The sequence below is a fragment of the Mobula birostris genome, chromosome 19, assembly GCF_030028105.1.
Source record: "Mobula birostris isolate sMobBir1 chromosome 19, sMobBir1.hap1, whole genome shotgun sequence".
NCBI lineage: Eukaryota > Metazoa > Chordata > Chondrichthyes > Myliobatiformes > Myliobatidae > Mobula > Mobula birostris.
Genome location: NC_092388.1, coordinates 46,951,274 through 47,156,188, shown reverse-complemented (window position 1 = coordinate 47,156,188; position 204,915 = coordinate 46,951,274). Strand labels below are relative to the sequence as shown.

Genomic DNA, 204,915 nt, shown 5'->3' with positions numbered 1-204,915 from the left:
CCCTCCCCACCACCTTACCAGACTGTGATGCAACCAGTCAGAATGCTCTCCACAGTACATCTGTAGAAATTTTTGAGTGTTTTAGGTGACGTACCAAATCTCCCCCAGCTCCTAATGAAATATAGCCACTGCCTTGTCTTCTTTATAGCTGCATCAATATGTTGGGTCTAGGTTAGGTCCTCAGAGATCTTGACACCCAGGAACTTGAAACTGCTCACTCTCTCCATTTCTGATCCCTCTATGAGGATTGGTGTGTGTTCCCTCATCTTACCCTTTCTGAAGTCCATAATCAGCTCTTTGATATGTCTCCGAGTTCTAGTTTTGTCATTGCCAGTTATTATTTCTGGGTGAAATTTTGCCAATCACTAAACTAGTCCAGCACTTCCAGTAGGTTAATTGGTAACATGGTGTAATTGGGCAGCCTGGACTTTTTGGGCCTGTTACCATTTCGTGTCTCTAAATATAAACCTTTAAAAAATGAATACAAAGGCAACATATTTTATTTTAAGGATCATTATGCTAATAATGAAACAGCTTCAATTGTAGAAATGTCGAAGTCCCAAGAGATGCTCAGACTGGCAAAGAGTGCTTATTATAGAACGTAGTTGATAATGTAATAGGCGCCTCTGCAGTTTTACCACAGGTAACTCAACAATATTTATAGGGACGATTTGGGCTAGGAGTTGCAGTCCCCTCAGCGACAGTGGAACCATCAGTGCGAATGGTCAGAGATGCTGAGACCTTATGCACAGAGGAAGCTTACAGACACAAAGTTCTACCTGGTCTGTTCAGGCTGAAGTTCCAATGGTTCAGAGGACACTTTAATTCTTAAGGAATGAGGGATGAATTTTGAGAGCCAAAGGCATCCCACTGCTTTCTTGCATTCTGCCACCTGTGCACACTTTCCTCACTCCAGCCGTGGCATGACCAGAACAAGAGTGTAGAATACCATTATCCTGCTCCATGGTCTGTATCAGTCAAGTTCCCACTTCAGTTACTACCCAGTAGGCATGAAGGCTTCACGTTTGTTCATTCTATAACCTTAGCCAACAGGAGGAAATGCTCGTGCCTGAGGAACACCTCTCGGGAAACCAGGAGTATGAAGAACAGGAGTCTCAAATATCATCTGGACAAGTAGAAGGGACAAGGAAATTCAAAGGGTGAGTTACCTTCCCAATCGTACGATCTGGATTAGCATACTCAGTGCAGGAGGAAGGGAATGTCATGCCCTTACAAAAGGAATCTGGTGATCACCCGGCAATCAGTGGAATTGGAATTGGTTTATTATTGTCACATGCACTGAGATACAGTGAAAAGTTAGTCTTGCATACTGTTCCTACAGATCAGATAATTACAGATACAACAAAGTAAAACAATAACAATGCAGAATAAAGTGTAACAACTACAGAGAAAGTGCTGTGCAGGTAAACAATAAAATGTAAGGTTTGAATAATGTAGACAGTGAGGTCAAGAATCCATCTTCTCACACTAGGGAGCCATTTAAGAGTCCTATTACAGCAGGGTTCAAGTGGTCCATAAACCTATTGATACCTGCTTTTGGGTTTTTGTATCTTCTCTCCAAATGGATGAGGGGAAAGACAGAATATCTAGGGTGGGTGGAGTCTTTAATTATGCAGGCTTCTTTACTGATGCAGCAAGAAGTTTAGACAGAGTCCATGGAGGGCAGGTTGGTTTTCATGATGTACAGAGCTGTGTCCGCAACTCTCTACAGTTTCTTGTGGTCACGTGCAGACCAGTTGCCATAAAAAGCCAGGCAGGATGCATTCTGTGGTGCATCAGTAAAGGGTGCTGTGCTTGGGAGTGTTGAGAGCATCAAGTTCCTAGTGGTAAACTTCACCAATTGCCTGTCCTGGTCCACGGGCCGAGAAAGCACATGCAAAGGATGTGTAAACTCTTTACAGAGGAGGCTGGGATTGAACTCCAAACCCCAATGCCCTGAGCAGTAATAGCTTCATGCTAACTGCTATGCTTCTGTGGAGCATACGGCAGAATGTATCACCGGAACCTCTTGAGGGACTGAATTTAAGAGCAGGGAGGTTATGCTGCAACTGTATAGGGTACTAGTGGGGCCGCATCTGGAGTACTGTCCGCAGTTCTCGTCCCCTTACCTGAGGAAGGATGTACTGGCTTTGGAGGCAGTGCAGAGGAGGTTACAGAGATGAGGGGGTTAGACTATGAGGAGAGATTGAGTCACCTGGGACTGTACTTGCTGGAATTCAGGAGGATGAGAGGCTATCTTATAGAAACATATAAAATTATGACAGGGATAGATAAGATAGAGGCAGGAAAGTTGTTTCCACTGGTAGGTAAGACTAGAACTAAGGAACATAGCCTCAAGGTTCGGGGAAGTATATTTAGGATGGAGATGAGGAGGAGCTGCTTTTCCCAGAGGTTGGTAAATCTGTGGAATTCTCTGCCTGATGAAGTAGTTCAAGCTACCTCAGTAAGTATATTTAAGACAGGTTGGATAAATTTTTCCATTGTAAGGGAATTAAGGGTTGTGAGAAAAAGGCAGGTAGGTGGAGATGAGTCCAGTTCAGCCATGATCTCATTGAATGGCGGAGCAGGCTCGACGGGCCAGATGGCCGACTCCTGCTCCTATTTCTTATGTTCTTGAAGAGAATAATAAGCTTAAGCAGAGTCAGTATGTGTTAAAACTCTTAAGAACATGACTAGTAGAGTAGTGCAACCACTCAAGTTGAGTTTGGTGTGTTCCTAAGGGGTTGTCCATTGGTGGATCTGCAGGTGGCTGTAGAGGCTGATCGAAGGTCCACATATTCTGGTGAGGTGTAGGCACCATGGAACTTAATCTGGGATGTTAGGGTGGATTCCCTTAATGGAGAATGCCTGTGTGTGTCTTTGTTTAATGTAGGGAGGCTGATGCATGGGTAGCCACCAGACATGTATATGGATTTTCAGAAGGCTTTTGATAAGATCCCACACAGGATATGGTTTAATGTATTTAGACCACGTAGATTTGGTGGTAATGTACTGTCATGGATGGAGAATTGTATATGGAACAGAAAACAAATGGTGGAAATTAATGGGTCTTTCTCAAGTTGGTAAGTTTATCTTGTGAGGCACATGGGGATCAGTTTTTGCTCCAGATTTTAATATTTGCAGACTTTCATATCTGCATAGGAATTGGTGCTTAGGCTCCTGCTATTCCACATTTGCAAATTTTCAATGTTTGCCTTTAATACAAACTATGTGGGATTGTGAGTAGGGAGGAGGGTTTAGAGGCTGCAGTGGGAAAGAGACTGGACATGTGAGTGGTGAGTAATAGAGAAATCCAGTATAATATGGGAAAATATGAAATTATCCACATCAGTTAAACAAAACAGAAAAGAGGAGCTTTTTTAAATGGTGAGAAATTGGGTAATATTTATGACAAAGGGACTTTGTATACAATGTAATTTGCAAATACAACATTTGATTAGAAAGGCAAATCCTGTCAAAGGGTTTCAGCCCAAAACATTGACTGTTTACTCTTTTCCATAGATGCTGCCTGGCCTGCTGAGTTCCTCCAGCATTTTGTGTGTGTTGCTTGGATTTCCAGCATCTGCTGGCCTGTATTACAAGAGGACATGGATACAGGATATTCAACTGCAGTTGTCGTGGTTTCTTGAAAATAAAGCAAGACCACTAAGAGACTGAGTATGGGAGTTGACACTGTATGACTCGCTCCCAAATAACTGAGTTCCAAGTCAAAAAACATACTTCCAATCCTTAATTACAAAACCAGCAAAGACAAATGATCTTACAGTGGTATTAGAAATAAAGGAAATACCAAAATGATGAAATAAACGCATATTGGATGCTAGGTAATTCACAATAGTTTCCACCATCTAAGCCAGCCACTGAAGCACTGTAGCTACTCACAATCTTCTCTTGACCCATGGTGCATGAGAATGAGTGTCTTTTTTCCTGTGAGTTTCAGCTTGTTCATTAGGCCCACTGTACAGACACCCTTGATTTAGGAAAGCATAAGTAACCACTTCAACATACGCAAAATGGTGGAGGAACTCAGCAGGTCAGGCAGCATCTATGAAGATGAATAGATAGTTGATGTTTTGGGCCGAGACCCTCCTGAAAGTGGGTCTCAGCCCGAAATGTCAACCGCCTATTTACTTTTATAGATGCTGCCTAACCTGCTGAGTTCCTTCTGTATTTTTTGTGTGTGTTAATTTGGATCTCCAGCATCTGCAGACTTTGTCATGTTTATAAGTAACCACTGTCTTGTTACCCTTCTTAGACTTCACTTGTACTGGAATTATGGGAAATTTACAATGATGATTACCAGCCCCTGTAAGACCATTAGATACCAGGGCACTACTCACTGCTGTGGCCTGGATTCTGAAATTTGAGAACCTGCTCTTGTTTCTTAGTCAGAAGAGGAAGCAATTGAACAACGCGTTTGCTCAGTCTGACTTGGATGAAGAACAACAAGGGTACTCCTAGGAGAGAGAGAGGGATTGAAAGGGCCAAAGAGCAGCTGAGGTTGTCTCTCGGTGGAAGGTTGAAACGGAGATCATTAGGTTTTGCTAAAAATAAGAGATTTCCAGATGAATTCTCAAGTTTGCAAAGGGGAGAAACTGTGAAAAGGAACAGTCATATTTTCAAGCTCAATCCAGTACTTGAAGATGGCTTCTGGAGAGCTGGTGATCAGCTTAGTTGGGCAGCCTTGCCTGAGGAGTCAAAACATCCTGTTATACTAGCAAAGGATCTTCATATCTCAGACCTCATTCTGAGGCATGTACATCAAGAGGTGGGACATGCTGGCCGTAACCACGTTATCCAGGTTGCGCCAAAAATACCAGATTCCCAGCACTAGTATAACTATAAGAAGAATCCTGTCTAAGTGTGTTGTTTGTCAGTGGTTGCATGCAGCTCCAGGATGCCAGCACATGACAGATCTATCTCTGGACAAGGTCTCTCATGATTAATCTGTTTACACGTATAGGAGTGGACTGCTTTTGATTTTGAGAGGTGAAGAGCAGGAGTACAATGTAGAGGTGTGGGGTCATATTTGCCTGTCCAGCCATACAAATTGTTCAAATTGAAGTAGCATCTCCTTTAGACACAGATTCCTTTGTTACTGCACTTCAACACTTTATAGCAAGATGAGGACAGGTCCATAAACTGCTCTCTGACAATGTGACAAACATGCAAGGCGTGAGTTACGAGAAGCCATTGAGAAGTAGAGTCGTTCATGGACCAGTGATGTCCTTCTTCAGAAAGGAGTTAAGTGGATTTTAAGTGTGGTCTAAAAGATGTGCACCTTCAGCGTGCAGCCCCAAGGACGACCCGATACCTCGCTGTTGTTGCCGACTGAAGCATTGCAGGAGATTGAGACATTGAGACAGCCGTGTGCGTTGCTGACGAAATAAGCAACGCTGCAGATTGGAACATTGAAAGAGCAAGCTCCTGGTCTCCCCTCTTGCTGTGGCAGGAGCAATACCTCTCTCTCCCTCATTATTGAGAGAGAGAAAGCCTGTGGGATGTCAAAGTGTTGGGATAGACTGTTTTTTTTGTGGCCCAAGGTAGAAGGAGACGAGTTATACAGCTCCCCTTACATGCACATGCAGGTAAACTCTTTGAGTGATTATGCAGAAAGTTTGAAGTTAATAACTCATCTCCTTCTACCTTAGGCCACGAACTTATCAATCACCCATCTGTGGACACTTTCTGGAGGTCCAAGATCCATATGCTCCACAAAATAATCTGCAGATGCTGGAGTCAAAGCAATACTCACAACACGCTGGAGGAGCTCAGCAGGTCGGGCAGCATCCGTGGAAATGATCTGTCGACATTTCGGGCCGGAACCCTTTGTCAGGACTGTAGGGGGAAGGGGCAGAGGCCCTATAAAGAAGATGGGGGGAGGGTGGGAAGTAGAAGGCTGGTAGGTTCCAGGTGAAAAACCAGTAAGGGGAAAGATAAAGGGGCGGGGGAAGGGAGGCAGGGAAGTGATAGGCAGGAAAGGTGAAGAAGGAATAGGGAAAAACACAATGGTTAGTAGAAGGAGGCGGAACCAAGAGGGAGGTGGTAGGCAGCTGGGGGAGAGGGCAGACTGACATAGGGATAGGGGAAGCGGGGGGAGGAGGGAATTACCGGAAGTTGGAGAATTCAATGTTCATACCAAGGGGCCGGAGACTACCTAGACGGTATATGAGGTGTTGCTCCTCCAACCTGAGTTTAGCCTCATCATGGCAGTAGAGGAGGCCATGTATGGACATATCTGAATGGTAGTGGGAAGCAGAGTTGAAGTGGGTGGCTACTGGGAGATCCTGCCTGTTGTGGCGGACGGAGTGGAGGTGCTCGACGAAGCGGTCCCCCAATCTGCGTCGGGTTTCACCGATGTAGAGGAGGCCGTACCGGGAGCACCGGATGCAATAGATGACCGCAACAGACTCACAAGTGAAGTGTTGCCTCACCTGGAAGTGCTGTTTGGGGCCCTGAATGGTGGCAAGAGAGGAGGTGTAGGGACAGGTGTAGCACTTGCGCTTACAGGGATCAGTGCCGGGTGGGAGATCCGTGGGGAGGGACGTGTGGACCAGGGAGTCGCGGAGGGACAGATCCCTGCGGAAAGCAGAGAGGGGTGGAGAGGGAAAGATGTGATTAGTGGTGGGGTCCTGTTGAAGGTGGTGGAAGTTGCGGAGGATAATGTGTTGGATCCGGAGGCTGGTGGGGTGGTAGGTGAGGACAAGGGGAACTCTGTCCCTGTTGTGGTTGCGGGAGGATGGGGTGAGGGCCGAAGGGCAGGGAATGGAGGAGATGCGGGTGAGGGCATCATTGATGACAGCAGAAGGGAAATCATGATCCTTAAAGAAAGAGAACATTTGCGATGTCCTGGAACGGAAAACCTCATCCTCAGAGCAGATGCGGCAGAGACAGAGGAACTGGGAATAGGGAATGGCATTTTTGCATGTGGCGGGGTGGGAAGAGGTATAGTTGAGGTAGTTATTTGAGTCAGTGGGCTTGTAGAAGATGTCAGTGGACACCTGAGACGGAGACCGAGAGATCGAGAAAGGGGAGAGAAGTGTCCGAGATAGACCAAGTGAATTTGCCGGCTGGGTGGAAGTTAGAAGTAAAGTCGATGAAATTGATGAGCTCAGCATGGGTGCAGGAAGCAGCACCAATGTAGTCGTCAATGTAGCGAAGGAAAAGTTGGGGAGAAGTACCAGAATAGGTTTGGAGCACAGACTGTTCCACATAACCAACGAAGAGGCAGGCATAGCTAGGGCCCATGCGAGTTCCCATAACTACACCCTTGGTCTGAAGAAAGTGGGAAGAGCCAAAAGAGAAGTTATTGAGTGTGAGAACCAGTTCCGCCAACCGGAGGAGGGTAGTGGTGGTGAGGAACTGGTGAGGTCTATTATCCAGAAAGTAGTGGAGGGCTTTGAGGCCTTCTTGATGGGGAATGGAGGTGTATAGGGATTGGACATCCATAGTGAAAATGAGGTGGTGGGACCGGGAAACTGGAAGTTATTGAAGAGGTGGAGGGCATGGGATGTATCCCGGATGTAGGTGGGGAGATACTGAACTATGGGTTATAAAATGGAGTCGGTAGGCAGATACTAGTTCGGTGGGACAGGAGCAGGCAGAAACTACGGGGTGTGGGAATTATGAGTTTGGTGGCTGAGGATGGAAGGTCTCCGGAGTTGATAAGGGCAGTGATGCTACGGGAGACAATGGTTTGATGTTTTTTGGTGGGGTCCTGTTCCAGGGGTAAGTAGGAGGAGGTGTCAGAGAGCTGCCATTTGGCCTCAGTGAGGTAGACACCCATAGTTCAGTATCTCCCCACCTACATCCGGGATACATCCCATGCCCTCCAACTCTTCAATAACTTCCAGTTTCCCGGTCCCAACCGCTTCATTTTCACTATGGATGTCCAATCCCTATACACCTCCATTCCCCATCAAGAAGGCCTCAAAACCCTCCACTACTTTCTGGATAATAGACCTCACCAGTTCCCCACCACCACTACCCTCCTCCGGTTGGCGGAACTGGTTCTCACACTCAATAACTTCTCTTCTGGCTCTTCCCACTTTCTTCAGACCAAGGGTGTAGATATGGGACCTCGCATGGGCCTTAGCTATGCCTGCCTCTTTGTTGGTTATGTGGAACAGTCTGTGCTCCAAACCTATTCTGGTACTGCTCCCCAACTTTTCCTTCAGCACATTGACGACTACATTGGTGCTGCTTCCTGCAGCCATGCTGAGCTCGTCAATTTCATCAACTTTACTTCTAACTTCCACCCAGCCCTCAAATTCACTTGGTCTATCTTGGACACTTCTCTCCCCTTTCTCGATCTCTCGGTCTCCATCTCTGGAGACAACCTGTCCACTGACATCTTCTACAAGCCCACTGACTCTCATAACTACCTCAACTATACCTCTTCCCACCCCGCCACATGCAAAAATGCCATTCCCTATTCCCAGTTCCTCCGTCTCTGCCGCATCTGCTCCGAGGATGAGGTTTTCCATTCCAGGACATCTCAAATGTCCTCTTTCTTTAAGGATCATGATTTGCCTTCTGCTGTTATCAATGATGCCCTCACCCGCATCTCCTCCATTTCCCGCACTTCGGCCCTCACCCCATCCTCCCACCACCACAACAGGTACAGGGTTCCCCTTGTCCTCACCTACCACCCCACCAGCCTCTGGATCCAACACATTATCCTCCGCAGCTTCCACCACCTTCAACAGGACCCCACCACTAAGCACATCTTTCCCTCTCCACCCCTCTTCGCCTTCCACAGGGATGGGTCTCTCCACGACTCCCTGGTCCACACGTCCCTCCCCACGGGTCTCCCAACTGGCATTTATCCCTGTAAGTGCAAGTGCTACACCTGTCCCTACACCTCCTCTCTCGCCACCATTCAGGGCCCCAAACAGTACTTCCAAGTGAGGCAACAATTCACTTGTGAGTCTGTTGGGGTCATCTATTGCATCCGGTGCTCCCAGTGCGGCCTCCTCTACATCGGTGAAACCCGACGCAGATTGGGGGACCACTTCGTCGAGCACCTCCGCTCCGTCCGCCAAAACAGGCAGGATCTCCCAGTTGCCACCCACTTCAACTCTGCTTCACATTCCCATTCGGATATGTCCATACATGGCCTCCTCTACTGCCATGATGAGGCTAAACTCAGGTTGGAGAAGCAACACCTCATATACCGTCTAGGTAGTCTCCAGCCCCTTGGTATGAACATAGAATTCTCCAACTTCCGGTAATTCCCTCCCCCTCCCTGCCCCTATCCCTATGTCACTCTGCCCCCTCCCCCAGCTGCCTACCACCTCCCTCTTGGTTCCACCTCCTTCATTGTATTTTCCTCTATTCCTTCTTCACCTTTCCTGCCTATCACTTCCCTGCCTCCCTTCCCCCACCCCTTTATCTTTCCCCTTACTGGTTTTTCACCTGGAACCTACCAGCCTTCTCCTTCCCACCCTCCCTCCATCTTCTTTATAGGGCCTCTGCCCCTTCCCCCTACAGTCCTGACAAAGGGTTCCGGCCCGAAACGTCGACTCATCTTTTCCACGGATGCTGCCCGACCTGCTGAGCTCCTCCAGCGTGTTGTGAGTATTCGTATGCTCCACGACCACTGGACTAAGTGTGTAAATGTAGGAGGGGACTATGTTGAAAAGTAAATGTGCTAGATTGTCTAAAATTGACTCTTTCTACCTTAGGCCACGAACTTATCAATCACCCCTTGTACAGTCTTTCCCTCAACCTATACTGATGTCATTTTGTTATTTACATTTTTACTTACACATTGTTTACCTGTACTGCATTTCATTGTAGTCAGTGTCACAATGACAACCTTGCACTGAACATCAGTAAGACAAAGAATTGGTTGTGGATTTCAGAAAGGGAAATACACCAATGCATGTCGAGGGATCAGTAGTTTCAAGTTCACAGGTGTCAACATCTCTGAAGATCTATCCTGGGCCCAACATGTTGATGTAATTACAAAAAAAAAGGTATGACATTAAGAGTTTTGAAGAGACTTGGTATTTCACCAAACACTCACGCAAATTTCTACCGAGGTACCATGGAGAGCATTCTAAGTGGTTGCATAACTACCTGGTATGGAGAGGCCAATGCATAAGTTCAGAAAAAGCTGCAGAAAGTTGTAAAGTTAGACATTTCTATCATGAGCACTAACCTCCCCAGCATTGAGGACATCGGAATGGTAGCGTAGTGGTTATCACAATGCTATACAATATCAGTGTCCCAGGTTCAATTCCTGCGGCTGCCTGTAAAAAGTTTGTACGTCCTCCCTGTGGACACGTGGGTTTCCTCCAGGTGCTCTGGTTTCCTCCCAGGGTCCAAAGAAGTACCAGCTGATTGGTTAAGTGATCATTGTAAATTGTCCTGTGATTAGGCTAGGGTTAAATTGGGGGTTGCTAGGCAGCGCAACTCGAAGGCCTGGAAAGGCCAACTCCATGCTCTATCTCAATAGATAAAATAAATATACATCTTCAAATGGCGATGATTCAAAAAGGCGGCATCCATCATTAATGACCCCTCACTCCCCACCCAGGACATATCCTTTTCACATTGCAACCAATCAAGGAGGAGATACAGGAGCCTGAAGACACACACTCAACTATTCAGGAACGGCTTCTTCCCCTCTGCCGTCAGAAAACTGAATGGACAATGAACCCATATACATTACCTCACATATATTTTCTTTTTTTTTTGGCTCTTTTTGCAATATATTTTTTTTCATGGGGTGTCAGGAAGGGGTAGCACCTCTGGTGGGGGAACATGTCGCGTCCTTTTCAGGGTGGTTAGTCCACCTTTGGTCCCCACCTGGCACTCAGCTCTCACCTGTGGCTCCTCACAGCTGTTTGCATGTGACAGCGGCCACACCCCGGGCAACGGCTTCAACAAGCCGGCTAAACCAGGTGAGGGTAGCCGACGGGTCTCAAACCCTCGGTGAGATAGGGAGTTGTCTATCCCAACATGTGAAGACAGACTCCAGCGGATTGAGCGGATGAGACCAATGGAAGGTCTAACGGTCAAGAAGGTGGTCTCTGCAAGTGTTGTGGAACGTGTAGAGCAGGACAAGACACAGAAGACGTCCTGGTCATCCACTGCGCCTAGTCCCATCTCCAGCCATCTCGACTCTGTCTTGCCTTTGGATACAGATGGGAATTGGGAAGAGAGAGTGAGGCTGACGCTGCACAACTCTCCCTCACATAAATCCAAATCACGCGCTAGTCTCGACACCATCAAATGGTGTCAAGGTCCTCATCGATGTCAACGATGGTCAAACATTTATTTGATAATATAAATTATATATATAATTTATAGTTTTTATTATGTATTGCAATGTACTTCTGCTGCAAAAACTACAAATTTCACGACATAAAGCTTCTGAACTCCCTGCTGCATCACACCCGAAGGTTCGCCTGGTTAATCTGTTCAGTACCTTACAATAATTAATTTATGCATTTTAATTAGTTTATGTGTAATTATTTTGTCGCTTTTATCCCTACTTTCCTAAATTACTCTGTGTTATATGTGTGCTATGCGTACTACTGTGCTTTACACCCTACTTCAGAGAAACGTCTCATTTGACAGTATACATGTATATAGTTAAATGACAATAGACTTGACGACATTCTCGACATAAGCCTGAAATATGAAACCTGATTCTCTGTCGCTGTTGCACTTTATTCTGCATTGTTATTACTTTACTTTGTTCTACCTGAATGCACTGTGTAATGATCGGATCTGTATGAACAGTTTGCAAGACAAGCTTTTCACTGTATTTCAGTATGTGTGAATAATTGCCAATTTAAATTCAAATTACGTTTGCTTATTGTGTGGTGCAAAGCTATGTATAAATTATGTTAATATTAGTTTATGTAATTTATGTTTGTGGTATTTGTGTTCTGCACTGCTGTTGTAAGAAGTTAATTTCTATGGCATTCACAGCATGCATTTGTATGCACATGACAATAAACTTGACCTTCCAAGCCCGGCTCCTCGATCGCGCCTGCGTACATTGAAGAGGCTTGATTTCCGGGATAGATTGCTTTGCTTGTTCCTGTGTTGTTAGGGACTCCTTCTTTTGGAATTCCACCCGGCACATTCGAAACTTCCCGCAACTGGTTGACTTAGAAGTCTCCCGGAAGCAGCAATTGAAATCGCTTTAACAGACGTCCTTTATTGTTTTGGCAAAGTTATTTTAAGACATCCACGCACTTCATCCTCTCCTGCCGGTGTTTTCTTCCGGGAGAGGAGGCTCAGTCATCGCTCTGGTGTTTCTGCATCCTTGGATTTAATTGCAGGAAAAAGTCATTAGGGACTCTGGTTGTTTTGAAGGCCGCGAGGGAGTTTCAAATAAGGAACTGACGCATGGAGGTCTGCGGAGCGCTTCGGTCGTTCCTGCACGCCTTCCGAGAGCGAGCTGGGTTCACCCTTAAAAGCACGCCGGCTAAATTACGATGTTTTAAACACGGCTTCATCCGTAAGATGTCAAAGCATTGTGGAGGAAATATTTCTGCACTTCATATTTGTGTTCTGGGGAACCAACCCCAGCTATTCCTACCTGAATTAAGCAGGCACTGTGAGTTTTTTCGACAGACGCGTACATTTAATTAAACTTAGTTGTTTTGTAGGGCTATTTTCGTTGCAGTATGATTTACAGCTCTAGTAAACATTGGCGTGATTTTTAACTGACTGCTCAAGTGCTACTTTGAAACTAAATTTTGTTCCATTATAATAAACTGTAAATTAGTTTCTGATTTTTGTGGGTTTAATATACTGGACAGGAGTTCATTGGCCGCAATGTGTATGTGTGATTGTCAGGGGAAAGTAATTTGCTTCCACCCTCCTTACCTGTAGTCCCTCATCGCTGACAGTCTGTGACATCTGCTGAAAGTGATTTTTTAGGCATACAGTATGAAATGACTGTTTCAGAAATTCCAGAGATTTAACGTTAAATCAAACTCTGTGATCCCTAATGCAGTTTAAACTTAAGTCAATAACTTGTATTTGTGGAGAGTCTTAAATTAAACAAAATGTCCTAAATTATTTTGGTTTTTGGAATTAATTGATGGCGACAAAAATCAAGGACATTTTAAAACTCGGAGAAAAGAAGCAAGCTAGTCAGATTTAACTCTGAGCACAGTGTTTGGTGAGAGAGATTTCAAAGTATTCATCAGTACTAACAGATTAAACAGGGATGGAGGGGCAAGGAGAGTTTATTGTGATTCTCCACTGGAATACCACTTTCCCAACTTTTCTCAGTATTCCACGGTGACGTTACCTAACAAGGAATTTTGAATGTGTTTTCTTTTTAGTGACAGCTTGATGAAAAACCCTGAGCAATTCTGGCTTAATTTATCCATGGTCTCATTTATTGAATGACTTTCTCCTATTTGTAAATCTTTACAGAAGTAACTTGTGCACACGAGACACTGCAGATGCTGGGATGTGAAACAACACAGAATGCTGGAGGATGAAGGGACTTGACCAGAAACATCAACTGTCCACTTCCCTTCATAGATGCTGCCTGACTTGCTGAGTTCCTCCAGCATTTTGTGTGTAATTTTGGCAACTTGTGCTTTATTTCTAAATGCATTCAGTGATTGCAGTTCATATTACTTGCAGGGAATTACTTTAATGTAGTTTTATAGACAGAAGGTAAAGAATATGTTTACACATTGTCTTTTGTGATCTGCAGATATTTCATAAAAGTTCATGGCCAAAGAAGTACAGCTGAGATAGGAATGAATTTTGTAAAGTAAGGAAAGAGGAGAGTCAATTTGTAAATGGTATACAAAGGTCAATAATAATGAAGGACAATACAAGTGTTACTCAATCAATTTATTTATTCATAGCAACCAGCATGAGAGCAGTTGCATGTTTATGTTGAAAGCAAACCTTGCTAATATTTTCAACTTTAAAGTTTCTTCAGTGAATGGACAACATAGTCTCAGCAAGGACTCATCACAAACTACCCTTGGCAGCGTGGTTCCTGTATTTTCTGTAGTAAGTAGTTCTTAAAAATACTTCTAAAGTTTGAAGAAAAAGTGTGAGCCTCACATTAAAAATGTAACTGCCTTTCAGGTGAAATATGAGAGCACAGGAAACATAAGTTTCTTTGGTAAGTTGGTTTTAATTACTTTATGTAATAACTTCAAGCATCTACAGTCTCGTGTCTCTCCTTGTAATGTTGATTCCATTTGGGATTCCAGTCATGGAATTACTTTCTTTTGCCTGCCTCACCATCATCATTTCTTCTTCATGTAATACACCTATTGTCATCTTGTCAACGGGGAGCTTGTTGCACCAGCAGCGACTTGCAGTCATGTAGATTTTGAATGGCTGATGATGCTTACCGTGTTTTATAAACAAAAAAATATTGTTGGATAAATATCTACACCAAACCAAAGAAATAAATATCAGTGTGGGCAGAGTGTGGCAGGAGTAGTGAAAATCTTGAGCAGATGTGGGATTTAAGGAGGTGAAATGTTTCAGAGAGAGGATTTCTGAGCATATGGCAAAGTTTCCAAAAGTGAGAGTAAACAAATATAAAGAGTTTCTCGTAATTCCTCGTGTTAAAGAGTTGTATTATTGATGATCATTATAGCTATTAATTTTGAGTATGGTTGAGAATTGCTACTGCTTAAGTTGCTGTGGATAACAGTCTCAAACTTATGACACTATGTTCATAATATACTTATCGCTGCAGAGCGAAAGAAGACGGAATTATACCAGGAATTGGGACTTCAAGCTCGAGATTTAAGATTCCAGCATTCGACAAGTATTAATATTAGGAATAATTGCATTATCCTCAGGATGGAGGTAAGACGGCTTCTTAATCAGGAAGATAAAAACAAAATTAACATTTTAGGTCAGAACATTCAGAACCTGCTGTGTGTTTCCAGAATTTGCTGGTTTTGTTTCAGGTTTTCAGCATCTACAGTTTTTTTTAAAAATATATTTTCATTTACATTTTATATAGTGACTTTCACCACTTTAAGGCATCTTACTGAGGTAACTGAATTGCCTTTAAAGTGCACTAATTTTAGGAATTGGAGGAAGAAGCAAAACCCATAAAGAGAAATGTCATAATGATCAGATCAACTGTTTAATGATGTTGGTTGACAATTAAATGTTGGACAGGATATCACGGAGTTCTTCTTTCAATGACCCTACAAGTCCTTTGAACTCATCTAAATGAATGCTTGAGCTCTGAGTTAAACATCTCATCTGATAGACTGAGTGAAATTTGTAATGATACTTTGAGCTCAGAAATAATGCTTCATATTAATATAGTTATGGTAACAGTCTATCAGAGTTCAAAGTAAATTTATTATCAAACTACATACAGTACTGTGCAAAAGACTTAAGCACATACTTATAGCTAGACTGCCAAAGACTTTTGCGGAGTACTGTAAATGGCAATGAGATTTGCTCCCTCATGAGCGCAATGCCATTTATGCTTTGCTGAAAGGGAGTATTCTGGAGTAATATGAATATAGCAGATATTAAATCAAGCAAAAACCAGTCTTCACTTCTTAATTTAAATTATAAACAGTAAATTGAAGTTAAAGAACTTTTCAAAAGTCATAGCACTAATATAGCTAGGGTGTCATACACAACCCTGAGATATGTTTTCTTGTGAGCGTACACAGTAAATCCAAGAAAGTCAATAGAATCCTTGAAAGACCGCACCCAACAGGATGGACGAACAACCAATATGCAAAAGACAACAAGCCGTACAATACAAAAGATAAAAAATAATAATATATAAATAAGCAATATCGAGAGCATGAGATGAAGAGTCTTTGAAAGGGAGTCCAGAGATACTGGGAACAGTTCAGTGATGGAGTGAGTGAAGTTATCCCTTCTGGTTCAAGAGCCTGATGGTTGAGAGGTAATAACTGTTTCTGAACCTGGTGATGTGGGTCCTGAGGCTCCTGTACCATCTTCCTGCTGGGATAAGTGAGAAGAGAGAATGGCCTGGGAGGTGGGAGTCTTTGATAATGGAAGCTGTCTTCCTGCAACAGCACTCTGTGTTGATCAAGTCAAGTCACTTTTTATTGTCATTTCGACCATAACTGCTGGTACAGTACACAGTAAAAATGAGACAACGTTTTTCAGGACCATGGCGCTACATGAACAACACAAAAACTACACTGAACTATGTAAAACAACGGAAGAACTACACTAGAATACAGACCCACCCAGGACTGCATAAAGTGCACAAAACAGTGCAGGCATTACAATAAGTAATACACAAGTCAATAGGCACAGTAGAGGGCAGTAGGTTGGTGTCCGTCCAGGCTCCGGGTATTAAGGAGTCTGATGGCTCGGGGAAAGAAACTGTTACATAGTCTGGTCATAAGAGCCTGAATGCTTTGGTGCTTTTAGCCAGATGGCAGGAGGGAGAAGAGTTTGTATGAGGGGTGTGTGAACTCAATGGTGGGGAGGGTTTTACTCATGATGGACTGTACTGTATCCACTACTTTTTGTAGGATTATCCATTCAAGGGCATTGCTATTTCCATACCAGGCTGTGATGCAACCAGTCAATATACTCTCCACCACACATCTATATAAGTTTGTCACAATTTTAGATGACATACCAAATCTTAGCAAACTTCCAATGAAGTAGAGACACTATCGTGTTTCCTTTGTAATGGTGCCTAGGTACTGGGCCCTAGACAGATCCTCTGAAATTACAACACTAAGGAATTTAAAGTTGTCAACCCTCTCCACCTCTGATCCCCTGATGAGGACTGGGTCATGGACCTTTGGTTTCTTCCTCCTGAACTCAATAATCATCTCTTTGGTCTTGCTGACATTCATTGAGATGCCAGATTTTCAGTCTCCCTCATATAAGATATAGGAGCAGAATTAGGCCATTTTGGCCCATCGAGTCTGCTTTGCCATTTCATCATGGCTGATCCAATTTTCCTCTCAGCCCCATTCTCCTCCCTGTATCACTTCATGCCCTGACCAATCAATAATCTATCAACCTCCACCTTGAGTATACATAAAGACTTGACCTCCACAGCTGCCTGTGGCAAAAAATTCCACAGATTCACCACTCTCCAGCTGAAGAAATTCCTCCTCATCTCTGTTCTAAAAGATGCCACTCTATTCTGAGGCTGTGTCCCTTGGTCTTAGACTCTCCTGCCATAAGAAACATTCTCTCCACATTCACTCTATCAAGGCCTTTCACCATTCAATAGTTTTCATTGAGGTCACCATCATTCTTCTGAATTCCAGTGAATACAGGCCCAGAGCCATCAAACGCTCTTCATACGATAAGCCTTTCAATCCTGGAATCATTTTTGTGAACCTCCTTTGAACCCTCTCCAGTTTCCACACATCCTTTCTAAGACAAGGGGCCTAAAACTGCTCTCAATACTCCGTGAGGCCTCACCAGTGCTTTATAAAGTTTCAACATTACATCCTTGCTTTTATATTCTAGTCCTCTTGAAATGAATGCTAACATCCCATTTGCCTTCTTCACCATAGACTCAACCTGCAAATTACCCTTTAGGGAATCCTGCACAAGGACTCCCAAGTCCCTTTGTGCCTCATTTTTTGTATTTTCTTTCCATTTAGAAAATAATCAACCCTTTCATTTCTTCTTCCAAAGACCATACACTTCCTGACACTATATTGCATCTGCCATTTTTTTGCCCATTCTCCTAATCTGTCCAAGTCCATCTGTAGCCTCTCTACTTTCTCAAAACTACTTGCCCCTCCACCTATCTTCATATCATCTGTAGACTTTGCAACAAAGCCATCAGTTCCATCACCCAAATCATTGACATATAATGTAAGTAGAATCAGTCCCAAGTCAGACCCCTGTGGAACACCACCAGTCATTGGCAGCCAACCAGAAAAGGTTCCCCTTATTCGCACTGTTTGCCTCCTGTCAATTGCTTTATCCATGCTAGAATCTTTCCTGTAATACCATGAGGTAACTTGTTAAGCAGCCTCATGTGTGGCACCTTGTCAAAGGCCTTCTGAAAATCCAAGCACACAACATCAGCCAATTCGCCTTTGACTAACCTGCTTGTTATTTCTTCAAAATGCTGATTCATTACCAAATTTGATTCAGCCAATGACAGATGTGTCATTAGCGATCTTAAATATAGCATTGGAGCTGTGCTTAGCCTCATAGGTATAAATACAAAGTGAGGTGAGCAGGGGACTAAGCACACAGCCTTATGCACCTGTGCTTGTGGAGAAGATGTTGTTACCAGCCCAAACTGACTGGGGTCTGCAAGTCAGGAGCCAATTGCACAAGGAGGTATTGAGGCCTAGGTCTTGAAGCTTGTTGATTAGTCTTGAAGGAATGATAATATTGAATCCCAAGCAGTAGTAGATAAAGAACATCCAGATGTGTGCATCTTTGCTGTCCAGATGTTCCAGGGTTGAGTGATGAGCCAGTGAAATGGCATCTGCTGTGGACCTGTTGTGATGGTAGGCAAATTAGAGTGGATCCAAGTTGCAGGAGCTGGTATGTTTCATCACTAAACTCTCAAACACTTCATCACAGTGGGTGTAAATGCTACTAGACAACAGTCATTGAGGCAGGTTGCCACTTTCTTCTTGAGCACCGGTATAATTGAAGCCTTCACGAAGCAGCTGGGTACCTCAGACTGCCAAAGTGAGAGTTTAAAGGTAACAGTGAACACTCCAGCCAGTTGATCAGCACAGGTGTTTAGTACTCGGCCAGGTACCCCATCTCGGCCAGATGCTTTCCATGTGTTCACCCTCCTGAAGGATACTCTCATTTCGGCCTCGGAGTCATGGGGGCTGTGGGAGGCCACCCCTCAGCCTCCTGCTGCCAACTCTTTGTTGTCCTTACCTCTGACGCTATGCTCTTTAACCTCTGACTTTATGCAGGTAAGAAAAGGACAGCCAAGTGATCTGATTTCCCGAAATGCAGTCCAGACATGGAACATTAGGTTTTCCTAATTGTAGCATAGCAGTGTTGAGACCCCTAGTGCTGCAGGCTACATGCTGATGAAAATTGGCAGAGATTACTTCAAACAAGTCTGATTGAAGACTCCAACTGTGATTTCAAATGTGTCGGGGTGGACTGCTTCTTGTTTGGTGATGGCGGCGTTCAATAACTTGAGTGCCTGATTAATATCTAATTAATTAACCTTTTGGTGGTATCTCAACTACGGTCAGGATCACAGAGAACTCTCTTGGTAAGTAGAAGTATCAGCACTTAATCGTTAGATGTTCCAGGTCAAGGGAACAATAATGTGATAAGACCAAAACCGTTGTGTCCAAGCACCACAGGGAGTTTATTATGAAATACAGAAGCCTAACTTTTGCCTTCTCAGAATCAGCAGTTTGGTCCATCCTATGTAGCGAGAAGCCCTTGGGTCTGATCGCCCCATCCGATGTGTTTGGAATGAGCCATGTCTCCATGAAACACAGAACGCAGCAATTCCTCATTTCCGTCTGATACAGCAATCTTGCCCTTAGGGCCTCAATCTTGCTCTCCAGTGACTAGACATTCACTAACAAGATGCTGGGTAGAGGAACTTACATTTCTTGGTGTTTCAGTCCGGGTTGGAGTCCTCCCCTCCTCCCTCTCTTCCAGTTATGGCAATGTACCTTTGTCCATTTAAAGGTTGTCATACCTGCATGCTTGGGAGTTAAGTCTATTCAGTCCTTAAGAAGGTTGTGAAATCACTAGTTTATTAAGATCGTTCAAAAGTATGTCACTTTACAGGCTGTAGATTGCAGTGAGAGTAAATCAGAAGAGGTATATTTAGATGTTTTGTAAGCAGCTCACAACATGTCACTGTGGTTCACCGGTGCCATCTTAGCATGAAGATTCAAACTCTGAGTTTCCCAGTAAATGACAATAGAAAACTGCAGATACTGGAAAACATCACCAAAAAACCAAAAATGCCAGAAACACTGAGCAGGAAAAGTAGTATCAGAGGGAAGAAAAACAGCTAATGCTTTAGGGTAAAGCCTCTTTGTCAGGTTTCTCATACAAGTTCTCCACCTGAAATGTTAATTCTTTTTCTTTCCACTAATGATCTCTGACCTGCTGAGGCGGTTTCCTACTTTTATGATTTTTTGACCAATATTTCCCACTTTTTAACCAAAATGCTTCAATGATCTTGTCTTGTTGGCAATGTCATGAGATGTTTTTTCCCCTTTTGTCAGATCCTAAAAGCTGTAATAACTCCAGAATATCTTCTTATCCTGGATGATCATCAATCCGATCTAGAGCATTGGCTTTTGAAGGACTTGACATCGCAATTGGCTGGAGATGGACAACTAGCCACGTATTCTTTGCCTTTTGAATTCCGGGCCATAGAGGCAATACTTCAGCATCGGGTTAGTATCAGAGGAATTATTCATATTGCTGAAAAATATGTTTATCAATGGGATTGATATGCTAGTCTATGAAAGAAGTCACACAGGGGGAAACTATAAATGTTTCAGAAAGCAGAGTGCTTAATCACACGAAGTGTTCTATTGCATCAACTTTAATGAATTTTTTTGTTCCCCGTAATTTGTGGAAATTTGAGCAGTATGTTGGCATTGATAGAGGATTGGGCTAATTAACAGAAAACAGAGAATCAAAATAAATGGATCATTTTTCAGATTGGTCAGCAAACTGTAACTGGTGGAGTGCCATAAGAATTAATGCTAGGTCTTTAACAGTTTACAATCTTTACTATTGACTCGGGCCAAAGGAACTGACTGCATTGTATATGCAATTACAGACAGTACAAAGATAGGTGGGGAGGTAAATTCTGAGGAGGACATATTGCAATATAGATAGGTTAGGCAAATGGGGGAAAATGTGAAGTTGTGTACAAGGGACATACAATAGAAAATGTTGGTTAAATGGAGAGACACAATAGAAATTTATTGTACAGAGCAATCTGGGTGTCCTACATTATGCGGTAAGAAAGCACGGAGGTACAGCAGGTAATTAGGAAGGCAAACTGAAAGTTTTTATTGAAAGTGGATTAGTGTACTGCCCTCTGTGTGTGTGAAGTAGGAAGCACACAATTCAGCAGTAAACCAAACTCTACTCAATTGAACACGGGAGCCAGGATATAGAGTCCAAGCTTCAGATGCTTTATTGGACAGCACTCACACATATAACTGAGCAGAGTAAAACTGAGAGAGGCCAGACTGAATGCAACTTCTGATTAAATCACACATTCATAAGAAATTAGGAATATTTGAAGCTAGACTTGCATGTAAATTGGTCTATACAAACATTATACTCAACCTGAGTAAACTAAGTTTTAAAGTATGCAAGAAGATATCATTAAGCATTTCTTAAATTACCAATGCTGGTCAAACACTATACAATAATCAGGAATAAACTCAATAATATTAACACAAAATATTGCTCAGATAGTGTTCTCCTTTAAGAAATATAATAATACTTGCAGTTGATGATTTTGATAGTGTAAACAAAAGAAAGACAACACAGGGTTGTATATATGTACTTCAGTCTGACTGAAAAATTCCACCAAAAACAAAATGGTTGCCCCCCGATTCCCCCAACATGCTCCAACTGAATTTCAAATTTAAAGCCGTCAACGCTACCAAAATAAAAATTAGTAGGGCTATATTTCAATATAAAAGCCAGAACAGTTAAGGTTAAAAAGTTAGGAAGCCTTGTTGCAATTGTAAATTAATTGAAAGTTTTAGTGGTCTTGCTTTAAGAAGAGATGTACTTACACTAGAGGCAATTAGGAAAGGTTCACCAGGGTGAATTTGAGGTGAATATGTTGAGGAAATGTTGGCAGTTTGAGTCCATACAAATTGGAATTTAGAAGAAGAGATGATTGTATTGAAGCATTTGACATTCTGCAAGAGGTTAGAAGACAGATACAAAGATAATACTTCCTTGTGAAGAAAATCTAAAGCTAGTAGGCAAAATTTCAGGTGTACAAGATAATGAGATAATGAGAGGCATTGATCATGTGGATAGTCAGAGGCTTTTTCCCAGGGTTGAAATGGCTAGCACGAAAGGGCATAGTTTTAAGGTGCTTGGAAGTAGGTACAGAGGAGATGTCAGGGGTAAGTTTTTTACGCAGAGTGGTGAGGGCGTGAAAATGGGCTGCCAGCGGCGGTGGTGGAGGCGGAAACGATAGAGTCTTTTAAGAGACTCCTGGATGGATACATGGAGCTTAGAAAAATAGAGGGCTATAGGTAACCCTAGGTAGTTCTAAGGTAAGGACATGTTCCGCACAGCTTTGTGAGCCGAAGGGCCTGTATTGTGCTGTAGGTTTTCTATGTTTCTAATAAAGGGTCATCTGTTGAAGACTGATAGAGTCATAGAGAGCACTACAATACAGAACACTTCTGCCCACCTACTCCATGACAAACTATTATTCTTCATAGTCCCATCGACCTCTGCTGGACCATAAACCTCAATATCCCACTCATCCATGCATTTACCCAAACATCTCTTAAATGCTGAAATTGAACCCACATCCACTACTTCTGCTGGCAGCTCGTTCCACCCTCTGAGTGAAGTTTCCCCCTCATTTTGGCCTTAAGCATTTCAGTCTCACCTTTCACCTATGACCTCTTAGTTCTTGGCTCACTCAACCCAAGTGGAAAGAAGCCTGCTAGTTATACCCCTCATAATTTTGTATGCTTCTATCAAATCTCCCCTTATTCTCCTATGCTTCAAGAAATAGTCCTAATCTGTTCAACCTTTCTCTAACCGAGGTCCTCAAGTCCCAGCAACATCCTTGTAAATTTTCACTGCATTCTTTCAGTTTTATTGACATCTTTCTTGTAAATGGGTGAGACTGAAATGCTCCAAAGTAGGTCTCACCAATGTCTTATACAACTTCAACCGAACATCCGAACTCAATACATTGACTTATAAAGGCCAATGGGTTTTTAAAAAACTCTCTTTACGACTCTATCTACCTGTGACGCTACTTTCAGGGAATTGTGGATCTGTATTCCCTGATCCCTCTATTCTACCGCTCTCTTCAGTAGCCTATCATTCTCCTGCAAGTCCTACCATAGCTGGTCCATCCAGAGTGCAACACTTCACACTTGTTTGCATTAAGTTCTGGTCTCGGCCCGAAACATCAACTATACTCTTTTCTGTAGATGCTGCCTGGCCTGCTGAGTTCCTCCAGCATTTTGTGTGTGTTGCTTGAATTTCCTTCATCTGCAGATTTTCTCTTGTTGTGATTAAATTCTATCTACCCCTTTTTTTTTTCCGACTGGTAAAGATCCAACTGCAAGCTTTGATAGTTTTTCTTGCTATCCACTACACTCCGAATCAGGGTGTCATCTGCAAATTTGCTGATCCAGTTTACCACATTATCATCCAGATCATTGGTATAGATGACAAAAAACAAAGGCCCCAGCACCGATCCCTGCAGTACACAACTAGTCACAGGCCTCCAGTCAAAGAGGCAACACTCTACTACCACTGTCTGGCTTCTGGTCTCAGCCTGAAACGTCGACTGTACCTCTTCCTAGAGATGCTGCCTGGCCTGCTGCGTTCACCAGCAACTTTGATGTGTGTTGCTTGAATTTCCAGCATCTGCAGAATTCCTGTTGTTTGTGTCTAATCCTATTTACTACCTCATTTTGAATAACAACGACTTAACCTTCTTGACCTGCTTCCCATGTGGGACTTTGTCAAATGCCTTGTTAAAGTCCATGTAGACATCATCCACTGCCTTTCTTTCATCAATTTCAAATTCAAAGTACATTTATTACCAAAGAATGTATAAATTATGCAACCTTGAGATTTGCTTGCTCACAGGTAGCCACAAAGCAAGAAACCCAAAAGAACCCAAATAAAGAAAAATCACAAATAAAAAGAGAAATAAAAGATCAACACCCCATACACAGGAGAGAAAACAAAACGAATCATGCAAACCATTGAAGTGACTAACAACAATCTTTCTTTTTCTATCTTTTTATTAATTTCAAAATATAGAAACAAAGCATAGCAATAATACAGATAATATGAGATGTATTGTTACATTTAAAAAAAGAGTAATTGCAAAACCAAATAGTGGACATTACCAAAACTCCCATACATGTAGAACTGATCACGGATAATATAAAGCAAAAAAAAAGAAAGAAAGAAAAAGAGAAAAAAAAACCCATCCCAAAAGAAAAAAAACTTAACTAAACTAAAAGACTTGGGCAAAACTAACAACTTAAAAATGGAAAAGAAGAAAACCTCAGCGTCGACGATTCCATTCCCCTCCAACAACAGTACAGAGAAATAAAACAAGTTTGGAAATGGTCAAATTACATCAAATGAAAATGCTGAATAAATGGCCTCCAAATTTTTTCAAACAATAGAAGGGTCATAAACTGCACTTCTAATTTTCTCCAGATTCAGACACACCATAGTTTGTGAAAACCAATGAAATACTGTAGGAGGGTTGATCTCTTTCCAATTCAACAAAATGGACCTTCTAGCTATTAAAGTAAGAAATGCAATCATCCTTCGTGATGAAGAGGTTAAATTATTTGAGTCTATCATTGGTAGTCCAAAGATAGCAGTAATTGGATGAGGTTGTAAGTCTATATTTAGGACCGTTGAAATAATATCAAAAATATCTTTCCAATATTTCTCCAACAAGGGACATGACCAAAACTTGTGAGTTAGAGAAGCAATCTCAGACTGGTATCTGTCACATATTGGATTAATATAAGAGTAATAACGAGATAGTTTATCTTTGGACATATGAGCCCTGTGAACTACTTTAAACTGTATCAACCTATGCTTAGCACATACAGAGGATGAATTCACCAACTGAAGAATTTTTTCCCATTTTTCAGTCGGTATATTAATCTCAAGTTCTCTTTCCCAGTCAGCTTTAATTTTATTAGAGGCATCAGGACATAAATTCATAATTATATTATATACAATTGCTATTACACCTTTCTGAGAAAGATTTAAGTCTAAGATTTTTTCCAAAGTGTCCATTGGATATGGGTGTGGAAAATTAGGAGAGACAGTAATTAAAAAGTTTCTAATCTGTAAATATCTAAAAAAGTGAGATCTGGGTAAGTTATATTTATTAGAGAGTTGATCAAAAGACATAAAACAGTTATCCAAGAATAAATCGCGAAAAGATATTATACCTTTGGTTTTCCAATCAAAGTAAGCTTGATCCATCATGGAAGGTTGAAAAAGAAAATTTGATATAATGGGACTTGCTAGAATGAATTGATTAAACCCAAAAAATCTTCGGAATTGAAACCATATACGTAAAGTATGTTTAATTATTGGGTTATTCATTTGTTTATATGATTTAAAAGAAGTAAAAGGAAGTAAAGTTCCTAAAACCGAACCCAAGGAAAACCCTTGTAATGAATTAGATTCAAGATTTACCCAATGAGGGTTTAAAGATGCGTCCAAATCTTGTAGCCAAAATTTTAAATATCGAATATTAATTGCCCAATAATAGAATCTAAAATTTGGGAGGGCAAGTCCCCCCTCCTTCTTGGATTTCTGTAAATATCTTTTACCTAACCTAGGATTTTTATTCTGCCAAATATATGAGGAAATTTTTGAATCTACGTTATCAAAAAAAGATTTTGGGATAAAAATTGGAACCGATTGAAATATATACAAAAATTTAGGCAAAATGATCATCTTAATAGCATTAATCCGACCAATCAAAGACAAAGAGATTGGGGACCATTTGGTAAATAAAAGTTTAATCTGATCAATTAAAGGTAAGAAATTAGCTTTAAATAAATCTTTATATTTTTTGGTAATTGTTATCCCTAAGTATATAAATGAATCAGTAACCAATTTAAATGGTAAACGTCCATAAATAGGTACATTCTTATTTAAAGGGAATACTTCACTCTTACTAAGATTCAATTTGTAACCAGAAAAGTTACTAAATTGAGCTAACAGATCTAAGATAGCAGGAATTGACTTCTCCGGGTTAGAGATATATAACAACAAATCATCTGCATATAATGATAGTTTATGTATTTCATTTCCACGGGTAATACCAACAATATTTGGCGAGTCACGGATAGCAATTGCTAAAGGTTCAAGAGCAATATTAAATAGTAAAGGACTAAGAGGGCAACCTTGCCTAGTACCGCGAAAAAGACGAAAAAAAGATCTATAATTATTTGTACAGACCGAGGCTACCGGGGAGTAATATAACAATTTAATCCAAGATATAAATGTCAAATTAAAATTAAATTTCTCAAGAACATTAAATAAATAAGGCCATTCAACTCTGTCAAAGGCTTTCTCAGCATCTAATGAGATAATACATTCCGGGGTAGTAAGTGAGGGGGTGTAAACAATATTCATTAACCTCCTAATATTAAAAGATGAATAGCGATTTTTAATAAATCCGGTTTGAGCCATGGAAATAATTTGAGGTAACACCTTCTCCAGTCTAGCAGCTAGAATTTTTGAAAAAATTTTTGAATCTACGTTCAGAAGAGATATCGGTCTGTAGGATGCACAATCCGTAGGATCCTTATTCTTTTTAAGAATTAAGGAAATAGAGGCTTCATAAAACGATTGTGGTAATTTACCTAAACTAATTGCTTCCTTAAATATTCTAGACAACTTAGAAGAAAGAATGGAGGAAAAAAATTTTTTAAATTCCACTGTAAACCCATCGGGACCGGGTGCTTTACCGGAATTTAATGATGAGATTGCAGTTATTATTTCTTCCTCTGAAATGGAAGTTTCTAATGATAGGCAATCTTCGGGAGATAGTTTCAGAAAACTCAATTTACTTAAAAAATCATGCATGAAATTAGAATCATGAGGGAAATCAGAATGATATAAAGAGGTATAAAATTCTTGAAAGGTTTGGTTTATCCCAACATGATCAACTGTGAAAGTATCATCCTGTTTGCGGATCTTAGTAATTTGACGTTTAACCGAATCAAATTTCAATTGGTTAGCCAGTAATTTACCCGATTTATCACTATGAATATAAAAATCACTTCTAATTCTCATTAATTGATTTTCGATCAAGGATGTTAATAATAAGCTATGTTCCAATTGGAGTTCAACTCTGTGTTTGTACAGCTCCTTGCTAGGAGAAATAGCATATTTTTTATCAACTTCTTTAATTTTATCAACCAGTAAAAGTATTTCATTGTTAATCCGTCTTTTCAAACCGGCCGAATAGGAAATAATCTGACCACGGATATAAGCTTTAAAGGCGTCCCAAACAGTTCCATTGGAAACTTCATCCGTAGTATTAGTTGAAAAGAAGAAATCAATCTGCTCCTTTATAAATTTGACAAAGTCCTGATCTTGAAGCAAAATAGGGTTAAATCGCCATTGTCTGGTAGTACAAAAGGTATCCATTAACTTGATGGAAAGTTTCAATGGAGCATGATCTGAAATAGCAATAATGTCATAATTACAATCAACTACATATGGAATCAAACGAGAGTCAATCAGGAAATAATCAATTCGGGAAAAAGAACGGTGAACATGTGAAAAAAAGGGGAATTCCTTATCATTTGGATGTAGAAATCTCCAAATTTCTGAAATCCCAGCATCCAACATAAAAGAGTTGGTAATAGTAGCCGACTTATTCGGTAAAGCCGGACTACTTGTGGATCTATCCAACATGGGATTCAAACATAGATTAAAATCACCGCCCATTATCAACATATACTCGTTTAAATTAGGAAGGGAAGTAAGTAAATGTTTAAAGAATTCAGGATAATCCACATTCGGAGCGTAAACATTAACCATAGCGACCTTTTTATTAAAAAGTACCCCCGTAATTAACAGAAATCTGCCATTAGGATCTGAAATGATGTCTTGATGAATGAATGTAATTGAGGGATCAATAAAAATTGAAACGCCTTTAATTTTGGCTTGAGCATTTGAGTGGTATTGTTGATCTTTCCAAAACTTAAAGAAGCGTTGACTGTCCTCTTTCCTTACATGAGTCTCTTGAGCAAAGATAATATGAGCATTCAGTCTTTGGAATATTTTGAAAATCTTTTTCTGTTTTATTGGATGGTTTAAACCATTTGTATTCCAAGAGACAAAATTAATAGAATGAGCCATAACTAAAAATTAACCCTTTGGTGAGTAAGGGGTTAACCATGTGAGCTCATGAAATCGGAAGAGGAATACATGATTAGAGAGGAACCGGAAATCTCGACACTGGAGACATCTTTGTAGTTCTGAATCAGCCCAATAGAAAAAATTAAAAAAGAAAAAGACAACCCCCTCCCCCAACCCCAAGTAGAAACCCGAACTGAGCCAAAGGAGGCTGAAGAAAGCGCTAACTAATACTAACTTTAACCCCATTTCTGTAGGGGGCAACTCCAAAAATATATGTTAGATAAGTGACCTCCCAAAGACTAATATGTGAAAAATAAACAGTATTGTAAATTAGTCTCCATAGTAAAAATTACTAAAATATATAAAATAAAAGAAACCAGTATCAGTGCATATAATTAGTTAATTATAAACGAGTAAAAAAAATGCTTCCAAAATAAGAAAAATGGATTATGGGAAGAAGAAGCATAAGAACATGGCGTCCCGAAAAAAAAACAAAAATTATAGAAAAAGAAAGACAAGTCGCCATTTTAATTATGCGAAAATCAAAAATAGGAAGCATATAACTACAAATGACCGTCGGATCGGATCATTAGTAATAACAAAAAAGGATAGATTAAAACAAAAGGTTAACTAAGGGAAAGTGATGTTATTCACAGAAGATAAATATTCCATATAAATTCTAGAGTAATCACTATAGTAATAACCAAAGAACAAAAATCTTAAACTTATAAAAAACCTTCATCGCACGGTAGTAGAAGGTTTATTTTGAAGAAAAAAAAACAGAGAGAAAAAAAATTGGTGCTGAAAGCACCAAACACAGGCTAAGAGAGGGTGTCTGTATCAGATGGGAAATTATCATCCAAAAAGCTCCGAACGGCAGTTGTAGAGTGGAAAACACAACGATTTCCATCAGGAAGAGAGATTCTGAGACGTGCAGGATACAGTAGTGCCAGTTTGAGGTTTTTTTGATAGCATTCCGACATTAAAGGTTTAAAAGTCAGTCGTTCCTTCATCACTTCAGGACTGTAGTCTTGAACTATCCTGAAGGAATGCTGACGATACTTTATCATCCCTTGTCGACGAGCGATCTGGAGAAGTTGTACTTTAACATTAACATAATGGAAACGAAGAATAACTGGTCTGGGTTTGGAAACAGCCGCTGCCGACTTTACCCACGGTATACGATGGGCGCGATCGAGTAATGGAGGATCGTTGGGAAAAACTGAACCGAACGAATCCTTTAAAAGTTGAGCAAAGAATATTACAGGATCTCCAACCTCAACATCCTCGGGTAGGCCAATTAAACGTAAATTTTGTCTTCTCGATCGATTCTCAAGATCAATAACTTTGGATTTAAGTTGTTGGAGCTGTTTAGTAGTCGAAGCTAGATTCTTCTCTAAGATCTCAACTTTTGTATCCGTCTTCTGAGATTTAGTATCCAGCTCAGAAATTTTTGCATCGTGTTTTTGAACATCAGCATTCAGGAATTTCAAAGATTCCGTGATTGATTTTAAATCTTCATTAAGGCTTTGACGATGTTGTTCAAATTGAGCAGTTAAACTTTCAGATAATTTTATCTGATGCTGCTCAAACATTTCCTCCAAACACTTCACCATAACTTCGTAAGTTAATTCCGTTGGTTTAGAGTCACCTTTCTTCTTTCCTCCGTTCCCATCAGCGTCTTTCCCATCTTTGGTTTTAGATCTTGTACTCATTTCTTTAAGCTCAAAAGTTGCGATTGACAAAAGGAAGTCAATTAATCGATAATTCAGAGAGATAAAGTAAGTCTTCTGGTGTACTTAAAGTTGATTAGATCAAGGAGATCATAGGTTAAAAAGGATAACGGGAATGGAGCGAAGCCAGAGAGACGACCTCACTCCATGAGCGCTCCCTGCAGAATCCGACTAACAACAATCTGAACCAAAATTGTGTCCTCAGATCTGAACCCCGGGGTAGGCCCAAACTTTCCTGTTAATCTCTTTAAAAATCTCCAAGGAATGGTTGGACACAACCTACCATGCACAAAGCCACGATGACTGTCCCTAATCAGTCCCTGTCTATCCCAATACCTAAATATCGAACTCCTTAGAAAAACTTCCAATAACTTATCTACTACTGATGTCAGGCTTACTGGCCTAGAATTTCCCAGCTTATTCTTTGAGCCTGTCTTAAACAATGGAACAATATTAGCTCTCCTCCACTCCCCTGGCACCTCGCCCATGGCAAGGGGCATTATAAATACCTCTGCTAGGGCCTCTGCAATTTCTGCACTAGCCCCCCACAAGGTCCAAGGGATCACTTTGTCAAGCCCTGGGGATTTATTCACCCTAATTCACCACAAATCAGCAAATACCTCCTCCTCTATAGCCTATATACAGTTCATGACCTCACCACCGTTTTGCCTCACATCTATAGACTATATCCATCTCCTGAGTAAATACAGATACAAAAAAAATCATTTTAAGATCTCTCCCATCTCTTTCAGTTTCATGCATAGATAACCACACTGATCTTCAAGAGATCCAATTTGTCCCTTGCTATCCCTTTGATCTTAACGTAGCTGTAGAAGCCCTCAGGATTCTCCTTCACATACTATGCTAGTGCAGCCCTCTGCCTTTTCTTTTAAGCTCTCCTGATTTTCCTCACAAGTGTTAACTTGCATTTCTTATACTCTTCAAGTACCTGATTTGGTCATTATTGTCTATACTTAACTCCTACTTAACCAGGGCCTCAATATCTCTCAAACACCAAGGTTCCCTAAACCTCTTAGTCTTGCCTTTTATTCTAACAGGGACAGGCAAACCCTGTGTCTCAGAGTTTCACTTCTGAAGGCCTCCAACTTACCAAGAACACCTTTGCCAGTGAACAACCTATCCCAATCTATACTTGCAAGGCCTTTTCTCATACCATAAAAACTGGTCTTTCTCCAATTTAGAATCTCAGTTTAGATGAGGAAGAATTCCTTTTGAAGGCCACAAATCTTTGTGATTATGTACCCTAGGGGGCAGTGGAGACTGATTTGTTATATTCCGGGCAGGCTTTCAATCTGAGGGGAGCTATGAGTTATGAAAATCAGGCAAGAAAGTAGGATATCCTAGATTGTGACCTTGTTGAATGGTAGAGTAAGCAAATTCTCCAACGCTACCAACATATTTACCCAGATTCCATGAGATTCAGTTCCAAAATCTTCCTGTTGATTGCCCACAATTGTAAAATTTAACTTGATCATGTGATAGTTTTCTGTAGAGCTAACAAGGAAATCAAGTAATTCCTAGAACACCCAGTACTCATTACCATTACACCTTAGCCATTGGAAATATTTTATCATGCCTTTGCATTTGCTTTTGACAAAACTGCAGAAGATTTGCTTGTGGTGATATGAAACTGTCTACAGTCAAAAATTATCAAGCTTCAGCTGGCTGACCTACAGTGTTTAATGTCATGCTAATGCATTTTCCTCACTTCCAATGTAATCTCTCTCTTAATTAATTAGATCTATTAGTGCTAATTCAAATGCTGTGTTTAATTTAATCAAATACACTTTTGCCTTGTGGTGAAAGGGTTTCATTTCAGACTTCCAGATGGCTTGTAAATAGAGTAATATTTTGGATTAAAATTTAAAAATGTTTATTTTTTCTCTACTACACTGACTGAGAATGCTTAGGGATAGCATGACCTACTTGTGGTCATGTTCAGAGTTACAACATAATTCGGGTCCGCTGGTTACAAAGTCCCATGGATCTTCCTAGTTATAAATTTTCCTTATTGAAAAATTTCCTCTTGCCCTTTTTCAATCCAAAGATAACTACCTTTCATTTAACTACATTAGTATACATTTTGCTCTGTTTTGCTGAAAATATGTATGTGTATGATATCCATATTCCTCAACATTTTGTGCCATATTTGGCTTACTAAAGTCTTATGGTAAGTACATGATCGAATGTTGGATATTTATCAGGTAGTATGTGTCCATTTTACTTAAAGATGAACTTTGTGTATTATCCAGATTAATGCTCTGCAAGCAAGTCTAAATGAGTTGCAGCCTCAGATATTAGAGACATTAGAAGCTCTGGTCAATCCCAAACAGATGTCAGTTGATCGAAGCAAGCTTCACATTTTACTTCAAGGCAACAAAAAGTAAGAGTAAACCAATGGCTAAACAGAAACATTGACGTTTATAGCGCCGCAGTTAGCGCAGTCACTTTACAGCACCAGTGATCACCGATCAGGGTTTGAGTCTCGTCGCTGTCAGTAAGGGGTTTGTGCATTCCCGCTGTGGCTGCGTAGGTTTCCTCCGGGTGCTCTGGTTTCCTCCCACATTCCAAAGATATACAGTGAGGCATGGGCATGTTATGTTGCACCGGAAGTGTGGCAACACTTGCAGGCTGCCCTCAACACAGACCTTAGAGTGCGTTGGTCATTGACGCAATACAACACACTTCACTGTGTGCTTTGATGTACATGTTCCAGATAAAGCTGATGTTTAGCACAGAATGTGGCCATTTGACCCATCGTGTCCAAGAACACCAAAAGTGGACTGCTCAGTATGACCAAACTCTCATCTTTGTAGATGACAACTCTTAAAAAGCTTAATCCATGAACTACCTAAAAGTGAAGGTTTCTGCATCCATTGTCCTTTAAATTATTGAGTCCCGGACCTTTGTGTTTCACTGAGTAAAAAGATTTCCTCCCTCGCCCTCCTCCTTATCCTTCTACCAACCAACTTCCATGCCATCTTGTTTTGTCCTCTCTGTCAGGAAAGCTTAGTCCTCTCTGATTACCCTGACCAGGCCTCTCATAATTTTACAGACCTTAGTTAACCCTTCCTTTGGTCTTTGTTGTAAAGAAAATGGCTTCACTCTAAACAGTTGCATTCATGGTTATAATTCTATGGACCTGGCAGCATCTTCATAAGTCCCTCCTACTCTCTCTTGCTATTGCATTTATCCTCAAGTATGCTCAACAGCACTGTACACAGTACTCGAGCTATGGACTAACTAATGTTTTGTGTGTCCTAGCGTAACCTTTCTGTTCTTGTTAACTGTGCCTCAGTCACTAAAGGCAAACATCCCAAATGCACTCTGAACACCTTCTCAACCAGTACTACTTTAATATGTCCTGGTTTGGGTTTCTCCTAAACTCTGCACAGAACCAAACAACATAGCTAGAAGAGCTGTTGCTTCATCGTACCGGAGAGTCAGGTTCAACCCTGTCCTCAGATGCTTTCTATGACACTTGCATACCTTCCCAGTGACTACACGGTGTCCTGCTTACCACAGGCATGCGAATAGTCAGTCAGATTCACTACTATAAACTGTCCCTGGTATGCACTTGAGTTAAACTGCAAGGGTGAAAAAAAAACATTATGGGAGTCATATGTAGGCCTCCAAATAGTAGCCAAGATGTAGGGTTGAGATTGCAAAGAGAGCTGGAAAGTGCATGTAATAAGGATAATGTCCCAATTGTAATGGGGGACTTCAATATGCCAGGGGATTGGGAAAATCAGGTTGGTGTCGGTTCACAAGAGAGGGAATTTGTTGAATGCCTACAAGACGGCTTTTTAGAGCAGCTTGTGCTTGAACCAACTCGGGGAAAAGCTATCTTAGATTGGGTGTTATGTAATAACCCAAATATTATTAGGGAGCTCAATGTAAAGGAACCCTTAGGAGGCAGTGATCATAATATTAATTGTGGGGTCCCCTCTCTCTACAAAGGAGAAGATATTTACAGCTGACAAAGTACTTTAAAACACACTTCAAGGGTCTCAGTCCAAAATGTCAACTGTACTCTTTTCCATAGATGCTGCCTGGCCCACTGAGTTCCTCCAGCATTTTGTGTGTGTTGCTTGGATTTCCAACATCTGCAGATTTTCTCTTATTTGTGACTGAATTAAAACACAGTTTATTTATTTTCAGTGATACATGTTTAAATTTATACATCCTTAAAACATTTAAAACTCAGAGAATTTCTACCTTAAACATTCCCAAATTCTCAGAGGGTTTCTATCATAAACATTTCCCAACTCAAACCCAAATTGAACAACCTTGCATTACATCTAGACCAGTAATAAAGCAGGTGCAGTGACTAGCATCTGCTCTTACGTACAGAGCTTGTTTGCAAGGCTGTGTTTTTAACTTCAAGCTGATTACTGCTTGCCATTTACATGTTAAGAACTGAAGACTGACTTCCATTTATGACCAGAAACTAGACAAACTGTTAGCTGGAGATGTACTACAGTCGTTTCTTCTTACGAGTGGCAAATGCTATGTTCAGAAAGTGGGCATAGCAAAAAAATAAAAAGTGAATATCCATCACACCTATACAAATTCAATATCCTTCCATTTCCTGTGCTTTCACAGCTCTATCTAAAAGCCCCTTACATATTATATTTGCCTCCACCATCACTACAGGCAATCTCTACTCTATGTATTTTTTAAAAATTGTTTCACATATTTTCTTTGAACTTAACCCCTCTCACCTTAAATGCATGTCCTTTGGCATTAGAGATTTCAATCCTGGGGAAATAGTTACAGGCCGTCTATTCTACCTATGCCTCTCATAATCTTGGCAACACGCACAACACGCTGGAGGAACTCAGCAGATCGGGCAGCATCCGTGGAAACGGACAGTCAACGTTTCGGGCCAAAACCCTTCGTCAGTCCTGATGAAGGGTCTCGGCCCAAAACATTGACTGTCCGTTTCCACGGATGCTGCCCAACCTGCTGAGTTCCTCCAGCGTGTTGCTTTGACCCCGGCATCTGCACAGTATTTTGTGTTTACCTCTCATAATCTTGTACACCTCTATCAGATTTACACTCAGCCTCCACCGTTAGAGACAACATCTCAAGTTTGTCCAACCTCTCCTTATAGCACATTTCCTTTAATTCAGGCAGCATCTTGGTAAATCTCTTCTGCACCCTGCCCAAAGCCTCAAAATATTTCCTTCGATGCAATGGTCAGAACTGAAAGCAGTACTTAAGATGCAGCCTAACTTTGAGTTTTTTAAAGCTGCACATAACTTACCGACCCTTGAACTCAATTTATTGATTACTGATAAAGACAAAAATGCCATTTACTGCCTTAAATATTCATTAACCCGTAAAGGAACTTTCAGAGAGCTGTGAACTTGGAACCGAGAACCCTTTGCTCATCAACACTGTGAAGGGTCTTGCTATTAATAGTGTTCTATCTCCTTACGTTTGATCACCCAAAGAGCATACTTCAAAATGGCTGGGTTAAACTCCATCTGCCATTTCTCTGCCCATATCTGCAACTGATCTATATCTTCCTTTGTTCTTTGCCAATCTTTTATGCTATCCACAACTCTGCCAATCTATGTACCATCTGCAAGGTCACTTTATATATCACAAAGAACAGAAGTGCCAATACAGAACCCTGTTGGTTATTGGTGGTGTAACACCACTAGTCATAGACTTCCAGCTAGAATAAGTCCCATCGACCACTACCCAGTTTTCTTAACAGTGAAAATTATTTTATAAATGTATTGTCATTGGAAGTGTATCAACAGCTGACCTTGTATTTCAGACTAAGTTGCAATTAATTAATGCATGCATGAAATTTACAGACTGATAAATATATTAACTTAGATCTGGGGTGAACATTACATGAAAGCTCAAGCTCATGGAATTTCCAGGTGCCATCTCCAACCCTTCTCTGTTGTAATGTGGATCTACGTTATGTCATCATGCAGCATGGAACTGGGCAATTCAGCCTACCAAGCCTGTGCCCATCATCAAAGCCCCCATTTATATAAGTCATATTTTGTCCTCCCCACATCCCCATCAACCCCACTAGTTTCTACCATTCTTCCCACATTGACCTACGGTGTCCTATAGCAGCCCGCCCATCATTGGGATATGGGAGGAAATCAAAATGTGCAGAGGAAGCCCATGTGGTTACAGGGAGAATAAGAAAAGGAGGTCAAGGTTGACCCTTGGAACTGCAAAGTGCTAGATCTGCTGTGGTGCTTGGTCTGAGCCAACTGAACTGGAAATAAAGGTTAAAGACTGTTCTTATCTACAATTATCATCCCTGATAGTGAGTAGAAGTACAGCATTTACATAAATAAAATAAATTGTGATGTACACATAATAAAAGTTGCTAGAAAATATGTGCAAACTGTTAGTTCATAGTTTGTGATGCATTTGTATAAGTAATTTTCATATTTTCTATTTCAAAGCTTGTCTGGCTTGGAAACGGATATCAAGGTCTTCAAGGAGGCATTACTAGAGATTCTAGATGAAGAGAAGTTGCTAAAAGAACTTTGTCTCTCCAGATGGAGTGAGAATCATGTCTTGTATGTGTAGAGCTTTGCTTATTTTTTAACCATGTTCCCAGTCTCTTGTATAAATAAGCCTACATTATTCATTTATGTGGGCACGTGGCCAAGTGGTTAAGGCGTTCGTCTAGTGATCTGAAGGTCGCTAGTTCGAGCCCCAGCTGTGGCAGCGTGTTTGTGTCCGTGAGCAAGGCACTTAACCACACATTGCTCTAGTGTCTGTGCGAGGAGTGGCGCTCCACACAGACTTCCAATTTGCGTCTGTAAGGCATGAAAATGCCCGACGCAGGCCCCTCATGGTCTGAGTCGACGTTCCCTCCCTCCCCATTCATTCAACAGTGAAGCAAGCGTAGACATCAGTTTTATTTTGCTGTGAGGTAAAAACAGAAAATCCTTTGCTCTAAACCCAAGCAACAAGCCATACAATATGTGGAATTGCAAAAGAGCTTCTGCTTAAGAAGGTAGATTTTCTAAACTGCTAATCTCTACAGGAATAGGTTTGGAAATATTTGGATTTGTGGCCAGGGTAGGGTTCCACTATGGTTCACATCAGAATTATTACTAGCAGGCAGGAGAGCTAAACAATACGGCAACTCAGTCTAGTTCCTGCTGTCCAGGTTAATATGTTTAATAAGAACTGAGTGGTTTAGCAGCATCCATAGAAAGAGCAGTAGAGATCAAGTTTTCTTTTAATTTGCAGAGAGGATAGGGATGGAGAGAACATAAAAGAATCTGCCGTCAGATAAACATTAATTTTAATCTTGTGTCTTAAGTTACCAGCATTTATTTATTTATTTTTATTCATTCCCCTCATCTGGTAATTGAGGTCTTTTTGTTTTCTATTTGCAATGCCTATGGACACAGGCTTCGTTATTCACTTATCTTAAACAACTTCTTTCCATCAACACCACCATGTCGCGTCCATTCTCTGCTGGTCTCCACTCAACCACAGATCTTCCATTTTGTTTTCTTCACCCCCAGAGCCTCTTCTCTCAACCTGGCAACTTACACCAGCTTTCTAACTTTTCCTAAATTTACTGAAGGTTCATCATCAGCCTGAAATGTTAACTCTTTCTCTCTCCACAAATGATGCCTGACCTGCTGAATGTTTCCAGCATTTTCTGTTTTTTATTTCAGAATTCCAGTATCTTTTTTTTCTTTCACTTAATAGTTCGATGGTGTATTGAAATCATTCTTGCTTTGGCACAGGGATGTAATTAAACCTTTTGTTTACTAAACCTCGGTTCGTTTTGAAATTTTTCATACTTTTAGTGACATCCAAGTGACAGGTCAGGAGCAGCTCCTACAACAATTAAAGCAATTTGAAGTTGTCACTACCTTGAGTTTGGAGTTGTGACAAATGAAACCAAGCTTAAACTTGGAGTTTATCGTATTGTAGGCATGTGTGATTACCCCATGCAGTCTGAAACCATTACCATACTTGAGTTAATTCAAAACCCAAGATTCGGATACAAAACTTGGCAAATAATCTTATAAATAACTCCGCTACAATAGCGATACTTATCTTTGAGAAAATGATTACTGCAAAGTGTTTCGAGAGGTTTGCATTAAGCAACATGTCTGAAAATATTTATACTACTATCTGAAAGCTACTTTGTTTAAAGATTTATCTCGTGGATGTGATCATAGAAAGTTTGCAATGCTTTTGAATCAAGGACTTGTGTTAAACTGGTAATTCCTTGGTTTGCAGTGACCAAGGTAGTACGGGAATTGATCTCACAGAAGAGATGGAACTCCTTCTTGAAAATTACTACCGACAGGCGGAAGACCTAGCCAATACCACACGGGAGCTGAAGGTGTTAATAGATGATTCTGAAAGCATCATTTTTATCAACTTGGACAGGTTGGTTAATATTAGCAACCCTCCCCTAATTCTGTTTTGCAAGATTATTGGTATCCTACCAATTTTAGAGTCATATTGTCATACAGCACATTTTGCCCTCTTTGTCCATGCGACCTGTCGTACCTACCCAGTTCTATTTACCTGCAGTGGGTCCAAAGCCTTCTATGCCGTGGCAATTTAAGCACCTTGCCTCTGAGATTGGGTGGCGGGGTAGAGATTCGACTTTACCAAAGTAGCTGTAAGGTTCTCCTTTCCCACCCCACCCCACCCACTAGCCTGCAGCTCACCCTTGGGCAAGCTGTAGCATCTGCTTAACCCTCCCCCCCCCCCCCCCAATCAGGGTCACATGAAGCCACAGGAGCAGGTGGTGGATGGTCGTATGAGCAGCCAGTACATATTACAAGTACTGGTTATACGACCACTAACGCCAGGCAGACAATCTCTGAAGGGTATTGATAGTGGCTGGAGTCACCCATCTTGTAAGATGCTGCCCAGTTCAGGGCAATGGCAAACCGCTTCTGTCGAAAACATTTGCCGAGAACAATCATGGTCATGGGAAGACCACGATCGCCTATGTCATACGACATGGCACATAATGAATGGACTTCTGAAATGTCCTGAAAGCATCTGCTGCATCCAGCACTTCTTTGGCCATGAGTTCCAGAGCCCAACTATGCTCTGTATGAAAGCAATACCCCTCAAATCTCCGCAAGTCCTATCTTAAACCAACGCCTTCTTGTCATACATACCCCATGTCATGTGAAGGTGAGTATCACCTGTCTACCCTATCTATGCCCCTCATGTTTTTTTATAAACCTCAGCCTTCTTTGCCCTGGGGAAACACACCCACACTATGCAATCCTTATAATCAAAATGCTCGAGTGCTGACAACAATCTGGCCAGTCTCTCTGCACCCTCTCCCCTACGATCCCATTCTTCCTACAAGATGGTGAACAGAATACTGCAGGTGTGATTTCACCAATGTTTTATAAAGCTGTAAAATGATGTTCCAGCTCTACCATGGCACATGATGGCAAGCAAACTGTATGCTTTCTTCAACACCTTATCCATCAGTACTGTCACTTTCAGTGATCTATGGACGTACCCCTATCTATGAGTCCCTAGGTTCATCAGGAATAAATTCCCTTTGATATTGCTCCACCCAACTTTCCAGATGATTTATATCCTGTAGCCCTGGACAACTTCCTCACGATTTAACGGCACACCAATCTTCATATCATCTGCAAGCTTATTATCCCTCCTACATTCATCCCCAAGCAGTCGATGTACATTACAAACATCACAGGGCCCAGCACCAATCCTTTGTTAACACCACTGGTCACAGACAGCTAATCAGGAAAAGAGCACATCACAGGAACCAGCCTCCACTCTGTTGACTCTGTCAATACAGGTACTTCTCACTGCCTCAGTGAGGCAGCCAGCATAATCAAAGGCCCAACCCACACCAGACATTCTCTCTTCTCCCCTCTCCCATCAGGCAGAAGATACAAAAGCCTGAAAACTCATACCACCAGAATAAAGGACAGCTTCTATCCCTCTGTTAGAGTAGACCTCTTGTAGAATAAGATTCTTGGCCTCACTATTTACAGTACCTCATTATGATCTTGCTTGTTAACTGGCACTGAACTTTCTCAATAGATTTTACTCTCTATTCTACATTGTTATTGTTTTCCCTTATTGTAGCTCAGTGTGTTGTGTAACGATTTGATCTGTATAAACAATATGGAAGATGAGCTTTTCACTGTATCTTGGTACATGTGACAATAATACACCAATACCGAGCAGCCCTCCATCCCCACCTCTCACTGGTATTACTAAACTAATTTGCTATCCTAAATACTATTTCACATAGAACATTTGTGAGTAGGAGTTTGCAAATAAAGTAAAGGATTTGGATGAAATTTTCCAAAAGTAACTTTAAGTGAAATTTAATGGCTAGAGTGTTGTCAATTGCGTGCTTATGTGATTTTAAATTGAAAATTTAAACATAATAAAAGGCTTTTGCTCTGTTTACATATCTGTGTTACAGAATAACTAAAATAAGAATTCATCAAAACTTTATGGAAACATAGTGGGTCAGTAACTATAATATTGAGTTAGTATATCTACCAAAAGTAGCTGATTGTTGCACTGAACTTCAAAGTTAAAAGTGAATTTATTTTCAAAGTATGTATATGTCACCATATACTACCTGAGATTCATTTTCTTGTGGACATACTCAGCAAATCTGTAGAATAGTAATTTTAACAGAATCAATGAATTACTGCCTAACTAGGGACTTGCAGAAGACAACAGTGCAAAAAGAAGAAACAATATATTAATTAATAAATAAACAATAAATATCAAGAACGTGAGATGAAGAGTCCTTGAAATTGAATCCATTGGTTGTGGGAACATTTCAATGATGGGCAGGTGATGTGAAGTTAACCTCTCCAGCCCTTTTTCTTTTCTTTTCAAATCTTTTTATTATTTTTCAAAATAAACACGAGTACATCGAAGTAAACAACACTTACAATGTCTCAAGAAAAAAAACTTTATATAAAGATTGAAAAAATTTTGTGATGTAAAAAAAACCCCTACTAAGCAAGAAAAGTGGGGAAAAATAAAAATCCCATTAGGGGTTCAACCCCAGAGCCATGCGTCATATATAAAGCTTCTAAAGATAAACATCAAACCGCCAGCAAAAAAAATGTACCAAAAAAATTTACAATTAGATCGTGGAGAATCCATCAGTTAACTCAAATGATAATAATGAGCAAATGAACCCCATCTTTTCTCAAAATCAAACATAGGTTCAAAGGTTCGACTTCTAATTTTCTCCAAACTAAGACATTGCTTCACTTGAGAGGACCATTGTGACAAAGTGGGAGCCGTTGTATCCTTCCACTTCAACAAAATGGCCCTCCTAGCTATCAATCTCCAGCCCTTTTTAACCTCTGTTATACCCCACTCTCCTTGGATACTGGTGATATTTTTGCATCTCTTCAGCTTTCCTCACCAGCACTGCTTTTGCCATCAGTTATATGAATCATGAAATAAGGTAGTTCTGATGCTCATTTCCAGCCCTCTTCTTGGAGCAAACACTTGGTCAATGCCATCTCTCAAACCCTCCCACCTGGTCATGTCTGCCCCCACACCTCTCCCTCTCCTTCACCTCACACCAGTCCTCGTGTCTCCTTTTCAGCTCTCGTTTTCCCTCCTTCCACTTCTGCAAAGTTCTTGGGTTACAGATGTTGGTTTTAAAACAAAAAAAAATTACGCATGTTTATGATCAGTTCTTAACTTGAGTGGTAATGTATTGCTTTCTTAAAGCATAAAGCTTGGTTTCAAATTTTTGAATAGCTGAATTGAAAAACCTGTTTAAAAAAAAGACTGACAACAACCTGATGCCACTGTGTGTGTTTTACTGTAGAGCTTGCTCCTGTCGGAATCAGTGGGTGTGCACTATTAATTTTGGTTTTCCGCAGCCATCGTAATGTGATGATGCGCTTGAACCTCCAGCTGACAATGGGAACATTTTCAGTTTCTCTTTTTGGAATTGTTGGAGTTGCCTTTGGCATGAATTTGGAATCCTCCTTTGAAGAGGTGAGACTGATTTGATGACATCACCAATAAACAGGAATGGGCGGCTGTGGAGAGTCACAATGTTACCACCCAGCCAGGTTAATTTTCATTCAGTGTGACATTGCCGACAGATCAGAGAATTGGGTGTAATATGGGCATTCTTTCCTCCCTGTAATCACGTCTGAGAATTTGTAGTGGATTTGTAGGACTAACTCTGAAGAGGAAGATGCTGCTTTTACTTCTGCCTTACAAATATTTAATAAATCTTAGTTTCTAGCCTGGTCAGTCTGCATTTTAAGTTCATTCTGGGAACAATTGTCTCTATTATAAATAAAAGCAAAAAATGCTAGAAACACAGCAAGTCAGGCAGCACTTGTAGAAAGCAAGAGCAGGATTTAATGAAGACACAAGAGACTGCAAATGCTTTCATCAGAGCAATTTTCTATTGTACACTTTCAGGACCCCAGGTTCTTCTGGTTGATAACAGGAATAATGTTTCTAGGGAGCGGATTAATGTGGCGACGCCTTCTATCGTTTCTGGGCCAGCACCTGGAGCCTCCAGCACCCCCATCGGTATGCCTCAGTTCTATCGTTTCATTCCAGGAGGAGATCTTTCAGCTCACTGTCAGCGTTCCATCAGTTTGGGAGCCAGCCATTCTACCAGACCCCACTTTCTCAAAAACTACAAATTCCATAAGACCAAAGATACAGGAGCAGATTCAAGCTATTTGGCTTTCAGGTCTGCTCCACCATTCTATCATAGCTGATTTATCATCTCTCTCAACCCCATTCTCCTGTCTTCTCCCCATAACATTTGATGCCCTTACTAATTAAGAAGCTATCAACCTCTGTTGTAAATATACCCGGAGACCGTATAGCCATATGTGGCAACGAGCTCCACAGACTTGCCAGCCTCTAGCTAAAGAAATTCCTCTTCATCTCTGGTCTAATGGGATGTTCCCTCTATTCTGAGGCTGTGCACTCTAGTCCTAGTTCTAAAGCAATTCTTTGCTTGAAAGTGCAGCATAAGTGTGTTTTCCTATTGAAATTCACTATTGAATCAGTCTCTAGCATTCCCTTCACCTGGTGTATTTCAATATGTCAATTGTACAGAAACTGCTAAACAGAATGTTAATGCCTGGTGCAATCATTTTTGCAAAAGTATAATTGAAGTGAGAGCATTCAAATGTACCTGCATTCTCGGGTAATCAATAAGTTGCAGTGTCAAAAATTGTAACTTCCTACTTTGGGAGTGTTTTTGATATTTATTGTTGGGTATGGAACCACTAACAAGATCAGCATTTATTGGCCAGCCTTAGCTGCCAATGAGAATGGGGCAAGTTACGTTAGTGAGCCACTGGAGATCACGTGATGCTAGTAGTGCACTACGTATTGAAATCTACATCAGCAGTTTTCGATGATGGTCTCATTTGATGTATCTAAGTCAACTACATTTTCATTTTGTTATTTCCAGCCTAAGATTTATTTAGATATGATTACGTTCTCTGATGTGGATGTTATAACACTGAGAATTTGCACATCTTCATGTTATAACGGAGTACTTTCAAGTCGTCGGCATCAGGTTAAGGTGCTTTTTTACATGTCCCCAAGGATCAGTGAAAACCCCAGCCCTTCCTTACAGAAATAGAGTAGACTGCTATTCTCATTGACACTGTTCTGGGCAGCTTTACCCACAGTTCTGGGTGTCTAAATTATGGATTGTCCTTCTCCAAATTAAATTGAGGATATGTCAACAATATATTTTTATACTTTATACTTTATTGTCACCAAACAATTGGTACTGGAACGTACAATCATCACAGCGATATTTGATTCTGCGCTTCACGCTCCCTGGAGTACAAATTGATAGTAAATATTAAAAATTTAAATTATAAATCATAAATAGAAAATGGAAAAGGGAAAGTGAGGTAGTGCAAAAAAACCGAGAGGCAGGTCCGTATATTTGGAGGGTACAGCCCAGATCCGGGTCAGGATCCGTTCAGCAGTCTTATCACAGTTGGAAAGAAGCTGTTCCCAAATCTGGCAGTACTAGTCTTCAAGCTCCTGAGCCTTCTCCCGGAGGGAAGAGGGACGAAAAGTGTGTTAGCTGGTTGGGTCGTGTCCTTGATTATAATAATTATCTACCCAGTGACTATGGGGTGTCCAGGGAGGGGTAGCTCCTCTGGTGAAGGAGGTTGCCATGTCCATTTGGAACAGTTCACTCGCCTTTGGTCCCCACCAGATACTCAGCTCCCACCTGTGGCTCCAAGTAGCTGTTTGCATGTAACAGCAGCCACACCCCAGTAAAGCACTCAACAGGCGGGTTGAACCGGGTGAGTACAGCCGGTGGCCTCATACCTGGTGAGGTAGGGACATGCCTATACTAGCATGCAGAGCTCCAGTGGACTGGAGGGATGGGATTGACAGTGAGAGCCAACAGCCAGGAAGGCGGTATTACAATATTTCATGGAGAGCGGAGGCCATGGCGAGGGATAGAGATCGTCTTGGCTATCCAGTGCAACCCCAGCCTGTAACGCTTCTTCATACCACTTGTCCTGTACATATGAGGTCGAGAGTGGAGCTGCCCCAGTGCAATGGCTTCCTGTTTAGAAACTTGTACAGGTTTCCTGCCACTGTTGGACATGATGGACAACTACCAATAATGCACCAAGCCACTAGTTCCCATGGTGTATAAAGGTTTGATTATTTAACTACACATTACTAATTTAATTGTGACCACCTTAGGTTTTGTGCCTTTGTAAGCAAATGAAAAAGGTGGATTTAAACTGCCCGCTTATCAACTAATCAGAAGCCACCTTTGTTGTTCTAGATGCCGTCTATCTTGAAAAGATCGCAACTGCTGGGTGGTAAAGCTGACATGAGGCATGGTTCAAAATTATAGACGTCAAGTCAACACATCGATGATGAACTCTGGAAGCTAAGTCCGGTAGAACCAGACTAGAGGCGTAATCCAGCACAACTCGTGAATAGCAGTTCAACTTAGTAAATAAGTTATGTTCATATTGCGGATTGAACTACCAATATTCTGAGTTAATACATACATGTCAACAGTGTGAAAAATTTCCAGCCTGTCTCCATCATCATATTACATTGGAGTTTAGAAGTCTTTGAATGTTGGAGGCATGAGAGACAAAACAATTAATTACACAAAAGCAATAGTAATGCATTGTCTACATATGGTTGGCTTAATGCTTCCTGTAGCCATGCATTCCACTAATTATGGATAAAACTATGTCGACATTCTTATTTATTATATCACGATAACTTGTGGCAGTGGACTTTGGAACCTCTTAGCTAAGAGTACAGATAGATGATTTGCACTCTAGTATTACAAAAAAAATAGTGGAGTTGTCAATTGTTGGCTTTAGGAAATATTATCATTCCCAGTCCCACACCTTAATTTAATTTATTCCATTCCACTAAGAAAATAATAGTTTCCATTTATCATTTGGCTCTGTAGCATAAGGGATTAGGAAGTTGATGCTAGTGGATTTGGGTAAACCCACTGCATTTAATAGAGTTTTAAATCTTGAAGAATGACTAAACAAACTGCAAACCAGTGCAAGAAAATGTTTTCATGCCACTCTGTAGAAGAACACAGGCCACATAAACAATACTCGGTCAGTAATGGAAATGTTTACAAATTCATAAAGTATGGATTAATGAACCACTTTTGAGGTTTTGTGTCATTTTGGGTAGACGGGGCCATGCCATCTCAAGGCCGTGCATTAATGCAACACAGAAGGAGGCCTTTCAGATCATTGTTTCTGTGATAGCGTATCAGCAGTTATTTCTGTTATCTCTTTTCCTGCAGCCAGACTTCTCTATCAAGTACTTATCCAATTCCCTTTCAAAGGTTAATGCTAAATCAACTTCCCTCACACATTTAGGCAGCTGATTTCAGGCCAGAGTATATTTATGCTGGGGCAGAGGGAATAAAATCCTCTAACTCAATTTCAGTGCCTTTGTGAATTATTTTAATTCTGTCTTCTCATTACTGATCTTCGAAGAAAAGACAGTTTCTTCTGCCTTTCTGGACGAAGGCCTTTCATAATTTTGAACAGATGTTGTAAATCTGTTAAATTCCTGTCAAAAGAGTGTAAAATGGTGTGGACCACAAGGCCTGCAGTGTGCTGTAATGCTGTCTAAAATACAGGAACAAGTTGCACAGCTTATATTCCTCTTATCATGGATAACTAAATGCTTCAATCAAATGTACAGATTGATAAAATAATTCAGTTAGATAGATAACAACTACTTTCCCTGTCAGCTGAATCCAGAGCAAACAAGTTTAAACTTTAAAATAGGGTTACATAATTCAGGAAAGAATTCAGAAAGCAAGTTGTCCTACAAAGGGGGCAGATGTCTAATTCTGATTGGCTGATTGCACTTTCACATCAGAAAATGTCTAGAGATTAATATAGTGGAATCGATGACTGGAAACATTATAGAACCACATTTTGGCATCCATCCCGACTTATAATGATTGCATCATGCTTTTGTTGACCCGATTAAAAGTCAATTATGAGGGCCTACCTTTACAGAATTGTTATGGATGTTGTTGCATTAGAAGTTTTTCAAAGGGATAATTTAAAAGAGAAATGGGGACCTAAAGTTCAATGATTTTATTTGAATTTCAATTTCTGATCTTTCAATTTATTTACAAAGTCAATCTTTTGTGGAAAGGCATATGGAATTTAATGATTTTCTTGTTAAGAGTTGTAGGTGAATGATATCACAAGCTTTATTTTTCTCTTTCATATATCTGTGTATTTTCTTACCTTATTGTGAGACACTGGCTTTGTTGCGTGATTGGACTCTGAATTATTATCCTGTAACAAACAGGGATGTACTTCAGTCAACTGTGTAGATAGAACATTTAAGAAAACATTAACAATAATGTTTAAAAAGTCCACATCTTGACCAACTTAATGAATCCAAAGGTGAGGGCTATTGGATTGTACTTTGTATAGAGTAAGTTCTTAGCACACAAAACTGTTGTCTATGATGGAGCATTTCAGAACAGCACAGCAACAGGTCCTTTTGACCATCAAGAATTATTACAGCCCATCACTTCCCCCTGTTTTCCCTCCTCATTCCCTTTCTTCCATTGTACACCATCCTCTCCCATTAGATTCCTTCCTTACCTCTTCCACCTATCACCGCCCAGCTTCTTACTTCATCCCCCATCCCCCCACCTCACCTATCACCTGCCAATTTGTAGTCTTTTCTCTCCCCGCCACCACCTTATTCTGGCTTTTGCCGCTGTCCTTTCCAATCCGAATGCGGGGTCTCAGCCCGAATCATTGATTGTTTATTCCCCTCCATGGCTGCTGCCTGCTGTCCTCCAGCATTTTGTGGCTGCTGATCTATACACAGGCACTGCGTTCCGCCTTCCAGCCACCCGTGGGTGCAGAGGTCCCCACTCAGCTGCTCTGTAAATTCCTGACCCCTTATCCTAAAATGTAGACTAATGCAGTACAGCAACAGGCCCATCAGTCCACGGTGTCTGTGCTGACCCTGATGTCAATTTAGGCTGAATGTGGTCGGTATCCTTCAAACCCCTGTTCGAGTGCCTGGCTAAATGTCTCCTGGTTGTTCAAAGTGAACTTATTCTCAAAGTCTGTATACATTTCCAAACACTACACTGAGATTCATCTTCTTGCAGGCATTCACAGTGGAACAAAGAAGTACAATACAATGAAAAACTACACACAAAGACTGACAAGCCACCGATATGCATAAGGTGGCAAGCTGTGCAAACATATAAATAAATAATGACAGCATGAGTTGTGAAGTACATAGGTTGTGTACAGTGATTAGTTTAGTATTGTGTGTGGTGAGTGAAGTTGGCCATGCTGGTTCAGGACCCTGATGGTTGAAGGGTAATAGCTGTTCCTGAACCTGATGGATGGGACCTAAGACTCCAGTAATTTTGGGAGCAGCAGGAAGAGAGTGTAGACCGGATAGTGGGGGCTCCTTGATGATGGACGCTGCTTTCTAGTGGCAGCGTTCTGTAGATGTGCTCAATAGTGGGGAGGACTTTTCCTGTGATGAACTGGACTATATCCACCACTTTTTGTAAGCTTTTCAATTCACGGTCACTGGTGCTTCCATCCCAGTGATGCAACCAGTCAGGATACTTTTAAACTGAATCTATAGAGTTTTGTCAAGAGTTTTAGATGATGTGCTGAATCTGCGTAAACTAAGAAAGTAAAGACACTGCTGTGTTTTCTTTGAAATGGCACATACATGCTGGTCCCAGGACAATGCTCTAATATGATAACACCCAAGAATTTACAGTTACTGAGCCTCTTCCCCCACCAATCCCCTAATGAACCTGGGTCATAGGCCCCCAGTTCCTTCCTGGTCAATATTCAGCTCTTTAGTTTTGCTGGCATTGACTGAGAGATTGTTGCGGCACCATTGAACCGGATTTTCAATCTCCCTCTTTGGCTGATTCATCACCACATTTGATTCAGCCATCAGCAAACTTAATTATGGCATTGGAGCTGCACTTAGCCTCACAATCGTAAGTATAAAACCAGTAGAGCGGGGTCTAAGCACACAGCCCTGTTTTGTACCTGTGCTGATGGAGATCATGGAGGAGATGTTGCTACCAATCTGTACTAACTGGGGTCTGCAAGTGAAGAAATCGAGGATCCAGTTACACAAGGAGATATCGAGCCCTGGGTCTTGGAACCTATTGATTAGTTTTGAGGAGATGATAGTGTTGAATGCTGAGCAGTAGTCAATGAGGAGCATCCTGATGTATGCATCTTCATTGTCCAGGTGCTCTGCAGCAGAGCGGAGGGCCAATGCAATGGCATCGGCTGTTGACCTGTTGTGATGGTTGGCAAATTAGAGTGGATCCAAATCACTCCCCAGGTGGAAGTGGATAGGGTTCATGACCAACGTCTCAAACTACTTCATCACAGTGGATGCAAATACCACTGGATGATAGACATTGAGGCAGGTCACCACATTCTTGGGCACCAGTGTGATTCAAGCCTGCTTGAAGCAGGTGGGTACGTCAGACTGCCGAAGCGAGAGGTTAAAGATGTCAGTAAACTCTCCAGCCAGTTGATTAGCACAGGTCTTTAGTACTTGGCCAGATGCTTTCTGTGGGCTCACTCTCTAGAGAGATGCTCTTACATTGGCCTCAATGACTGAAATCACGGTTGTCGAGGACTTTGGGAATTTGTGAAGGTTCCTCCATGTCTTGTCAGTCAAAGCAAGCATGAAAGGCATTCAGCTCACCTGGAAGTGATGCAAATTGTCTACCCTATGACCTCTACATTTATATAACTCTGGGAAAGACTCACATTACCTACCCGATCTATAACAACACATGAGGGTGCATATAGTGCAATATGGAGCGACAAACAAAATCAGTGTGTCAGGCAGCACTTCTGGGGACACTATAGTCACTTTGCATCACATTTAAATTGATATCACAGTCGGCACTGGATCAAAGGGTTGCTCACTAGGCTGTATTGTTCTATGGTTTAGGGTAAGGGATCAGGAGTTTAGAGAATAGCTGAGAAATAATTTATTCACACAGAAGGTGCTTTAGATCTGTCCAAATAAAGGGTTTCAAGCCAAAACGCTGACTGCCAATTACCCCCCACAGATGATGCAAAATAACTGGAGTTCTTCCAGTTTTTTGTTTGTCACTCTCTCTGTGCATCTCATAATTCTGAATACCTCATTCAACCATAACCAATATCCTCCCAGACCGCTCCCTCTGGCCTTTTCCACCCAAAGGCCTTCTGAGAAGCTGGAGGAACCCTGACGAAGAGCCTCGACCCAAAGTGACGACTATCTATTTCTCTGTCCTTCCCAGCCCATGCACTTGCTGGTCAGGAGAACCCTCTCCCTGGGCTCCCCGAGCTCCCCGAGCCCTGTTTTGCTGGCACTTGTGCAAGGTCAATGCCAAATGTTGTAGGGGTGACACCAAGCTGACATCCCTGGCCCCCTTTACCCCACTCAGACCCCAGAACTCAGAGATCCTGTGGCACCGCCGTGTCCTGGTCACCCTCACGGGAGCTGGCTGGTGACCCACTCTCCCGTTTTGCTGCTGAGGCAGGGGGAGAGGTGGGACCAAGAGTCTTAATCCTTATCCAGAATAGAAAAAGGCCCTTCAGCCCGAGTGGTTCATGCCAACTGACCAAAACACCCATCTAATGTAGATCCACTTACCCTGAGTTGATCCATATCTTTACTACCCATTTATTTATCCAAATGCCTTTTAAATATTGGGTGAGACTAGAACTGGAGGACATAGGTTAAGGGTGAAATATTTAAGGGGAACTCAGAGTGTGAAAGGAGCTGCCGGCTGAAATGGTGGATGGGGGTTTGATTTCAACATTTAAGAGAAGTTTGGATAGGTACATGGACTGGAGGGCTTTGGTCCGGGTGCGGGTTGACGGGACTAGCCAGGACAGTAGTTTGGCACGGACTAGATGGGCCAAAGGGCCTGTTTCTGTGCTGTGATGGTCTATGATTCTCCACAGAGGCTGCCCGAGTTGTTTAAATGCTCTAGATTTCCGGCGTGTGCAAGGAAGAGACCTAGTGTCTGCGGCAATGCATGGGCGGTATTGGTTGGGTGAGGTGGGCGGTGCTGCCGTTGCGTGATCGTCCGCTTGTGCTGCGGGGGGGCGGTCGCTGTTCGCCGCCGTCCAGTAGCGGCAATGTTACGGCGGGGTTGCTGGAAAATGTTGTCGGCCGTCCAGTGTCAAGCCCAGGTCTGCTCGACCTTGGCAGGCTCGGCGCTGCTGCGCCCACAGGCTTACATCGGCGGGCGCTGGCTGGAGGCGGAAAGCGCCGGCGTGTTCGCCGTGCAGGATCCGGCCAGTGGAAAACAGCTGGCGACGGTGGCGGACTGCGGGCCGCGGGACGCCAGGACCGCGGTGAAGGCGGCGTACGAAGCCCTGCCCGGCTGGAGAGCAGCTACCAGCAAGGTGAGCTCCGGAGCCGGGGGTAGGCGGTACAACGAGCGGCACCGGGCCGCCGGGAACAAGGGGAGCCGGCTCTGGGCAGCGGTCTGCATGGAGAAGCTGGTGCTGGCCAGTGCCTGGATGGCGGGTTGCTGTCTGGTTGGGAGTCGCTGAGCACTGGACAGCAGTCTGGGTAGGGGCAAGAGGCCGGTGGGCAGGGGCCTGGATAGGGGCAGAAGGGCAGCCGGCTGATTGGTATCGGTCTGTGTGGGGGCTGGTGTCGCTGGGAGTATAAGGTCTGAAGGAACTGAGTGCTCTTGAAGGATAAGTGTCTGGGTGTCTCTGAATCGGGATGAGGATGTATCCAGGGAGTCCTAGGTCTGGAGGTATTTTAGGTGTACCTGTGTCAGGGAATCGGTGTATTACTGTCACATGTGCTGAGGTACAGTGGAAAGCTTGCAGGTCATTTCATTACAACAGTGCATTGAGGTAGTACACAGTAAAACATTAATAGACCGTAGGATAAAGTGTAACAGCTACAATGGAAGTCCAGCGCATTAAGATCAAGGCCAGGACGAGGTAGATTGTGATGTCAGGAGTTCTTACCATGCTTGAATTAGTCACGGAATGCGTATATAAATTCAATTAATTAAATAATCATGAAGTATGAACATAGTAAGTAAAATCCCTTTGCTTTTTTAAAGTGGCTTAGCTAGACATTTAGTTGTGTCAGAAAATATAATGATAGAATGAGCTGTCAGGAGCTGTTCATTGTACGTTGTGCTTCTGTGTATTTTAGTGGACCTGCCGTTATCATTGTGCAGCTAAGTAGCAAGGTTCTTATCTAACATGGACATGTGGAGATTGAGGGTGGTGAATGGAAGGATGTTCCACCTATAAAAAGGCGGGAAAATGGCTGAACCCGGTTGACTAGCTCAGAGGACCATCAACGGCTTTAAATGCATCAGGTGTGAGGCAGCAGTTCCACTTGGTGAAATACAGTGGCAGCAGCTGATCTATTTAACATACAACTCGGTAGCGCCAGCTAGTGGACCTGTTGCAATGCAGCTTCAGTGACCTGGATGCAGTCTGCACCTCCAGTGCTGTGCCTGTTAGTGTTGACCTCTGACTGCTAGTATTGACTCCAGTTTCCTCCCAGATCCCAACGACATGCAGGTTAATTCTAGTGTAGCTTTGGGCAGGTGCAGGAGGTTGATTTTTAAAAAAGTTGGAAGAATAAATTGTGGAGGATTCATGTGAATGGATGCTTAATGGTTAGTATAAGCTGAATGGGCTGAAGGGCCTGTTTCTGTGCTGTATGATTCTACAATACAAAATAAATCAGTTAGTTAAAAACTTCACACGATCCGGATCTTTTCAATTATTTCAGGTTCCCTGGCCCCCGTCATCTTATGCATTCCAGTCCCTATACACCTCCAGGAGGGCATCAAAACTCTCTGTTTCTTTCTGGACACCATACCCAGCCAGTTCCCCGCCACCACCATTCTCCTCCACCTAGTGGAACTTGTCCTCACTCTGAATAATTTCTTCTTTGGCTCCTCCCATTACCTTCAATCAAAAGGTGTAGCCATGAGCACTCACATGGGTCCCAGCTATGCCTGCCTGCCTGTTGGCTACGTGGAACAGTCTGTTACAAGCCTACACTGGTGACCATCTCACACTTTTCCTATGCTACATCGAGGACTGCATTGATGCTGCTTCCTGCCCCCATGTGGAATTTGTCAACTTCATCCACCTTGCCTCCAACTTCCACCCTGCCCCCAAATTTACCTGGTCCATTTCTAACACCTCCCTTCTCTCAATTCCTCCATCTCCGCCACATCTGCTGTCAGGATGAGGCTTTTCATTCCAGAACAAAGGAGATGTCCTCCTTCAAAGAAAAGTGTTTCCTTTCTTCCACCATCAACACCGCCCTCAACCGCATCTCTTCCATTTCACGCACGCCTGCTCTCACCCCATCCTCCCGCCACCTTACCAGGGATAGGGTTCCTCTTGTCCTCACCTACCACCCCACCAGCCCCCGCATCCAGCACATAATTTTCCGCAACTTCTGCCATCTCCAATGCGATCCCACCACCGAGCACATCTTTTCCTCCCCCCACCTTCTGCTTTCTGCAGGGAACCCTCCCCACGCGATTCCCTTGTCCATTTGTCCGCCCCTTCTGATCTCCCTGCTGGCACTTATCCTTGCAAGCAGAATAAATGCTACACCTGCCCCTACGTCACATCCCTCACCACCATTCAGGGCCCCAAACAGTTCTTCCAGGTGAGGCGACACTTCACCCATGAGTCTGTTGGGGGACATATACTGTGCCTGGTGAAACATAGAAATCTATAGCACATTACAGGCCCTTCGGCCCATCATGTTGTGCCGACCATGTAGCCTACTCTAGAAGCTGTCTAAAATTTCCCTACTGCATAACCCTCTACTTTTCTAAGCTCCATGTACCTCTCTAAGAGTCTCTCAAAAGACCCTTTTGTATCCACCTCTACCACTTTCACTGGCAGTGCATTCTACACACCCACAATGCACTGTGTGGAAAAACTTACTTCTGACATCCCCATTGTACCTACTTCCAACACCTTAAAACTATGTATGCCCCCTCGTGTTAGCCATTTCAGCCCTGGGAAAAAGTCTTTGGCTATCCACACAATTAGTGCCTCTCATCATCTTGTACACTTCTATCAGGCCATCTCTCATCCTCCGTCACTCCAAGGAAAAAAGGCCAAGTTCACTCAATCTATTCTCGTAAAGTATGCTCTCCAATCCAGATAACAACCTTATAAATCTCCTCTGCACTCTTTCTATAGTATCCACATCCTTCCTGTAGTGAGGTGACCAGAACTGAACACAATACTCCAAGTGGGATCTAACTAAGGTCTTGTATATCTGTAACATTACTTCATGGCTCTTGAACTCAGTCCCATGGTTGATGAAGGCTATCACACCATACACCTTCTTAACGACACTGTCAACCTGTGCAGCAGCTTTGAGTATCCTATGGACATGGAACTCAAGATCTCTCTTATCCTCCACACTGTCAAGAGTCTTACCATTAATATTATATTCTGTCTTTAAATCTGACCTGCCGAAATTAACCACTTCACATTTATCTGGGTTGAACTCCATCTGCCACTTCCACTTCCCAGTCCAGTTCTACACCCTATCGATGTCCCACTGTAACCTCTGACAACCCTCCAGACTATCCACAACACCCCCAACTTTTGTGTCATCAGCAAAATTACTAACCCACCCTCTACTTCCTCATCCAGATCATAGTGATTTTTATAAAAGAGCAGAACAGATCTGTGCAGAACACCACTGGTCACCATCCTCCATGCAGTATACAAACCATCCACAACCACCCTTTGCCTTCTGTGGTCAAACCAATTCTGGATCCACAAAGCAAGGTCTCCTTGGATCTCATGCCTTGTTACTTTCTGAATGAGCCTTGCATGGGGAACCTTATCAAATGTCTTACTGAAATCCATATACACTACATCTACTGCTTTACCTTCATCAATGTGTTTTGTTACGTCCTCAAAGAGTTCAATCAGGCTCGTAAAGTATAACCTGCTCTTGACAGAACCATGCAGACTATCCCTGATCAGATTATGTCTCTCCAAATGCTCATAAATCCTGCCTCTCAGGATCTTCTCCAACAATTTGCCCACCGCTGAAGTAAGACCCTCTGGTCTATAATTTTCTGGGTTATCTCTACTCCTTTTCAAGGGAACAATGTTTGCAACCTTCCAATCCTCTGGTACTTCTCCTGCCCCTATTGATGATGCAAAGCTCATCACCAGAAGCTCAGCAATCTTCTCCCTCGCTTCCCACAGTAGTCCCGTCCTGGCGACTTATCTAACTTAATACCTTTCAAAAGCTCCAGCACATCCTCTTTCTTAATGTCTATACACTCAAGTATTTCAGTCTACTGTAAGTTATCCCCACAATTGCCAAGGTCCTTTTCACTGAAGCAAAGTATTAATTAAGTACCTCCGCTACTTCCTCCAGCTCTATGCACGTTTCCATTCTCACTCCCGATTGGTCCTATTCTCACATGGCTCGTCCTCTTGCTCTTCACATACTTGTAGAATGCCTTGAGGTTTACCTTAATGCTGCTCACCAAGGTCTCTTGTAGCTCTCCTGATTCCTAATTTCATTCTTGAGATCCTTCCTGTGTTACGTACCCCGTAACTGGGTTGCCAAACCAGCAGAAATGGACCACTCATTGGAGTCTGGATTACTAGGAGCTAATAAAGTTTTATTAAAGAAATAAGTTACAGAGTACTCTAATGGTAAGAATATAAATGCAACAGGTTAGCAATGATAATACACACATGTACACAGAACTAGGGTAATAGGAATCAACCAAGCTCTATCGCAGTCTAGGGGTAAAATGATCAGTCTTAAGTGACGCAGAGTTCAGTTCAGCTTAGTACAGTTCACAGTAATTGCTGTTGTGCCATTGGAGGTGGGGGGGAGGAGGAGGATGCAAATTTGATTCAGGCAGACCTTTGATGTTCTTCGCAGTTGGTTTCGGGCGGACCCTTTTATGTCTTCTATCCCGCTGTGGTCACCGACTGTGACTCCTCCGTTCTGGATACGACTGTTCTTCCGCGGTGAACCCGGCACCCAGGCAAGGGCGGACACACACACACCAGGTTCCCACCGATTGTACCTTTACACCCTGTGAGTCTATGGTCGGTTCCCGCAAACTGGACCTCCAAACTCCCACCAACTTGTGCGGGCACACCGCTCTTCCAGGGTCTCGTTATCTTGTGATCTCGTGGTGTCTGCCGTGCCTTAACGAACCTGTTCTTTTTATCCCCCTGCTGAGGTATCGCCTGTCCATCAAACTTCAAACAGTTCAGGTTCAAAGCAACCGGTCTTTCAGTATTCTGAATTGTGTTTCTTTTCTGTTATCTCTCTCTCCTCTCTCATTAACATTTTGAACATTTCTCCATTGTCTCCCTTATCTCTCTCATTAGCATCAATCGTTTGATAACTTGGTTTGTTGTCACACCTGGCACCTTTATAATTTTCTAGAGCTCCAACAGTACCTAGTTTCTTGAACCTTTCATAAGCTTTTCTTCTTAACTAAATTTTCTACATCATTTGTACACCATGGTTCTTTTACCCTACCGTCCTTTCCCTGCCTCAATGATACATGCCTATGCAGAACACCATGCAAATGTTCGCTGAACATTTGCCACATTTCTGCCATGCATTTCCCTGAGAACATCTGCTCCCAATTTATGTTCTCCCATTCTTGCCTAATGGCATCATATTTTCCCTTACCCCTATTAAATGTTTTCTCAGATTGTCTGCTCCTATCCCTCTCCAGCACTATGGTAAGGGAGATAGAGTTGTGATCAATACCTCCAAAATGCTCTCCCATCAGGAGATCTGACACCTGACCAGGTTCACTACCCAATACCAGATCAAGTGCAGCCTCTCCTCTAGTTGGCTTATCTACATATTGCGTCAGGAAACCTAACTGAACACACCTAACAAACTCCACCCCATCTAGACCCTTTGCTGTAAGGAGATGCAAGTTAATATTAGGAAAGTTAAAATCACCCATCACAGCAACTCTTTTTTTTATTGCACTGTTCCAGAATCTGCCTCCCTATCTGCTTCTCGATGTCTCTGTTACTATTGGGGGGGGGGGGGGTCTATAAAAAACACCCAGTAGCGTTTTTGCCCCGTTCCTGTTTCTGACTTCACCCACTGACTCAGTAGACAATCCCTCCATGACTTCCTCCTTTTCTGCAGCCGTGGTACTATCCCTTGCCTCCCTTCCTGTCCTTTTTTAAACATCTAAAGCCTGGCACCCTCAGCAGCCATTCCTGCCCCTGAGTCTTCTAAGTCTCTGTAATGGCTACGACATCATAGATCCCGGTGTGGCCTCCTGTATATCAGTGAGACACGATGTAGATCGGGAGACCGCTTCGCTGAGCACCAGAAAAAGTGGGATCTCTCAGTGGCCACCACTTTCAATTCCACTTCCCATTCTATCTGTGTCTTATCTATGGCCTCCTCCGCTGTCATGATGAGGCCACACTCAGGTTGGAACTTCCAGTAATGCCCTCCCTTCTCCCCCCCCCCTTCACCATTCCTCATCCCCCTTTTCCCTCTCTCACCTTGCCCACCTACCACCTCCCTCTGGTGCTCCTCCCCCCTTTTCTTTCTTCCCTGGCCCTCCATCCTCTTCTATCAGACTCCCCCTTTTCCAACCCTGTATCTCTTTCACCAATCAACTTCCCAGCTCTTTACTTCACTCCTCCCCCTTCAAGCTTTATCCATCACCTTGTGTTTCTCTCTCCCTTCCCACCACCTTTTAAATCTACTCCTCAGCTTTTTTCTCCAATCCTGCCGAAGGGTTTCGGTCTGAAACATCGACTGCACTCTTTTCCATAGATGCTACATGGCCTGCTGAGTTCTTCCAGCATTTTGTGTGTGTTGTTCACAACAGAGTCCTTCCACAGACTCCTAGTTCAGCACAGAACAGAGCAGTGAGCTGAACTGGCCTGACCCTCACCTCTGGTCCCAACATCCTGACCTTTTCAATCCGGCCCAGCGCCCAAATCGTCATCCAAGCATTAGGTTCAGTCATATCAATACGCTCTGGGACCTGGAGCCTGACTCCAAGTCCAATGGGAAGTTGCAGACTACTGCTTGTGATGATCGTTTGCCAGAAAAAGAGTGATTAGCAAAGTACTAGGAGTGATTAGCAAAGCAAAGTCTTTTCCTTGTTTCATTGTTGTTGGTACCAATATGTACCACGACTTCTGACTGTTCACCCTCCCCCTGTAGAATGTTGTGGATCTGGTCATCTGTGTGATCATTGCATCTGGGAGGCAACATGCCATCCATTGTTTCTTTCACGCCCACAGAATCTCCTGTCTGCTCCTCTAACAACTAAATCCCCTATCACTATTGCACTTTTCCTCTTCCCCACCCCACCACCTTCCCTTCAGAGCCAGACTCAGTGCCAGAGATATGGTCTCTGCAACTTCCCCCGGTAGACCATTTCTCTCCCAACTCCCTCACCTCCCCCCCCACTCCCACCAACAGTATTATTGAGGGGAACAACCACAGGGGTACTCTGCACTGGCCCCTTTCCCTCTCCTGACAGTCATCCAGGTACCTGCCTCCCGCAACTTAGAGGTGACCACCTCCTCATTCTCCCGTATGAGCCGAAGGTCATCCGGGTGCAGCTTCTGTTCCTTAACACAGTCTCTAAGGAGCTACAGCTTGATGCACTTCATGTAGATAAATTTGTCAGAGAGACTAGAGTTGCCACATCTCACACAAAGGACATGTCACTAAAGCATGATTTATACTTGTGTGTACGGGCTATGCCATAGCCCTACACCGTAGCGAGCATGCGTTATTGTGTCTGCTTCGCTCTGCAATTCACCGCTAGTTAGCGTTGGGGTTTCTATGCCACTGTCTTCGTGAGAGACATGGACGAGGAAATGCATTTCAAATGTTTTCAGATGTCGGCTGGTAGATTTGACGATTTGGTTCATCGTCTCCAACCATTTATTTCGCATTGGTGTACAGACATGGCGGAGAAAAGCCACCGGAAATGCGTAGGAGGAAATGCGATGCTACCAAGCAGACCAATCACAGTTGTTGCGGTCTGCGTCGCTGCGACATGTGAGTTACTTTTTTGGGGAGGTACCCATCACCCTACGGCGTAGGGTACGCAGTACCTACAGCGCACATTTGACGCAGAAGTATAAATTGGGCTTTACCGTGGATCCATTCTCAACACACTGGCTATGTACTATTAAACAAAAAGGAGAAAAAAAAGTTTAGAAGGTACTTCATAATCAGCATGAAATAATGGGCCAAACAACCTGTATGATTCAATAAGCAGTTCATTCTCAAAAGGTGTCAAACTTGGCACTGCCTTTGAAATATTGAATCAAATTGTTAGTGTTTCTCATAAAAAAGATAAAAATGGGTAGACGAACTGATTTCAGCCTAGGACGTGGTTTGGATGTTGCAAATGCACACCTGGTCCAGCTGACCTCAGTCGTGAGGTAATCACCACAGCCTGACATTGACATCCACTCTGATCCAAAAGGTTCCCTGGTATATCTTGTCATAAAGCCCACCAGCAGCTTTACACATTGGCCCTAGGAAACTTCAGCACTGTGTCATGATTGAAACATGGGCAAGGATTTCTCAGTTACCACCAATAGTTATCACTCAGTTGATGAATTAGTACTCCAGCTATCTTGACCACCACTTAGTAAAAGCGATCAGAGCAGTAACCACGAAGAATGTACTTCAGAGGGGATATTTTTGTCACCAAGGGTTTCTGAAGACCATCGGGCGGGAGGTACTGTAGCATTAGGACGAGGACTGTTAGGATGAGAAACAGCTTCTTCCCCCTGGCCGTGAGACTGCTGAACACCTGTAAACGTAAATTTGCTGGACCAGATAACGACAGCACAAAAAGATCGTTACTTATCTTTTCACCAGTTTATTTCTTCGCGTTCAGCCGGCGAGTGAACTTGGTCCCGACATCAGGGGAGAAGCGTTCTCATCCCTCCGGCAGTTCAACAAGTTCACTGCCTGATGTCAGAATTGTCAGAAGTTATAAGGCCACCGATACAAAAGAACAATCGGTTTGATAAACATTCCAGCCAAGTCAATGGACTATTGATGCAAAAGAACAATCAGTTTGATAGACATTCCAGCCACTTTAATCAAAGAAAGGAATGTGCTACCTGGTTTGTTGGAGCCAAAACTTAATTACAAAGATAAGAACATCCACCAATTTATGCTTTAATTAAGAATGTCCTGTCCTGTCTAATTTCCATCAGGTTACTGCCTTTTGTCGAAACCAAAAGGTGTGAAAAATCAGGAGATATTTTATGTGGATCTGTGTGAACTTTAACCCTTATCTTACTCCAAAGAAGCTGCTGTGAGACATTATTCAAACACACTGCAGTCACAGACATAGTCGGTACTTAACCCATTATTTACAGGAATTTGAGAATCCCCAATCCCCTTAAACTTTATCACACTCTGCCACCAGCAAGGTCTCATCACGAATGAAGTGCCAGTAGTGTTGCACTGTTTACTTTTTAACGTGTCATAAATGCCCCTTATGCTAAATGTCCATCTTCTGGGATATACTGTATAATACGTAATTTATTTCTGGTAATATTACTGTGTCTTGTGTGTGAGTTATGTGCACTGTGTTGTGCACCTTGGTCCTGAGGAACACTGTTTCATTTTGTGGTATACGTGTATATGACTGAATGACAATAAACTTGAAGCAGTAGACTTGGTCTATGGCAGGTGGTGACATAACCAATTTGAGGGGAAAATCTACTCGATACTATTTTTAAAAGTTCAGTTTTTTCAGAAATGCTTGTCTGTTTGTATAAAAGACCTAACTACAGCCCATCTTCACACCAAAGTTGCCAAATGAGTGACATGCTGAAAAGATGTAGCACCTTAACACTTGTCATCCATTAACAGCAGCAGAATTGTATTCCATCAACCCAAGGGATCGCATTGCTCTCATTCAACCACTACCCTTGACCCAGAGGATCAAATCTGTAGAAGGCATGCCAGGCTTACCTAAAAACTTGATCATGCTAATGTGATTATTCCAAAACAAAAGAATATAAATTTCATAGCCAGAATTGTAACTATTATAATATGTGGTTTTATTTTCTCTGTATAAACTCTGTACACCATTCACTTGATTTTTCTTTGATATTTATATTTTCAGGAGCGAAGCAATCTGTTAAGAAAATGGTATGACTTGGTGATGAAGAACAAAGACGAGCTTGCAAAACTAATTACTGCAGAAAATGTAAGTGAGTAACACAAAGCAGGAATTAACCAAAATCATTTGTATTTTGAAGTGTTCCTCAGATATGTTTGATTTTTTTTTAAGTTGTATCAAAATTTATACTAGAAGACTTCCATGTATTAAATACCTTTGCAAACATATTAAAAGGAGTTTTACGCAGAAGCATTCCAACTCTTTTATACGGAAAGCCAAATTTGAATAATGGTAAACTATAAATAAAAGAAATTGGCTACACAACCACCTGTGCTTTATTGTTTTGAGTAATTCCATAATTCAAAATGTATCAAACGACACAATGAAATTTTAAGTCATTAACAATTCTGAGTCCTTAAACTACCTTTTAACTGAAAACATTATAATTCAGGGTTTTTCAGATTACATTCAGATCTCAATTTGTTCTCCTAGATGGCAGGTATTACATGTGTGTATGGTTGTCTTTGTCAGCAAGCACAAGTCCTGATGTATCTTCAAGACACATGCAGTGTTTAGCGTTAGGTCTAGAGCTTTGTATGCATAATACCTAAAGGTAGGTCTTTTAAATCAAGTGTGATGTATGTAATCTACTTCATAAGATTAAAAAGTTGCTTATTTTCTAAAATAGTGAACAAAATTCTTGTGTGCTGTTTATAAAGTAATATAAATGTGATTTATTTGATTATAAAACATCTTGAATTGCTTTCTATGAATTAGACTTAATTTTCCATTTCCATTGACTTGAGATTTTCAAGTTGATCTGAAACAGAATTGTTTAAAACAGATAAATGCTTGTCTTGTAAATAGAGGTCAGATAGAGGGCAGTTATAAGCTTGTAAGTTCTTGTGAATCAGAGCTCTATTACTTTGTCATCTCTAATAAAATGTTAAGTATTGAGTATTGAGCAGGCAATGTTTTTGTAAACACAGGTAGTATTACAATCATTTGCAGCCCACAGTGATTTATTTTCCAGTTTTCTCTCGTTATATTCTGTTCTGCACTACCAATGCCATTGCATTCATTACCTCTTCCTCTCTCATCCCCTTTCACATCACCTGTTCTCTCATTTTCTTTGAACTTTCTGCTCAGATACTGAAGTTTCTAACCTATTTTCTTGTAATGAATCTCATCCTTAATTAGAAATCCCTTCTCACAAACATTTTTCCCTGACCCTCCAGGGCAAAAGCTAACAACAATATCAGCTACACACATAAAAATTGCTGGTGGAACGCAGCAGGCCAGGCAGCATCTATAGGAAGAGCTACAGTCAACATTTCAGGCCGAAACCCTTCGTCCCATGATCCTCTCATATCCCTTTTGTCAATCAACTTTCCAGCTCTTGGCTCCATCCCTCCCCCTCCTGTCTTCTCCCATCATTTCGGATCTCCCCCTCCCCCTCCCACTTTCAAATCTCTTACTATCTCTTCTTCCAGTTAGTCCTGACGAAGGGTCCCAGCTTGAAACGTCAACTGTACCTCTTCCTATAGATGCTGCCTGGCCTGCTGCATTCACCAGCACTTTTTACGTGTGTTGCTTGAAATTCCAGCATCTGCAGATTTCCTCGTGTTTGCATTTTCAAACAATATCAGCTTCCCACCTCAAACCTCGTTTGGAATTCGGTCTCTTCTGATGTCTTGTTCCCTCTTTTCCAAAAAAAATTCAAGTTGTTCAGTTTCTAAATAAAATCCAAATGGGCAAAGACAATTTGCTATTGTGTTTCAGCTTCTGAATTACATGCAAGTAATTTACTATTTTTTTGCTACTAAATCAAAATGAGATAATTCAGAGCAACACACACAAAATGCTGGAGGAACTTAGCAGGCTAGGGGCGAGACCCTTCGTCAACTGTACTTTTCCATAGAGGAAGCTCTCGGCCCAAAACATCAACTGTACTCTTTTCCATAGATGCTGCCTGGCCTACTGTGTTCCTCAAGTATTTTGTGTGTGTTGTTTGGATTTACAGCATCTGCAGATTTTCTCTTGCTTGTGAGGCTTTGGGATTGCTTTAGGATTCAGCATGTAGCTTAGTTTAAGAATCTGAAATCATAGTAAGTAAGGAAACATCTTTAAATTCAATATTTTGTGTAATTTCTGGAATATAAAATAAAAACTGTAATAGCACCAATGATTTTTGAGTAAACTGTCAAAATCTTTATTCATGTAATACACTATTCTATAATCCAAACCTTTGGAGTGTATTACTTTAAGACTGTGAGATGTAATTGCTCAGCATGTTTCCTGTTCAGACAAGGTCACACTCAGATTGCCTTTTTAAAGTCTAATGTTCTTAACTGAACTTGTGTTCAGGTGTTAAATTTTTATTTCATCATTGAACTGTGTAACTTTGAATCAATTGGTGAGCTTCAATTTAAGTCCAAAAATACAATGAAAGTTGGAGCTCTTCTTTATTTCCATCAGAGAAATGTTTCTGCCTTTAGTTCACAAAGTAAAGCCGTTGCAATTCAAATGTACGTTTGGTTAGTTTTTATAAATTGGATTCACTTTTTCTACCCGGGTTTCTGAACAATAATTGGTATATCGATGGAGAAATATATGTTTCAGGAACTGGCAAAGACTGAAAAGAGATCTCTAAACGTATTAGTGTAACTACTAGAAAACTGCATTACCAATGTCAGCTTTGAACCATGCCATTCTTGCTCAAGGAAGAGAGGGATGGAGAGCAGATCCATACATTTAGTACTTAAAGGAAACCAGTTAGCTTCCATTTCATATACTGTAAACAGGAAACAATGTGAAATTAATCTCTTCTAGCACATAACCCCAATTGTCTTTAGGGATTAAAGTCTTGAGTTATACACTACTTTAGTGGCTACTTTATTAGGTACCTAAAGTGGTCACTGAGTGTATGTTCATAGTGTTCTCCTGCTGTATCCCAACCACGTCAAGGTTCGGTGTATTGCGGGTACAGAGATGCACGTCTGCACGCTACTATTGCAGCATGTGGTTATTTGAGTTACTGTCGCCTTCCTGTCAGCTTGAACCAGTCTCCGCTGACCTCTCACATTAACAAGCCGTTTTCGCCCATGGAATTGCCTCTCACCGGATGCTTTTGTTATCATACCATTCTCTGCAAATTCTGTGCATGAAAATCCCAAGAGTTCAGCTGTTTCTGAGATACTCAAATCACCTCATCTGACACCAACAATTACTCACTCAGATCATATTTCCTCCCCATTCTGATGTTTGGTCTGAACAAGAACTGAATCTCTTGACCATGTCTGCGTGCTTTTAGGCATTGAATTGCAGCCTCATGATTGGCTGAACAGATATTTGCATTAACGATCAGGTGTACCTAAATAAAGTGCCCACTGAAAATATATTGTCTTAAGTATTTGTGCATCATTCTCAGTATTATATATATTCACAAATTAATATAAAATTAACCAAAATAAAAGATATACAATTAAGATCCCTGAAACAATTTATAACAGTGCTTGCCATCTGAGCTTGTGACCTGGTAATGTTTCAATCCAAACACCACACTGCCTCTATACACGTGGCCCGGAAACCTCCAATAATACCGAAGTATGAATGCTGATACTTCTACATTGCTTGCATCTTGTCAGTAGTAACACTAACTCTTAGTAACTGGTCCATTTCAGGGGAAACCACTGAAAGAAGCTGTAGGTGAAATAGCATATGCCGCGTCCTTCTTGGAATGGTTTTCAGAAGAAGCTCGTCGAATATATGGTGATATTGTTCCTACCTCTTCGCCGAACCGTAGGATCCTGATCCTGAAGCAGCCAATAGGAGTAGTGTCTATTATAACTCCTGTAAGTACTGTCTTAGGAGATATAAAATATTGTTACCACACATTTGAATCATAATCTACACATTTAAAATGGGCAATTTGCAAATACACATAATGAGCATAATGATTCCAGTTAATTGGGGCAGCCACTTATTTGGGACAACTCTTAAAGAATAAAAACAAATTGAGAAAATAGCTGGGATTCTCTTTGTTTATTTGGGACAATATGCCACTTAATTGGGGAAGGAGACTTTTACCAAACTAACTGGTGTCAGTTGTGTGCATATTATGTAGCCGTTAGACACTACACTGTGCTTAGAGTGAATAGTGTCAGTTGTGTGTGTGTTCAAAAGCAGTGATTTTTTTTCTCTGATAGTTGGCGAGAAGTAAGCAGTTAGACAATTCAGAACTGTTTTGCTCACTGCGGTTTCAAGCATTCATACTTGGAAATGCCAGAAACGGCTAGGAGTGAAAATGAGATGATTTCACTACTTCAGCAAATTAGGAACTTTGACGAATTTGAAGGTATTGACAGTGATTTTGAATGTTACCTTTGGTTCTTACCAGACAATCTGCTGTTACCTGTTTACATGTACCAGCAGCCACACCCCAGTGCAGCATTTGACAGACAGGCTAAACCACATGAGGGTAGACATCGGGTCCCGTAGTCCGGTGTGGTAGCGACACGTCGATCCTAGCGTGCAAAGTTAACTCCAGCAGACTGGGCGAGTCTGATCAGCTGGGGATCTACTGGCCAGGAAGGCTGTTCAGCAGGGAGCAACAGAGGGAGATAACGGGCAGGCAAGGAGATGAGGCAAGAGAGGGAAAGGGGGATGGAGAATATAAGGTATTGTTCCTCAAACCTGAGTGTGGCCTTATCACCTCCTTCTGGTGCTTCTCCCCCCTTTTTTCCCTTCCAATGCCTTCTGTCCTCTCCTATGAGATACCTGCTTCTCCAGCCCTGTATCTCTTTCACCAGTCAACTTCTCAGCTCTTTACTTCATCCCTCCCCTTCCCGGTTTCACATATCACCTTCTGTTTCACCCACTACCTTTTAACTCTACTCCTCATCTTTTTTCTCTCCAGTCCTGCTGAAGGGTCTCGGCCCAAAACATCAACTGTACTCTTTAACGTAGTTGCTGCCTGGCCTGCTGAGTTCCTCAGCATTTTGTGTGTGTTGCTTGGATTTCCAGCATCTGCAGGTTTTTCTCTTGTTTATGAGAACTATTTAATTTGCTTAATTTCTGTATTATAATAAGGGCCTCCAGTTTCATTCACAACAGGGGTTCCACAGACACCTCGTTTAATGGTAGAGATCCAGGGCATTAAAAAGTTTGGGAGCCCCTGATCTACAGGTTCTTGAACGGTTATGTAGGATTTACTGCTGGTAATAGCAGTATCTGGTTTAGAATTAATTAAAAGGTAACGTTTTGGAAAAGGTGTTCCTATATAAAGTTGTAATTATAGTTACTTCTTTACAAGAATGATGGGGTATCGCAGTTCATGGTCGCGAACTTTGATCTGAGTGGTTTGCAGATACTTAGGAACAATTAAATAGAAACCCGCCTTAAAATAACAGCTGAGTTTAGGATCACTTGAGAATCCAGTGTTCATTGTTGGAGCTACCATCAAATTTTGTTTTTCAATTTTTCCTTTCAGTACGTGTTTTGTGCAGATTAATGTTTCACTTACAAAATAGAGTTGCAAATTTGTACAGCAAGGAATCAGGTCCCTTGGCCAAGCCACTAAGGTGCTTCCCTGAGCTAGTCCCATTTGCCTGTGTTTCTCTCACGTCTCTCAATATTTCCTATCCAAATGTGTATTAAACATAATTGTTCCTGTTGCTACCAGTTCCTCTGGCAATTTGTTCCATCCACCCTCTCAGATTCCATGTAAATCTTTCCCTGCTCACTGTAAACCTATGCCCCCTATATTTAGACTCCCCTACCCTTGGAAAAAGACTGTGACCATCCACCCCATCCATGCCTCTCATAATGTTATTAAACTTCTATCAGATCTCCCCTTAGTCGCCGCCACTCCAGAGAAAGCAACTGATCGTGAGGCCCATCTCGGCCTCACAAGGGAGCCATTTACTAGTGACAACAGTGGAATAGAAGCTGTCCCTGAGCTCGTAGCATGTGCTCTCATGCTTTTGTGCTTTCTGCCCGATGGGAGAGGGCAGAAGAGAGAGCAGTATCTCTGAGGTGGATTGGGTCTTTGATTTTGCTGGCTGACTTACCGAGACAGCGAGAAATATAGACAGAGTCCATAGATGTGACAGTAATAAACTAATACTAATGTTGCCCTTTCAGGGATCAACATTCTTGTACCCCCACTCTCTCTCTCTGTTCTACAATACTCCCTGGGACCCTGTCATTCACTGTGTTTGTCCTGCCCTGGTTTAACTTCCCAAAATTCATCACTTTGCACTTGCTTGAGTTAAGTTTCGTCTGTCATTGCTTCACCCACTTTAGAAAGATCCTGTTGTAATCATCTTTATCTTTATGGTTCACTACACCACCATTTCACCTTCATCTGCGAGCTTGCTAATTATACCACCTACGTGCTCAACCACATCGTTAATATACATGACAAACAACTAGAGACCCAGCATTGATCAGTGCAACACACCACTGGTCACAGGCTTCCAATCTGCAAAACAGCCCCTCCATCATCAGCTCTGTCTCCTCCCACTAAGTTAGCTTTGTATCCATTTGGCTACCTCAAGTGATGCAACATTCTGGATCAGCCTACCACTCAGGACTTTGTCAGCTGTGCTGCCCTCATCAATGCTCTTGGTCACAATAAAAAAAACTCAATCAAATTCAGAAAATGATTTCTCACATACAAAGCTGTGTTGGCTATCCCTGATCAGTCCTTGCCTTTCCAAATGCAGATAGATCCTGTCTCTCAGAATCCCCTCTAGCAACTTCCCCATCACTGATGTTCAGCTCACTGACCTGTAGTTCGCTGGCCTGTCCTTACAACAAGCACCTTTCACAATCTCATGATACAACATTTTATAGCTAATGAAGTACTTTTTAAATGACTTACTGATACAAGAAACAAAGCCAGCAGTTTACACACAAAAGCCTTCACAAATAATTGACTATATCCTGAAGAGTCCTGAAGTGTCTCAGCCCAAATCATCAACTGTTTACTCTTTTCCCTAGATGCTGCCTGACCTGCTGAGTTCCTCCAGCATTTTGTGTTTGTAGCTTTGAATTTCCAGCATCTGCAGACTTTCTTGTGTTTGTAACTGACTATATAATCAGTTTTAGTGATGTTGGTTGAGGACTAAACTTTGATCAGGATGCTGGAGAGAACATCTCTGTCATTCATCAGTGCACTTCACTGGACTTTTGTCACAGCTGCCTGAGAGGGAGACGTTGCTTCTTCACTTTAATACCTCATGCAAAAATCTTCATGTTCCCTCAAATCCAAATGAAGCACCTGTCTAGACTTTGTGTTATGTCACTTCCTTCAAAGTCAAAAGTGCTACATCAGAGGCTTCTCGATACTGTTACAGTAGCCCACTCCACGTCCTCTTAGTGTAATGAATTAAATTCAAGAAGTGAAGCAAATAAGCTAAACTGTATGTATGTTTCCAATTGTCTAAGGTACTCCTCTAAGAATGCAATCTTTAACTTCTATTATTTGCTGTAAAACTATTCTGCCATGTTTTTTCTTCGCAGTGGAATTTTCCCAGTGCCATGCTCACAAGAAAGGCTGGGGCAGCCTTGGCCGTAGGCTGCACAGTAGTGGTGAAACCTGCTGAAGATACTCCCCTGTCTGCATTAGCACTGGCAGAGGTGAGTAAAGAAGATGACAGTCAGAGAAATTGTTGTAACTACTTTGGTTTGTTTACTTGTCATGGTAGATGAACACTGATGAACCCCTCAGTCAGTCTCCTTTCCACATAATACCTTGCTTTTACTAACTTTCCAAGAAATGTAGAACACAAAACAATTACATCTAATGGGATAGTTCCCTGTGTGTGGGGGGGGGGGGGGGGGGGGGAGGGAAGTGTCTTTCAAAGTAAATTTTATTATCAAAGTACGTATATGTCACCATATACACCCTGAGATTCATTTTCTTGTGGGCATACTCAACAGTTCTATAGAATAGGAACCATAAAAGAATCAACAGAAGATCAACCAGAGTGCAGAAGACAACAAACTGTACAAATATAAATAAATAGCAAGGACATGAGATAGAGTCTTTAAAGTGAGATTGTAGGAACGTTTCAGTGATTGGGCAAGTGAGTGCAGTTATCTTCTTTTAATCAAGAGCCTGGTGGTTGAGGGGTAATAACTGTTCTTGAACCTGGTGATGCGAGTCTTGAGGCTCCCGTACCCTCTACCACAGGGGTCCCCAACCTTTTGAGCACCGCCGACCGGTTTAATATTGACGATGTTCTTGCAGACTGGCCGACGGGGAGGGGGTTAGTGTTCAAGTTCAACAGTGCATGACAGGGAATGAGGAAAGGTGCAGCTGACTCATATCGTTTCATATCACCAAATCACATTGTTTCCGCGCGTCCCGATAGCAGATGCTCGTGGCCCGGTGGTTGGGGACCACTGCTCTACCTGATGGCAGTAGTAAGAAGATATAGAGAGAGCATGACCTGGGTGGTGGGGATCTCTGCTGATAGATGCTGCTTTCCTACAACAGTGTTTCATGTAGATACTTTACTATGACATTGTTTCATGTGGATGAAATTGTTTCATAACTATTTAGGCAAATACCATTAGGCTCCAACACCAGTCATAATTTTGCAAGATAATGGAATTGCTTTCCATATCAAATCATCCACTGTATTTGACTGGCATCTATCTAATGCCCTCTTGGAAAACTGTGAAATATCCCATATCTTCATCAAGCTGCTCTACCAAAGACATCATTCTTCTTGGGGTATGCAAATAGATTATCTACTGCCTCAATATATGCAAATAACTGCTGTCTGTGCTTAAATAACCCCATTGTTAGATATTAGATATTTTGTGTATTCCTTCACAGATATTTGTACCAAATCCCTTTCAAGTTCCTGTCATCTTGGTCATTAGAATACAAAGACATTTTAACTCTTTTGGTTATTTCATCTTAGGCTGGGGAATTGGTTTTGTTAAGCTTCTCTAATTTATCTTCAGGTCCTCAGTGGGAGACCTAACCAGGGTACAGCTCTCCAGTGCCTTACCAAAACTTCATGGAACCAATCATTTTTGCCTGTAAAGTCTCCTGTAGAAGTTGTTAAATCCACTGAAGGATCGGGATGCATACCCTCAGTTGGTAGCTACACAGTTCAGTAAAACTGTCAGAAAGCCTCCTTGTGCTTGCTCATTGGACTTGCTCCATCTTGCCAATTGTAGATAAATGCAAATATCTTTGCTAGCACTTTCACAGAAATATCAAAGTTTGTGCATAAACAAATTGTGAATAAAATTTTTTTTCAAATGTTTTTGTGAGAGAGAAAAAAAATCTTGGATTTTACAACCCAGGAAAGGTTTATTTACAGAATATTCAGGTTAAATAAGTTCTGTTTTTCATTTTGTCTGTTACAAAGGGGGAGCATTTGTACAGTTTCAGTGTTAACATTTCTTTAACGTTAATGCAGTGCACTGAAGTTTCCTGCCTTGCAGCTTGCAGATCAGGCTGGGATCCCTGCAGGGGTTTTCAATGTTGTTCCCTCCTCCAAGTCCAACACACCCGCTGTAGGAGAAGTGCTTTGTACTGATCCTCTTGTTGCTGCAATCTCTTTTACTGGTTCCACAGCTACTGGAAAGGTGAGTGTTTTCATGCCTTATGGTGGATTATTGTTCTGATGTATTCACGGTTATTTTACACATGAAGTTTTTGAGAAAAGGTCTTTTGGAAAATGTCAGTTTCTATTTGATCTGCATTGTGGTTTTATTTTATTGTTGGAACTGGTTGAACTGGTTTCAGAAATACACATTAAAATGTTGTAATTTTTAAATAAATTTTTTAACAACATAAATAAATAGTGCTACACTTGTTTCAACCAGTGTAATGTGTAATGTTTTTTATATACATATGAAACAGGAAAGCTGGGGCAGACCTAAATAATGCACAAATCTTATGTTACTCTTGTTAATTATTACAAAGCCACTGAATCTATACACTAGGGCAACTTTTGAAATCTGTAATACAGGTACTAAACACAGCAGCAGATAAATTAAAGTAATCCATAGGACCTGCCAAATAACATTTTCAATCAAGGGATATGTGAGGTGGTACCTCAGTGATATTTTTTTTGTTCTGCTGTATGCAGTTCTAATATCACCGTTGTTCAAGCACAAGTATCGTAGAAATTTAAGGAATAAAAGGGGTCTTACTTCTCATCTCCTGCTCTTTATCATTACCGTTACATTTCAAGTTTTCTTCCGAGTGCTTTGTAAAACAATGGATTTTTTTTTTGTTTCCATTACCCATTCAGACAGAGTTCCAGACCTCCTTCCATCCACAAGTGAAAATGTTTTCCCAGTAAACTTTCTATCATTGCTCTTAAACCTAGCCCATGGTTATTAAATTCTCTGCAAGAAGAAGTAAATCATTCTTATTAATTCTGTCGGAACCTTTCTTCATTTTTATTATCTCAGTGCAGTTTTCCCTTGACCTCTAACGAAAACATGGCCAGCTTAACAACATTTTTTCTCCATAACAGAATTTCTGTAATGATGGCTTCATCTACCTAAATCTCCTCTGCACTATTGTTACTTCAAACACATCCTTCCTGTTCTGCAGTGACCAGAACTGTAAGCAGCACTCTAAATGTCACTAGTGATTGGGGGACCACTTTGTCGAGCACCTTCGTTCCATCTGCGACAATCCCCGTTCCCACATCTCTGTCCATGGACTCCTGTACTATCAGAATGAGGCCACTCTCCGGTTGGAGGAGCAACACCTCATATTTCATCTAGGTAGCCTTCAATCTGATGGCATGAATATCGATTCCTCTAATTTTCCCCCCTCCCCCTTCCCTCCTCTTCCGTCTCTCACTCTGGCTTCCCTCTTACCTGTTGTCTTGTCCTCATCTCCCCCAGGTGCCCCCCATTCCCTTCCTCCCATTATTCTTTCTCCTCTCCTATCATATGACTTCTCTGGCCCTTTACCTTTTCCACCTATCACCTCCCAGCTTCTTATTTCATTCCGCCCCCCCCCCCCCCCCCCAACCTGGCTTCACCTATCCTCTTCCAGATTGTACTCCTTCTTATTCCGGCTTCCTTCCCCCTTCCTTTCCAGTCCTGATGAGGGGTCTCGGCCTGAAACGTTGACTGTTTATTCCCTTCGATAGATGCTGCCTGACTTGCTGAGTTCCTCCAGTACTTTGTGTGCATTACCTTGGACTTCTGGCATCTGCAGAATCTGCAGAAATCCTTGCACTTATATTCTGTTCATCACCAATATGGGAATTTTTCCCATTATCTTTACCGATTGGAGAACATGTACCCACCCTTAAGAATTCTGCTGCTTATTGTGTATTATCTCTTTTCGTTTACACACACAAAGTATTCATTTAATTCTTCTGATTGAATTTGCAACTCTACTGATTGACCAAGTCCATTTATATCATTTTACTATCTACAATTTCCTTCCTCGCTTGACTACAGAATGAATTTATACTGTAAATTATCTACAAACTTCTTTTGGTTACAACTCCTATTTTTAAGTTTGATTATTGATGCTACTAAAAACAAAGTACCAGGTGGCTTTCACGTCACTAAATCAACTGTTGATCCTGGCTTCCTGCCACTGAGGTAATTTTGGATCCAACCAGGGACCTCAAGACTTGTCCCATCTCTCACTTTGCTCCCAATCAAAGCTCTATTTCCTCAGATTCTTGACTTTTTGTACACGCATATTGGAAATATGGTCCAGATAAAATTACGAATATGCATTACATTTTAAGTTGCTGCAATTGACAATGGGCTTCTCTAGTTTAATGGGTGTTTTACTCCTTTGTCTAATCTATAAGACCATAAGAGATAGAAGCAGAATTAAGCTATTCAGCCCATCAAGTCTGCTCTGCCATTTCATCATGGCTGCTCCATTCTCAGCCCCAATCTCCTGTCTTCTCCCCTGAACAAGGACTCTCAAGTACCTTTGCACCTTGGATTTTTGAATTTTTTGCCCAATTAGAAAATAGTCTGCTCCATTGTCCCTTCTTCCTCAGCGCGTGACCATACACTTCCCAACACTGTATTCCATCTGCCACTTCTTTGCACTTTCTCTTAATCTGTCCAAGTCCTTCTGCAGTCTCCCTGTTTCCTTAACACTACCAGTCCTTCCACCTACCCTCATCTCGCCCACAAACTTGGCCACAAAGCCATCAATTCCATCATCCGAATCATTAACACATACTATAAAAAGAAGGGTCACAACACAGAACCATGCAGAACACCACTAGTCACTGGCAGCCAATCAGAAAAGGCTCCGTTTATTCCCACTTTTTGCTTCCTGCCAATCAGCCAGTCTTTATCCATACTTGTATCTTTCCTGTAATACCACGGGTTCTTATCTTGTTAAGCAGCCTCATGTGTGGCACCTTGTCAAAGGTCTTCTGAAAATTCAAGTGCACAACATCCACCGATTCTCCTTTGTCTATTGTGCTTGTTATTTCTTTAAAGAATTCCAGCAGATTTATCAGTTAAGGTTTTTCTTTAAGGAAACCATGCTGAATTTGGCATATTTTATCATGTGCCTCCAAGTATCCTGCGACCTCTCAACATCTTCACAACCACTGAAGTCAGGCTAACTGGCCTATAATTTCCTCCTCCTAATTTCCTCCCTTCTTGAAGACTGGAGTGACATTTGCAATTTTTCAATCCTCTGGAACCATGCTAGAGGCTAGTGATCCTTGAAAGATAATTATTAATGCCTCCACAATCCCTTCAACTACCTCTTTCAGAACTCTGGGGTGAAGTCCAGGTGACCTATTTACCTTTAGATCTTTCAGCTTCCCATGCACCTTCTTCCTAGTAACAGCCATTGCATTCCCTTCTACTGCTTGACATACTTGAACTTCTAGCATATTGCTAGTGTCTTCCACAGTGAAAACGGATGCAAAATACGTATTCAGTTTGTCCACCAAGTCCTTATCCCCCATTACTACTACTCCAGCGTCATTTTCCAATACCTACTCACTCTCACCTCTCTTTTACTCTTTATATAGCTGGAAAAAAATTCAGTGTTCATGTTTCATCTTTTCCCTCCTTATGGCATTTTTAGTTGCCTTCTGTTGGTTTTCAAAGCTTCCCAATCCTCAAACTTAACACTAAAATTTGCTCTGTTATATGCCCTCTCTTTTGTTCTTGTGTTGTTTTAGACCCTTGTCAGCCACAGTTGCATCATCCTCCCTTTAGAGTACTACTACTACTACTACTTTGGGATTTATCTACCTTGCGCTTTCCAAATTGCTCCCAGAAATTCTAGTCATTGCTGTTCGGCCAGTGTCCCCTTCCAATCAACTTTGGCCAGCTCCTCTCTCATGCCTCTATATTTGTCTTTACTCCACTATAATGCTTCTCTTCTCAAATTGCAGGGTGAATTATATCATATTATGATCACTGCCTCCCAATCTACCTGCGTATTGAGATCCCCGCTGACTTTCATAATATTGTGTTTTTCCTATGTCACCTCTTTCTCAGGATTTAATTTCATTTTTCACCAGCAGAGCCTCCCCACCCTTTCTGCTTACCTGCCTGTCCTTTTGATAAAATGTGTTTCCTTGGGTGCTAAGCTCCCAACTATGATCTTCTTTCAGCCACAACTTAGTGATGCCCAAGTCACACCTACCCATCTCTAATTACGCTCAAGATCACCTTCCTTATTCCGTATACTGTGTGCATTCAAATATAACACCTACAGTCCTATATTCACCACCTTCTTTGATTTTGTCCCCGTGTTACACTGCAATTCATCACGCTGACTCTACTTTTGCCCTATCAACTGCCCCATTCTCAGCCCTATCACTCTGGTTCCCATCACACTGCCAGATTTGTGTGAACCTTCCCCAACAGCTCTATCAAAACTGCCCAAAAGCATTTTGGTCCCCCTCGGGTTCAAGTGTAACCCATCCCTTTTTGTACAGGTCATTCCTTCCCAAGAAGCGATCCCAATGATCCAGGAATCTGAAGCTCTGTCCTCTTCACCAGTAAACAGATTACTGACAGTTTCAACATCTACAGAGTGGATCATTGATGCAAAAAAAATAGATACTTAGAATGAGAGTCAAGACAGAGTTGGGAATGATTCTTGTGCCTGACTGTAAACACATCAGCAATGTGATTGGGTGTATTGGTGGTAAGAGAGCGTGCTTGAATAAATTCTTATATGTGTGTGGGTAAAAGCAAAAACTTATACAGGGCAGAAGTTTGAGATGAGTATTTCATGTCAATGCAGAACGTGTATGAGGTACAATTTGGAACCAACACAATGATAAACTCGTGTTTGTTCCTTCTAAGCTATTACTCAGATTCTGTCATCAATTAAGACTTGGATAAGATTAAATATAAGAAAGAAACACCATTGATACCAATTTCAAAATGGCATCAGTAGCAGATCATTAGAGAGAGCCCGAAAAGGGTTTTCAAAAGCAATGGAACATGCAGGCCAGGCAGCTTCTAGTGAAAAGAGTGAAATTACTGACCATAATACTGGTCTTGGGATCAGAAGTCCCACAGCAGCATTATGAAAAGATTGCGTGAGCAATTTACTGACCATTTCCAGAAGGGAATGTCCACTTGCAAGTGACAAAATAGAACCAACATCCAACATAAAATTGATTACAAGTGAAGTTTCATTAACGGTGACAAGCTTAGTCTCTGACAAGTTATCATTGAACCTTTCAGATCCTGCTACGTCATGCCTGTGATACTGTAAAGAAAGCTTCTATGGAGCTGGGTGGGCTGGCTCCCTTCATCGTTTTCAACAGTGCTGACTTGGATCTGGCTGTAGCTGGGGCAATAGCTTCTAAGTTCCGAAATTCTGGACAGGTGAGCAGCATGGTGCAGACAGAGGATGTTTCAAGAATGTTGCTGTTCATCTTTTAATGATTTAATAAGTTGTTTTAGATTCCATTGGACCATTTTATATTCCTGAATTAAAATTCGGGCTAAATACCTTGTTAGAATGTTTGAGACTTTGTTTCAAGGTACAATCCTGTTTTTTTAATATAATGCATTCTTTACCCAGTAAGTCGTGGTCACTTGGCTGCTATCATAAATCACTGAATACTGCAACTTAGTGGGTGCAAGTTAAATAGCTCACTTCCAAATTATCCTTAATTTAGGTTTTTAAATATTTTTAAAAAACACAGATGTGTGACTAAGAGGGACTTTTACTGGAATTTATGCAGAATTTGTATCACAGAAAACGGGGCAGTCAGATCAGAAGATTTGTTTGCGGTATTGATACTCTACTTGTGGGGGGAGGAATGAGTTTGACCTTCTGTTGATAAGTGAAAACCATTTTTAATGCCACTCGGTGGTGGCAAGGGTTCGACCCTTTGCACACACCACTTCCTGAAACTTTGATAGAGTAGATTTGGGAGAATGTTTCCACTGGTGAATAGGAAACAAAAACTAAAGCTGACAAATAGAAGATCGCCAAAGCATCCAGTGCACTATCTGTAAAAGAGTACAGTTCCCACTTTATGCATCAGTCACTTCAGAATCCAAGGAATTAGTGTGGAAGTTAAGACATTCTTAATCCCTGACTAAGAAGAGATGAATTAAAGATAAAGGAAAAATGGTTGAACAATATGCTAATAAATTCCAATGATGTGAGAAAGACAGGACCTGTACGCAATGTAGAGCAGTTATAAATTTATTAACTTTCTGGCCAATTGTTTTTAATTGCCATAAAGCAGTAATATATAAAGAGCACTGAACCATTTCATTTTGAGTAATTGAGGTTACGTTTCATATTTTCAATAACTAACTTACTTTTATGTCATCCATTGCTATCTGGAATCTTGCATGTTTAAATAGTTATATTTTGCTGCTTTCAATTTGCAAATATAGACCTGTGTGTGCGCAAATCGGTTCCTGGTGCAGGAGGGAATCCACGATGCGTTTGTGGAGAAGATGGTGAAGGCGATGCATAGAGATTTGCGTGTTGGAAGTGGATTTGATGAACAGACTACACAGGGTCCTCTAATCAATGAAAGAGCAGTGGTAAAGGTATGCTTTCAATCAAGGCGTATTTGAAAAACATATTTCAAACTCATTCTCTAGAAGATTTGCAAAAGATTTTCTTGTTATTCTGACAAAAGCTCTTAACAGAAATGAGTAACGGAGGTTACCATTTCTAAATTAAGTGACAACAAATTGCATTTGTAATGCATTTAACACAATAAAATGTCTGGTGATACTTCAGTAGAGCATTAAAAAACAAAGTTTGGCCTTGAGTCACAAAAGCAGCTATTAGCAAGGTACCTCACTATCTTGAGAGGAACTAAAGGGAATCTAATATTAACATCAAAATAGCTGAAACCAGGCCTCTAATGACAGGAAAGACTAAACATGGAGAACAGGAGTCTCAGCTGTAAGAAATTCCAAGGCCATTGAAAGAAGTGAATGGTTAAAAATTTTAAACTAGTGCAAACCTCTCTTTATTTCTGTTTCAGGTAGAAAATCAGATAAGTGATGCAGTGTCTCGTGGTGCCTGCGTTGTGACGGGTGGAAAGAGACATAGTCTTGGAGGAAGCTTCTTTGAACCAACTCTTCTTTCTAATGTGACAACAGACATGCTCTGTGCACGGGAGGAAACATTTGGTCCTTTAGCACCAGTTCTCAAGTAAGGAAACCTTTAATATCTGTATTTGAGATCTGTTGAAAACAAGGTATTAGGAATATATTTTAAAAATATCTGCCTCAAGAGTGCAGAAGACCCTACCCTAGACTCAATCTTCTGCTCAGGTTGTAGGCTGGTGGTTTTCTTGCAACGAGGAGCCTGCTTGCCCGTGTCTTCCATTTTTATTTACACTGGAGCATCTGCCTGAGGTGCAGAAGGAAGCCACTAGGTGGCAGTCCAGTCTCAGAATATGACTATTCAGTGGTGTGTGAAACCCTAATGCCCATAAATTCAGCTGCACAGGCTTTCCTTGTCAGGGTGCAAAGTAATTACAGCTTTCTATATCAAATGGGGACTCTGGAATCTCAGCAAGGATTTTCCTCTCATAAACAGGTCGACCTTCACTAATCTGACTGCCTATAATCCAGTTCCTTCGATAATCCGGCACTCCTCAGGTCGACCTGTACTACACTTCCGTGGACGAGTCGTTTTCTAGATTCATCTGATGAAGATTGAAGTTCAAGTATCATTCAACCATAGATGAGTACCCATGAATACAGCCAAATGAAACAGCGTTCCTCTGGGGCCAGGGTACAAAATATTGTACTAACAGTTATACACAGCATATATATAAAAACCCAAGCCCTTGAGTGACATGTCCTGTAAACTGATGGTGACAGGTGTTGTTGCAAGAACAAGCAGTTCTCAGCAGTCTGCAGGTAAACTTGTGTACACACGCGTGCAGTCCAGCTTGTCTTCTGCTGAGCAAACACGGGAGGGTAGCATTGACGGGAGGGGTTAGTCCCCAATCCTGCAGAGATGCCACGCCACACTGTGCCTCCCCACCTGCACTGTTGAAACAGGCAAGCCCTCAGCATGAGGCTCACTATGACCAATGCCACACAGCTCCCCCTGCCGTCAGTCTCTCCAGTGAACTGGACTTGCAGTGTTATACACTGGCAATGTCCAGCAGGGTCTTGCGATCTCAAGAAAAACATCTAAGACAGTCACTACGCAGCACATTCACACAGCGACTCTGATGCCTTCCTGTAGCAGGCAGCAATACAGTCCAACTCCCAGCGGCGAGCATCTGGCTGGTGAGAGCAGAACTTGAAGTTCTTAATGTCCACTGTTGTTGTGCGATTGTTAATAAAATTTTAATCAAAAACAAAAACACCTTTGGTTGGGCTCGGAGAAGCTCCTGTATCCGAGTACGCTGCCATCTTATTGGAAATTGAAAGCATTTCTTGATCAAATTGCACATTGTTCCATAGAATGCCCTTTGCTGGTCACTTACTGCAGGTGAACCAGCTTTTCACAGCTGCTGCTTGTTGGAAACAGTGCTGAAGCAATTCTGAAGCAACTAACTCATTTAGGGTCATTCCCTCTTCCCAGCCCGTTGGGGAGAGATCACACTGAGAATGGGATTCCTGTTTGGGAGAAAGGCCTTGCCTCAAAACCAATTCAGTAGCTCCTGATGCCTTAACATTACAGAACTTCCAAGAAACAGGCTAGCCATGCACAATGAACAGTTAATACACCTTCAGAAGAACTGAGGAAATTGGAGACATCTCATTGCCAACATGCCACGTGCAAAAATACTAAGTAGTTTAATTGAGATACAATGTTAAATCCATGCATTAAGAGGGTAAAAGTAGAACAGCCATTGTAATGTATTATCAGTTGTAGTGTCAGATGTTTGCAACTGCATGGCCACTGGTGGCTGTAAACAAACTATAGTTGTGTTTATGTTGGGATTCAATGAAGGAAAATTATTTGTTTTTTTTATGATAGCTCCATATGTTGTGCACTGTTATCACTTCAATTACCTTAAAAGTAATCTGGTTATCAAGGAGATAAAGCAGTATTTTTGCAGCAGTTCAAGGGCTATGGATGCAAATTCACTAGCAAGTTTCAAAATTGGACTTTATTAATTTATTGAGATACGGTGCGGGATAGGCCCTTCCAGCCATGTCGCCCAGCAACGCCCGATTTAATCCGAGCCTAATCACAGGACAGTTTAAAATGACCAATTAACCTACCGACCGGTACATCTTTGGACAGTAGCAGAAAACGCACACTGTCGCGGGGAGAATGCACAAGCTGCTTGCAGGTAGCAGTGGAATCTGCTAGCAGGAAAATGAAATTATATGCGAAATACAAAATACTGTGGGAACTCAGCAGATCAGGTAGCATCTATGGAGGGGAATAAACAGTCGACATTTCTGGCCAAGATCCTTTATCAAAACTGGAAAGGAAAGGGGAGAGATGCCAGAATAAGGTGGTGAGAGGAGGAGAAGTACTAGAAGCTGGTGGGTGATAGAAGGAAAAGGCAAAGGGCTGAAGGGGAAGGAATCTGGTTGGACAGGACAGTGGACAACATGGGGATAGGGGAAGGACGGAGGTGAGAAGGGAAGGAGTGAGAGAGGAGACAGAATGGAGAACAGAAAAAGCGAAGAAGTGGAGAAGTTACTGGAAATTAGAGAAATCAATATTCATAGCAGCAGAGACCACAGAGAGGGAGCAGTGAGAGAGGGTCTCACTGAATTCCTGTCGAAGAGAAGACTTAAACTTCAGGCTGGATGCAGTTCAAAGAGACTTTGCAGTGGAGCAGCAGGTCATAGACCCGAGATTCTGCAGACGCTGGAAATCCCGAGCAACACACAAAATGCTGGAGGATCTGAGCAGCTCGCGCAGCATCTGTGGAGGGGAACATACAGTCAAAGTCTTGGCCAAGACCCTTCATCAGGACTGGAAAGGAAGGGGGGAGAAGCCAGAATAAGAATGTGGGGGGAGAGTAAAAGCTGGCAGGTGATAAGTGAAGCCAGGTGAGAGAGAAGATGTCTGGGTGGCGGAGGGAATGAAGTGATAAGCTGGGAGATGATAGATGGAAAAGGTAAAGGGCTGAAGAAGAAGGGATCTAATTGGAGAGGAGAGTGGACCATAGGAGAACTATTATCATAAACTCTAGTGGAATTTGAGTAGACCATGATCATGAGTTCTATAATTATGGGAGTAAGAAGCAAAAGTTAGTAGCACTAATTTATTAACTGTTTCAAAGAGGCACAGGCAGGGTGAATGGCCTCTTTCAGGATAGTGGGACATTATGGATTTGTGATGTTAATCTCTAGCATGTTTCTTTTTGTGTCTGTGCCCTCAATACCTCCCTGTGCAACTGGATCCTCGACTTCCTCACTTGCAGACCCCAGTCAGTTCAGAGTGGCAACAACATCTGCACGTTCTCCATCAACACAGGTGCACCCCAAGGCTGTGTGTCTTTAGCCTCCTGGCCTACCTACCACTGTGTGGCTAAGCACAGCTCCAATACCGTATTCAAGTTGCTGATGATGCCACTGTTGTAGGCCGAATCAGCATACAGGAGGGAGATTGAAAACCTGGCTGGGTGGTGCCACAACAACCACCTCTTACTCAGTATCAGCAAGACCAAGGAGCCAATTATTGAATTCCGGAGAGGAAAACAGAGGTCTATGAGGCAGTCCCCATCAGAGGATCAGAGATGGAGAGGGTCAGCAGCTTTAAATTCCTTAGTGTTGTCATTTCAGAGGACCTGGGCCCAGCACTTAAGTAAGAAAGCACAGCAGCACCTCTACTTAGGAGTTTGCAAAGATTTGGCGTGACATCTAAAACTTTGACAGATGTGTGGTAGAGAGCATTCTGACTGATTGCATCACAGCCTGGTATAGAAACACCAATGCCCTTTAACGGAAGAGCCTACAAAAAGTAGTGGATACAGCCCAGTCCGTCATGGGTAAAGCCCTCCCCACCATTGAGCACATCTACACGGAGCACCATCACAGGAAAGCCGCATCCTTCAGGGACGCCCACCGCTCAGGTTATGCTCTGTTCTTGCTGCTGCCATCAGGAAGAAAGTACAGGAGCCTCAGGACTCTCAGCACCAGGTTCAGGAATAGTTATTACCCCATCAGGCTCTTGAACCAAAGGGGATAACTTCACTTGCCTCATCACTGAAATATTCCCACAACCTATGGACTCGCATTAAAGGACTTTTCATCTCATATTCTCGATATTTATTGTTTATTTATTTTAATTATTTACTTTTATATTTGCACAGTTGTCATTTGCACACTGGTTGGTGCGGGCTTTCATTGAGTCTATTATGGATCTATTGAGTTTGTCCACAAGAAAATGAATCTCAGGGTTGTATATGGTGACATAATATGTACTTTGATAATAAATCTGCTTTGAACTTAAAATGGCTGAATGCTTTGCAAATTTATGCATTACTTTGGGTTTAAAATAAAACATTTTTATTATTATAAAAGTTTGTTTTCTAGGCAGCAGTTTGGTGTAATTGAATTCAGAGTTGAAGGAAAGTTGTGGGCAAGTGTAATCATTTTCCTTAGCTCCATCATTGGCCAATGGCTTCTGTTACAAGATATAAGATCCTGTGAATTCTTAATTACAGGTTTAAAACTGAGGAAGAAGCGGTTGCCATTGCTAATGCTGCTAGTGTTGGTCTGGCTGGTGAGTCAATTTCAGTGTTGGCATTCTCTGTAATTAGAAATCATGCTGAACAATAACAATTGTACAGTTACACTTCTCATATTCAATTGTTTGCCAATTTACAGATATGATAGGTTAATTGTAAAGGTTGTGATTTGTTTGATTCTGTTATCCTGAGCTAAAAGCTCTATAGTGATTTATAGAAATAAGTTTTTGAAACAGTATATCACTGCTTTTAAAAGTTTTGTTATGTTCTGTGTCTCTTTCAGGTTACTTTTACTCGGAAGATCATGCTCAGATCTGGAGAGTTGCTGAGCAGCTTGAAGTTGGCATAGTTGGAGTTAACGAGGGGCTGTTATCCACCCCGGAGGCACCTTTCGGGGGCGTTAAACAGTCTGGACTTGGCAGAGAAGGCTCTAAATATGGTGTTGATGATTTTTTGGAAATCAAATATGTGTGTTTTGGAGGATTATAAAGCAGTTGGGTAAATAGGGAAGTCACGTCAACAGTATTTCAATCAGTTAATTTACTTGAGCCTTTATGCAGAGAGTCTTTCCGTTGGCCATAACACAATAAGTTATAATTAACATAGCACCTTTTTTTAAAGCAAATAGGAATCATGCAGAAAATTTGTAGGAAAGTTTTTTGTATTTTAATTACTAGAAAGTTAAGGTATATTTTTCACACTGCTGAATCAAGTAATTCTGCTAAATATTGGTTTGCACTTTTTTTTTGGAAATGTTTATGAATATTTTAGGAATTCAACAATTTACAATCATTGAGTAGGTTACCCATTAGGTATTTAAATAGTTTTTGAATTTTACTCTAAGCTTCAGTCTGCGTTGTTTTGAATTTTACCCTAAGCTTTGGGTTGCATTGTTTAAGATCCCGTTTTGATGACTTCTTACTTTTACAAAAAATGTGATAATGTTTTATAATCGTGCATTGAATTTAAAGATAATTAACTGCCAAAATGTTTTCATAGAATTGTAATTACTGTCATTTTAAATTATTTTATTTGCTGTGTCAAATATGTTTGCAGTTAATTTCCATAAGACATAGCAGAATTAGGCCATTTGGCCATTCAGCATTAAGGTATTGCCAAAATCTCTAAGATATTAACTGCAACAAATTAGTCAATTAATATTTATGTTTGAACATAAACATAGAATAGTATGTTGTAGCCTTCATATTTTATGTGCAAATATAAATCTGATTTTAGAACAATTTGTGTAGTTATGATCTGTTCCTTATTTGACTGAATTACGGACCTTGCCTACAAGACAGAGAAGAAAAAATACTGAAGAGAAAGTACAAGAGAGTAAAAGATAAAGAATCAATATTGTTTAGGCTATGTTTGTTTCAGTGACTCCTGGATACTTGGGTTAGCCACTAATTGGTAATAGGTGCATTATTTGTATTAATTTAGTGTTCTTATGCAAAATAACCTGCTTGGCAATGGCAAAACCCTAAAACCTAAATACACATTCAAGTTTTCTGTAGTGTAAACCTTAAGGCCTTTCCATCATTCAAGAGAAAAAGGAATGTGTATATTTTAACAAATACTGGATAATTCCCTGTAAAGGAATGTGAAGAACAAATCTAGGGAACATGGTATCCTCTGCTACTGGTCTAATTGTGTTCTATTTTGACCTTCTGCTGGTACTATTAGAACAGTTTTATGTTCATAATTCCTCCAAAGCAGCAGAAAATATTACCATGGTACACTGAGTAGTTCAGGCTAAAGAATTTGTAAATTTATTGACAACTAAACTGTACAGAAGCAAAATTAATTCGGGTTTGGGATCAACATAGAAAATCACTGGTGCATGAAATTTTCTTAATCACCTGTTACTTTGAGGGTGCACATTTTTTGTTCTGGAATTCTTTAAATGATGTATAATGCCATTGATGCAAGTATAATTGGGAATCTGATTCCACTGGAATATGAAGGAACATTTAAAGCAGGAGGTGCTGAATTTACCAAAGCTATAATTTTTTCATATCAGGATACTGGAGGATAGAATGGTCAAAAGGCAATGAAGTGCATCTTATTCTGTAGATTAAATTACTTATCGTTCATCCAAATCCTCAAGGTAACTCATCCACAGCAAAAAGCATTTGGCCTGCCTTCTCCAAACACACAGTTCTAGGCTTGTGAGAGGATATGTAGACCTAACAAATTAATTAAATTTCTTCAACCTCCACATTTCTTCATGTAGTTTAAAAAGCCAGCAGGAACAGATTCATACAATGACACGGAGTAATAAAAATGCTTCAGCAAGAGTAATGGAGTACTCACAGGGAAAATGCCCAAGATATCGGGCAAGAGAATGTCCTCTTCCCAACTCAGTCTCTCAAGTAGCCTATCATTGGCTGCTGGGGCTTGCTCCTCTAGGGGGAGTTGCAGGGAAACACAGAACTGAAGACACAGACATTTAAAGGGAGGCACTGGCAGTTCATTTGCCACCAGTCATATAAGCCTGCCGGTTGTTTATTTCTTTGACTTTTATTTTTGTACACTGTAGTTTAAAGATCCCATAACACTGTTGGAAGAGCATGGCAATCCATTATCCTGTTTGGTGTCTATAACCCAATGCATTAATCTCCGTGTCCAGTCCCTCCAGTTCAGAAGATATAAAAAGTAACTCATCCAGTTGCTTTGAGGGTGGCACTTCCAGAAAATGCACAATATGTATCGGGAGTAGTTTCTCACTGGGGACAATTGCATAAATTCGGAGGGGAATTATTAATTGTTCCTCCATCCTCAATTGTAACAATTATACCAAATGAGGTTTCTAATTTGAATCAGTAATTCTTCCTACAGCTTTGTTTTTTTAGTTTTTCATCTGTATGTTGACCTGACCAATTGGTCAACAGGTTTTGCACAGGAAGATTCCTGAATATATGCTTTATAGCACAAATGGTTTTCATGGTTACAAACACAAAGAACTTTATTTTAGCTACATTTAATTTTGCAGCCTTAATGTTTATCATTAAATGCCTCATGAGGTTTTTCAAATGCACTTTATGTTTGCTAGACTGTAAACATTATCAAATGATATTTCAATGTAAATAGAGAAAGCACTTATAGAGGTTTGATCCAGGTCCCTTTATGTTGCCGCTGCTGACTTATCTCACATTTGCACACAGAACTAACAGAAATGGCTGGAATCACAAAGCTACAGGAAGCTGACATGAGTCTTTCAAGGGATACAATCTGGCAAACCATTCTGCAGTTAAGGATTGCTCATCGTAGTGAACCTAACCAAAATTTTCAACTTTTCCTTCAGACCTTCCATTAGTCTTTTCCAGAGTACACCAAAATTCTGCAGTTTAAAAAATGCTTTACTGTCTTTAGAATCATCCACTTTTTTCTCTTCCTCTGCTCTGTTGGGAAAAAAAACGCTTCACCAATAAGCCTTCCAATTCAGCATATTTATCTGTTTTTGGGATGATAATTTAAAGATACTCCATTTTTGAGTGAGCCATTCATACCAGCTTTAAAGTTCTCGGTCTCGATGGATTCTCTGCTAAACAGTATGTTCTGATCACTCTCAAACTCTGATTCCGATACCATTAGACTCGAATTGTGTTCAGTGCTTTTGTGTTTCACACCTAGAACAGAAAGACTGTACTCACTTTTATGATCTGGTATTAACATCTGGACTGATTGTGCCTCATTTACATTATAGAGAAAAGAATTGCAATACAATTTTTCACACCAAGAGTACACAAGGCATCTCATAGCCAATGAAATGTCTTTGTAGAGAGGTCACTGTCGTAATTCAGAAAATGTAGCAACCAATGATATAATGATATTGCTAAAATGCTACAATAACAATATCCTGGAAAGGATCTGCTGGCATTGGAGAGCGTCCAAAGGTTTACAAGAATTGTCCCAGGAATGAAGGGGTTACCATGAGGAGCATTTGATGACTCTTACACAGTACTCAATGGCATTTAGAAGAACGAGAGGGAGTCTCGTTGAATCCTACCAAATATTGAAAGGCTAGATAGAGTGGATGTGGAGAGGATGTTTCCAACATTGGAAGAGTCTGGGAGTAGAGAACACAGCCTCAGAATAGAAGGGTGCCCCTTTGGAATGGTGATGAGGAGGGATGTTTTTAGCCAGAGTGTTGTGGATCTGTCGAATTTATCGTGTGGAGGTCAATCCACTGGGTATATTTAAAGTAGATGTTGAAAGGTTCCTGATTATTAAGGGCATCAAAGGTTACGAGGAGAAGACAGTAGAATGAGGTTGGGAGGGAAAATAAATCAGCCATGATCGATTGGTAGAGTGGACTCGATGGGGCGAATGTCCTAATTCTGCTCCTCTGTCTTATGGCTATGACTAATACTTACTAGTGATATTAGTTGTGGTGTGGGTTTTGCCAGGGTACAAGGGAGAACTCTCCACCCCTCTTCAAGATGGCCCTAGGGGTGAGGGGGTGTAATTTATAGTTTCTAATGATATTAGTTGTGACATGGGTTTTGCCAGGATACAAGGGAGAACTCTCCACCCCTCTTCAAGATAGCCTGGGGGCATGTAATTATAGTTTCTAATGATATTAGTTGTGAGGTTTGTTTTGCCAGGATACAAGGAAGAACTCTCCACTCCTCTTCAAGATGGCCCTAGGGGTGAGGGGGTGTAATTTATAGTTTCTAATGATATTAGTTGTGAATTGGGTTTTGCCAGGATACAAAGGAGAATTCTCCATTCCTCTTCAAGATAGCCCTAGGGGTGAGGAGGCGTGATTTACACTCAAATCCAAAGGATGATTCCCTTATCAGTGCACTGACCTTCCTACTGCAGTAGAGCATTTTCCCAGATTATATGCTTATGTCCCTGGACTGGGACTTGAAACTTAAGTGAAAATGCATGAGATCTGCCATATAACAACTGCCTGACATACTGAACCTCCATTGAGTTGGTAGGCATTGTGGCCTCCACTGGCAATAAAGCATAAGCTTTCTTCTAGTACCTGATGGCTATTTTGATATTATCCTTGATACTTAATCATTAAAGATAACTACCAACTATATTCACTCTATATCACTTACCATACTTAGGTCTCAATGCCACCTGTTCTTGGTCATCCATATTGTCCAAAATAGTATACTTGTTTTTCTTCCTTATTTTTGTCCTCTTTCTGTTGGAAAAAGTGATTCAAAATCATGTTATGTCCAGGAAAATTTGGATGTTTGAATAATATAGTTGTATGATTGCACCCGAAAGATACGCAGATTCCTTACTGATATTACTGTCTCATACCTCCTGCAACAACAAATACAAGTCCAGCAAATTCCTCCAATGATGATGATTGTTAGAAACATTGACAGAATCACGTATAATATGTTCCACTCTGTAAATAAAAGTACAAGGTTTACAACAGCATCTGGTTGGATGTGAAAGAAATGTGTTTACATAGCACCAATTCATCTCTGATGATGTTCCAAATACCAAGAAATCTCTCCAACTTGTGTCTGGTATAATGTAGGAAATGGAACATGCAAGTTGTATACAGAAGATCCCACCTCAGAGCTGAGGAATTCTTTCCCTCAATGCTGACAGGGTAATATGTAGGAAATAAAGACACTCTATGTGAGAATGAAGTCATCTGATTGAATCTTTACTGAGAGCTAGACCTCAGATGGTTCCACTTCAATGGAATAATTCTGTCCAATTATACACATTTTGCCTAGAGGATGATGCCAGATTCTGAGAGACGAACAGGAAGTTATTAGTATAATAGCAAAAATAAGATCAGTTCACTGTGGAGATAGAGGAAGATGGGATTTTTCCTACTAGCAGTGTTAACGTTAAAGAGCGAGTCAGCCATGAAACAGAATTATCAAATGAATTACGCAGAAGATTAGAAACCTCTTCTGTAGATCCAGACATTGCATTCAAAGAGGAATTGGGAACCATGAGAAATTTCAGGCGACAACTGGATAATTTGTACAGTTACATTGAGAAGCCTGGGATAAAAGACAGCTCTTTCAAAGAGTAAGTGATAGCAGTAGTGGGCTGAATGGCCTCCAGAGCTAGAGGATTCCATGATCTTAAGAGGAACTGATTGAGTGAGATTCCACTGTATGTACTTACCGGTAGAAGATTTAGGTGGGTCTCAAATCATATCACTTACAGAGTATTTGCTAACACCAAGGAACTTCTTTAAGGTACAATAGCAGAACTAACACTGCCAATTCAGTTAGAAATAAGGTGGAGTTTGCAGCAAATTTATTTACTCTGCAAAGAGCATTTACTTAAACAGGCCCTCAATAAAAATAGAATAAATTCTGTAGTAAAATGCAGTGGGGGATCATTCCAAAATTCAAACCATGCACTTAAATCCCCTCTCAGCAATGTTGGTTCAATGTGTGACTGACAATAGATTTACTCAGTCAGTTCCAGTCTAGCCATGTCTTCTTGTATTACTATACACAGGCAGAAATGAAAGCAAAAAGAGGGAACTTTGGCAAAAAAAAAAGTGCCAACTTGAGATTGCAGGGTAGATTTTCACTTTTATCACTGTTACTAGAGGAGGAATCAGAACAAGCCTGCCAGATAATGGCCCAGCAGTGAAGATGAAAATCCACAACACCCATTTATTGAACAGGTTATCTCTGCTCATCACAATGACTTTAGTCCATCCAACACATTTTAGAGCAAATCTGCTCACCACAGTTGCTTTCCCCGTCTCCAACGTAACGCCGCATGAGATTCTCCATCCAGAACGGGTAGCAGACACAACGCTTGGTAAACGGGTCACAGTCCCCATGAGCAGAGCACTTCCGAAAGCAGACTGTAAAGACAGCAAACTTCAAGTGTGATGAACGGAAATGCTGCATGACTATCGACAAATATAGCTCCCCAAGCCTAAAAACAGCAATTATTGTACAGAATGGTCATGTGCCCCCATTCTCCATCAGTAAAGCCCTGTATTAACCCTTACTGCTTTGTAGTCAGATGCTTTTCATTTCTTGCTGCATCACAATTTATACTGAAAACTGTCAATATGCACCATCCATTCGGGAGCCATTTATAAAACATCAAGTGCATTTATACATGCCACATGTTTCAAGCCTTCAGATATAATAAACAGAGACTAGCAATATTTTAATATTAACATTAAAATACGGAAGTCTTAGCAATAGAAATTTGCCACAATCTCAAGCAAGAGCACTGTTTCAGTGTCTCCTTTGGTGGGAGAGCAATACACAGCTTTTTAATAATGGGCTTGGCCATTGGTTTGTGCATTGAAAATCTTAACTAGACCATGTGCTAACATATACGTGTGCGCGCATGTGTGCGCACACACACACACACACACACACAAATATTTGTATTTAAAAAGCTACTAAGGATGACTAATAATTATTCAAAACTGAAAGCCCAAAGAAAGCAGTAGTGTTTATTCAATAATGTGCAAAAGGAAATACCCAGAGACAATTAATACCATTGTCACTCCAGGAATTCATGCATACTAATATAATTAATATTAATATAAACTTGTTAGTAATTTGAACAAAGTTTTGAACAAAAGCATCCAAGCAAGAAAACACAACTTACCAACTGTATCTATATTCAGGGTCTTAAAAAGCAAAAAGTCCACCTTCTCTCTCACAAGCTGTTTCTGCAAAGTCCTCACCACATCCACCCCTTTGTACACACGGTCTGGCTGCCCACCTTGGACGTAAAATGTTAATGCTGTGCTGCAGGACAGAAAATACAAGATTATCGTTCAACAGCAGTCTGTGCCTCAGTATGAAGAAGCCCCTCACCTGCATTTGCAAGTTACTGGATAGGTATAACTTCACCATGAAAGAAGGTAAAATTTATTCTAATTACCAAGGTGAAAGGTTATTAAAGTATTTGAAATAAACATTATTTCCAAGAGATACTGAACATTGAATGAGTTGTGTCAATCTGAGGAATGGAATACCTCCCATACTATAACAACTTGGGTTCTGGTTGCCAATCTTATTTTCTACTTTCTGCCTTCTTTAACATTAACTAAAGATTGTATGTATTCTCAACCCAAGACTTTATGTATAATGAGATTAAAAATAATCACAGATGCTGGAAATAGAAAATAATCACAAATATTTAACGTACTCCCACAAGGAGAGGTTGGACTAGCTTGGGTTGTTATCATGGGAGCTGAAGAAGCTGGAGGGAGACCAGATAGAGGTTTATAAGCTTATGAGATAAACAGATGTAGTTGACAGCTGGTATCTTTTTCCTGGGAAAGAAACATTTGATATTAGAGGGCATGGGGGGGTGGATACATTCAGAGGAGATGTGAGAGGCAAGTTTATTTGAAGCAGAGGTTATGGGTTCTAATGGAGCCAAATACAATTAAGAGGCTCTTAAACAGGTTCATAAATGTGCAGAGAATGGAGCAATATGGGCATTATATGGGCAGAAGGGATCAGTTTAGTTAGGAACTCAATGACTAATGTGATTAGTTGGGTACAACATCATGGGCCATAGGGGCTGACCCTGTGTTGTACTGTGCTCCATCTCTGAAGTGTGATTGAAATTGGGGCAAACAGGGCAGGGTTCTGGAATGGAGGCAGAGAAAGGGCGAGAAGTGGCATTGTCCAAGTCTTCTGTGGAAATTGTCTCTGTGAAGCAATGGATGATCCCGCTCTGCAGAGAAGGTGGCACTCATAAAATGTTGACTCCTTCTGACCTCTTTCACTCTATCAGATTGCGAACTGTGGATTATTTTGGCATTGACTGGATCTTGGACGGCAGTCTGCCACTCAGCTACATTAATCACCATCAGCCATCCATCCATAGGCTGCCAGAGTCACCCAAAACAGGGAAAATCAGGTACGAAGAAAGCAGGCCAGACTGACTCAATTGATCTGTTGAATACAAAGTTACAGTTGGAAGAAAAAGTTTGTGATCCATTTGCAATTACCTGGTTTTCTGCAGTAATTACTCATAAAATGTGGTCTGATCTTCACCTAAGTCACAATGGTAGACAAACACAATGTATTTGATATAACTAGGTACAGCTCTGGCATTACAGAAACTTGTGTTTGATTCCATTGATCCTTGGCATCTTTATAATTTGAATTCACTTTTAAAAAAACTCCTGAAAGGATTTCGTTTTCAGGATTCCATTTTTCAGGGTGTCATAGTCCGGTCGGTGAAGCTCACGTTCCGGTTCACGGTCCAGTCCGGTCCGTGAACTCCAGGCTCCATGTCTTCTGGCTGTCCCTTGTTTCAGTCGGGCTTAATCATAGGCACCTGATGCTCGTCTTGGGACTGGGAATATAAGTGGCCCTGGGTTCAAGCGCGGTTGCTGGTTTGTCTTGTCAGTATCCCGTCCTCACCTCTGTGGGGTAAGTCAGGCCGTCTTTGCCGTTACCCTGAGGCTGGACAGTTCCCTTCCCTTCCCTTCCCCTTCCTTCTGGAGCCTTGCCTGCAACCTTGTCAAGTTCAACCACTGGAGCAAGACCAGAGCCTTGCTGTGTCAAGATAAGGAACTGTCTATCGTTGAGTTGGAACTTTCTCTGTGTCCACGCCTTTGCTAGGTAGGTCCAGCCGTTTGCCGCTACCTGGTGTTGGGAACCGTCTTATCGTGTTCAGCATTCTGTGTATGAGTCCTGGCCTACATCCTGTTCCCAAGGAGGGGTCCCAGCTCTGTGTTCCATGTTCCTGAATCTCAACCAAGGCTCCATGTTCCGGTGCTCTAGACCATGGCTCTGTGTTCCTGTCCTCTCCAAGACCAAGTCAAGGCTTCCGGCTTTGTGTTCTGAGGTTCCTGTCTCCCAAGATCACGTCATGTCCTCGCCTCGAGGAACCTAAGCCATGTCCAGTCCTGTAGCCACGTCATGTCCTCGCCTAGTTCCAGGGTCCAAGCGCGAGCCAAGATCCAGATTGTGGGTCTTTGGCCAGTCTCTGGCTCGGAGTCCAAGCCCAGGCTCCTAGTTCCCAGTTCCTTGTCCTGGCCCCGTTTGCCTAGCCAATGTCCTAGCCTAAGTCTGTGTTCTTGTCCCAGCTCCTATCTGCATTCAGTCACGTCCCTAACTCTAGTCTCTAGTCCTGTCCCATTCCTAGTACTTCAGTGTCTGTGTCTTGCATTTGGGTCTGCTCCCAGTGTCCCCCCCTTATGACACAGGGTGGTATTTCAAGTCAAAGAGTTGACTGTTTTAGTCTAAACAAGAATCGCCAAATAAAAATATTTTATTCTCCTTTCACTAATTTCTTGGCTTGGATATCAAAAGTTGAAGAACACTGCGTGTCATTACCCAGTCTGGCCTTTGTATCGTTACACTGTCAAGACTAACTCAACTAACCCTGGACAACTGGTAATAAATGCCAACATGCCCACTTCTCTGGAGACGAAGGATGAAACTTTTGAGAAGTAAATACTCAGTAGTGTACATTGTTTGAAATTTTCAGCCAGCTGTCTCAGGTCTGGCTCACTCACCTGGACTCAGAATGTGCCTGAATCTTCTGGATGTTGATGTCTTTATCCAGGACCCCGAGCAGTACCGCCAGCTGCCGCACAAGAGTGCCCTTCTGCTGCTCAGACAGGTTGCTCACGTGGACTTGGAGCACCAGCTCTACCAGATCATTCTTCTTTGGGTCTGCTGGGCAGGATTTGCAGGAAAACAGGCCACGCATACAAAAAAATTAGAGGTCAAGGTATGTTTACCGTGAAATAAACTGCCGAATCTTCACCCTTCAACCAACCATCCACAATATTTCAGAACTTTGTGCAAGTATACTTCACCCTCATCTTATTCAATACTATTAAATAATTGCTGATATTTCTACCTGCTGAAGACAAACTATTCTAAAGATATTAACACATTATCAGAGAGCCACTTAGACCACGTCGGTCACTGCAGTCTTAAAGACCAGTAAGCATTCAGATTCAGAATTTGAATCAGGTTTAATATCACTGGCATAGATCATGAAATTTGTTGACTTTGAGACAGTAGTACAATGCAATACATAATAGTAGAGGGAGAATCTGTGAATTACAGTAAAATATATACAAACATATATTAATAGTTAAATTAAATAAGTAGTGCAAAAATAGAAACAAAGTAGTGAGGTAGTGTTCATGAGTTCAATGTCCATTCAGAAATCTGATGGCAGAGGGGAAGAAGCTCTTCCTGAATTGTTGAGTGTGTGACTTTAGGCTTCTGTACCTCCTTCCTGATGGTAGCAATGGGAACAAGGCATGACCTGGGAGATGGGGGTCCTTAATGATGGACACCACCTTTTTGAGGCATCGCTCCTGGAGGATGTCCTGGATACTACAGAGCTGGTGTTCATGATGGAGCAGACTAAGCTTACAAACTCTCTGCAGCTTACTTCGACCTTGTGCCGTAGCCCCCCCATCTCCCCTCCCCCACCATACCTGACGGTTATAATGAACCTATCTCCAGATAATCTTTGTAGCAAAACAAGGAATTATAGTGAATTTGCCAATTCCTTTCGGCACTGAAGCTTTTAAGTTTGGAAGTGTAAACTAGTGATTTAAAAATGAAGGGACACAATGCCAAATTCCTTCAGTATACTAAAGCAGAACACGCTTTTATCTGTCCCAATGTGGAATTCAATCACACTTAGCTGAAGGAGACGCAAGAGATTCTGCAGATGCTGGGAATCCAGAGCAACACACACAAAATGCAGGAGGAGCTCAGCAGGTCAGGCAGCATGTGTGGAAGGAAATGAACAGTTGACGTATCCAGCTGAGACCCTTCAAGACTAGAAAGGAAAGGAGACAGAAGCCAGAATAAAAAGGTAGAGGAAGGAGAAGAAACAAAAGCCGGTGGTTGCTAGGTGAATCCAGATGAGGGAGGAGCAAGTGGGGTGATGTAAGAAGGTGGAATGTGAAGGGTCAAAGGACTGAACAAAATGGAATCTGATAGGAGAGGACAGTACCCATGGAATAAATTGAAGAAGATGCGGCTAGACACAGATTAGATATTCCAGTTTGGTAGTCTTCAACCAGACACCATCAACATAGATTTTTCTAACTTTTGATGATTACTCTCCTCTGTTCCCCTCCCCCCACCACCCCACCGCCTCTTTTATTTTCCCTTATTGCTCTGGCCCTTTCACCCCTTCTCTTTCTCCTCCCCTTGCCTTCATGACCTGCCCTTCACCCACAGCTTCATTCTGCTTGCTCCCCACCGCATTCCTTTTATTCCATGGTCCACTGGCCTCTGTTGTCAGATTCTGTTGTATTCGGTCTTCTGCCTTTTCCATCCGTCACATCCCACCTTCTCACATCATTCCCACCACCCCCCACCCACCTTCCAGCCTCAGCCAGATTCACCTATCACCCACCAGCTCGCCCTCCTCCTCCTCTTTAGCCTTTTATTCTGGCTTCTGCCCTCTTCCTTTTCAATCCTCATGAAGGGTCTTGGCTGGAAATGTTGGCTAATTTCCCTCCACACATGCTGCCTGAACCTCTGAGTTCCTCCAACATTTTGTGTCCGTTCCTTTGCTGAACGACTGTCAAAGTTTTACATGAATTTTAAAGAAATACTTCCCAACAGATGCTGTTCCAAAATTTTATTCTAAACAGGCCTTTTTTAATGTTTTAAGCCAGGTGATGCAGCTTGTCCAGAATTCTATCATTCAAATCTCTCGCAAAGCATTTATTGGGTGTCATTGAACAGTGATCTGGAGAGGGCACAGATTAATTTTATTGTCATGTACCAGTTGGAGTAGAGGATATTGGTTTATTGTTGACACATGTATCAAGATGGAGTGAAGTTTGCCTTGCATACTGTTCATACAGATCAGATCATCACACAGTGCATTGAGCTAGAATAAGGTAAAACAATAACAATGCAGAATAGAGTGTAAAAGCTACCAAAAAAGTGCAGTGCAGGTCAACAATAAAGTGCAAGATGGTAACAAGGTAGAGTGTGAGGCTAAGTGTCCAACTGCTTATACAACCAGTCTGTTCAAGAGTAATAATAGCAGAATAAAAGCTAAACTTGAGCCTGGTGGTACATGCTTTCAGGCTTTTGTCTCTTCTGTCGGTGGGAGGGTCAGATGAGAGGATGCCTGGGGTGGGTGGAATCTTTGTTCGTGCTCATTCATTTAATGAGACAGCAAAAAAGTATGGACAGGGTCCATAGAGGGGAGGCTTATTCCTGAGATGTGTTTAAGAAATAGCCCCAAGAAACTCCTCAGCAACTTACCTGGCCTCACTTCAACAATGGCGCTGTCTGTGTCCGACTCGCCCTTTGCATCAGTGACTTTCAGGTGAAAAACGTACTTCCCTTCGACGAGGTTGGCCAGCTGAAGTGCTGCATCGTGGTCTGAGCCATGCATTACCTCCTGCAGCAGGGGGACATCACACATCACACATCACGGGTTACTTTCTAAAGCAACAAGACAACCTCAACGGAGAAGACTTAGCCCAGATAAAAACAAACCAAAGAAGTTCCGGAAGGATCTGCAGTGCTGAGCCCCATCTGACAGTGAGTCTCAATGACATAGTCCCAAACTGCTGAAAAGTGTCACGATGAAACAAATGCTGTCCGTGTATTAATAGGTCAAGGGGGAACAGCATCAAGGTTACGTGGACATCACAAGGGCCAGGATATATACAGAACTACATTAGAGAGAAGGTAAGCACATCTTCTGATGCTTCCTGTGGCAATATACGTTTGCATGACAATTAATCAATTTAAATTTCAGAGTCATTAGAAGATGCTGAGAGTGGAATGTGTCGTAAATTGCTTTAACCCTTGAAATGGATACCGCAACAATTTTAGAAATTAAACGATTACTTCAGCATTCAAAAATCAGTGAATGAAGTCTGATATAAAGGAAGGGAAGACAAAAAGTAGTGGTGTCAGGATATATAATTGTGACTGGAGTCCACTCCTGTGTTGAATAAATGTTGCTTTCGGTTAAACTTATGGTGAATTTGTAATGGTGCTCATTACTTTCTTTGAAGACACCTCTTTCTCTTTGTTTTCTGCAGAGGCAGTAAAGAATGGGTGAAGTTCTACGGATGCTAACAGCAGGATTTCATACTCACACCTGCAGCTGGACTCTGGCCACCTCTAGTCCACAGGTAAGATACAATGGCTTGGTCATCAGTAGATCTGGAGCCATCCAGAGTGATGGAGTTGTTGGGTAATGTCAAAAATTGGTTACCTCCAGCATTAGCCACAGGACGATTGTTGATCTCTTAAAAACAGAGTCAAAATTCAGTTATTTGACTGCACAGCTGACAATTTCTAGTTTTTATTATTGGAAGCTATTTAATATTTTTCTCTACAGATACAATTACACTCAGTACAATTGCACACAGTAACTAGTGGTCAGTGAGTTTAATAACACTGACGTCTGATATCTACACCTCTTGGTACACAGAAACATAGAAAACCTACAGCATGATACAGGCCCTTCGGCCCACAAAGCTGTGCCAAACATGTACTTACTTTAGAAATTACCTAGGGTTACCCATAGCCCTTCTATTTTTCGAAACTCCATGTACCTATCCAGGAGTCTCTTAAAAGACCCTATCGTATCCGCCTCCACCACCGTCACTGGCAGCCCATTCCACGCACTCATCACTCTCTGCGTAAAAAAACTTACCCCTGACATCTCCTCTGTACATACTCCCCAGCACCTTAAACCTGTGCCCTCTCATGTTAGCCATTTCAGCCCTGGGGAAAAGCTTCTAACTATCCACATGATCAATGCCTCTCATCATCTTATACACCCCTATCAGGTCACCTCTCATCCTCCGTCACTCCATGGAGGAAAGGTTGAGTTCACTCAACCTATTCTCATAAGGCATGCTCCCCAATCCAGGCAACATCCTTGTAAAACTCCTCTGCACCCTTTCTATGGTTTCCATGTCCTTCCTATTGTGAGGCGACCAGAACTGAGCACAGTACTCCAAGTGCGGTCTGACCAGGGCCCTATATAGCTGCAACATTACCTCTCGGCTCTTAAACTCAATCCCACAATTGATGAAGGCCAATGCACCGTATGCCATCTTAACCACAGAGTCAACCTGCATAGCGGCTTTGAGCATCCTATGGACTCAGACCCCAAGATCCCTCTGATCCTCCATACTGTCAAGAGTCTTACCATTAATACTATATTCTGCATCATATTTGACCTACTAAAATGAACCACCTCACCCTTATCTGGGTTGAACTCCATCTGCTACTTCTCAGCCCAGTTTTGCATCCTATCGATGTCCCGCTGTAACATCTGACAGCCCTCCACACTATCCACAACACCCCCAACCTTTGTGTCATCAGCAAATTTACTAACTCATCCCTCCACCTCCTCATCCAGGTCATTTATAAAAATCACAAAGAGAAGGGGTCACAGAACAGATCCCTGAGGCACACCACTGGTCACCGACCTCCATGCAGAATATGACCCGTCTACAACCACACTTTGCCTTCTGTGGGCGAGCCGGTTCTGGATCCACAAAGCAATGTCCCCCTGGATTCCATGCCTCCTTTCTTTCTCAATAAGCCTTGCATGGGGTACCTTATCAAATTCCTTGCTGCGTCTACGGCTCTACCTTCATCAATGTGTTTAGTCACATCCTCAAAAAATTCAATCAGGCTCGTAAGGCACAACCTGCCTTTCACAAAGCTATGCTGGCTACTCCTAATCATATTGTACCTCTCCAAATGTTCATAAATCCTGCCTCTCAGGACCTTCTCCATTAACTTACCAACCATTGAGATAAGACTCACTGATCTATAATTTCCTGGGCTATCTCTACTCCCTTTCTTGAATAAGGGAACAACATCTGCAACCCTCCAATCCTCCAGAACCTCTCCTGTCCTCATTGATGATACAAAGATCATCGCCAGAGGCTCAGTAATCTCCTCCCTCGCCTCCCACAGTAGCCTGGAGTACATCTCATCCGGTCCCGGAGACTTATCCAACTTGATGCTTTCCAAAGGCTCCAGCACATCCTCTTTCTTAATATCTACATGCTCAAGCCTTTCACTCCATGGCAAGTCATCCCTACAATCGCCAAGATCCTTTTTCGTAGTGAATACTGAAGCAAAGTACTCATTAAGTACCTCTGCTATCTCCTCCGGTTCCATACACACTTTTCCACTGTCACAGTTGATTGGTCCTATTCTCTCATGTCTTATCCTCTTGATCTTCACATACTTGTAGAATGCCTTTGGGTTTTCTTTAATCCTGTCTGCCAAGGCCTTCTCATGGCCCCTTCTGGCTCTCCTAATTTCATTCTTAAACTGCTTCCTGCTAGCCTTATAATCTTCTAGATAGCTATCGTTACCTAGTTTTTTGAACTTTTCATAAGCTTTTCTTTCTTCTTAACTAGATTTACAACAGCCTTTGTACACCACAGTTCCTGTACCCTACCATCCTTTCCCTGTCTCATTGGAACGTACCTCTGCAGAACTCGACGCAAATATCCCCTGAACACTTGTCACATGTCTGCCATACTTTTCCCTAAGAATGAGATAAATATGAGAGGACATAGCTTTAGGGTGAAAAGGGAAAGGTTTAGGGGGAACTTCTTCACTCAGAGAGTGGTGGGAGTGTGGAACGACCTGCCGTCTGATGTGGTAAATGCAGGCTCACTCTTAAGTTTTAAGAATAAGTTGGATAGATACATGGATGGGAGAGGTCTGGAGGGCTATGGACTTGGTGCAGGTCAATGGGACTAGCGGAATAAAGTTTCGGCACAGACTAGAAGGGCCGAAGGGCCTGTTTTCTGTGCTGTAGTGTTCTATGGTTCTATTACTGATTACTAACATCTGTTCCCAATTTAATGCTTTCAGGTTTCTGCCTGACAGCTTCATATTTCCCCCTTCTCCAATTAAACGCTTTCCTAACTTGTCTCTTCCTATCTGTCTCCAATGCTATGGTAAAGGAGATAGAATTGTCATCACTATCTCCAAAATGCTCTCCCACTGAGAGATCTGACACCCGAGCAGGTTCACTTCCCAATACCAGATCAAGTACAGCCTCTCCTCTTGAAGGCCAATCATTTCTGTACAATTCCACACAAACAGAGAATCTACTTCAGGAAATGAAATAACGTTTCCATTCGCCAGCAGAATTGAGTGTTTTGGGCACCAGGAAGTTGCTAATGTGTACACGGCATATGACTGCAGAGGTACAGGTAGGAGTGATTGCCAGAACAGTCCTAACAGAGCGACTGTGCTTAAAAGCTTAGCTTCATAAAGTCCATCTTTGTGTATTGAGCAGAATATGGATCATGAGGAATCATTACTCCAATATGTCATATTCAACAAAAATGTGCCTTACCTCTGATTTAGCTTTCATTTATGTTGAGTATTTGGAGAACATGAAATAAGTTCTTCTATGTTTGTGCACTGGAGAATATTGATTAATTTGTTTATTTACTTATTCAAAGAATCAACACAGTGCAGGCCCTTCCAACTCAATAAGAAATGCTTTGCCCAATTGCACCCATGTGACAATTAACCTACTAATCCATATAGGCGGGAGGAGAAGATGGTGGTGCGATGCTGCGCGCACAGCTCTCCAGTGAAATGATATCATATTTGTAAGTAGGACGCCGTGCACATTTCTGATTTGATGGAGACAGACGTGAGAAGCACAGAGGAACATCTGGAGAAATTTCTGAAATGCCTAGTTCGCTGCCACTGCTACTGTGCAATTGAGAATCTTCTGGAGGGAAGGCCCCAAAATCCCCAGCTTTGCCTGCTGCTGGCGACCGAGGCTGGGGTCGAAGCGTTCGGCAGAGATGGTGCTCGGTACTCGGTGTCGGAGGGCTGATTGGAGCTCGAAGTTTTCAGACGACTCAGAGTCGGACTGTGGTCGGGCATGGCAGGGAGAGTTGTCTTCCCGTCTGTGTGAGATGTGGGACTTTCGAGAGACTTTGAACTTTTTTACTGTGCCATGGCCTGTTCTTCATCAAGTTATGGTATTGTTGCAGTGTTGTAACTATATGTTATAATTATGTGGTTTTTGTTAGTTTTTCAGTCTTGGTCTGTCCTGTGTTTCTGTGATATCACACCAGAGGAATATTGTATCATTTCTTAATGCATGCATTACTAAATGACAATAAAAGAGGACTGTGTGTCCTCATAATCTAATCATAATCTAATCTAATCCATACATCCTTGAAATGTGGGGGGAAACCCAGGAGGTCATGAGGAGAGCGTACAAACTCCTCGCAGTCAGCAGGATTGAACCCGACTCACTGACACTGCCACAGGGTTACACTAATCGCTCTGCTACTCTGCTGCCCTGGGAGCCAATAGGAAAATTAAACTTCAGCAATGCTTGACAGTCACCTGAACACACCTAGAAATAGTCACCTTGAAGTCACTTCGGGATACTTATTATTCCTGTTTAGTTTGACTCATCTTGGAGTCACAAGTCACGCAGAGTTCAGATTTTGTTTTAAATCACTGTCCTAAGGGAACAAGTAACGAGAACTGACTTTTCCATAGAGAGAAGGAAAGTGAGGAGTGACCCGAAGGAGGTAGATAAATCATAAAAGGCATGGACAAGGTAGATGGAATCTTCTTCCGCTACGGAAAAATATCTATAACCAAAGGGTGAAGATGTGGGATGGGAGAAATGAGTTCTTAAGGGAACAGAAGAGATTTTTTTTCCTTACACAGATACGTGGAATTCGCTGTCTGGGGAGGTACTGGGATCCGACACAATCATTATATTTAAGAGACATGTAGACAGGGACTAGAATAGGCAAGGGATTGAGGAACATCAGCCTAATTCTAGCACAAGGGATTAATGCAGTTAGGCAAAAAAAAGTTAGCATTGAGTGATGGACTGAAGGGCTTTTTTTTTCCTGTACTGCATATCTCTATGACATTCTGTTGATTTAACTCTGCAGGGTAGCCCCTGTGATGAATTAGGATGGAATTGCTCATTCTGTTGAGAAATCTGCTGAAGGCGATTCCAAAGTTCCACAGCCAGACATCTCTGAGCTGCTGAACTGCATTTATTCTTTTTGGGTGTGAGATATTAACCTGGCAACCACAGTGAAAACACCTGTTGTATGGTAAAGACCAAACAGCAAGAAGAGCATGTTAACTAGCAGGCTGAACTAATACAGTGGAAGCTTGGTCAGTTACCTTCTTTGATGGTGATCGTCAGAGTCTTTGAGCTGTTCAGCCCCTGTTGGTCAGTGACAGTTAATCTAAACTGGTACATCCCAACATGGAGACCCAAGACCGTGGCTACAGCCTTGTCCTTACCTTCAATTTTCACATCAGAACCACTGTGGGCAAAAACAAACGACTTGCATTAACTTGGTGCCTTTCACAGCCTCAAGGTATCCCAAAATAGTTTAATAGCCCCTTCTGCTGACATGTAGGCACATACTGGGTGGGCCGAAGGCCCTTTTTTCTGCACTGTACTTTTCTATGGCTATGACTCGATGGGAAAATGTAGGTGTTTTTGTGATGCAGAAAGCCAATATATGGCAGTAAGTGAAATAATAAGATCTGCAGATGCAGGAAATCTGAAATAAAACAGAAAATTCAGTAAACATTCATCAAAGAGAAGCAAACTTAAAAAAATAAAAACTGCAGATGCAGGAAATCTGAAATGAAAACAGAAAATGCTGTAAACATTCATCAAAGAGAAACAGACTTAACAGATCAAAGTATCCCAGACTTGAAGTTTAATTGCTTCTCTTTCCGCAGATGCTGCCCGACCTGCTGAGTATTTCCAGCATTTTCTGGTTTTATTTAATATGCACAGAAAGCACCTGTATGCAAATGGCAATGAGGTGATGACTCTGTTCAGTGTCTTGAGCTGAAAGGTAAATATAGGCCAGAATGCTACTGCACTTCTGTTTACAGAAGACACGACTTTCCTAAAGGAATATACATTTACTCTCTAGATTTACTCTCTAGTAGAATGTGTAGGTTCAAGACAAAAACATTGCCAAAGAGCACTGAGATTGAAAGTAACCAGACCAATAGGGTCCAACAAACTTACTGCCCCGGCACTGCCAAATGGCATAATGTGTAACACTCCATGCATGTACATCATGAGTGAAATATTATTATACAATTAAAATGTAGATTGCTTTGTTTCTAAAAATGATCTGTACCATCTGCCAGGCGATAAGGAGATTTAGTACTGTTGGAGATTGCAGTTATATGGAGAGAACATGGAAGCAGGGACTATTCTCCTTGTAACAGTGAAGATCAAGGAGAGATTTAAAAGTTGTTATTATGAATGGATTTGCATAAAAAGAAACATTTCTCACTGAGGGAAAGCCAAATAGCAGGGATTAAGATAAATGATGAAGTACCAGAGAGTAAAGAAAAGAAGATTTTTAGACAAAAACAATCCTGCAGTATGAAATTGTCTTGATCTGGAATGTACGGTATGAACTTTTGGGTGCAGCAGATTCAAAAGAAACATTCAAATGAAAAACAGAAATAAATAAGGATGGAAATCTAGCCAGGAATCTAAGGGAAGGGCTGAAAAACAGGATTAAATTGTTTTTTTTTCAAATGAGACCACACTTCTTGCCACATTCAAAAGTTCCATGATTCCATTTATGCAAATTCTACTTTTACCAAATTTCCAGGCATCAGCAATTCCAACAGATAGAGCTCACTAGGGTTGAGTTTGAATGTTAGTAGAACCAAGAACTGATGTAAATGTAGAATGAGTTGTACAGAACTACTTCTACACAGTGAACACCGACAATTCAACGACCTCATAATATACTAATAATGCTTTCAGAGGCCTCTGCAGTTTCAGTGAAGGCCCATTAAAAGTCCCATAAACAATTATGTCTGAGCCTGTACATTTACCTATACATTAATGTTTTTTAATCATTACTCTGGATTTAAAACAAAATGTATATCTGAGGGAAGCTAGGGTATAACAAAATGCATGATCTGTTAATTCCAGACAACATTCACCTGATTTTCTCCCAGTGGTATGACACAATACCCTGGTCATCAGTACTCCCTTCTCCATTCAAAGTAGTACTTTCAACTGGGCTTATTAATTCTTTATCAGGGCCCACGATTGCCACGGGAGGGCTGTTGTTTTCTATGGGAAAAAACAGCAATGAAATGACACTGCATTTATTACGCATCTATGCATACAATGAAACTAAAGACCTTAAATATTGAAAACCAGTTTAAATATTGAAAATTCAGTATGTAGAAACTGTACGTGTAATTCAATGAACTTCTTATTAATCATGTACGATTTCTTTATACTATGACACTGTGGAGTATTTCTCAATAGCAGATGAACATTTATTGACAGATATACAATAGTTTCTGACAATTTCTGGGCCATGTAAAAGAAAGAGCTTTCACCTCAAGTCAAGGGCAACAAAACAGGTAGAAACTTTATTTGAACAAGTCAAAAATAATTCTCTTCAGTAGCTCAATCAGCAGCTGCCCCAGTGGCTAAATTATCCTACATTGTCCTGCATTATTCTCTCTTCACAGATGATATTTATTTCAATGGTGCAGTTGTTTCTGATTATAAATGGCACCTGCAATGTAAATGGGACTTTGGATAAAGCTTACTCATCACAACACACTCACTTAGCTGCACAACAAATGAAGAAGCTGGTGTCCATAAATTAAATTACACACAGCTAAGGGAACATTTGTGGTAAATGGTTGGATATCTCAGCTATTCCTTCAGCCAGGTTTCCTGCAGCAAATGATACAGGGGGTCAGGTGAACAACGGTCAGTGTTCATCTCTGAACTTACAGAACTACAGTGGCTACATTGCAGCAAATCAGAAAGGAGCTGACAGAAACCAATGAGGCAAAAGATGTACCAACTGCGCTGGCAATACTGCAGCACATGGCATTAGTATCCCAACCTTAATTCATCACTCTACTTCCCTTGACTGCTTTCTATAACAAAAATAGACATGTACAGTGACACAACTACAAAAAATCTAAAATTACTGTTAGTAATCAGCAGTTCAGGCAGTATCCACGGGTAGAGAAACAGGGTTAACTTTTCAAGATGATGGCCTTTCGGTGAAACTGGGCAAAGTTAAAGAGGAGGCATATTTTAAGTTGCAGAGCACACCGGGAGATAGAGGTGAAGTGAATGGGGGGGGCGGGGGGGAAAGTTGGGGAGTTGTCATTGATAGGACACCCAAGGCATGATTGTGCTGGTTGAGAGGGATCAATAGCAGAATGCCTGGAGAAGGGTTAAAGAGGGCAAGGAGAGTTAAAGCTAGACAAGCTCTGTTACAAGTTGTTTTCTCAAAAACTAAGTTTCCTGATCTCTGGGGTAGAATGATTCTTCACTGGACCGGACTCTGTCAGTTGCTAGAGTGGGAGACCTCGTCACTGGGAGCTCACCAGGCTGTACGATGACAGTAACTTCTGCTGAGGACTGCTGCCCTGCAGAGTCTGTGACAGTCAGCTGAAACATGTAATCGCCTTCCTGCATCGCTGACAGCTGAAGGTAAGGACTCCGCACACCCTAAGGAAAAAGAATTGTGATTTAGGAGCACGTGACTAATCCAACTGAAAGTTAAAAATAAAATGCACTACATACAACTGAAACCAATAGTACACACAGCAACTTTGCCTGCTTTGGTGGAAAAATAGGAAATTCTGCCTTTACAGACGTTCTTGACTATTGTACCATTTCAGTTCTGGAAATATTCTGCAAATTTTTTTTTTTGTTCTTTCTCATTTGCTTCTGCAATCTAATTTTTCTTTAAATATGGAGACTAGAATCGAATTATGAGGAGAGGCATGATTCACTGTATTAGTTCTGCCAGTGTCGAAAAGACAATCCAGAGGCTTTAAATGAGTTTTATCAAATTACAAGGCATTTTGAAATAATGAATAGGGAAACACTTTCCTCCACTTCAGGGATGCCTGGAAAGATGTCATAAAATTAAAATCATCACCAAGTCAGAAAGGAGAAGTGGACCACAATTATTTGCTTCAAGGAGAGATGAACACAGGCACTATTTGATCTTTGAAAGCCCATATTTAAAAGGGATAGTTTTGCAGGGAGATGGTGTCAATATTATATTTTTTCTGAAAATTTAAAACTAAATCAACCAACCTAAGGAATTGGCTGAATTGCCTGAGATTGATAGAAACATGCACCATGGAAACTAACCCTTCAGCCCAGCCCCTACATGCTAGCAGAAAGTCTATCGAAGCTCATCCTACTTCCCAGCATTTGGCCCATCTCCCTATTTCCATATACCGGCACAAATGTCTTTCTAAATGTTGTCATTGTACTCAGCTCTACCACTTCATATATACCATTCATATATCCACCACCCTCGGTGTGAAAAATTTAATTTTCAGGTTCCCCTTAAATCTCTCCCTCCTTACCTCGAGCTCACACTTTTGTTTTTTCACTCTCTGCTACCCAGGGGAAAGAACTGTGACCATCTACCATACCTACGTTCCCATTGCTTCAGGGTAAACAGTCCCAGCCCATCCAGTCTTTCCTTATAACTTAAGCCCTACAGTCAAGACAACATCCTTGTAAATCTTTTCTGCAGCTTAATCACACCACTGTGAACTTGTACAGTCTTATGTAAACAGAAACAGTTAAGTTAAACAAAGCACTTTTGGAGAATAAACAGATACATAACTAAATTCATCCATTCTTGAATAGACACATATCCTTGTTATGGGATTAGTGTCTACACTGATCATGAATCACAGAACAAGATGGAAGCCCACCATTATGTACAATAAGCATGCACCAATCCAGATTCTCCAAATCTCTGCAATTATCTATATTTTGAGAATTACTTCTGAATCACAAGATTGCCATGAAATATTGGCTGGAGAATGAGACTGGGGATAGGGAGTTTGAGGTGGCAAGTAAGATTGGGAGCACTGGTGGTGGGCTGTTCCAGCCCACTAAATAAAACCCGCCAGCACAAATCAGGTCAGTTACATAGTCATTGATTGGACTGACCTGCATAGCAACGACCTTGCCCTTACTGTTAGGACCGAGTGACCACTCATAGCTTACAATCTTGTGATCATCTGTGCTCTGGTTCCCATTCAGGGTGATGTTATTACACGGCAGGGTTACCACTTGGTTCGGACCAGCATTGGCAATGGGCGGATAGTCCATCGGCTTGCTGACAATAACTCTGGCAGTAGTTGAGTTCTCGGCCCCATCTGAGTCCAGTACAGTAAGTCTGGAAGACAAGGTTAGCAGAGGTAACGTCTCCATCTGGCATTAGATTTGTTGTTTGTCTGAAAGTCACGGTTAGAAGAGATAACATTTCCATCTGGCGAGAGATTTGCTGTTCGTCTGAAAGACACGGTTAGCAGAGATAACGCTCCTTTGGCCGTCAGATTTGCTGTTAGTCTTAAGAGCTTTACAGCCTCTTTCTCCAAATAGAACTGGAAGGACATTTCTCATAGGGTTCTGTCAGGCTCAGCAATGGACAGTTATTTTTGTATTGTATTTCAATATTTCAAGCATAATTAATGATTCTATATATTGCTCATGCAGCTGATGGCGGGAGGGACAACTATAGACATAATTTAATTGATCAGGTGCTAAGCAAAGTGAAAAATAGCATTCAGTCCAGAGAAGTGTGAGGTAATGTGCAAAAAGAGTAAACTAGACAAGGGATTACACAATGAATGGTAGCACCTCGAGAAGTTTCGAACGCAGGGACCTCAGAGTGTGCAAACCCCCAATGACCACTCATAGTTTACAACCTTGTGATCATCTGTACCAAATATAGATAAAATGATTAAGAATGCACAAGAGATACATAGGAAAAGGAAGGTTATGCTGGACTTGTTTGAAACACAAGTTAAGTCCAAACTGGTCCTGTTTCACCAGAATGGTTCAGGGATGACAGGACTACCCCAGAGAGAGCACTAATGATTTTTTTAAAAATAGCCGGGACTAACAAAAGATAGGTTGGGGGATGTCTTTGTTTTGGAAAAGGGAAGAAGAAATTTAATTGTGTTGTATAAAATTACAAGGAGTCTGGATAGAGTGGCTATTTCCTCTATCAAAGAAGTCAATAAATGGAGAGCTTGGAGTCACTTGAAGAAGAATCAGAGGTGGGTCGAGAAGAATACCTCCTCTCCAAGACAGGAAGCTACAGACTTCACTGCTTGAAGAGGAACTGCAATCACTTTCTGTATCAAATGTACTTGGAAAGGAGCTAAATTTTTCAACAAGGATTCAAGCAGTGGGTAAGGACAGGCGGTAGGATAGCCCTTTTTGATTACCATAGGCCAAATGGTCTTTTCATTTTTATGACTCAGGTTTATAAAAACAGCAGCAGTGCATTCCATTCCTACTTAAAAAAACATTTACTGGCTGTGAAACATTTACATCACAAAACTTATTTCGGCCCTTTCTACATTGGTCGCACAATTTTTTTTGATTGAAAACCTTTTCAATCTTTTTATTAATATCAAATTCTTAAACATTGCAAAGAATTGATACAAAGCTATTGGGATTACATTGTTAATAATTAGTATATATAAATATGAACACAGTTAACACACAGATATTAACCTCCCAAAATCTTACAGAGTACAAATATAATATAAAGAAAAAATACAAAAATATCATGGAAAAAGAAAAATATATATATTCCAATAAGAAAGGGAAAAAACCCTAATCTAAATCAACCTAATCAACTAAACTAAAAAAAAGAAATGGGCTGTATGTTACATCAGATAAAACCAATAGTGTCATTAATTCCGCTCCTCTCTCCATATATTTAAAAGTAGCAGAATAGAATTGGAGGGGGTCAAATTACATCATATGAAAATATTGAATAAATGGCCTCCAAGTCTCTACAAATTTAATAGAAAGATCGTAAATGACACTTCTAATTTTTTTTAATTTAAACATGACATAGTTTGAGAGAACCATTGAAATGTAGTGGGAGGATTAATCTCTTTCCAATTCAATAGTATGGATCCTCTAGCCATTAATGTAACAAATGCAATCATCTGACAAGATGAAGAGGTCAAATGACTTTGTTCTATCATTGGTAAACCAAAAATTGCAGTAATGGGGTGAGGTTATCCAGAACAGTTGAAATAATATCAAAGATATCTTTCCAGTATTTCTTCAGCAAAGGGCATGACCAAAACATATGAGTTAATGAAATTATCTCAGATTGACATCTGTCACATATCGGATTTATATGACAGTAATAACGGGCTAGTTTATCCTTAGACATATGAGCCCTGTGTACTACTTTAAACTGTATCAATGCATGTTTAGTGCATATAGAGGAAGAATTAACTAACTGAAGATTTTTTCCCCATTTCTCTGCAGGTAAAGTGAGGTTAAGTTCCCTTTCCCAATCGTTCTTAATTTTATTAGATACATCCGGATTTATTTTCATGATCATATTATAAATAATTGCTATTGAACCTTTTTCAGAGGGATTTAAATCTAAAATTTTTTCCATGATATCCGTTGGATATGGATTCGGAAAGGTAGTAAGAACAGTATTTAAAAAGTTTCTAATCTGTAAATATCTAAAGAAATGGGATCTAGGTAAATTATATTTATTAGATAATTGTTCAAAAGACATGAAACAATTATCCAAAAAAAAATCACAAAATCGTATTATCCCTTTTGCTTTCCAGACCAAATAGGCTTGGTCCATAATAGAGGGTTGAAAAAAAATTAGATATAATAGGACCTACTAAAACGAATTGATTCAACCCAAAAAATTTTCAGAATTGAAACCATATTCGAAGGGTATATTTAACTATTAGACTATTCATTTGTTTATCCAATTTTGAAAGAGCAAAGGGAAGCGAGGTCCCTAAAATAGAACCCAATGAAAACCCTTGTACAGATTTACATTCAAGGTTTACCCAATGTGGACTAGAAATTGTATCCAAGTTCCATGTCCAAAATTTTAAATATCAAATATTAATTGCCCAATAATAAAATTTAAAGTCGGGCAATGCCAAATCACCCTCCTTTTTTGGGCTTCTGTAAGTATCTTTTACCTAATCTAGGATTTTTATTCTGCCATATGTATGAAGGAATTTTAGAGTCAACCTTATCAAAAAGGATTTCGGAATAAAAATTGGCAAAGCTTGAAATAAATATAAAAATTTAGGTAAAATAATCATCTTGACTGCATTGATCCAGCCAATTAATGACAAAGACATTGGTGACTATTTAGTAAACAAACATTGAATCTGATGCATTAAAGGTAAAAAATTAGCCTTAAATAAATCCTTGTGTTTCCTAGTAATTTTGACCCCTAAGTAAAGTAATCGGTAACCAATCTGAATGGTAAACATTCATAACTTGGAACCTGTATGGTTAACAGAAAAAGTTCACTCTTATTAAGGTTCAGTTGGTAACCAGAAAATTTACTAAACTGAGCCAACAGGGATAGAACTGCAGGAATGGATTTCTCTGGATTAGAAATATATAATAATAAATCATCTGCATATAATGATAACTTATGTATCTCATTCCCACGAGTGATACCAAAAATATTTGCTGAATCTCGAATAGCAATTGCTAAAAGTTCAAGAGCAATATCAAATAATAATGGACTAAGAGGACAACCTTGCCTAGTACCATGAAATAATTTTTAAAAGGGAGATCTTTGATTATTAGTAAAAACCAAAGCTACAAGGATATGATATATCAATTTAATCCAAGAAATAAATATCGGGCTGAAATTAAACTTCTCAAGCGTACTGAATAAATATGGCCATTCAACTCTGTCAAAAGCTTTCTCAGCATCTAATGAAATGACACATTCTGGAGTTCTAAGTGAAGGAGTATAAACAATATTCATTAATCTCCTAATATTAAAGGATGAATAATGATTTTTAATAAATCCAGTTTGATCCACAGAGATAATTTGAGGCAAAGCCTTCTCTAACCTAGATGCTAATATTTTAGAAAAAATCTTAGAATCTACATTCAATAAGGATATCAGTCTATATGATGCACATTCAGTAGGATCCCTTTTTTTTGAAAATTAGAGAAATGGAAGCTCCATAAAATGATTTTGGTAATTTACCTATTCTAATCGCATCTTTAAAAACTCTACACAACCAAGGAGAAAGAATAGAAGAAAAGGACTTAAAGAATTCTACTGAATAAGCATTTGGACCAGGTGCTTTGCCAGAGTTCATTGAAGAAATAACACCCTTTGCAGTATTTCTTCATCCGTAATAGGTGTTTCTAACTTTAATCGTTCTTCCGGTGTTAATTTCGGAAAGTTCAATTTCTTTAAGAAGTCATGCATTACATTGGGATCATGAAAAAATTCTGACAGATATAGCGATGTATAGATTTCCTGAAAAGATTTGTTTATCTCATCATGATCAACTGTCAAAGTGTCATCATGTTTGTGAATCTTGATAATTTGATGTTTAACTGAAGCAGTTTTTTATTGATTAGCTAATAATTTACCAGATTTATCACTATGTATATAAAACTCGCTTCTTGTTTTCATTAATTGATTTTCAACTGAAGATGTTAACAGTAAACTATGTTCCATTTGGAGTTCGGCTCTCTGTTTATACAGCTCCTCACTAGGAGCAGTGGCATATTTCTTATCAATTTCTTTAATCTTGTCAATTAACACAAGTATTTCATTCTTAATAAATTTTTTCAATCCAGCAGAATAGGAGATAATCTGTCCACAGATATATGCTTTAAAAGTGTCCCATAACACCCCACTGGAAATTTCTTCTGTAGCATTAGCTGAAAAGAAGACTTGTTTTAAAAAAAAGACAATCTGTTCCTTGATACATTTAACAAAATCCAAATCTTGAAGCAAATTGGAATTAATACGCCATAGTCTAGTATTAGGAGATATATCCATTAACTTGATAGAGAGTTTCAATGGTGCACGATCAGAAATGGCAATGATGTCATAGTTACAGTCAACCACAGATGGAATTAAATGAGAGTCAATAAAAAAGTAGTCAATTCTAGAACAAGTATGATGTACATGTGAGAAAAATGAAAACTCTTTATCCTTAGGGTATAGAAATCTCCAAGTTTCTGAAATTCCAGAATGAATCACAGAAGAGTTGATAAGAGTAGCCGACTTATTCGGTAATGCCTGACTAGATATAGATCTATCCATTGAAGGATTTAAACAACAATTAAAATCACCAAACATGAGGAATTCTGCAGATGCTGGAAATTCACACACACATCAAAGTTGCTGGTGAACGCAGCAGGCCAGGCAGCATCTCTAGGAAGAGGTACGGTCGCTGTTTCGGGACGAGACCCTTCGTCAGGACTAACTGAAAGAATAGCTAGTAAGAGATTTGAAAGTGGGAGGGGGAGGGGGAGATTTGGATTTTGAAATTTAGAAAGGAACCGGAAGTTACAACTCTGTAGACATTTTTGTAATTTTAAATTAGCCCATTTGAAAAAACTAATAGTAAAGTCTCCCCACCCACCTCCCATGAAAACCCAGAACTAAGCCAAGAAAGGGCCAGAAAGTAAACTAATACTAAATTTACCCCCATTCCTCCAGAAGGCAGCTCAGAAGGTACATGTTGAAAAGAAAGCCACTCAAAATCCAAAGGAAACAGTATACTATAACAACGAAAAAGGAAGACAAAGATTTAACACACACAATAAAATATTTTCATATCATAGTCTCTGAAATAATAAAAAAGCGCTAGTACATATTATTAGACATTTATAAACATAAGCAATTAGTTGAAAAAAAATGGCACTTCAAGAAAAAGTCTTATGGAAAGAGAAACCCAATAAATGGTGCAATAAAAAAAGCGAAAGGTATTATGGGAAGAAGAAGACAGAACGTTATCTTGGTTATAGAAAACAAGAAAGAACACATGATATTCCTCCCATGAAATAAAAATTTAACATCAATCCAATAACAACAGTTTCAGAATCAAAAAATTAAGAATTAACAAAATGGGAAAGAGAGAGAGAAAAAACAAACAAGTCCGTCAACAAAAGAAAACTTAAGTCAAATATGAAAAATACCTACACTACCAACCAAAACCGAAAATCTTAAACTTATAAAGGTCCACCTTCATAAGTAAATTATAGGCTTTAAGGAAAAGCGAAAGCTCAAAACTATAATTGCAAGAGCCATACATTAATTAGTCTGTAGCAGCTGGATAATGTTCATCCAGAAAACTTCGAGCAGCACTTGTAGAATTAAAGAAACATCGTGGGTTGTTCGGAGGAGAAATTCTTAAATGCGCAGGATAAAATAAAGCTGGTCTGAGACCTTTTTGGTAACATTCCGACATCAGAGGTTTGAAAGCCAGACACGCCTTCATCACTTCTGGACTGAAATCTTCAACCAAACGGAAATTATAATCTTGAAATTTAATCATACCCTGCCAACGGGCAATTCGGATGAAATGTTCTTTAACATGAACATAATGAAAACAGATAATAACTGGTCTCGGTTTAGATTGGGAATCTGGCTTCCGACGCAAAGTACGATAAGCGCAGTCAAGCAATGCAGGATCATTCAGGAATTCAGAGCTGAACGCTTCCTTTAAAAGTTGAGAAAAGAATATTAAAGGGTCCCCATCCTCGACATCTTTGGGGAGACCAATTAAACGTAAGTTCTGTCTTCTAGATCGATTTTCAAGATCAATGATCTTAGATTTAAAACTCTCCAATTGTTTAGACGTGAAGACACTTTTTGTTCCAAAGTCTCTATTTTCTGATCTCTCTTCTGAGCTTCCTCCTCCAATTCTGCAATTCTACTTTGTTGCTGTTTAACCTAGTGGTCAAGCAATTTAAAAGAATCCGTAATTAACTTTATCTCTTCTTTAAAACTTTGGCGTTGTTCCTCAAATTTTTCACTTAACAGAATCAACATTGTCACATAAGTTAATTCAGTTTGCTTGAGTTCACCTTTCTTTTTCCCGTTACCGTCGGAGTCTTTCCCGTGTTCAGGGTCTCAAGCTTTATGTCTTGTACCTGTATCTTTACTAATTTTTTCAAAGTTCAAAACCAAAGCTCAAGAATAATTCTATAAGATGAGTCTTTTAGTGTAGGTAAAAGTAAATTAAATAAGGGTGATCGTAGGTTAAAAAAAAAGTAATGATATGGAGCGAAGCCAAAGACTAACCTCACACCATGAGCGCCTCCTGGAGAATCCAGTCACACAACTTCTATTATGAGATATTTCAATGTCTTGCCATGCACTCATTTGCATGATAGCACACAAGTTCTGGAACACTGTACAGAAGCAGCTTTAATGCCATCCTTAGCTTTGTAATCTAAATCCTCCTTGCTGCATAGGTTGCGGATAATACTACATGGATAACAGAAACTCTACTTTTCATTAGTAATATGGGGAAAATAGTCTTTAGTAAGATATTCAATTGCTAGAGGCATCACTCCCAGACAAATTATCCAAGTTCATCGCCAATATATGCACACTTTCAATTTGTCTTTACACTTATCGCCCCTCTCCCCCATCCTCACTGTCCACATCTCTCACACTTTTTCACTGATCATTCTTGGGTTCACCAAGAAGACAGAAAGCAGCCAACATAATCAAAGACCCCCACCTACCCCAGATATTCTCTCTTCTCTCATTTCCCATCAGGCAGAAGATACAAAAGCTTGAAAGCATTAACCACTATGCTCAAGAACAATTTATTTCCCAATGTCATAGACTATTGACTAGTACAACGTCCACAATGTACCTCATCATGGCCTTGCACCTTATTGTTTGCCTGCACTGCACTTTCTCTGTAACCGTAACACTTTATTCTGCATTTTGCTATTGCTTTGCCCTTCTGCTAACTCAAGGTACTTTATGTGATCAAACTACCTGTGTGGATGGCTTGTAAAAACAAAGTTTTTGTACTCTACCTTGGTGCATGTGGGAATAATAAATCATTTTACTGACACTTCTACCTTTCGCTGATTTCTGGGAACTATTCTCAGCCTGCATCTGTATCCTTCTAACCTGTTCCTTAATCTTTGTTGACCTTGCATCGCAGTACATTTTGGACTTCAAGGAGGAGTTACTGAAGCAGAGACATTAATAACTGAAGCAGAAATAGAATACAGGACAAATTTCAATTAGGGCAATGTTAAAAGATAGAAATTCTCCACTGTCCTACTGTCAACCCCAACCTGACTAAGTAGATCTCTGTCCTCCCTGTATATTAATCATGTGCACCAGAGCTTTGTGATGTCCATGAAAAGGTCTTCCCTATTGATTTGGTGATGAAAAGGAATAGGTAAGCATGTATTAAAAACACACAATTAGTGGGAGCAGATCCATTGAGCAAAGGGTATATTACCTAAATGTGTAGTTACCAGTAACTAGGTTGGACAGGTGCAGAATGGCTGTGTTTCCTGATGCCTTCTGTTCTCGCAGAGGGCCCTTAATCTCCTCCCAGCGGTAGCTAACGATCCTGTCATCATCAGTACTTCCTAAAGAGAAGGGTAACTAGTTTATCAAAATCCAATGGGCCCAATCCACGAAGGCAGCGTAAAGGCAAAAATGGCTTTAAAACATTTACAAATAACATAAGACTGTAAATTCTAGCTGAGGCAGGAAAGGAAGTGTGATGTTGAAGTTTTATAAGACATTGGTGAGACTGAATTTGGAATATTGTGTGCAGTTTCGGTCACCAACCACTAGGAAAGATAGCAATAAGCTTGAAAGAGTCCTGATAAAGTTTACAAGGATGTTGCTGGGACTTGAGAACCTGAGTTAAGGGGAAAGGCTGAATAGTTTGGGTCTTTATTCCCTGGAGTGTAGGAGAAAGAGGAACAGTCAGGTAGAAGTATACAACAATATAAGGGGTGGAAGCTCCTTCCCCCACCACCCCAGATGAGACCAGAACTAGAGAGCAAAAGTTTATGGTAAAAGGTGAAATATTAAAGGAAAACCAGTGGGGTAAGTTCTTCACTCAGAGCACAGTGCGAGTGAGCTGCCAACAAAAGTGGTTGATGCAGGTTCATATGCACTATTTAAGAGAAGTTTGGATAGGTACATGGATGAGAGGGGGATGGAGGGATATGATCTGGGTGTTGGTAGATGGGACTAAATAGAAAAATAGGTTGGGGTAGACTAGATGGGGTAGAAGGACCTGGTTCTATGCAGTAATAATCTATGTTGGATAAGATATTTGTGAGGCCTAATTTGGAATGTAGTTATACAAGGCATTGGTGATGCCTAATTTGGAGTATTGTGTACAGTTTTGGTCACCTATCTACAGGAAAACTGTAAATAAGTTTGAAAGAGTACAGAGAAAATTTACAAGGATGTTGCTGTATCTCAAAGACTTGAGTTACAAGGAAAAATTGAATAGGTTAGGACTTTATTCCCTGAAACATAGGAGATTGAGAGAAGATTAGATAGAAAAATTATGAGGGGTATACAAAATTATGAGTGGTATAGATAGGGTAAATGCAAGCAGGCTTTTTCCACTAAGGTTGTGTGGGACTACAACCAGAGATCATGGGCTAATGATGAAAGGTGAAAAGTTTAAGAGGAACATGAGGGGAAACTTCTTCACTCAGAGGGTCGTGAGAGTGTGGAATGAGCTGCCAGCACAAGGGGTGCATGCAAGCTCGATTTCAAAGTTTAAGAGAAGTTTGGATAGGCACAGGGATAGGAGGGGTACGGAGGGCTATGGTCCCAGCACGATGGGAGTAGGCAGTTTAGATGATTTGGCACATACTAGATGGGCTGAAGGGTCTGTTTCCATGCTGTACTTTTCTATGACTCTATAACTGCTGAAAAATATCCAGTTAACAGAATGAGAGTACATTTCTTCTGAAAGATGCTCTTATACAATTTCTTAAAAGATAATAAATTCCCAGAAAGTACTTGGCAAGATAAAATATAATTAATATTAGCAGTGTTCTTGTCAAGATCTCTTCACAGCCTAGTCAGAGGGCTATGGCTCAAGTCAAACTCTAAAGACTTGAACACATTATCCCTGCTGGCACTTTATTGCAGCATTGTTGAGGAGACGGGCTTTCAAATAAAATGCTAAACCTCAGCCAGTAGCAATCTCAGCAGGATGCAGAAGATCCTGGAGTGCTTTTTGAAGCTGAACAGAATTCTGCTTCGTGGCCAGTAGTTCTCTTTCAACACACAACCACAGCCTCACAAGGTACCAGATTATCTGGGCATTTATGTTTGTGACCAGTTTTTGGCATTTCATACAACAGTGGCTACACTTCCACAGTGACCGGTTGTAGATGGTATATGCTTTATCTATCCCTATGGTGGCAATACTTACGACTTCCATCGATAAACGTTGACATCGTAGGCAAGGACACTTCCTGTACCTCTGGAGAGGCGATGGCTACTGGAGACTGGTTGACACGTGTGGCTTTGTGGAAAGCAATGCAACATGTTAGCACAAACTTCATGTTGACCATATTGTCTACACAACCACAAGCAAATTAAAAAGACAGAGGTCCAACTTCACAATGATATTTCAACCAGTACAAACTATTTCAAGATCAATCTGTCAGGTTTTCTTAAAAGCAGGCTTGATTACGCCAAATACATTTTATTTTTTAAGCTCAGAAGTTCACATGCTCAATGCCTTTTCTGGTACTTGATCACAAAATCTAGGCAAGCACTCTTGGGGAGTAGTGAAGGATTACATTACGTTCCCTATCAAATGTTAAACTCAAAACCTTATTCGCCTTTTGATGGGGGAAGGAAGCTTTGCTCAGTTCATAGGTCAAAACTTAACTCTCATATTGTCCGACACAGCTTTTGGGACGTTATTCTGCACACATTGACTGCTATGTATATCATATTGCAATAGCAATGGGACAACTAAAAAGCCACAAAGCTCTTCATAAATCATACAGGATGCTGCTCAAATGCTGAGTTATGCTTTCCTTAATTATATTTATGCTACATTCCCCAGACAGGAATTGTCAAAAGTATCACAAGGTAATATAGAGGTTACTTCAAAATGGAAGTCATCATTAAAAATTAATATTTGGGTACAATTAATCAAAATAAATGGCAACAAAATGAACCCATTGCAAAGCGTCATTTACATTAACCCTGTTAATAAGCTTCACTAAGATAAAGATGGCAATAGCGAATTTAAAGTCATTTGCTTTTACTCCACTATAAAGCTAACCTACTTATAAAACGTATAATTTTATGTGTATAAAAGATAATATTAACCTTAGTCTTTCAAATGCACCAGTTAAACTGTAATATAACTAACTAGATCCTTTTTGCAATAAAAGCATTTAATGACTTGTTTTATCTGAATCAGCAAAGTCTGCTAAGACAAATTTTATTGTAAATCACAGCCCCGTGGTGTCGGCCACTGAAAATATTATCAATTAGTGTGCACTGTCTATCTGGCTATCAGCTCACCCATAACATACAAAGCATCATTACAAAAGCAAGAGTGCGTTCTGGTTGATTAAATTAAATTGAAGCATGTACAAAACTTCTCTGCCAGAGGAAGGTAAAAGATATTTACAGTCTTTCACACACATTCCATGGTAAAGAATTAAAGACTAGAAAATAGATTCCATCAGCTACATTAAAATGCAGATCATTTGGCCAAACTGTAAAGGTCCATTAAAACGTTCCTTATCTGATGCTGATTAGATTTATCATTTATTACCAGGATTCACCGTGACGTTGACAAAGCTTTCTCCATAAGCACCATCTCCAGACACTGAGACTCTGAAAACGTACAGGCCCTCTGACAACTGCAAGTTGAAATAGAATTATATAGAATATTACTGCAAGAAAACAGTTAAGTTAGGCTCTGTGGGAGTTTATATTCCACAGAAAATTTCCTTCATCTAACTTCAATTCTCCTTTAGTTTCTTTCTTTCCACATATTATTGAGTTTCCATTTATGCATATGTACCAACTCTAAAAGCATCAGCTATTTTACAGTCTCAACACTGAATAAAAGAATGAAATATTTCCCCATTTCTATGTTGTGGCAATCAGTGTTTATCCATTGAATCATGGCTGAATGATGATTGTAATTGGGAGCTAAATGTCCAAGGTTACACGTTATCAGAGGGATAGGAAGTAGGCAGAGGGGATGGCGTGGCTCTGCTGGTAAAGAATGGCATCAAATCGGTAGAAAGATGTGACATAGGATCAGAACATGTTGAATCCTTATGGGTTGAGTTCAGAAACTGCAAGGGTAAAAGGACGCTGATTCCAGTTATATACAGGTCTCCCAACAGTGGCTGAGATGTGGACCACAGATTACAATAGGAAATAGAAAAGGAGTGTCAAAAAGGCAATGTTATGATAGTCATGGGAGATTTCAACATGCAGGTCGATTGGGAAAGTTAGGTTGGAAATGGATCTTAAGAGACTGAGTTTGTTGAATGCCTATGAGATGGCTTTTTAGAGAAGTTTGTCATTGAGCCTACTAGGGGATCAGCTATACTGGATTGGGTGTGATGTAATGAACCGGAGGTGATTAGGGAGCTTAAGGTAAAAGAACCCTTAGGAGACAGTGAACACAATATGTTTGAGTTCAACTTGAAATCTGATTGAGAGACAGTAAAGTCTGACATTGCAGTTTTTTAGTGGAATAAAGGAAATTACAGTGGAATGAGAGAGGAGTTGGCCAAAGCAAATTGGAAGGAGATGCTGGCAGAATGACAGCAGAACAGCAATGGTGTGCATTTCTGGGAAAAATGAGGAAGTTGCAGGACATGTGTATTCTAAAAACAAAGAAATACTCAAATAGCAATATAGTACAACCGTATCTGACAAGGGAAGTCAAAGCTAATGTAAAAGCAAAAGAGAGGGCATACAACAAAGCAAAAGTTAGTGAGAAGACAGAGGATTGGGAAGCTTTTAAAAACCTACAGAGAGCAACTAACAATCATTAAGAGGGAAAAGATAAAATATGAAAGAAAGCAAGCAAACAATATCAAAGTGGATAGTAAAAGCTTTTTCAAGGAAATAAAAAATAAAAGAGAGATTAGAGTGGATATAGGACCACTAGAAAATGAGGCTGGAGAAATAATAACAGGAGCAGAGAAGACGGCAGATAAAATAAATGAGTATTTTGCATCAGTCTTCACAGTGGAAGACATTTGCAGTGTGCCAGATGTTGAAAGGTGTGAGGGAAGAGAAGTGAGTGCCATAACTTTACAAGGGAGAAGATGCTCAAAAAGCTGAAAGACCTCAGGGTAAATAAACCTCCTAGACCAGATGAACTGCACCCTAGTGCTCTGAAAGAGGCAGCAGTAGAGATTATGGATGGCATTAGTACTGATCTTTCTAAAAATCATTGGACTCTGGCATGGTGCCGAAGGACTGGAAAATTACAAATGGCACTCCACTCTTTAATAAAAGGAGGAAAGCAGCAGAAAGGAAATTATAGACCAGTTAGTGGTTGGGAAGATGTAGTAGTTAATTGTTAAGGATGAGGTTATGGAGTACTTCGTGATACAGGACAAGACAGGACAAAGTCAGCATCATTTCCTTAAGGGAAAATCATGCCTGAAAAACCTGTTCGAATTCTTTGAGGAGATTACATGTAGAATAGATAAAGGGGATGCAGTGAATGTTGTACATTTGGACCTTCAGAAGGCCTTTGACAAGGTCTTTGAGGCTGCTTACCAAGTTAAGAGCCAGTGGTATTACAAAGAAGTTAGTGGCATGGTTAGAGATTTGGCTGATTGGTAGGAGGCAGTGAGTGGGAATTAAAAGGATCCTTTTCTGGTTGGCTGCTAGTGACTAGTGGTGTTCTGCAGAGGTTGGTGTAGGGACTGCTTCTTTTTATGCTGTATATCAATGAGTCAGATGACGGAATAGATGGTTTTGTTGCCAAGTTTGCAGATGATATAAAGATTGGTAAGGAGCAGGTAATGTTGAGGAAGCAGGTAGGCTGCAGAAGGACTTAGATTAGGAAAATGGGCAAGAGAATGGCAAATGAAATACAATGATGGAAAATGCATGGTCATGCACTTTGGTAATAGAAATAAATGTGCAGACTATTTTCTAAATGGGGAGAAAACCTAAAAATCTGAGATGCAAGGGGACTTGGGAGTCCTTGTGCAGAACACTCTAAAGGTTAACTTGCAGGTAGAGTCGGTGGTGAGGAAGGCAAATGCAACGTTAGCTTCATTTCAAGAGATCTTGAATACAAGAGCGGGGATGTGAAGCTGAAGCTTTATGAGGCTCTGCTGAGGCCTCATCTTGAGTATTGTGAACAGTTTTGGGCTCCACATCTAAGAAAAGATGTGCTGGCATTGGAGAGGGTCCAGAGGAGGTTCACAAGGATGATTCCAGGAATGAAAGGGTAATCATACAAGGAACGTTTGATAGCTCTGGGTCTGTACTCTCTGGATTTCAGAAGGATGAGGGGGTATCTCATTGAAACCTTTCAAATGTTGAAAGGCCTACAGAGTAGATGTGGAAAGGATGTTTCCTATGGTGGGAGGGGAATTTAGGACAAGAGGGCACAGCCTGAGGATAGAGGGGCATCCATTTAAAACAAAGATGCAGAGAAATTTCTTTAGTCAGAGGGTGGTGAATTTGTGGAATTTATTACCACAGGCAGCTGTGGAGGCCAGGTTGTTGGGTGTATTTAAGGCAGAGCTTGATAGGTTCTTGATTGGACATGGCATCAAAGGTTATGGGGAGAAGGCCAGGAAGTGGGACTGAGGAGGGGAAAAAAGCCAGGATTGAATGGCGGAACAGATTCAATGGGCCAAATGACCTAATTCTGCTCCTATATCTTATGGTTTTATGGTCTATTTGCAATCATCGCACTCATGTGTTCTAAGACTTTTGCATTAGTAAATTCTTCAATCATACTTTTTAAAAAATTGAATTGCACACAGCATGGGACAAACAGAAATTGTGCTTAATAAAGATTTTCCAACATGTTGAAGTGCTATTATTGCATACTTATAATTATTGGTAGACACACTAATACAAAAGTTACTAAACAAAAGCGTTATCTTTCCCACAACTGGCAGATACTTGAGGAACGTTTAAATAAGCAGATGGATGCAAGACAATTGAGAAGGGTTAGACTGATACAAGAGTAGGTTAAAAAGGTCTGTACTATCCTGTGTTCTATATTCTATGATTTACGGACTTTCCTAACCATCAGGGAATTCCGGAGCCCAGTGTAAGTGAGCACGAATACAAAGGTCCCAAAGTTTCTCTCAGTTGATCACTTGTTTTCTCTTTATGTCTAACAATACATTCTAAATGAATTCCATTACTACAGCACCAACTTCTTGCAACTTTGCAGCAACGTCACTGGGAAATGTACCTGTTAAACATGCACCATTCAGACCGAGCACAGTCTCCTCTGACACTACCAACTCCCTTCCTCCCTCTGATTGCAGATCTCCACCATTCCCTCTGATCTTTCCCTCTCTGAGACAGAATGTTCTGCGCTCTGTAAGGGCCTCACCTTTGTCCCCGCGGCCAACCTCAGTCAGTTCCGTGCCTAACGAGACACTGAGTTCTTCTTCATTTCAGTGGAAGGGAACAATATAGGGAGTGTCTCAGGTAATTTATAACATTTGATTGCATTCGTTTAAATGTATTTCAGTGTTTCACACTTCTTTAACACTTGATTTTTTAAAAATTTGTAAAGATACTTAATTTCTGATCACGAACTAGAAGATCTGCAGATGCTGGAAATCCAAGCACCACACACAAAATGCTGGTGGAACTCAGCACGCCAGGTAGCATCTATGGAAAAGAGTAAGCAGTCGACGTTTTGGGCCCAGACCCTTCATCAGCACTCAGCTGGGGAGTGATGCCAGTGTAGGCGTGCAACATAGGCTGTTCCACTGAGCCGACAAATAGGCAGGCATAGCTGGGACCCACGCCAGTGCTCACGGCTACCCCTTTAGTTTGAAGGAAGTGGGGGGAGCCAAAGGAGAAATTATTGAAAGCGAAGACCAGTTTCGTCAGACGGAGGAGAGTGATGGTGGAGGGGAACTGGTTGGGTCTGGTGTCCAGAAAGAAACGGCGAGCTTTGAGGCCTTCCTGGTGGGGAACGAAGGTATTTAGGGGCTGGACATCCATAGTGAAAATAACATGTACGGGTCCAGGGAAATCATTGAAAAGGCCAAGAGTGTGTGAAGCGTCACGGATGTAGGTAGAAAGGGACTTAACAAGCAGGGATAAAACTAAATCAAGATATGCAGATACGAGTTCAGTGGGGCAGGAACAAGCAGAAACAATCGGCCTACCTGGACAAGCAGGTTTGTGGATCTTGAGTAGGAGGTAGAAATGGGAGGTGTAGGGTGCGGGAACTATGAGGTTGATGGCGGTGGATGGGAGATTCCCAGAGTTAATAAGGTCAATGATGGTGTGGGAGACAATGGTCTGGTGCTCCTTAATGGGGTCCTGTTCAAGGGGTAAATAAGAAGAAGTGTCTGACAGTTGTTGCCGAGCCTCAGCAAAATAGAGGTAAATCTGCCAGACTACTACAGCACCTCCCTTATCTGTGGGTTTGATGGTGAGGTCAGGATTCGTGTGGAGGGAGTGAAGAGCTGAGCGTTCGGAAGGAGTGAGGTTGGAATTGGAGAGAGGAGTGTTAAAATCTAAACGGTTAATGTCCCATCGGCAGCTGGCAATGAAAAGGTCCAGAGCAGGCAGAAGACCAGGGCGGGGTGTCCAGGAAGAGGAGGAGGGTTGAAAACCGAGAAGGGGTCTTTGGTGCAGGGTAGGGAGTCCTTGTCAAAGAAGCAGGCACAGAGACAGAGGCAGCAGAAGAAGAGCTCAGTGTCCTGGCAGGCGCAGAACTGACTGAAGTGTGGGAACAGGGGGACAGAGGTGAGGCCCGTACAGAGGGCAGAACATTCTGTCTCAGAAGGGGGAAGGTCAGAGGGGATGGGGGAGATCCATCATGGATGAGAGCTGGGATTTGAGGGGGAGAAGAGGGTTGGTAGTGTCTGAGGAGAGGGAAGGATTGGGGTGATCAGGGAAGGTGGGGTAGGAGGAAGATGGAGTCTCCGAGGACCCAAGAGCTGGTGTTGGGACCTGAGAGACATGAGATTGCAGAGTCGTGGTGGAGGAAGGGGAAACGGGTGTTCCAGCGGCAGCGCAAGAAATCCTGGCCTGAAGGTACTGTCAGTCAAGGCTGGAATTAGAGTTGGAGGTTGCGCAATTGGCACTTTGAAGGCGTCTGAGATCATTGGAACCCGCATTGATGGCGGGGGAGTCCGGGTTCTCAATCTGCTCTGGATCATTAGAACTGTCGAGAAAGGCAGCAGGGATTGTGGTATGGAAATGTCTATGCCTGCCGGCACTGGAGACAGCAGGTTCTGTGGTCTGTAGACAGGCCAGTTCCGATCCTTGCAGGATGTGAGAAAGTCAAAGAACTGGCGACTGAAAGTGTGGATCCAACAGAGGATAAAGTAGTGGATAGGTCCATTGCAGCCAGCGGAGAAATAATCCCGGAGTTGTGGAAGTGACTGGGATAGGGGCACCAGGTACCTCCTCACGGTGGAAAGCGTGGCGTGGAGAACGCAGTGGGAGAAGCAGCAGGCAAACCCGTCCATTGAATGTGAGAACCTGGAGTCCTCAGAGGATCCGAATAGAGAAGTTTGAAAATGGATCTGGAAGCCATATGGTACAAGATGGCAGCTGAGTCATGTTCCCAGAAAGGTCACATGGCTGTAGTCGTGGGTCTGGGTGAGCACACAGTCGAAGAGTCAGAGGGCAGCAGAGATCATAGACGGGGAGCAGTGAGCGAGGGTTTCACTGAACTCCCGTCGAAGGGAAGATTTTCTCAGGGTAGGCATCCCTGGAAGAGACTTCGCAGTGTAGTAATCCAATCACAAACAAGAGAAAATCTGCAGACGCTGGAAATCCAAAGCAACACATGCAAAATGCTGGAGGAACTCAACAGTCTAGGCAGCATCTGTGGAAAAGAGTAAACAGTCGACATTTCTGGCCAAGGCCCTTCATCCTGAAGAAGGGTCTCAGCCCAAAACGTCAACTGTTTACTCTTTTCCATAGATGCTGCCCGGCCTCTGCTGAGTTCCTGCAGGAATGTAGGTGTGTAGGTGTGTGCGTGTGTAGGGGTGTGTGTGTGTGTGTGTGTGTGTGTGTGTGTGTGTGTGTGTGTGTGTGTGTGTGTGTGTGTGTGTGTGTGTGTGTGTCTTTAATTTCTGATATATTTTTGAATGGGCCCCATTTGTGCTTGACCTGGCTCCTGGATCATATTCTTCTCCCCCGTGACAAGGAACAGAAGCAGAAGTCGCCTATTCAAGCTGCCATGCCTGCTCCACATTCAACAGCTGATATCTGACCTCACTGTCACTTTCCTGCATGAATCCCAGAGTATAGATTTCAAGCAATAGCAGTGACCTCACAAACTCACTAACCTTTGAAATACTAATTCTACTCTCATCTTTACAGCTTGATTCTTACTTAGGTTTTATTTGCATTGTATTTGCTCCCCTTACCTGAGATAGCTTCAGTGTCTGGGAATCCTTGCCTTCCATCAAACCTCCGAAGCCCACAGGATGGCTCACTAAACTCCATTTGTAACTGTAAGGTGATTCTGAAGGAAGAATAATTAATATTAATATCTTTTTGTGAATACAAGAACAGAGAAATGAAGCTAGAACCATGCAGAATACTGGTTGGGGCACTGCTTGAATTCTGTGGACAATTCTTCTCACCACATCAACAATTTTACTGGAGTTGATGCAGAGAAGATTTATAAGGATATTACCAGGTTTGGAAAATAGTAAATAAAGAGGGAAGTTGGATAGGTTGGGTTGGTTTTCAATGGAACACATGAAGCTGAGGAGAAATTTAATTAAGATTATAGGGAGCCAAGAAAAGAGTAAATAGGAAGGTCCAGTTCCTCTAACAGAGGGCTCAGAAACCAAGGGCAAGGATGAGCAATGGATGGGCGGGTAATAAGGAAAATAATTTGTCCACTGGATGGTGGAAGCAAATCTGGAGCTTTCATCCTTAACAGATGGCAGAGGTAGAATCACTCATTGCATTTACGAAGTATTTGGATGTTGCTTCATACACCATCACCTGCAGGACAATGGACCCAGTGGCAAAACATGGGATGAGGCATAGATGAAAACTCGATTAATATAGACCACTTGGGCCTAAAGAGCTTCTTCTGTGTTGTAGAACGTCCATAACTGAGTGATTTCAATGACCCAACCATACACAAACCATGTTCCACTTGCATGTCACTTACAGATGGGGTGACTGCTTTGCCCATAAGCAATTGGGAAAATCTGGATCCAAGATTGTTTAATGTCATTTCCAGAACACAAGTGTAGAGGAGAACGAAATAATTGTTGCTCTGAGTCTGATGCAGCACAAATAAAAACTCAATTCGATAAAGAACACAATAATAAAACAAACACATCATCTTAAACTTTTCTGATTCATCAGCTGCTCTGGAAGATGCTCTGGTTAAATAACACACAAACAGGACAAGTGCTGACACACGTATGAGCCATCAGACACAAAAGAAGAGTGAACCTTTTCTTGTATACTGCCTAATCTAATGCTAATCAATGCTTACCTGCAGATGGAGCGGGGAGTACAAAGGTATTCAGTTCCACAGAATTTTTGGGTTGAGTGAGTACTACATTAGCTCCAGCTGATACAATCAGTTCCTTCACTATGAGGGAAGGGGAAAACAAGGAGAATTAGAACAGATAACAAAAGAAACCAATAAAACTAACAATTATCAACCTACAGTATTTACATAATAGCCTTACCTATCCAAAAAAAAATCTTTGAATCAGCAGCTAATAAATTTTGCAGAAACTTAATTCTCCAAATAATTGTTTTTACTGAACTCTAATCAGAACAGGAAGATAACCTGGAAAGAAATTACCTGAATTTGTATACTGTTTGTATAATTATATATAATTGTGTATTGTAATAGCGTCATGCTAACTGCTACACTACTAAGGCACCCAATAGCAAGAGCTAGCCACGTTTCCATGAAGCAAAGTACATAGCAGTCCCTGATGTCTCTCTGGTACTGCAATCTTTTAAAATAATGAACACTGGGATGTACTGTACCAAAATATGCCTTTTGACTTTGAGTTTTATACTCTGTATTTTAGCTCCTTTTTTTGTTGTCAATTGCATGATTTTTTTGCTTGTTGAGGGAGGGAGGTTTGATATTGGATGTTTCTCTTTGAATGGGCTGGTTCCATGGTTCTTCTTGTTTCATGACTGTCTGTTGGGAAGATGAATTTCAGGGTTGTATGCTGCGTACATACTTTGATAATAAATGTACTTTGAACAGTTTCAGTGTACTTTCTGGCCAATTAAGTACTTTTTATTGAAACTGGGAAACGTAACAGACATCATGTATAAAATTAGCTGCAGCATATTATTTTAGACAAGTTGTTTGAGGAGAAGCTTCTTCCACTCTGCCATCTGATTTCTGAATGGGCATTAAACTCATGAATGCTACCTCACTACTTTTTTTATTTTTGCTCTACATATTTAATTTAACTATTTTTACATATACTTACTGTAATTCACAGTTTTTTTCCTATTATGTACTGCATTGTACTGCTGCTACAAAGTTAACAAATTTCACAACATATGCCGGTGATATTAGACCTGATTTTGAAAAGCCTGTTTCCATGGAGTATATTCTGTGACTCTAAAAGCTTTGCTTAAGAGCTTTACTTAAACACTGACACATCACAAATAAATTGAAGACAACTAAAACCATTATCCTGATATATCAGGTTTGACTGGTGGCATCCTTCAGTTTTCACCTTCTGTAGAAAATCCAGTGCAAAGTTTAGAAATAAAGAAAAATATTTGTTTTAGGCACACTTTATTACTCCAAAGACTTATTTATATTAGGCTGTAAGCAAAAAACTACAGATTTCCAAAAGATAAAACCTGCTTGGCTAAAAAACACTTTAGAACTTCCAAAATTTATGAAAAGCCAATAAATACTTCCTTTCTGGAAATGAAATGTTTCAATGATTTTCACTTGTGTAGTATAATTTTCTGGAATCGTAAAACTTGGATACAGTGGTAGAACAGTAGTCTGTGCATAATCAGTAAATAAAGTACAAATTAGTGTAAGTAATGTATTCACTCAACTACCAGATGGTCACAAATACCTATGTGGTGAAATCTGCTGACTTTGTTCCAGACCTACACTATGATGACTACACAAAAGTCCTTTTAGAAAAGGCTTAAAAAGCCTCTCGACATCATAACAGCCATGTTAAAACAGTAAAAGAATAAGACCTAATGAACCAGCCACCGCTGCCCAGGAACCAAATTCAGTTACTACAAAGTTCTAGCATTGCACTCCTCATAAGAATTTTTGGAACTGGCTTGCAAAGTGGGAAGTCTAGACTTGAATGGTCAGGCAGTTGAAGTGGATAAACTTATGAGCTGGCTTCAAAACCATCTACAACTTTAAATTCAAGTTTTATTGTCATTCAACCATGCAACTTCGATAGTGATTGCTGAAGTGACCAATGATTTCAGTGGTAAATTCCATTTGTGGTCATCAAATCACCATTTCAAGATGGCATCCATAAATGGCGACTCTTTGGACGCAGCTCCAATGAGAATCATCAAATATTCCCATTTAAAACTAATACACCCTGGGTGGTAGACTCGAGTCACAAGTGTAGTGCACTTTTACGAAAATGGAAGCGGGGAAGACTGCTGGCAAATGTACAGTCTCTGGAAAATAAAACTGAAGACCTCAGAGCAAGATTGCAGTACTAGACGGATATCAGCAACTGCTGTGTACTTTGTTTCATGGAAACATGGCTAACTCTTGCCATTGGGTGCCACGGTACTGTAGCAGTCAGTGCAACGCTATTACAACTCGGAGTGGTAGAGTTCAGAGTTCAACTCCAATGTAATATGTAAGGTATCTGTAGGTAATCTCTGTGGGGTTTTCTCTGGCTGCTCCAGTTTCCTCCCACAGTTCAGAGACATACTGGTTAGTAGGTTAATTGGTCATTGTAATTTGTCCCGTGATTAGGCTGGGTTTAAATCGTGGTTTACAGGACAGTATGGTTCAAAGAGCCAGAAGGGCCTATTCTTTGCTGTATCTCAATGAATAAATAATAAACAGTTTCTGAATGCAGAACCATCTCAATCTAGATGGCTTCACCATAAAGTCAGGTCAGTTGAGTCTTTTAAAGGTAGAGGAGGAGGGGTATGCTTCATGATTAACTCATCATAGTGCATAGACACGACAGTTCTGTCTCAATCCTGCTCATTTGACCTGGAACGTTTCGCAGTCAAGTGTCATGTATTTTATCGATCGAGCGAGTTTTCTGCCATCCTCCTCGTAGCAGCGTACATTTCAGCTCAGGCCAACATCAGGTAGGCACTGGAGGAGCTGAGCACTGTCATCAGCAGTCACAGAGTAGCACACCCTGATGCCTTTCCTATCATCGTGGGGATTTCAATCTGGCCAGTTTGAAGAAGTCTCTGAACAACTACCACCAACATATCACCTGTGGACCAAAGGAGCCAACACACTTGACTACTGTTGTACCACCTCTGGTGGGGGAACATGCCGCGTCCTTTTCAGGGCGGTTAGTCCACCTTTGGTCCCCAACTGGCACTCAGCTCTCACCTGTGGCTCCCCGTAGCTGTTTGCATGCGACAGCAGCCACACCCCGGGCAACGGCTTCGACAAGCCGGCTAAACCAGGTGAGGGTAGCCAACGGTTCTCAAACCCTCGGTGTGATAGGGAGTTGTCTATCCCAGCATGTGAAGACAGACTCCGGCGGATTGAGCGGACGAGACCAATGGAAGGCCCAACGGTCAAGAAGGCGGTCTCTGCAAGCACCGTGGAAAGTGTAGAGCAGGACGAGACACAGAAGACGTCCTGGTCATCCACTGCACCTAGTCCCATCTCCAGCCGTTTAGACTCTGTCTTGCCACTGGATCCAGATGGGAATTGGGAAGAGAGAGTGAGGCTGACGCTGCACAACTCTCCCTCACTTAAATCCAAATCACGCGCTAGTCTCGACACCATCATAATGGTGTCAAGGTCCTCATCGATGTCAACGATGGACAAACAACCAACCAACTGTTATACCACCATCAAGCACACTTCTATGCCATCCCACAGCCACACTTTGCAAAGTCTGATCACCTGTCTGTACTTCTACTCTTGGAGTATAGGCAGAGTCTGAAGACCACAACTCTAGTGGCGAGGACCAAGGTGGTACGGTCAAGGGAAGCAGAGCAGCACTTACAGGACTGCTTTGAATCAGTGGACTGGACAATATTTTTGGATCCATCTTTGAATCTGAATGAATATGTCACAGTTTATCAAGACCTACATGGATGAGTGTGTGCCTTCAAGAGCATACCGGATATAACTAAACCAAAAGCCAACGATGAACCAGGAGATTTGTAGTCTGCTGAGGGGTAGATCTGTAGCATTCAAAATTGGTGATCCAGAACTATACAAGAAGTCCAGGTACAACCTATGGAAGGCTATCTTAAGAGTGCAAAAACAATTCCAATTGAAGTTAGAGTCAGTATCAGATACACATAAACTCTGGCAGGGTTTACCAAACATCATGAATGGCTGTGATGCTTCACTCCCATTTGAGCTCAATACTTCCTTTGAAAGAGAGAATAAAATTACCCTGTGTGAATCCATGCAGCATCTGGTGAGTATGTAATATCTATTTCAGAGGCCGACATCAGAACATATTCATGGTGTCAGGACCTAATGGTGTACCTGGTAGGGCATTTCAATATCTCACTGCTGCAGTCGGAGATTTCCATCGGCGACACTCGTACCAGTGCCCAAAAAGAGCAGGGTGAGCTGCCTCAATGACTATCACCCAGCTGCATTCACAACTACTGAGATGAAGTGCTTTGAGAGGTTGGTCATGACCAGAATGAACGCCTGCCTAAGCAAGGACCTGGAGCTGCTGCAGTTTGCCTATCACCACAACAGGTCTACAGTGGAAGCAATCTTATGGGCTCTCTGCTTGGTCTTGAATCACCCGAACAATAGCAACACCTCTGTAACTGGAACCTTGACTTCTTCATTAGAAGACCACAGTCAATATCGATTGGAAATAACATCTCCTCCTCACTGACAATCAACTCTGGTCTACCTCAAGAAAGACACAACTACCGTTGGTAGATCTCATATGGTGACAAGGATGAGTACATGTGTGAGGCAGATCAACTGGTTAAGTGGCGCCGCAACAACAACCTCGCACTCAACATCAGTAAGACCAAGGACTTCAGGAATGGGAAGTCGAGGAAACACACACCAGTCCTCATCGATGGATCAGCAGTGGAAAGGGTGAGCACTTTCAAATTCCTGAATGTCAACGTCTCTGAAGATCTATCCTGGGCCCAACATATTGATGCAATTACAAAGAAGGCACAACAGTGGCTATATTTCATTAGAGGTTTGAGCGGAATTGGTGTAACCTGAGTGTGCAAAAAAATTGGGATAAATACTTGATGAGGAAAACAATAGCAAGTCTATGAGGAGGAGGGAAGTAGACCAATGAATAGTTGTTTTAAACAGCATGCAGGAGATGATGAGCTGAAAATCTTCTGTGCTGTATGCTCTACAAACCTTGTAACTTACTGATAGGTATTCATCTTTCTTTGCTCAACAATCTTTGCATGCAAACAAAAGGAATAACTTGTGTTAAAAATGTGCAATATAATCCACATCACATTAAGATGTCTTTCTTTTCACAGAATTAAAAAAAATACTTCAGTACCTCGTTGCTTATTTTCTGCAGACTCTGTGACAGCAGACTGTGAGGCCAGAGAATTTTCAGATATGGGAGTTACAGCTTGCACACCTTCTCCAGGCCCTTCCTGATGTGTGACTGCAAAGCTGTTCGTCCCCGAACCAGGCATCGCAGTGACTGATTTGGGAAGTGATGAATTTGAAGAAAAGATATCTTCCTGGTAAAGGAAAAGTACAAATTGTAAATGGAGAAAGGAGCAGCCATTACTTTGTAAAATAAACAGCATCAGAGAAGATAGCTTTCAAAGACTATAATTGCATTTGTGAAATATACAATACGAACGTTCTGTAGTGATCTCCTTATATTAGTGGAGCATGATGCTCCCCCTAGTGAATGTGACGGGCAACATATCATGCAGCAGAGCATTGCAGTGTACAGATATATTGTATGTGCTCAGAGCTCACACCAAACATCTCAGGCTGTCACAGCTTCCAAATTGCCTTCATTCCTTCCAGCAGAATTCAGAAGAGGTCCATGTCCACATGAACAACTGTGTCCATAGTAACTAAACACCTAGGTCTCTCCTCATCCTCTGCAACAGTATTTAACCTGGTTAACCAGGCTATCTCTTCCACTAGTGCTCCTGCTCCTTGTGATAACCCTTGCATGGCTTCACTCCAAGCTACCAAACATAACCAAAATTCTTCCAACAATTTCACCTCTTCCTTGCCTCCCATGGGATAGTTTTTGGTGGGGCTGAGGGTGCCGTTCTCTTTTTATCCAGATGTAATATTTTGGCAATGATATTTTCAGGTCTTATGTAGCTCACTTGTAGTATCCAAACCTTATTCTATATGCCTTTCTTGACTGCTTCTGCACAGCTGGACGACAACATCCCAGTATATGCTTCACAACTTCCTTCAGCACAAAAGCCAGCTAATGAAAGCTGGTACCTCTTTAGCTCAAAGCAACTTCCAACCCATCCTAAATGCTAAATACAATCTTCAATAATCATCAACATTGGTGCTTCTGTTTTTGTAAAATTGTCTTTTTTCTGCACACTTAGCATTTTAATGACACCACTATTAATTACTGTCTCCTAACGCACTTCTTCAGAACCTCGAACATGATTGGTGCTTGATTGCTTTCATCTTGCCTCAGTACAAACTTCCCCTCACTGAATGATGCCATCTCTCTTTTCCCAGTGAATCCAATACAAAATCCTTGCCCCATCTCCTGTAAGTGATCACTCCCAAACATACTATATATTCCTTCCTGGCTTCTAGTTGCATGGTACACACATAAGCAACATTTTCTATGTGATCTCGTTAAAAAGCCAGCCCTCACCGAACCGTATTCCACCCCCATTGTGTGAAAGGGGAAAAGTGGGACAAAATGAGCCAAAAAGCAAAGGCTGCCTGATACTTTGGTCTAGTTTGATTATATCAATCAGAATAAAAATCTTTAAATGTTTAAAATATTTACCAGACAATATTTCCTATTCTTAAAATTACATGTAGTAAATCTTTCACTTTTCAAAGTGAATTTATTATCAAATATGTACATGTTATCATATGCTACCTTCAGATTTGTTCTGCAATATTAATAGAAACATAGACATTTTCTGAAATTCAAGCCATGCTTAGGGTTAGGTCCCTATTGAACTGAATATGGCAATGTATAATGGCCTGTACTCGTACATTAAAGTGGCAACTATAATTAATTCCAAGAGAAACCAATATATTTTGTCTTCTACCCTAACTCTTCCAATCAGATGTTATCCCAGTTGTACGCCTCTGTCATAAACACAAGGGATTCTGCAGATGCTGGAAACCTTAGCAACACACACAAAATGGTGCAGAATATCAGCTGTTTATTCCTCTTCATAGATGTTGCCTGAGTTCCTCCAGCATCTTGTCTGTCTCTATTTGCTTTGACTAGGTGGTACTGTAGGGTAACATAATTGGGAGAAATGTACATAATTCACAACCACCAACATTGAACTGCGGTTCTGCTTTAAGAAGCTAGTCTGAGAGAATCACATTGTTATGTAACGTTTTTTAGCGTGCTTTTGTTTCAGGTCTTGGAGTTCAATAAAATGTGTTATGGGTGTAATGAAGCGTAAAATACCTCACTTCATTTTATTTGCGAAAATCTACATGGGTGACTCCAATGCTCTTGGCTGATTCTAGAGTTATTGAACATATTGGCCGATGCAGTCGCTTTGAAACTGCTGGAGTTTTGGGAGCAAAATGCCGTCAGTTGGTTTGTACAAGTTGAGGCCCAGTTCACTCTGCGAGGAATCACCGCCGACAACGCCAAATTCTACTGCATGGTAGCGTCGCTCAGCAGTTCCACGGCATCGAGTCTGCCTCAACATGACAAATACAGGTCACAGAAAACTCACCTCTGGCGTGCTTTTGGACTATTGAAGTCAGAGCGCGCCAAACAGTGCTCTCCTTGCCAGGCCTCAGCGACGCTAGGCCTTCACAGCTAATGGACAACATGCTCTGCCTCCTGGGAAATCATCATCCTTGCTTTATTTTGAAAGAACTCTTCATGCAACAAGTGCCTGATAAGTTCGCTAATGCAAACATGAAGGACTGTACAGAGCCTGCTCCGGCCGCCAGAGTCACCTACTCTGCATTATGGACATCCTTCCAGGGCATCACTTCCTGTGTCACACAGGTGCTCAAGTGAGGGTGCTGCCAGCATCGCCTGTTGATGAGAAGGCAAAGAGGGATGAAACTTCACTGGAGGCAGCCAATGGCAGCAAGATCCAGACTTATGGGACACAATGGGTGACACTCTACTTCAATGGGCGACGTTACACATGGGACTTTGTCACACAAGACCTCTGCTTGGTGCCGATTTTCTGTCTGCCCAAGGACTTTTGATTGATCTTGAGAACTGTCGACTTGTGGATGTCAAGGGCTTTGGGTCATTACCCTGCTCCCCTAGTAAGTTCCCTACAATGATTCTGTCCAGCACATGCACCACGGCATGTGAGTTTACTCGACTGCTGGGCAAATTCCTAGACCTCACCAAGCCCACATTCTCCATTACAGTCACAAACATGAGCTTGAGCACCATATTCCCACAAATGGCACACCAGTCCATGCCCTTGCACATAGACTGGACCCAGAAAAGCTGACAACTGCAATGGCTCAGTTTGCTAACATGGAAAGACTTGACATTGTACGCCAGTCAAATAGTCCCTGGTTCCCAAGTCCATGGTGGTTGCCATCCATGTGGCCGCCACTCCCAATCATTACCCGGTCCCACACATCCAAGATTTTTTGAAATGTTTAGCCGGAAAGGTAATTTTTTTCCAAAGTCAATCTAGTTAGGAGCTTCCATCAAGTACCTGTGTGCACAGAGGACATTCCCAAAACAGCTGTGAGCACCCCGTTTGGCCTTTTTGAGTTTCTGTGCATGCTGCTGGACTGACAAATGCAGCACAGACTTTCCAACAGCTGATGGACTCTTTACTAAAAGACTTAGATTTTCTTTTGGTTTACTTGGATGATATACTGTACTTGTCACCAGTGCATCCAAGTCTGAACATGTATCCCATTTCCGCAGTTTTCAGCTTAAGCCAACACGGGCTGATTATTAACCCTGCTTTCTCCACCATTGCAAATCTACCGAAGGTGCAAAACTCCTCCAACTGAAAGTAGCCACTATTATGGATTTCCCACCGCCCCTCACGACAAAAAACTACAGTTTTTAGGTACGGTAAATTTCTATCACCACTTCATTCCACAGGCTGCTGAACTTCTCCAACTGAAAGTAGCCACTATTATGGATTTGCCACCGCCCCTCACTACAAAAAACTACAGTTTTTAGGTACGGTAAATTTCTATCACCACTTCATTCCACAGGCTGCTGAACTTCTGCTCCCCCTGAATAGTGAGTTTAAAGGCAGTAGTCCTAATCAAGTGCTTGGCTGGTCAGTGAATATGACCAGAACAAATGATGATACCGAACAAACTCTTTCCAATGTGACCTTACGGGTGCACACTCCCCAACTACTACTGACGCCTCAGACTATGCTGTGTATGAACAGTTGGTTGGAGGCGTGTGGCGGTCAATCGCCTTCTTCAGCCGTCAGCTCTGTCTGCCTGAAAGGAAGTACAGCTGGTTAGACTGTGAGCTTCTCGGTCTCTATCCGCCATTTTCATTTTCTTCTAGAGGGTCACAGTTTCACAGCGTTCATTGACCACAAACCCCTCGTGCACTCGATGGCCAAAATATCAGACCCTCTGGCTTACATATCTGAGTTCACAACCGATATACAACATATCAAGGGGAAAAATAATGCCATGGCCGATTGCCTGTCATGGCCAGCCGCTGAGGCTGTACACATAGTAGTTGACTATCTCGGCATGGCAGCTGACTAAATTACTGACCCAGAGGTCCAGGCTTACCGAACGGCAGACACGGGCATGCAGCTAGCTGACATTAAGTTTGGGGCAGCTGGGGTTTCTCTCTCGTGCGATGTCTCACCATCATGCCCGCAGACTAGAGGTGGACTGTTTTTGACTCCTTACGTGGCCTCTTGCATCCGGGCTGGAAGGCCTCACAGAAACTGGTTGCACTGGTCCCTGAGCAGCAGTTTGACCATGTCAATGTAGACCTTGTTGGTCGTCTCCCCCCGAACCCCCCAACCGCCTGCGGTTTCACTTACTTTCTTACCCCGGTGGCCAGAGTTCATTCCACTAACATCAACGACGGCTGCAAACGTGGCTCGGGCATTCATCAGCACCTGTGTGGCTCGGTTTGGCACCCCATCTGATATTTCCTCTGACTGTAGTCCCCAATTCATTTTATACCTCTGGGCTGCGATGGCCCAGAATGTCAGTGTTGGGCTACATCACACCATGGCGTATCACCCACTGTCCAACGGTGTATGCGAGCGGTCTCACCACTCCTTAAAGGCTGCTCTGAGGGCTTCCCTAGCCAAAGAGTGTTGGCATGATCATCTCCCATGGGTCCTACTGGGGCTGCAGTCGTCCATGACAGAGTTCGTATACGGGCAGCCATTACGAGTGCCAGGTGACTTCATTGCTGATGGTACGATTGCCTGCTCAGCCTCTCAAAAGTGTTCCACCCTCCTCAGTAAATTCAATTCCTTTCCTCCTATTCCTGCCTCCCATCATGACGTACAGCAATCTTGAGTTTCTGTTGACCTACGTTCTGCCTTGTTTGTTTTTAGCTGCCATGATGCACTCCAACATCTCTTTGGGCCACGTTCTGCATTTTGAAATGGGGAAAAAAGACCTTTATCACGGATAAGAAGGGTAAACTTGAACATATTTTGGTAGATCACCTTAAGGCAGCCCACCAAGATTTAGAGTATTCCCCTGCCGTGCACCTGACGTCACGACACGACCATGAGCATGTCAACGCACCCCTAGATGAGCCAGAGGCACCTGCTGTTCCTCCACTCATGGAACACAGGACCCAAGCCAGGCAGCTCATCTGTGCTCCAGAAGGTTCACAATGTTGTTTTACTGAATTCTGAGAGGGTCTGTGTTGGGTAATATAATTGAGTTGGGGTTTCGCTTTCAGAGGTTGGTCTGACAGTATGACATTGTTACATAAAGTTTATTTACGCGCTTTTGTTTCAAGGTTTTGGAGTTCAATAAAATGTGTTCCAGGCTTCAATAAGCGTAAAACGCCTCACTTTGTTTTATTCACGAAAACCTTGCAGCCAGATCAGAAGATTGTGGCTTTATATGTCAATCAGGAACTTAAGTTCTAAAGTCTAGGCTAACATTTGGGTGTAGTATTGAGGAGGTTCTGCAAGTGTCCTGGTCCAATTTTGTGTTGTTTTGTAATAACAAAATAATGTTGAAATAATGTGCCATCTGTCTCTACAATACAATATCAACTACAGTTTGAAAGTATTTCTTTGGCTTTAGCGGAAGGTTACAAAGGACATGAAATATAAACAATAAATTTGCAGGTGATGGACTACACCATATCACAACCAGAACATGCTGGGGAAAAAACCTTTTTTAGTTTTTATTGCAACACACACAAAATGCTGGAGAAACTCAGCAGGTCAGGCAGCATCTGTGGAAATGAAAAAACAGTCAATGTTTCATGCCGAGGGTAGAGGAAGGAGATAGCTAGAAAGTGAAAGATGAAGCCAGGTGGGTAGGAAAGGTAAAGGGCTGGAGAGGAAGGAATCTGATAGGAGAAGAGAGTAGACCATAGAAGAAAGGGAAGGAGGTGGAGACCCAAGGGGAGATGAGAGGCAGGTGAAAAGTGGTAAGAGGCCAGAGTGGGGAATGGAAGAGGGGAGGGGGAGGGAAAAATTTTTTACCAGAAGGAGAAGTTGACATTCATACCATCAGGTTGGAGGCTGTCCAGACAGAATATAAGTTGTTCCCCCACCCTGAGGTTGGCCTCATCATGGCACAAAAGGAGGCCATGGACCAACATGTCGGAATGGGAATGGGATTCGGAATTAAAATGTTTGGCCACTGGGAAGTTCCACTTTTGGCGGACAGAGAGGAGCTGCTCGACAAAGCGGTTCCCCAATTTACGACACATCACACCAACGTAGAGGAGGCCGCATCGGGACCATCAGATACAAGAGACAACCCCAGCAGGTTTGTAGGTGAGGTGTTGTTTCACTTGGAAGGGCTGTTTGCGCCCTGAATGGAGGTGAGGGAGGATCTGAGTGGGCAGGTGAATCAGTTTCATTGCTGCTCTGTGGAAGCAATTAGAAAGTTGGTTGGGCGACACCAAACACAATGCAATGCTCAGCGAAGCAGAGACCTGAATTTGTAATCCTAATTTCGCAGCTTCAGTGCTTCTATCATAAAACTGTGATAACAATTAAATAATCCACCTGTAGGTGTATTGTGAGGCACACATATCTGACAACACTTGGAGAATTCCCTTTTTGGTGAGAGTAGATGGATGTTTCGATCAGTATCTTATCCTCCAAGTCTGAACTACCTACTCAACCGGATGCGTTCAGTTTTCCCAATTATGTAACCACAACTGAGTGCCACTACTGAATTTTTGTTGTGATGCAGTTTAATATCTGGATTTGTGGCAAACCGAGCCACTTCATTAAATGGTATTGTTTTTACATTTTTAATTTACTACCACTTTCTAGAGTGGATTATTGTTGATAGGAAAGGTAGTAATAAGTATACTGTACATAAAAGAGAATACTGGCAAGTTCAGGAAACATCAATGAAGAGCAAAACAGAATTAACATTTCAGGCCACAGTGGCCATCTCGCCTGTCCATGGTCAGTCCTGAGGCAGGGTTTTGACCTGAAACATCAATTGCTCTCCTACTGTAGATGCTGCTCAACCCTTTGAGTTCTGCCAGCAGATGGTTTGTTGCTTAACACTTCAGACTGATGACCTTTCATCAGAACTGGGGGGAATGAAGTTGCAGAAAGGCAGGAGGAGTGTAGAGAACAAAGGGAATGTCCAGGACTGGGTAGAAACAAGGGAATCTAAATGAATCGAGTAATGATGGAACTACCAACAGAGGGAGGTAACAAAGGCTGGTTAATTGTGCAAAATCTCCCTGAACGAGATGAATAAAAGCCAAAAAAAAAGAGCAAGAGAGAAAAATAAGGAAAAAGAATTGAACTCACTCTGAAATAATAAAATGCAAAATCCTGCCAATATTGGGAATCTAAAATAAAAATCTGAAAATCAGACATGCAGCAACTGTGAAAATTAAAACACAGAACAAATGCTAGCAGTTTATGACCTTTCATCAGAACTCGGCAGGCTGTTGTCAAATTCACTGTTAAGCCCGGAGGGTAGTAAAGTGACTTGACAGAAGATGGAGTAATGTACTGAGCTTCAATGAAACATCGCAAAGGAGCCAAAGACAGAGAGATCTGGGTGAGATTGGGTTGCAGCATTAAAATGATAGGCAACTGGAAGCTCAAAGTCACCTCTGCAGACAGAACAGATGGCCATCCAGATCCATGTTTGGCTCCTGCAATGGAGATACCACCATGGCTACCAAATGTAGCACTCCAGACTTGAAGAAGAACAAGGGAGTTGCTGTTGGTAGATAAACAACCAACGTCATTGTCTCTCAGTTAGCAATACTGTATCTTTCGATTTCTTTTGGTCTCCACTCTATCACAAGTATTGCCTTTGTTCTCTCACTTCCCCCTCCTCTCCAACTTTGGATGTCTAATTTTTCTAGCTTTGATGAAAAGTCAGGATCTAAAGCACTAACTGTTCCTCTTTCCATAGCCTGCAGATAATTTTCAACTTTCTGTTTATGAAATCAGTCCCCAGCAAACGAAATATTATTTTGCTTTTCCTTTCTACTTTGCTGGCGAGGTTCCCTAACGCACACCAGAGCACATGGGAGAAAAGTCAGTTCTGTCCCAGTGCCACCCCAAACTTTTTTTTTCCTCTGATCATATGCTTACAAAACCCTGGAACTTTTGCATTAGACCTGGAAGCTGGTTATCACTGGGTATTTCTGCAATAATTAGTACACAACATTGAAAGCCATAGGGGATGGGGAGAAACGTTGAGAATAAAATTAAAACAATGGCGAGATTCAACAACCTACCTCTTGGATGCCATTTTTAGTTTCATTTGAATTGCGCTGAAGATCTCCTTTACGCACCAGCTCCAGTGGGAGAAATGTCGCAGTATCTCTTGCCTCTTCCTTTGTCTCATCAACCCACTCTTCTTGCTGAGATCCATTCTTTGGAACAATCATGTCTAGAGGAACCCTGCTATGAACTCCAGCTGACTTAACCTCCTCATTTTTATCACTGAGCTTACCAGCGGTCACCGGAGACACATTGAGATCATATTTGGAGTCCCACACAAACCAGCCTTGTGACCTATGTATCGGTTCCTGATCCTTGCTGGAATCCTGTAAATTCCCATCAGTAATGGGCATTTCCTTGTAATTTCCTGTGGACTCTGCTGCTATAGCATCATCAAGGCTCAGGTGTTCCGCATAGAGATCTTCCAGATTACTGTCCCTCTCCACTGAAGTTGATTCTTCCTGCATCCCCGTGGAATATCCTCTGCTTTTGTAAGAGGCTGCCTGCATGCTCGACCTGCGCACAAAGGTTAAGTAAGACTCCATGGTGCTGGTCTTCTTTGGTTCACACTCCTCCATATTCTGACAGCTCATAATGTAACAATGACCCTCAAACAACCACGCCAAGTCACAGTCAGGGAAGTCACAGCAGGCTGATATGCATTCAGACATCGAAACCGCCGGCGGAACCCTTAGGATTTTGGTCGTCTTCAGGTTGGGAGAAACTATAGCATCCGAATAGCGAAGTGTTTCGCTGCAATAATCTGAAAGAGTCCCTGTGGAAATATTATAAGCCACAGCTGAAGTGACATTGAATATTGTTAAAGACTACACGTGTACAACAGCAAAAAGGAGCGTGCTTGATACCTTGGTTCTGGAATTACACCAGCAGGATATATCACAGGGATGCATGGTTGGTACTTACTCAAACTTTTCAATCATGCATAAAAAGCACAGACTTAGATTTGCATCCTATATTCCCAACCCAAACCATCTAGGATCTATGAAGCACCTTTGGGTTAAGGAAATGTACAGCAGGTAGAGCATGGACCCACGAGATAGATACCAGTTAGCTGAGGAATAAATATTGGCCAGGCCACACTGCTTTCAATAGAGCCAGGAAATTATTTGCAAAGACCCAATAAAATACCCAATTCCTCTGAACATTTCATCCAACACTACTATGAAGAGGGCCGTGAATCTTCCAAAATCTCCAACTCACAGGGCTTTGGACACTCAGTCCTTGAGTATACCTAGAGCTAAGATACAAGGAATAGGCAAGGAACATTGGCTAGAAGTAGTTAACTCATTATTATAAAATTACTTCTGACTTCTGGTTCAAATTCAGGTTTATCACATGAAACATACAGTGAAATGTGTTGTTTGCATTAACTAGCAACATACCCAGGAATACGCTGGGGGGCACACTTGAGAAGCCACGTAACTTAACCCTGTTTTGATTTCCTTGTGACCTTTCATATGTAGAGCAATTCTCCAGGAATACATTCTTTCCTAGTCTCTGCACCAAACCTTGTGCCCAACATCCTCAGAAGTACCAAGCCACTGGAGCATTACATCCACCCAACCCTCAAAAATCCTGGAGTGTGTTGCACACACATGCACCGGATGTTAAATGTTAATTTCTTGGTCTATTTTGAAACATGCTTAAAACTCATTACTTGTCTCGTCACTTTAAGAGGAGTCAAATTTTGCTCAAGTTCATCCAGGAGAAATAGGCTGCCATCTTATCCAACTCCATGTAACATTTGCCCCTTCTCTCAATCCTTTCTTTCTACTAAATATGTTTATATAAAATTGGAGATTACAACTACTCTATCTCCAGTGATGAATTTCCAGCTCATTCTCTTTTGATAAACACCATAATTTAATAATGCAAACACGAGGAAATCTGCAGATGCTGGAATTTCAAGCAACCCACATAGAATTTGCTGGTGAACGCAGCAGGCCAGGCAGCATCCTCAGGAAGAGGAACAGTCGACGTTTTGGGCCGAGACGTTTTGGGCCGAGACCCTTCGTCAGGACACTCTGACGAGATGCTGCCTGGTCTGCTGCGTTCACCAGCAACTTTTATATAATTTAGTAATGTTCTTTTCTATTCTACTACATTAATGCTTTACATTTCACATTATTGTAATTCTTTAATAGTTGATTGCAGTTTTAATTCTTCCCTAAATCTTGGGCATTTCCACCAAAAGTACTTTCATAATTGCAATATATCCCAAAGGTGTTTTACGGACAACTATATCGAGCTGGGTAACAAAGCATAAACCATGAAAGCCTATTCACGCTCCATAGAATCCCACAGAGGGCAATGTTATAAATAGCTAGATCATGTGTTTGTTCCATTAGCTGAATGCAAGATATTGGCCAGAGAACTGGCCAATAAGAAATTGCACAATAGGGGCTTTAAGTGCAAGTTTAATTATCCAGCCACTCAAATCAAATAAATTGGCATTAACTGGACCAGACTTTAAAGGTAAATTAAACTCCGTTTGTCATGGTCGCTGTACTTCAAAAGCCCTCCCCAGATGGCAAAGTAGAGATCTGATTTCCACATTACAGCCTTCAAAGGCACAGAGAGAATTTCACACTTAGCGAGAACAAGACATTGTGCTTGCCTCAGCTACTATAGATTTCCAATCCCGTTTCGAGCAAAGGATAGGCGTACAAAACAGAGTTCAGACAGGTTCACTCCCCAGAAAAACAGTGAAGGGATTACTGTTGAAAAGAAAACCAGAGCTTTTTATTAAACTTGATTATAAAAACAATTCTCAACAAACGTTATCAAACTGCCTTTACTTGAAGTGTTTTTTGGCTGATAAGGCTGAAACGATTTACTGGTGCACCTGAACACAGCTTTTCAACCCTGAGATAGACCCTCAAATTACTAATGTTTCAAATCATACATTGTGGTTTATGAATATTTCATAAAAATAAATTTAGTGCACAACAGAGATGAGTAAAATGGGAAAAAAATTGAGCATAACTTGGTAAAAAGTAAAATGCTTATTTGTAGCTGGATAATAGGGCTGAGAATTACAATGCAATAATCCGTTGTCAGGAAGTGCCTTTTGCTATTACAGGTTGTACAAGTCGGTATCTCATTACTTGTTTTAATAAAAGGGTGGTTACCTTTCTGCTATTATTTGCAAAACAAATTGAGAACATGGCTGTGTTACATCACTTGCAGATAAAAACCTGTGTAGAGCCAATAATGTCTCATTAAGTCAGTACAGGTTACCCGTGAAAAAGGCTTATCAATGAATTATTGAACTAGGTGCTTAGTAGTGTATAGCTTTGTTCGTAGACCAGCAAATGAGAGGCCTGCACAAAATAAGCCACAAATTTGAATTTAGTTTTTTTAAAGTAGAGAAAATATCAGCTAAGTGGCATAAAAACAAAAAAGGTGTAAGAATATTTTAAGTCTAATTTGCTGATGTACATTCAGAATAGAAACTTGCCACCAAGACATATTTTGTTTTATTTAGAGATACAGCGCGGAATTGGCCCTTCCAGCTCAATGAGACACATCAACCAACAACCCACCTGTTTAACCCCAGCCCAGTCAGAGGACAATTTACAATGACCAACTAACCTACTAACCAGTACACCTTTGGGCTGTGGGAGGAAACAGGAGCACACGGAGGAAACCCACACTTTCAAAGGAAGGACATACAAACTTCTTACGGAGGACACCGGAATTGAACTTCGAATGTGAAAGCCCCAAGCTGTAATGGCATCTCGCTAACCACTACACGACAGTAGTACCTGGGCAATCCATGGCTTTTTAAAATACCAATTCCTTTAAGTTACTCTCTGCAGTCACCTGGTGGATATATCACAATCATCTGAAGGGAAACTGGAGTAAGATGACACTCCCTCAAATAAGGCCTACAATTTAAGATAAATGAGCAATAAAAAGTTTTCCCATTTCTAGACTTTGTCCATTTACTATATTTCATTTTAATGTAAAGGATTTTCAAACCTTGGCTATTTAAATTAACAGCTACACAGATGGCCATTCAAACACTACTGTCACGTGGCAGTTTCTTCTCTCTATGTAATGCATCATGTTGAGAACAAAGTAAGTATTTTACCTTCTGTGTTGGAGTTTGTGTATCTGAAAATAAAGACCAAAAGTTGTCTACACTTTATATTTGCTATTCCTATCACTCATATGGCAAGCAGTGTGAAGGACGACTATTAAAGGGAGCTCAGGACCAATTGATCAATGGAAACAAAATTCCAACCCGGTTTCTCACTATGGCACACTACGTAAGACCATAAGACATAGGAGCAGAATTAGGCCATTCAGCCCATCGAGTCAGCTCTGCCATTCCATTCATGGCTGATCCCAGATCCCACACAAACCCATACATCTGCCTTCTCGCCATATCCTTTGATGCCCTGACCAATCAGGAAACAGTCAACTTCCACCTTAAATATACACACTCAATGGCTGTAAAACGATTATGTGAGTAGGATCCAAAATTCAGAATATCATGCATAATTTCCAAAGCTCAGCCACATGCAAAAATCAGGACAATGCCCTTCTTTCACAGAGTGCCATTTTAATTATAGTAACACCAGCTCCACCATGTCTTCTTTCAATTAATCTGTGCATTGTCTAATACCAGGAGGACAGCCTCAACTCTCACTCTGGGGTTTATGATCATGACCTTATCAAATGATAATCTCCCTTTCAATGTGATCGTCTTCAGTTTAGCAAACTGTAACTTGTGGTGGGTCTCAGAGATCAGTGCTAGAGCTTCCACAATTGGACCAGAAATGTATGAAGTTGCAATACAGTTACAGTGAGTCTTGAAGGTAATAATTGAAGCGTCACGTTCAGTGCAAGGGGAACAGAGTACAGAAGTAGAGATTCAAGTGTATGAGCAATGGCCAGACCAAACGAGAACTCCAGAATTCTCTGACCTCTGGCAGCCACTCCCATTTTCCTCCCCTCACCCCCACTCAATTTTTCCTTATTCTGGTGCTCTCCCACCTCTTGTCATCTCCACCCCCGCCCTCACAAACTGCCCGCCACCTCCTTCCCTTTACTCTATGGTGCAGTATCTTCTCTCATCAGATTTCTTCTTTTTCATCCCTTTGCCTCTTCTACCCCTCATCTCTCAGCTTCTCACCTCATTCCCTTTCATGCCCTTGCCCCTACCCGCCCGCCTCTCTGCACCTCTGAGACAGTTCAGCCGGTTGAACAGCGAAATATTTAACAGACTGGGTCTATAACCACGTCGTGTCGGAATATAAATCTCATTGATCTATTTCAGATCCTAAGGAAGTTCAGCAAGCTAGATGTTGAAAGGTTTCCCCTGGCGGATGAAGCTAGAAACAGAGGACATCACTTTAGACTCGTCAGGGTGGCCATTTAAATTGGAGATGAAGAGAAAATGATTCTCTTGTTTGGTTGAGAAACCTTTAGAAATTCTCTAACTCGGGCAGAAGTGTTGGGATATCAAACATATTCAGGGCAGAAACAGAGAGACTTTTTGGATACAGGGAATCGGGAGTTTGTGGGGATCTGAACAGTAATACTCTTTTATCACTGTGGAGGCCAAGTCATGGGATATATTTAAAGCAGCAATTTCTGCTCTTATGTCTTATGGACTGATATTGAAAGATTGAACAGGCTCGAGTATCTACAGGGCTTTCCTCTTGTTCCTATTACTTTTAAATATTAGTATTTGAACTAATAGCAAGTGCGAGGGTGCAAATTACACCGCATGCATTTCTTACAGGAAACAAGGGAAATTAAAGTGCATTGGATATCATGGTAATGTACAGGAGCAACATTCCAATTATAATTGCCTGCTATCGGTGCGGTTATAGCATGATACAACACAGTTACTATGCAGCTGAGCATCGGGAAACAGGTCCAGGTGGAGAGGCTGAAACCTTAGTACAGCAATTTCATGCTGTCAACTTTAATTTGACAGAGAACTCAAGCACCTCGTCAGGTGTGAACATTAACTCAGCACTAGCCCCTCCTCCACTGAATGAGTTCAACCTCAAGATCACCGCAAGAACAAGCTCAAAATCCAAGCCAAGTATAACATCGAAGTAGATGTCATCTACCACAGCGGTCCCCAACCACCAGGCCGCGGACCAGTACCGGGCCGCAAAGCATGTGCTACCGGGCCACGAGGAAACGATATGAGTCAGCTGCACCTTTCCTCATTCCCTGTCACGCACTGTTGAACTTGAACATAGGGTTGCCAACTGTCCCGTATTTGCCGGGACATCCCGTATATTGGGCTAAATTGGTCTGTCCCATACGGGACCGCCCTTGTCCTGTATTCCCCCAGCTAAGGTGGAGCGTTCCTATGAAACCTTTCGTGCCAAAATGGCGTAAAGCAAAGAAGCAATCACCACTAATTTATATGGGAAAAATTTTTGAGTGTTCCCAGATCCTAAAAATAACCTAACAAATCATACCAAATAACACATAAAACTGAAAATAAATAACAATAACATATAGTAAAAGCAGGAATGATATGATAAATACACAGCCTACATAAAATAGAAATAATGTATGTACAGTATAGTCAGGAAGATGAAGACGAAACCGATTTGTAGGGGAAAAATCGGCACGTACGCGCATGTACACATCACATGCGCACACAGGTGCCCGTTCAAGGCTTCATGGTCCTGGTAGTCTTTCCTGGGGTAAAGTGTCCCGGGATTTGACTGCTACTTTTGTCCCTTACTTGGGAGTGAGAAAGTTGGCAACCCTAACTGTAAAAGACATGTTGATGTGAGTTTAACTCTACTTGAACACCACCCACCCTCCTCCCGGTCGGCTGGTCCATAAGAATATTGTCAGTATTAAACCAGTCCGTGGTGCAAAAAAGGTTGGGGACCCCTGATCTACCAGACAACTAAACCCTGGCTCTTCTCTTAGATGGACATCAAGTATGGAGAGATTCTCCCTTGGCCAAAATTTATCCTGATGTCTGGTAATGCTCAATGTTCCATAGCAAAGCAAGTCTTTTAAAAAAATCATGGCAAAGGCAATTCTTCCATTAGCTCAATTAGCTTATCAACTGCCTGCACAATGCAGTACAGGAAGGAGCCAGGTTCAAATCCCCCATCTGCGCAGCACAAGCAACACTACCATGAGAACATCGACAATACAAAATCAGCCTCAGCATCCCTAGGTAATAAATAAAGAAAAAACAACCAGCAACATTTTCCTTGTTGTACTAAGCCCGTGGTTGCGAGTGCAAGCATACGAAACATCAACAAATCAAGCCTCTGCATTCAAGTTCAATACACTGTCAACACACTGCACTGAGGTTCACATGTTATTGTGCACAAGATGCAGGACAGAGGCCAAATTGTCAGTGCATATCCAGAGTGAATACCATTTGCTTTGGGAAGATGGAGCTCATCAGCTGTGACTGGCGGCTCATCCAGGAGAAGGAAAACTCAGATCTCAAACCTCTTCTGCCTTGCTGCTACATGCACTCATAGGGTAGCCTTCGGGAGTAAACCCCCAGAGGAAAAATCTGGAGCTGGAATCCCTAAGGCGGTCCTACATTGAGTTCATCTCTGACCGGCAATTCCTCTGGTGCCAACCTACGTTGGTCTCTGCCGTTCCTTTGGGTTCATCAGCTGCATAGAGATGGGGAGCCTGCTGCCTGGGCAACAGCTTGCTCTCCATCTCATACTGTCCTGGCTTGCAAACTGGTTTGATGCAGCAGGGAGGCAATATTCATGGTCAACCCTGTCCAATGGAGGGCCTCAGCAAGGTTTAATCTCAAATTCACATGGATCAATACCAAATTCGGGAGAGGATTTTGAAAAATGGTGTAGCGCCATATGGAAAGAACAGGGAATTGCAACTAATTCGTCAGCTGATAGAGGCAGGATGGATCAAATGTAAGATTCCAAGAATTCTAGAAAGGGTTGATGAGATTTTAAAAAGGTTAGAAATCAGTAGTGGGAAAAGTTCTGTGTATGTGCTTCACAAAGTTCTTTGTTTCAAAAACAGCAGAGGCAGAGGCAAGGTCACTACATTGGAATACAGTGATCAGTTTGATTTAGATTCTGTATAATATTAAAAATAAACATAAAACCTTTTACAAAGCAATTAAGACAATTCTCTATATAGACAACCAAAGCAAAACCAATCCATTGCTTCAGTGACATACCTGTTATGATGCACAACAACGCAATAGTGAGGGAAAAGCACAAGTGAATCATTTCTCATGGCACAAAACCCCAGGGCAGTGTAAAGCTTTCTTCTTTCCTTTTCCTTCCTTCAGTTGAAAATTCGGAAACACTGGGAAAGACCACACGATAGTCAGAAAACAAGTCAATAAAATCATTTATCCAGTGCCTTTAAAAAAATTTACACACAGTTATAATAGCAGTAGTTTGCTGAAATCTTATTCCATAATATAGAAAACTAAGTCACAACAAAGTTATATTTTTAGAAATTTCTGCCCCAGAAAGAAAGTCTGGTTTAAGGTCATGAACTTTTAGTCTGACCTCTGAACTTCAGTTGCATTTCTGTAACAAGGGCATTTCCACAGCACGGCTTCTCTGCATCATCCAGATCATCAAAACATGTCCAAATAGAACAGTTGTCTTTTAAATATAATAGACAAGGATATATCCTCTTTAGACTTGTTGATGCTAGGCCCTTAGACGCCACAGTAGCACTGTGGTTAGCACTGTGTTTTATAGTACAAGCGACCCAGTTCAGCTCCTGACACTGCCTGTAAGGAGTTTGTATGTTCTCCCCATGACCACATGGGTTTTCTCCAGGTGCTCCGGTTTCCTGCCACAGTCCAAAGACCTACCAGTTGGTACGTTAACTGAGCATTGTAAATTGTCTTGTGATTCGGCTAGGATTAAATCAGGGTATTGCTGGATGGTGTGGCTCGAAGCGCGAGATGGGCCTATTCCATTGTCTACCTCAATAAAATATTTTTTAAATTAAATTTAAACAGTTTCAAACCAATTCTTATTGCATATTATTTTGTTATACAAACCTTAGAGTAATAGAGTCATACGGCAAAACAGAAGCACGTCCTTCAGCCCAGCTAGCCTGAGCCAAACTCTTATTCTGCTTGGTCTCATTAGCCCACCCCCAGACCATAGCCCCCTATATCTTTCCCATCCATGTATTTATCAAAACTTCTCTTAAACATTGCAATCAAACCCGCATTATCTACTTCTGCTGGCAGCTTGTACCATGCTCGCATCATCCTCTGAGTGAAGAGGTTAGCCTCAGTTTTTCCTTTAACATTTCACCCTTAACCTCTGATCTCTAGTCTCACCCAACCTCAGTGGAAAAAAAACCTGCTTGTATTTACCCTATATATATATCCCCTCAATTTTGTCAAATCCCCCCTCATTATCCTGCCTTCCAGGGAGTAAAGTCCAAACCAATTCAACCTTTCTCAATAACTAAGCTCCTCGTCCCAACAACATCCTTGCAAATTTTCTTTGTATTCTTTCAATCTTATTGATATCTTTCCTGTAGGTAGATGTCCAGAAGTGCATGCAATGCTCCAAATTTGGCCTCACTAACATCTTATAAAACTTCAACATAACATCCCAACACCTCTACTTTAAAGGCATCCGTTAGTCTTGCGAGACCATGGATCTGTGCCTGGAAAGTCTTCAGTCTCCAGGGCGCAGGCCTGGGCAAGGTTGTATGGAAGACCAGCAGTTGCCCATGCTGCAAGTCTCCCCTCTCCACGACACCAATGTTGTCCAAGGGAAGGGCATTAGGACCCATACAGCTTGGCACCAGTGTCATCATAGAGCAATGTGTGATTAAGTGCCTTGTTCAAGGACAGAACACACGTTGCCTTGGCTGGGGCTCGAACTCACGACCTTCAGGTCGCTAGTCCAATGCCTTAACCACTTGGTCACGTGCCCACACACCTCTACTTAATATTTTGAATAACAAAGGTCAATGTACCATACACTCTCTTTACAAACCTTTTCATCTGTGATGCCAGTTTCAAGGAATTATGGATCTTTATTCCCAAATCTCTCTGTTCTACTGCACTCCCCAGGTGCTCTACTATTCACTGTGTAAATGCTACTACAGTTTGTCTTCCCAAAGTACAACACCTCACATTTGTCTGCATTAAGTTCTATCTGCCATTTTTCAGCCCATTTTCTCAGCTGATCCAGATCCCACTACAAGTTTTGATTGCCTTCCTCGTTGTGCACTATGCTCCCAATCTTCATGTCATCCATGAATCTACTGATCTATTTTAACACATTATCATCCAGATTGTTGATATGGATGACGAACAACAATGGACCCAGCACCGATCCCTGCAGCACTTCACTAGCCACAGGCTGGACTCCAGTCAGAGAAGCAACCATCTACTACCACTCTCTGACTTCTCCCGCGAAGCCAATGTCGAATTCAATTCTTACTTCATCTGATTACCAAGGCACCAAGTCTTCTTGATCAACCTCCCATGCAGGGCTTTGTCAAAGGCCTTGCTAAATCCAAATAGATAACGTCCACTGCCTTTGCCTCACAATTTTTACTAGATTGAGCACAGATCATCAGCCGTTCAGATTTATTGACCACGGATCAAGAGAAATGGGAAAACCAATTGAGTGAGGACCGTTCAATAACAATATTAAATGTGTGAAGTGGAAAGCACTCTATTGATCAGATAACCCATTATGTTATGAACACAAAATTAGAAAGAATGATATTACTGTGATGAAACTTCAATTTCCAGTGCATTAATCAAACACACTTGTTCACATAAATTTAGATTAACAATATCCTTAAGCCTACCCCACTTCATTCATACACAAAAAGAAAATTTTGTTGTAGATTAATCCACAGAGGTGCTTTATCTTTATGCTCATAGAAACATCCATTCAATGATGTTATAGAGTGCAATCAACAAACATTTTCATGTCTCTGAGAAATTCAATAGACAGTCATGGACATCACTGCAGATTTACCATGCCATTTTGTGCCAGGAGATAGGTCTGGTCCATGGGTTGAGATTCCAAATTGGAGAAAACCCAATTTTGATGCTATCAGAAATGACCTGGCAAGTGTCAATTGGGACAAGCTGCTTTCTGGAAAGGTGTACTTGGAAAGTAGGAGGCCTTCAAAAATGTAATCCATGTGTGGAGCCAAGACAGAAGGGGAGATCTTAAATGCATTCTTTGCATTTGTATTTATTTGGGAGATGGATACAGAGTCGATAGAAGTGGGGCAAGGTGGCATCAATTTCATGGACCCTGTATGGATTACAGAGAAGGTTGGTCCTACCCTGAGGCAAATCAGGGTGGATAAATCCCCAGGGACTGACAGGTGTTCCATTGGACCCTACGGGAGGCAAGTGCAGAAATTGCTGGAGCCCCAGCAGAGATAGTTAAAATATCCTTAGAGACAGGAGAGATACCAGAAGATTGGAGGATAGCCAACATTTTTCCGCCATTTAAAAAAAGGCTCTGAACAGAAACCAGGAAATTATAGGCCGGTGATTCTGACATCAGTTGTGGGAAAGTTATTGGAAGGTATTCTCAGACACCCGATATATAATTATTTGGATAAACATGGACTGATTAAGGATAGTCAGCATGGCTTCGTGCGTGGTAGATCACATCTAATCAATCTTATAAGAGTTTTTCAATGAAGCTACCAAGAAAGTGGATGAAGGCAAGGCAGTGGATGTTGCCTACATGGACTTTAGCAAGGAATTTGACAAGGTCCCGCATGGGAGGCTGGTCAAGAAGGTTCAATCACTTAGCATTCAGCGTGAGATAGTAAATTGGATTAGACATTGGCTTTGTGAGAGAAGCCAGAGAGTGGTAGTAGAGTGTTGCCTCTCTGACTGGAGGCCTGTGACTAGTGGTGTGCTGCAGGGATCGGTGTTGGGGCCTTTGTTGTTTGTCTGGATGATAATGTGGTTAACTGGATCAGCACATTTGTGGATAACACTAAGATTGGGGGTGTAGTGGACAGTGAGAAAGGTCATCATGGCTTGCAGGGGGATCTGCATCAGCTAGAAGAATAGCAGATGGAATTTAATGCAAACAAGTACGAGGTGTTGCACTTCAGTAGACCATCCAGGATCTGTCTTACACAGTAAACAGTAGGACACTGAGGAGTGTTAGAACAAAGGGATACAGGTACATAATTTCTTGGAAGTGGCATCACAGGTAGATGGGGTCAAAAGGAAGGCTGATGGCACATTGGTCTTTATAAATCAATGTATTGAGTACAGAAAATGGGACGTTATGTTGAAGTTATACAAGACATTGGTGAGGCCTAACTTGGAGTATTGTGTGCAGTTTTAGTCACCTATAGGAAAGCTGTAAACGAGGTTGAAAGAGTGCAGAGAAAATTTGTAAGAATATTGCCAGGTTTGGAGGACCTGAGTTATAAGGAAAGATTGAATAGGTTAGGACTGTATTCATTAGGACATAGAAGATTGAGAGGAGATTTGATAGAAGTATACAAAATTATGAGGGGTATAGATAGGGTAAATGCAAATAGACTTTTCCCACTGAGGTTGAGTGGGACTACAACCAAAGGTCATGGGTTAAGGGTGAAAGCTGAGAAGCTTAAGGGGAGCATGAGGGGAAACTTCTTCACTCAGGGGGCCATGTGAGTGTGGAATGAGCTGCCAGCACAAGTTGTCCATGGGAGCTCGACATCAACATTTAAGGGAAGTTTGGATTGGTACATGGATAGTAGGGATATGGAGGGCGATGGTCCTGGTGCAAGTCGATGGGAGTAGGCAGTTTAAATGGTTTCGGCATGGATTACATGGGCTGAAGGGCCTGTTTCTGTGCTGTACATCTCTATGATTCTACGTTGTGGTATGGTTCACCTGACTGAAATTCCCAAATTCAGAAATAAAGATGTCTGAAGTGATGAGGTCTACATGGTGGGAGACGACAACCCAACATTAGTGGAGTTATTAGGAAGGTTACCAAACTGCACTCTTAGGTACATAGGAACAACAGATAGGTGAGAATGCCTTAAAGCCAAGATTTTTCTTCTTCCTGGCAAGATGGCATTGAGACTGTTTGAACCATCAAAATCCAATTTAGTAGCAAGTGGAACTGCAAGATCCTGCTTCTTGTATTCTTATAGTGAACTAGTTAATGCAACAAATGAAATCCTGCCAGCTGGATCACAGAACTGAGAGGAATTACAGTATTCTTTATGGCTAGGTTCTCACCCTTTCCCAAACACATTCTGGTTAACGACTCAACAGGGGAGCGGTGCTGCCGGAGCTCACCGGAGCACCGCTCCAGCACCTCTGTAAAAAAAGTCAAAATAAACAAGCAGGGAATTTAACAGAGGCCACATATTAAATAGAGGGAATTTTATGGAAGCGGGGGTTGGGGAGAGGGGGTGGTGGCTGGTGGGGAAAATACCACTTATAACATTGGGATATTTGATCATTTTTGGTGAAATCCTGTTTTTTTATTTGGGTATTTGTGAAATTCCTCCTCACTTGAGCCATTGTCGCAGCGTACCCTGCCTCCCGCCATTTCACAGATCCTCAGTCTCTCTCCAGCACTCGCTGTTTGAGCGTTGTTCATTGAGAAAGTAACAATCTTAGATCGTTTGAAAAGTGGCACGTCGCACGCCGAAGTGGGCCGTACGGTCGGTAAGAACGAATCGAGCATTTGCACAATAAAGCAGAAAGAACCTGCAATTCGTGGAAGTGTTAGTGCTGCCCCTACAACGTCAAAAATGGTCTCTCTGGTTCATGATAAAGTACTTGCAAAAACTGAGAAAGCATTAAGCGTGTGGCTAGAGGACATGTCACAGAAGCATATCCCTGTTGATGGCAAAATTATGCATGAAAAAGCACTTAGCCTCTATGAGCACTACTGTGAGGGGGTTGAGGACAGCAAGAGGAAGGAGTTTAAGGCTAGTAAGGGATGGCTGGCTGGTTATGTAAAGCGTTACAGCCTCAAGAACTTACAGATCACGGGAGAATCGGCATGGCAGGTGTACCAAGTATTCTATTATGGAGCCGATCGAAGTACACGCTTGAAGTCTCTAAGAAAGAAAATTGTTGATCACAAACTATCAAAAGCTCACACTGCTGCTCTAAGTGTTGAAAATATAGCTAGTGAAGGTGCTCTTCGAAAATTATGTGACACCTTGAATGCTTCGCATCTAAAAGCAACTTGTTCAATTTTTCATTCTACATATTATTTAGCTCAGAATGACAAACCATACTCTGATCACTTTGGCTTATTGGAACTTCAAAAAAAATGGTATTGACATTGGAATTGGACTGCATTCCCGTACTAGTGCTACAGAGATAATTAATCACATAGCCATTAATATGAAAAAGAAAATTTGCCAGCATATCAAGCAGATAAATGGCAAATTTTCTGTTCTCATTGATGAAACAACAAGCCTGAGCATTAAGACCGCCCTAATAATTTATTTGAAATGTGAAAGTGATAAGGAAGGTGATCCCCATTTTATATTTTTAGATCTAATTGAACTGCCTGATCAGAAAGCTGCAACTATTACTGACCATCTATTGAACTGTCTCAATAACCATGGGTTTGATGACCCTTGCTTGAAACAGAACCTTGTAGCATTTGCGCGTGATGGGGCGAGCGTAATGCTTGGTGTCAAATCTGGTGTTGCTACAATTCCCAAGGAACATTACCCTGATATGATAACTTGGCACTGTCTGAATCACAGATTAGAACTTGCAGTAGGTGATTCGGTGAGAGAAGTTCATGAAATAAATCATTTTCAATCATTTATGGACAAATTGTACTCTGTTTACAGTAGATCACCTCTAAATCAAAAGGAACTGTCTGAATGTGCCTCTCAACTAGAACAACAAATTTGCAAAATAGGCCATGTTCTGGGCACCAGGTGGGTAGCTAGCTCGTTTCGAACAGTTTCAGCAGTGTGGCAAAATTATGAAGCACTGTGTTTTCATTTTGAAAAAGCAATGTAACAAGATCTGGGAGTGACAGAAAAACCTGTGAAGGTCTGCTGAAAAGACTCTCTTCAGAACAGCTTCTATTGGACTTAGCTCTAATGTATGACACATTGCATGAACTTGGTTTACTGTCAGAGTGTTTACAGAAATGCACTACTACGATTGTTTATGCAGACAAACTGATCCAACGGAGCACAAAATCACTGCATGGACTGAAAGAGCAACCTGGTACAAAAACTCTAGAAGCTCAAGAGGCAGTTGAAAAGGGGAAGTTTGGAGAAATTACCTTAACAAGCACCAACAAAATTGTCTCCATTAATTATCTACAGTTTCTTACTAGTCTTATAAACAATATGCAGCACCGTATGTTCACGGCAACATCCTTGAAAGGTTTTCAAACTTCTAAACCTCAAAGTATGTATAAATCCCTGCTAAATGAAATGTGTGCCCTTGATAAAGATAACTGGCCTGCTGAAATATCACCTAATTATGGAGAAGCTGCAATATCATCTCTCTGTAAGAGGTTTCAGCTTTCTTCTTCCTCTGTAATAAATGCCTTCAGAGATTATGTGGAGGATTGTGGACGCCGCATCCCCCAAGATTTACGTCCATTACTGAGCTGTTCACAAGTTATTCCCATTAGTACTGCTGAGAGTCAGAAAGGATTCAGTCACATGAACTTGATAATAACAACAACACGCTCAAGAATTCTCATAAATCATGTATCAACACTTATGTTTGTTAAACTACACGGATCTCCTCTAGTTCAGTGGAATCCTGAGCCGTACGTCGCATCATGGCTGCGACACCACAGATCAGCAGATGACACCAGGATGAGAGTTGCTTCAGACCCCCAAACACATATTACACCTGACCTTTTGTGGAAACTATTGTGAAACTTCTCATTGGTGGCATTTAGTAAGTAGGTAATTACTTTTAAATTGGTAAAATACATAATTACCATCTTTTTCTTTACTTGTTTAATAATTATATTTTATGATAATTAGTGAGTGCAACCATGCAATACTTTGTCATATTATTAAATTAAGTATTATATGTTTTATTGTACCAGTTATACACTGAAATGTAGTGATAGGCTATAATCTTGTTAATGTTTCAACTAAAACTATATTTCTGTGGAGCTCTGGAATTCATATATTTCTTTCATCTTGGTTTAGTGCTTGACATTATAAGAAGCCCTATTTTTATATATATATATCACACCCAATTTGTGTACCTGCTCATTACGTGAATGGGGCAAGGAAGTTGCCCAGTACATGAAATGAGCAAGTACACAAATTGGGTGTGACATATATATAGAGAGGATATAGGAAATGACAAGCATCTTGTCAGCTCCGGCACCTAAAAAATTTTAGCACTGCACCCCTGCGACTCGATAGTTGTTATGGTGCTGCTTTGCTCAGTTGATAGCATTCACCTCTTAGTTACCAACCTGTTCTGTCAAGTTCTGATGCAGATCTAAAGCCAACAAAGCATGACTTCATTCTTGTACCGAGGGAGAGTAGTATTTTTGGGAGGTGTTGCTCTTTCAGATGAGACACTAAAATCCAAGTCCCATTTCCTGATAATGCAGGGTTTTAACCTGAAACCACGACAATTCTTCCTCAGCAACCCCCCTCCTCCCCCACCCCCCACCACAGACACTGCTCAACCCAGAGTTCCTCTGACGGGTTGTTCCAGATTCCACCATCACCGTCCCTTGTGCTCCTGATTATTCAAGTGACTACATGGGTTTCTATGGCAATATTAAACATTACATACTCAACAGTAACTACTGAAAACAGCAACAAACAACCGTCTGGAGGAACTCTACAGGTAGAAGAAAGGACATGTCACTGATTTCGGTCATAATGCTGCATCAGCAGAAAATGAGACTTTGATTTTGGTGTCTTATCTGAAAGAAAACCACCTCCCCATTGTGATTCAGAGTTTTGATCCAAATCATCAACAATTCCTTTTCTCCCAAGGACACTGGCCCAGCAGATTGTTTAATCTCTAATTTCCAGTATCTGCAATCACATGTGCCTCTACCAAAAACATTGCTTGGTTCTTCATTTCATTTGTATACAAAGTAGTTTAAACAAGAACTTTTGCAATTTAACGGTTATTTTGCCCCTCTCCATCATCAGCTCACCCTCCCTTTCCCAGTTCTGATGAAATGTCTTCCATTTGAAATGTTAATTTATATTGTCTGACCCATTTCAGACTTCGTTTTATTTCAGATTTGCTACTTTATCAATTTTCTAATCATTAACAAGCTTCACATTCACTAGCTGTCTCAAATGGGGGATGCTATCAAATGCCTTCTTGAGCTCTTTATGAATTACATGCAAAAACTTTCTCCTGCCCACTTTTCAAATTGTTCAATCAAAGATGGACACTTATTGCATATTCATAATGGATTCACTCAATCCTATTTTTCTAGATGTGCCATCACATTATTCTTCACAAATTTCCTGACTGCAGGTATTAAACTGATTGGTTTACAGTTCCCTTGGCTCACCTTTCCCATTTTTCTAAGGAGTGAAGTGCTCTACTTCACTGCCCATTACACTGCTGGGGTTTAGGGCAGCAATGAAGGTCCTCTATCCCTGGTGGTATCCAGGGCTTCCACAATTGTGTCAGTAGCTCGGTTTTCACTACTCTCAGTCATGCAAGTCCCTGGTGGAGACTCAGGAATACCGTCACACTCAGATATAGAAGGATTATTTATTGCTGTTTTTGTAACAGTTTTGTTTCACCAGTCAGGGTTGTTAGCCCTGAACTGAACCCCTGAAACCAGAGGACTGGTGGACCACTCTTAGTCTGGCTTCTACCCTTTGGCCTGTTCAGCATGGCTGACTCCAGGCAACATAGCCTCTAAACCCCATGACAAGGGTGTGGTCTTCTTAGAGGAAAGCGTGAAATGGTATGGATAAAACGTTAGCAAAGTGATACAGCAAATGCTGCTGTAGTTGCCCAACTAGACTAATCTAGGTTAAATTCTAACTTTGAGCACTGTCTGCGTAGAGTATGGATGGTCTTTCTGTGGGATCCTCCCTCTACCCCCGCCCCATTGTCCCATTTCTTCCCATATTCCAGAGATGACAGGGTAAGTGAATTGGGTGTTGTAAATTGCCCTTGTGTGTAAGGATTGCTGAGCAGGAAGCTGAGAGGGGATAGGTTGCAAGGGGGATAAATGGGAAATGGTACTGATGGGAATATTCTGAGAGCTGCTATAGATAGAGACCATTCTGCCCACTTTGTAGAAAACAATAAAATGAATTTACAATTTTAGGAAATTTCAGCCTCTCACACAATTTCTTTAAAATCCAGGAATGGAAGCTGTGAGATTCTGATATGACTTCTTTGGGCTTATTTTAATGAATTCACTGCTATTTTGCTGTTGTTAATTTTTGCAGGTTCTTGCTCCATATTTAATCTTAAATCACTCAGAATGTCTTGGAAAGCTACCCTCCTTTACTGTAAATCATGATATTGTAATGAAAATGGTGGAATGATAGATCATTCAAATCTATCCACCTTTTTCATTTGCTTTGTCATTCATATCCTAGTTACAACATTTCATGACTTCGACATCCATTGTAAGCTTTCATTTTCTTTTTCACAGCTATTATTGTTTGTTTAGACACATATACTTTGCGAATCTCTGCTTATTGCTAAGATTTTGGGAGATTTCATCTCAGTTTGGCTTTTTTCCCCCACTTCGTGCTTTTAGAAGCCCATTGTTTTGATGGAGCCTTGCTCTTCAGTGGCACACACAGGTCCAATATCAGAGTAAATACCTTTTTTGAACTCATCTCACTATTCCCCTGTAAATTCATTCATTTACAGGCATACCCCATTTACCATGGACATCACAGTTCACCCCATGGAAGTTACCATTGCCCAAATATTGATGCCTGCAGCCAATTTGCATTCTGAGCTTTAATAACTTGCAGTGAACTTGATTACATTACTAGGCAAATATCCACACTGTTAGCTAAACCTGACTCATTTCTGAGAAATTATTATTTTTCAAAAAACCTATCACTGGACCTTTGAGCCAGAAAATTACCTGTCCTTGGCTTTGAGCCACGTTAACAGATCTCAGAGGACGGTGCTTGACGGTACAACTTGTTTCACGGTACCAGGTGGGTGGACAGAGACGGTCACAGTCTCTTCCTGTCAAGCAGGAATGATCTATGAAGGGAGGATGGAGATTCTCCCGTCAGCCCTGGCCAGTCTGGTAGTTTGTCTCCATTAGTGATGAAGGTAGACGGGAAAGTAATTTGAAAGAACTAATTGGATAAGAGACGGGGATACAGAGCTTACAAAATGGAATGGGGAGTGGAGACGACCATCAACCAAACCAAATAACTGATTAAACCTTTGCTCAGAATTCCAACAAGCTCCTAATAGAATAACTTGGCCATTCATTACACCTGCCCCACCTTACACTGTTCCAGTAAAAAGATTCGGTGAGATTAGCTGGCGAATTCCACTGTCAGCATCAGACACCGATCAATCTGCAGACTGGACCACTCGCCGGCGTAGGGACCCGGTGAGAACAAAGAAACTGAACTAAAACTCGCACTTAACGGCTTTAAGAAATTTACCAGCCGGCCCCATTAACTCAACCCGTCATGGCTCGGCAGTGACGTTGTCTGGTTAGTTTTAATGGCCGAAGTACATGATTCTTATATCCTCGTCTCTTTAAAAATGAAGGTGGCCTATTAGCAAGCCGATAGGCCGGGAACTAAGGGATGTGGGGGTGTTGATATTTTTATTCTCTCTCTCTCTCTCTCTCTCCCCCCTCCCACCCCGTTTTAAAATTATTCCTCCAAATACTTATCGCGCACTCACTGGGGTTAGCTCTGGCGGGTTCACTTGGTCACCACGACTCCAGCGAGACACTTCTGTGATTCGAGATTACCTCAGAAACCGAGGGAGAGACGTGCCTCGCTCGGATGCCACAAAGAGACAGTGCCGTCCACCTCCTGACATGCAACCCAAGATTTCTTCCACCCTGAAGCCGGTGGATCAGGGAACCACTAGAGAACACAGGGATGGTGAAGGAAATGAGTCACCTTGCGCATCAGATCGGCCTAGACTGTGGTTATTCCCGGTAGTTCACGGCTTGCATTGTATTCCCCCATGATGTGCGGGTCGGCCCTACAACGCAGACCGGCAGTGGGAATGACTCCCATCTGAGGAGTCAGCCGCGGGCAAATCTCCCACTGGGCTGGGGTGGGGTGGGGTCAGAGAATGGGCGAAGAATAAGGTTGCTAGATTCCTACTACCGAGAAGCAGCCTGCTTGAATCCTACCTAGCCAATTCTTTGCTGCTCTCCACCGTCTGCACTGAGCGAGCCGAGTTCATCCGAGTAGCAGCCCACGGAGCCGCAGTCAATGGTACACACAAAATAATCTGCGGACGCTGGGATCAAAGCAACACTCACAGACTGTCCTCGTCCGCGGTGACCGCAGTGACTGTGAGGCAGGTGTACGGTGCGAGCGCCGGCTCCGGTTACTGAACCCTCCTCTCGGCACCAGATGTGATGTGATCCCGTGGTCTCAGCTGCCGCTCACATCTGCCACCTTATTGTAAGGATGGAAATGCTGCTCACGTAAACGGTTAGCTCCCGCACAGTTATCTGCGGGACTATATTCCACCACAGAATGTATTTCAGTCGTGGAGCCACGACTCGGTGTTCCGCGTTCACTGTACAGCTTCAAGATGCTTTATTACTGGATATTACTTTTCAACTACACATTTACGGTCAAAGTTCACTATATTCACAAATTCCCAGCCCGCTATTCAGCAGTATAAATGCTGTTCTTATACGAAAAAAAACATTAAATCAACACGGAGGCTAGTCTTTATTATTCCTGAATTCTGAACGCACTTCAGCAGAAAATGCTGGAAAAGCCCAGCAAATTGGGCGGCGTTTGTGGAAAGAGGAACAGTGAGGGTTTCTGGGCAGAAATGGGAGGGAGAGAGAGATCCAAGTTTGTCCTTAGTAGGGAAGAAGGCGGGCGTATAAAATGAAGGGAATGTCTGTCGTATTATGCGATGAAACGACATGATGCGGTTAATTACTAGCACATTACGCTTCCTGGTCTGTGCTATGTGCTGTTAATAAAAAAGTGGTGGGACGTCTCCAGCAGGCTTAACTTTGAGGAGCATGAGAAAAAAACTGAGCCAACATTATTTAAAGACAGAAAATGCCGAAACGCTAAGCAGGGCAGGTGGCATCAGTGGAAAGAGAAATAATTTACATTTCAGATGAGGAATCCTTCATCAGGTTCGGGAGAGGAACAATGTGGTCTGGATAACAGCAAACTCTGAGTGCAACAATTTCAGATAAAGAGGTAGTGCCGAGCAAGCTTGTGGGCCTGAAGATCGATAAGTTCCCTAGTCCTGATGGAATGCATCCCAGGGTACTAAAAAAAATGCCAAAAGTTATGGTAGAGGCTTTGGTGATAATTTACCAAAATTCTCTGGACTCTGGGCAGATTCCAGCCGATTGGAAGACGGCGAATGTCACGCCATTGTTCAAAAAAGGATGTAGGCAAAGGCAGGTAACTATAGTTGGTTTAACATCTGTAGTTGGAAAAATGCTTGAAGCTATCATTAAAGAAGAAATAGCGAAGCATCTGGAAAGAAATGTATCCATCAGGCGGATGCAGTATGAATTCAGCACAGGCAGGTCCTGTTTGACAAACTTACTGGAGTTCTTTGCGGATATGATGAGCACAGTGGATAGAGGGGAACAGATGGACGTTGCTTACCTGGATTTCCAGAAGGCGTTCGATAAGGTGCTGCGTACAAGATAAGAGAAGGAAACATAGAGTTGAGGGTGATGTATTAGCATGGATAGAGGATTAGTTAACCAATAGAAAACAGAGAGTTGGGATACATGGGTTACTCTGGTTGTCAATCAGCGGTGAGCGATGTGCCGCAGGGGTCGGCACTGGGCCCACAGCTGTTCACAATATACATTAACGATCTGGAAGAGGGGACGGTGTGTAGTGTATCTAAGTTTCCTGATGACACTAAATGAGTGGAAAAGCAAATTGTGCAGAAGATACGGAGAGTCTGCAGAGAGATATAGATAGGTTAAGTGAGTGGGCAAGGGTCTGGCAAGTTGAGTACAATGTTGGTAAATGCGAGGTCATCCAATTTGGAAGGAAAAATGGAAGATCAGATCTTTATTTAAATGGTAAAAAAATTGCAGCATGCTGTTGTGCAGAGAGTCTTGGGAGTGCCCGTGCATGAATCACAAAGGTTGGTTTGCAGGTGCAGCAGGCTATCAAGAAGACAAATGAAATGTTGGCCTTCATTGCTAGAGGGATTGAATTTAAGAGCAGGGAGCTTATGTTGCAACTGTACAGGGTACTGGTGAGGCTGCACCTGGAGTACTGTGTGCAGTTCTGGTCTCCATACTTGGATATACTGGCTTTGGAGGCGGTGTAGAGGAGGTTCACCAGGTTGATTCCAGATATGAGGAGAATGGACTATGAGGAGAGATTGAGTCACCTGGGACTGTATTCGCTGGAATTCAGAAGAATGACAAGAGATCTTATAGAAACACATAGAATTATGAAAGGGGTAGATAAGATAGAGGCAAGAAGGTTGTTTACACCGGTAGGTGAGACTAGAACTAGGGGACATAGCCTCAAGATTCAGGGGAGTAGATTTAGGACAGAGATGAGGAGGTACTGCTTTTCCCAGAGAGCGGTGAATCTGCGGAATTCTCTGCCCGATGAAGCAGTGGAGGCTACCTCAGTAAATATATTTAAGACAAGGATGGATAGATTTTTGCATAGTAAGGGAATTTAAGGGTTATGGGGAAAAGGCAGGTGGGTGGAGATGAGTCCATGACCAGATCAGCTGTGATCTTACTAAATGGTGGAGCAGGCTTGATGGGCCAGGTGGCCGACTCCTGCTCCTATTTCCTATGTTCTAATGTTCAACAAAGGGAATTTCTCTGATAGAGAAAAGACAGCTGGTGGGTGGGATAAGGGAAAACTATTATAACTGTGGAACTTGTTTCTGATTTGGCTGCAGCATAGTGAACTCGCTCACTGGACCAGACCATACAGACACAACAAGAGTAAGGGAAGGCAGGCAGAAATGGTTCCTGTATATAGAGAAAGATCATGTTATTTAAAGCTAGAGAACCCCATGTTGAATCTTGAATGCTGCACGTGCCCAAAAGATTGTATTGTGTCCCATTGTAACAGTGTAAAGTACCATTTAATTATCAAAGGTCCAGGTTGATCACTAAATGTTTGGTTTATAATCTCTTAAAGTGAAATGGTAGATTAAAATTTTGTTTATATTCAATAACTAAAGGAAATAAAGCTAATGATTTATCTAAAAGACTCTGGACCACGTGGAAATAGTTTCAAAATATTTCAAAAACAAGTGCTGTAAATACACATCCATAAGGTGGAAGACATTGATATCGTGTTAAATTTCAAACTTGCTATTTTCACTCACTCTCTCAAAAATAAATCCAATTACTCAGTGCCTTCCTCGATACTATTTCTACTGATAGTCAAAAGGAGTCTATTTAGTAGAATGCACAATCAAGGTTTAATGTTCTAATGCAACACACACACACACACACACACACACACACAAAATGCTGGAGGAACTGAGTAGTTCAGGCAGCTTCTATGGAAATGATTGGACAGTCGATGTTTCAGGCTGACGCCCTTCATCAGGACTGGAAAGGAAGGGGGAAGATGTGTGGGGGAGGAGAGGGAGTACAAGCTAGAAGGTGATAGGTGAAGCCAGGTGGGTGGGAAAAGAGGGATGAACTAAGAAGCTGAGATGTGAGAGGTGGAAAAGGTAAAGGGTTGAAGAAGAAGGAATTTGATAGGAGAGGAAAGTGGACCATGGCAGAAAGGAAAGAAGGAGGGGTACCAGGCGAGGTGATAGGCAGGTGAGGAGAGAGAAGAGGTTAAAGGGGAGGCAGAGTGGGGAATGGAAGGGGACAGGGAGAATACTGAAAGTTAGAGAAATCAGTGGTCATGCCATCAGTTTGGAAGCTACCCAGATCGGAATATTTGTGTTGCAACTTGAGATTGGCCTCATCATGGCAATAGAGGAGGTCATGGACTAACATGTCAGAATGGGATTAGGAAGTGAAATTAAAATGATTGGCCACCAGGAAATCCTTTTACAAAGTTGACTGCAGTACTGTCAAAATGATATCCAAATGACAATAAAATGATAAGCAGATAACTGACCTCTGAACCAACATGGTTGGGCCAACTGTTAAGTACTAGAATAACTTGTAAATAAAGAAAATAATTTTCAATTTTAAATTAATGGATATCAAATGAAGTAAGTTCCCTTTAACTGATATCTTCTGCCTTTACAGGAAGTTCCCCCAGAGGGAAGAGAAATCTTGGTAAATGGTCTCCAGAGGAAATGAACATGAGCTAATAGTTATTCAGAGGAAATGATACTGCCAGTTAGGAGCCTGTTGACATTGAAAGATGCTTCACTTCAAAAGATCTGAGAATCAATGTCTGTAAAGGCAGATTAGTGCTCTGAAAGCTGAGAGGGAGCAGAAAGAATAATGAAAAGATCAATTTCTTCTTGTTCAAAGAAAATGAATCCACAATTTGGAATAAAATTACACATTCATCAATAGCTAAAAGCGATATTAATTGATCAATTAAAAACATATTAAATCCATATTTTGTACCCAATAAAGGCAATGCCATTATGCCTGATGGATGGAACTGAAAGTTTGACTGATGGAATGAAAAGTCTCTTTAATAAGACAGAGTGGTGTATAGATGTGGAAGAAAAATAGTAAGACATTCTGACGAATGTTAAGAGGTTAATGACCTCCTTCCAGCATGTGAATTCAAAGTCTGTAATCACTTATCTGCGACTAATGTGACTGAAATGCGCTTGTAGATGGGATGGGAAAATAACTATGTCTGTGCTTCCTTGTTCTAAGAATCATCATGTGTCTGCGCTTGGGAAAGCCTGATACACTGTCCCGAGAACTAACACTTCAGAAAATGTATAACCGCTCAAGGACACATAGTGCAGCTTCGCTATCCTAACGAGTTGTAGTCGAAGTTCCCTCCTTCTTCAGATTTAAGTGCTTCTTGTCACGTACACCTGGGCTATAAGTAAGGGCGTAATCCATTGTTGAGCAGAGCTGTGGAGCTCTGTTTTAGAAGTCTGCACTCTCCATGATATCATGAAATAAAACCCTTTAGTCTGAAACAAGTCTCTGAGTCGACCTGATCTATTCTGTCTGCTGCTCCTGACACTTATCCGCAACAATAGAATAGAATGTATCAAACACCTCTACTTCCTCAGGAAGCTAAAGAAATTTGTCACATCGCCATCTACTCTTTTATCGTTGTACAAAAGGCATACTATCTGGATACATAACAGCATGGTATGGTAACTACCCTCCACATGGCTGCAAGAAACTACAGGATTCTGGACACAGCTCCGCACTTCATGGAAACCAGCCTCCACTCTGTGGACTCTGCCTATACTTCCCAGTACCTCAGAAAAGCAGCCAGCATAATCAAAAACCCCACCAACTCCAGACATCCATTTTCTCTGCCATTGGGCAGAAGATACAAAAGTCTGAAAGCACACACTACCAGACTCAAGAGCAGTTTCTACCCCACTCTATTAAAACTACTGAATTGTTTCCGAGTACAATAGGTACCAGGAAACACGAGGTCCACAACCTTGTCGTGGTTTGGAGTCTTGTGAGCCTCAATAGCCCGGCAAGTTATGTTGACTGGAGTCAGGGCTTCATGCTTTGGCTCTTGGTAGGGTCACCCATGCCAAACAGGTCAAGGGTAGAGGACAGGCTAACAGTGGTCCACTGGTCATCCAGATTCGGGGGTTCAGCTTAGTCATAGTCACACTTTATTGATCCTGAGGGAAATTGGTTTACGTTACAGTTGCACCTTAAATAATTAAATAGTGATAAAACCATAAATAATTAAATAGTAATATGTAAATTATGCCAGGAAATAAGTCCAGGACCAGCCTATTGGCTCAGGGTGTCTGACCCTCCAAGGGAGGAGTTGTAAAGTTTGATGGCCACAGGCAGGAATGACTTCCTATGACGCTCTGTGTTGCATCTCGGTGGAATGTGTCTCTGGCTGAATAACAACCCTGACTAGCAAAGCAAAATTGTTACAGAAACAGCAACAAAGAATTCTTCTACATCTGAATGCGACAGTATTCCTGAGTTTCCGCCCAGGACTTGCATGACAAATGATAGCGAAAACTGAGAAGCTTCCGATACAGTGAAGGAAGTCTGAACAGCACCAGAGATGGAGGACCTTCATTGCTGCCCTAAATACCAGTGGCTTAACAGGTAGTAAGTACTCTTGACCTCGCAATCTACCTTGTTATATCTTGCACTTTGTCATTTACCTGCACTATACTCTCTCTGTTCCTGTTATACTATATTGTTCTACCTCAGTGCACTGTTTAATGATCTGATCTGTATGAACAGTGTGCAAGATAAGTTTGTCACTGCATCTTGGTACATGTGACAATAATACCTGTACCAAAGAATTCTGCCTGATGGATGGTCTGGAAAATCTGACTCAACGATGCAATGGAAAGCTTGACTGATTCAACAGCATGTTTACCTGATTGATGGATTAGTTAAAACCCTTAGCTATCTTAATGATATGAATAAACGGGACCTTTTCAGAATGGCAGGCGGTGACTAGTGGGGTACCGCAAGGCTCAGTGCTGGGACCCCAGTTGTTTACAATATATATTAATGACTTGGATGAGGGAATTAAATGCAGCATCTCCAAGTTTGCGGATGACACGAAGCTGGGTGGCAGTGTTAGCTGTGAGGAGGATGCTAAGAGGATGCAGAGTGACTTGGATAGGTTGGGTGAGTGGGCAAATTCATGGCAGATGCAATTTAATGTGGATAAATGTGAAGTTATCCACTTTGGTGGCAAAAATAGGAAAACAGATTATTATCTGAATGGTGGCCGATTAGGAAAAGGGGAGGTGCAACGAGACCTGAGTGTCATTATACACCAGTCATTGAAAGTGGGCATGCAGGTACAGCAGGCGGTGAAAAAGGCAAATGGTATGCTGGCATTTATAGCGAGAGGATTCGAGTACAGGAGCAGGGAGGTACTACTGCAGTTGTACAAGGCCTTGGTGAGACCACACCTGGAGTATTGTGTGTAGTTTTGGTCCCCTAATCTGAGGAAAGACATCCTTGCCATAGAGGGAGTACAAAGAAGGTTCACCAGATTGATTCCTGGGATGGCAGGACTTTCATATGAAGAAAGACTGGATGAACTGGGCTTGTACTCGTTGGAATTTAGAAGATTGAGGGGGTATCTGATTGAAACGTATAAAATCCTAAAAGGATTGGACAGGCTAGATGCAGGAAGATTGTTCCCGATGTTGGGGAAGTCCAGAACAAGGGGTCACAGTTTGAGGATAAAGGGGAAGCCTTTTAGGACCGAGATTAGGAAAAACTTCTTCACACAGAGAGTGGTGAATCTGTGGAATTCTCTGCCACAGGAAACAGTTGAGGCCAGTTCATTAGCTATATTTAAGAGGGAGTTAGATATGGCCCTTGTGGCTACAGGGATCAGGGGGTATGGAGGGAAGGCTGGGGCAGGGTTCTGAGTTGGATGATCAGCCATGATCATAATAAATGGCGGTGCAGGCTCGAAGGGCCAAATGGCCTACTCCTGCACCTATTTTCTATGTTTCTGTGTAATAGCCACCTAATGGAACAGCTCAGCAGCTTGATAAAATGACATTCTGGTCCAATAGAATAACCAACCTTATTGATGAAATTGCATGCCAGCTTGATGGAATAGCATGGGAGGTTGATTGAATATGTTGATTGATATGTCTGATGAAATGGCAATTGTAGATAGTGGCAAAACTATAGCACTTCACCAGTGATTCAGGCACCCCAGATACGCACTCTTTTAGCCATCATACTGGGGTAGCTAGTGGAGTTCATTTCCTGGTAGGTGTTAGACCATTGACAGCACAGCGTTAGCAATGATATTGCTGTTCAACGTCAGAAGGATAGCGGTGGAGATACTGCTGTTGGAGATGGTCACAGCCTGTCAATTATGCCATGTGAATTGTTGTTCCTCTCCGTGCCTTGTGGCACAGCAGGCAACAACCTTGCTGTTTCTTTAGGATTTGGCTTTTTTTTAAACGAGGCTGAGTTGCTAGCTAGATGCTCAACCAAACGTGGATGGAAAGGGTGCAAGGAGCCGGCCGGATTCGAACCCGGACCACTTGACTCAAAGTCTGGTGAGGATGCCACCACAGCATCGTCTAACGTTGTGTGAATAACCCTGCAATACTGTGTTGTATATGTTACCTGGCAGTCAGCAATCGGATTTAGTATGTTTTCAAAGACATTCTGCAAGCAAACATTGAATGTTCCATTTGATGAGGAGTTTTCAATACAATTCATCGAACATAGAACAGTACAACATAGAACAAGGTCCTTCAGCCCACAGTGTTGTTTCAATCTAATTAGGAATCAAATGCCTAGAGGGAAGTGATGGGCAGGTAAGAAGATAAGGTGAGAGAGGGAAAAATTTTAATTCCACTTCCCATTCCTATTCCAACATGTGAATCCATGGCCTCCTCTTCTATCGCAATGAGGCCACACTTAGGTGGAAGGTGTTGTAGCATGGATGAAATCACCGGAGAAACAGAGTCACTGGTAGATACAAAGCAGCTTCTTTATTCGACAACACAAGGTACAGCAGGCATCATATGGACGGAGATGCTTTCAGTAGAAAGGTCTGCTAGCCCAATGTGGGCTCGATATTTATATGCTAAACACAAAGGCAATTGCTTCTTAAAAAGTTACAGACAATGCATAGACAATGCTTCCTTTTGAAGCTACATACAAACATCACACCTTCTGACTTCATCCTTTCCTTCCGACGCCAACATGTCTGGCTTGGTACCCACAGCCTTTAGGAATGCAAGTTAAATCCACAATAAATTTATTTGGCATTTTACGTGCTAACATAGAAGACAATTAATATTTATGATGTATAGATAATACTGTCTCCGAAGCTACAGCATCAGGTCAAACTACAGCGCCAGAAGCATCTGGTATTCACACCTTTTTAGGAAGCACATTGTTGTGGACTCAATCCACAGTACTTTGTCAAATAGTCAAATAGAAGTCTGGTGGCCAAAGTCATTTAAGTGAAAACAAATCATCTATCCCAAAAAACTTATTCTAACAGGAGGAGCAAGACCTTATATTCTGTCTGGATAGCCTCCAAACTGATGGCATGAACATCGATTTCTCGAGCTTCCAGTAATGCCCTGCTCCCACCCTTCACTATTCCCCATTCTTGTTTCCCTCTCACACATTCTCTCCTTACCTGCCCATCACCTTCCTCTGGTTCTCCTCACCCTTTTCTTTCTTTCATGGCCTTCTGTCCTCTCCTCTCAGATTCCCCCTTCTCCAGCCTGTTATCTCTTTCACCAATCAACTTCCCAGCTCTTTACTTCACCCCTCCCTCCTCCCAGCTTCACTTATCACCTTGTGTTTCTTCCTCCCCTCTCCCGACCTTCTTACTCTGACTCCTCATCTTTTTTTCCTCCAATCCTGATAAAAGGTCTCGGCCCAAAATGTCGACTGTATTCTTTTCCATAGACACTGCCTGGACTGCTGAATTTCTCCAGCATTGTGTGTGTGCGCGTGTGTTTTGCATGCCACGTCTTATTTACCTTCCCATCAACCTGCGTAGCCACTTTCAGGAAGGTCTGGGCTCTCTGATCCCTCTGCAGATCAGCACTGTTAATGGTCTTGCCATTAACAGTATGCTGACTCTTTACCTTTGATCTCCCAAGGAGCAACTCTTCACATTTGGTTGGGTTAAGTTCCATCTGCCATTTGTTGCTCACCTCTGCAAATGATCAATATCCCACTGTGTCCTTTGCCGGTCTTCTACACTATCCACCTATTTGTCTTCATCCAGGCCATATACAACATTGATGTAGTGGTCATCATGTTCATCTGCCACATGGAAGGTCTCTGGTTCAATATGTCCCTTTATTAGAGGGCAGCACAGCAGTGGCATCGATAACCTATCACCTCCCGCTCCCCCACCCCTTTGTCTTTCAAATTACTGGTTTTTCAACTGAACCTACCAGCCTTCTCCTTCCAACCCTCCCCCACCTTCTTTATAGGGCCTCTGCCCCTTCCCTCTTCAGTCCTGACAAAGGGTTCCAGCCTGAAACATCCACTCATCGTTTCCACGGATGCTGCCCAACCTGCTGAGTTCCTCCAGCATGTTGTGAGTCTTGGATATCAGACCGCTGTAAATGACACTGGAGAGGTAGCAATGGGGTATAAAGAAATGACAGACGAACTTAATGAGCACTTTGTGTCAGTCTTTACTCTGAAAAACAGTAGCAGAATGTCAGAAATGAGAGTGTCAGAGAGCAGAAGTGAGTATCATTGCTATTTCTAAGGAGAAGGTACTTGGACCAGCTGAAAACTCTGAAGGTAAATAAGTCACCTCAGCCAGATGGACTACACCCCAGGGTCTGAAAGAGATAGCCTAAGAGATTAGGGAGGCATTAGTAAAGATCTTTCAATAACTAGATTCTGGAATGGTTCCAGAGGACTTGAAAATTGCAACCTCACTCCACTCTTCAAGAAGGAATTCTTTGAGGAAATAACTGACAGGATAGAGAAAGGAGACTCAGTGGATGTTGTTTATTTGGATTTTCAGAAGGCCTTTGACAAGGTCCACACACAAGTCTGCTTAATAAGATCCATGGTATTATAGGAAAGGTACTAGCAGGGACAGAAGAGTGGCTGACTGGCAGGAAGCAGAGTAGGAATAAAGGGGGTCTTTTCGGGCTGGATGCTGGTGACTAGTGGTGTACTGCAGGAGTCGGTGAGAGGACGTTGTATGTCAATTATTTGCATAAAGGAATTGATGGCTTTGTGGTCATGTTTGTGTATGCTACGAAGATAATTGGAGGGGCAGGTAGTGTCTGCAGAAGGACAAGTCTTAGACAGACTGCAGGAATGGGCAAAGAAGTGGCAAATGAAATATAGTGTAGGGAAGTGCATGGTCATGCATTTTGGCAGAAAGAATAAAGGTGTATACTATTTTCTAAAAAGGGAAAAAATTCAAAAAATCGGGCTGGCTGGTGGCGCAATGACATCAGCGCTGGACTCTGGAATGGAGGTTCCCAGGTTCGAATCCAGTCAGGGCCACTCCCGAGTATGCTTTCCATCCGTGCCGGGTTGAGTGTCGAGATCAGAACTCGACCTCGTAAAATAAAGGGAAAAATATTGCGAAATAGACGTCTGTGTGAGGAGTGGCACGCCACAGTCTCTCTCTCTCTCTCTCTCTCACTCCACGCCTTCTAAAGGCATGAAAAAGACATCGTCCCACCAACATCGCACACGCACAGATGCATGCACGTCAAAAAAAATCCAAAAAATCAGAGGTGCCGGGGACCTCACGCAGAATTTCATAAAGTTTAACTTGCAGGTTGCATCTGCCTGGTTATGGAATGGACTGGCTACCTGTTGGAAATAGTCACAGCTTAGTGCTTCTGTGTAGAGCAGCGGTCCCCAACCACTCGGTAGCAAAGCATGTGCTACCGAGCCGTGAGGAAACCATATGAGTCAGCTGCACCTTTCCTCATTCCCTGTCACGCACTGTTGAACTTGAACATAGGGTTGCCAACTGTCCTGTATTTGCCGGGACATCCTGTATTTTGGGCTAAATTGGTTTGTCCCGTACTTCCCCCGCTAAGGTAGAGCATTCCTATGAAACCTTTCGTGCCGAAATGGCGTGAAGCGAAGAAGCAATTACCATTAATTTATATGGGAAAATTTTTTGAGCGTTCCCAGACCCAAAAAATAACCTAGCAAATCATACCAAATAACACATAAAACTGAAAATAAATAACACTAACATATAGTAAAAGCAGGAATGATATGATAAATACACAGCCTATATAAAGTAGAAATAATGTATGTACTGTACAGTATAGTCCGGAAGATGAAGGCAAAACCGAATTTGTGGGGAAAAAAAATCGGCACATACGCGCGTGCGCACACAGGTGCCCATGCAAGGCTTCATGGTCATGGTAGTCTTTCCTGGGTGAAAGTGTCCCAGGATTTGACTGCTATTTTTGTTCCTTATTTGGGAGTGAGAACGTTGGCAACCCTAACTGTAAAAGACATGTCAAGGTGAGTTTAACCCTACTTGAACACCCCCTCCCCACCCCTCCCCCCCCACCGCCAGTCGGCAAGAATATTGTCAATATTAAACTGGTCTGCGGTGCAAAAAAGGTTGGGGACCCCTGGTGTAGAGAATGTTACTTCATAAACATTGCTTATGTCCATCATAAGCGTGTCGTTACTTTGTCTAGGTCTTGGAACATTTATTTGCACAAGACTGTTGAATGGAATTGACTGCCAGATCAGATGGAATGACACGAGAATTAAATTAGAGCCAAACCCAAGTACAGTGTTGTTCATAACCCAAAGTAAACTCTATGTGTACGCAGAGGGACAAAATTCTTGGCATATCATTGCCGGTTTAGCTCTTGTATCTACAAGAGAACACGCAGATAATGGCAATTAATCCTCACTTTCACTAATCTTGTCCTTCTAAGCAGTAGAAGTCATGCATTTGAGAGGTGATATTGACAAAGCTTTTTTGATTTTCAAATAGTGGGGTATTCCATACCTTCCAGTCTCACTACCAGTGTGAGTTCAACCAGATGGCTATGACCTTCAGGACTCGTACCATATTGATCACTAACGGTGCTACCAAGCCACTCTTAGAAATGTACATTTAAGCCTTCACCAGGGACTGACTCATCAGCTGAAGGTGCTAGTGGTAATCAGTTCTCTAATCCATATTTTTCCAGTTGATTTCTTAAGGTATTCACAAGGCTTTGAAGCAATATTGGAGAGTACCAGGGCCACTCCCATCTTACTTTATCCTACTTAGTTGGCATCTCAGGGAGCCTGACCTGCTACTCTATGATGCTAACTGAAAAGACACCATGGAGGCACACAGCATGGATACAGGTCTAATAGGCAAAGCTCAAATCATTCATGCTGATTCTGTTGCTAAGTGACCTAGTCCCATCTGCTCATGTTCGGCCAATATCCCTCTAAACCTCTCCAAGCCATGTACTAATCTGGATAGCTTTTAAATGTTTAGATGGCTTTTAAATGTGTGTGCACCCTGATGTCTTCCCAATCGTTGCAGGGGACTTCAACCAGGCCAGCTTGGGGAAGTCTCTGACAGCACTACCACCAACATGGGATATTTTTCCATAGTTTATTTTGCAGGAGGTTAAATATTATCTTTATTTGCAACATTAAAATCTCCAGATAAATCAGATATGCACCTAAAAGTAAAGTAAGATTTCCAATTATGCAGAAAGATGAGACAAAAGAGGCTTCCCCTTTTCCATAAACTTCTAAAATTAAGGTGATATCCTATGGAAGAATTAAACCAAAGGTATTTTTGCACAAATGGAGAACAATTACAAGTAAAATCATTTCAAAGGCCTCCAATACAACTACACTGACAGTGAGGTAGTCAATTAGCAGTCATTCTAGAAAAGTTATTTTATAAACGAACTGCAGCGAATGCTCTCTGCTCTTCATAAAAAGAAATGAGCTAAGGAATGGAAGATATTATCGCTGCAAGCTGTTGGCTTTAGAATTAAGTTCTTCCAAGCAGTTACAAGCTCTGCTTCAATATGTAATTTAGCCCAATACCCCTTATACCGGTAATGTGTTCAATACAATTTTCCTCAGCAAGCATTCCTCTAGTTCTGCAGAAGGATGACTACAAACTCAAGGGTTTAAGTGGCATTGTAAGCTTAAATACGATGTAGTTAATGGGACACATCTTTAATTCAAAAAGAACTTTGAAAATGTTAATTACAGAAATCATAAAACTTAACTTTTGAGACATAATTGCTGTATGATGTAAACAGCTCAGTTGGTCTCACAGAATGATATCAAAGTCACAAAGGAGTCCCCAGTGATCACTACAAAACCGTCCACATTCCAATTTGTCTTGACCCACGAGGGACATTTCCTTTGGGACAATTTGACCTTCGCTAGAAGCCCTGTAAAACACACGGTCAAAGCGGAGCCTACAAGCATAAAACGCCTTCAAATTATTATTAGCCGTAGTATCCCAGGTGTATCGGCAGTGTTCGGGTTTGTTTAAGAATTCCCAGACATCTGAGATATTAGCTGGCAATCCTCCTAATTTTTTCACCTGCATAAGAAAAAAAACACAGAAGACAAGTCACACTCAACTTACTGTATGTCTACATCAGGTTCCTAGATCATATCCCACCACCCCAAGTTTATTATCTTACATCAATCTATCAATACCTAATACCAGGTGAAAGACTTCCAGCAGGAAGGGACATAACACAAGGCAGTTCCCCTTATCTGCTCCACACCGAAAATGTTCAACTACAAAATACTTCCAGTCCAAAATTAATAATATGCTGTCACAAATGGCAAATTAAGTAAGAAACTAACTAATAAGATAATAAGAATCTATGGAACATGCTAAGGTAAATATTAAGGATGTGCCGAAAACATTTCAGAAGAATCTTTACAGATCTTTTCCTTAGTTCCATAAAATCAAAGAATCTTGAGAAAAGTATTGTAATCATGGTTGCATGTAACAATGAAAATATTTTTGATAGAAGCTTAGAAGTATGTATATAGCTTTGCCTTCTATTAAAGCCTGTCAGAGCCTTATCAATACATTGTCCAAGGCCTGCTTGTTTTTGCACAAGCCAGCAAGACTGGTTTGTGTAAATTTATAACATATATTTTTGGAGTTGCCTCCTGCAGAAATGGGGTTAGACTTAATGTTAGTTAGTTCTTTCTTCAGCCTTCTCTGGCTTAGTTCGGGCTTCTTAGGGGTGGAGGGTGGGGGAGTTTCTTTTTTCTTTATTAATTTTTTCTATTGGGCTGATTTAGTACTATAAAGATGTCTGCAGTGTCGGGATTTCCTCTCTGATCATGTATTCCTCTTCCGATCTCATGAGTTTACATTATGGTTAACCCCTTACACACCAAAGGGTTAACATTAAATTATGGCTCACATTATTATTTTTGTCTCTTGGAATACAAATGGTCTAAACCATCCAATAAAATGGAAAAAGATTTTCAAAGTATTCCAAAGACTGAATGCTCACATTATTTTTGCACAAGAAACTCATGTAAAGAAAGAGGATAATCAACGCTTCTTTAATTTCTGGAAAAAACAACAATATCACTCGAACTCCCAAGCCAAAGTCAAAGGCGTTTCAATTTTTCTAGATCCTTCAATTACATTTACTCATCAAGACATTATTTCAGATCCTAATGGTAGATTCTTGTTAATTACTGGGTTACTTTTTAACAAAAAGGTTGCTATGGTTAATGTTTATGCTCCGAATGTGGATAATCCTGAATTTTTTAAGCACCTATTCACTTCCTTTCCTAACTTAAACGAGTATATGTTGATAATGAGCGGTGACCTTAATTTATGTTTAAATCCCATGTTGGACAGATCCATAGGTAGTCCAGCTCTACCGAATAAGTCGGCTATTCTTATCAACTCTTTTATGATTGACTCTGGGATTTCAGAAATTTGGAGATTTCTACACCCAAAGGACAAAGAATTCTCATTCTTTTCACATGTTTATCATTCTTATTCTCAAATTGACTTTTTTTTTATTGACTCTCAATTAATCCCAACTGTAATTGATTGTAATTATGACATTATCGCCATTTCGGATCATGCTTCAATGAAACTTTCTATTAAGTTAATGGATACTTCTTCTACTAATAGACAATGGCGATTTAACCCTATTTTGCTTCAAGACTTGGACTTTGTTAAGTTTATGAAGGGACAGATTGATTTCTTCTTTTCAACTAACATTACGGAAGAAGTTTCCAACGAAACAGTATGGGATGCTTTTAAAGCTTAAATCTGTGGTCAGATTATTTCCTATTCGGTTGGTTTGAAAAAATGTACTAAGAATGAAATACTCTTGTTGGTTAATAAAATTAAGGAAATTGATTAAAAAAAATACGCTATTGCTCCTAGTAAGGAGCTTTATAAACAGAGTTGAACTTCAAATGGAACATAGTTTACTATTAACAACCTCAATCAAAAATCAATTAATGAGAACAAAGTAAGTTTTATATTCATAGTGATAAATCGGGTAAATTATTAGCTAATCAATTGAAATTTACTTCGGTTAAACATCAAATTACTAAGATTCGTAAACACGATGATACTTTGACAGTTGAGCATGATGAGATAAACAAAACCTTTCAAGAATTTTATACCTCTTTATACCATTCTGACTTTCCTCATGATTTTAACATCATGCATGATTTTTTCAGAAAATTGAATTTTCCGAAGCTATCACCCAAAGACTGCTTATCATTAGAAACTCCTATTACAAAGGAAGAAATAACAGCTGTAATCTCATCAATGAATTCTGGTAAAGCACCTGGTCCGGATGGTTTTACAGTGGAATTTTTAAAATCCTTTTCCTCTATTCTCTCTCCTTGGTCGTCTAGAATATTCAAAGAAGCAATCAGTTTAGGTAAATTACCACAATTGTTTTAGGAAGCTTCTATTTCCTTGATTCTTAAAAAGAATAAAGATTCTACTGATTGTGCATCATATAGACCGATATCTCTTTTGAATGTAGATTCAAAAATTTTTTCTAAAATTTTAGCAACTAGGTTAGAGAAGGCATTACCTCAAATTTTATCTGTGGACCAAACAGGATTTATTAAAAACCGTTACTCATCTTTTAATATTAGGAGGCTAATGGAATATTGTTTATACCCCCTCATTTAACACTCCAGAATGTATTATTTTATTAGATGCTGAGAAAGCCTTTGATAGAGTTGAACGGCCTTATTTATTTAGTGTGTTCGAGAAATTTAATTTTAGTCTGATATTTATATCCTGGGTTAAATTGTTACATCATACCCCTGTAGCTTCGGTTTGTACTAATAATCAAAGATCTCCCTTTTTTCGTCTATCTCGCGGTACTAGGCAAGGATGCCCTCTTAGTCCTTTATTATTTAATATTGCCCTTGAACATTTAGCAATTGCTATCCGTGCCTCGCCCAACATTTTTGGTATTACCCGTGGAAGCGAAACACATAAATTATCACTATATGCAAATAATTTGTTATTATATATCTCTAATCCAGAGAAGTCAATTCCTGTTATTTTAGCTTTGTTGGCTCAATTTAGTAATTTTTCTGGTTACAAATTAAACCTTAATAAGAGAGAATTATTTCCCCTAAATAAGCAGGTTCCTATTTATGGATGTTTACCATTTAAATTGGTTACTGACTCTTTTACATATTTAGGGATTATAATTACGAAAAAGTATAACGATTTATTTAAAGCTAATTTTACCTTTAATTGATCAGATTAAACTTTTGTTTACTAAATGGTCACCAATGTCTTTGTCTTTGATCGGTCGGATCAATGCTATTAAGATGATTATTTTGCCTAAATTTCCATATGTATTTCAATCAGTTCCAATTTTTATTCCAAAATCTTTTTTTGATAATGTTGACTCAAAAATTTCTTCATATATATGGCAGAACAAAAACCCTAGGCTAGGTAAAAGGCATTTACAGAAATCTAAAAAAGAGGGGGGGGAGTTAGCGCTCCGGAATTTTAGATTTTATTATTGGGCAATTAATATTCGATACTTAAAATTTTGGTTACAAGAGTTGCATGCAATTTCAAGTCCACATTGGGTAAATCTTGAATGTAATTCACTACAAGGGTTTTTCTTTGGGTTCGGTTTTAGGGACTTTGCTTCTTATAATTCTTTCTAAACTGTATAAACAAATGAATAATCCAATAGTTAAGCATACTTTACGTATATGGTTTCAATTTCGAAAATTTTTTGGGTTGAACCAATTTATTTTAGCAAGTCCTATTATATCTAATTTCTTTTCTCAACCTTCCATTATGGATCAAGCTTATTTAGATTGGAAAATCAAAGGTATAGTATGATTTTGTGGTTTATTTTTGGATAATTGTTTTATGTCCTTTGATCAACTATCTAATAAATGTAATTTACCTAGATCTCGCTTTTTTAGATATCTACAGGTTAGAAACTTTTTAATTATGGTTTCTCCTAATTCTCCACACTTATATCCAATGGATATTTTGGAAAAAATTTTAGATTTAAATTTCTCTCAGAAAGGTGTTGTAGCAACTATTTATAATATAATTACGAATTTATGTCCTGATGTATCTAATAAAATTAAAACTGATTGGGAAAGGGAACTTAAGATTACCGTACCGATTGAAAAATGGGAAAAAATTCTTCAATTAGTTAATTCATCCTCTATGTATGCTAAACATGTGTTGATACAATTTAAAGTAGTGCACAGGGCTCACATGTCCAAAGATAAATTATCTCATTATTACTCTTATATAAATCCTACATGTGATAGATGTCACTCCGAAATAGCTTCTTTAACTCACGTTTTGGTCATGTCCTTTGTTGAAAAAATATTGGAAAGATATTTTTGATATTTTTTCAACAGTTTTGAATATAGACTTACAACCTCACCCAATTACTGCTATTTTTGGGTTACCAATGATAGAATCAAATCATTTAACCTCTTCAGCTCGTCAGATGATTGCATTTCTTACTTTAATGGCTAGAAGATCCATTTTGCTGAATTGGAAAGAGATTAATCCTCCTACCATATTTCATTGGTTTTCACAAACTATGTTGTGCTTAAATTTGGAAAAAATTAGAAGTGTTGTTTATGACCCTTCCATTAAATTCGAAAAGACTTGCAGGCCATTTATTCAGTATTTTCATATGATGTAATTTGACCATTTCCAAACTATTTTACTTCTCTGTAGTGTTGGTTGAGAGGAACGGAGTCGTCGACACTAAGGTTTTCTTTTCTCCCATTTCTTACAATGTTAAAACAGCCTGGGTCTTTTTTTTAGTTTAGTTGATTAATTCTGTTTAGATTAGTTTTATTGGGGGGGGGGGGTATTATTTTTTTTCTTTTTCATTATTTTTGTTTAGATATTTTTCTTTGTTCTATATTATTCATTGGTATCCTATATAATTGGGAGTTTTATCATTTAAATATTATTTGGCTTTATAATCACTCATGTTAATTATAACCATGTATTCCCAATAATTTTGTACTACTATGTCATGTTTATATCTTTATGAAACTAATAAAAATATTGAAAAAGAAAAAAAGACTGGTTTGTGTAACATGGTCGGGTGAACATGAATGCAGAGGGACCACCGGGATCAATTCCAGTCTGTGTATAAGTGAACAGTTACAATAGACGATGTAGTTGTTCATGTGATATTTTCTCCCCACACTGAAACATGTTCAGGTAGCAGCAAAGCTTTGGTGTGTTAGACTGTGAGTCAGTCACCCAAGGACACCCAGCCTCTGACCTGCCTTCGTAGCCATATTTTTTTTCTGTAGCATGCCACCTCCATGGTAACTCCTACGAGAATGCTGGAAAAATCATGGATCAGGTAATAAAACAAGAAAATAAACTTTCACAGAATTCTAAAACTGAGGCTATGAGTGACCTTCCTTCTTCCAAACGCAAGGCGCCGCTTAACTGTGAACTCTTCACCAAGCTGTTTACGATTACTGATCTAACATTGTTCCATTACAAAGGCTCATTTAAGAGGGTCAGTACTTAGAAAACTGGGCAGATACAACATTGTGCTGTTCCATATGTAGTAAAAGTGGCAGCCACAGCAATAATCTGTATTTTTGTTAATATAATGGAAATTTCTCACTAATAACAAAAAACCTGTAATATATTCTAAATGGATAAAAGTTAAATGCCTATACTGGACGTACCTTTATTTCACTCATAGAATGTGGACAGAGCTGCCAAGGTCAGTGTTTGTCACCTAACTCTAATCATCATATGTCTGCCATATAGTAAAGACATTTCAACAGTTTCATGGACAGAAAATTAAAGGGTTTAAACATAGCAATGCTGAAGGAACACATGCAAAATGCTGAAGGAACTGAGCAAGTTAGGCAGCATCTATGGACAGGAATAAACAGTCAATGTTTTAAGCTGAGATTCTTCATCAGGACTCCTGCCTTAAGGAATCAGGGTTTAACTTGTAGTCTGTGGCATTTCAATGCACTGAGTGTCTTTATCTCTCTTAATGGCAATGATCACAGGATTGGGAGGTGAACCAGTGAAACAAGGAAGATATTCTTTGGACAGTAAACTAAACAGATTGTTTGACAGGGAAAAGACAATATAATTTAAGGTACATTACCGTAAGGAAGAACAGATGGAACATGTGTTGAAGGGCTAGCCATGTGCATGGCAAAATTAATTTTCCTCTATTCCACTGCACTCTTTCACCAGCGCACATATGAAGCCATGGCAGGTGATAACATGCAAATCTCTAAACTCAAGGTAATTCAATCCATATTTCTGCAAGTCAGACAAAACTGTTCAAATGTACCTTCTGTCACAAGCTCACCTCACTATCTCTCAGATTGGTATCCCCTCCAAATATTACAGTGGCATGCTCTGGTACTTCTTCCATTTTCTTGAGCACAGTCCTCAGTTGTTTAATCCGCTCCTGGGAATGTTCCTTGGTGCTCTCCAGGTGGGAAGTCATCAAGTAGAGCTCATTCCCAGCAAGGTTCACCTACAACACAGGATATGTGGCAGCAGCAAAACATTATTTGTTTCATACATCATTTCTCAATCACTCCAAGAAATTGAATGATCAGTGCTAACTAAAATGTATAATTCATTTCTTTCACTTGACAAGCAGCATTTAAAAATGTAAAAATAGATCCCAGTGTTCAGCCGGCCTGGAAATCAACTTAGTAAATTCATGTTCTCTTGAAGAAATAACAGCAAAAGGTTCATTATTTTAAACATTCTGCAGTTGCAAGGTATAGGAACGGGCTGTAAGTCTCCATATTTTGTTTGGGGAGAGTCAAATATTAAACATTATTTTTTAATTGGGTAAGCTGGTGCAAGAAAACCAATGACAAAAATCGAACTTTGTCCTTCCTCCATCGAATTTTAATAGAGATATTTTATCCTAGTGAGCAGTACAACAAAATCCACAACAGTCAATAATAACTATATTCATTTAGACCCTAAGATATAGGAGCAGAATTAGGCCATTTGGCCCATCGAGTCTGCTCTGCCATTTCATCATGTCTGATCCATTTTACCTCTCAGCCCCAATCTCCTAGCTTTTCCTCTTCTCCCTTCACGCCCTGACCAATCAAGAATCTAGCAACCTCTGCCTTAAATATACGTAAAGACTTGGCCTCCACTGCCAGCTATTGCAAAGAATTCCACAGATTCACCACTATTTGGCTAAAGGAATTCCTCCTCACCTCCATTCTAAAAGGACACCCCTCTATTCTGAGGCTGTATCCTCTAGTCCTAGACTCTCCCGCTATAGCAAACATCCTCTTCACATCCACTCTATCAAGGCCTTTCAACATTCGATAGGTTTCAATGAGGTTAACCCTCATTCTTCTGAATTCCAGTGAATACAGGCCCAGAGCCATCAAACGCTCTTTATATGACAAGCTGTTCAATCCTGGAATCATTTTCATAAACCTCCTTTGTCAGCACATCCTTTCTAAGGGGCCCAAAACTGCTCACAATACGCCGAGTCCTTCGACTTCCCATTTCATGTCTCATTTTCTTCCGTTAGAGAATAGTTATAAGATAAAATTAAGCATGTAAAATTAACCTCAATTACTAACATTTCTGTCATCTGTCAACTCCTTAAATGAAAAGGAGTTCTGTTCAGGAGTTGTGATGTCAATGTAAGAAGTTTATCTCAAATGTCATGTGGAAGTTATTTTAACGACTTTATTTAAAAGGTTCCTACTTTCATAGGCAGGTGAAGGGCTACATTTGTAGTGCCATAATTTGAACCAAGAATGCACAAAGGATTTGAGGATTTATATATTCACCCTTTCATTGAAGACATAGGTATCCAAACATCAGAAGAAAACGGATTTAACAGTGCAAAGAAATCCCAATAAACATTTCCAATTTGCAAGTACACAGCAGAGTAACTAAACATATTAAACTGATGCAAAAGTATAACTTTCACAACTCCTGCTAGAAAAGCATGAATAGAAACTTTTAAAAACAATGTTAACTGTTTCCTTTCAGCGTAACTAACACTTTGCTTTAGAAATTAATTCCTTTTTGTACTACACCAAGTGATACCCTGGTTCCTTCGCATTCTACCTACCTGAACAACAAGGAGGTTTCTCATCATGGAGGTGGTTGGGAAATCTATTATTTCTCGTTTCAATAATTTCACTCGAGATTTTTTCAGCATAATAGTTGTGTAGTAACCATCGCTGTTTGCTTAAAAAAAGAATGTACAACTTAGGTTGTTGTATTAACACTTTCTACCCTCTTCCCCCACCCCACCTCCAGTCTAAAGTCAATTGCATTCTATCCATTTCATCAATTTGGCAGTTTAAATTGGTAATGCACTCAAAGATGCTACACCAAAAAAAAACTAACTGGCTTGGATGTTGAGCCACATAAATATACTACAATTAAGGTGGTATTTTAAGAAATGCCTAATAAAAAGGATGTACAAAAGACACGTTAGGGAAACAATTCTAGAATTTAGAGACAAGGAATAGATGGCTGGTACAGGCAACCAAAAATGAAGCTAACATTGTGCACAGGCAAGGAGTATGCTTGCTAATAGCCTGATGTACACAAATTTGATTGCACAAAGTAGCAGTCCAAGTAAAACACAGGAGAATTAACCCAGGTAAGTGTGGAGTGGTTCATTTCAGTAGGTCAAATTTGAAGACAGAATATTAATGGTAAGACTCTTGGCAGTGTGGCGGTTCAGTGAGGTCTTGGGGTCTGTGTCCATAGGACACGCAAAGCTGCTGCGCAGGTTGACAATGTTGTTAAGAAGGCATATAGTGTGTTGGCTTTCATCAACCATGGGATTGAGTTCAAGAGCAGTGAGGTAATGTTACAGCGAAGTAAGACCTCAGTTAGACCCCATTTGGAGTACTGCGTTCAGTTCTGGTCACCTCATTGTAAGGGGAATGTGGATACTATAGAAAGAATGCAAAGGAGATTTACAAGGATTTACTGGATTGGGGAGCATGCCTTATGAGAATAAGTTGAGTGAACTTGGCCTTCTCTCCTTGGAGCGACGGAGGACGAGTGGTGACCTGATAGAGGTGTATAAGCTGATGAGAGGCTTTTCTCCAGGGTTGAAATGGCTAACACAAGGGGGGTATAGTTTTAAGGTGCTTGGAAGTAGGTACAAGGGGGATGTCAGAGTTAAGTTTTTCACACAGAGAGTTGTGGGTGTATGGAATGCACTGCCAGTGAAGGTGATAGAGGCGGATAGGGTACTTTAAGAGACTCTTAGATAGGTACACGGAGCTTAGAAAAATGTTGGATTGTTTGGTAGGTAAACTCTAGGCAGTTTCTAGAGTAGGTTACATGGTCAGCACAACATTGTGGGCCGAAGGGCCTGTAATTTGCTGTAGATTTATACGTTTCTTTGTTTTCTATGAGATACACGAGAGCAGCCTTTATCTTATTGAGAATTTAGCTTCCACTTAGTGACCATCCACTTAGTTACCTGTCAGGAATATAGTTTATGTAAAGAATGAATCCTGGTAGAGGTATCCAGTTGTGTGATCATTGTCTGGTTCAGGGAATTCAAAAATCCTCGTAATTGTTTCCTAATGCATCACTATCTAACTAATAACCAGAATTTGTGGATATTTGCGTTTCTCAAAGATTAATGAAATATATTAAGCAAAATTATCACCATACCTATCAAACTGAAAACATACCAATAAAACTAGTAAACAGTTATTTACTAGGTGGGACAAAGTGCAGTTCCAAATATCATTTACTAAAAGAACATGAAATGGAGAGGGGAATGAGGTTGTACTTGTAATGCAATGTACCTTTAAGGCCAATATGTAGCATTTTGAACACTATTTTTCTGCTAAATTGCCACGCGAACAATAACTTATACTTAGATAAGAGCTTTAACATTGTAAAATAATCCCAGGAATTTCAAAGTAACATCATCAGGCAAAAAGTGCAACTGAGCCACGTAAGAAAATATCAAGACAGGTGACACTATATTTGATCAAAGAAGTAGGTTTGATGCTCTTAGAGAGGGGTAGAGAGTCCAAAATATTTAGAAAAGTGAATCCTATGGCTGAAGACATACACAGCTGAAAACACTGTCAGTGCTGACTGAAATTTGGAACCTTTATGTGTTTAGTCAGCAAAGAGAGAAAAACTTTCTTTTTCAATCTTTTTATTAATTTCATAACATAGAAACAAAACATAGCAATAATACAAATAGTAGGAGATATATTGTTACACTGAAAATAAGTAATTGTAAGACCAAATAGTATAAATTAACAAGGCTCCCAATCATGTAAAAATAGCAACAAATAATACAAAGCAAAAAAAAACTGGGAAAAAATCATGAAAAAGAAAAAAAAAATAGAAAAAAAACAAACCCCATCCCCCCAAAAAAAAACACAGAATTAGTCAACTAAACTAAAAGACTTGGGCAGTACTAACAACTTAAGAATAGGAAAGAAGAAAACCTTAGTGTCAACGACTCCATTCCTCTCAACCAGCAGTACAGGGAGATAAAACAAGTTTGGAAATGACCAAACATGCCCAGGCATCATCCCTGATGAAGATGGTGGAGATTGTCATCGAAACTTCAGTTAAAATCAATGCCTGTACCTGGCTGGAAGCCCGAGCAGCATTTATTCGTCATTTATGCCGGGAAAGCACTAGATCCTTAAACCAAGCTAAATATGCATTTTTCTCATTTGAACATAAATGATATTCAAATCATCAAGGTTCTTTTTCTAGCTCAGAGCTTATCTCATACCTGGAATTAGAACATAGTTCACTGCTCTCTTCTTTAAATAATTATAATAGGGCTCAATTACTTCCTGAAGAAACACAATGTCAGGGTTATACCTTCAAAACAAAAGATTGGTACCAGTATTAGTTTATTATTCTCACATGTATTGTGATACAGTGATAAACTTATCTTGCATACTATTCAGACACATTAAGTCATTACACAGTGAATTGAAACAGAACAAAGTAAAACAATAATAATGCAGAGAAAATGCAGAGCAGGTAAAGAATAAAGTGCAAAGTCATAATGAGGTAGGTTGTGAGGTCAAGATCCCATCTTATTGTACTAATAAAGCACCTAATAGTCTTATTACAATGGAACAGAAGCTGCCTTTGAAACTGGTATACGTGCTTTCAGGCTTTTGAATCTTCTGCCTGAAGCAAGAAGGGAGAAGAGAGAATGTCGAGGTGGATAGTGTCTTTGATTATGCCAGCTGCTTTACTGAGACAGCAAGAAGTAGAGACCTATATAGAAGAGTAGAGGGGAAGCTGGTTTCCATGATGCGCTGAACTGTGTCCCTAACTCTCTGTAGTTTCTTGCAGTCGGGGCAGAGCAGTTACCATACCAAGCCCTGATACAAGGATGCTTCCTATGGTGCATCAATAAAAAATTCTGGAACAGAGGGGAAGAAAATCCAGATAACCAATGTAGAAAAAGATAGAAGAGAGTAAATACTACTGTGGTAACATCAGGACATGGGAGCCAGGTTGAACTGAGACTGGGGACAAGAGTATCAAGATTGGTATCTGAACCGTGTGCATCAACATCTTGCATTGGTCATATTTAATCCAGTAAAATAACTCCCAAGGCACTTCACAGGGGTGTTATCAAGCACAATTAGGTATATTACGACAGGTGACAAACAGCTTTGTTGAAGTGGTGGTTTTTCAGGGGCATTTTAAAGGATGAGAAAGAAGTTGGGGACACTGATATTACAGAGAGAAAGTTCTGACACTTTGGATCGAGGCAGTTAAAGGCACTTTCAATTGTGCAAAGTAGCACATTGTCAAAGGCATTTGCAAAAGCATGACTGAAAGATTGATGTGGGAAAGAGGGATTACATGCAAAATTTAATTCCAGATGCAATTCACTAGAAAATGAAGCAGTCTATGTCTGCATACAACAAGACTATACAACAGTCAACATGTTGATTTATTGGCAAGCAACATCCATACTTGAAAGTGCAAGGCAATAACTAATCTCAAGCAAGAAGGTGTCTAACTGCCAATGATATTACCATTACCATGTGCCCCATCACCAGTATCCTGAGGTAAGTCCACGGCCTCCTGTACGGCCACGATGAGGCCACACACTGGTTGGAGGAACAACGCCTTATATTTCGTCTGGGTAGCCTCCAACCCAAAGGCATGCACATCGATTTCTCAAACTTCGGTAACTGCCCACCTCCTCACCATTCCCATTCCCCTCTCTCACCTCCTCATCTCCTTACCTGCCCATCACCTCCCTTTGGTGCTCTTCCCCTTTCCCTTTTTCCCCATAGTCTTCTATCCTCTCCTATCAGATTCCTCCTTCTCCAGCCTTTTAACTATTTAATCTATCAGCTTCCCAGCTCATTACTTCACCAATCCCATTTTCACCTATTATCTACCACCTTGTACTTTTTCCTCCCCTCCCCCCACCTTCTTGCTCTATCTTCTGATCTTTTCTCCCCCAGTCCTGATGATGATGAATGGTCTCAGCCTGAAACGTTGACCGTTTACTCCAGAGATGATGCTTGGCCTGCCGAGTTCCTCCAGCATTTTGTGTGTGGAGTAAGTCAGCAGCTGGGTGTCCTCAGGTAAGACTCTTATCTCCTGACTCAGCTCCCACAGCATTGCACCTTCCAGGACAAAGCAGCCCACCTGACTGCACCCCGTCTACCACTACAAACATTAACACCTTCCAACAAAGAGTACCAGATTGCAACGTATACCATCTACAAAGTGCATTCAACACAGTTAGTCACAGATGCATCACTGCAAACTTCTTGCCAACTCACATAACCCTCTGTTCCTCATCATTGGTGGATCTAAATCTAGAGATTCCCTACAACATCACGGAGGCATCTTAACCAGATAGACTGCAATGATTCACCTCTACATTCTCAATAACGATAACTACTTATCTTCCAGTGACTGGGCAGTGGGGTGGAGGTACGTCTCTACCAAAGGAAGTGTAAGGCTCTCCTTCCCTCTGCTAGCCTGCAGTTCACCCTTGGGCGAGGTGTAGCACCTGCTTAGCTCCCCTGATCAGCTTCTCGTGAAGCCATGGGAGCAGGTGATGGATGGTCGTATGAGCAGCTGAAGCAAATTTACAATTCCTAGATATGTGACCACTGACGCCAGGCAGACAATATCTGAAGAGTATTATGATGGCTGGGGTCGCCTGTCTTGTAAAGTCAATGTCCAGAAGGCAGCAATGGCAAGCCACTTCTGAAGAAAAATTTGCCAGAAACAATCATGGTCATGGAAAGATCACGATCACCCACATCATACGACATGGCACAATGAATGAACGAGCGATACCTGCATCCCATACAATTAAGAAAAACAAAATGAAGATAGACTGTCAGAGTGCAAGGACAGAATGGGCCTTTTCCATTAAGATGGAGAGAAATAGCACTGGAATAAAAGTCCTATCTGAAGATTAACTGGGGATACAGAAAATCTTTGGAGACGTAAAAGGGAGGGTGAGCAGATTTATGCAACAACTCAAGGATTAAACAAAAAAGGGTTAGAGCAAAGTTTAGATGCACAGTTCTGCTAAAGGAGTTTAAAAGGTAAATAATTTAGGTTTACAAAGCAATAAATACTAGAAAAATTTAAGGAAGGTTATAGGTAAGAAAACAGAAGTTTGCCACCATAGATTATTATGTAAGGTGTTAACTTTCACACAGACAGGGATATGCTGCATAATTCAAGACCTGTGTCAGTTTTCTGAGGAAAAAACACTCCTAAGCCAACTACAAAACAGAGCAAAATCTTCTCGATCCTGAAGTCAAATTAGTCATTAATCCAAAAATATACAAAATGTTAGCTAATAACAATTGAAAGCCTGATAAAAGACAAGGGTCTTCATTTCTTGACCTGAAAGAATCAAACGAGGGGTGATTGATAAGTTCGTGGCCTAAGGTAGAAGGAGTCAATTTTAGAAAACCTAGCACATTTATTTTTCAACATAGTCCCCTCCTACATTTGCACACTTAGTCCAGTGGTCGTGGAGCATACGGATCTTGGACCTCCAGAAAGTGTCCACAGCAGGGGTGATTGATAAGTTTGTGGCCTAAGGTAGAAGGAGATGAGTTATACAGCTCTCATTACATGCACATGCAGTTCAACTCTGAGTGATTATGCAGAAAGTTTGAAGTTAATAACTTATTAGATAATAACTCATCAGGGGTGATTGATAAGTTTGTGGCCTAAGGTAGAAGGAGCTGAGTATTAATTTCAAACTTTCTGCATAATCACTCAAAGAGTTGACCTGCATGTGCATGTAACGAGAGCTGTATAACTCATCTCCTTCTACCTTAGGCCATGAACTCATCAATCACCCTTATAAATCTATACACTCTTAAAAGGCCAACTAAATAAATAACAAGTTAACTGTGGGTTGACAATAATAATGAAACAATTGTACTCACAGCGCCAAGCAACAGCAAAAACCACGTGCTCTTTCCGATAGGTTTGCTGAATCAAGTCCATCGATGTTCCAGGTTAACAGTGAGATGGTACTTTCATCTACATGTGACTCTGTGCCATCCCCATTATTCGTCTGCACACTGTTATCGTCTGTTAAATCAATGCTGCATTTAAAGAAAGTTAATATGGATGTGTCTGGTTACATAAGAGTGCTTAAAACTGCACATCTGAATATCTTGTCATTTCATGGAGTAAAACATTCATAACCTGCCGGAGAATTTACTGAGAATATTATGGAAATTTAGATCCAAATAAGACAAAACTCCAGCAACTAGCAAAAGGAACTTCTATCTTTCAAAAGATTGATGGTTTTCATAGTGATCTCCACGGCCTCCAGTTTTTGCTCCAATTAACAACAACACAGGAGGTATATAATTAGCATTAATAATTTTCTTTTTACAAGGTGAAGAATTTCCAATAAAATGCTGAACTATGCCTGCCTTACAACTTCCAAATTTGTAATATTAGCACATATAGCTCTGAGACTCAGTAAGCTTGCCCACCTCAGGAAATAGAGTAAGGTTATCACTCCAGTCAGTAGTGGCTGGACATGCAATCATTTCTGCATGGTGAGTATCATGACTGAATGCCATTTTGCTGTAATCCTTACCCAATATACCATTTACAGCATTACAACTTTATTTAAGCAAACCTAAAGTTTAGAGTGCAGTCTTTATTACTACTTAATACCTCAGCTCCAAGATCTTCCTCTACTCCAAAGGTGAGTTGCAAACTGCTGCTTTTGGAAGTATTTTTACTAACATCCAGTAATGTCTTCACAATAATTTACACAATACCTTTTCCATTAATTACTTAACTAATAATTCACTCTATTGGATACGTCCTTAGTAAGCAACAATGTGCCATGTAACAACCCTAATTTGGGGTTTAAGCCACTGTGAATATAGTTAACAACATCTAAATGCACATACATATATTGATACATTACATTAATATGAACTTACATTCAACTGCATAACTCTCTGAAAAAAAAGTCTAAGTACCTAGCTGTGCTTCCTAGATAGCTTAAACATGCAGTGTTTTTTGTATTTCTGATGAGAGAGCTCATCTGAGCCATAGTGTTTAGAATGTCCAAACCAACCAATGTATATTTAAACTGCTGCAGATTCTTAAATATTTCCAAAAGTTGTTACATAACTCTCTGCAGTTCTTTTACAACCCTGTAAACTACTTTTCAAAATAAGTGATCATCATTATAAATAACTGAAGCTAGCTTCAGTCTAGCTTCATTTTCAAGCACTGCAAGTCAACAAATGAACCCACGATCTGTGCAAAGGTGGAAGCTCAAGGCTCTTCCAACTACAAAACAATTAAGTCGTCAATAATTTTCAGAAGTACAAAAAAATGTTCTTCATACAATGAAACACTCAAATGTGACTTATGAATTTTAAAATTAATATCCATTTCTCAGCACCTTGAGCTTTGTATTTCTTCTTTGAATAAGTTACAACACACTTAACCAAAGAATGATTATGTTAATAGTTAAGACCTGTAAGGTGTGTGCATACCTTTGGAAATCTGCTGCATTTGTTATCTGTGAGGCAGCTTCCATTGCAGAGCAAGATGGCTGAAAAGCTGCTTCGAAATAGGAGTTGAGAGCTCTCTGTAAACAATTAGGGAAAACAAAAATCATACAGAATGGATCATATTAAATACTGTTTAAATGTGAAAATGCTAGAAGCTCTGATTGTCAATCATCTCATGACTGGTTTTGCTCCTTTCCCATTCCAGTGTAATTTGCTTAACATTGATTGTACAACAGTCATTCAAATTTATATCTCAGCAACATGAGAATGATCACAGGCAAAAAAGTTTAAGCAATGCAAAGTGAATACCTAGGTGTTTGAGTGGGATCTTAGAAAACAAAAGATATGAAATTATTTCTTCTTTTCACTTCCCATGCACTTGCGGCATTAGCTTCATCACACAAACCGTAACTATTCAGGAATGCACCAACTGAAAGAGTAATGAGGGAAGGGAATCATATCCAATGAGTGAATAAAAAGCTGACAGATGAGGATGGCTTTAAGGATGATTATCTACAGTAGAACCTCAATGATGGTAAAACCGGTGAGAAATTACCAGTGTTCCCAAAACACCACATCAGATGAAAAATACTATGGATTCCGGTTTATTGGGCCATCGGTCAATTCGTGTAGCCACTTATTTGGGATAACTCTTAAAGAGCAAAAACTAATCGAGATGATAGCTAGGATTCCTTTAATTTATTTGAGGCAACTATGCCTCTTAATTGGGATAGGAGACTGTGGCCAAAGTTTCCAACTGGCGCCAGCCGTGTGGCCTTTAGACACACCATGCTTCAAGTGAACAGTTTTTAAACAGTGTCAGTTGTGTGTGTTTGTGTTCAAAAAGCACTGGTTTTTGTCTCTGATAGATTGTGAGAATTAAGCTGTAAAGCAATTCAGAACCTTTTTGTTCACTGTGGTTTCAAGCATTCGGGCTTGGAGAAGCCGGGAGTGAACGTGAAAGGACTTCACTACTTAACAAGTTAGGAACTATGAAGAATTTGAAGTTATTGACAATCATCTTGAATGTTACAACGAAAATGAAGATTTGGAGGATGCAATTTTCAAAAGCATTATATGAAGGTAGTTCATGATAAGGATGCTTGCAGCTCAGACAGAAATTACTTTTTCAGGGTGACAGACTACAAAAAAAAATTTGGTCACTAGTACAGAGAAACAAAATTACAGAAGGTCCTGGGGTTACACAGCATTACACTTCTGGGAACTGTTAGTAAATCGAACTGTTGGCAAGTCAAAAGTGAACAAAAACAACTGCGATAGGTAAGTGACAACCAGCTGGCCTCACTGACTCAGTGATTGAGCAAGCAAGTCTACTCTGCTCAGTTTAACCCAGCATCCAACTTCTGCAGCTTGAGAGAAATAGGGAGAGTAGGCACAGGAAAATGCCCTGTTCCCACTCAGAAGATGCTTGCATCAGTACAACAGCCGTCAAATTTATCCCCACCCACCCTGCCAGTCTCCCAAATATTTGCATGTACAGTGCATCCATGGGTCAGGCATTCATAACCTGGAGAGCACACATACATGGACGTGTACTTTAAGAGAAAAAGTTGTGAACACTTAGCCGGTCAGGCAGTTTCTGTGAAAAGAGAAACAAAGTTACCATACGCATTGTTTTTCCCTCTACAGATGCTGGCCAACCTGCTGAACATTCTCAGCATTTTCTGTTTTTGGTTCAAATTTCTAACACTAGAGGTGTATTTTGATTTTAATTTTGTGTACGTGAAGAGCTGTGACTTTCAGGGCCCACAGCCCTTACATTGGGAAGATCGATTAGGCTAGGTACTTTGTTTTTTCCAAAATAACAAGCACAAACACCATGAAAAAGGCCGCCTTCTTCGCTATAAATGTTCAATGATTTATGACTATGGTACTTTTTTCAGCAATTTACATTGAAGGAGGAAGAGATGGATAGATAAAGAGCTAGATAATCAATGAATCGCTGTGGTGGATGAAAGAAATTCCATGTCCTTCCAAGTAACTTTACAACCACTTGGGAGAACACCTGAAAGACCACGAATGATATCAAACTAGCTCCATTTTAGCAGGATTAACTGCGTCCTAATTACAAATATATCCCATGAATAAGGATGAGAAAATCGATTCAAGGTCTGCAGGGTCTCAACCTGAAATGTTGACGATTCCTCTTGACCCAATAAGTTACTCCATGCAGAATGGGTTGCTCCAGATTTGCAATCTCCTGCTTCTCCACGGACACAACGTTTTTCACGGTGGGGCCACCAATGCTTTTATCCCAACGCACATCAAAGTTGCTGGTGAACGCAGCAAGCCAGGCAGCATCTCTAGGAAGAGGTGCAGTCAACGTTTCAGGCCGAGACCCTTCGTCAGGACTAGCTGCGTTCACCAGCAACTTTGATCTGTGTTGCTTGAATTTCCAGCATCTGCAGAATTCCTGTTGTTTAATGCTTTTATCCCCCTTACCAGACACCAGCATTACAAAGGCACCAATTTTTACGGCTTCTACCAGGTATTTGGTACCTACTTCCAGGAGCCATTCATTTTCCGCTAGGTAACACTGCGCTACGCTCCCATCCGTGCCGGTCACAACGGAGAATTCGGCGCAAACACCCTCACGGTAACGGCGCAACGCCCCGTCGTCCCCTTCCTCCTCGCCATCGGGCTGCGGGCTCTCCGCTGCTTGGCCATCCGGGCCCGAAAGCCTCGGCCTCTTGCATTGCGGCTCGCTCATGGCGGGGGGCGGGAGGAGCAGCGCTCCCGCTCCGCACCCGCGGCTCGCATCCGGCGCTGGGCGTCCGCGCACCCCCGCCACCCCTGCTCCCCAGCACCCCCAGCCGGCGGGCCCCGGCGTAGCACGGGCAATGAAGCGTTCCGGTCAGGGACAGCCATGCTGCCGAACTCTGATAATTGACCGTAAAAAAGTAAGGTCATGTCAATCCCAGACATCCCACCCTGCAAAAACTCATTTCAGGGAGGTAACACCACCACCCCCGCCCCCGGGCGACCTCCAAGGGTGTATGTATACAGGACATTTGATTATGAAAGAACACAACAATTTATTTGATCACATATTGAAACTATTTACACACACACATATATATTCCTTGTTGAGTATTTTGTTGGCAGTCTAAATGCTAGTGCAAATTGCTTTTCTATTTCTTTTGCAAACTTCCCTTGTACAGCTCCTCTGAACATTCAGGTTCCAGTGGCATGTTCACAATAGCTGCTGTCTTGGTTGATAAGCAGGCATAGTTTTTTTTTGCTATTTCTGAATCAGGAAACATTTTCCTGAATAGCTTGCCTGAGTGCTTACACACCTGGAATGGCAGGTTATGCTCAACGATGAAAGATGTAAAGTACACCCCAGCTCTAGTGACCTTCTCTGTCAGACTTTCGTTTTCTGCTGAAAATAACTATGAAATACTTGAGCAGCCTTCCCCGCACTTAGCCTCCCTAATTTGTTGTGGTCCCTAAAAGAAATAAAGGCATAAGGTGTATCCTTATTATATTGTCTTATGCAGAAAACGTGACATTAAAATATGTACTTATATTATTTTATATTATCATTGAGTCATATTTTTACTCTATTACAACTTTAAGCAAGTCTACAGGGAGTTTGGCCTCATCACTTAGGATATCAATAGAGTAGCTCCTTAGCAGCTAGCCAGCTAGTTTAAATAACGTTAGTTATGCTAATAAATGAATAACACCTATTAAACCTACCTCAACATGTCTTTTACAGTCACTTAACCCACCATGGGCAATAGATAAGTCACTGTTGCAAACAGTGCAGTGAGCAATACTGTCATTATTTTTGACCCCTGTTAGGCAGGGGTACACTTTAGTGTAGTCTGGGGTGAAGTATGTTTTATATTTTCTTTTTTTGGAACACTCTGCCATGGCACTGCAGGACACTAAATTGAACTGATGGACAATGAAAAAGAGAGAGAGAGAGAGAGGTCGACTGTAAAGCCCGCCTACAAAGAAAACTGATAGGTCTACTTAGGACAAAGTGAGACCAATCAGGATTTTCATTTTCTTTCTTTCTTTCTCTCTTTTTCTCTCTCTCTCTCTCTCTCTCTCTCTCTCTCTCTCTCTCTTTCTCTCTCTCTCTCTCTCTCTCTCTCTCTCTGTCTCTCTCTCTCTGTCTCTGTCTCTCTCTCTCTCTTTTTCCAGGATATTGTGTATAATTTGTGGGCATCAGGGAGCCACTATTAAAATGCGGGAGACTCCCAGGAGAGGTGGGATGTCTGCAATCCCCCAATTAATTAATAATCACATAATTAATTAGCAATAATTTATGCTAACTATTGTCAAATTAGTATAGAAACATAGAAAACCTACAGCACAATACAGGCCTTTTGGCCCACAAAGCTGTGCCGAACATGTCCTTACCTTAGAACTACCTAGGCTTACCCATAGCCCTATGTTTTTCTAAGCTCCATGTATCCCTCCAGGAATCTCTTAAAAGACCCTATCGTTTCCGCCTCCACTACCATCGCCGGCAGCCCATTCCACGCACTCACCACTCTCTGCATAAAAAACTTACCCCTGGCATCTCCTCTGTACCTACTTCTAAGCACTTTAAAACTGTGCCCTCTCATGCTAGCCATTTCAGCCCTGGGAAAAAGCCTCTGACTATCCACATGATCAATGTCTCTCGTCATCTTATATACCTCTATCAGGTCACCTCTCATCCTCCATCGCTCCAAGGAGAAAAGGCCGAGTTAATAGTTAATAACTTTCCTACCTTGCATAATTAAAATAAAGGAGAAAACCTTTGCTATTGGATGCCTTAGGTGATCATTTACAGAACAAAGTTAGGCAAGATGCTTTAAAAATTACCTTAATGCGCACATTTCACCACTACAAATTGGGTTACTGCTTGGATTGAGATAGTTTATGTATTCTTGTATATGGTGCTTATATGATGAGCCTGTGATGCTGCAACGTTTTACATTGCAATTGTGTATGCATGCAATTGTGCATTAGACAATAGACTCGACATTGACTTCATCTATTTTTTTCTCAATGAAAGAAGGTTTTCGGCCTCCCTCCTTCTGAGTACCAGAACCCCACTTACCAATGCTGCAAATGTTTTTTTTTTCTCCTTCAACCCTTCCACTTAAAATCTATGCCTCCTGATTGATATCTCTGCTGAGAGAACTAGGTCCTTCTTCTCATGCCCCTTACAGTTCTACACATATACACATGATCTCTAAAAGTCAAAGAGATCCCATTTATCCAAAAACCTGAAGCCCTCCAATCTAAGCCAGCTCTTTAGCCATTTGCTCATTGGTCTTCATACCCATTGTGATGGTATTGAGTTTGCTAACCACAAAGTTCTCAACTAAAATGAAGACCTTAAGCTGTATCCGATATAGATAGCTACAGGTATCTTCACTAAAGGGAGGTTATACTATAACTATCCAATCTTCAAAAGCTAGTTCACTTCCCTGCTTGTCCTCCATGGCGAGGTTAGCTGCCAATACCAACTATTTGAGTGGTGGGTTCCCTCTCCCGACCAAGGAGAAGATACTTCCAGTTAACAAAGTAGTTTAAACACAGTTCATTTATTTTCTGTGATGCATGTTTAAATTAATCTATATTTTTAAACACATTTTAAAACTTTTGATCTTACAGCATAAAAGACTTCCAAATTACAAACCATTTCTAAATCACAAAGGAATTCCAAAATACAGATACAATTCCTACAAGCTAAAAAGATGTACTTCCAAGCTACAGACAAACTAGTCACCCGACAACAGAAGTTGATGGCAGAGGAATGGATTCTCTTTCACTCTGTGTTTCTGTCATTCTTCTTGATGTTCCTGGACTATTCCTAAAAAGCATGAACTGCTCTCTACATTGATACTGTTTTTTATCCCCTTGGGTGACTTCAGACAGATGTGATATTTTTCAGATACATTTCAACTCAAGTGGTCTAAAAGCTTCTGGAGACAGAGATCCCACAATAAATGCTGTGAAGCTGACTCTATGAGTACACAAACCTTCCAACTATTAATAGATCAGCTATTTGATGTGCTAAGTGATAGTATCAATCTGGTCTGCAAGCTTCCTTGAGCTAAACAATTTAGCCAGTGTTGTCTAGTTTGAAACAAGCCCATTTAACATACCCCATTGTCTTACACTGCACCTCTTGAGCAGGTAGCCCAGGTGTTGTGGGGCCAGCAAGTCTGCTATATAAACAGTGTTTGTTTTCAAAGCTTTCCTCTTAACTTCAAACTGATTATTACTTGCCATTTACATTAAGAACTGAAAACTAGCTCCCATTTACAACAAGATGCTAAACAGAGAATATTGATTGGAAGTTTATCTTACTCAAAAACAGCAGTTTGATTTTTAGAAGTGTCATCGGCTAGTATTTAGAAAGCTGAGCTTGGCAAAAAAAAGGCCACCTGGCCCTAGAAAGTGAATATCCATCACACCATTGCCCTCTGTATGAAAGTTTCCCCTTAAATCCCTTTTAAATCTTTCCCCTCTCCACTTAAGCCTATGTTATCTAATCTTAGACTCCATCACCCTGGGAAAAAGATTGTGAGTATTCACCTTATCTATGTCCCTCATGATTTAATATATCTCAACCTCCTAAGCTCTGGGGAAAGAAGACCCAGCCTATCCAGACTCCCCTGTACCTCAGTCCTCCTCCTCACCACCTTCCAAGTAACATCCTCAAAGATCTTTTCTGCATCCTCTTCAGCTTAATCCCTATAGCTGGTGATGGGAACTGTGCTTGATATTCCAAGTGTAGTCTCACCAAAAACTTGTACAATTGCAAAATGGCATCCCAGCGTCCGTATTCTATGTCGGACTGATGAAGGCCAACATGCCGAATACCTTCTTCACCAGTATCTCTACCTGTTTTGCCACATTCAGGGAAATGTCTTGAACAGGTAACCCGTGCCCCAGAAGAGATCCCGATTATCCAAAAACCTGAAGCCCTCCCACCAGTACCAACTCTTTAGCCACAGATTCATCATACACACTACCCTCTGTGTGAAAAAATTCCCCTTAAGTCCCTTTTAAATCTTCACATTCTCACCTTAAATCTATGTCCTCTAGTTTTAGACTTGCCTACCCTAGGTCTCTCTGTTCTATAACACTCTCTAGGGCTCTACTACTTACTGTGTAAGTCCTATCCAGGTTTAACTGATAGGTGCAAAACTTCACTATTACACTGTTGCAGCTTGGGGCGTTCCTCTGTAAGCAAGTTTGTATGTTCCTTCCCATATGCGCATGTTTCCTCTGGGTGTTCCAGTTTCCTCCCACAGTGAAAAGACTGTTAGTAGGCTAATTGGCCATTGTAAGTTGTCCTGTGATTAGTCCAAGGTTAAGTTGGTGGGTTGGTGGGCTGCTGGGCAGCATGGCTTGAAGGGCCAGAATTGCCTGATCCAAGCTCTATCACAATACCTGTAAATAAATAAACTAAACTAAAATAAAAAATAAATAACTTCCCAAGAACTTGATCAAACTTGTGAGGGATGAGTTCCCATGCACAAAACCACATTCTTATCCATTCCCGCCTTGCCCAAAGCTGGTAGATCTTTTCCCTCAGAATCCACTCCATTAACTTTCGCACCAATAATGTTAGGCTCATGCTTGTAGTTCATTGGTTTATTCTTGCAGTTCTTTTCAAATAAAAGCTCAATGTGAGTCACCCTCCAGTTTTCCGGAACCCCACCAGTGGCTAAAGATGGTACAATGATTTCTGCCAGAATTCATGCAATTTCTTTTCTAGCTTTCACCCATGCCTTTTGATCACTTGGTCAGGCCCCAGGGATTTATGGAGATTTTACAAAAAGATAAATGTGTCACATGTACATCAAAACGTACAGTGAAATACGTCAGTCATTTGTGCCAATGACCAACACAGTCCAAGAATGTGCTAGACGCAATCCACAGGTGTTGCCATGCTTCCGGCACTAACACAGCCTGCCACAATTTATGTCTTTGGAATGTTGGGGGAAGCTGTAACGCAATGATGGGGAAAACGCACAAGCTTCTTGCAGACAGTGGCCAGAGTTGAACCCCAGCCTTACAGCTGGTGTTGTAAAGAGTTACATTAACCATTATGCTACAGTGCTGCCTTCATTTTCCACCTTAATATGCCTTAAGGTATTATCCACCTCAACATACCCTCCCTCAGAGACATTTATACTGGCAGACTTCTAAAGAAGACTGCTTGTATTTCAAAGGATCCCACTCATCCTGGACATCACCTGTTTTCCCCTCTACCTTCTGGGAAGAGATACAGAGCATTAAGGACGAAAACAAAGAGACTCCTTAACAGCTTCTACCCACAAGCAGTGGAATGTATAACACCCCCTTCCCTTCTCCTGCCCCCTTCCTAAGACGGCGGCAGCCTAATGCATCACACTTCCAGGAATGGCAGGTGTGCAATAGTCCTACCCCACCCCCATCCATATATTATTAATTTTGGACTGTACTCCTGAGGTTTTAGAGTTTATTTTATGTATATATTCTTTGTCATGCTGCAAAACATTGAGCTGCTAAACTGTGTTTCATTGCTCCACAACAATGACAATAAAGATATTCTTCTTCTTCTTCTTCTTATGTCTCTCTATCGCGTCCATGGACTCTCCTGTCTACTCCACTATCAATGGAATCTCCTATCACCACAGCATTCCTCCTCTGGCCCCTTCTCTTCTGAGCCACAGTGCCACACTCAGTGACAGAGACCCGGTCGCTCAGCTCCCCCCCCCCCCTGCCCCCCCCCACCCCCAGTAATGTGTTCCTCCCCAACAGAATCCAAAACAGTATACTTGTTCTTCAGGTGAAAAGCCACAGGGGCACTCTGTACCAGCTGCCTATTTCCCTTTCCTCTCCTCACATTACCCATTCCCCTGGCAGTCCCAGTCAGCGTGAAGAAGATGAAATCACCTAATTTTATAATCTATTTATCCTTTCATCTTTCTGTGATCTTATTACATATCTGTTCTTCTCATTCCAGTTGACTAAAAGAATTACAATCCAAAGTAATTTTCTCCTTTATTCTAAATTCCAACTGTGTGACTTCGCTGGACAATCCTCCAAGAATGTCCTCTCAAGTATCATCATAAGCGCATAAGACATAGGAGCAGAATTAGGCTATTCAGCCCATTGAGTCTGCTGCACCATTTAATGATGGCTAATCCATTTCCCTCTCAGCCACATTCTCCTGCCTTCTCCCACGCCCAGATTAATCGAGAACCTATCAACCTCTACCTTAAATGCACCCAGTGACCTGGCCACTGCCTGTGGCAACGATTTGCCTCCTGCAGCCTAGAGGTGACTACCTCCCTGTAGCTCCTCTCCATCTTCTCCTCATTTTCCCTTATGAGCCAAAGGTCATCAAAGTTGTAGCTCCAATTCTGTAGAGCCTCAACTCGCTGCACCTGGCGCAGATGTGGCTGTAGGGGTTACTTTAAAATAAACCAAAAGCGCTGACAGGCTGAAGCCAGAGAATCAACGCTGTATGACGTGCTTCCAAATAACCAAGTTCCATACAGAAAAAAGTGTGTCCTATCCTTTATTGTGAAACCATCAAAGGTGAATAATCTTATAGTGATAAAACATTAACAAAACTAAATTAGTAATAAGGCAAATTAAGCAAAACTAAGCAGTATAATAGTTATATAACTCCCTGAGCCAATAGGCTGGTCCTGGACTTATTTCATAATTTCCTGGCATAATTTACATATTACTATTTAACTATTTATGGTTCTATTACTATTTATTATTTATGGTGCAACTGTAATGAAAACCAATTTCCCCCGGGAACAATAAAGTATGACTATGACTATGACCAACTAAGCAATACTAAGGGTAATTAGTGATGTGTAATTAGCGATCAACAAAAAAATATAATTCCTCGGCTCTCTCTAACTAACTTACTTCTACAAAGCATGAATACACAACTATACTCATTTACTTCTGGCACACCATAAACCACATGACAGATTACCTTCATAAATGTGCCACAAAATACAGTACAGACAGAAAATAGGTACATGGCTCCTACAGAGAGAAAATGGACACATAGGTCCTATAGGGTGCAGAGGAGATTTACAAGGTTGTTGCCTGGATTGGGGAGCATGCCTTATGAGAATAGGTTGAGTGAACTCGGTCTTTTCTCCATGGAGTGACAGAGGATGAGAGGTGACCTGACAGAGGTGAATAAGATGATGAGAGGCATTGATCATGTGGATAGTTAGAGGCTTTTCCCAGGGCTGAAATGGCTAACACGAGAGGGCACAGTTTTAAGGTGCTTGGAAGAAGGTACAGAGGAGATGTCAGGGGTAAGTTTTTTTACACAGAGACTGGTGAGTGCGTGGAATGGGCTGCCGGCGACGGTAGTGGAGGCGGATACCATAGGGTCTTTTAAGAGACTCCTGGATAGGTACATGGAGCTTAGAAGAATAGAGGGCTATCGGTAACCCTAGGTAATTTCTGAAGTAAGTACTATTCAGCACAGCTTTGTGGACCAAAGGGCCTGAATTGCGCTGTAGTTTTTCTATGTTTCTATGTTACTATCCCTGCCTCTTAATTATTATAATAATCACAACCACATACTACTAAAAATAGGAGACATGAAATCTCCAAGGATAAACATCTTGAAATTCTGTTTTCTTTTTCCAGTCAAGTCATGCAACAATCATCTAGGCCAGAGGTTACCAGCACTTAGCTCAATACAGTGTGATCTTTACTACCACTCTCTGACCAATAAGTAAGTTGAGTTAAAGTTTTAAGTCATCTAAATCTGTAGTTCCTCAAACCTCTGCCTCCTGTGGAAGACAGATCTTGGTTACAAGCCTCTCCAGACAGCTGGTCTTGGTCTTGATGTGCACCTGACACACAAATCCTCTTCTGTCTGGAAAGATTTGAATGACTCTTCCCATGATCCATAAGTTTCGAGGCACTGTGTTATCAATTATAAGCATAATGACTCCTGGGAGAAAATTGTGCTTTATACCTGACTACTTCTGATGTTCCTGTAACTGTGCTAAATACTCCTTGACATGTTTTGGACATGCTTCCATCTACAACTAGCATAAATGTCTTCCTTTTGGAACTCTCCTGGTTGTAAGGATGGTGGGTGTTAGTGTTTACAAATCACTGGGATTGGTGGATGCCTTAGTAATTGGACGACTGTTGATAATAGCCTCTACTTCACAAGTACTGTGTGGAAACCCTCTTAATCAAGGTTCTGTACCTTCATGGTGGAATTGAGGACCTTTCGCAGAGACCTGATCAATCTCTCCAATATTGCTCCATGATTTGAACCAGCTGGGGGTTTAAAAATCCACCTAATTTCTTTCTGAAGAAGGGCCTCATTGATCCGTGAGTGATTCCACTTCTCAATGGCTTTTCACAGCTCACACCTTGCTTCAACAAAGTCTGTTGCATTATCAGAGCACAGTTCATGAACCTGTCCTCGTCTTGCTATAAAGCATCAAATTGCACGAACAAAGGAGTCTGAGTCTAAAGAAGATGCTACTTAACGTGAACAGCTCATATCGCTGGACAGGTAAATATGACCTCATATCTCTTCACCGTACTCCCTCTGCTCTTCACCTCAAAAAGATCCAAAGTAGTCCACACTTACACGTGTAAATGGAGTTCATCTGAAGAGACCCTGTTCAGAGGTAGATCTGCCGGGTGCTGGCATCCTGAAGATGTTTGCAAATGTCAACAAACAACACCCTGAGACACGATTCTTCTTGTAGCTGTGCTAGCAGTGGGAATCCGGTATTTTTGGCATGACCTGGATAATATGTGTTTATGGCCACCATGTCCTATATCTTGATGTACGTGCCTCAGAATGATGTCTGCGAAATGGAGATCCTTTGCTGGATGTTTAGACTCTTCAGGCATGGTTGCCCTAATAAGCCGATCACCAACTCTCAAGACACCATTTTCAAGTACTGGATTGGGCTTGAAAATATGGCTGCTCTTTTTCACCCTTTCCCCCCCCATTGCAAACTTGAAAATTAATTTGGAAATCCTTTCTTTGACAAAACTCAGAGATATCCATTTCAGCCTTTCTGAGATCTTCACCAAGAGACAACCTCGGCCGGTCTGACCTTTGGCCTTTTCAATCTCTCTCTCCCAAGAATACCCTTGTTGTTCTTCAGCCAAGTCAGACTGAGCAAGAGCGATGTTCAATTGCTTCCTCTTCTAACTAAGGAACAAGAGCAAGTTCTTATATGTAGGAATCCAGACCACTGTCTTCCTCAAACGAGTCCAAGATGGGAAGTTATGGATGATACATGTTACCACATTTGCCTCCTCTTCAATCTGCATAGCACTGATTGTGGCACTGCTCTTGACTTCCAGATCATCCAGCAGGAGTTCTCCAGAACAATTGGGATTCACAGGCTATTCCCTTTCAGGTTGAAGAAGATACTGAGGCCCTGACACCCATGTCTCATTCTTCAGGAATGCATTCACCTTCAGCCCTCTAGTGCCACATCTGCTGGGTTGTTTGACGTATTTACGTACCTCCATTGAGATGCCTGTGAGACTTGTAGAATTTCTGAAACTCTGATTGCAATGCAGGTTCAGGACCAGGAAGTTGCATTCTTGATATATTTCAGCACAGAAGTACGATCAGTCCAAAACACGGAGTCCTGAAGCTGCATGTGCAACTCCTTCCTCCACGACGTGTCCACACAGCTTGCCATTGTTGCAGCGATGAGCTCCGTACGAGGGTTGGAGTCTGACTTCAATGGAGCTAATCTAGATTTGCCCATGATAAAAGTACTGTGCACCTGAGAGCATGTGTTGTGTAACAATATGGTCACTGCTCCATAGTTATCTTTGACTGCATGTAAAGTGGTGTAACTGTGTAGCAGTAACTTCTCCAAAATCCAGACAATCAAACATCTAACAACCTTCCAAGTCTTCCAACCGGCAGAGTTCTTCCAGCCAGCTTGTCCACTCGTGAGCAACTGATGTAGGTACAGTGTCATCCCAGTGCGGCACTTTCTTACACATATCTTGTTGGATCTTCTTCACAGACAGCACCACCAGACTCAAGATTCCTAAAAGGATTATAGAAGGACTAACCGTGGAAAGAATCCTCCTTCTGGTACATGATCTATCTTGAATAGATTAGATTAGATTATGAGGACACTCAGTCCTCGTTTATTGTCATTTAGAAATGCAATGCATTAAAAAATGATACAACGTTCCTCCAGAATGATATCACAAGAAAACCAGCACTAAAACTGACAAAACCACATAATTATAACATATAGTTACAACAGTGCAAAGCAGTACCATAATTTGATAAAGAGCAGGCCATGGGCACGGTAAAAAAAAGTCTCAAAGTCCTGATAGACTCATCATCTCATGCAGGCGGCAGAAGGGAGGAACCCTTCCTGCCATGAACCTCCAAGCACCACTAACTTGCCGATGCAGCACCATTGGAAGCACCCGACCGCAGCGGACTCTGAGTCCGTCCAAAAACTTCGAGCCTCTGACCAGCCCCTCCAACACAGCCTCTCCGAGCACCATCCTCTGCCGAGTGGTTCGACCCCGCCCCGGCCGCCGAGCAACAAGCAAAGCTGAGGACTTGGGGCCTTCTCCTCCGGAGATTTTGGACCACACAGTAGCAGCAGCAGCGAAGCAGGCATTTCAAAAGTTTCACCAGGTGTTCCTCCGTGCTCTCACGTCTGTCTCCATCAAATCAGGATTGTGCACAGTACCCTACCTGACAAATAACAGACATCACCACCGGAGTGACCGCTGAGAGCTGCGTCGCGCTGCCATCTTCTCCTCCCGAATAGTGATATTAAACTTGAAAATATCATACTGAATGCACAATTGCACACGCAGTACTCTCTCCACTGAAGATAATTTTGATCCAAGTACAAATGCTTCATGACCTTCACTCTTTGGTCTTATGGTATCACAACTAGAACGCTATGTCTGTGCTTATCTACTTTTTGAGTTGAAATCTGCCTTTAGCACAAATGGATACAAGGTCATGATAGAAAGACACCGCTTCTTCCTCAGAGGGCACTGACACAAGGCAGTTATCAATATAGAAGCAATGCAAAACCTTATTCACTATCTCACAGCTTCTTCATTGTCTTCTATACATTTTCTAGGAGCAAAGTTGACACAGCTTGGCAATGAAGTTACTCCAAAGAGATGTAACATCATTCTAAAGTCCACTATATCTTGGCTGAGCTCACAACCATGTCACCAGAGAAACCTCAGCAGGTCTGCATCTTCTACTGGTACTTGAACCTGATGAAATATTGATTCAATATCTGCCATGATCACCACTGGTTCTTTTCTGAATCTGGTTATGACTCCAATCAGTGAGCTAGTAAGATCTGGGCCCTGTAAAAGTCGAACATTAAGTGATATTCACTGAAAAGTCACTCCACAGTCAAACACAACACTAAGTTTCCCTTTTCTGGGGTGATAAGCACCATGATGTGGAACATACCAGACTTTCCTATCACTGCATTCCAGATCATCTGCTGGCACTCTTTCAGCATATTCTTTGAGATGACATCCTTCATGAAAGCTGTGAAATGACAAATCCCACTTAGACCTCTTCCTTAGATTTAGAGCATGCAGTTCTTCAATCTTCCTGTTGTTAGGCACATTAACCTCTTTCTTTCTCAAAGGTAAGCTAACCTGGCATTGGACATCCGCCAGTTTTGCAGAATTCATAACCAGCTCCATGAACTTGTGATGTCCTCTTGATGAATCAGGTCATTGTACCTGACTACATTTAGGGATGTCTGCCTAGAGCTGTTGCTGTCAAACCTTGTCCAAATTCAAAAACAAGATCCTGTTATCTTTCAGCTCAGGCTGAGCACAGTCTCTTCCACCACCATGGTCTCCTTTCAGTAGCCCATTCACAGTGCACCCAATATTGTTCTAATTACATTGGGTCTATCATTAACATTATGAATCACATGCAATGGCTCCAATACTTTAGGCACATTTACCCCATCAGCAGCTCAATTTCCAAATTAACATCTGGCAAAGTGACATGTTTCAGGTGAGAATATCCCTGGAGATCTTTCTGTCGTGGAATGAAAAGGTGGCCTAACCAAAGCTCGTTTCCATTTCCCGCAGTTGGCTAGCTGTGGTCAGCGGGCATCCTCAAATGCGGTCGAACAACAACAAAAAAAGAAAAGGTGCACACCTGCCTCACAAGGAGTGCAAGGACTAAAGCTCGCATGCTGGAACATCAGAACCATGCTCCATACAGCAGACAGTGGTCGTCCAGAACGACGATCTGCTCTAGTTGCGCATGAACTTTCAAGACTGAATGTTGACATCGCTGCTCTCGGTGACGTCCGCTTCCCAGAGGAAGGCAACCTTCAAGAACATGGCGCCGGCTACACCATCTACTGGTCAGGCAAGCCAGAGACAGAGAGACGCCTTTCTGGCGTTGGCTTTATGGTCAGGAACTCCACTGCCTCCAAACTTGAAAAACTGCCAACGGGTCACTCCGACCACATCATCTCCATGCACCTCCCACTTTGAACCAAGCAGCATGCCACACCCTTCAGCGTGAACGCCCCCATTCTTCAAGCAGATCCTGCAGAAAAGGACAACTTTTACACTGATCTGCGCAACCTCTACGGAACGCCCCTGCAGAAGGCAAGGTCTTCATCCTTGGTGA

General features: G+C 41.3%; 4 protein-coding genes across 11 annotated transcripts; 2 read left to right on the top strand and 2 right to left on the bottom strand.

The window, feature by feature from the left end:
* The first annotated feature begins 12,050 nt into the window (after positions 1-12,050).
* Positions 12,051-46,450, top strand: mrs2 (magnesium transporter MRS2). Of its 5 annotated transcripts, XM_072283554.1 has the most exons (12): positions 12,051-12,601; positions 13,946-14,028; positions 14,107-14,143; positions 14,732-14,844; positions 20,202-20,375; positions 29,237-29,371; positions 32,087-32,217; positions 36,281-36,397; positions 38,091-38,243; positions 41,732-41,849; positions 42,288-42,401; positions 44,659-46,450. In XM_072283554.1, exons 1-12 carry the CDS (start codon positions 12,391-12,393, stop codon positions 44,728-44,730), a joined length of 1,458 nt encoding a protein of 485 aa, XP_072139655.1. In that variant the 5' UTR covers positions 12,051-12,390; the 3' UTR covers positions 44,731-46,450. The 5 variants fall into 5 exon arrangements, 3 of the variants coding, with proteins under 3 accessions (XP_072139655.1, XP_072139657.1, XP_072139658.1); XM_072283556.1 differs by lacking the exon at positions 29,237-29,371; XR_011889751.1 differs by lacking the exons at positions 42,288-42,401; positions 44,659-46,450 and having other exon boundaries at positions 36,281-36,381; positions 41,732-41,817.
* Positions 46,451-50,501: 4,051 nt separating this feature from the next.
* On the top strand, positions 50,502-82,930 carry aldh5a1 (aldehyde dehydrogenase 5 family, member A1 (succinate-semialdehyde dehydrogenase)). Its single transcript, XM_072283553.1, has 10 exons — positions 50,502-50,812; positions 60,577-60,660; positions 64,257-64,427; positions 68,101-68,217; positions 70,045-70,188; positions 75,274-75,417; positions 76,447-76,605; positions 77,052-77,221; positions 81,666-81,724; positions 81,973-82,930. Exons 1-10 carry the CDS (start codon positions 50,543-50,545, stop codon positions 82,176-82,178), a joined length of 1,524 nt encoding a protein of 507 aa, XP_072139654.1. The 5' UTR covers positions 50,502-50,542; the 3' UTR covers positions 82,179-82,930.
* Positions 82,931-83,446: 516 nt separating this feature from the next.
* Positions 83,447-159,627, bottom strand: LOC140212579 (dyslexia-associated protein KIAA0319-like). Of its 4 annotated transcripts, none has more exons than XM_072283548.1 (21): positions 159,246-159,627; positions 147,131-147,261; positions 138,954-139,714; positions 130,401-130,590; positions 125,201-125,299; positions 124,107-124,204; positions 117,305-117,392; positions 115,937-116,029; positions 113,981-114,113; positions 105,651-105,879; positions 104,054-104,177; positions 102,632-102,764; positions 100,820-100,965; positions 95,749-95,900; positions 94,901-95,039; positions 92,158-92,320; positions 89,280-89,422; positions 88,390-88,512; positions 86,979-87,069; positions 86,768-86,856; positions 83,447-85,321 (listed from the first exon to the last, which is right to left on the bottom strand). In XM_072283548.1, the coding sequence occupies exons 2-21, from the start codon at positions 147,180-147,182 to the stop codon at positions 85,143-85,145; spliced, it is 3,225 nt and encodes a 1,074-aa protein (XP_072139649.1). In that variant the 5' UTR covers positions 147,183-147,261; positions 159,246-159,627; the 3' UTR covers positions 83,447-85,142. The 4 variants fall into 4 exon arrangements, with proteins under 4 accessions (XP_072139649.1, XP_072139653.1, XP_072139652.1 ...); XM_072283552.1 differs by having other exon boundaries at positions 92,158-92,317; XM_072283551.1 differs by having other exon boundaries at positions 159,378-159,627.
* A 12,649-nt stretch (positions 159,628-172,276) lies between these two features.
* Positions 172,277-192,055, bottom strand: tdp2b (tyrosyl-DNA phosphodiesterase 2b). The gene is made up of 7 exons (XM_072283547.1): positions 191,764-192,055; positions 189,222-189,316; positions 187,635-187,796; positions 183,959-184,050; positions 181,292-181,410; positions 179,534-179,704; positions 172,277-173,247 (listed from the first exon to the last, which is right to left on the bottom strand). Exons 1-7 carry the CDS (start codon positions 191,968-191,970, stop codon positions 172,969-172,971), a joined length of 1,125 nt encoding a protein of 374 aa, XP_072139648.1. The 5' UTR covers positions 191,971-192,055; the 3' UTR covers positions 172,277-172,968.
* Positions 192,056-204,915: the final 12,860 nt, after the last annotated feature.

Excerpts from the sequence above, each read along its gene's own strand:
- aldh5a1 (XM_072283553.1), top strand. The coding sequence starts at position 50,543 with ATGTTACGGCGGGGTTGCTGGAAAATGTTGTCGGCCGTCCAGTGTCAA. Across the intron at positions 60,661-64,256 it reads AACTAATTACTGCAGAAAAT|GGGAAACCACTGAAAGAAGC; the intron begins GTAAGTGAGTAA and ends GGTCCATTTCAG. Across the intron at positions 76,606-77,051 it reads ATGAAAGAGCAGTGGTAAAG|GTAGAAAATCAGATAAGTGA; the intron begins GTATGCTTTCAA and ends TTTCTGTTTCAG.
- tdp2b (XM_072283547.1), bottom strand. The coding sequence starts at position 191,970 with ATGAGCGAGCCGCAATGCAAGAGGCCGAGGCTTTCGGGCCCGGATGGC. Across the intron at positions 187,797-189,221 it reads AATGCAGCAGATTTCCAAAG|CATTGATTTAACAGACGATA; the intron begins GTATGCACACAC and ends CTTTAAATGCAG. Across the intron at positions 173,248-179,533 it reads CCAATCTGAGAGATAGTGAG|GTGAAAAAATTAGGAGGATT; the intron begins GTGAGCTTGTGA and ends TTTCTTATGCAG.
- LOC140212579 (XM_072283548.1), bottom strand. The coding sequence starts at position 147,182 with ATGATTCACTTGTGCTTTTCCCTCACTATTGCGTTGTTGTGCATCATA. Across the intron at positions 105,880-113,980 it reads ACTGGTAACTACACATTTAG|ACTTACTGTACTGGACTCAG; the intron begins GTAATATACCCT and ends CTTGTCTTCCAG. Across the intron at positions 104,178-105,650 it reads GCAAGGTCGTTGCTATGCAG|GGTGTGCGGAGTCCTTACCT; the intron begins GTCAGTCCAATC and ends CTTTTTCCTTAG.
- mrs2 (XM_072283554.1), top strand. The coding sequence starts at position 12,391 with ATGGAGGTCTGCGGAGCGCTTCGGTCGTTCCTGCACGCCTTCCGAGAG. Across the intron at positions 14,029-14,106 it reads TGGTTCCTGTATTTTCTGTA|GTGAAATATGAGAGCACAGG; the intron begins GTAAGTAGTTCT and ends ACTGCCTTTCAG. Across the intron at positions 36,398-38,090 it reads TGGAGTGAGAATCATGTCTT|TGACCAAGGTAGTACGGGAA; the intron begins GTATGTGTAGAG and ends CTTGGTTTGCAG.